At 40.6% G+C, this 240,965-nt stretch overlaps 4 protein-coding genes and 1 long non-coding RNA gene across 35 annotated transcripts; all 5 read left to right on the forward strand.

Annotated features, from left to right (window-relative positions):
* Nucleotides 1-25,556: 25,556 nt before the first annotated feature.
* LOC110365637 (uncharacterized) lies at nt 25,557-43,363 on the forward strand. 5 transcript variants are annotated; one of them, XR_010474685.1, is made up of 7 exons: nt 25,569-26,501; nt 28,707-28,788; nt 31,162-31,185; nt 38,585-38,787; nt 39,122-39,250; nt 40,122-41,981; nt 42,537-43,363. It is a non-coding gene; the product is annotated as an uncharacterized LOC110365637 (long non-coding RNA). The 5 variants fall into 5 exon arrangements; XR_010474686.1 differs by having other exon boundaries at nt 25,569-26,476; XR_010474687.1 differs by lacking the exon at nt 38,585-38,787 and having other exon boundaries at nt 25,557-26,501.
* Nucleotides 43,364-45,502: 2,139 nt separating this feature from the next.
* Nucleotides 45,503-196,337, forward strand: DLG1 (discs large MAGUK scaffold protein 1). 25 transcript variants are annotated; one of them, XM_065073900.1, is made up of 26 exons: nt 45,507-45,899; nt 46,144-46,275; nt 60,326-60,492; nt 100,128-100,292; nt 137,093-137,191; nt 140,791-140,844; nt 144,421-144,471; nt 145,538-145,662; nt 146,979-147,148; nt 147,733-147,869; nt 149,955-150,099; nt 154,215-154,341; nt 156,446-156,602; nt 157,714-157,816; nt 168,985-169,099; nt 172,409-172,585; nt 173,187-173,256; nt 178,213-178,309; nt 181,650-181,691; nt 183,092-183,127; nt 184,567-184,617; nt 187,118-187,219; nt 187,473-187,645; nt 191,238-191,347; nt 191,717-191,808; nt 194,566-196,337. In XM_065073900.1, the coding sequence occupies exons 1-26, from the start codon at nt 45,881-45,883 to the stop codon at nt 194,670-194,672; spliced, it is 2,823 nt and encodes a 940-aa protein (XP_064929972.1). In that variant the 5' UTR covers nt 45,507-45,880; the 3' UTR covers nt 194,673-196,337. The 25 variants fall into 25 exon arrangements, with proteins under 25 accessions (XP_064929989.1, XP_064929972.1, XP_064929971.1 ...); XM_065073899.1 differs by having other exon boundaries at nt 45,508-45,899; nt 178,210-178,309; XM_065073903.1 differs by lacking the exon at nt 178,213-178,309 and adding an exon at nt 179,004-179,037 and having other exon boundaries at nt 45,508-45,899.
* A 225-nt stretch (nt 196,338-196,562) lies between these two features.
* On the forward strand, nt 196,563-217,543 carry MELTF (melanotransferrin). 2 transcript variants are annotated; one of them, XM_065073921.1, is made up of 16 exons: nt 196,563-199,614; nt 202,181-202,335; nt 205,986-206,085; nt 206,827-207,009; nt 207,336-207,492; nt 208,366-208,433; nt 209,177-209,364; nt 209,553-209,733; nt 210,650-210,801; nt 211,216-211,312; nt 212,157-212,351; nt 213,945-214,101; nt 215,690-215,757; nt 215,859-216,046; nt 216,157-216,355; nt 217,380-217,543. In XM_065073921.1, exons 1-16 carry the CDS (start codon nt 199,569-199,571, stop codon nt 217,448-217,450), a joined length of 2,205 nt encoding a protein of 734 aa, XP_064929993.1. In that variant the 5' UTR covers nt 196,563-199,568; the 3' UTR covers nt 217,451-217,543. The 2 variants fall into 2 exon arrangements, with proteins under 2 accessions (XP_064929993.1, XP_005511736.2); XM_005511679.3 differs by having other exon boundaries at nt 216,157-217,543.
* A 149-nt stretch (nt 217,544-217,692) lies between these two features.
* On the forward strand, nt 217,693-223,469 carry PIGZ (phosphatidylinositol glycan anchor biosynthesis class Z). Its single transcript, XM_065073922.1, has 2 exons — nt 217,693-218,843; nt 219,469-223,469. Exons 1-2 carry the CDS (start codon nt 218,726-218,728, stop codon nt 221,019-221,021), a joined length of 1,671 nt encoding a protein of 556 aa, XP_064929994.1. The 5' UTR covers nt 217,693-218,725; the 3' UTR covers nt 221,022-223,469.
* Nucleotides 223,470-224,404: 935 nt separating this feature from the next.
* NCBP2 (nuclear cap binding protein subunit 2) lies at nt 224,405-228,504 on the forward strand. Of its 2 annotated transcripts, XM_065073936.1 has the most exons (5): nt 224,405-224,621; nt 224,740-224,921; nt 225,709-225,847; nt 226,480-226,589; nt 228,295-228,504. In XM_065073936.1, the coding sequence occupies exons 1-4, from the start codon at nt 224,541-224,543 to the stop codon at nt 226,549-226,551; spliced, it is 474 nt and encodes a 157-aa protein (XP_064930008.1). In that variant the 5' UTR covers nt 224,405-224,540; the 3' UTR covers nt 226,552-226,589; nt 228,295-228,504. The 2 variants fall into 2 exon arrangements, with proteins under 2 accessions (XP_064930008.1, XP_064930007.1); XM_065073935.1 differs by lacking the exon at nt 228,295-228,504 and having other exon boundaries at nt 226,480-228,271.
* The last annotated feature ends 12,461 nt before the right edge of the window (nt 228,505-240,965 follow it).

The following is a 240,965-nucleotide window of genomic DNA, read 5'->3' on the forward strand; positions in this document are numbered from 1 at the left end:
TTCCAGACCTTCCTGATCTTGCCCAAAGTCCCAGCAGTGGTAGCTGCATCTTGTGGTGTGGGGCATATTGTCTCATTTTCCAATATGTGGACTTCTCTCTGGGACAGAACATAAGAGTACGGAGCACAAGAGACACAGCAGGCACAGGGACTAACCTGCGAGGCAGAGCAAAACAACTGGATAACAATGTTTGCTGCAGGTGACACAGGAGAAAGAGAAAAGCCTTTACAAAGAAAGTTCTTGTAGTCTAAAAATTTAGCCCTGAGATGCTAAGTAGCACAAAATGCTTGCTCCCAATTTTACACATGCTGCTGGGTTTAAATACAGACATCAATGAAGTCAGATATGGAAAAGACTGAGCATGCAACAGAGCAATCTGAGAGACCCCTGAGAGCAAATGTATTTAACAGAACCACAGTCATTCCCAGCCAGAAAGATAAAGCCAAACAGAGATAACTGTGCTCACTTCTGCACAGTGTCTCTTCTGGAGGCTTCTGAACTCTTGCATGAGGTGCCCACAGGGAGCCCTGAAGCTGTGCCACTGTTCTGGGGCTGCAGATGTGACAGTGCCACTGCCACAGGGGACCATGTGGGCACACGTGATGAGGAGGCGATGGCTGGGGTGCTCCTGTGCACTACCACAGCTGTTCCTGGGGTTCTGTGTGAGTTTTCCTGACAGTGGGAGAGTTTGGTAGCTGATTCATGGTCAGGAGGGCAGCAAGCCAGCTACTTTTCCTGCTGGCATCTTGACGATTTCAGGGTTTGCCCTCGGAAGCGCATTAAAAGCTAATCCCCTCTGGTTTTGTGTGGCTGTCCTTGTGACTCCATGCTCTCTAGGTCCTACCTGCACGATGCCACCGCCACTCCTGGAGTAGCTTCAGACCACCAAGTTTATTTGAAATTATAAAGAACAAAAGCTTAGCAAAAGAGGACTTGGCCAAACACCTGGTTCTCTGCGTTCCCGGAGCTGCCTCAGTGGCAGCTCTTCAGCCCTCTCAGAGGAGCTGGGGAGCCTGAAGTGGTCAGTTCACAGGGGCGCCCACCCCTGGGCTCTGGTCTGATCCCAACTGGCTGGAGGGAGGGCTCTCTTTTCCCAAATTTCTTGTTAAGCAAAGACCACTGGCAATGATGCAACAGATCTCACCGTGCAGCATCCCTTGGGCAACCTGGAGTTAAAAATAACTTTCCATTGTGTGGTGGGAGGCAGCAGAGATGGGGTAATTTTAACTACAGCTGTTACATCTTGTTCTGAGCCTTAATGAGGAAATCATGAGGTCCTACCCACTTCAGAACATTTTGCTCCTAGTGATGAGTCTGGGGAATGCTGCATTCGAGACTAGTATTAAGTGACCCCCTACTGCCACATTATCTGGATGAAGTGCGGGGATTTCCCAGCTAAACTGAAAATCATTTCACAGCCGGAAGTTGCACAGCTTTGAGGGAGCTGGTCCCACGCCTGTGCCTCAGCTCCCACGTCCCACAGAGGTCTGGCCCAGGCTCCCTCCCAGGTCTCAGCCCTGCGAGTCCGGCTGAGAGCCGTGGTCCTGGGCTGGCAGCTGGGAAACAGGACGGCTCTGGGATCACGAAAGAGAGAAGGACCACTTCTGTTCAGGCAGTGTTAAGTAGCTGAGCGCAGGGTGTCTTCTCCAATTTAATTAAACATAACAATTAAATAGGTACTCAATTAAATATATGAGCGGCTCAGTTGCTGAGCTACAAAGTCTATTCCCTGCCTGTACAGAGGCTGGACTGAAGCACCGGGGCCTTGCTGCAAAGCCTGTGTTCAGCTCCTCGCACTTCATGGACTATGGCTTTGAAAAGAAAGTGTCTTCCCAGCGAACAACAGGGGAATCATAAGCACAACTCACAGAAGATCTGATGACACCACCTCAGGAGCACAGCACCCGTTTCTCTTCCCTCTTTCCTAACAGTGGTGTAGGGCTGCTGTGCCGGTGGTGAGGGACAGGCAGAGGCAGTCTGCCACCCGCCTTCCAAAGGGCTCCAGGACATCAGGACTGCCTGGAAACCGCAGGTGAGGCTGCTCTGCTTCCATAGCCACTGCGGGCTGCGCAGGGATGAGGAGTCTGGCTACGATGTAGGTTGCTATCTTAAAATAGTCTTTGCTAACGCAGTGTTTTGTTTGCTACTGAGTGTGGTTAGTCAAAGATGCCTTTTTGTCAGCATCTGTCTCTGGTCACAAATGAGGTCTCTGTCTTTCTGGGTCTCCACCACCATAAGAACTGGAAGAGGGGCCGGACTTGGCTGCAGGCTCCTCCAGTCATCCTCTCCCCTCCCTTCCTGAGCACCAGGCTGTGTAATTATTTGTGTGATGTGGGACATCTTTAGCAGATAAGCTTGGGAGACCTGTCCTCACCTCCCACATGAGTCCTGGGAAAACAGAGCTCTCCCAAGGCGGGGGTGCTCCAGTTTCACAGCCGCGCAGCAGGCGGGTTGTCCCACCCGCAAACCGGCTGGGGTCTGACTATGATGCCAAGGAGCTGTGCCCTGGGAACCACAGACTCACCACAGCCACCCCAGTCTCATGCAGCCCTCAGCGGGGACTTCGGCCCGTCCTCCCTTTGCATTTCTGACGAGCTTCAATGTGCTGGTCCCTGGCATTTTTGCTCCTGTTACTGCTCACCTTTCCCTCAGCATACAGGTCTGGGCGCTGATTAAGGGGTCATGCCTTTCCCAAGGGAAAAGAGGACAGAGAAGGCAAGAATCCCCCTCACAGGCTAGCACAGGTATTCATCCTTGAGCACAGCCTTACTTTATTTTCCAGCCAGAGTTGCAAGTTGGGAAGTAACAGGAGGCTGCTCTCCCCTTCCCAAAGCCCAAGAAAGCTCCTTGCTGAAGCCAGGGGTGAAAGTGTAAATGTTCTCGTCCTCATTTCTCCCTCTGCTGTGGGTGTCAGAACAGCAGCATAAAAAAATGCGGTAATATCAAAAGCGATCACTGCAGTGGTATTTCTGACTTCGCCTGAAGTAGCATGGACCATAAATCTTGTGAGATAACATAGTGACACAGAAACTTCCAGCCAGTTTTTCAGGCCTTAGGAGTCTGAATGTTGCTGACACGTCTGAACCAGCCCACCCAGGGCTGGGCACTGTGCAGAAAGCAGCATGTTTCTGTCGAGCTCATGAGCACAGGCTGAGTATTTGCTGCTTCCTATATCATGAGATCTTGGAGCTATTGTGGGAAACCTTACCAGGATCAAATTCACAACATGGTGAAATTGGGGTATTTGTCCTGAGACTGAAAGTATAACTGGTCTGAAGGAGAGACCAGGAAAAATTAGAGATTGGTTCAACTGAAGCTTTGGGTTATTGTTGGTGTGTCACCTCTAGTTCTGCAATGACTTGAAAACCGCTAAGAAAGATCTTATTCCCTGGTGAATCATGAGGACCTGACCAGCCCCAGCTGGGATCCCCTGCCCTGCCCGTGGCCCATGATCCCATTTCAGCCTCACCTCCAGCTGTTCATCCTGCTTGGAGTGGGGCAGGAGGGTGCTGGTCTCCAGCTCCACTGGCAGGACAGACCCCTACAACCCCTGCCCACCCCTCCCTCAGTGGTCAGAGCTTGTGATCCTGCTCAGGGCAGGAGCAGCACTTGGGAGAGGGATGGATCTGCTCTGATGGGGATGCTCCTGGCAGCCCTGACACTGCTCTCACCCAACCAGCTGTGCTTGGGAATGGTCCCAGTGGCTCCAGGAGGTCACCCCCTCCCTCCTTGTCCTACCTCTGCTTCTTGACCCTGCTGTCACTTCTCACTGCTGAGAGGTCCCTGCTGTCCCCTGTAGCCAGTCCATGTGCCTCTGGCTGGGTGCCGGCACTCGGCAGAGGGTGCTGGATCTGCAGGAGTGGAGGGAGCTGCTTTCCTCCCACTTGCGAGCGCTTTCCCTGCAGCTCCTCTGGATGCCACTGTGCTCCCTGCCTCTCCCAGCCTGCTCTGTGGGGATTAGCCACGCTTGGCAGGGACCTTTGCAGATGAAGGAATCCCCCTCCACCCCACAGAGCCGGGGATTTGCACTCCATTTGCTGATGCTGTGAGCCAGTTCTGCTTCTCTGTGTTACTTGGGAGCTTTTTGTATCACCAAATCCCCCTGCAAGGAGCAACGTGCTGTTCTACCAGCTCACCCGCAGTGGAGCAGCACCTCCCACCAGCAACGCCACTGGTACATCTAGAGACCAGGGCTCTGTGCAGGAGAGAGACACCAAACCTGCAGCCCAGCCCTACTTGTGCTGCTGCTGCCCAGGCAGCATCCCCCAGGGATGCAGCTCTTCCTCCTCCTCATCCCTTGCTTTCTTCTGATCCTTCCTTTGTTTCTCAGCTCCTTGGAGACCATTCAGGTTAATTGCTCAGCTGGATCAATGCACTTCCAGCTGTGCTCTGGAACTAATGGTGAGGGGCTTGAAAGGGTGAATGTCCGGGGGGGACAGCAAACAGCTCGCAGGCTCCTCTCAGCAGTGGCCCTGTTTTTGTCATGGTACATGTGGCTTTGTGCTGGGCCATGCTAATGTCCCTCTGCACCACGGGGCTCACCAGTGCTGGGGGTGACTGGTGTGTGTGGAGCCCTGGCAGGCACAGGGAGGTGCCAGCTCCCCTGCACCGAGTGACATGCTCAGGGCTGGGCATCTGGGTGCCCAGGGGCTGACTGCAGCTGCAGGGATGCCCCTGTGTTCTGTAGCGTCCTGTGGCTCTGGCGGTGCCCAGTCTGCATTTTGTTGCTGAAGCGGAGACTGACATGCACAGGGTCTTTTGAAAGATTTTGCTCAGCTGTAGTTTGCTGTTCAAAATCATTTCTTTGCTTGGGAGGGACAGTGACTATCCCCTGGCTGAGCTCTGTAAGTGCTCCGCACCAAAACCACAGCTAGAACTGTGGTCCCTGCACCGGGGAAGGTGAGCTGCTGGCGAGGACATCAAGAGCAACTCAAGAGGTTGGTAGACTTTTCTTTTTTTTTCTTCCCCTGTTGTTCTTTAAAGCAAGTTTCCCTTGCAGACTTGGCTATGCCAAGTGCTAATGGGAGGTGTGGGTGGGTGTGCTGTGGGGACAGCACAGCACAGGGATGCTGTGGGGTGACACAGGCACACAGGGATGTGCAAAGGTTCCATGGGGGACAGCGTGCCATCTTGCGGAGGCTACAGGGGCACAGGCAGCTGCAGGATGGGTTGGACGACGTGTGGCTGAATAGTGAGTTGCTGCATTCTCCCAAAGGGTTTGGAAATCTGAATCAGCCCTGCCAGGCATGGCAGGGGGCAGGCTCACCCCCAGAACAGCTTTACCATCTGCAGTGTTTCCCCCTGGCCAGAGCAGCCCTGGGAAGTTCTGGCCCCACACAGTGCTAGTGCCAAAGCCTCCCATCCCAGCACTGCCAGAAGTCACTTGGCTCTAAGCTGCTGCTGAAAATAACACAGCAGTGCGACCTGAGCAGGCTTGCCACACTGGCTACCACAGAATGGCTGAGGGGCAGTGGGTGGGAAGACAGGCTGTCCCCAAGGTGCTGGTCCTGGATTCAGACTCTCGGGTCCCTTCCAGCCACCTGCTGTCTGCAGGCAGAGGGGAGCTGGCAGAGCATCCCCAGCTCCTGGGATAAGCACACAGCAAAACCCCTCTTGTGCATCAGCTCGGCCCTCCTCTGTGGGGGAGGTTGTGCCACAGATACTGGGTGTCCTGAGTGATGGACAGAGGTGAGAAACTGTCCACAGGCCCTGAAAAGGCCCCTTTCAGCCCTGACAGATGAAAACAAGGGGCGACGCATCCACCAGAGGCCGTTCAGCTGCTGGCACAAAGGGCAGACAGAGCCGAGCTGCACCCCGGTGCCACCGGCCGTGCACGGGCTGGTACCACAGCACCAGGCTGAGCCCCAGCCACCACAGGCCACTCTGAAAGGCTCTTTGTGGCCCTGGCTGCTGCAGCCGGACCCTGCACCACCCGTCTCTGCTCTTGGTCCCTGCTCGGGGCAGGATCCTGCGCACGAATGCTTCTGTGACTTTCTGACCAGCTGCAGTCATGCTCTGGTTTGCAGTGTAACTGAAACCTGTGCTGAAATCCCTCAGAGATCCATCAGAATGAAGCCTGGAGCACCAGGAACATGCGGGTTTTTTTTGGGTTTGCTCTAGATGTGGCCACTCTCAAGCTGTTCTGGGCAGAAGACATCATGTGCTGGTGTCTGGGTTGTGATGCTCTCCCAGGACGTGCATCCTATTTGATCTCCAGGTATCCCATGTGACACTGAGAGTCACCAGCTTCATTCTCTAACAAAGACCTGTGACAGCTGCTCACGTTACCCTGAGGTCTGTGCCCAGGAGCTAACCTGGCCCTGGGCACACACTTGCATGCAGCTCTGCCCAGCCACATTGTGGTTTTGCTGCTCTGTTTGGCCTCCCATGGGATGGGGGATTGGCTGCTAATGCTGTTACTTGTGAGTAAATGGGGCCTTAAGTGGTCCTAGGCTGGGCTCAGTGGTGTTTTGTGCCTGGCATGTGCAGGGAATCACACCATGGAAGCAGAAGCGAGGCAGATGTCCTGCTATCTGAGAATAACACTGGACATTCTGCTTTCCCATTCCAGAGAAATGTTGGTGCCCTGGAGGACTGCATCTTCTGACTGCTGTTTCCCCTCTTCTATAATTCTTTAGGAAAAAAATCCGGGCATGCTAACTCTATCCCACAGATGGAAAAAGTGCACCCGAACTCCCAGCCCAGCTGATAGGCAGGTCTCGGAGGAGGCAGGGCACACAGCACAGACCTTCTCCTCAGCACCTCCGGGGGATGCCCACGAGGCTGAGCTCCTGCTCCTGGAAAACAGGACTCTGACGCTGCCTCCCTCCCAGCCACCCAGCCCCCAGCCAGCAGGGACAGGACTGCTGAGATTTCAGAGGTCTTTGAAAGGTGCTTTTTGACAGGATTCCTCCCAGTTTGATACAGCAGAGAGAAAGGGAATCCACAAGGAATTAGCAAGGGGTCTGTAGACATCTGTTAGATCACGGTGAGGACAAAAGCTGATGAGTTTATTTTAGGACTCTGCTGAAACCCTCTTTCTGATCCCCTCTCAGCAGCGCTTTGAGCTGAGCTGGTGGCTTTGATCCCAAGTGTGTCATGGGAGCTCACAGGAGCTGCTGCAGCAGGGAGCAGTGGGCAGGCAGGAGATCTTGAGATAACAGTGTTCACAAAGCAATCACAACAGTTCTGGAGGATTTCTGTAAGCGAAGGCAGCAAACAGGCAGGGCAGGATTTTTAGCCAGCTGGTAACCAGGTGGTGGATGTGTCTTAAGCTGTAACTGCATCAGTGTGAATCGCACCCCCAAGGCAGAACTTTTAAAACATCGCATTCCTTAAAAGACCTAGTTTTGGAGGTGGTGTGAGTGCTGACAGTGTGAAAACCTACTGAAACCTCTGCAGCAGCAGCAGCCCCTGAGCAGGCAGGGAGAAATGCAGGCATGGCTGCTTGGAGATGCTCCCCCCGGCCTGGGGGTCTGCATCCTTAGGGACAAGCTGTGGGTCACCTTGCTTGGGCTGTGACTCCTCTGACAGCTGGATCTTTGATGCCCTCCCACCCTTTCAGGATCAGCCCTTTTCCAGCCTCATTACAGGCCTGGCTGGAAATGCAGACGACTCATGGTTTCGGTGTGAGTCACGGGAGGTTTGGTGGCTTTTCTCTCTGTGCAGCTCCAGGCTCTCAGGGCTGAAGCAGTTGGCTGGCAGCATGGGGCTCCTCGCCTGGAGGATGCAGATTTGCAGCCCTTGTACTCATGGAGAAAAGTTTGGATGTGTCCTGAGCAGGCTCAGGGGGAACAAGTAAGAGTCCCCAGTGTTATTTGAAGACCTTTTATCTTTGGGGGGTAAAGAGAACCCAGAGGCAGGTGGTAGGGAGGATGGGCTACCTGGGGACCCCTGGTATGGGTGGGATCTGATCCTGAGGACCCAGGGATGGTGCCTGTTGTGTTCCCTCTCCCAGTTCCAAGGTGGGCAAGAGCCACTTGCCTGTCTGAGGGAGTGCAGGGACCTGCCAAACTTGCCCCCCTCCACCAGGAGCAGTTCCTGCCATACCAGATTTGCAGGAAGAAGCAGGTTTTTAATTAAGCAAACTGGACAGGCTCTCCCACACAGTTTTCTTGGGTACCACCATGTCCAGGCCCCATAGTGTTTGCAGCATCTTCCAGCTCTGCAGCGGGCAGTAACTATGCAGGAGTTTGTTTTGTAACCTTCTCTCTCTTCCCTCTGCCCATCACCCTGCTGTGAGCCCCATCCCCAGACCAGAGTCCAACAGGGACGGGTGCCTTGGGCTCAGCTGGCCCTCCTGAGCTTCCTGCTCAGACTCCGGCCACTGTCACCATGGCTTGAACATCCTCCAAGACTTCCCAGGCTTCAAAAATGCTGATAGTTCCCCTTAGTATTACAGAGGCTTGTAGCAGTTGTAAACTGTGGGATCTGTCTTTTGTGTAAAACATTATTTTATTTTGTTTGCCCTAAAAATAGCTTGGAAATGTTGTCAATGAGTAGCTACAGAAACAGATCCTAAAGCAGTATGAAGTATGTCAGGGTGAGCCACTGCAATGGGCACCACTGACGTCCTGCCTGGGAACCTGACAACCCCAGCACCACTTCTACATCTTCAGCATCGGTTTGTAATGCCAACGTAACCCACTGGTTTAATAGCAGCCCTGTCATTTATGCTTGCTTATCATTCTTTTTATAATATCTCTAAGCAAGCCTGTTATTTATGAGGATAAAACTGGCTATCCAGAAAGGCTGAAGTCTGCACAGGCTCAGGAGAAACATGAATACCCATTTTCTAATTCTGACACTGTAAGCCTCCCAAAGGTGACGGCTGTCAGTACAATTAGCAGACATTACTGCATAAAGGGAAGACAATTACTGCGGGAGAACCATTTCTCCTGGGCATAATGATTCACCAGCACATGTGAGTGCCATCAATCCCCACAGGAGTGGGAGCAGGTGGCCTCATGAACATACCATTCCCTGCTCGAGCTTTGCAGTGATGCTGTAGGGAGGTTCTCCCGTTCTCTGGGTAGCTCAGAAAGCACTCTGAGGGCGCACAGGGCTGCCCTGCAGCTCATGGGGGCTGGGTGCTTGAGCTGGACAGTGCTTTGGGCTTTTTCAGTGACACCTGCTACCCTGCAAGGAGAATTCTTACTTACCTGGTGGGGTCTTTGCCATTGAGCAAAGACTGTTGTTGGAGCAACAGCTACCCCATTCAGAGTCAGGTGAGAAGCTCAGCACATTCACTCGCCTTTTAGGTGTTTGGGAAGTTCCTACAGCCTCTGTGGTTCCCTGCAGGAGAGATCACGGCTGGGCTTCATGGAGAAGGTGTCTCCAGCCCTGCCCTGACAGCAGCACTGGCCTCATCACACCCGTGCTGGCTGCTGGGCTCTGCCGGGGCAGCACCTGGGGGTGTTCCTCTCTGCGTTTGAGGCCATGGAGCACCCCAGCTTCAGCAGCCAGGGCCTGCACAGGGATATTCTGTACCAGCTGGTCCAATGTGCACAACACAAGCTGCCACAGGCCATGGAGTAGTTGGTTTCTAATGGAAATGCTGCCTGCAGAGCTCCCTCTGCTCCTCAGCAACACTCTGCAACTCACGTGCCTTATATTATATGGGTTGTATGAAATTGCAGGTGATTTCTGAGCACAACAGGCACAATTAAAGGTATGGTGATACACAGAGGAACTTACACTGGGGCTGCAAACTGAAGAGATTCTCCTTCCCAGCAAATGCTTGTACGCTGGATTTACTGCCTGCCTTTGCAGAATGAAGGTTTGTAAGAAAAGGCCTTTTTTCCCCCCAACCTTGAAAAGCCTGGTAAAAATCCATACTCATTTGTTATTTATTGCCACAAAGTATTTGTCTGACAGTTGTAATCACTGCTAGTACCTCCAATGTGTCTTAAAGCTTAATTGCCTGAACTTTTCTGTTAGCAGTGAGATAATACAATGACCTTCTTGCATCGACAATTAATTTATCCCATAGCAGCTTCTGGTGCCTGCTGCCTCCTGCTTCAGCTCCATGTGCTCAGGAAAGGCCATTTGCCAGCTGTGCCACACACCTGCGAGCCTCTGCGAGGCCCGGCACGTACAGCGGAGCTGCAGCCTGGGTGGTGGTGGAGGTGAGGAACCTCGGGGGAGGAGCGGCTGTGGGGACCAGGAAGGCAAGTGGTGACACAGGAGAGGCGTAAATACGAAGAGTTAAACCAGCACAAGTCCTTCTGCTGCAGCGGTCTGCCCAGCTGGCAGAGAAGTGCCAGGGGCTGTTTTTTAGGGTTTCCCTGGCAGGGCGCCCTTGGGGCAGGTATGGAGCAGAGATGCTGCTGCCCCTGGACATGGGTCGGCTGAGGGCTGTGCCCACACCCTACTCCCTGCCCCCTGATGTGAGAGATGCTCCTGCTCACCTAAACCCCCGTGGTGACTGGGTGCTCACACAGCCCCTGCAGCAGTTCCATCTTGGGGCTCCCTTGGTAACAGCAAAGATGAGGGGAGGAGGAATTGCCCTCTGGCATGCTCCAAAATGCAGCGTGTCATAAAATTCATTACCCTCAGACTGGTTTTATCCCTCCTGTAAAATAAATCTTGTGTCTAATCTTGGTAGCTCAATGCCTCTTCACCACCAGCCTGGCAGTGTGTTTCACTGCTGATGAGTAATGAGAGAAGCCTCTCTGCAACACTGAGAGCAGCCCTGCTTGGCAGGCACATATGGTACTCTTTTTCTGTAGACATTTTCCCCCATCAGGCTGTTTTGAGCTTCTCTAACCTGAAATCACCATCACTTGTTTTACAACGCATCACATGCTGGGTGAGATGCTGCCTCTCTGGGTCTGTAACAGGGCAGACGTGCCCCAGGGCTGGAGTGCGAGGCTGAACTTGGGGTCCAGCCTGGCTGCCCACAGCCTGAGGGTATGTGCAGGGCTTGGATCCCTTCAGGAAAGCCTTCAGCCTGGGATGGAGGGGGATTGCTGTGGCAGAAGGACTTGTGCTGTTTTGACTCTTTGTATTTATGTCTCTCCTGTGTCACCACTTGCCTCCCTAGTCCCCACAGCTGCTCCTCCCCCAGGTTTCCTCACCTCCATCTCAGGGGCTCACTGGTATGTCTGCCCTTCAGAATGTGCCACAGGAGCTGTGTTAGAGCAGAGCAGGGTTTATTTCTCCTTGTGAGCACCTACAGCCCATATAAATCCATTTAAACCTGCCTGCAGGGAGGAGACTCTCTCCATGATATCCACAAAGCAGCCAGTCTTCTGCTGGTCCCACGTGCAGAAAACCAAACAGTCTTCATTTCCTTACCAAAGGAAGGCAGAATAAATACTGCTGCTTATGGGAAACCTCTGCTGAACAAGGAAAGAGAAGTTTTATGCAATGTACCAGGCTGGTGGACTTAGATAATGAGAAAGCCAATCCCCAAGGGAGGCTGCAGAACCAGCAAAACCACTGCCCGCCCAGAGCCACTGCGCAGAGGCTGCCTGTGCCCTGCACCCTGTGCCCTGCACCCTGTGCCAGCCCTGCCTCCTGCCCTGAAGCCTCCCCGGGGTTTTAACTGCTGTCCCTGGGCTCTCCTCACCAGCTGTGCCCACTGTCCCCTGCCCAGAGGTGATCCCAACTGCAGATCACTGTTTGGTTCTGTTTTGATATAGGAGGGGGTTGTAACATCCGCCTTTCTCTCCTGTCCTTTTTCCAGAATGAGTCACGGGGATGAAGGGGCTGAGCAACAGGCAAGAAGATAATTCGCCTTGTGATGGTGATTCAGCCCCTGCAGGGTGGTGACAGACTCAGCAGAGCTATTGTTTCTCCACATCAGCTGATGACAAAAGCGTTCTTGCTCCTCTGATGACATTCCATTGTAGAAGAAGAATTACGAACAAAGTGATGTGTAAAATAGTGATGAGTGATATCCCTGCTCCAGGGAACACCCTCAGGCTGTCTCAGCCAGCCCCGGCTCTTGCCCAGGGATGCTGTTCTTGCACTGCTAGTCCCTGGAACTGCTCGGTGCCCAGGAGGGATGGGAGCTCAGTGCCTGCAGATGGAGGATCTCTCTGCTGGGCCACACCAGCTGCTCCCACAGAACCCATCAGCAAGTGCCTGCATCTGTGTGTCACCCAGCATGACCTCAATCAAGTGGTTCATTACACTGTGAAGGCGATCTGGGGTTTGAACAGTTTCCACACAAGGGATGGTTCCGTAGGTTAGGAGCACTCTGTAGATGACAAAAAATGCGTCACCTAGGGAGAATATTATAGAAGTCTACTGAACACAGAGTGTTGGGACAAATAGGGAATAGCTATCCTCTGGCTTTTCTCATCTGAGCTTTGGGGGCATCAGGTGAAACTAGCAGAAGTCTGTTCAGCAAATGAGCAGATACTCATGTACAAAATTTGTAGGTAAGCTGAGAAACTCTTTGCTGTGTGGCACAGAGGCTACTAAAATTTTACAAGTATTTGACAAATGATGCATTGAATTCATCGAAGAAAATCCCAGGTGGTTGCTGCTTCAAATACAAACCCACTCTGAAGTGCCTGAATCAAGTTCCAGCAGATGTAGGGAGACATTCAGGAGTCATTTTTGCAAGCTCCCCTGGACACTGACTCTTCCCTTAGCACACACTGGGGTGATGCACCACTGGTCTGACTCACTGCAACTGTTTCCACATCCCTTTGCTCAACGTGCATGTGAAATTTATAGGTTTCCACATAAGTAATATGTAGACTTTCAACAAATGCTGCCTGATCAGTCACTGCTCCAAAATCCAGAACGGCAAAATTAATATGAAGCTGAAATTGGAAAGCTTAAATTTACTGACTTTAGTGTTTTCTTCTTCTGGTTCTTTACATATTTTGCATTTGCATGTTAGATGAAGTGCTAGGAACTGTGTGTAAGATTAATGCATGATTGACAGTATCTTCAGGATATTCAGACAGCAGTAATAAGTTAATAAGTGTATTATTGACAGTGAATATTCATAGGGATAGATCAGCTTGGAGGATGAAAAGACACATCCTAGAGGGGTGGATATGTCTAAAATGGGGACAATCAAGTAAATGAAGCAGGAAAGGTGTAGCTTTATTGGCCCTTTACAGTCACTGTCTCTGAGTCTTCTCCAGTTCATAATTACAGTTATTAGCAGTGGCTACAGATCCCTGGGCTCTTTGAAGTCCTGAACAATAGACCACAGGAGGTGCTACAGGACCTTCTTCATCTTCTCCCTAGTCTACACCATCCCGGGTCATGCAAACTGCTGACTGCTCCAGCAGCTTTCCCAGTCACCTTTGACCACAGCCACCTCTGTAACAGTTTTGAAGAACACTAATTTTGGTAGAATAAAAGTAATTTGTTTCCTGACCATATCAAAGCAACCACAAGGCAGAAGTCCCTGTATCTGCCTGGGCCGAGGGGAGAGGTGAGCTGGTTTGGGCAGTGCCGAGATCCCACAAGGGGACTCTGGTTCAGCCCAGTGCCAGCAGCACCCCAAAGCCCAAGCTGGGTTGGCCTCATCTTTGCGTAAGCATGAAATAAATCATCCTCATATCTGACAGGTGTGGTGAAATACAGGGGTGACAGAAGACCAGCATTATCTCTCAGTTAAGCCCACAATCTAATAATAAAATCTCAAAATGAAAGGCAACGTGGCTTTTAAATTCAAGAGTGTTTTCCTTAATTGCTAGTGACTTACAAAGACATTAATCCTCTACACAAAAGCCATAGATAAGTTTTAATTTCTCCAAAAGATAAAACTGTGTTTGACTGCTCACCATGTGGTTTTGCTTTAATTTCATGCCATTAAGATGTTCAAACGTGGCAGCCCCATTTTTGCCTGCTGCATGGGTGCAAGGAGATGTTTTGTTGACCTGCTCACTGCCAGCTTATTTAATCTGTTTTGTCTAGGGCTTCACAGAACTAGAAATAAATGGCTCAGGCTGAACATGGGATTTTATGCTTTCCATGTGCAGAAACTACAGGAAGGTTGGAGCTCTCCCCATGCACCTGCCAGGTGCTGCTCAGAACTTGCTCCACCATTCTTGCACAACACCCTTGCTACGGTCTTGGAGCCTGCACGAGTGCCTTTGCGGATGGGGAGGGTGCTTTGGCCTCTTTGCAGGTGTTCTCCAAATTAGCCAGCCCTGAACGTGAAGGCAAAAACACCTTCTCCTTGGATCACAGCAAATAGGTCAGGAGGAACTTCATGGATCCTCAGATCTGATTGTTTGTAATCTCAAACAACCAGATGATGTAATCCCTTTCATAAACACCAGGACTTGGCCTGCACTATTCCTATATGAATGCTGCTGCAGACACCCACAGTTCTGATGGACAGAAACCTTGTTTGAGAAAAAAAAGTTTCACAGCCCAAGTTTTAATTGTGGCCAGATGATATCCATTTATTCCTGTGGCAGCACCAGCCTAGACAGATCCTCTCACTCCCAGCTGCCCAGGCACCTGTTAGTATAAAACCACCTCTCCTCTCAGCTTTGTTTCCACCAGTGGAGGAGTGAGGCTGGTGGGGGTTTGTCTGTATCATCAGTTTGCTGTCTAGGTCAGTACGGGATGGGGTGACACAGCATCCTGTGGTGCTGTAAGTACCATGGAAGGTGGGAGAGGGCTCTGCAACAGCTGGAGGTGGAACTGCCCCATCTTTGTCTTCCTTGGAGGCAGCAGAATGTTTCTGACTCTTGAAACAGTGCTTTACTGTAGCCAAAGAAAGGCTGCCCTTTGAACAGTGCAAACACAGTTCTCTTGTGTGAGCAAATTGATTTTAGACCCTGATATTTGATTTACCTTCTCTTACTGTGTCCTGGGGGGTGATACGAGGCACTTAACTGCAGATTTGCTTTCTATTTCAGCAGATTTCAGTGTCTACGAAGATACAGCAATAAGCTCTGAAACAAGCCCTCTGGGTCTCTAGGAAGTCTTTCTTCTCTCTCATCTCCTGGGCTGGGTTTGAGTCCCCATCTGACACAACGTGAGTTCATGGCTTTGCTGGAAATCCTTGCTGTCTGACTCGTGATTCAATGTTTTGGCTTCCATCTCTCCAGGACGGCTGTTGCCCTGGTCTAGCATGCTGGATGTCAGAATTTTCCTTTTGCCTCACATGTGGTTATTTCCTCACTTAGATGTTCATTCCCAGCAGCCCATGCCTTTTCCCACGCCCGCCATTGTTGTTCTAGAGAAAAGTAATTAAAACTGCTTTATTCTTATGGATCTGGAAGACCTCTACTTCTGCCCCAGTGTCATTGTGTCACAGCCTCTCCTCTTTCCTTGCTCTCATTTGTTTGTACTGCCAAAACTCCTGATGTTATTTACTGATTAACTCTTGCTGCAAGCCCAACACTGCCCACTGCTCCACCACTCCATCTGGCCCTGGGCTGTTCAACTTTGCGTAGTTCCCTCCCCCATGAGCTGGAAGTGTGTGTGGATTTTTCTTGTGCTACCAGCAAGTCTGTTTTCCTCTCTGTTTCGGGTTCAGCTTTCCCTGGGCTGTGCAGCACCGAGCTGCTGGCGGTGCTGCAAACTGTCCCTGTGGTCTGAAGCTGCTGGAATTCTGCTGTGTAAGAGGTTTCCTTGCATGTGTGTTACTCTGACTTTTCCCTTCTCCTGTTGCTTTGCCAAGACCCTGCCTTGCCTGAGAAAGAGTTTTGCCTCCACTTTAAAACCGTTGGTTCTTATATCCTCTGTGCTCCATAACTTAGGAACACAATTAGAAAATCACGTTGATTCTGATTGCAGTCAAGATGCATGGGGGGAATTGTGTGGAAGAGTGAGAACATGCAATAAGGCTGATGTTGGTGTGATAGCTCAGCTTGTATTCTCCCAAGGTTCTGTGGTGGGGCCCAAATCAACATCCTTAAATTTTAGAAAAACCTTTGTCCATATTAAGTCTTTAAGTGGCTTCTCTACTGGCTCTGAGTTTACACTGAACCAGAGGTTTAATTTCTTTCATATGTCTGCAGATTTGTTAGCTCGCAGTTGTACATTCGTCAGAAAAATTCATTGCAAAAATCAGTGTGTGAATTATTAATCTCAAAGGCCTTGGATTATTGTCGTTCTAAAGCTATGTGTGCTGGCAAACACCAGTGCATGAACAGAGCAGAGACCTGGGGAGTGAAAATTCATTACAGATGGGACAGCGAGGCAAGGGGGGGGCAGTTTTCACTGGAGGGGATGCTGAGTTAGAGCCCTAAGGGAGTGGGGCACTGCACACAGACTCAAAATTTGCAGATTTTTGTGGAATTTTGCAGCTCTCATGTTCAGACTGTCACAGCTTTCTACTCATTTGCTTGGTGTCTTAGAAGGTATTGCAAGAAACTGATTATGTGGAACACTGCTTTGCCTAAAGAACAATAGTAGGTATTGATGTTTTAAAGAGTTCCTCCAGCATCTTCTTACATATACTAGTCCAGAAATGTTCTGCATTACGGGCAGAAACCAGTGATAGTGCCTCTGTACCATGTGGCTTCCTGTTCCTGAACATTCATTGTTTCCATGCTTTTGGCTTCTCATTCTCTTCAATGTCTGTGTGAGGTAAGAGAGAAGAGGAAGAAATTAATAAATTGGAGTAATGAGGAAGAAAATTTGCTCAATTTGCATTCAAAGTTTTGAACAGCCTATATGTAAACCTTTTTGCTGAAACCCAGAATGTATGAGTGCTTGTTGTTGAAACAGTTTTAATAGACAAATGATGACAAGAAGATGTGCCAGGGGAAGTTTAGGTTGAATATTAGGAAAAGGTTCTTCACCCAGAGGGTGGTGGAGCACTGGAACAGGCTCCCCAGGGAGGTGTCACATCCCCAAGCCTGACAGTGTTCAAGCAGTAATTGGACAACTCCCTCAGAAACATGGTTTGAATTTTGGGGTTGTCCTATACAAGAATGAGAGTTGGACTTGATGATCCTTGTGGGTCCCTTCCAGCTCAGGGTAGTCTATGATTCTATGAATTGCAAAATACTCTTTCCACAGGAAAGGGTCTTGCAGCCCAAGGCAGTATTTCCAGTTTTCCAATGGTTCTGGTAACTTATAACGGCTTCTCTCTATTTTATGTAGCTATGGTCTGGCACATTGCATGACAGGCAAAATTTTCAAGTTATAGTTTGCAGACACTGGGTTATTAAATAAATCCTGTACAGACAGAATAATAGCTGCCTGACTCTTTTTTTTGTTTGTTTTCCTTGGTTGGAAAAACTTCTCTCTCAAAACAGCAGACTTTTAATGTCTTCATTTTTCCTAAATGCAGGATGATTCTGTCCTCTCTGTGTGCAGACATGTAATGAGTCTTTCCACCTCTGCCCTTAACATACAGGACAAAGTTGACTTCTGCAGAGGTCAGGTAGTCAAGTCCTCTAATCCTTTTTGTGACTCTATTTCTGCCTGAGATACTTACCTACTTCCCACGTGTGTCCTGAAAAGAAGCACTGCAGAAATTGGGATTCTTGTGTTGCAGGTATAAAGAGCAAACAGCTGCTGCTTTCTCCTGGTGTTGGTCTGGGAACAGGCACAGTGCCTGGGAAGGATGGGTTTGTACACGGCAGCAAAGTGGTGGGTGTTCGGATCTGGTGCTGGTGATGTGTGTAATGCTTGTAAGTGTATGTCAGGGACTTCTGGTTGCTAATACTGAGCTTTCATTTTACAACTTGATGAACAGGACTAACTATCTAACTATGCTCAGTGTTGTAGCCAACAGAAAATAGATGAATGCAGCCTGATTGTGGCCAAATGATGGCCAAGCACATGAGGAGCAGATATGGTTTGCGTAACACTCCAGACTGCACTGGCAATTGTCTTGTGTGGGACACAGCTACAGCTTCAGAAAATGTCTAATTTCAATGAGGCAAAAACCTCAGGCAGCAACACGGAAATACCGGGTCCACACTGATCTATGAAAGGGAAGCTCACCTGCCCACAGGCTGGTTTTGTTCATGCTCTGCTATGCCAGCTGTTTACTCCTGATCCCCCTTCCCTTGTCTCTCATTCCTGAATCCCATCCTCAAAGTTGCACGGACTTATTAGTGCAAAAGCTTTGTGTGGAAGAAAACAAAGCATGAATGAAGCAATGGGAATTCTACTACATTTTGATAGTAAAAAATTTCTAGGGAATAACTCTGTCTCTTCCTAAACTTGCAGAACTCTGGCTGTCACTGGGCTGATGCCTGTCACTAGAACTGCCTTGAACTGCTTCTCCAGGCACTGATCCTCACCAAGGTCCTGTGTCTTTGCAGGCAGGTTTGGATATGCAATGGAGGAAGCACCTTTCATCCATTTGCAGTGCCGTATGAATATGTAGTGAATGGCAAAACTGTGCACTAAACCCACTGAAAATCCAAAGCAAAACATCCTCAAGGGTGTCCAGTTTCGCCTGATGTCAGAAAGGAGTTTCTAAATCAACACCAGTACTGCTCGTCTAGGAAAAAAAAAGAGCAAGTTAATTATTCCCTGCCTGACACAGAACTGGTTTTGCGTGATTTGCAGATTCTGATCCTTGTCTCCTTAATCTGCCTTTTTTCTCTCTCACCACCCACATGAAGCTTCTCTTTCTACCTACTTCTAGCTCCTACATGATGATACTAGTTATTACCTCCATTCGCAGTGCCAGGCTCAAAATATTGTCTGACATCAGTCTCCTGCCACAGCTGATGGAAGCGGCTCTGCCGTGCTGGGCACCTGGGGGGAGCAGCCTGTACCCCAGCAGATGTACAGACTTGCTGCATGGCCACAGGCACTGACAGCCAGCAAGATCTGTCCATCCAGCAGGACAAAGCCTTATTTTGTGGATTCTGTTCAAACCTAATCCTGAGGAATCTTCCTGACTGCCAGTAAAGCCTTATTTTTGTGAAAATTCTTTAAAATACCCCAATGCCTGGCTCCTCTGTATCATTACCTGGAGGAGTGTTTTGGTATCTCTATAAATATGCACAGGCACAGCAGTGAACAAATATCAATGTGAATAAGATTAATATACTTTTGAATATGTGGATTTTTTATTACCTTACTTTTCAACCAGAGGGATATAATATAGGCTATGGCTTGGGCCAACCAGAAAAAGCTCTTATCGAGTATTACACAAAGGCTTTTTCCATGAAAAAGCCATGTCAGAGAAAACATTTCTAACAGATCGTCCTCCAGAGACTTTCTGCACTCAGAACAGCTGAGTAAGCCTGTTTTATTTACTATGTACAGTTGTTCAGAATATGCATGTCACCTGGAAAATACTATCAAGATACAGGAAGGTCAGGCCAAATTCCAGGAGTAGGGTGCTGATGGTCCTGTACCAGGGCATTTTGTTGGAAGAGCTGTGACTACCTCTTTGCTTCCAGAGAAGAGGTGTGATGCTTCTGGATTTACACTAAAGGACACCCTTGTTTGCAGATGCTCTGACTTTAGAATAAACTCCTCTAACCTGGAATTCAAATGGAAAGGGGGCTGAGGTGGGAAGCATACAGGCAACAAATGATATTGCTATAGCAATCAAAGTATACAATCAGTACTGCTGCTGTTGGACCCAGAAAGCTGTGTTTGGATAGGGGAGAGGATGAGAGGATGTTTTGATGTGAAAAAAATACTAGGTTAGACTGGACTATAGAGTGAAGCCAGGTCTTGCCTCAAATTTGTCTGTTTGGAGACTGTGCCAATTGCACAGTCTCCTGACCTGGGTCCCAAGCTGGCTTTGTACACCAGCTTGGTGATCTTTAAAGCATCCCTCTTCAGAGGTGATTAACCCCTCAGCTCCTGTCAGCTTTAATGGCTCTGCGAGGTTTTTAGGCTTTTTTTTTTTGTTGGTTGTGGGGTTTTTGGTGTGGTGGTGGTTGTTGTATGCGATGGTGTTGTTTGGTTGGGTTGTTTTGTTGGTGGTTTATGGCTGAGACACTGGGCCTCAAGTTTCAGGTATCATTACCATGTACTTAATGAAGTAGACTTTCAAGGTGCTGCTTCCAATATTCATCCCACTGTGAACCTGTATAATCCTATTTTATTTTTTAAAGTCAACTGATAGAAAAACTATTACATGTGCTCATGAGGTCCTTATTTTTGTTTTTTGTTTCTAGTAGAAAAAGTAAATCAGGGAGCTTCTGATGATTCAACTCAGCTGTTTCTCTACCTGTCACCTTCTCATGTGTACTACAGACTAGAGTCAAGTCACACTGATTTTTTTTCTTTTTTGCCAAGGAATTGCTTCTTCAGACAAAAATTAGAAGAACTGGGGCTAGGACTTGAAGTTGTTAATGTGAATTTACATATGAAAACTTGTTTTTAATAACTTTCCACATAAAAATTTCTCACTGCAGAAATGGGTCACTTGTCAAAATCACCTATCTGAATATTTTTCTGGTTCTCCAAGAGACTTAGTAGTCTGACATCTTACAAATATTTTGGTATTAATTCAGCTGGCACTGAAGTGAGTTATAACCATTGTTGGCACCAGTGGACAAGAAGGGAAATAAAAGAACAAAGTTGCCTGGATGAAATATGCAATTCTGTGAACACAATTACTAGAGGAGACATAAATATAAAACCATATGTCTCTATAAAGTAGGCTTGTATTATTTTGCAAGATTGTTCTTTTACCAAAAAGGACAAACACGTGTCAGTTTGTTACCCAGATGTTTCCAGAGGCCTCTGCCAAGGTCATTCCTACTGAGTGCAAGATGAGCAATGCAAGGAATTAATGGGCAGCAGAACAGAAAAGTGCTGTGGTGTTTGCAGGAGGGCACGATCACTGTGCACAAACTCTTGCTCTGCCCCAAATGCTGCACGTGCATTTGCCTGCTGGCTCCTGAAAAAGAAGCCAATATTTCTCTTCCAAGAAGCATTTATGTAATTGTTCTAAGTGAAACCTTGTCATTAATTTAGAACCAAAGTTGCAATTTCCATTTTTCCCCTAGCCCAGCCTTCTGTGGGAAAGGCTCGGGCCCGTTTGGGGAGGAGAGAGGCATCTTGCTTTGGTTTCTGGCACTTGGTGCAGCGATGCTTGTCTTCCCCCACATGTCCTGTCCCCCAGGGAGCACAGCCAGAGCAGATGGGACCCTCCATCCCCTGTCCCATGACAGGCTACAAGAGGAACATTGCAGAAAAGAAGAGGTGATGTCTGCTGAGTTTCCTTATGTCATTTTTCCTTGACAAAACCTTTTGTCACTCTTGAGCTCCTCTCTGCCTTTGCACTCTAGGACTGCTCTGCAGCAACAGCGAGGACAGTGATGTCTCTGCTCTGATGCTTCTCTGCTGCCCATCTTGCACTCTGTCAAGTCTGGATGCAGTGTCACAGTGAAAGCTCATGTCCTGATCACTGCTGCATCCTTTCCAAAATGGTTGTTTCCACAGCTGTTTGGCAGTTTCACTGTGATCATGAGGAAGGGAGACTGTTAACCAGCAGGAACTGGGGCATTACCAAGTGACAGGGCTCAGCAGGTGGAAAAACTTGTCCCAGATTGCTGCACTTATAAACTCGGAGCAGAACTGATCTATGTATTTCAGTGTGAATTCATTCTTTTTGCCTGGGAGAGCTAAAGGTATGTGTGGTATTGCAGGCATAGCCAGTGTTGGCAGATGTGGGGGGTTTTGGGGGTCACAGCTTGAGACTGCTTGGACTGAAGGGCTCGAAGGCAGGGAACAGCTGAGGGTCAATCCTAGAGGCACACACAGCTTGGTGACCAGAGCTTCCCACAGTGAGCTCCCCACTGCAGCAGCAGAATGACCTGCTGCTCAGACCCTGAGGGGAATGTCAGCTTCATAAACTGCATGCAGTCTTTCCATTTCTGCCCTGTGCCATCAAGACCTGAAGAGACCTGGTGTGGGCAATACCAGGAGAGGCTGAGGAAAGCTCAGGTCTCTTTCCTGAGCATGGTGGTGGTGCCAGCATTACTAACAAGGCTTTGCAGAGAGGTTGCTGAACTCTGGACACTGCTCACTCATAGCTGCAGGGGCAGTGCAAGAGCTCTCTGCTGCCTTGACAAAAGCTGAACTGGTTGAGCAGTGCTAGGTGTCCTTGTAGCTGCCTAACAGGGCAGAAGTGCTGATTTTTAAATTATTGTTATTATTTAGCACTGCATCATAATATTCAGCCTCTAAAAGCACTAGTGCTGGTGGACCAAGAGCCAAAGGGGATGCTTCTGTTCTCACCGTTGCTGTGGCACTGCGAGGCTGGGTGCAGGAAAATGTGAAGGCACAAAACGGCCCCATTTAGATCATACGCATTTCTACATACTGATGTCCTCTGTAAGATGGTGCATTTTAGGCTCAGTTCCGTAATTCTGAATTGCAAAGGCACATCCATGACTAACTACACTTCTGCATGAAGCTAAATTATGATAGTAAAAGGCTTTTCAGTTATCAGCCTGACGCAAAACACTGCACCACTAGCAGGCGGCAGAAGGCTTAAATGAGCTCTGCAGTCTTATGGAGATAAGATGGTTACAGAGGGGATACAGCTTTTGCATAAGGAGTGGAGAGTCTGTATGACCACATTAAATAATGATGCCAAGCTACTGGCAAACATCCACAGCAAGCTGTGAGGGGAGGACTAGGTGGGCAAAGACCTTGGGAAGTTTGGTCTCTGAAGGAGATGCAGAGATCTCTGCCCAGTTCCCACGCTTGTTCCAGACCAAAGACTGTTAATTTTCTGGCTCTGCAATTAGTCTTGCTGTGAAAGCTCAACGACAGATATTTTACCATGCCTCTGGAGAACCCGGTTCATTAGTTTGTAATTTTAATTAAAATTGTGCTGCTTAATTTCTTTGAACTGGAGTGATGCCACTATCTCACAGAACAGAAGGACACACCTGGTGCTGGCTGGCTCTAACCATTACTGTGCACAGTCCTGAAGGAAAACCAGACAGTCCAGACACTTCTCATGCTTACAGGTACATGCTGTTTCTGGGAGTGTTTCCCTGATACGTGGCTATTGCCATCTCCTGCACCCTGCTATCGTGCCTTGGGGTCCCATTGCTGCTGCCACCCCAGTGAACAAGACGTTAACTTCCTCGGTGCTGCATGACACTGGACGTGTCTTCAGTGGTGGATGAGGCAGATTGGAGATGCAACGACAGGCTGGGTTTGTGCAGTCCCACAGTGTGTTGCTGGTTGAGGAGACATGGGAGAAAATTAACATACTGGTAAAGAACACCCCCCCTACACCTTAAGTGGTGGTGCCTGGCTGATACACAGCCACATCAGTCAAAAACTTTGCTGGAGACTACCAGGGGATGGATGTATGAAGTGCTCTGCAGAGCCTGAACAATGCAATTAACCTACAAGTGAGGAAAGAACCTCTGCCAAGAGATTTTTATCTTCCATGAATGAGCTGGACACTGAAGGGCTCCTGGCTTTTATGAAAGGCAGGAAACTCAAGCTACTATTTTATGAGCCAAGAGATTTGACCACCGTGAACAACGTCAGTGTCATTAACTTGGCTAGACAGCCCAGAATGTGTCAGGACAAGGGCAGTGACTAATGCTGCTAGAAATGCTTCTGAGTTACTTGGGAGCTGCTGTTCCTGGGGCACCCGCTGTCACCGAGGGGTCTGTCCCAGCAGCACCAGGTGGCAGAGCCCCTCTGACAGCTCCCAGCCATCCCCTGGCAGTGCTGCAGGTACTGTGGCTGTGCAAGTGCCTTGGCACAGTTTGAAGTTAAACTGTTCCCAGACACGAGTGGAAAGAAGCAGGTGGAGAGAGAAGGGTGGTGTGTTTCTAGGGAATGGGATGACTTTGCTGGCGTGGGTGTCTTCATGTAACTGCACCCACTACCTTGCCCTGTCTGCTGCTATTTACAGATTCATCCCTTTTGATCTGGAAATGAGTTTGGCTTTTGCCCCTGCTGCCCTGGTGGCGAGGGGGCTGCTGATGCACACTGGATGTCCCCAGACAGCCTGCCAAGCTGCTGCTGGTGGCTGAAATAACCGTTTCCTCTCTTGTGCCTATGTTTTAGAGAGGAATGAGATGATCTCTGTTTTTCTTTTGCAACCTCAACTATCCAGCTGTTTAGTCATTGCTGAAGCAGGGCTGGTTTCCTTGTGGGACCCTCTTTCATGTCTGTTGAAATTAATCCAGCTCTCTTAAATGTAGGTGACAAGAGCAAACTTCACTTCTTGTGTCAGAGAGACAGACAAAAATATCAAGCTCAATGGCAGAGCCTTAAGGACCAGGGGTAATAATTCCTCTTCAGGCTCATCCTGCCTCTGTCAATGCTGTTTCTCCCTTGTAGACAGTTCCTTCCTACTGTGTATCTTGTCTTTTAGCAGAGGCATCTTCTGTTTGCTAATCTCCCTTTGATGCCACATCAGCTGCCTCTCTGAAGTCCAAAGGGATGAGCTCTAAGGAGCTTCCTTTGGCTTTCAAAGGAAAAAAAGAACAAAGTCTGACAAAATTTCTCTTTGCGAAGTCTGCATTTAATGTTATTGTACTTTTCATGATCTTGTACTATTTCAAAATTTGTTTTAAGACCTAGCTTTCTACTGCAGTTAGACTACTGGACCTCGACCTTTCCTCATCAGTTCTCCCTTCTTAAGCATGAGTATTGTTTTGCATTTCCTTAGCCATATGGTAATGTTCCAGGTGTGCTCAAACACTGTTATTCCTGTTCAGGTGTGAGTCCACTCCAGTTGAGTATGTAAGACTGTGCTTTATTTTCTCATCTCTGGGCTGAAAAACATGGCCAGTTACAGTATTTATTACATTTGTCGTATTATCCATCTTACCCTTTACCTCATATCTAAAATTGTTTTTCTTATTGAAAAGTAAGGCAAATTATTGACTGAGCTTGAGGCCACCCTGAGGTTAGCATTTACCCAATTTTCTCTGTAAAAAGACCCTCCCTTCCCCTTTCTTTGATCTACTTTTTCCTCATATAACTGACTAAACTTTTCTGTTTATTTAATAGCAACTGTGAGGTGTCATTTGGTCTGAAGATTGTCAGAGATGACAACCAAAAGTTTCCGACCTGTCATGTATTGGTACCTTCATTTTCATTCCCTGTTCCATTCCACTTGGAGTCTCTGTTTGCTCCAACTGTTCTTCCAAGGTGGTGGAGTGGGGACTTGGGCTTGCAGTGCTGCTTTAGACCTTTTGTATGAGATACAAGTCACAGAGAAGTTTAAGAGCTTTTCTTCAACTTCCGGTCCTTGAATTCCTCAGGCTGGCTGATTTCTAGTTTCCTAGAGCTCATTGATTTGCCTTTAGGAATCACACCTACATTTCTCAGAGGTTTGGTATAAATAATTGCTCAATTGATAATAATTTATTTTTATCCATTACCTTTTCAGAGGCTCTATCACTGGCACTATATCCTGGAGCAAAAGTCACCATATGTCTCTCTCAAGGGTTAAGTATGTCTTGTGGCACTGCCATCTTCTATCTCTGCACTTCTTTCCATTCCCTTCATGCTGCCTCCATAACTGTCCTTATCTTTGTCTCCGCTTCCGAGGCAGATAAATCCCTGCTCTCCTGTTCACTGCCCTTGGCTGATGACTGCTTAGCTCCTTCTCTCTGCTGCCTCCATCCGCCCTGCCCTTTCATGGTCCATCAGCTGAGAGTGGAGCTTAAATAGGAAAAGACCTATTCACACAGATCAGGTGATGGGGCACTACTACAAAGTCTGGTGTGGGGAACAAAGCGTTTTTGGGGCTTGCCAAGTTGCCTCTAAGGATGCAAAAACCACCTCCTGCGCAATTCCTTCTCTTAACAGAGGGGACTTAAACCTCCCCATAGCCATGGGGTGCAGGTGATCATGTAGGAACAGTGCAATGTTCATGGCTGTCATGCTCTTGGAGGGACTGGCACAGAGGTCCACAGCTGGTTTTAGTTTCCTATCTGTCAGCTTTAGCTAAAAGTTAATAGCATACAAGCTTTTTCCATACCCTCAAACTTGGGCAGCCAAAGCCTTCCCTTGTTGCAGTTTGCAGATATTCACATTCTGGCTAATTGTATAATTGAGATGTTTCCAGTGATTTAAAAGACTTCTGACTAAGCTGTTGGCATAAAGGGGGAAAACTGAAAGCCGGAGTCAGGGGGAATAAAGAATTCAACAGAAGCCTTTGAACCAGCTTTTGATTTGCATATGAATAATGATTGATCTGCAAAGGGAATCGTGTCCAGCCATTCTCAACAGAGGCACCAGGCAGGAACCGGTTCCTTGCTGGGAGTGCTCCTTCAATTCCTACCAAGATTATTTCACAGAATTTCCCCATCATGCTTTCATGACCATGTATTACTGCCTAGTTACACAGGATCTCATCCAGATACAAATTCCCTTGATCTCAGGGACACTGAACCATGGTGTCCAGAGTGACTGTGGTGCACAGAGTAGGAACAGACATACAGTTCTGGATGCCTGGGAGGTGTCACATGCTGATGCACAAACAGAAGGAGCAAAAACGTTAAGGTGCCTGTGATGGGACCCTCCTGCAGGGACACTTGCTCTGCTATGCTGGGACCTGACCTTGACACGTGTCGGCTTTTTGTGTGGCTGGTTGCCAGCTCTGCTGCTCCCAAAGGTGTTGAAGATGAAGGACTTTGCAGGTTTTTGCTTTACTTAAAGGAGGCACTCAAGCATAACGTATAGCCTATAAACTGCTTAGGAGACTCTAAGCTTTACTTACTGTTCCTTCTGGGGTAACCAGCATCACATGCCTAGTCTGACTAATGCTTTTTAAAATGCAGTAGATTAGGGGTGAATGTGTTGTTTTTGATTTAGCAATGGAGTGACAGCATTTCTCATCTTTATTCTCATATAGCTTGTCAGGGAAGAGGAACACTTCCTCTTCCTGAAACCTGCCGGGCATCCCTGAACGTGACAACAGTAGTTCAGTGATTGCATCTCCGCTCTCTTCACACGCATCTGTAAAACACTCCTGTATGTTGTTGCCCTAGCTTCATGCTATGTGAGGATATATTAACAAGTCAAAGCTATGAATTTTCATATACAGGTGTTTTTCTTTTTCTCTGTGTTGTTGTTGTTGTTTGTTGCAGGGGTTTTTTGTTGGTTTGGTTTGGTTTGGGGCGGGGGGGGGTGTTGCTGGTTTTTTTGTTTGTTTGTTTGTTTATGTCACCTAGAAGATATAGGCTGGTTGGTTCCATTGTTATCTGGCCACATGAAAGGGGGAAGTGGCCAAAGGTGTATAAGAAAAGACTTGCAAATGTCTGCCTCTCCCTGCACAGGCTGGCATCTCTCCGTAAAGGGTGCTCTGTACACACAAACCTCAGCTCCCAGTTGCAGTTATGTTAGTGTGAGTGTAACTGAGGCTTAAATTGTACTTTAATTCCCAAATGGTCTGTGTGAGCCTTGTTTCGATCTGTATGTCCCTTCAGACCCCTCCAGTGCTGCGGTGTGCTCAGTAGCATGCTTGAGTCCCAGCACAGAAAGTAGCAAACAGTGATTTCTGACTGCACAGGCACCCTGCATGCTTAGTTCTTTCTTTCCTTTCTGTTGGCTGCCTTTTGCTGCTTCAGACTTATTTTTTTCACTTGCCCAAAAGTATTTTGGTACTGATAGTTTTTAACGAAACTAGGTTTTGATCTGGGATTTCTTGCTTTGGTTGCAGGGAGAATTTTTACTTACGAGCATGCGGTGCCTGTGGTACACTGCAGGACATCTCTTCTCTGTCTTGCTAGAGCTGGTTTAGACTAGTCCCACATTCACAGCAATTTATATTTAATCTGCTGTCCAGATCTAGTGCTTCTGAGCCACTTCAGTCCATGCGCCTCCTTCTCCTTCCTATTTTGGGCTCCTGGGTGTGCTTTGACGCTTCTTCTATGTAGCTCAGCCTTCCAAGCCTCAGCTTATGTGAAATCCCCAAGACAGCCAGCTTATGTCACTGTCATCCATCAGGGACAGCCACAAAGAAATCTGCAGCTCAGTAGAGCTGCTTTCCCTCCCATTCCTCTGGGAAGGGGCGGCATGAGCTTAGTGAGAAGGCAGGCATGCTGTGGAGTTGTACATGCAATATCGTGACATTTGAATGAAATAAAATAATGTAAAACACAGATTTGCTACAAACACCACTTGTGAATATGTTGTATGAAGCTGTGTTAGAAAAAAAAAAAGTAAGTATCATGTACAGAGGTGGTAGTTCTCTTAAAAATAGGAAATTATTCATGACATGATGTGAAAATTGTCCCATGGAGCATGCCTGAGCATACGTCCAGGGTACGAGGCACAGACAAGATATGTCTCCTGCCTCTTACTTTGGTGGAGCTTGACCTCCTTCTGGCAGAGCTGTCAGAGGCTCCAAGTGAAGAATTGCATTTTTCCCTTGTTCTGTCTGCTGGGGGACATTGGTGAGGTCCCTTTGCTTCTCAGGTCACCTCTCTCCTGCTCCTTTCCCTGCCAGTATATAGGACTGCTCCTGCAGTACAGATGTGAGACAGCCCAGAGGTTCAGCTGGCCCTGTGTGCTCCTCAGCAGGTACGAACAAGAGTGGAAAGAGAACACAAGGCCCAGGCACTGTGTAGTGACTCTTCTGCCTGTGTTGTCTAGCACAGCTGAGACCTGATCTTCACAAGAGCAGGCTGCCACCGCAACAGAGGTGATGGAGTGTAATAGATGTGATGGAGTGTAACGCTGAGTTTGTAACCAACAACAGTTAACTTGCCACAGAGTTGCAAGAGGAATCTTCAGCCCACATCACAGGCTCTTCTGATCCTTTTCCCAGTGCAGAAAGCCACAGCTGCCAGTGCCTTGCACAGACACACTCACATAGCTTTTTTTCTTTCTTTTATATACAGAACCATAGCTTGAGGTGTCTGGAGAGCTCCACCCCCTGAGCCAAAATCACCACTTGAGAGTGGAGAAGAGAATAATCTGGAGGTGAGTCCCACAGAAACTGTTTCTGTCCCGTGCAACCTTTCCATGTGGACTTGGCTCCTACCACCCTGGGGCCAGTCTCCCCTTGCTGGTCAGAGGATGGGTGTCTGCTGGGGCTTCTCCTGGTACCAGAGAGGTGCAGGCAAGCCCAAACTCCCTGCAGGTCCCACAGGGAGGATTGCAGCATGTCCATTGCCTTTCTACCCTAACTTGGCACTTCTTTCACTTCTCATGATGGAAACAGCACCAGAAATGCACCCTGGACCTGAGCCTCCTGACCTACTCAGCTTGTGTTGAGTTTCCTTTTAAAAAGGTTGGATATCGCTCCTGCCTTTCCTGGGCTGTGTTGCTGTATTGAAACCCCTCCACCAGCTCCACATGGGATCAAGGAGGTCTCTACCTCCTGGGACAGAGGATCTTGCCAGGCCTGTTCCTCAGGGAATGTGCCATTCATTGGTGCTCTGCCTCTCTAATGATGGAAGGGACTGAGCTGACCAGCCAGCTGCTTGTGCAGATAATTGCGATATCAGTGAGATATAATGAAGTTATGTTTATTTCATGATCAGTTATGTTCAATCTCTTACCGAGACATCTTGATTATGTTAAATTAAAATTAATTCATTAAATCACTGATTCTGGGGAAAAATTAGCATCTAAAAGCTACATAAGACAGGGCTTGTTTTTTTAGTAGCACTTCTCTTATGTGTAAAGACTTGATCTCTAAGTCAAGAATGAAACATGAAGAGCATCAACCACAAGCAAACTGGATGTAGCACCTGCACAGGAGTTTGTACTCACTTCACACATTGCTGGTAACTGCCTCCTTCATTTTTGCTGGTGTGCCTGAAGTGTCCTGGATATAAACTGGCTCAGCTGACATATGACTCAGGCCACCTGTGATGTGCCTGAGAAGGGCAGCCAGGAGGCGGTTCTTTTTGGGGCAGGGCACTCATTTTGGTACCCATGACAAGTGGTGTTTGCACACATGGAAGTGGGGGGAGCTCCAGAGTCTCCCCCATCAGCAGTATTCCTGCAGGTGAGTACTGCCTTCATCCCTCTCTGCCCACCACTGGGAGAGAGTTCTTAGCCAAGCAGATCTTGCAGATTTCTGGAAGGTGAGAACGTATTTCCATTTTTACCTTAAATGTCCTGAGATTTCAAGGTGTTGAGGTGTCATAGCTGTCCAGGGAGATTAAAGAGACTCTAATCCATATTCTCTACAGCCACTAACTAAAAGACGGAGCAACACTGCACCATAAGACTCTAGCAAAAATTGTACCAGCAATATGTTTGAAAGCAGACAATGTTACTCCTGCAGAGGCCAAAAGGAGATAGTGAATGAGCACCCTAATAAAATTCTAAACATGTGGCTTGCTGTTCAGTGTCCATACTTTTCAAATGGCTTTTACAAGTAAACTTGCATGGTTGAATGCTGCTTTTGTAACCTGCTCTCCCTCTGCTGTCTTCTTGCCCGTTCCCATATCAGCATAGATGTTTTGACAGCTCAGAGACGGGTGGTTTATTTCTGTCATTCCAGTTTTACTCATGTATTGTTAGATCAAGATGGTTCTCTGTCTCCTTTCTTCCATTGAATCTGTTATAATGTTAAAGCAGCATTGACAGAAGGGTGTTATCTCATCTATAAGTATTTATCAGCAAAAATCTCACCACCAAAAGCAGAGAAACTCTATCTATGCCATCTGAGGGTGTCTCCACTGTGGGGAGAATAGGCTTTTCCATCACTGTGAAAGCCACAGACCACAGGACATGCCCCGGGTCAAATGCGTGAGATTTATTGTCTGTAAGTGGATCTAAAAAGGAGATTAGTATCCCACCATACAAGCTTTCTCCAGGACTTTGATGCTTTCAGGTAAAACAGTCCCTATTTTTGGTAGAAAATGTCTTTGGAGAGGGACTCCAAGCGACACTTGTGCTGTGCAAAGGCAGCGTCACCCCAGCTCTGCAGCTGGTCAGGTTTGCTGTGAGTATGGCTCGGAGCAGCTCAGTCCCACCTCCAGTCCCAGCACCCATGAGAACCAAACCCAAAGCAAGATGCGAGGTTCCTGTCCTTAAGTACTTTTGGCTGGCAAAAGAAATGTGAATCCATTCTGATTTCCCCACCTGTCTCCTGCTTGTGTCAGACCTGAGACTGAAGCTGCAGGAGCAAAGGCACCATGTCCACTAGATGCTATGTTACATGGATACTGACTTTCAAGTATTCAAAAATTCTGTTTGAGTTCTCTAACCTGTAACTGCTATTTAACCTCACCTCTTCAGTTTCTTTATGGGCTTTCGAGTCGGGGAATAACGGGCTGTAAGAAGAATAATAGTAGATAAAGATCCACTATTTTTCTTGAACTTACTTTCTTCTTGCAGGAAATGACAGACTGCAGCTGTCAGGTAAGAAGGGGCAATGTGTATTTATCATGTGTAGCTCCCCTTTGATCGATAGTGTCTGCCCTGGCTCATGCTACTCATGTAAACTCACAAAAACTGTGTCTCGGTTTTACCTCCGTGTTTTTTCCCCTGAGGGAAAACAACCTTGTAAATTCTTGTGGCTTTTGACAGGGTGAGGGTATCGGAACCCCTGGTGTCACAGCAGCTTTTCAGACTTCCCTGGTCCTCTGTGGATGGTGGGTCTGGGCGCTGTTCAGTGCCAGGAACTGACAACTGCAGCTTGCCCATTCCTCGACTGGAGAAGTTCAAGTGAATGTTTAATTACAGTATTTCATAAGACATTTAGCTCTAAGCAGGTACAACTCCTTTGGCTCTGTGGGGTGGGTGTCTTGCTCTGGATCCAAGTTTGGCTGTTTATTTTTAAACATTATTAGAGTTCTGACGAAATTGCTTCCAGCTGCTTTCACAAATCCCAAATATTGCCAGAGTGCCACATGATGTCCCTTTTCTGCCAGACTGTGGCCTCCTATAGAAAGTTCTTCAAAGATTAGTTTCAACAAAACCAAATTATTTTGGAATACAGTTGCCTCTCACCCCCTTAAATTTCATTGTGCTCCAAAGAGTTTCCTGTAAATAGATCCCATTCTTCAGAGGAGCAGTGGTGTTCTGCAGTGCTGATGCAAGCCAGCCGTTGCCAGGCTCTGCTCCATTAGCAGTTCTTGGACAGGCAGTGCTAAAGTAGCTTGTCATGTGATAAAACGTCACACTTCTTCTCCCTACCACCACCACTTGTGTTGATATTCAGCTCCTGCAGGAAACCATATGGCTTCCAGAAGCCTACCCACATACCTGTATGTGCCTACGCAGTCCGTGACTCACATTTACTGTTTGGATGCCCCCTGAGTCATGCTGAAAAATCTGTGAAAGTTCCACGTCTATTTTCCATGCAATCTCTTAAGAACTTTAGACAGTTAAGCATAACCATTTGCATATGTTTTCTTTTCCTATTCTGCTTTTAGTTTCATGGGTGGAAATGCAATGGCAGTTCTTATTTTGAAGAAAATCAAATCTAGATGATTGCGGAGCACTCACTGCAGCTGTCTCAGGCTGTGGGATCAAACTGGTAAAGGGAGAGGCTTTCGAAAGTAGGGAGGGCTTTAGGAACAGAAAGTCCAACACACAAAAAAACCCCGCGCATGAAGAGGGTCAGATCAACTCCAGTCACTTTAGCATTTTATCACTACTCTGGAATGCCCCTTGCTTGGTAGGTTTCTGTGTCCAAAGGTGATGTGAGCACCCCAGAGCCTTTGCAGATGTTTTGCAGCAGGGATGGAGCACACTTGGACTGTTCAATCTTCAATCATGTCCCAGGGACTGACCCAGGCCAGGAGGCTCAGGGCACAGGGGCAAATGTCTCTCTTCATGCCATCAGCTCCTCAGCTGCATGGACTCCAGCCTCAGACAAGTCTATCTGCCCTTTTTCAGTCTCATTACATGATAATTTTGCCTTCCTCAGCACAACATAGGCAACCTGTAAATCTTGCCTGTTGCTTTTTGCTGATGAAAGTCTTCCCCTGCCGAGGGCCAGCACTGGAGATGCATTAGAGCCCAAATGAAGAACAGCAGCCACGAGGTTTGCTGCAGCAGCTATGAATGATGTAACGAGCCTGCCAGAAACAGAGTAATTTTTGTATCTGTACCCCAAATGCTAGCACCGTTAGGTGTTAAGCAGGAAAATCTCACCGCTGATCTAAGGGGAAGGAACGGGTAGATGCGCTGTTCTGCTGCGGAGCACATGACTTGGCTGTTTACATTAAAAACATCTATGTCTCCTCGTAAGTGTTCCCCAATATAAGGATCATTCTGTGGCCTTATAGAAACAGAAAAAGTGTCAGAAGCCACATGTGAGCGTTTTATATAGCCGGAAGAAGCAATGTCAGATTGTAGAGAACTTCTTGCTGTAATTTAGCATAGTGAAATTTCCAGAAACATTCATTAGGGCAAACAATCTAGCCACATCCCCCACTGTGAGAGAATATGTTACTTTACTTATCTGCCCAAAACCATTGCACAGTGGAGGCAGGGATTTTCCTGGTGTCACTGTATTCTTGTGAAGTGTGTCTGACCTGGAAAGCCACACATGGGCACACAAAAACATTGCTAATTTAGACCCCCTCCCACCTTCCATTCAGACTGGTACTGCTTCAAAAAAATCTCTTTGTGGAATCAAAACAAAACCAACAAACCCACAGATGTGGGTGTGCTAGCAAACCTGGATGACTTGCTATATAGAATAGACTTGCTATATAGGTAGTGACTGAAAGGACTTACAGTCTGATGGCTGCCCTGGAATTATTTTCTTTCAGCCCATTTCCCAGAGGGCAGGTGTAAGGAGGGCAGGCAGTTTTGGTATTTCTTATCAGCAATCTTGTCTGAGAAGCCCTTGAGGAATTTCTTGCATCCTTCCATAGCAATGTTCAGGTGTTTTGTAAGAGAGCTCAAAGAAAGCTTTCCTTTGGCTTCCTGCACAGCATCTGTCCTGGGAGATTACCAAGTGAGCTCTTCAAAAACTTTAAAGGCATTTTTCTTGATATTAAAAAACAGTTTTAATATTATTTCAGTAAGCTGCAAGGCATGCTACATACAAATAGAACAGGAGGGTAGAGAGCCGAGTTAAAGGATCACGGGTGCATGAAATGATAGGAGAGCTTCCAGAGAAAGCTTTGCTGAAAGCTGCTTTGACACAGGGTGCAGTGGGTGCTGGTGTGCTGAACCCTGGTACAGCACTGCCAAGGGAATGGTTCTGCCTCCAAATGGCACATCACCACTGAATAGACAGCTTCTTGAAATACTGGCTATAATGTGCCAGCTAGTAAGAAGAGGAGTAAGAAGCTGACGTGCAAGTAGAGATGAAACATTCAATCTGAATGTACGCTTTTGCAGGAGCAACAGGAATTAGCAGAGCAGTTGCTTTAGGAAGAGCTGTTCCACCAGTGCTGCTGGAGGGATTGGTGTAACTGATCTGAGCCCACGTGATGCAGGTCTTCAGGAAGAATTAAGTTTACAGGTTTTTTCTGGCAGAGTCTGTGATTGCTTACAGAGTCCCTGTGTCCCTGAAGCCTTCTGGCTGTCCCCAAAGTGCCTGGCTGCCCTGCCAGCCCCGGGGGCAGCTCTCTGTAAGGAAATGCATCATGCTCAGGGGGAAGCTGTCTCCTGGCACCAGGGCTGTTCCCATTCCTGAAGGGCATCTCTGAGGCTGTCTTTGGCTCAAGCTGAGAGAACCTGGGTGATCTTAGCTGGTCAGGGGAACGTGGTCCCCAGCTGAGCCTCCCAATAGCTCATAGGCAAAGGTGGTGTCCTCCTCACAGCCTTCCAGCATGAAGAGGTCACCAGAAGCAGCAAGTGTTGTACATGTGTGATAAGGCTGGGCACCCCAGATCTCTGCAGGCTTGTGTTACTCCATCCACACAAACTAGCAGGGACTCTTGTTTTGCACTTCCCACACACCACCTCATCTTCTAGCTGAGTAGTTTTCCTCCAATGGTCTGTGGATCTCCGTAGGATGGGCTACTTCTAAGGACATTGTAAAAGTGAAATTAAGCCTATTGTTTAATGAATCTAAAAGTTATTCCTCAGGTTTGTGTGGACATTGAAAAGCTTTTAGGGGTCTGTGAAATGAAAAACTACGTTCTGCTTTCAGTATAAAACACTGCTGAAACGGTTGTGGTATGAGGCCGATTATTCCATTTTTACGGTGGTGACTGCGATTTCCTTGGCTTTAACACTGACACTGTTGTGAGGGACTGGACTCTGGCTGGCTGGGGCCAGCAGTCTGCTTTCCATTGCAGGCACCAGCAACGCAATGGAGTTGGTCCATGTGTGGGCTGTTAAAATCTGCAGGGCATTTGGAGGAGTTTTATAAGTTTTGCACATTTTCAAAAGCACTTTCAATCCATCCAAAGAGTTTACAGAAATAACTCGCCACAAAAAAAAATATAAAAAGCAGCAAGTGTTTGGATTGCGTAGAAATGTTAATTTAAACTTACTGGGGCTAGACCACATAGTTTACTCCCTAACACTCACCGCATGGGTAGTGAAATGTCTGAAGTACCATGAGTCAATAAGGGCTGCAAGTCAGCCAGGTCTCCTTGGGTCCCCTGGCTGGTCCGGCTGTGGGCAGCAAGATGCTGTGGCCCAGCGTGGAGAGCACAGTGCTGTGTACCGTGGGGCAGGGGAGCAGCAGAATCAAATCCTTCCTCACTGCAGAAGCTCAAATGAAGTCCACATAAGGAATCAAGCGAGATCTGAGGGAACTGCTTTATTTTCTCATACAATGTCCCTTTGATGCTTGCGGTTTTGTGGCCCTACATAGAAAATGGACACAATGGTTATCTAGCAGCTAATTCCAGCTACAGATAGAAATTAGTGCACTTCAGTTGCTAATGCCTTGAAGGTATGAACTGTTTCTGATATAAATACGAGTGTGTGGCTCATTGTGCAGATACTGCCCACAAAATCATCGTTTTTAGTTACATTAAGCCAAAGCAGAGAAAAAATAAATCTGCAGAGGCAAAGATGCATCAGAAATTCATGGGAAGTAAGACAAAGGTATACCCTGCATAAATAGCTTTAACAAACACTAATTAACACAGCCAGCATGTTTAATCATATTATATTGTTAAACAGAATAGAAACAGAGTTTGTTAATCCCATCTGAATTGAAATGTAATTCCATAAATAATTACATAGTTTTCTTTCTTTGGACTGCTGGTTTTGTTTTAAATAACGGAACGTCTTCAGAGAGGTTAAATGAACTGTTCGCAATGAAACTGGATGCTTCCTCCAGTATGTGATAGAATCATAATCAAATGAGAATTTAATTAATAACTGAGTAAATCCTTAGTGAGTTTCTGAAATGTGAGGCATGCTCTACATTTGCATCATGCCAGGAGATCTATGAGAATATGGAGTTGTTTCTGATTAGGGAAGTTAGTGCTTTACTATGCTAGAGATGTTCTCAGCTCTCAGAATAGTCCTCAGGACTCCCGGCTTTCAGCAGCTCGGTATCTTAAAGCTGCTGTACCTTACAACACTGCCCAGACCGCCTACCAGGGGGCCCCAGAAATGCCAAGAATGAAGGCACAAGTGAAACTATGTGAATGCAATTTCAGTGCAGATGCAGCTGAAATCTGGCTGTGAAATTTACTTTTATTTTAAAATACATGGTGCAGTCTCTAAGTATCCAAGGTAAAAAGCACCAAGCCTGTAGGACATGGAATTGAAAGGACACATCATGCACTGCACTTGGGGAGCAACAGTTTACTGCATTGTCTACCATGATGTGTGGTTTCATCAAGTCCCACCTAACCAGCTCAGTGACTTGTCTGCACTCTTCTGATTAGGGAGCAGCTCCAAACCTCACTGCTCTTGCCCCAGGAAACTTTCTGCTTTCTGTGGAATATTGTTCTTTTGTCTCAATAGCTTTGCTGACCTGGGCGTATCCTCTGAGGCTCTCCATTCCAGTCATCATCCCATGACCCTTCTTCTGTCTTCTTCTAGCACAAATTCACCATTGGTGAACACAGATGGCCACAGTTATATATTACTCCAGGTGGGGTCTCACTAGCGTTTTGCACAGGGCCATCAGGATGACCCTACCTGCTGAAAATCTCTCTCCTGAAGCCCGCATCAATCATCTTCCCCTTTCATGGTCACATCTCAGTAAGGGCTCACAGTCACGCTGTGTTGAATACCCACATTTCTTGCCTCTCCCTCCTGCCTGTTGTGACTTTGATCTCTATTCAGCTTCACAGCATTTCTTTTGCTGTAGCTCTTCATGTCACCCCATGCTTCTTCTATAAGTCTGTCTCTTCTGAGTGCAAAGTATTTACTGATGAAAGAAAAGAGAAAATATTTTACCTTTAAGTCCTAGTCCACATGGTCTCTGCAAACAAAAATAAAGGAATTTTGCTGCTTTCAGCGTTAAGCAAATACATAAGGGTAAAGCATTGCAGAAGAGGGGCCTTCATATCACCAAGTTAATGTTTTCTTCTGCCACATTTCTAAATTATCAGGGAAATGGGACGAGACCTGCAAGCGTACACCTGTCTTCCAGCTTTTCTTGTGCTTAAGACTCAGTCTTGATATTGGACAAACTGGTTACTCGATGTGCTCTGCTGTTGCAATAATCTAGATCTGAGCAGGAATCTGGTATGGCCTCTGGTGATACCAATTTTTACCTTGCAAAACCACAGTCACAGTTAGCAGAAGATATTTGTTTCCCCGTAACGAAAGTCTGAAGATAAGAAGGGTTGACAGATTATTTCCAGAAATGCTGTATTTTGAGGACAAAAAGCAAATGGAAGGAATAGAAGCACTGTAATATCAGCAGTAAACAGTTACAGTACTTGTTGTCTCTGAGTGTGCATGTTTGATTATTACGTCAGCTAAACACTTAGGTCAGTGCTTTCAGAAGTAGTTCTGATTCTGAAAGTCTCTATAATCTCCTTGGGAACTTACCATCAGAAACAGCTAAAATTTCCATTGACCTTAACTTGCAATAGTATTTGATCAGGGAATTGGGGCAAGATAAGTGACGTGCAAGCTACAAAGCTTAAATGAGCTATCACAGACGTTTACTGAAAGGACACACTGGAATCTGCGTGTGAATCAGTAACAGGTTCCTTTGGACTCTGACAACCTCTTTTATATTCAGTAAGAGTAGACACAATACCCGTAGGATTTAAAGGGTGTTTTTAGAAAACCCACATGAGGTCTGCCTTCAAAGTCCTTCCTTGAAAACAGTGCAGGTTTACAAGGACTTTCTGCACCTAAACACATATCAAAATATAACAGAAAAGCTGTGTGGGCACTGCAGGGTACTCGCTGTTAGCTGGAGCTCAGCACCACTGAATGCTCACTGCACCTGCAGTGAAGGGCAGGGTGTGTTAACCGTGGGCAACTTCTGCAGCCCCTAGGTCCTCTTCATCAGTAGATCCCTGCTTAGCTGGACATAGTCTTCCAGGTTTCCCTACTGCCCATCCAGAGTTGCTTCAGCTCTGCAGTTGTTCACTGGGACACTGGAGGACTCACCCCTCAGCTTCCAGCACTGGCACCCTCTTCCTCCTACAATGCAAACTGCTCATAAAATTTCAAACCAGACAAAACTTTTCTTGAATTCTCTGGCTGCATTCCTTTTTAGCACTGATCTTTTTGTTCACATAGCTGTGGAACATACTCACCTTTATCCTCCCAAAGCTTCTACACAAACAAGAAGGAAGAATACCCATTAAAGGGAAGGTGTGCCTGATAATTCAATTACCTGCTCACCAGGAGTGGTAGCCCTAAGGGCCAGCTGAGCCTGCTGGCTCCAGTAACTCCTCCTCTCATCTGATCTCTGCAGAAATCTTCCACAATTCTGAGCAGCAGGGAGTGTGGAGGGGCAGGAAAGGCCTGTGATTTGGGTACCCATAGCATGTCCTGCCACCAGCAGCAGGCGGAATGCTACAGGTAGAGCCAAGGTTTGTGAAGGGCAAACCAGAAGTCTGCTGTCTGTGCTCTTGCTAACAGCTCACAATTTCTCCAATTATCTGGCGAGCTCAAAAGGTAGGTGTTAGCATAGGAAGAGGGAATTTTAAATTGGATGTCTGTCATTCCAGGAGAGGGAGAGGGGTTACTGTAAGAGCTCCACATGCTCAGTGTGTTCCTGCAGCATTTGGAAATACTCCGTGTTTGGTGTGAATGAGAATGTCTTAATATCTTGCAAGAAAACTATTTGATTTGGAGAGGGATTCTTAGCTTTCAAAACAGGGTGCTTTCTGACATGCATGATTTTGATTCCTATAAAAATCACTGCAAAACTCCTTTTCTAGTTTTTTCACTAACCCAATCTGTTTATATGTGTCTAATTCCAAAACACAGAGACTATTTGTTTCTTCAGGTGCATGTGATGGACAATGTGGTGGCAGCAGGCGTACGTAGCTCTCACCTTTGTGTAGAGGCATAAAGCTGGGCACAATCCCATGCTCTCTGCTACAAATACTACATTGTTTGGATCCGGGAAACAAAGGTATCTTGATGTGATATGCTCTGATGTCATCTTGCTGTGTGCTACTGGATCGCGTGGTCCAGGCACCCCGCATTCTGTGCTCTAGAGCTGGTCAGGCTTGTACGGCTGTCTGAGCTGACAGCAGGACAGCGCCAGGACTCCGGCTGAGGTGGCTCCTCCCGAGAGCAGCTGCCTGCAAATTAGCAGAGACTAAACGGAGCCACAGCTGGCAGCTCTGCTTGGAGGTGCACTGTGGGCTGTGCCACAGAAATAAGGGCACTAAAGTGGCTTCTGTGCTTTCTGGGAGAAGGTGCCACTTTGCACAGCCTGTCTGAACCCCACAGTGAGGTTTAACAGCACTTTCTTGTGTTTTGCCTGAATTAGATAACAAATCCCCCTCAAAACAGCAAGTTTATATGCTCAAATGACATGAAGAGTTAAATCTATTTTGAATAGATTTTGTTTTAATTAGGGAACACTTGACCACAGAAGAATTCTCAAATTAACTTTCTAAACACACCTGTTAGCATTCGATCAGGCAAAACCCAAAGCAACCGCTGCACTACTCACAGCAAAATGCTGCTCAAGCGCATTTAACTCGCTCTTTGAGGGTTTACTTCTTGGGTCAGGCTTACATACTCTTTCCACACAATGCACCAACCTCTCTGCTTAATTTGACTGAGAAAGTTAAAACAGGCAGGTTATATAATGATGTTTATCTTTACATCAGGAAGTCAACTAAGAAGCTGTTAAGCTGGTATTATATAACCCAGCTCTGATTATAGAAATTGTGGAGGAAGATGATCTGGGTTGATGGGTGTCATACTGGCAGTAATTGTTAACAGTTATAATTAATATTGTTTTGTGTGCTTTTGTTTTTGATGTTTTGCAGACTTGCAGAAGGTGTTGGAGCATTAGCAGCCAGGCACTGAACTTTAATTGTTTATAGAAATTCCCATTACACTATTCTACACACGAGGTAAATATATTTAAATAAATCATTCTAAATAATGAAATAGAAATCACATATCATTTCCTATAATGCTCGAGTTCCTAAGAACTTCCTTTGTATGATTGTGAACTGTCCCAACTGCGTAGATATCCTGTACCACAAGAGCAAAAGAATGATTAGATGACTTTATACACATGGCATACAATCCCTAATTAAACAAGAGCTCAAACAATTTCAGAGTACACCATTTGCACAATGATAGGAAAAAAAAAAAAAAAGAAATTGTTTTTAGAATTAAAAAAAAAGACCAGCTCTCTCTTACTCTGTAAACAGGAACATATTCATCTACTAGTCATACTCAGCTGGACTCTCTATCCCTAAGAATAAAGGCATCCTTGTATTCTGATCCAGATCGAATTAACCTAAGACAAGTTTCAGTTATGAGGACAAACACTGGATGTAGAGTTCACAAATTAAAAATATGAAGCTTGTATTACTGGGAAAACTGTCTTCTCTGTGTAAGATAGATCAAATATCTAACAATTAGAGATGTGTAAGATGATATCAGAAGAATCATCTTGAGTAGGCTCAATTAAATAAGCTAAACTGTCATTTTTAATAAGACTTTAATTTTAGCAACTGGAATAACATCAGGTCGTTCTGTGTGTGTGATAGGCAGCAACTTACTTTACCCACAACAATGAAGATGGTATTTTGAATGAATACAATATACATGACAGGCACACGACTGACTGGATTGTGTGATGCAGTAACTGCACAATATAATGAAAAAAGTAACTTTGATCTCTAGTAGCCTTGTGAAAACAAGCTCCATGTAGTAGCTTTTGCAGAAAAAAAGACATTTGTTACCATGCCATGCTTTCATTCAAGCAGAACGCTTCTGTAAGAAGTTGTCCATACCTCTTACAAGCCACAAAATTACAGATGATAAAGAAAAGGCACTCTCCTGAAAGGTAAGGATGTGGCACAAGATCCAGTCTTATCAGCCATCAAAGAATCCAGATGAGTGGAGGCATAATGAACAAGCTAACTTCACTTAGGCTTCATTCCTTACGAGCCAGAGGAAATTAGGCTTCATTAGTTTCATTGCTTCCTCGGTTAGCTGTGAAGCATTGCATAGAATTTGCAGAGGAAGTGAAGTGAAAACTTTTCTTCATCTGTCAGAGATCCTTTTATGAGTAACAATTTCCACTTCTGCATGAAAAAGGGAAATCATCTGCCCTGTGTACTGTATGGTGACTTTGGGCATAAAGCGGGTGACAAACATAAGATAAAAATGATCGATTTTCTTGTTGCGTTTTTTTTTATTACTAAACCCAATACAAGAAATTCTCGAGTTTTACACACTCCTCTTCAACAGGCAGCAATTCTTTTTGCTGAAGTTAAAATTATCAATTCTAGCAATATGCCACCTTATACACTCACCTTATACACTAGTGTCTAACTGGGAAATGAATACACATACTAGTATTCATTGTGTTAGTCTCCCCCACCTTCTGCTGTAACGGAGCTTGTCTGAGCTCATTACTTTTGTATTTTCTTGGTCAGACTCATAAATCTAAACTCTTGTGATGTGGTGCTGTCTGCTGTCCTTTTTTTCTTTCAAATGCTTTCTGGACTGTTGATTGGTTTTACCTGTGGGTCCAGTGAATGTTTCTTGAAGCCTTCTGTTCTCCAGTTCCCGTGTGGGGTGCCCGCTGCAACATCTGCTTCTGTTGCCGCTTCAAGCAGTCCATGTGGTCGACAATTTGTTCCAGTGGGTCTTGAGGGGTCCACCAGGTAGGTATCTGCCATGAAGTCAGACCCTCCACGTCATGTTGCCCTGTCTGTGGCCAAAGCATGACTGCTGCAAGACATAAAGCCTGAGAGCATTTGTGTTCTCCATCGTGGGGTTACAGCTCTACAGCTGACATTGCTAGAGCAGAAAAAGCTATTTTCAAAGTGGCATCTGGCAGCTGCTCTGCCTTGAGGAGGTGGGAGCTGGTGTGCGGTCAGGTATAGATCTTGGCAGGGGTCAATGCTGTGATCATCTTCAGGGCAGGCAGCTGCCAACAAGCTCTGGCACAGTTTCTCAAGATGGGAAGGCACTGTCTCTTTTTCACTGTGGGTTTGTAAACTGGGTGTATTAGCCTGCTTTTGCCCATGTGCATGAATGGCATGGGCCAGGATCAGGTGGCTGTTACGGGAGTTTCTTCACATCTGGGCAACATGTGCTGTGCTGATCTCCTTGCTGCCCAAACCTGCCTTCTCTCATATCCCACCCCCCCGAGCACCATGTTCTTCCACAGGTGCAGTGACACATGCCTTGTAGCAACATGTCTGTCCCCATCACAGGGTCCTGCACAGACTGCTGGCAGCAGCCACAGAAGCAGGAATTTTAATTGTGAGATCTGAAGGCAAGGAGAGAGGACCATCCTCAGCCTCTGCTGGGGACAAGAAGGCTACGATGGCAACAGGCTGCTGCTGGGCATAATTGTTCTGTGGTTCTTCCACCAAGGGTCATTCTGGAACACAGCCAGGACATGTTGAGCACAGCATAGTGCTGGCTTGTATGCTGACCACACCAGTCACAATTTAAGTACAAGCCTTTCTATATGCTGCTTATAATGGTTTGATTTAAATGATACTGCTTAAACTGTGGCATAAATGATGCTTTCGTTCATACCCAGTTTTCCCCTGTCTCAAGGGAACTAAATAATTTCCTGAAAAACGGAGCCCAAAAAAATGTGTAATACAGGACAGTTTTGCAACATTGACTCTTACTGCAATTTGCTAGTAAAATTGCCATTGTCCATTCATAGGATATTTTCTATAAGCACTGGAATTTCAAACCCACTTTATATACTGAAGTTTACTACTGTGTTTTCTGGATCAGCCACTTTCAATCAACAAATACACTCCTAGAGCTGAAACACAAGTGCCCGGAACTAACACTGCCCTCTGAGGTACAATAAGGCTCACCTAATTGCTTCCTGGCTTGCTGATCTGTCATCCCGACCCCCTCTTTGATGTTGGTTTTTTTTTTCATGGAGCATTAGTAACAAGTGAGAAATGCTGTCTCAGAGTGTTATGTATGGGATTATTTCTCTATCCCCAGCACAATGACCATATGTAATGGGATTATCTCTTATTTAAAATAAAAAAGGCTTGGAAACATCAAATCCTGTTCATGAAAAAGTAGTTTCTTTGTGGTGGTTACTTTAAGTGCAAAATTTTTTTTTTATTTTTCTTTGTAATAATAAGTTTTTGTGAGTCAGCAAAACCAACCTGACTGCTGCAGATGTCTTCTTTCTGTTAACTAAATTTAGGCTGTTCTTCTTCTCCTGACGTGCATATATTCCTCTGACATCAAGAGGACTGTGGCCCCTTTAGTGTACATTTATTGCTGTTGTAAACAGTGAAAACTGATGGGGCCAGATGATGGATGCTTCTGACGATGTCCCTTCTTAGCATGCTTTCATTTAAAAATATATGAACTGGTACCAGTTAGTGCCAAAACTCTGAAAGTACAAAAATACAACTAGAAAGGAGGAAAATAGAAAATGTGTGTCAGCACTAAATGTATATTCAGTTTTTTTCAATGAGGTATGTGCACAATTTTGCAGAGAAACTCCTGGAGCAAATCTAAGTACAAAACAGGGGAGTATTGGGGAGAGGGGGAGAAAAGAGAGAGGCCTTTTCTAGATCTGGGTTAGACGTATTGCCATGTAAGTTTTCTTTAAAGATTAGGACTTTGCCACAGCCAAATCTGGTCCTGATTTTTAGAGTTCAAATTTGCAAGAGTTGCCCAGGATATTCTTTTTAAGTACCTGGAGTAAGCTCTCGTACATTTTTAGTTGTGTTTAAATTATAAAAGTGCAAATGGAGATGCAAACTTAGATCAAAAAAAATCACAACAGCAGGATTTGCTTTGAACTTTTAAGTCTCCTCCTCTCATATGCACATACACACGGAGTTTGAAGTGTTTCAGATCTGAGGTTCTGATTGATCATTGATCTGATTGAGAAAAAAATAAACATTCCCCCTCAGTACAAGCATTTGAGTTACCTCTAAATTCACCAGTCTGAACATACATTTTCCCTTTAATGGGCATCCAGGATCATTTACCTTGTGCATGTTTCTATCCAATTCACCCATTTCTGTGCTCTGACTCCTCTTCGTTATCATGCAAAATTGCCAGCTGCTGGTATAGCCCCTGAAGGCACCTCATCACCATTCCCCTGCCAGTTTTGAGAAAGTAACTTTCATGATTCTGATCTGCCCATGATGTTAGTCTGCACAGACCATTTCCTAAATATTCAAATAAGCAAGGCTCTTCACGCTTTCTCCCTTGATGTCCTTATGTTAACCTTATGTCCCCCACTAACCACAGCGAAGCTATTTCTTGATCCTCCTTCAAATAAGCCCTTCCTCTTCTTCTCATGCTGTTCTTTGCCAGGATAACTGAAGAAAAAAAACCGCAACAGGTGGATGCCAAAGCTCCGTGTATCTTTATGGTGTGAGCCGGTAAGGTCTGTGAGGTTGGACTGGGTGACTTTTAAAGGTTCCTTTCAACCCAAACTCTCCTGTGATTCTGTTTCCCTGCCTGCCCCACAGCCCCTTGTGTAATTTGTCTGTCAGCTTCCTGGAGCACGGCACATCTCCAGGTGTGTGTCTTTACAGCAGGCAGCACCGCAGGAGCTGATTCACGCCCGGGACTCTCACCGTGTCGGTGACAACAAGTTATTCAGTCATTTTTTGCCCATTAACTCCCGCCAGCTGCGCACACGTTTGCCAAGCGACGGGCATCCCCGTACGGCCGAGGAGCTGTGCTCGCACACCTGTGGCTGTCCCGTCCCCGGAGCACACACCGGCCCCGGGAGAGGAGCCGCGCCGCAGCGGGACGGCAGCGATCGGCACCGGGGACGCTGGAGGGCGGGTTTCGCCGGGGTGGATCGTCTCGTTCGCCCCGAAAGAGCACGGCGCCGCCGGCCGCTGAGGGACTGGACGAGGCGGGGAGCCGGGTCGGCGGGGGTAGCCGCCCCAGCCCGGTCTGCCCCGCTGGCCGGCACCGCCCCGGGGTCCCCGGTCCCAGCGGAGGCTCCGGGCGGGCAGTGCGGGGCCGGGACCGCCCGCCTCGCGCGGGCCGGGGCGGGGCCAGGGCGCCGCGCGACCGCCCCTCGCAGGCGGGTGGCGAGCGCTCACCTTGCCTCCTCCCCCGCCCGCCGCCTAGGTACCGGCCCCGCGCCGAGCCGGGCCCTGATTGGGTGGCCGCCGGGCCCGGTCACGTGGTGGTGGGGGGGCGCGCTCCCCACAGCCTCCAGGCCGCCATTTTGGCTGGAAAGTTTGGAATTTCCGAGCAGAGCGAGCGGGCGGCGGCGGGAGCGGCACAGCCCTGCCCTGCCCGCCCCGGCACCGGCCCGGCCGCTGCTGCATCGCGCTGCCCGCCCGGGCTGGGCCTGGCCGTCGCGGAGGTGCCGCGGCGGGTGCCGGCGGGAGCCCCCAGCAGCCCCCAGCGGAGCCGCTCGCTCGCTGGCCGGCCGGCGGGTGTACGGTTCGGTCGGTGGGTCAGTCAGGCGGGGCGGCCGCCGCCCCCCCCCGCGCCCGGCCGGCAGGGGGAGCCGCGCCGCCGCCCCCGCCGCGCCGCCCCGAGCCGTGCTCAAAGTTTGTGAGGCGGAGCGGCCGCGACCCGGAGCGCCATGCCCGTCAGGAAACAAGGTGAGCACCGCACGCCGGCGGACCCGGCAGCCGCCGGAGTCGCTGCATGACAGCGGTGGGACGGGCGAGGAGGGGCGGCTCCGGGCAGCGGGCGGTGGGAGCCCGCCGGGGGTACCGTCCCGCCCGCCCTCCTCTTGGCTGCGAACAAAGAAGCGGTGGGGCTGGGGCGGCCCCGGGCGCTTGTTGCGGCCCCGGTCCCGCTGCCCCGTACGCCGGTCACCGTGTGTCTGGTCTCCGCTTGCAGACACGCAGCGCGCCCTGCGCCTCCTGCAGGAGTACCGCTCCAAGCTGAGCCAGGCGGAGGACCGGCAGCTGCGGAACTCCATCGAACGGGTCATCAGCATCTTCCAAAGCAACCTCTTCCAGGCGCTCATAGGTAAACGCTGACTTTTCTCCGTTCGTGCTCCAGCCGGTCGGTTCCTGCTTGTGCTGTTGCTTGCAGTGTTAAGAAGTATTTTGCCCTTGCGTTGGAAGCCATGTGCTTTTTGTTATTGTGTTTTTGTTTTGCATAGTAGTACACGTGCTGTTACAGATCAACAGTTCACTTGTTTCATACACTTAGTTTATTTGAGGCTTTTGACTGACCCAGATTGCTTGCAACTGTACTGCATGTTTTTCTTTTGTGACATATTATTTTAGATTACTTTGTAGACTGTTTTTCCACATGTCCTTATTAACCCAAACAATTTCTAATTAGATTTTTTTTTTTTTTTTGTGAGTCCAGATGTAACAGGTTAATGAATGGCTTGAAATGCTTTTAGTCTAAGGTGGGATTCAGGCAAATGTTCCAGCTAAAGAGTCTCTAAAAACTTCACAAAGTGTATATCTGAAGTGTAAAGTTTAAAGTAAATGAGAAGAAACCTCTAATGCTTCAGGGGATACTACAGTGATCTTTCTGTCTTTGTTGCACATTAAAGTCTAGTGAAAACACTACTAATTCTTGAAGTATTTGTAGCGCTTAACTTAAAATATTCCCATAAGTCTTGTTGAACTATTTAAATGTAACTTTTAATTTCCCGCATGTCTGCAGAAAATAAAAGAGCATAAATGCAACTTGCAGAATCCTGACTTTATTTGGAAACTTCTGCATGGAAGCAGCCAGATGTGGTTTCTCTTTGATTGATTGTTACTATCTTAATGACAGCTAATGAATGAAAGGATTTTGTTAGTTTACCTTCAAGAGTAAAATTTGTAAAGTTCTGCATCCTTGTCTTTTAACAAAGTAACCGGCATCTGAATAGTACTGATAACAAACAGTTTAGCTAAATTTGTTGTTTGGCTGTACTGCATGGTTAGTGTCATGCAGATGTGCATCTTACTTCATAGTGCCACAGCTGCTTTGAGCCCATGTGGTGGAGGAAACAAAGGGACAAACAAAACATAAACATACATTGTTGCATGTGGAATGGTTTCTTCTGGAGCGTTTATTTCATCTTCTCACGCAGGTTTTCAGAAGGCAGTGAAGTTCATGACAGGTAGTTGTGAAAATAGAACAATTACAAAAATCTTTTACTTGCAGGAACTCTGTGTGTTTCTCTTCAGTACTCAGTTGGTGCTGACCAACTCCATGGTGAAAAGATAGACATAATGTTTGTGGGACATGTGTGAACAGGATTCACTCATTGGTGGATTAGAATGTTGAAGTTTTATATCGGAATCTTAATGCACTGCAGTTGCGTGTTTTATTTTCACGTGGGAAGTTTCATTGTTGACTACCATTTTTCTTGTTCTGGGTGTGTATGTGTGGATGTTTTTTAAACTGTCTTGAAGATCCATGCAGTACTCTGTTTTCTCCCCCTCATTGAATAAGTTACTGGTCTATTAGCCTTTGATATTTTAGCCTGCAAGACATAGTTTCTTCTCATATCTACATATGGATCTTCATTATTTTAATAACTCTACACCTAGTAGTAGTAAAGTTGCAGCAGCGGGCAACCTCATGTCTGATGGCTTTATTCTGCAAGAGCAGAAAACAGGAATGTGCTGTTGCCTGAGTGGGCTACATGGTTTGTTTTCTGGTCAGGTGTATGTTGCAACCATCTGACCCTAGTTTTTGTTGAGTTCAATTCATCTGTGTGTGCATAGTAGATGTCCTGCTTCTTGGGAGTGTTGCATCAACTTTGTGTTTACTGGTTCACTGTATGATTGTTGTTTACGGAGTGTATGTGTTTGTTCCTGAACTGTTTGTTTGAAAGTTGATAGCTCAGAAGGCTAGTACTTTCCAAACAATTTATTTTGTCAGCTTGAATCTTTCTCCTTTAACCTGCTCCTTTCTTTGGAAATACAAACACGAACTGCCCCAATGTGGCAGGCTGCTCCTGGCTGTTGTTTTCCTAGGAACATCTCTTTATGGTGTGACTACTGCATGATGTGGGTAAAGAGTGGGTGGACTCCCTGGAAAAGATGCTCTCTGAAGGATGGTGCAGCTCCTGGGCAGACCTGGAGTTTGTTCCTCCCTGTTCTCCTTCCATGAAGATTTAGGAACAAGCTGGATGAAGTATTCAGTTCTGCTGCTGGTTCACATTACTCCATAGCAGATTTTTAAGTGTGCCTTTTAAAAGAGTTGTGATGTGTCCCCCGCAGCCAATGCTGTTCTGACAGAAAGTTTCAAGCTTAACTACCAACTTATTTCTCATACAGATACTTCTTTCAGTAAGCATGCTACTTGCAGTTTCTGTTGTTTTTTTTTTTTTTTTTTTAATAATACTGAGGAAAAAAAAATTAATTTATTTTCTGTGTTTTCTGCCAAGTTACTGCACTATATCCAAGACCTGCCTGTCCATGATAGGTGAGAATGTTTGTGAAGGCTGCAGTCAGGATCTGCTGTCAACTTCATGTATCTTTTTTAGTACAATTTTTAGCTTGGCAATCAAGTGCTGTTCTTTTAAGCAAAAAATAGGCATTACTTTATGCACAGAAATGTATCTTTAGGTTTGTAATGGGGGAAATATTGCTGAGAACTACACATTTTATCAGTATTTCATATGTGAAGGAAGTAGAGGGTTTTTTTGTGACTTTCCATTTGGATGCTGAAGAACAAATGGTATTATTTTCTCATTTGAGCCTTTTTTTAATATTGTTTTCTCCGTTGAATTCTGTCAATAGAACTTTAGTTCAGCAATCGACAAACTTGACTGGGATCTTAAGTATAGTTACGGCTTTCAGTGATTCAAATTAGAGCAGTAACTGGCCAGCATGAATAACTGGTTTTATGAAATTGAACTCACAACAGTGTTATGTTGTAAGTGAAATAACTGTAAGAACTTCAAATTGGTAACCAAATATGACCTCTTTAAAACAGTCTGGGGAGAAGGTCAGTTTTTTCATTTTCTAGGACTTCTGTAATGTGGTATTTCCCACTGCTGTTGCTTCAATCAGCCAAGTGGAATGATGTCTAGTACTTTAAATGGGTACCAATGGTCTGTAATTAAAATCAGCTTGAGAACAGTGTCAATTTTAAGTAAATATCTTACTGTACAGTCTCAGAATTGTGTGGTATCTTTTCTAGCTTATGATTTCTTGGTTGTAGTTAAAATACATTGATATTCTGATAATTGAGGAGTCAATTTATTAAGAGACCAACCACAGTAAGATAGAGAGGCATGGGGTAGACTTAATTTCACTTTTGCAAATAATTTGATATTTATCTTAAAATAGTGAGGTGATAATTCTGCAGATAAGTTCTGCTTCTAATTTAGGCACTTTTAAAATCTTTTTGAGAAGGTACAGGTTCTTGCAAAGGTATAGATGTATGATGTACTTATCTTTTTGAAAAGATAGGAGGAACACTTGCATACATAAGTCTAACGCTTCTGAGGAAAAAACTTGTGAATCAGGCTTCTGTTTATACACAGAATCTGTCTAATGAAAGTCTGTTCTTAATGGGGTATGTGCTGCAGTTGACTGTATTAAAATAGGATAAAATTAAAGCTATTACTAGTTATAACTAGAAACACAAAGTAGCTTACTACTTTAAAAATATTCATTTCCCAATAGTAATTCCATTTGCATAGGTGTCAGCAAAAGGAAATTCTAGGAGAGTCTCCTGGCAGTGGAGTTGGCTGTGCTGCCTTTCTTGCTTTCTTCTTGTCTTGTCCATTTCAAGGTGTATGTTTTTTAGTTATTTATTTATTTTTTAAAATATTATAGCTCCCCATATAAAGACTTTTTGGTATAAACTGGCAAATTTGACTAGGGGAGGTTGAAGGTGTTGAATCTCATATGTGTAAGCAGTCTAATTTATTTCACTTGGAGTCTCTTTGCATGAAGAACTGCTCTGAGAATTGCACTTACGTGCTGGCTTTTCCTAACACTAAATATCCAGTGTGGGTAATTTTGAAGAAGAAAAAAATATAGCGGTTTCAATAATCCTTACTGAACCAAAGAACGCTTCCCCCTGATAGTCATTAAGGTTTTTTAACTGTAGTTTGGATTCAGGAGCTTTATGAATGGGACAGAATATATTAAAAATGCTGTTACTGTGTTTTTGTACACCAGAGAGAAGTCCTGTATCTGAAGTTTTTGTAAAATTAATGGTTTTATTAAGGCAAACTCTTTGTTCAGATTTATCAGCGGTCTGACTGGGGATGAACCTTCTAGGAATATAAAACCTACTCTGCACCTTTCTCAGCTCTGTCCCCACTGGCTTTCTGAATTGAATTAGGGAAACACCCCTAGATTTTAGGCTGAAGTAGGCTGGACTGGGCCAGCACTCCTCCAAGTGAGCACCCTTCCGAGTGGATCGACCACGTTCCTGCTAGATGGTGTGTGACCTCAGCTCTCTGAGCTGTGTGTGGCATCTCTGTAGGCATTCTTGCTCCTTTAGCTCCTTCTCAATTATCCAGTGTAGAAATAGTTTCTGTACTTGCTAGCTAAATTAAAATAAAACATAGATAAAGCAGAAGTTCTTCTTCATAACTGAAACCAAAAGTACTTGCTCTTGGGGAAACTTCAGTATCAGCTTTTATTTCAGTGATATAGTTAATGGAGCATATGGCATGATGACGCAGTTAACTTTTCAAATGAGCTCAGGCCTCAGAGAGAATTTTAGTTGTGGGTATGTGTCATTGCGTAAGACTGCTCCTCAGCTTGAGGAAGGCTACTGTGGAACTGCTTCCCATTTTCTAAATGTTACTGAGGCTCTTGTACAAGTTCTTTCAAAATCAGTTGAACAATATTTACATTAAGAATCCAGAGGTTCTTGATTGTAACTTAGGGATCTGGTTAGATAGTCAGTGATTTTTTCTTTTTTTTTTTAATTAGAGGAAAGTTTAGCGAGAATTTGATCTTCTGTTATACTGGATACTGCTGAAATTGTTGTAGATGGTGAATAGTGTGTTTTCACACTGAAAACTTTCCTTTGCTGCATTTTTGTGACTTTTTCCCAGATTGCAACTTCTGTAATACAACATCTTTGCTTGTATTTGAAGCTGAAACACCCATGGATATCATTCTTGCAACTTTGAGGTATCAGTGTGCTTTTTGGACAAGTTGCCTAAGGATATCCTATAGCTGTGCTTAGGGAGGTCTCCTTCCCACACTGATTCAGGGGTTGGTCAGTTTCAGAGAGGTTTTAGCTGGGCTTGTGTCTTCAAAAGCTGTTGGTTACTTGGTTATTTTCATGTATTTATTCAGATGGAGGGACGATAAAACATTTTAGTTGGTGTCCTGATGATTTAGAGTGCTAACTCAGTCATTAATATGCTTCTGCCATGTAGTTTGTCGTTACTTCAGAGTGTCCCAGTTTTTGGAAGAACTTCAATTTTTCCTCTTTAAGGAACCTAGTAATGAGTTAAACAGTCTTAATGCTCCCCCTTTTAAAATAACTATTTATGGTTTTGTATGCATGTAATGCAGTTCCATAGTGTAGAACGTTTTGGGGTTGTTGTGTGCTTGCTTTCTGAAGGGCTTTCTATGCTGTATTAAGTGTGTGACAGTGCAATGTATTGAATTTTTGGGATTAGGTGCTGCTTTTGGTAGCCTAAAATAGCAAGTAAGACTAGTGTAAGTTGAGTAGCTACTGGCATGCAGATAAATAGTATTGTGGCAAAAGATTATCCTTGTAGTCATTATACTGACTGTGTATTCAGTAATTTATCAGTTATCAATTACAGTATTATTTTCTTCACAGGGTTACCATTAAAAGGGGCTGTTGACAAGAAAACTTCGTTAATGTATCTGCTGTTCATACAGGGGCTTAAAAGAAAGTTGAACTTGGGAATAATTGATACAGTTTCCAGGTTCTGGAAAAGTTTATCTTCTGTGCTGTTCTGCACTTGCTGGTGTTCTTGCACCTGTGTTCCCTAGCTCTGATGCCTGTCTCCTCCCATGCTGCTATGTGGCTTCAGTGCTTGGTGTAGAGGAAGGGGGACAGCACGAGGGAGGGTATCTAGTCTCAGTCTTGGGCCTGCTTCTGTGGTAATCCCAGCAGCAAGGGCAGAACGTATTGTTCAGTGCTGCAGCTGGAGTGCCAGGTGCCTCCTGTGCATCTGGTTGCCTGAATTTTGAGGGATGGTGTTTGTTTTGATGCAGGTGGAATGAGTCCTCAAAGAAGCTGAACTCCAGCAGCTGACTGGTAGTCTTCTTGCACAGATGGCTCCTGAGTTATAACTAGGCTGAATTTGCAAGAATGTTAAGAGACCACAGAAGGTGTACGGCTGACATTAGAATAACCTCCTTAGCTTTGTGTTCTTTCTCCAAATTAGGGGAGGCTCTAGAGCTCTTTGGTAAAACTTTTATAGGAATCTTGTCATGTGCAAATATCTTTCCAGCCGTGTCCTCAAAAAAGCTGAGTTATTTTGGCTTGAAATCAAAAGGTCAGCCTAAGACAGAGATGCATTAAAGAAAACCTGTAGACAAACTGTAAAAACATTGCAAATTTAAGTCCTGTTTTCAGAAACTTGTGTTAGAACTTGGCTGTACAGGTGTTCCTGCTGGTGGAGATGCTGGTGTGTGGTACCAGCCATCCTTGTGTTGCCACCAGTGTCAGATAATTATCTTGGAGTCTACAAGCTTACTCTTGGTAGAAGAAACCAATGCTTGTGCTGTCTGCTTTAAGCAGAGCTATGAACCTTTCTGAAAACTCAACTTGGAGTGTTGAGTGAACTAATTGCAAAACTAGTTTGATTTTTTTTTTTTTTTTTGAATGCATTTGTCTGCAGAGTAAACTCCTCAGTCCTGCACTGACACTATTTAGAGGACCTTCTAGAAATGAGACTTAATAGTAACACTTCCTTTGTCCTGACAGGTTTTTGTTACCACTGAAGACAGTAGTAAATACATCCTTTTAAGAAAAAAAAAGTGCGCTGTTATAGGAGCCGCCGATTTGTAACTGGGGTTGAGATTTTTGGAGAGGGTGGGTAACTGGGTGTTCATTTTCTAGTGGTGGGGTGTGTTGTTGTTTTTTTGTTGTTTGTTTGTTTAGGACTAGATTGGTGACTAGGGGCACATGTGGTAGTATTAAAAGGAAAAGAGTTTGGAAAGCAGAAGGCAGTTATGCCCGTCTTTGGCTGTGTGATTACAACTGTAATTGTTTTTTTTTTTTAAGCTTTTCCTGCCTTAGTTCTGAACACAGGGAGAAAACCCTGTGGGTCTTTGAAGGAAAATAAATTGGAAATAGACAATGTGAAGATGTGGTGAAGAAGTGATTAGTAAACAAAGAAGAAAATATGAATGAACAGTTTGGAAAGCGGAAGTGGATGTGCTGGGAAGGAGTTTGTGTTTGGCTGTATAAAGCAGCTAGAGGAATAAATGCAAACACCTAGATCTAAGGGTGGTTTCAGTTGAGAGCAAATTAAGGAGCAATTGTGTTAGAAATGGAAAATAGCTTCTCCTGGAATTTGAGTTCAGCAAAGTAGTATGTGAAGAATGGAAGTTTAAAGGGTAGGACACAGTTACTGAAACAAGTGGAAGGGCTGAGGATGAGTAGTTGGATGCTGCAGCTTGTAGTTAAGGGTCTTGTAGAGCAAAACGTGTGGTGAGAAAGTTGCATTGCAACTTGCAACTTTCATCCCCACAAAAACAAAAACCCAACCAAGCAAGAGACCAATGAACTCTGAAAGGGACTTTACATGGGTTGTGATGAGCCTGTTTTTCATTTTTAGCAGTATGAATGCAAACATTTATTTTGGACCAGACAAACATACCATGAGACAACACAACCAAGGAATGCACAAAGAGAATACTTAGTTGAGTCCGGTTGTTGGCTTTGTAAGTGGATGTGAAACTTTTTTTGATGTTTGCATTTGCTTGTTGATTGCTAATCATGTACTTTTCAAGTCTTGGTTTACTTGTGTTATATGGATATTCTGAGCTTGTTGTAGCAGGTGAAGCAAGCATGCAGGACTGAGACTTCCTTAGGAGTTGCTTTACAACTGAAGAGTGAAAGTTTGTGGCATTGACAGACTCTTTTGCCTGTTCTGACAGTGATCATGATTTTACTTAGATTTTGTATATCCATTCGTTATGTAGGGCTGCTAAGAATTTGGCAGATGCCATACATCTCAGGTTGCCCTGAATGTGTTGACCTTTGTTTTCTTTTCTAGTAGTTTTAAGACTTAAGTTTTCAGTGCTTCAGGTGCTTTGACAGGAAGCCCCAGGAAAGATATATGTCTTTCCCAACCCCTACAGCCCCCCTAAAATTAGAGAAGTACTTAATTTCTAATGGGATGACACCTCTTCCTGGACAATGTACATGTAGTCAAATTCTTAACAGACCTGTTTGTTTGTGAAGTTACCTGCATTTGAAAAAAAAAAAACCAAAAACATGCATTTCCATGTGCCATATTTGAATAAGCAAATGTCTGAGAAGAGGCAGACCAGTGAGCAATGACAAAGGATTGGTGCACATGGATGGATCTGCAAAAGAAATACTAAACTGAAATAAGTCAATTTCTTAAAGAATTCATAAGCTCCTTGGTTGCTTGCAAGCCTGCAGGAAAAAAACAAAACAAAAACAAAACCAAAGCTGGTATTGAAATGCTTTGTGCTGTGAAGTCTGTATCTAGTGGTTTTCTGACTTGCTGGCTTTGCCGTTGGCTGAAATTGGTTTGTTCTGCTGTTGAACATCTATCAGAAAGGAGTACCTCATTGGCATCAGTGCAGAATTAACTACACAGCTGGAGTGCATAAATCCTGGTCATGCTGCTGTGCAGAGGGACCTTGACAGGCTGGAGAAATGGGCTGAGAGGAACCTCATGGAGCTCAACAAGGAAAAGTGCAAAGGCCAGCACCAGGAGAGAAATAGTCCCACATACCAATGAATGCTGTATGGCACCCCGCTAGAAAGCAGCCTTGCAGAAAAGGGCCTGGGGATCCTGGTGGACAAGAAGTTGAACATGAGCCAGCACTGTGCCCTTGTGGCAAAGGTGGCAAATACTGTCCTGGGCTGCATTAGACAAAGTATTGCCAGCAGGTTGAGGGAGGTGACCCTTTGCGTTTTAGAATGCAAAATATTAATTTTGAACTTAAAAAATGAGCAAACAGAAAACAAACATGAACTTCCTAAATTAACTCTTGCTCATGTACAAAGCTGTTAAATACATTAAAACTGAAAATCTTCAAATGACAGTACGATTAATACAGCGTATGAACTTCACGTATACTATGGTAGCAGTTTACAGCTCTGTGTAGTGTATGGTGTAAGGGCAACAGTTCACTGTTTCACATGCATAGTGTCCAGTGCAGGCTGTTGTAGTAAATGTGTCAGTGTTTAGTCCATCACGTGTTAAGCTTGTGTGGAGTTTCCTGGCACTTTTTTCAGAAAAAACACCTATAACCCACAAATTATCAAGATGCTTAAAGCATAAAAATGCAAAACCTAACACCAGTAGGTTAGTGTGATCATCAAAGAACAGCTTTTATTTAAAAAACAAAACAAAACTTTTAATGAGTAGTAAATGACATGAAGTTGTAGTGATTCCCTCTATGCTATAACTTTAAAGGTCCAATATCAGAAACTTAAAGAACATCATTATATAAAAAAATTACAGCGTGTTGCTTAGTACTTGTTAGAAAGCCAAAACACATTAAAACGTGGGCAGGGAGGAACAGGGAATGGGAGACTGAGTGGTACAGGGAATCCACCCCATGGAGATGGACCATGTTGATGGTTTCTTCATCCTCACCGTTGTGTATTCTTGAGGTTATTTTTGTTTGCTAACACACTCTCTGCTTCATTCTTTAATTCATTACTTTGCAGTTCCATGTCACCTTTGAATTTCTTGTATATATGGTGTTTCACATATGCTGGATGCTTGTTCTTTGTTCTGATATCCCTGAAACTGGTTTTGCCCAGTTCTCAAGGTTGGTTTCATTTGGCTGGTAATTAGCAGTTGGTGAGTTGTTTATGGTCTCAAAGCCTCTGTTATCATCCTGTGCCTTTATTTTTAAGGCCTCTGCTGTTGTGCTGTGCTTGTGCTTCTCTATGCTGCTTTTTTCTGGGGTCCTAGGTAATTCATTCTCTACAGAAAAACTACTTGTTAGTGGTATCTATTAGTTACAGAAAAATACACACACTCTTATTTGTATATACAGTCTGTGTCTGTGTGCTTATGTATAGCTTTTACTGAGTTTTGGACAGTTGGGTGATGTAACACCTATTGGTTTTACATATATTTATATATAACATACATGGAAAATATATAAACTTGGATATAAATATTTTTATGTACTTAAATATTATTTATGTATAAGCTCTGTATATTTTATATAGAAATATTTATAACAATAGGTGTTATATCATACAGTTGTCTGAAGCTCAGTAAAAGCTATACAAATTAGTTAAGTCACCTTGTGTTTAGATAATTGCTGTAGGGTTGGACAAGCTAAAACAAAGCTCCAGGCAGGCCAAGACAAGTCCAGAGGCCTGTTACGTAGCTTAACATGAGGCCCATGGCCTGTTACAAGCAGTATCAACTCCTCGTTTATTCTCTTCAAAAAATGTGATTATAGGTATCCCATCTTTGACTCACAAAGTTATATTTATCAAAAAGCTCACGTATAAGTGAATGCAGAGAGTAATTCTGTTACTAGAATTACATATTCCTTGCTGCAGGACAGGTTTATGTGGAAAGCTTGGTTGACAAAGATTTTCAGAACGTGCACTTATGTTGTGCTGATTACAAGTGTCCTCTCTGTTGAATGTGGAGCCAGAAGTGTCAGACACTCCCCATACCAGCAGAAATGGCAAGCAGAGGCCTTCTGTCTGATTTCTGAGGAGCAGGGCAGAAATCTATCTGAAGGAATGGTGTCATGTTGCTGGCTGGAATCCTTGTCCTCAGAGGCAGATCCTCTAGAACTGCCATCAAATACACTTAATGTAGGAGATGTAAGAATTGGTTTGCTTCTGCACTTTGGCTGTTCTTTTAATTACTGTGTTGTGGTTTTTAATGAACGTGGAACTCCCTTGTAAAGTCAATTTGAGTTTCAGTTTATATTTGGTGGATAACTTTCTTGTTTGCTTTAAGAGTGAGCAGTTTTAGCTTCTGGTGTATCACATTACTTGTGAATGAGCCTGTTCAAAGAACAGAACTGAGTGGAGAATATGAGAAGGGGGAAAAATACATGAAAAACTGCTTGTATTGGGTCAGCTTCTGCTGTAGTGAATACTGAAAAAAAGACTGTCACTACTGCTTAGCTTTTCATATTACTAATATTTTAATAAATATAATTTTCTTTTTCATGTGTCTTAAGTCCTCCTTTTCAGAACTGGTGGTCTGTCACTTGCTTTGTATAGACTTTTATTCTTGTTGTCAACAAACATATTGCTGACTTGGCTACTTAATGTGGTTTTACTTTTAAGCCAACATAATTCCAGGATGACTTTGTGTTGCCTGCCATTCATCACTTTTTGTCACTTAGGCTTTCCTGAAACTTGGTGTCCCTGTTTTTTAAGTGTCACTCAGCTCTTATTTTAATGCTTCCCCTCTAGTTAGAAATGTTTCCCATCTGTGTTTTCTCTTACTGTTGTGTGATATCAGACTTGAATTATTTTTCTATAATTTGGTTTTCTGTGACTTAGTTTGAGATATAACATGTATTGGAATTAATGTAGGAGGAAATGGCTAAGACATGAATAATGCACATCTAGCTTTAAGAGGGAATGTAACTCAAAGTTGCTACTTGCTACTTGTTGTTGCCACTTGCTACTTGTAAGAATTAGGAAAGTGTTAGAAGTTCTCCTATGCTAATAATACATCTGCAGATTAATATAATTTCCGTAGAAATTTAAGTGTGTTGGTGCAATGAAATATTTTTGTGAGCTGACACATAGCAGTAGACCAGAAGAATAACTTTTTTAGGTTAGATTTAGTATGGCCTGAGTTTCTGGCTTTAAAAACTGTAAATGTTCAGCACTCATAATGCATTCAGGGTGCATAGACTGCTTGCCTGTACTCCTAAGTACTTAATGTTTCTATTCTGAATAGTAAAAATGTAAATAAATGTTTTTTTTAAAAAAAAGGTAGATATCATATAGCACCAAGTTCCTAGGAACTTTTTTGCAGATAGGGAGCAAGTTCATGATTAATAGAAACTAATCCCCGTATTAAGTGGTGTATATATTTCTGACATCTTTCAATACAAAGTCTGTAGTGTCCTTTGTAGAGAAGTGGAGATGATGTATAGGAAATAATGTGTTTTTTGACACAAGTTGTTCTACAGTATGAATAAATGGCCACCTCCACTGGCAGGGACTTAAAAGAACAGTAGCAGAATTGAGAATCGGTGCCCTAGATTTCTGTTGGAAAACAGTTGCAGAAATAACCCCTTCCCATAAATAATGTAGTAATCTTCATGGCTTGGTTGCTGTGGATTGCAGCTATAGAATCAACTTAAACCACTGCCTATTTTTATAGACAAAGTACTCTCTGTTGGGGGGGGTGAGGGGCGGGAAATCTTTGCTTGATTGATATATTAATATTAATGCAGCTACAAGACAAATTTGCAACTGAGAGAGCTAATGTGAAAGATAGATTTAATGGCAATCTGTATCTCTTGGGCTGCTTTGCTCTTATATATCTAGGTCACTTAACATCTTCTGCAACCTTGCTGCTGTTTCTTCCAATCAGCAGCATTAAGAGCAAGTATAACTTTAAAAATTAATGTAAGCGCTTGATAGGAATGTGACTCTTGCTTAGAGAAAAGATACAAATGGATTTGAGAATTGCAGATTTCTGAACTGGTAGAGAGCAGGAGTGCAGTGTCTATATAAAAAAACAAATCTAAGACTGGAACACAAGCAACAGTAAGGGTTCTCTCATTTGCATGGTCGTTCTTTTGTGATGCTGCTCTGTAAAGGAATTGGTTATTGTGCCTCTGTTACTGACACTGGGCAGCTGCTGAAAGGCTACAAGATTCTGCAAATTATAGTCTTCCTTATTCACGGCTGGGTACTGTTTACTTCTTGGGCTGTGTCTGTATGTTTGTCTTCTATGAAGTTGGTATAATTAAAAACATGAGTTTACAACTCCTGTTTAGCAGATTTATACTTTGAAAAAGAGACTAAAAGCTTTACAAGACAACTTTCTTCATTTTTTGCCCTTCTCTTAGCCTAAAACTTTTTAGATTTTTTTTTTATTTTTTTTTTTAATTTTTATAATGTGAGTGATTATGCATGTGATTACAGTTGTGGTAGCAACTTTCATATGCTTATACTTTAATAGAAACACCTTTGATGCTTCTTTAGGTTGTTATTTTTATTGGTGCTTCATGGAGTTGATAGAATGCCAATAAAAAAACCTAATGAAGCTGTATTCTGGTTCCCCAGAAGTTTCCAATTGAGTGTTCAGGGTTGTAGGAAAAGCTGTTTATTATTTCAGAAATATGACTTGTAATTCATACTGTTAAAGTTTCATCCTATTTCTGTTACTTAGACTGAAAAAGCAGATGATGACCTGTCCTGATCAATCTCCCTTTTCCTAACTTCTCTCTCTTGCTGATTTCATCAGTATACTTCTATTTCAGTGGTAATTTAATTAAAACATATACCCCGAAAAAGACTTTATCATATTGCCCTTGAATGGTAGATTTCAGATAATCAAAGGCTACATTAGCTGAAATGATGTATACCATAAGTTGAAGCACAGGCACCCATCCCTTCCACTGTTCCACTGCAGTTATTCCATGTGTCGCTGCTGCTCCTGCTGCAGGTCATGTTGCGGGTGTTGGTGGCAGAAGCTGGAAGTGATTGGAGACACATGGGCTGTGAGACATGGGGACAAACAGGCTCTGAGATTTGGGGCTCGGAGAGCAGGTTGTGTATTCTGTTGGAAGGTTTGTGTGATCTTGGTGATGATACAGCTTCATCTGTAATAGGTAGTTAAAGTTGTAGGTATCTAATTTGTTTTGCAGGAGGAAAGTGGTGTTAAAATCAGAATGTTATAGCAACTACAAATCCTAACTTCTCACTTTTTTTTCCACGTCTTTAGATATTCAAGAATTTTATGAAGTGACCTTATTGGACAATCCAAAATGCATTGATCACTCTCAGCCATCTGAACCAATACAGCCTGTGAATACCTGGGACTTCTCCAGCCTTCCAAGCACAACCGTGACATCAGAAACACTGCCAAGCAGCCTTAGCCCAAGTGTAGAGGTATGATGCAGAAATCTGTTCAGTTTTTTTTGTTGAGACTATTAGCTTGACATTGTTCTCTACATTTCCTTCATTTTATAAAATATTTAATAGAAAACGTACATTATTAAGATCAATAGTCTTAGGGGATTTAATTATTGAAATATTTAATAACAGATGTGTGCATTTTGCTTAGTCAAAAATTTATAAACTTGTTTGTCAAATGTACCATTAAGTGACCATTAAACTGGATTTATGCTCTGAATTTGGAACCTCGCTGACAGGCTTAGTAGGCTTATATTCATCCATACTGATGACTCTTCAGTCATTACTTCATTAATAATTTGGGAAATCTGAAGCTATATCTCTCTGATAGTAAACTTATGAACAGTCTGTTCATAAGAGATTCTCTGCTACTTACACAGCTGTGTTTTGGAGGGACTTTTTTTTTTTGAAAGCTATATGAATCCAGTTGTCACTAGTGAGTGGTGAGAAAACTGGGCAGGGAAATATATGTTGATTTGTATTTTCAATTAAATCAGGATCTCCCTGCCCATGTTTAAGTTACAATGTTGCTTGATTTTATTTTATTTTATTTTATTTTATTTTTTCCCGTCAGATCTATTATTTGTCCCCAAAGAGGTGAACCTTGTTTCAAGTGTTCCCTCAACACTGACAGCATTGGAAAAGGTTTGTGAGCTTCTTGGTAATAACAGAAGGCAGTGTGCTCTGATGACCCGTTTTCATGTGGTGATCATAGAACCCAGGAAGAGCTGGGGGACCAACCGAAGGGCAAGTGCTGCAGCCTGCAGGGAAGCTCAGGAACTTGTACTGCCCAGCTAAAGACAGTGGTGAGGAGGCCTCACTGAGTGAACTCCATCAGAGGCTGCTTGGACTGTGTAAGACAGCACTTAGCTGCAGAACATGAGCAATCGTGAGATGTGCTAGTGAGTTTGTGCAGTTAGGGGAAAAAAAAAGTACTTGTGCTTATTGTAGTTTTTGTGAAATTTGTCATATTGAAGCTAGTAAGAATTGTGTCAGAAAAGCCTTAAAGGAAACTATGGAAGAAATCCAAGAGTTGTGTTGTGTTCTTTCAGAAAGTAGAAAATAGCTAGTAGATAAAAGATAACCTTTTTAGCCTAGCCAGGGGCAAGAGTTCTATATTGCCAAGAGCAGTCATTAAAATAGCTTTACATGAAAAAAATGAGCAGGCTAAGTATACCATATTTCTCAGGTTTGTAAGTAATTGAACACTGAGGGATTGAAAGTCTAGTGTAGGAACTTGCAGTGTAGGAATGATTTATTTTCCTTTGTTTCTTGTGAATCTTGATTACACACTGGAAAACTTAAATTATATGTGTCTTTGGAATCTTAGTTACCTGAAACTGCATAGGGAAGGCCACTGTCTTCATAGTCACCTTATTGAAAGTTTGCTCTAAGAACTGTCATCTTTGGAGAAAAGGAAGTAATGTTAGAGTATATGACAAATACTATGGAAAAGACTCTTGTGCTATTTACTTGTATTCAGTAATCTAAATCTTAGGTATAGAGCTGTAGAACTCTTTCTGAAGACATGGTGGAAATGCAGTCTCTTACAGGCAGGAGCAAAATGCCCTGTAGACAGTAGGGTAGGCAAGGATAGGCAAAGTTTATTTTGTCTACTGAGGTGTTTTGAAATAAACTGGTCCTAATGCGTTTTGTGTTTACATGTGCAAGGAACTTAATGAGGCAATTTAAGAGTCATTACAGTTGCCCTTAGTCACAGAGGATGGATGAAGCTCTGGAAAACTGCAGATGGGCAAACACTATATTTTTAAAAGGGTGTATGTAGGAGCAAGGTGGGAAAGGAGGATCCAGGTTTAACAAGTACAGGGAATGATTCTACTGTCTTTTTTGTGGGTCCTTGAAGGGGAAAAGGAGCCAAATAATATCCAGCATAGTTGATAACAGTTTTGTCAAACTTAGTGTGGTGGGGGGTGTGTGTGGTGGGCTTTTTTTGTTGTGTTTTTTTTTTTTTTTTTTTAATGTGGTAGTAGTTCTTCTGGTCATAATTTGTCATAATTTATTTGTCATAAATATGACAAATTTTAACTTCAGTAAAATGGCATGGCTTAACAGGCTATATTTTGAGATAATACGTCAGTTAAAGTTTCTAAAAAAATGGATCCCAGCCTGAGCTATTAGTGAAAATATCCCGATTAAATTATAAATTAAACCATGGGAGGGGAATAGTGTGTTGCTGCTTCAGAAGCTAAGACCAGAATGAAGCCTTGAGCAGTTGGACTAATTAAAGGGCAGGCTCCTGTTCAACAGGACCAAGTACAGTGTCCTATACTTTGGTTGTACTTGAGCAGCACCCGTAACAGTTGAATAGTTCAGTGGTTTCTCAGAAAAGATCTGGGTCATTGTTGAAGCTCAAGGTGAGTCAACAATGTCATGTTAATACAAGAAACACCTTATTGATACAAGAGTGTGGTGTAAAACTGTTCTACTTGGTCTGCATAAGGCTTTGCTGGAGATATTGTCCAATTTAAGGCACTATGGTGTGAAAAGATGTAAAAGAATTTAAGTGCTTAGAAGAGATTGACAAGGAAGATCTAAAGTTTGAAAAGAAATGAAGATCAATGGAAAGATTTGGTGCAGCTTCGAAGAATTGAACACTTAATTGGGAAACAGAATTTTCCTGTGTTTGTAAGCAAAGGTAATAGGCATAGCAAAAATGTTTTAAATCTTTTCCTAAGTATCAGAATAGCTGTACCTGGGCAGTCTCCCTTACTGAAGGTCTTTAAAGGCAGTATAATTGTCTTAAATGGCTTAAATATGTTGGTTGTGTGTGTGTTTTATATACCTTGGAACAGTGTAATGGACTTGAGGATTTACATTCCTACTAAACCGTTTTGTTTGTTTTAAACATGCTCCTAATTCCAGCAGCTGGGATGGTGAAGCAGATTGCTGCTGTGAGATTTGTTACGATGTTCCAACTGTAGCACATTTTGTGCTTCCACTGTAGGGGAAACTTGCTGAAATCTGAAGCATAGGATGGTGCTTACTGTTAGATCCAGGCTTTGTGATTGTTCTCCTCTGGCCCATTCCAGAAACTGGCAAGTTTATCCTATAGAAGTTTGTTATTTTGCTACCAAAAAGTCCACAATAAGAAGGACTAACTTATTAGGTAAAGGTCTTGTCCCTGTATCTTTGTATTTTACATAAAGATGCATGTGAATGGGTAATTTAATTACAAAGTTGCATGTGTAGTTTTTATTCCTGTGTGCTAGGAGACTGCCAGTAGTACAAGGTCTGGTCTATGATGCTGCACCAAGGACAGTGGGCACGTTATCATGGCAAAATCACTAATGTGTTGAAAGGAAGAATGGCCTAATTTGAGAAGTCTCACCATAGATATAAGTGGATGCTCTCAGCTAAATTGTTTGCTAGATAATGCAGCTGCTTCTCCAGTACTGTCTGGTGGTCACGGTATATAGTATTATCTAACAGAACCTGCTATAGTGTGGATTACTTTGTTATTTTTCTAAGTGACCCAGATTTGTTTATGAGAAAGCCACCTGTCTTCCTTCAGACAGTATCTCATGTATCATGTGGAAGTCAGACAGTTGTTTGACCTTCAGTATATGAAACTCTGATTTTACATTTACTGCCAGTATTTAAAAGAATAGTTGCATACGCTGAAGTTGAAGATGGTTTATGTGAAACTGAAGCCAAACTTTTCTCAGTGTCTCTGTCACCTTGAGTAAATGTAACCTCGTATTTCATTAGTTAAAAATTCTGCTTCCATGTTGTAGTTGTAAAGGTGGACAGTTTTGAAGAGTGGTAGTTCAGTGTTGGTTTCATTTGCTTTTTCTGAAGGTCTTAGTTTAGCTTTCAAATATATATGAAAATTGTTATAGTAGACATATCATCTTTTGCATATTATCAGCCTCAATTCTTTCATCTTTGGTGACAGGTGTGTTTTTTATTTTTGTGTGTGTGTTGCTTCGTTTTGTGTTGTGTTTTTTTTTTTTATACCTGTAAGGCAATATTTCCCTCAATGTTTTTAATTTTAATAAAAATTATAAGGAGAAATGCTTAGGTATTGACAGTTTATATTCCACATAACTGTAGAACTTAATGCATTTTGGTTTTTATATGTTGCTTTTTTTTATATGTTGCTTTTTTACATACTTAGTTGTTTTTTTTTTTTTTTTTTTTAATTTTTGGTTTTAATCAACCCCAGGGCATAACCATTCTGCTGCAGCATGTGTTTAATGGTTTGTTTTGCTTCCTGAAAATGACTAGAGATTGGAAGGAGCTTGAGTTTAGGATACCTGATTTTGTTCATAGCCAGCTCTTTTATATAACAGAAACTGTGACTTTTTAGACTTGCAAGGCCAATGCCCAATTCAGTATTAGTTCATTAACAAGATATAACCAGATCAGCATACCAGCTGCACTTTGAGGTTATTTTAGCTCTATTCTGTTGCTTGCCAAGCTGGTAGGACTGTGGGTGATAAGAATGGGACATATTTTTCTTGCTTTCAAATTGTAAGCCTTGAAAGTAATACCATTCAACCCTGTTTCTTTTACCTTGATGGTATATTTGTGCTGTAGTTAGTCTGGGCCAAATGAGTATTCTTCCAGCTGACACTTTGATGGTATATGAGAGAGTTGCTTGACAGTAGGAATGTAATGCTCCCCTACAGTGATTAGGGATTGTATTACAAGAACTTTCTACACAGCTGACTTTGGGAATGACTTTTTAGCAATGTGTGCTTGTGTATATACATAGAATAGTGGTATACAAGCTTAGGTTGCCTGAGGACTTTTAAAATGGGACATAGCCTACTTCTGCTTTTGCCTTCCTACTTCTGGATTGAAAGACTGGAGTTTGTAATCCCCATAGGTATTGCATTAGAGAAAGTTAGAGCTGCAGATTGCGGTTTTCCCCTTCACAGCAATCTGTTCTCTTTTCCATGCTTTTTATTTCCTGGAACCCTCTTTGACAGTTTTATTTGTTTTAATCTCCAGTAGAAAAAGATGATGAGGCAATAAAAAAAGAGAGATGCAAGACAGTGATAAACAGGAATGACAATCCTTTCAGTTCAAAGGACTAGCAAAAAATCCCCACGGATTCAATTTGAAAGGGTTGAAAGGTGCATACCTTTCTCCTTTGTGCATTAAATACTGAATTTTAGGTGTGCTTTGGCAAAGCAGCTAACAAATCCAAAGCAAGAACTCTTAACACTAATAATCGTGTGAGAGAAATGTGTGCAGGGGGGAGCATCCTTGCAAGCTGTTTGTTGTGATCTGTAGTGCCATCTGTAGGTGGGACAGTTTGTGTTTGAGAAATATGGTGAAACTTGAATCACTGGTAGAAATCTCCTTTGCCCTAACTGACTAGAGTATTGCTAAGGAAATAGTTGTCTTGTGGCTTTTTTTTTCTTTTTTTGGTAATCTGTAGGATATGTTTTAATATTGTGACCGTTTTATTTCAAACTAAACAGCAAACACTTGAACTTCTCAGATTTAAAAGTAGCCATAATAATTTCATTTTAGATGTTTGGAAAAAAAAAAAACAACAACACAACAAATCCCTGCTGAACAGTGTCTTAAAAGAAATGCTTTGTTTTGCAAGGTGGAGCTCAATCTGGAGTGTCTTATTCTTGCAGTTGGGCCAACAGATCTCTGTATTTAGTGGTTCATGGTGGCTGAATTACTTTGGTCTGATCTGTGACTTCCCCATTTATCTGCACATGCCCCTGTGTTTAGTATCTGGCATGCAGAGAGGCTGGCTGGCTAACTGTCTTCTAAGGCCCTTTGCTGATTTCATTTAAAAAAAGAAAGCAAAAGAGGAAGGAGGGAAAATAGCTGAAATTATAGACATGTCAGCTAAATTTGACACCAGGCAGGGCGGAAGTGAAACTCTCTAAACATCTTGGAATTGTAAAATAATTTAGGCTCTACCTGTGAGGTTGATCAGATTGTAAAGGGTTTCAACCACCTGAGCCTTGAAAACCTCCAAGGGTGGGAACTGCAAAATCTTTCTGCATGACCTGTTCCAGTGCTTGACTATCCTTTTGGTGAAAAAACTTTTCCTTATTTCTGATTTAAACCTCTGTTCCAATTTATTTGCTGTTTCTCAGGTCATTCCATCACACGACATGCATTGGGCTCTGTCTCCTGGTTGACCTCACTGGAGGCACTGGAAGGCTGCTTTTAGGTTCCACTGAACTTTTTTCTCAAAGCTAAAACAAGCTCCATGCCTCATCCTCTCTTTGAGGGGCAAGTCTTCCAGCCCCCTCAGCATGTTGATGGCTTTCTGCAGAACTTACTCCAGGTTATTGACATCCTTGTCATATTGGAGGGCCTGAAACTGCATGTAGTGTTCAGATGCCTCAGTAGAAGTGCCAGGCAAAGGGAAATAACAGTTTTGCTTGATACTACTGTGTTTCTGCTAATGCAGCCTCTGTTAGCCACCTTTGCTATTGAGGTGCACACTGCAGCCTTGTGTTTGGTTTGCTCAATGTCTGTAAAAAGGCAAATAATGGTCATTGTGAATATTTGAAAAGGATAGAACTAAGCTAATGTAATTTTCACCTACAGTATGGGCACTGGTTTTATTTACAAAGCAAGCAGTAATGTCTTTAACCTTTGTAAGATTTTGCTAGTTTTATGTAACTTCTTAATAAAATGAGCTGACATAGTCTAGAGGAAGGAACTTTCTTGTAGAGTGAAAAAAATCCATGTTTAATCACTAGCGGTTTGTATTGAAAATGGAATGGTACATCAAGCAGTTAACTGAAATCTTAGAGGAAATCTCAGAAAGAGATACCTGTGTATATAGATTGCATTATTAAAGTGGCAGGATACTCTAGTTCTGTTTTTCTGAATTTTGTTGATGGCAATAGCCTCACCTGGCCTTACAAATGCAGTCAGTCATACCTGTTGTAATGACAAGCTGTTCCTTGGAAAATCCCAGATCTATTGCACTGACTACAAATACCTTCTTTGCCCTAATATTTTTAAAGATTCAGTACTCACTAACTTGATGATACCCTATGTCTGATTGCTGTACTCCCAGATATACTGTTCCTTTATGCTTGTATCTGTATGTGTGTATTGGTCATTATTTATATCAGCTTCTTTTCTGCAGAAATGGTGTGCTGCTTTTATCTGAGCACCTAATAGTGTATAGTCCTGGGTCACTCAGGGGCCTCATTGCTTTCTCTGTGTCAGCTTTACAGTGGGGAAATTATATTTGGCTTGTGAAGGATTTTACCTTCAATTCTTGAAATCCAGGATGTTTGTACCAATAAAAAGAGTGTAAGTGTTGAACCAGAGCTCAGGTCTTCCAGGGGCAGGCTTCTGGTCAAACTGAATGCAAAAGCAAACAAGCAAAACCCACGTGCTCAGTTCAGAATGCATACACAAGCAGTAAAAGTCCGCTATTTCTAAAAACTTACCTTTCTCAATTCAGGAGTAAATAGAGAACTTACACAAAATTATGTGAATTTGGTATCTTGCTATGTTTGTTTTAAACTTGTAATAATTACATCTTGCAGCCAGGTTAAAAGGTAGCTAGATTAATCAGGTTATGGCACTTCAGAATTTTAATGTTTTCTCTACTAAAGGAGTTGAGAAAATGCTTACAGTGATGATAGTGCTTGATCTTAACTGAGTCTTTGAAATGTCTGCTCAAATATGCCGAGGTTGGGCAGTTGACATACCCTTGTAAAGCCGGAGCTGAGCCTGCTGCTCTGGTTACACCTGTGCCAGCTCTGTGTTACACAGGTTTTCTCAGAGAACCTGAGAGCAAATTAGTATTTAAATAACCATATGCACTTTTAAATTTGTGGATAGATCCAAAGCATTGTTTTCATTTGCATGATTTATTTTCATGTATGGTTTGTCTGTGCATGAATTTTCCTTTATTTAGTTGTCTGGTGACTTTGTAGATAGAATCTCTCACTGCCTGTGAAGGCACAAAAAGTGACTGCCAAACATAACTTGAAAGAGTTGGTAGAGAATTCAAGGCAAAAATAAGTTATTTCCTTTGTTTCTCACATGAGAATCATCCTTATTTTTTTTTAATATTAGTGCCACAAATAACGGTGAATGAAAATGCACTCTTTTTCCTTCTGGTCAAACTATAGAATGGTTGTTGCTGATTGTTACTCAGATCACTTGGAGCCAACAGAACAGAAAGGTTTATTTTCTATAAGTATGAATGACATGCAATGCTTCTCACAAATTCAGTAGAATAATAGTGATTTTAATGGCTAAGAGTACCAGATGGAAATGTCTTATTCTTCAGTGCATTAAAAATGGGGCTTTCCATGCACTTAATGATTTTGATTCAAGTTTTGGTGTGTCCTTTAATAATCTTTCTGTTGCTTTCCACAATACATTTTAAAGGGAAGAAGGTTCTACGTTATTTTTTTTAATTGTTTAATTGCGGTAGTTTTAGTTCTTGTTTCCTCACCTACTTCTCACTTCAAAAAAAACTGTTTCTTCTGAGCTCCAAATTTTAAACCCCTTGGTCATTCAAGGGGTTTAAAAATTGTCTTCAGGAAGCTGTATTATTGTTTCTTATGGCAATGAATGTTTGAGTCTTGGTCAATCTTGTTTGAATATTTTTTCTTCTCTATGCAGTATTTTCCAATGAAACTTCTGCAGAAATTGATTTTGGGTTGGCAACCTGAAAGAAGTTGGGTGCTTTCTATGATAAGACTGCACTTAGGTCTTGTTAAAAGGATGAATGGGAGTGGAAAAAAAATGGTTGATGATGATCCTTAGTTCTGAGAGAGAGTCCCAAAGAAGGCAAGAGAATAAAAAAAATAGGGAGAAGAAGTGAAGTGATTGACCCTGAATGTAAGGCAGTTGTAGCCAGGATTAGTCTGCAGAAGCTTCATCTTGCACTACGGTGGCTGAGAGAAATGTGAGTGATGAGAAACCATCATTGGTAGATGGAGCATGAGGGACCAGCAGAGTCTTGGTGTGCTGCTGGGGCTCCTCAAGCAAAGTCTGTGCAAGAAACGCACACGTGTGCTGACCATGTGCCTTGTACTGATTGCTGGAGACGTTTCTGGGCAAGACACAAGACGTGTGCCAAGCCACCTAAAAATGCATTTCCTCAGTTTCCTGGTGTCTTTTTGGTGGTTGTACTTTGTCCGTGTCTCTGAACTGTACAGTCTTCCCAACAGAAGATTGGGGAAATTCAATGATGATTTGTGTGGGGGTACCTTGTTTGCATTCAGCTGTGTGGGTAATTTTTTGTTCTTTTTCTGACAAAAGGGAAAGTTCCTTCAGTTTAACCAGTGGTTCACTTTTCTTCTTTCTGAAATCAGAATGTTTAGACTTATGTCTGGGTTGAGCCTTATTCATGTGAAAGATGCATATTTTTCCAACTGGTGCTTTGCAGCAATGAAAACCTTACCTAGGTGTTCATAATAGAAATTCCTTACAAACTTTATAGACTGTGAAAATGAAAAGTTTCTCTGGCTTGACTTGGGCACACAAAGTAAATATCCTGGTCTTGGCTGAATGGTGTAAGATTTACCTTGAAATTCCATTCAAGCTGAATGGGGTTGATTTACTAGTGTGCAATCAAGCTTTTCTTTAATGTTTGGGTTTTTTGGGAGGTTTGGTTTTGGGTATTTTTGTTTGTTTTTTAAATGAGAGAAGGATTTTATAATGTTCTCATTTTCCTTTTTGTTCTGTAAAGGCACCACTTACCTGAAAAATAAAATGTGTAATTTTAGGAAGAATAGTTTCCTTAATTTTTTCTTTTAACTTTTCTTTTCTGACTTCCCCCCATAGAAATGGCAGAGCCAAGAAATGAAGTGGAGAAAAGTTGCAGAAAATTTAAAGGGAATAGTGAGAATGGTGTAGATACACACCCAGTATGTTCTAGAGTTGTTTGCTGATGCAAAATATATGAATTTTGGCCAGGTGTACATCTTGGGCTAAAAGCAAATTGATGCAGATAAGATTTAATAGTTTTCAAATAATTATTGAATTTTTTCAACATGCTTGAATGTTTGTAGCGAAGGTGTTAGTGGGAGACCTAATAGGACAATGTAGCAAAAACTGAGTTAACTAGTTGCTTTTAATGCCTCTTGTGAGAAATTGATGTAATAAGGTCCTTACCAGTGTCTGAAACTGTCAGTTTAGTGTTTCCTAGTCCATAGGTTTTTTTGTGTCCAAGTGTTTTACTTTTCCCAGCTGTGCTTATTAGTCTGAGAAGACAGTGCCTGCACATACAAACTTTGCCTTGTCACTGTATTACACCCTTACAAAAGGAAATGAAATTCTAGGTTAATTCGAGGCTCAAAATAGCGTTTCTCTTGCAATATGCATTACTCTTTCCTTCCCACTTTCTTTTCTCCCTGTTCTACATGGAATATTCCATTCATTACTGCCTAAGAAATCCGTTATTTTGCAGCCTGCAAATGCTGAAATGACGTTAGAGGAGAAATACTTGCTTGCAACCAAAACTATTTTTGAACAAACGCTTCATTTTAGAAATTATAACCAGCTCAGGAAAGCTGAACTGAGATTTTTCTTCAGTAAAACAATTTTGTATTGCATTTCATCAAATGATTCCCTATGATGCTCATGTGTTAGGTAATCCTGAAAGAAGAGTATATGAAATAGAATACGAGGAGGTACTTAACTGCTATGGAATAGGATTTGACATCTTTTCTAGGATATTTTCAAGAATAAATTTAAATTTTTCAGATGCAGATAATCGCTTCAGAAGCTTTCATGAAACGTAAAGCATTTGTATTTTAGCCTGCCTTTTTTTTTTTTTTTCCTTTTTTCCTCTCCACGCTGTTTCTACCTCTGAGTGAATCCAAAGAGAAACCTGGCACACATTCTACTTTTTTGACTATTAAATAGGTGTGTTCTTTCTCATTCTGTTGAGATGGTGTTTAGCTGTGATTGAAAATAAAGCTTTTAAATGTTTGGAAAGATACCTGCTATGCTGAAACGATGGATTGCTTGTGCATTGTAACAACAAAGGTAAGATAATACAGCTTTTGATTAATGCCTACAGTCTCGGAAGTTCTTGTTGAATCTTTCTTCCAGTTTTTATTTACCTGTAATGAAAATGACTTGATGGTTTTCTAGTGTTAATTTTTTTTTTAAACTTTAACTGCACAGATTGCCAAAATAAATTCTGTAGTTGTTGCTAAGAGTAATGATAGATGTTAATTCTTCTAAGAGCTAATTAGGCACATATTGAAAAACTGAAGTGTAATAGAATGATGAATTTTTTTGTCATTCTGCAGTAAGACTCTTTTCTACAAAAACTCACTCTCTGTAAACATGTTAGAATAGTAGTTTGCTTTTTATTCCAGAATGAGGAATTCTAAACAATGTTTTACATAACCTTTATCAGGATATGTTTAAAATCGTGGCCAAAGAGAAGATGATGAATCTGGGAAGTCTTGTTAGGGATGGATATATTTCAAGATGCTTTGTAATTTTGTCATATTTCTGCTTTGAGATGAAGATACCCAGATAGCTTAATGTCATTACTTCTGTGCTAGGGTAAAGTTTTATGTATGATTGTTTTTATACAGTTCACCCCTACCTGCTGAAGATAAAATCTGATCCATAAACAGAATGTAGTAGTAATGTGCTTGTGAAATATTGACATAGTGAGTTTCATCTTTTGGAAGCTTTTTTTTTTCCTGCAAGTGGTAAACTGGTGTTCTGTGTTGCTGCCTTTTCCCTGGATCTTCAAATAGTTGCAGGTAATATAAGAATATTACATGAGTTTAGTGATAGCTTTTATACAAGAAAAGGTCAAGATGCTTATCGGTCTGACACAAGGAAGCATAGGCTGATTGGAATGGGTGAAGTAACCTTGTGTCTCATCAGCAAAAGAGTCTTTCTGGTGTCTGAGCCATTGCTTTGAGGGTTTTTATTGGAAGTGAAACATAGCCTCTAAAATCACAATTTGTGGCATTTCTGCTTTATTTCTTTTAAAATATTATCTTTTGTACAGTGAGATTAGGATAGAATGTTAATTCCTCGACTTTGGTTATATTGATATGCACCTTAATTTTGTTGTTTTCATTTTAAAAAAGTGAGGGGCAGTGCTGTCATTTTTATAATTGAACTGCTCAACTTTAGTTTTATGCATTTGTTTACCTTCCCATATGTACTGTCTAAGAACAGAAGGATAACTTACATGGAAGTTTAAGCCAACAGAAGACATTTTCTGGGAAAAAGTGTATTGTTTTTCAGTGTGATCAGCCTGGCTCTGGGTGCTGAGCAAGTCAGGCTGCTCGCAGGAGCGCTGCCTGGGAGAGGAGGAGGTGATCGTCCTCCCGCACAGCAGAGTCTGAGATGGGCTCACACTGGTCGTGCATTTCCACCTGGAGTTAACCAGCGCTTAATCCTTCCTGCCTGGTTCGTGTCAAGTTTTGGCCTCATTTAACTAAATGCTACTGTAGTACCTTGTAGCTTCAACTAAAGCTGTTTATTTCAGTGGGGCTTAAAAAAGGACTGTTTGCTTCTCTGTGAGCGTGTGTGTGTCAGATGACTTGGAAGTTGTAGTTTAATCAATAATACGTTGTGCTTAAACCTATTTCTCAAACTTAAAGGAAAAAGCATGTAAGTAAGGCTGTTCTGAAATCAGCATTAAAGTCATCCTATCAGCATGATAGGATTAGTAATAGTGTTAAAAGTTTCCCCTTTCTCCACCTTGAGTAGAGGAGTATTTGAAACAATTAATTGTTATTTTTCTATTTCTGAATAGGGGAGAGAAGAATTTGGTTGGTGAGATGAATTTTCTAATGTATCTGAGAAGTCTTTCATAATTTGATCCTTGATAATTATTTTTTACTTAATTCAGAATTAAAATCTAGTCATGATTGGTGAACAGGTCCTTAAACTATTTTTTGTCCTACCTTCTAAGGTTTAGCTGGTTTACTTTGTCCTAATCTTTTGCAAAGAGTACTGATTAATACAGTATTTTTTTCTCCTTATGTGGGCACATGTGGTTTGATGTAGGTAGGCAAATTTGCATCACTGCAACCATGGATACTATTAAGAGCAGGCACGTGGGCTGAGCTTACAGTAATGAATTTTATTTAAGTAACAGAAATGAATTCATGGCACTTAAAAATACAGAATATGTAAATTCATTGATTTTTCTAGAAAAGCAATTTTTGAGCAGTCATTCTTAGCTTGTTTGTTCAGTAGTATACTTTCAGTAAAACAGTTGAATTTAAAGTGATGTAAAATTTCTTAGAAAAATATTTCTAGTAGGACTAGTACAAAAGACTGATGGTTTTGTATTGTTTTGATTTCACAATACTAAGAAGCATGCTGCTTGGACCAGTCCAGTCCCTTGTTTCTGACAGTACCATGACCTGGTATCGTGGGAGTGAGGAAGCATGTATGATGCATCAGCCTGTTACCAATGGAGAAAGATGAAGTGTTTTTCTAAGTCGTTAAGCTTAGATTGTGGGTCTTCATAAATTGTGGCTCACCTCTGTTCTGGGTGAGCGCAGTGATGTGGCTGTGCAAGTCAGGGGCTGGATGGAGCCTAAACACAGGAGCACAGCTACAGCCAGCCTGGCTGGAGATGGGAAGGTGACACTGGCTTTGTGTCATTCCTGCAGGTTTCCTCTCTTGGTTGTGCAGTGTACTGCAGTTCACTCTCATTGTTATTATCAGTTTTTGGAATTTCCTTAAACTTTAGCGAATTGTGCCTCCTCACCTACTGGTTGCCAGTGCAAAAGGGAATCACAGAATCTCTTGCATTGGCAGTGATGTGTCTAGTCCAACTACTTGTGTAAAGTAGGGTCAGCATCAAATTCAGACCAGGTTGCTTGGGGCTTTGACTAGGTCTTGTAAAACCCCTTGCCCTGTCTCAATTTGAGGTTGTCTCTCCTCCTGCCATGCACTGCAAGGGCCAAGCTTTGTTTTCTTCGTAACCTCCTTTTAGATATTAGAAGGCTGCTACTAGCTCCTGCAAAGCTGCCTTTTCTACAGGTCGAACAAGCCCAGTTCCCTGAACCTTTCTTCATTGTGCTTCAGCCACTTGACCATCCTGGTGACTTTCCACTGTACTTACTTGCTCCTGTATTCCATATATGATCTAACACAGGGGTGTCAAACTTATCTTCACCAGGGGCTGCATCAGCCTCGTGGTTGCCTTCAAAGGGCCAAATGTAAATTTAGGACTGTAGAAACATGACTACTCCTGAAACAAGTGTTTGAAAAAGCATAAAGAGAAGTTACAATGGAATTTAACCTCTGGGAGGTACTGTGTGCATAAAAACTGAAAACTCTGGTAGTGGTAGGAAATAAAATGTGCTAGAGGCAGTTGTGTGAAAATGGAAACAATTAAAATCTAAGCAGAAACTTGATGCAGAAATTACTTTGTTGGCCCAAAGGAGGATACTTTCTTAAAGTGGAGGAACAAAATATGGAATTTTGTGAATTTAAAATTGTAGAAAAGATGGAAACATAGTTAAATGGAAAATTATTACACTAAAAGCTTAAATACCATGAGTACTAAATAGTCCAGAACAGCCCTTCCAAGTTGGCACACATGGATGATGTGTCATGATGGGTTTTGCCAAGGAGCTTCATTTTGCCAGCGTTCCATGTCCTCACTAAAAAGCCAATTGCTTTCCAAACATATTTGCCTCGATTGCGAATAAATTGTTATTTTCTGGTGAGCCAGTTGAGTGGTGCTAATAATATGCCACTTGGCTTTACTACGCCATCTGGTTATAGCGTTGAAGAAATGCATGCAGAATCAGTCACCATAAAAACTTCGGGAAGCGAAAATAATTGTGCATCACCAATGTTGGCAGTGTCAGCAGATGGTATGAAATTGCTCTTGCATGTAATCTTAAAGTACAATGCAATGCCAGAGAAACAGCCGCCTATGGGGATACTTGGTAAGTGTCAAAATCAAGGATGGTTGTCTGCAGACTAAAGGGTTTGCTGACTTTCACTTGGAATAGGAGACAGAGTGTGTGGGTAAAGTATGCCAAAGGTGGCTTTAAAGGGGATTTGACAAAAGCAGTGAGGAATACAAGCAGAGAATACTGATCTTGTGGTCATGCCAGGAGAAATGATGTCCCAACTGCATGTATTTGTAGTGGTAAACAAGCCTTTAAGAAGACTGAGTTTTTAATAACCAGAATGGACTTTGGCAGGGGATCTTACTTCTAAACCCTATGTGGCAACTAAAGAAGCCAAGTACAACACAAGATAGCATGAGGTTGGTTAAATCCAGAGGCTGTAGCCTGAAGAGCTTAAGAAGTACATTTCAGATTCCATGGGTGGAATTGAAGGTGGCTTGTCTGAATTTTGAAGGTGAATACGTTTGAAGATGAGTGGTGATGCCAAGAGTGACAAAGAAGTTGAAGGTGGCAAAGAGTGACAGTGATGGAAATGATAAAAGCGATGGGCAATGCAAAATCTAAAAAGATGTACTCAGAGAGCATGAGAAAATAGATTAACCTAAGGCAAATAATTAATAAAAGTTCACGTTCTTACTGTGTATTGATTACAAGGATATAATAAGCTTTCTGTATTTAACTTTTTTTTTAAGGGGATTCTTTTAAATTCAGACCGATCTTTCTCTTCACATATTATTTGGTATTTTCTCAGACACCAACAGTTTAGGACTCAAGGACTTCCTGGGCCAGAGGCAATTGCTCTGTAGTAATAGTTGGTTTTCTTTTACATGGATTTTCTAGTCTCACCAAAATGCACGTAAGATACAACAGAAGGTATTAATCTGTGGCATGTGCTTCATATACAGATTGTCTCCAGAGATAATATTTTACATGTGTTTCCTTGCTCTTTCTAAATGACTGCTGGTATGCAGGGTCATTTCATTGATCAACCAAAAGTTATTAGAATTGTGTAGTTTTTCAGGCAGAGACATCAGTGAAGTTTGTATTTGTTTGAGTTTGCATGCTTGAAGAAACTGCATAGAACATACTTGAGGTGTTTATGTGAAGCTAATGAGTCTTAGTGAAACTGTTTAGTCTTAGTGTTTAAGTTCATACTTATTTCTCCTCCTTTAAAAGTCAAAGCAGCTAATTAATACTATAAATAAGTGGCAAATTAGTTATATTTGGTTATTGCATCAGTTCTGGGCAGGTTTGGTTAGGAGTTGTTTGAAGAGCGGATAAAACATATGCCTGTAAAATATCCATGTTTCTAGCACATGATTGATACAACTTGTAGACTGACTCTGAGAACACAGTGTGGAATATGTTTGGGTTGGAGATGCTGAATGCAGCAGTAAAAAGGGAGACTAACTCTCTGAAATCAGTCCTGTAAATAATATCCCTTCAAAGCATTTTCACAAATCTGTGCCTGGAAGGTGTGGGTTTATTTCAGAGGATCACAACTTGATTAATTTTCCAGGTAATATTAAGAGAAACAGAGAAGCCCTCATTCCTGATCAGTTTTGCTTTGCTGCCCTTGTTTACTGTGGGTGAGGAATTAAATCTGTGGCACATGTGACAGTGATCTGAGGTTGCTGCTACTGAGAGTGCTTCTACCTCCTTCTCTTCACTGCTCACCTACTTGGAACCTCGCAGAACTGGGGCTGCTTTTCTGCAGCTCATGGACGAGGTGGCTGCTGAGATGAAGAGCTGGAAAGTATTGAGGAGTTAAATTGACTCGGCTGCCTATGACAAGGCAGGTAAAATGATAAGACTTAACAGCTTGACACTTTCAGAAGGAGAAGGGGAGGGGAGCAGCAATTCTCTCCAGCAAAATCAAAATGTTTTCTCTGTTTGGCTGCTGCTCATGAAACTGGACCCTCCGAGGGAGCAGCTCTGGCAGAGTATCCTGCTGTAATGGAAACAGTGGGAGAAAACTGTGGGTGGATAAACGTAGGGTTGTTCGTAGTTGGATGTATGATCTCCAACACAATTCTTTCAGTAGGCAGAGGTATTTAAATTTCTTGATGGAAAAAAAAAAAAAAGCCCCAACAAATCAAAAAACCCAAAAGGCAGCTTCTCTTACTTGAAGTGAGATGTCAGGATGGCTGAGCTCACTGATGATCTGGTATGCTGCAAGTCAGTTTTGTTTTACTAGCTGGCACCCTGCTAGATCATTTGTCTTCTGTGAATGCAGTAAGTTGCACCAGGGCTTTGTTAACGTGAGGTGTGTTTTTACACTTTATTCAAGGCTTAATCATAGCCTGATTTATTGTCAGTGGGTATTACTCACACTTTCGTAAGTGGTAATAACACGAATCTTATTCCTAGAACTGATATTTACCAGACCAAAAAGAGTAAAACATTGAAGACATCTTCAGGTGAAGACTATCCCTGTTTAAGTGATATTCAGCCTTGTGTGTGTGTGTGTGTTGGGTTTTGTTTGTTTTTTAAGAGATGGTTCTTTGAAGACCATAAGCTGCCCTATCTTGTGCATGGAGAAGGGAAGGACACACTTTAATGAAATTCTAATGCATACTCAAAGTGTAAATGAGGGCTGCTGTCTTAAAGGTCAATGTGGGCAGGAATCAGCATTTTCTGAACTCATCTAAATGCCCAACAGAGAATGAACAGTCCTTAAGTGACCACCCCATATTGCCTGAAAGAATGATTGCCTCCCCTTCCATTGAGTGAAAGCATGAGAACAAGAATTACTTACTCCTTTCAGTCGTCATGTGTACTCTAACAGTGGGTTTACTTGTGCCCACATATAAGTGGAGGGTGTTTTTGATCCTGCCTTATCTTGGTGAGGCAGGGTGTGCCAGGCTCCATTCAAGTTTCTCTCAAACATGCCATTGAGATGGAGCACTGAACTGCAGTGAATTTCCAGTCCTCTCTGGCCCATTTGTTCTTTCCTATTGGAAAAGCAGTCAGTGTGAGAGTTGTGTTTAGCCACCCTCACTTGGGATGCCTTTACCTGGTAAAGACACCACCCCTGAGGAATGATGTGCAAGTGGTGTCGCTCAAGTTCCAGAGCTTTCCCCCTCAGCAGATGACAAAAGTTCTTCTGAGCTGGGCCCTCGTGAGTGCTGGGTTGGCCAAATGTGGGAGCAGTGAATCTGGAATTGAACTGTCATGCTTCTTGCATTCTTGCATCTGGTTTTTATTTATCTTTGTAATAACTCTGAAGTCCTTGGAGTGTTAAAAATTTAATCTTGGTCTATTTTTGTTTTGTAATTAAAAGATGGCCTTTCACTTTTGTACGTTCATTATTTCTTCAAAAATGTATAGTAATTCAAAATAGTGTGTTTGACTCATATTCCTGTATACTTTTGTAAGTGTTCTACCCAGAGTTGACTTTCTTACTCTTCAATTTCCTAGTTTCCTATTTAAAAAAAATCACGTGTTAAAAGACTATTTTTTTTATTACACAACTGAGGCTGAAAAATCCGCTTTGATTGCTTTAGCTTTAGTTTAGAAAAGTGCAATAGTAGTTGAACCAGGTACAGTTCTCAAAAACTCCAAAATGAAGAAGAAATTTGTTCTAATCCTGCAGTCTAGAGTGAGGATACTGTTGCAGTTTATTTAACCAAACCAAAATGCAACCAAAAAAATACACAAAAAACAACCCACCAAACAAACCAAAACCAACCAAACAAACGAAGCCACAAAAACAAGCTGCCTTTCTGCTGCTATTTGTAATTAAGTTCAATAGTAATTTAACTCTTACTGAACAAAGCAAAATTAGGATTATTTTATTACATGAAACTTTTTTACCAGCTGCTTTCATCTTCACTCAGCCTGAGGCAGTGGCTGGGGAGTACTTAAGCTTGCCACTGGGGTTTTTTGTTGAAGTTTGTCTATACTCTATAAAAATTCCAGTTAAGAGGAAGAGGGGTGTTTAACTTAGCAACCCATTATTAATAAATGCATCTTAAAAGCTGTTTGTAGAAAATTTCCTGGAACTCAGCATCATCTCTTGTACGGTGAGAAATGCATCAATTTTTCCATTTCCTCACTTCCTAATAGGTTGTTTAGCGGATCCGATGTGTGCAGCTGCTTTTGTGCAAGGAACTGGAATCCAGGTGGGAGAGAAATCTGGGGTTGGGCTGGAAGCAACACGGTCTTTATAACTGATGTTTTGATTGATTGTGAAATATTCTGTGAAGACCATCAGGTTATTTTGAGGAGATGGAAAAGTACTGTTCTATACGGTGCTATACAAGTGCTACTCCAAATTGAACAAACAGCTGGAAGAACGATTGGAGTGGTGACGGAAGGGCTCTCTGGGAAGGAGGGGGGAGAAGAAGAAGCTGGAAGAGCTTGTCTTGATGAGGTAGGGAATGTATTTCCAAAATCAAAAGATGCTGGTGATTTTTCAAATGAGATGTTGAAATGGGAACAATAGGAGTTAAGCCAAAATAAATTAAAGCTGGAAATTGAAAGGTTCCTTCCTGCTAAAGTAATTGGTTCAATAAAAGCCTTTTATAACAGGAATGTAGATAACACAAGCTCATTATGATGTAGCTGGATAACTTTAAAGATCATATTAAATTGTTTATTAAGGGTTTAGGTTGTTTGAGAGACATAGCAGGAAAATCTGTCTTGCCTTGTGTAATTTTAAAGGAAAAGCATCAGATTGAGCTGGATCAAGAAACAAGGCTTGTTAGTCAACTAAACTCATGTAAGCACTGTTTGCAGCTTATTCCAATGTAACTCTCCTGATTGTAAAAATACATATCTGATAACATTAAACAGGAAAGTTAAAAAGTTTAAACAAACCTATTTCGAAATTAAGTACTCATTGGCAATCTAGAACCTTTTTCACCCATTAATTCAAACGTTTCTTCATGTATATTTGGAGAATAAAATCAAAATTGTTGTGTATCAGATCACCAGTGCACTGCAATGTATAAATGGTATTTTGGAACAACTTTGGTAGCAGATCGTGACTGTAATGATGAAGGAAATGGAAACAACTTTCTGGCAGGATCAACTTGTCTTTCCTCTGGTTTTGTCTTTGCTTTGGTTCAGTTCTTGGATATCATGGTAGATTTTTTGGTTTGTCTTTGTAGGCTGTGAAGTCTTATGTCTGTAAAATGAAGACTTTGGAAAAAGGAATACAATTTACTGTAGGGTCTTGTGTTTTACATCTTTAGCTTTACACGCTGCTATTAGCAGGCAGAGAAACGCTGGTGGTGGACATGGAGAAATGCTGCCCTCTACTGCTGATAAAGTGTTTTTCTCAGATGAACAAGAGCAGGACAGTGTGAGTATCTACATTATGGAGAACTTGGCAAGGCTTTCTCAGCTCTCTGAGATTTTAAATATGTGAGGGTGTCCTTTTGAAAGGTAGAGAAGATCACAGAAGAACACAGTAGTATTAGCTTACAGGTTACAGACCTAGAATTAAGTTGTTGGTTTGCTGATGATGAAGTGGTAAAATCTTAGTTGATATTATTGTATTTTTTAAAAATTCCTATATTATTTTAGGAATTCTTTTACACAATTAATATCCCTACACATCCACTACAAAAAATGTGTGTGGTAATTTTGTTAAAATTGGATTGTATGAGCCCTCTTTAGCCTAGGTAATGATTTCCTAATAAATGATAACTGGCAACCCTAAACTGTGTTTGTTTTGGTGATCTCTGTTTTTTCTATGAAATGTTGTAAGAGTCTTTTGCAAACTTTAGTGTGTACTGTTTGTATCCTTTTCCTTAATTTAAATTTGTGTCCTCAGCACCCCAAGTACTACGAAAGTGTCCTTGACTCCGTGTGATTACTTCCCTTATTACATCAACTAAAATAATAGAAAGATGAAAACTTTCTGACCTTTATTTTGTATTGTATGACTTATGTAGACACAACATTGCACAAATGCCTTAAATGTTTTGTAATTTTCTTTCACTTTCGCCTTTTGTTGTTCCTGTTTGTCATTGTGTTAGCATCTCTAACCAATACTCAAGGGGGCAGTGGAAGCCTTGAGTTGATCTGAGCCTCTGATGTTCTGCCAGTAGTAGGTGATGCAAATGGAATCCTTCAGAGTACAAATACTCTTCGAAAATGAAGCTGTCAAATACTGTGAACCAAGAGTTCAGCGGGAGTTCGATTGGCGAGGGTCTCTCCATCCTGAAATTCCTGCTCTCCAGCTGGTTTGGTGTTGCTGAAGGGGCTGAGTATGCTGTTGCCCATGATGTTTGTAGCAATAATTATGCCTTGGTTAACCCTTTCTGCTTTTCTTTGTGCCAGACTGTTCTCCAGAAACCGCTGATCCCATTTATCTCGTGCAGCAACACTTTCCCTTTTCTATATGCTTCCTGTTGGTTCAGTTCAGTTGTGATTTGTGTTAGTTTTGGATGATGTGTAACAGAAGTTGGAGAAATGAAGTCTCAGCTGATTTCACAACAGGTACTTTAAACCTGTATAAGCTATGCTTAAAACCAATGACTTTTATTTTGCTCTAAGAGTTACTACTCTTAGCACTAGCTTAGTTGACAGAAGTCCTCCTTACATCTTGGCTTTCAGGCTTGTGCTCAAGTGTCAAACATAGACTGGAGTTGGAAATATAGTTTGACAAGGAAATTACAGGACTCTACTAGATTTGAGTTTTCCAGGTTCAAAGCTGCCCGAGAGATTTTTCTTTTTTTTATAAAAAAAAAAAAAATAATAATATATATATATATATATATGTATGTATGTATATATCTTACCTGAAATAAGTATACTATATTTGAATTCCTTGACTGCCTCATACAGCCTCTTCTCAGTGGTGGAAGTGGCATAAGAATTGAAGTGAAAGGGACTGGAGTTTGCTTTGTTGTAACCTGGCTGCTTTATTGATGGATGACCTTGTGATGCTGTGGGGAGAGGGCAAGATAAGTTCTCTTCTGCTTCCTGAGTGGTTTAAGTGCCCATACTCCCATCAAAAATACCTTTTCTGTTAGGTTAGTGTGAGACATGATTGTTATTGTACTACCTGAAGTCACCTCCAGGTATAAACACCCTCTGGTTAATGATAGAAAAGGAGTTATTTTACCAGAATAACCATAATGCAATCTTATTAATTTCCTTTGAAGCTGGTTCACAGAAACTGAGGAGTGTATAATGTATGGAAAAACATGTATAGGATGAGACTACAAAAACTTCATGTAGCCCTGGCCTCTGTTTTTGAGTGGTGTCAGTGGGAACTCATCTTAAGGAAAACATAAGTAAAGGACAAGTGCCCACTTCAGTTCTGTCCCACTCCAGTAGGCAGCATCCCAAAGATTTCCTGAGATAGTGATTACACTTCTACATTTTTGCTTATACCTTGGCCTAGATTTGATTTACTATATTGTAGTTCCTTTTGGAACATTTGATGTCCTTGGCAATGAGTTCTACTGTAATATCTTTTCTTTGTTTTAAAACATCTGCTGGATAATTTGTCTGCTACTGCCTGTTGTCTTAAATAGTTTATAATTGCTTTTAATTTGCCTTTTCTGAACCGTTCATCTTTTAAAAAATCTCATGTCATGTTCACATGCTCAGCTGCTTGCTTTATAAGGTGAGGAGTCTTGTCTCAAATGGATACCACTGAGTATCTTTATTCTTGCTGCTATTGTCTGTACTTTTTCAATTTTTGTTACTACTTTTCCCAGATGAGATGATCAGAAATATTTTCACTAGGCAACATTTGTGAACTCCTCAAAGTTATCCAGAGAAATAATACGTTCTGGTTTTCCCCAGTTTCTTTTTTAAAAGTTGGAACTCTTCTCCTGAGCTAATAGCTTTCCTTCACTTGGTGGTTTAAAACCTCCTCTATCTTTTTAGTTAAGATGCTATTTTCTAGGTGTTTTAAAGGCAACAGAGAGGAGAGAATGACCTACACTTGCTGTAACAGGCTGTCACATACTCAAGTATTTGGATCCTAACTTAGCGTTAATTTCAAAGCTGAAGTAGGGCACTATTTTCTGTAGCAAGGTATTGCACCTTGCCAAAGAACCCTAAGAATGAATATTTAGTTTTGAAGAGTTGTGCAATTAGTTTGTCAAAAGCTGCGGGTGTTTCTTAAGGACCGGTGCCCTAGATTCCTGCTGAAGTACTGTGGTTTTGAAACGTGTTTTAACAGGCAGAGGCTCATGGGTTGGTAAGTAGGATTGAGTCTAGGATCAGTATTTTGAAAGTATGCTTCATAAACTGTGAATACAAATCTAAACCGAAGTTAAATTTGATTTAAGCTGCTAATGTTGCAAACGCTTTAGTAAGCTTAAAAACTAGAATTTAATATTCATATGCTTTTAATTGTTGTGAGTTTGTAATAAACAAGTAATTGCTACCTGTTTCTGAAGATTGCTTTCAGCAGATTTAGACCTCATTACCAATCAATGTACCTACTGCTATGTTTTTGCTGTACTAAGGGGCATTCCTTGTGCCTTCTCTCAAATGATGCAGTTTTGGAGAGGAGAAGCAGCATTTCAGAGCATGAGCACGTGAAATGTAACTAAGGTAGACTGGAGTAAGCTTGTGGTCAGGCTAATGGCACTGGTAATAATAAAGTATGTAAAGCATTACTGTTTGAATTCTTGGCAAGTCTGGCTTTAATTTGACAGTGATTTTTGCTGTGAGAATAAGTGTTTTAATTTCCGTTAGCTAGGATTAAGATATTCAACCTGCTATAAGAAAATGTAATTTGAGTTTCCTTTGTGGAGCTCAAGTTCACTCAAGTAACAGTCGCCACACTTCTCACTTAAGCTGTTCTGTCATGGTGATTGAGTTGTAACTTGCATTTTCAGTTTATAAAAGAAATAATATCACTTCCACTCCCTAACTCTTTTTTTGGCTTGTTAATTACTTATTTCCTCCCTGTTTGCAAGCTCAGAGAGTGTTACTGCACTGGCTACCATATTAATGAGCACTGCATGAAGGAATGAGTCTTCTAAGAACAGCAGAAATACTTTTTAAAAACTGGAGAGAATTGATACTTGCGTTTTAGCAGTATTGGCTCTAGCTTGAACTTCTTGCAGGTTGCTGTCCCCATCACTATAGATGCTTCTCGGCACAGCTGTTATTCCCAGTACCAATGCATGGGTTTGTTAAATTCTTGCTGCAGAACTTGGCACATCTCCTTGTTGAGCTTCCTGAACTGCCTTCTGAGCCAGTCCTTCAGGTCAGAGGTCTGTGTTAACATCCTGCAGTTTCTTCTGTTGGCCACTTTAACTATTGGAGTGTCACCAGTCAGTTTGCTTGGGGTGTGCTGTGTGTCATCCTGCCAGTAAGTAGTGACAATGCTGAGCAATGTGGGCCCCAGGATCTCTCCTCGGGGTGCTCTGCTTGTGCCAGCTGACAGCCAGGGTCACTTCCTGAGCCTTGGTGGGCCAGCAAATTTTCGACCTTCATAAGAGTCTGTCCAGCCTGTGAGTCTGTAACTTTCAGATGAGCAAGCTTCAGGAGGATCTGTCAAGAGCCTTTCAAAGCTTTGGTCTCTGCCTGTCTGTCTTTTCTGTGCTGCCTTGTAGCATTCCCCTTCACCTTTTAGTTTGCAAGAAGATGGTGGGAGGGACAGTGACCTGCAGGGACCTCGTTCTCTTTAGCCTCTCCATAGCAGTCTTCCTTATCTGTTCTCGGTTAATAACAAAGTGTAAATCGCCAGTATCCTTCCCATCTGGATTGAGATGGCAATCTTAGTCCTTTCCTGTAAGAGGATTTGCATTTTAAGATGGAAAAAGTAATAGTAGTTGCAGTGAATTTAAACGGTAGGCTAGCAAATTCTTTTATCCATTGGGGTTGAATAGTAGCATTATGGATCTTTTCCCTTTTAGAGGAGTGAGTCATCTATGTTATTGAAATGTTCGAATCTATTAAAATGACACAAGGAATACACTTTGAGAATTTCTTCCTTAAACATTCTGCAAACTTTGTTGTATGGAATAGTCTTGTTGAAACCTGGTGACAGCCCTCTGTGTACTTCGAAACATACAGCAAAGACTCAAGCATCAACAGGACAGTATTGCTGCATAGGTTCTGTCCTGCTCTCAATAAACCATTTTATCATTGAGACGTGATCGGTTTTCACAGTTTTTAAAGCAGTGGGACTGGAGGACTGATTTATGTTTGTCTCTGGGAACAACTTTCTCACTGCAGCAAGAGACACAGTTATGAGTATTGTCCAAGCACTTCATCTCCACTGGCTGTGAGAGCCTCTTAGACTTACTAAGAGTGATTTCAGCAATGTTTTTGAATGCTAGGATCTCGCAGTTCTTAATTTTAAAGGACTTTTCAGGTCAGGCTGGTACTGGGTTTGACTGGGGTGGAGTTAATTTTCTTCACAGCAGCCCATATGGTGTTGTGCTTTATGTTGTGACAAACTGTTGATTAACATGCCAATGTTTTAGCTATTGCTGAGCACAGTGTCAAGGCCTTCTCTGCTTCTCACTCTGCTGTCCTAGCAAGTAGACTGGGGTATGAAAGAGGGTGTGAGGGGACACAGCTAGAGTATCTGACCCAAACTGACTGAGAAGATACTCAGTATTTTTTAACATCAGGCTCAGCAATAAAACTGAAGGGAAGTCTTTCCAAAGTAGCTGTTGCTCAGGTTGGCCATCATTTGTCTGGTGAGAAGTGGTTAATGATTTGGCTTGTATGACTTGTATGGGGTGGGGGGTGTGTGTGTGTTTGCTTTTCCAATTATTTTTGTGTATAGAGGACACTGGAACACAGACATCTCTGGGTTCTTTCTCTGATATGGCATTCTCTTTCCCTCCTCTGTTTTGGACTGAAGAGAACTCCAAAAGGAAGCTCACAAAAATGCTCATAATGATGGTCACTCAGTTGGAAGAGTTCTTGTCTGTTTTTTGGCTTGACTTACCAAGGCTTATGAAGGACTTCATAGGAGGGATGTCCCAGATCTGTCTTATACTTAACAATTTAAGACTTGGAATAAACTGGGAGAAAAATCACAAACACCCACTGAAAAGTTTCTATTAATAGGACCTGTTCTGCTCTTAAATGCCATGGTGGGACAAGTTTTGAAAAATGCAACGATTAATGAAATTCCTCTTCCCAAAGTAACTTCTCACCTTCCTTCTGAAGCTGATGGAGCTGTGGCATTCTTCAAGATCTTGGAAACTTAAGACACAGACAGCTGTGTTTACAATATGCTAATTGTCCCAGAAAATATTTCTCTGTTATTGGTGTCAAACAATAGAAAGGATTCTCTGAAATGTTGAGAGTTTGATGATGACTAATTTGAGCACTTATGGGTCAGACTGAGTGGGCACCGCAAATTTTGTATATGAGAGTAGGGCCAGGTGCGTGTCAGCGTTCTCAACTGGAGGTGCAGCAGTGGTTGCTGGTTTAACTCCTGCAGACACAATTACCTGCCAAGCTCACAAAAAGGTGCTTTTAAGTTATGGATACCTGTTAAGGATACCCTGTGGAAGAGGAATATTTGGCTTATTGTGTTTTAAGTAGATAAATCTGTTTGCCCAAAAGTACTGTGCAAATAATTTTTCTGGCAATTCAGGAGCAAGCAGGAACAAGCAGTACCTTCTTTGGCTGCTCTCTCAGAATTGGCTTGAATAGTCATCTGATATTTCAGGGAGCAAGAACTGCAAAGCCAGGAGAGCTTAGTGGGTGCTGATGGATGCAGTTTGCATCAGACATCGGCTGTTATGAAACTAGTGTTCAGATTTCATTTACCTTATAGAAAATGCTTACAAAATTACTACTCCTGAGTAAGGAATTATTACAGCTATTACATTAGAGCTCTCTGTTAGTATGAGGTAATCTTAAACCAGTATCCAAGCTTTGTTACAGAGATTAATTTTGGAATTCTGTGTATTCTTTCAAGACCACACAGACTAAGAATCTGCAGAACAGAGGTTAAATTAAGTTTATTGATGTAAATAATTCTGACGCTGAAAAGCATTTAAAAAAAAATTAAGTTTTTTAAATTGGATGATATTAAGTATGCCAAAAGCCTGTTAAATCAGGCTTCTGGGGAAGAGGGACCTAAACTGGAGTCCCACTGTCTTGTCAGGTGCCTGCAGTGATACTTAAGGGACATCTGCCTGAAGACATACAAAGGTTAGTATAGGCTTTTTCCCCTTCGGTTTGGGAGACTGAACAGTTGGCAAGTGCTGAACTGTCTTCAAGTGTCTGCAAGTGTTGTAATCTGGGTTTTTTATGGTGCTGCATAAATCTTGTTTCTCTCAATCTGATGTTCATATAGCTCAGAGACACTTGGAAATAGGGGCTTTAATCTTGTTATTCTTCTAAAATAAGAAAGATCTTAATAATGTTGATATTTTTATTGTGCACATGGGAACCATACATAAAGATGGGTTATTGCCAAGTGAACATTGACACAAAACTTGAAAGAAAGGCAAGTCATTTTATGTAGTGTTTTCATGAGGATGAAACCCATCACGTTTACTGGTAAGGTCTTTGAGTAAACACGAGTTTTTAAAAGTTCTGAATTCATTGATTTAGATGGTTCTATTTAAAACTATCATTTTAACATTTGTGTAATGTCAGGTGGAAGCATCCTGTGCAAGGAGAAAACTTAGGTGTCTGTTCTTCTGTATGCAGTGAATGCTGATGGGTTCTCTGCTGTCTATATGGAATCCTGGCACTGTATCTATCTTGCAGTCTCCCAGTTTAAAAGCTGTTGCTTTGTATAATCAGTATGGAAACGGTGGGTTCTGACTGTAGGAGCTCAAGCCTGTATGTGATAACAGAAAATACAGACTGATACGTGGGGAGGGCGTATTGACAGATAAGGAGTTATGGCTATTTTTTTATCAAGGGCTTAGTTATGGTTTTTTTGTTGTTTTGAAATGTTATTCCAACCTTCAATTTGAATCAGAGCAATGGTTAACTAAGTGGGGAAATGTCTCTTTAGAGCTCAGAAGTAGATTTCCAAATATTCTTTGTTCCAAAGGTTTCTCTATATGATAACACACTATGCATTCATATTACAGAAAGCTTTATGTTCCCAACTGTGTATTTTAAAAGCCTTTGAGTCCAAATAATTGTTTGAACAAGTGAAACCTTCATTACAGTTAAATTTCTGGATTTAGTCAGCAAAATATAGGAATATATTTTAGTTTTACAAGCTTAAAAACTGTATTTTTAAGCTTGTGTGCAGCAAGATGTGTAAAAAGTTCCATCTTTGTATGAAGATCAAGACAGTTTTGAAGTGTAACCAATTCATTTGTTTACAGCTGCAAATATATGACTGCAGGATTCGCATGTTTTATGTAGTGGTCATCAACAATGTAGATGTAATTGCCTGAAGTGACTTAAGCTTTCTCTTCTTTATTGTATCTTACTGATGGAATCCTTTGTAGATGTGTAGACTATATCTTCCTCTTATTGATTCTTCTATGCCCATGGCGTATTAGAGCGCTCATTTTCTGCGATGCAAAAAGCTATTTCTGCAACATTCAGAAACTGATTTTGGCTCTGACTTTATTTGTTGTCGTGAAATTGCCATGCATTTGACTGTGTATTATTTTAGTGAGAGACTATATTATTATTACTGTGTGTTTTAGAGGTATGGAAGTAAGATGGATTGTTGATGTGTGGTGCACAGAAAAGGTCGTTTTGTAGGACAGGAATATTCTTTTGGCTAGAGACTTTACTTTCTGGCTGTTCTTCCCCTTGTGCGTTTTGTCCTTTTCACATGTGGTGTTTGAGTACATGTGTAGTTGTGCTCTGCCCTATTTCTTGAGACAAGATACTGTGCATTGTGACCCCCAGGCAGCTGGAGGAAAACAGAGTTGTGCATTGTTTTTTTTTTCCCCTAAGGTTCTTCCATCATTCTATTATATTTCAGGCCACCCTTGGATTTGAATATTCTTGCAAGAAAAAAAACTAACTTAGCTAAACAAAAAAAGATGTATTATTTACTTTCTTTCATTAATAGTCTTTGTTTCCTTTTCCATAAGGATTAAACGATGTGTTAGAGGTTTTTCTTTGGTCTTGCCCTTATTGTCATGGTTGCAAGCAGAAGCTTTACTGTGAGAAATGATGTTTAAGGCTATTTGCTGGAAAATTGTAGGTCATGGCACCTGGTGGCAAAAAACCTATGCTTATTAGTATTGAAATGCTGTCATCTGTAGTCCTTGGATATTCTACCAAGCAAGAAGTCCTCATGCAGATGAAGTTTCTTTTGAGGTTTACTGTGGGCTGAGTTAGACATTTTTCTCCAGACATCTTGCTTTAGTTTTGGTTTTGTTAATCTGCACACTGATATAAAGATGATGATCTCAGTGTAATTCATGAAGTTACTAGTTTCTGAGCTGTAAGCGCGGCTGCCAGTTTTACACTACATTAAACTTTCTACCTCAAGGGGTGTTTGTCAGGTAAACCAAATGAAGTAAAAGGGAGATGACAGAAAGCTGCTACCTGTGTAAGCTTAGGTGAACATTCATGTCCTCCCCTAAAGAGGGTAAATCTAATGAGACTTCTCAGGAAGTCTTAAATGCTTTTTTACAATAATGTTCAGTATGATTAAAAATAGAAGCGATCGCTAACATTAATTCATTGAAGCTTTTTGCAAAGGTTTGTTAGTTTACAGTACAAGAGCAGAGAAATCACAGAGGACAAGTTTTTGATCAAGTTCTGTGATGCAATTTGTTAAAATATATAAATACATTAAAATCCTGCAGGGATCCCTGTACCTTATAAAAAAGGAAATACAGTTTGAATCCTTATAGGGATTGATTAAAACAAACATACACACCTGCCCCAAACAAAAAAGCCCATCCCCCTGACTCCAAACCCTGCAAAAACCAACAAAAAACTCCCAGACAAATAATTTTAAAAATAATTTTGCCTTACACTTGTTAGCACCCAGCAAAGAACAACAAATCTTACAGAGGCCGTGACTATTTATGTCAGGTCTAAGGAAAAAAGCATTTTTTTCTTCAAAATGTTTTTTTAAATGTTCACATGTACAGTTGCTTGAAATTAAATACTTTACTGAGAGCTCATAACCAAATTGATGCAGAGTCCACACTATTCATGATTTCCTAGGGACAACTGGGGAAAAAATAGCAGCTTCTGGTTTCATTGTGTGTTGAAGCTGGAGACTATTAATGTATTTCTGTAGCTGTTTATTGCTTTTGGTAGACCATTAGCTGTTTTATTCAGCAGTTATAGAACATTTTTATCGTGTCAAATAACCTTGACTTTTTAACGTTTGAAAACGAGGATTAAATATCCCATAGCCATTCATTTTGTGTCACGCTGACATTTCCTTGAAGAAGCCAGCCTAAACTGCAGATCAGCAAATTCCCCGCTCTTCAGCTTACAACTTCCCCGGTTTCATAATTACGCGCAGCTGATTTCGAGGCGGGTTTTACCCGTTCCCTGGCGCAGTGCGAAGGCGCCTTGCGGGCGGAGGGGGGCCGGTGTCCCGGGAGCCGGGGTCCGGCGGGCTCTGCCCCGACCCCCGGCGGACTCTGCCCCTCCCCTGGGCCGCTCCGTGCGGCGGGAGGCGGTGGCGGCCCCGGCAACCCCGACACTGCAGCAGGTGGGGCCGCCCGCCCGGCCCCGAGCCCGGGCTGGGAGCATCCCAGGCACTTCTCACTTCAAGCTGACGTTCACGTAATTAAACGTACAGCTGACTCGAGAATTTTAAAAATGGACACGGGATTTCTCCTTGGATCGCCTTTTTTTTTTTTTTTTTTTTTTTAAAGATCTGTTTTCTAACGTGAAGCGAATTTTTTCCTGAAGGATTCAAGCTATTTATATAAAGGCTTATTTTTGAACACTATGGACCTAGATTAAATGTCAAAGACAGGCAGCAAGCAGCGCTTACAGAGGCATTTTTCTGGAATCTCAGTCACGGATCGATTGAAGTGCACAGGGTCTGAAAAAATGTCTCCTAGCATAAAAAACTTGGATTGTTTTTCTCCGATGCTATGCCACTGTAAAGTAGCATGTACCAACAACACAATATCTTTAATGTTTGGATGTAAGGTGGGTCTATAAAAGGACTTTGCTGGAAATGTGAGCTGCATTTGATGAATGATTGCCTTTATGTCTCATGTAACTGTACCTTAAATTTCTGGTTAAATACTGTGTGTTTTGTTCCATGCCTTACTTAACTATCAGAGCTCTTGGTGACTGTGACAGAAGAAGTGAATTATCATGCTTACTGTTTTAAGATCCCTTTGAAGAACATTTTGAATTTGCTGAATGCCGCATGTAAAATGTCGTCATTCTCCATTAATCAGCATTAATCATCATGTAATCAGTTTATTGCATTTGGCTTTCATTTTCTTCAGCTGTAGAGAATTAAATACACAGGAGGCTTGCACTGAGATGCAGAGCTGGAAGTGCCTCCTGACATCCTGGTGATGGAAGCAATTGTTAGTGGCAGGTTTGGGTTTAACAGTGCCCTCAGGCATTTCGTCATTTTAGGGCTACAGCAACTGTTTAGGTTTCAGAGTAATAAAACACACATAATTTGCTAATCCTCAGAACAGTAAACAGAATACATTTAGTCTTGTGTCAAAATGCTTTTTTCGGTGAAATTAATGCACAGTGTGAAGGATATGATGAGAATGACAAGTACTGGAAAGCTCCTTTAAAATTAAAGGGATGTGTGTGTGAAGTTACTTTTGAGACAGATGCAGAAATCTTTCAAACTTATTTTGCATATTTAGTGTTTCCAGGTCAGTGTTCATTATTAAAAAAAAAAAAAAAACAAACTATATTTTATAAATTAGGAACAGCTATGCGTGTATGTATACATACATATAGGCATATGTGTGATGCATTTTTAGATAAATATATACCACAAAATGTTGATCTTGAGTAAATGTCACCTAGGTTGGGAGGGAGGAGTCTAAATTTTTATGGATCTTTTGATAGTGTGATCGATTTATTATGAAACTTGAATGCTTTATTTCCAGGAGGAAAGAATTTGCCTTGTTTTGAATCTACTTATCTTTCCCGTGTCCAAAGTATTTTCCATTTGAAAATATGTATGTATTTATTGATGCAGTTAGGAAATTAGTTGCTGTAAGATTAATACTATCTTGATTTTAATTTTACCCATTGAACTGCAGAGGAGAGATGCTGTTCACTTTAAGACCAAACTAAAAATACCCAGCAAATATCCAGCATCCACTGTAGGCATTTTGTGCTGCATCTGAGCGATAGCAGCATTTTTTTTTTTTTTAATTTTATTTTGTACTTGCACGTCAGTGGCTCTTTTTATCTGTCTGAATGCATTAATGACTTCTTACCCTGCTCTAATTCAAGGCACCCCCGGGCGTGACCCGATCCGTGGAGGTGGCTCCGCACAGCCGTGTCCCCTGAGGAGCTGCAGGCTTGCAGTGCCCCAGGCCTTGCCTCTGCTGGCAGCGCCCCCCGAGCCTCTGAACGCTGGAAGGGTCAATATTTAAAGAAATGAGATAGTAATAGAGGATAACCTGTTCAATCCTTTATGTAAACCAGGGCTGTCAAACTCGTGTTCACCGGTGGCCACATCAGCCTCGTGGTTGCCTTCAAAGGGCTGTATCTAATTTTAGGACCTATAATTACATACGGCCCTTTGAAGGCAACCACGAGGCTGATGTGGCCACCGGTGAACACGAGTTTGACCCCCCAGATGTAAACAATTCGTCTCACACCAGTAATCCTATGAAATACAGTGCTTTCCGTGTTCCTTTATTGTATTTGGTTGTTTTTTTTTTTGACCACATGTAAAAAGAACATTTGCAGTCTGACTGCTCCTTCTTTGATCTCTTTTCCTTGGCATTTTGGAACAGGTCAGCTTCTTCACTGCAAATGTTTCTTGTGTTTTTGTGAATGTATATATGTCACTTGAATTGTGTCATTTCTGGATATCCTTTATATGAAGCATTATATAAATACTTTAACACTAGCTGTGCATTTTGACATTTGATGGAACACTGTGACCTAAATAAACATGTTCTGTGCAGTTTTATTCAAGATACAATGTCAAACTGCAACTGTCCACGTGGGGTGAAATGCCTTATGTTGTAGCTCTAATTATTAGAGTTGAGCCCTGAACTGAAAATAATACTGAATGTATTAATCTATGATCAGCTAAAGAAGTTCAGAAAATACACAAGCACACGTCCTTTTCTTTTACATTACTAAAGGGTTTTTTTGTTAGCCACAGGCTTTTAACTTTTTGGTGTGAGTTGCTGTTCACCTGCAAAGACACGTTATTTGGCTTTCATAGTCTGCCTGGTTCTTACAAATGAGAAATCTGTCAGTGTGGCTTCAGTTCTGCAATGGCAGAGCATACCCTGGGAGTTCTGTGCCCTTTTCTTCCCTAAGGAAGGCACTATTTTCCTAAGCAGTAGTTTCTGGTGTAGCAGTTCTACTGGACCACAGGGAAGATGTGTACAAATGTGCTAATATCTTTGTATACTATCCATTAGTTTTGTTTCAGCAAGGTTATGCAAAATTTGTTTGTGTTGCTGCTTTTGTTGTTAGAGTTGTTGGAGCTTATTGTCTGCTGAATGGTATCTGGGCATCAGACTTATGAAGGCTGGTTTTTGGGGAGATGTGAGTAGAGGTGGTGGGTATTTAGATTTTTCTACTCATCTGCTTTTGGCATACTGCATCCCAGTCCTTTCATGCGGGAATGGGGGTGTTATGTCAAGCAGTGCTTTCGAACAACTTCAGTTGCTGTAATGATCTTTTGAAGGGTCCTGTAAGATTTAGTTTAACTTCTATAGTGGAGCAGTGACTGAAAAAGGACAAGTATTTAAACTTGGGGTGCAGATGGCCTAAAGCCACTTGGTTTTATTGTGCAGCCTGTTTGTACTGCATCAGAGAGGGTCTGGACCTGTGAGATTCAGTATATTTATTGAATTCAAATGATTAGATGAACTTATTGAAGTTCACACTTATTTTTAACCTCTTTCAAAACATGGGTTGGACTTGTACAGTGAAAATGAAAACTTAGCTGGGGGCAGACTGTATAAGTTGGGTTGCATGCTTTCCTGGGCTTTGTTTGTGGTCTTTGTTGTTAGAAGCGTGCAGGAACTTGGGAGTCGTACTGCTGTGTGCATGGGGAAGGTTAAAATCTGGAGGAGAATGGAAGTGCATGTAAGATCAACTTTCAGACTTTAAAATTGGTTCTAAGCACTGTTTCCCTCTTACAATAAACCCGTTCTAGCAATGACTTTATTTTCTTTGTGTGTAGAGACAATACATTACTGTGCTTTCAAATTTTTCATATAAGACAGTGAATTTATGTGTACATTCAATAGGAATTGGATTTTGATACACAACCCATTTTGAAGAGAGCTGTAGTTACTACTACCTTGTGTTTTTGTCATTAAATTATCTGGTAGTTAAGGACATTCTTGTGTAATTCATTTTCTGTCCATGATCATAACATTCTGCATGTCTTGAATCTCTGGAATAACAGTGTTGCATGCTGTTGTGAATACGGTCACCAGTTTAGTGCATGGGGTTGTTTAAGTGTTCGTTAATAATTGCCTTTTATTTCTGTTTCAATAAGATTTCTCATTAGGGGATATTAAAAAAAATATATATATATATATGTAAACCCACAACTTAATTATCTCTAGGGGTAGATTATGTATGAATCTGCTTGAAATATTTTCTTTTTAAAATATAGGTAAGAGTTCAGGCATACTAAAGTGAACCTTTTTTAGAATGAGTTTCCCAAAGCTTTTCTGGGCTTTTTCTATGCACAGGTCATCTGTAGTTTGAAAAATGGCACTGTAAAACGTCCACAAAATCCTTGTTTGTCCTGCACATTGTTGTTGATACTTTGTTCATCCTTATTTTTGTGTAACTCTTCTCGGCCTGGGGACTGAAGCAGGGAGGCTGTGGGCCTGAGCAGTTAACAGAGTGAATGGTCTCACTGGGGTGAATTTGGACCATTTTCTTGCCGCATAGAAACTAGCAGTGGTTAATTAAAGTAAATAGATTTTTTTTTTTTGTTAGTTTACACCAGTAAATAATTTAGTCCACAGTCTTCAGTGACAGTTCAAAGCTTATTGAAGGTATAATCTACCCTGAAGAAATCCAGTTAACTAAGTTACAACACAAGAGAAATATTTTAATTTAAATTTTGACATGCCTGTATACCTGTAACTGAACCCTTTGGGGCAGTATCTCTGTTAGAAGTACGTCTTAAATGTTTAACACTTGGTTGCTTTGGACTTCATTATTTTAAATTATACAGCGGTTCATAAAGCTTCTTCAAAATAGTTAAATGGCTTGGTAATCTGTCTGCAAATTCAGAGCTGCTCTTCCACACCTGCCTTTTTTTCTTTCCTTTCATCTGTCTTGCCCATTGCTTGGCTGTCACTTCTAAACTGGGGTCTCCTTGGTGCCTGGATTTGGTGCAGGATTGGTTTCTCTTGCTTGTAAGCAGAGAAGTGCTCTTCTGCCAGCCAGGATGAGATGGGCTGGTCCTGCTCTACCTGCTTTTCTCACTATGGTGCCAGCACTGTTTCATGCCTCGTATTGTCTTGAGCCGCTTTAGTGAATTAAAGACAATTAAAGATTGCTGGCAGAGGGAACAAACTTTCTGCCGGATTAGCTTGCTGAGCTTGCTCACCATCTGAAGTCAGATATGTACAAGCAGCAAGGCGCAGGGAGAGGTGGTTGTACAGCTTGAGCAAGAGGGATTGAATGGGTCCTGCTGCTTTCAAATGGAGTCTTTGCATGGAATTTCACTTCCTATGTAGCAGCAGGATGAATTGGGCATGACTGAAACAGTTGAGTGAATTCTTAAAGAAGGGATGGCAGTTCGGGGAGAGGACGGGAATGGGCAGGTTTGTGTGGTGACTGACCATGCCGGGTCACTCACATGGCATTTCAGAAGTGATGCTCCATAGCAAAGTAGTACAAACCACCTCCACTTCTGTGGAGAATTGGCTGTTATAAGATACAGTAGTTTGCTTTACTTGAGGCACTTTGCTCGAAAGTAATTTCTGCAAAGGGCAAGGATAGTGTGATAGCATTATGCATATTATGTTTTCATGCACTTTGTGTCCTTCTGTTTATACTTTGAAGCGTTATCCTACAGGTATTTCAGTTAGTCTATTTTAAATAGGAATTCTGGTTTGTGTGGTGGGGCTTTTTTTAGCAGTTTCAAGTTGGCAAATATTTTGCAAGTAATAGTGAAGTCAATCTTGAATATGTAATCAAAACCCACTCAACACTTAAGATTTTTTTTTTGTGAAGCTTATAGCCCTTGTCTGCCTCATAAGAGAGAATACTTTTACCATAATTTTTAATTTTTAATCTTTAATCTGAATTAGAATGACATTCTGATCTATTAAAACTTCGTTTGTACTATGTTATATTAAGCAATGATATATTGTATATTGTAAACATATGATAATGAAAGCTAGAGTGTGTTTACACTTGGGTGTGTCCAAATACCTGTTTCTAATAAATGTATCTGGCTCTAGGAAAAAAGTCAAGGTAATTCTGTGCTTTGACTAAAAGTATTGACTGTTCTGTAAAGGAAGATGATTTTGATTGGCCTGTGAATATTTTTTGTGTGTGGTTTTTTTTTTTTTTTTCTTGGTATGAAATGAACTGGGACCTTAATCCACTTTCAGATCCCATTTTCCTATGTTTCATAGCCAAAGCTAAGCTTGAGATCTGGCAGGGACATCTGGGATCACAGGTCTAGTTGAATACTCCACCAGCAGAGCAGCCGCCTTTAAACCAGCAGAATTCCTACTTTCTCTGATGTTGCAAGACGTTTTCTGTGCTTCTTGCAGCTCTAATGTTTATTTTCTGTGATTTCCAATGTGATCTTATTTATGCTCTGATAATGTTCGTTGGTATTTTTGGCCAACACTGTTCTTTAAAAGATAGTTCTTCCCTGTTTCTGATGTTTAACATGGCTGCTCTAGAGAGTTAATGTCAACTCCTTTCATGGTTTTGTTTTGATAAGTTAAAAACAAGTCAATGTCAGAAAATAGATGAATGGCAAGAGTCTGAGGCTGAGCAGTGTAGCGTCTCACTGCTGCAGGGAAAGGAAAGAAAAAGAACTTTCATCTGCTAGTAGTGAGCTATTAAATTGGTTCGGTCACCTCAAGAAACCTCTGCTGAAGATCTGAAAAAAATAGGGCTTTTTGAGTAAACATTGCATTTTTTCACAACTATCAGTATTCACCAGCTCTCCTGTATCCGGTTAAGGAGCAAGTGTGGAAGTGTTTTGAGCTTGGCTGTTGTAATAACAGAAGTCTTAATACTCTTGCTTTCCTCATTGGATCTGTTTCTTCTGACTTGTCCTTCTCTGCTTATCTTTGGTGTATTTATAGAGAAAATATATTTGTATTCCTTCTACGTTGTAATTTCTAATATTCCAAAATGATGATTTCTCTCATGTAGTAGAACTTGATCTTGTATGGTTTCAACAGTGAAGAGCTGAATTGAGTAGGGGGGATAAAGATTTTTTTTTATACTCTATATATATATTTATATATATTTTTTTTTAAGGACAAAAATAAATCAGGGTTATAACTTCAAAGATCTCTTGACATCTTGTCCATTACTGGCTAAAAGAAACTGTGCAGCTCGGTGTCTGCCGGTGTGGGACTGGTGCTGTGGGGCTTGGAGGGGTTGATGCTGCAGGGCAGCTCTGCCTGGGCAAAGTGCGATGGGCAGTGGGAATGAAAAGCCGCAAGTTGTTCTGTCCAAGTTAGTGAGGGAACTTACCTTGTCTGTCAAGGAGTCTTAAGTGTTGGCAGAACAAGCGTCAGGGAAGAGAAGAACAAATAAATCCTTCCTTTTCCAGCACAAATCAGTTACATGAGTTCAGCTGCCCTGTTTAACCGCTGCTTTACTGGTAAAACTCTGCAATATTGCTTTATGATGACTCTACATAAGACAGAGTAAACTGATCTCTCTCACTTCCAAAGGAGAGAGATCCCACCCTGATTTCTTCTCTCCTTCTGCACTGTCCCTGGTGTTCTTGGAGTCTCTAACTGAATCGGGTTCAAGTCTAACCCGGCAAAAGGAGCAGAAAAAAGTTGGCAAAATTCTGCCAGAACCAAACAAAGGAAGGGGTTATGGTGCCTTCCCCAGGGTTTGGGGGATAGGGAAGAGTAAGAGATTTCCATTGCTGTGAATTTAGCTGTCCTATTTGACCATGCTTAGAGATTGTTTTTTGCTGGATAGACAAAAAATCAAGTCTTCCTGTAAGATGGGCACATGGGGTGGGTGGGCTGGAAATGAATGGGTTAAACATTACAGGAGCTGGTAAGTGATGGATCATTTCAAGCAGTTTCTTCGTAGTTTATCCTGTAGGCTCTATCAGTTTGTAATGTTGCAGGACCCTTCTGTGCAGGGCAGGGATCTTTCTGGTAGCCTTAAGCTGTACTTTCATGTAATTGTTAACAGGGCTAGTTATCGTGCACTGTATATCAGGTACTGCCTTGGTGTAGTGTTCCTGTGCTTATAGGCAAATGGGTTACTTGCAGTGGTCTACTGGATTATGATGTAGGTATGAATTACCAAGGTGATGATGATCTTTGATTTAAATTGTAGTACGTAAATCTTAGAATTCTGGTAATAAAAACCTCATGGAAATGTTCCTTATCTAAATATATTTTATTAATAATAGGAATAGTTTCCTCCAAGTTTAAAGCCATTATGTGTTTAGACGGTTTTTCTGGACATGCTTTCCCTGTAGACTAGTAACATTTACATATGTACTCTGGAGTATAGACCTAATGTGTGAAAGTAAATGTGGCTATAAAATGTTGTGGTGCGTTTTATGGACACGGTAAATTCTGCTGGAAAAGTTACATGACTTCAGCTGTAGTTTTAACTAGCAATAAAGTGCATGCACTACTTAAAGTGCCTCAGAATGGACCAAGACAGCAAAGGTGAAACTGGCGTGACACTTACATTGAAGTACATTTGTAAATGTGAGCCCATGCTCTGGAGTTTGGAGGTGCTGGATGAGCAGTTAACTGCAGTCCAGAGAAGAGATTAATATTATGTATGCTCCAGATTTCATTATTCCCTTCTGGTAAGGATCTGCAAGTGTGGAGACAGCACAGTCTGACTAGAAGGTATCTCTAGTGCTGAAGTTTAGATTCTGGTTTTTGAAATTGAATGGAAATTAATAAGACTGAGTCTGAATAATGTCTTGTGTTTCTGTTTGAAGATTTACTTGGTGGGGAATCTTAATCTTTCTAGTAGCAAAACCATGTGTTATTGTTTCCTAATGAAGTTAGCAGAAGTGAATTGCTATGTTGATACCCAACATAAAAACTGAAATTCTTAGCCTGACAAAACACTATTTTGAAAAATGTGCTAAATTGGAAGTATAGAAAAAAGCTTTTGAGGCTGATAGTTTTTGAAGGCAGGACAAGGTGATAAATCCAGTTGCTACCAAGAGTTTCTGCTGCTAGTGAATAATACAGTGTTAAAGCGTTTGTAAGAAAAAAATAGTAAAGGGAAAAATAATTTGGAAAAAGGTTTGGGGACATGTAACTGTATGTAAATGGGCAAAAGAAAATTAAGTAGCTTTGTAGTAGTTCTAGGTGAGACTAAAAAGGTGAGACTTTTTAGACAGGATCAGTCTTTAAACTGAAAATAGTAATTAAAAATTCTATTTCTAGATTCTATTGCCTTGAAGTCAGCAGGTTCAGAAAATAGCTGTTTCTGTCTGACCTAGGTTTTCTGGATAATCTTTTCACGTTTCTGTGGTGGTCTGATCTTTTCTCTATTTTTTTTCTTCAGAAATACCGCTACCAGGATGAAGATACACCTCCCCAGGAGCACAGCTCTCCGCACATTACCAATGAGGTGATGGGTCCAGAGCTGGTTCATGTATCGGAGAAGAACCTGTCACAAATTGAGAATGTCCATGGATTTGTTTCTCATTCTCATATTTCACCAGTAAAGGTAGGCATTTTAAAAGTTATAAGAGTGAACTCCTTTGATATATTCTTCAGGGATATAATTTTGTGGCGAAAAAAAAATGCGTGAGGTGTGCCTGCTTCTGTTTTTTTAATGGAAGTGCTCGTTTGTAAAACTCACTTTGTAGATGTTAAGGCATTGACTTAGTTCCACGCATTCTGACTAAAAATGCATGATAGTAAAATGCTCAGTTAGCAAATGTCTCAGGTGTAGTTGTGATGGGCACTGTGGTTACTGCTGTCAGTTACATTTTGGGTTTTCTACCAGGATCTTGTAGCATCAGTTTGGAGTTCGCTTCTAGTAACTATTTTAATTGAGGACCTATGTGGAAAATGTAATAAGCCAAGTAAAATATATATCTCTCCAGATTTTTCAGCATACAGCATGATTATTCTCAAGACAGCTGCAGTAACTTCAAGATAGATTTAAAAATTAAGAGGACAAACTGAGAGTGAGGTTTTGGGGGATTTGGGACCATAGCAGGCAGTTTTATTTGCTCGGTTAGTAGACAGATGTAGCTTAATCATTTTTTGAGTGGAACAATATTTTAGTGTGCCATACTAAACACTATTTTCTATAGCACTCCTGAGTCTTTGATTTGTTTTGAGGAAAAAGTGGAAAAATTATTTTATATTGATGAGTTGGCTTTAGAATGATGAGGTGTGGGTTCATATTGTGCTAGGCCTACAGTTTGGCATTTTTAGCATGGATTGTGGTGTGTGGTAATGTACTGTAACAAGCAGCACTATATTTTAAGAAATAAGTGGGTTTAAACTTTGTTACATTGCCAGAATTTTGTTTGTTATAAAGAAAAATCTTTTTGACTCTATTGGCTCTTTATAATTTACTTGTAAAGACTCTGCAGAGTTGGTATTGAACATAGTTAGTTATTCTTAAATTCCGTAAGCAACTCTCTGTTTTCCCATAGTCTTCAGGAGCTAGGCGGGCTGAGTTCTGTAAGCCCTAATGAACAACCTTTTTGAAGTGGACTATGTTAGCTTCTGAAGAGCCTTGTAAGAAAGCTAATAGGACTAACTATTCATTTTGAGAATGGCTAGGACCTGAATCTTATCTTGCTTATGAAGGTAGACACACTAACGTACTTTCATGTGTAATTCCCTGCATTTATTGATACTCAGAAAGTAATACATCTCATTTTGCGTGCCACCATTAGAAATAAAAATTCTCTGCCTCTGGGGACTTCAGTTAACTCTGTTTATTCACAAGCTTTTCCTGATTCATAGCACAGTCAGTCTTACATTTCAGGAAGCATAAAGGGATCAAAAAGGCAAAGAAGTAAACTATAAAACTGACTGTAATAAGTGATCAAATATAATGCATTTCACAATCCAGAAACTCATAGAAATAAAAAACGGAGTTCTAGAGTGGGTGAGACTGAAGAGCTGTTTCTTGGAACTGCCTAGGTGTTATCTCACTGTATGTGAGACTGTTCAAATGACTGTAATTACCTTGGTTTCTTTCTGGCTGCTTGGATCTAATGGAAACCAAACTATTCAGAATAGTTCCTGTGTTTGACTTTATTTCAGAGTATTTTTGCAAGCAGTCAACTACAGAAATATTGAAGTAAGGATTTTATATTGGCAATAACAACATTCCTTGGAAGGTGACTTGATTTCTTACCTCTCTATAGTGTGAGTGATGTCTGCCTTCCAGAGATCCTACCAGGCAGTCTCCACAAACAGGCAAGGCTTGGATGTGGAGTGTTAGATGGGACTCGTAACGACACATTTAAGTTGAGCATTACCCAAATATGGTAACTTTCTGTAAAGACGTTGATGTAAAACCCAGAATAGTATTACAGAATTAGGTATGGATGATTGTACTCTGCCTTCCTCTGCTCACATGGGATCTAAGCTGAAATTCTTTAGTTTTATTGGGGTGTGTTGAATATACAACTTGACTGCTGTGTTCTGGATGAAGGAAAACACATTTCATTTAAACTATTCTGGAAACAGGGTTAAACAGTGTGTATGATTACAAGTTATTGTGAGGCCTTTCAAGATACTTTGGATCTTAGGTCTCTGAGGAGGGTTACTATTGTCTTTCTCAAATTGGTAACTGCTGAGAAATCACCGCTTGACGGGAAAGAATGTAAGATACTGAGAGAAGTATCATCATTGAACTCATATTACCGGTTTTACCACATGTCTGATATTTTCACGTGACTACTGTATTAACTTCAAAGCAATGTATGGTAAAACTGAAATTTCTCTGAGCTTTGTTTAACTGAAAACTGAGGTGGGTGCTCCAGGTTTCAGTTGTTTGCCAGGATTTTGTGGAACTTTGAATTCTGATGCTAAGTTGGCTGCTGGCTTCTTACTCCAGAAAAAGTTAACTTCTTTGCATAAATAATTTATAATCAGAGTCTGAGGCCTAAAGGTATTTGGAGTGACGGTTGCATCCATAGTTTTGTAGGCCCTGGGAATTTTTATGGGACCTGTTACAGTAAAACGCCTTTGAGGTCCAAAAATTTATTTCTGGTCAGGAGATGGTTTGCTAAAGTTATTTGGAATAAATGCTGCTTAAAAATTCAACTTCAGTATGTCAGAATAAAACCAAGGTGGCTGTTGTGTTGTAAGCATAGCTGGTCCTCTGCTTTTGGCCTGATGATCTGCAGGATGTTTAGCATAGCTCATGCTGAAGATCAAGTTAGCAACAACAGCTCTGAGTGCATTGTGTCATCTATTTGGTAAGTCGGCTTGATGCACTGTGTAGGGAGCAGGTTTTGGCTAATACACAAGATCTTGATTAACTGTTCAGTAGTATATATGCTTAAAGAAACTAAATGTAGTAAAGGATATTATGTTTATTACACTAATAAGAATTAAAAAAAGTATAAAAATTTAGATACACTTGACATTTCAAATACAGAGTTATTAGTTTGAAGACCAAATATAAACAGTGTTTTTTATGATCATATGTAGCTTTTTAAGAAATGCTGCAGAGGGCAATTGAATTAGGTTTTGAGGAATACCTTCTTTCATAGCAAGGCCTCTGCAGTCTAGAGCAATAATACAGGACATAACTAGAAGACAGTGAAGGTGGGACGTGCCTGGTTTTAACTAGTTTACATTTTGTTCTTGAGAGAGGCTTTCAAATTTTGTAGTACTTAAAACATCTTTTATAACTTGCTTGGACACATGGATGGTTATCAAAGATCAGCTTTCAATGACCAGAAAGACAAATTTCTATCCTAAATTTTTAGAGGATGAGCATGTGACTTATTTATCAAGTGTTCCACGTTAAGCACTGCAGTAACTCAAGGCAGTTTATCCTCTTGACAGAGGGGTGGGCTACCCCAGATTCAGATTGGGGTAAGATATCACATGTTTGTAATTAGCATGAAATAACTGATAGTAGCTGTACTTGATTTAAAGTTTAAACATGAGTCAGACCTTACAGGTTTTGCCTTGTTAGTGTAGAGCTTTGTCAGTTTAACAAGAAATGTATACTTTATATGCATTGAGCATCAAGAAGGTAAACTTGACTCAAGAGATATCATGTCCTCTGTTTCATATTTAATACTGTGTGAAGTAGAACTTCTTAATTCTGTAAAACAGGGGGTTTTTAATGTTTAATGGTGGAGAATCATGAACAGATAGTGAAAACATCGAACCTCAAATCCTTCACAAATATTCTGTCCCAAATATTTTCAAGAATATTTTCATGTAAGTAGGCAGCTAGTACCAAAATTTCTTCTGTATGAGGTTTCCAAATTCCTCATAGAAACTTGCAATTATAGTGCAAGGTTCCTTGAGTTATTATGAAATATAATGTGATGAATTGGTTTTGATATAATTGAAGCAATACATGGCTACCAAGATTGACCACTGGGTGGCGACGCTACGAAATTTATTTCAGTTGTAAAACTGAATTTAGCTTCTCTATCAAACCTTCAGAATGACATTTTTGAATTTAACATTTATTTTTATCAAATAGTTCCAACCAAGTGAGATCTGTCATATGTGTGATATAATACCAAACAAGTTTTTAAACTGTGAAGTGGAAGTTGGCGTTTTATCTCAAGGAAAAAGAGCTCTGAGTAGCACATTGTTACAGGGGTTTAAAATAATGTGTCATGATGTAATAAGAACAAAATCTATCTTAAATTTCAGTAGTCTTTATTTAAAACAACCTGTACATGAAAGGGAAAATATTTTATTTCTAACTATATTTATGATGTAGCATGGCAATGGCAAAACTTTTCTAAAGAGCAGAATCAATGGGTATGTAGAGAAATTACAGATAATGAAACAGAGAAAGCATTGTAAAGAGAAGTTCTGCCACACAAATCTCTTAGAGCATGTGCATAAAGATCATCTGGTTGATACGTTTCCTTAGATGCGTGCAATGGAATTTCTAAAAACGCTTACAGAGAAATTTAAGCTGTCATACTATTAAAAAAAATAAAACAAAAGTCTTGGGACTTAGTTGTTTAAAAAACCCCAAGCAAACCAACAACGAAAGGAAAGTTAAAGGGTAAGAAAGAAGACCGGTAATTTGGTAATTGTGATGGATGGAGGGTACCAGAAGGATCTCAGAAGAACTTGTGTTCTCATTGCATCACCTCAGCGGAATGAGAGCTCAGGGCTATAACAGCTTAATGGAATAATCATCGTGGTACTCAAGTTACAGTCAAAAAGGCAAATGGAATACAAGGAATATCTGGGGAAGCAAATGGAAATAAAACTGCATTATTTTATCACTCTAGAAATCTGCACTGTTCCTTATCTTGATGATGAAGGCATTTCAACCTAGAAATGGTTTAGAGAAGAGGAATAAGAGTGGTCAGAGGAATTGGCAGCTACTCTGCAATGGGAGATGAACCAGTTTGCCTCTGCAGTTTGGGAAAGAGCTGAGACAAGAGATACCAATAAAACTACAGTCAGTAAGGCTGGGTCACTAAAATTAGGAAAATGACTAGGGAATAGTTATTTCAAAAATATGCATTTATATTCTGAAATATAAATTAGCAGGTGCTAGCTGTCTTATAGCCCCTAAACACAGTGATCTATCTTTCAACTGCTGATAGTCTTTTAGTTTCTGGCTATACCAATAAAGGTATTGCAGCATGCATTGCTTGTCTCTTCTGCCCTTTTTCTTCCACTATAAGCAAGCACCTTTATTTAACTCCTTCCCATTAATCTCTGTCAGAGTAAGCTGCTGGTACAAACGTGCCAATACACACACATGCTTCCTTTAGTGCCGTAGGACCTCCCCCTGTGAACCTGAACCTTGTGCTGCTAAGCTTAACAGTCTCCCTTCCCTTTATCTCCTGGTACATCTTCCCTCCAGTTTCGCCTGTTCCCTCAAGTGCTTGCCGAGAAGTCTCTTAGGTTTTGTGGAGCTTCTGTTAAAAGAGACTTCTCTGTTCATTAGGAGAGTTTTTCTGCTCACAGAAAAAACTGACAGTCTTTGATTTGAGGAGCTGTGAAGGCATGTTCAAAGTTAGCTAAGTAGTTGTGATTTCCTTTTTGCCCCTGTACGTTTTCTTGTTTATATTATTTCCTGAATCATGGTGCTGTCTAATCAGGTAGGTGAGATTACTCTGAAGGCTGTTTCCATGTAGAAATTTAAGATCAGATGACATGTAATTTGCAAGATTGTTTGATATTTATGATGGTGAGAAAGTTGCAATATATTATCTGTTTTTAAATGGAGACCTTTCTAAAACTTTATGACATTGTCAGCAGGATGATAATACTCCTGGAGTTAGGAGCGTACCTAGAATAGTGGAAATTATAAGAGAAACTTGAATGTACCCTCAGAAATACTCAGTTTCAGACTAACATCATACTCTGGTGGTCACTCCTGAGAGGAGGTGCTCTACAGTCTGTAATTAGAACACCTTTTGGCGGGTTACTGTTTTTATACTTCCTGTAATTGAAGAATATACAAATATGTGCAAAGGCATCAGTTTGTGTCTTGTAGTAAGAAGCACTTGACCAAATCTTCCCCTTGCTCAGTATGGATCAGTTCAACAAATTCTTGTCAACAGAGACAAGAAAGAAAAACTGTAACAGATGGACTGTGGATTAATCCAAACATTAGAACAACCTAAGATACAGTAATCAACATCAAGTCTTCTTAATAACTGGTTATATCTGAGATTTCCCCTGAGCTCTCGATGCAGTCAGGTTCATTTTTATGACTGCAGAAAGCCTAAAGAAACTTGCATTAAACACAGGATGTTTTTATCGGTCTGGCGTGCCAAAAAGATGGGCCGGAGATTCATGAACAGGGTATGGAAGACCAGGCGGTTTAATCTGCACAGCTTGGTAGGTTGGCTGAGGTGTCATATGAGTAATAATGTAATAGTCTTTTTTGTTCAATATTTATACTAAAATGAATCATTATAGAATAGTCGTGCTGGGGTGTTTACTTACAAGGTAGTTTCAGCAGTAAAACATCTACTTTTTATTGGCTATGTAAATCACACTTGATTAAGGGCTATCCTTTCTGTCCTGTCTCTTAAGGCTAAGCTGCGCTTTCTAACATCGTAGCAGAAAGGGTTAATGATTTATTTTTTCACAGTGTCCAATTTGAGTAGCGTACTGCTGGGCTTTGGCTTAAAATATTGCATATGCTTGTTGATGAGACTTAAATTTGTATGTGTGTAAAATTTTATTACAAATAGAATTCTGAAAAGTCTAAAAAGTTAATGTGAATTTGTATCTACATTCTTCACCAGTGAATTTTGTTCCCTTGCATGGATATTTAAAGTTGAAAAGTCTATATCTGAGTATTTGAATTGAGTTCTGCACATTCTTTTGTAACTTGTTTTTTTGTAAAAACCTAAGTGCTACTGAAAGTAGAGTCCTTGCCATTATTTTAGGTCATTCTTGAATTTTCTCTATTAAGTGTATCAGTTTATTCTTGTAGGGTCTGTGCTTGTTTTAGCCAATGTTCTGTTTAGTTGGATAGCAATAAAACTGACATAAGACACTTAAAATGCTTCAGGGGTTTAATTGTTGTTTAAAGTGGGTAATAGAGATATAACTGAAGTTTGTATATACAAACAATTCTTGTTGCTCTGCACTTTTAATTTCAAGGTACGCATGCTGTTTGTAAGGTATGTGCAGGAAAACTTTACCTTGAGGTTAATATACGGCATTATGTTATATTTGAACTTGTCTCAGCAAGCTGATAATAAGAATTGGTTCAGGTACAAAATCAGAGCAACCTTATTGCAAATGTTTGATGCTAATTTTGAAGTTTGGTAACCACTGTAATTACTACACCTTGTTAATTGGCCACAGAACAAATAATATTACTCTACATCTGTTACAGATCAGATACATCTTTCAGTAAATTTATTAAGCTGTAGAAAGGTGTGTGTACTAATATAGAAATCTTAGTTATGTGTTGGTTGTTATTTTTGTTTTGTTTTTACATAATCAATTCTTGCCTCCCGGTGGACAGAGGTGATTTTGTTTTGCTGTGGTGTTTGGTTTTGGTTCAACATCCAGAATATGAAAAAGGGATGGCTGAAGCTCTCGGCTCCCTTTAGGGCTTGCTGAGGTTCCCTGGACAGACCCCTGTTGTACCTCCTGGCTCCACAGGTGCAATTTCAGATACCACTTCTATGTTGATGATTCTTAAATTCTCTCCTTTCTCTGGGTACATCTTTTTCGGTCCAAATAGCACTTTCTCCCATTTCTCCTTGTACATGTTTGAATGCTCTTTGAGTTGAAACAAGCCTTTTTGTTTGTGGTTTGGTGTCGTCCCATCCCCCCCTCCGCCCCGACTTCCATCCATTGTTTTCTCAGCTGTATACTGACCTCCATTGCATTATCCTCATGTTGTATAATCTCTAGAGTTATGACATGCCTTTATCTTTGGGTTACTTTGTAACTTGTAAAAATCAGGATATGTCTCATCACCACAGTACAGGCTCCTTCTAGAAATAACTGCAACTGTGTCGTCTTAGGCGTCAGCAAATCTTGCTCAATACCATTAATATCCATATGGAGTGTAGGTGACACAGATTGCCGGCTTGGCTCAGCAGCATGATTGCATAACCTCTTCCTGAAGTACTTTTCTGGATTTCTGTCTCTGTTGAAATGAGATCATTGTAGCCTCACTCTAAGGAAGGTTTTTGTCCGTATGAGCCTTTCCTGAAGTGCTGATTTCTAGTCTCTGCCAGTGATGCCACAGTTGATCATTGGGCAGGTGGGAATCATCCTTGAAAGAAAATTAAAACGCAGCAAACAATCTCATCTTCAGACAGATGGATGTAACAGCTAGAAAAATAAGTACTTGGTACAGTGCTTGTCCATGTATTGTGGTGTCTCATACATGTCGAATTATTAAAATTGTTTTTACTTTGACTCTTTATAAAAAGACTCGGAATTCAAAGCATGTAATCTGCAGTTTGTTCCAAACATCTTCAGTCATAGTCAGGGATTAAGGAATTTCTCCCGTAATAAGTTCATAGGCATTTTTCTGACTAATTATTTTCTTCAAATCTGGAAAGAGGTAGGGCTGCAATCTTCCCATGAAAAGCTTGTCTGTTTAAATGGGTCATTGCATCTGTTATGTCTCAGACGTTTCTTTACCTCCATTATTTATCTTGTGAACATAGCTTTGAGGACACTGCACAAGTCAGACCGAGTTTCATATGATTTACACTGATAAGCCATTGTGTTTTATGGATATTAATAAAGTCTGTCTGAAAGATGTACTTGAAATATTTGTATGTGATACACTATTGGGCTCTACTAATGACTAGAAGTGAATGGTGCATTGATCCTATTACTACGCTTTTTAATTAATGTACGTATTGTTATTTCTGCCTGTAATGTAAGCTGTCAGGAAAAAAATTGTTACACAGAATAGGATAGCTGTCAGTAAGAATTTAAGTAGAAATGTATATTGCACCAGAAGAAAAGTGAATGGGGGAATTTGGTAATCCCCACTAAAATGCACATCATGAGTCAGTGGATTTTTAGACTCATGATGTTGTAACTTGTGGCAGTGTTGTAAGGAACTCTTCTGTCTTCGTTCATCATATTGAATGTTTTCTTTATTTTGAAAATGTTTGCCCCGGTTTGTTATGGTTGTGCCTCTTAGAGCATTTTGTATAGAAATGTACCACAGACAGTTTTTGATAACTTTTTGTTGGATTTCTGGAGGCAAGTTTGTCCTGAAAACCTTGACACTTAACTGATTTCCTGCGTAATCTCTTTCATGTGAGTTGGAGGATTTTTCTTAAAACAGTTTACTGTAAAAATTTAAAGGTGCATTCTGTAAAGTAACTTGAATTCTTGCAGTCTTTTCAATATTTACGATATTATTCTCCTTTGTAACTGTGAAGAGAGCAGAGAAATTGCGCACCTATAGCAGCAATATTCTTGTGATTTGTGTTGAAAATCAAAGTAATTTTATTGAAAATTTGTTAGTGGAAAATAATAATTTTATTTTTTGCTGTTTTTTTTTTGTACTTTTGAGAAGTAACGTTATTTTTGTATTAGCTATTGGTTTTGTGTTTGGAATTTTGGAAATAAGTGTTACAATCCAGGCGCATTAGTAATAGAATAAGAACAACAGAGTGGTGACTTCTGGTGTTTAATCCCGAATTTTCTCGCTGGTTAAAGAAACAAGCCAAGCCCCCAAAAAACCCCCACAAGAAAAAAAACCCTCTAGACACCCACTGATACTCAGCACAGAATGACTGTGGTGTGGCACAGTGCTATCTTCCCTCTATAGCTGTTTTATGGCCTAAGGAGGGGGAAAACAAGAAAGCAGCAAACACTTCTTCCTTGAATTTTTTTTTCGAACTTATTGTTAAGGCCTTTTTGCGCTGTGAAACATTTTCAGAATGACAGAATCAGTGAAGAAGTGCCGTTGAACCAAATGCTTCCTCTTTGCTTCGCTTCAGGTTTATAATTTATGCAAGCAAGGAGGAGGAAAGATGCGATTGGATCTTACTGCAGGCAGTGATTGAAACTTGGTTATTTTTGATCCGTGCTCTCTCCACCCAGTAGCTGTTATCATGCACCACCGTCCTCATAGCTGTGAATTTGTAATGTTGTACTGTACCTGCTACCCAGTTTCTCTTAAAAATCTGTTGTCAGCAAGGAAGGGAGAACAAGCTTTCAATCCTGCAGGTTCTGAAAAAGGAAAAATAAGGAAAACATTGGTTTGCTTTTTTTTTTAATTTCTCAAGGTTATGTTTGTCATAGTAATCACAGGTAGAGAAGGGATGCAGGGCTGGAAAAGCCAGGAAGAGAAATAGCATCAGCTAGTAAGAATTTTGTTTTCCTGGTTTGTAAGCGATGCTGCTGTAATTCTATCTGCATTTTTTTTTCCTGCTCATTCACCACTCAGCAGCTGGTAGGGAAGTAAGACTGCCTGGCAACCACCTGCAGAGCTGCAGAGATGAATTACATTTTCGGAAATAACACACTCCTCTATTCTCGCGCCAATCGAGGCAACACTAGCTCAGGCCACAGTTCTGTAGGCCCAAAGCAGAAGCAGTGGGCAAAGAAAGGCTCCACAGACGAGTTACGGACCGAGCCTTCCCGTTGGCAGCAGATAGTTGCGTTTTTCACTCGGAGACATGGTTTCATTGACTGCATTTCTGTTGCTGCCAGCTCCACCCAGGTAATATGCCACTTGTTGAAATTATTGTGTCTGCATGCTATTTCTGACTAGCAAGTAACCAGAAAACAATCTCTTTAAATATGCATGCTTTTGTATGATCTCTGATTCATGAATGGCATTTTCTGTCTACTTTCGTTTTCGTATTTTACAGAGCTCTGTATAATTTTTAGCATTAAAGCATGAAAATGGAAGCACTTACATGAGAAATTTTTTTTAAGTTGCAAATGGTAAGCCTCTAAGAAGTTTAAATGTGAGGTATTTTAATGAAATACTGAAAAATGTAGTTTGCATTCTACTGCTGAGCCCTAGAGGGGAATAACATAGTAAGAAATACCAATTTCATAGCTGTAGTAAGATGACAAAATCAAGACCACATATTTCCTGGTTAAGGAATTTTATTTAAAACAATAAATAATTTGAAGTCTTAGTTACATGTAGCACAACAATTCTAGTCTGTATCCATTTTCTGGATATTTTGGCTGCTAGTAATCCATAAATAAGATTAAGGAATGCCTTCTTTGCGTACAGAATATACATTTTATAGTGCAGTCTGTAAGAAAAACTTGATGTTTTTCAACTTGACTGTCAGTCTGCTCTGAGTGATGTTTTCAGTGATCACTGAAAGTCAGGTAAAAGGAAGCAAGTCAGATTTCAAGTCTCTGGATTTTGGGGTGGGTTCTTAAGGTTGATATTGAGAGAAGTTTAAACTTACTAGCATCAGCACATGAGTATCTCTTTGGATAATACAACAAAGAGTGCTGAGATGTCAGCATTGTTTAAAATGTGAGATTAGATTTGTTTTGCTTACTGTTGAGCTAAATTCAGCTTTAGTTAAGAATGATGGGGTTGTTGATGTCATACAACCTGAAGTACAGTACAAAGCCTTGTTAAAAAAAATATATATATTTGTTACCCTCAGATACTGTAATATTATTAAGATATGTTATATCTGTTGGTAATTGTTTCAAAGATGATAAACTGGCACTTCCATGGGAGGTCTGGTTATTGTTGTCTGGTTTTTGCTTGGGAACTGAGAATAAACATTGAATAGAAAATCTTAGAGAATTTTATTTTTCTTGTTGCAAATATGTCAAAGAAGGATCCTGTAGTTTCTGTAATGGGTCATTATACAACTCCTAAGTGATGCATTAGTTAGACATAACAGCTTTTAAGTACTGTTATTTTTAAAAGACAAGATATACAGTATTAGCCTGGTGAATAAATATTATGGTTGCTCTTCTGTGTTTAGTGCTTGAACAAGTAATATTGGAAGGCCTGAAGCTTGCAGCTGGACTGACTAGTCAGTACTAAAAATGTGATGATAAATAGAATACCGAAAAGCCTCTGCTTTGGGTAGGGGTCGGACCAGACAAAGACTGTGAGATCCATTGAAACCGAAGCTGTGATTCTGTGAATATCTCAGTTTTTGTTCTATTTTTCTGCCATGAAAAAGATAGCTTACCTCTGTGGAAGCCTGCCAATTTTTTTCGTAAGTCTGACAGTTCTTCTGTTATAAAGAACTGCTTATATTCATGGCCAGAAGGAGGGAAAAAATCATGAAGTATTTTGAAGTGCTTATAAAAAAAACCTTCATGAGCAAATTCAGATGTAATACGCTGAAAACAGAAGAGCTTGTTGAAGCCTCTTCCTCTGGAAAGATGCTGCACTGTCCTCCTGCCTTATCCACCCCTTGCAGCTGCTCCAGCCTCAGGGAGGGAAGAAAACATCTAAAGATTGCTCATTGTGGTGCAGTTTTGTTTTTCAGGTCTCTTCAGTTTTTGTTCTGTGATGTAGTGTTCTGAAAATTCTTGACGACTCCTATTTGTTAGTTTGAAATACCTCCCCCTCACTTGAATATAATGTTGTTTGCAGAGTCAAATAAATGATTGGACATGATGTACTTCTCCAGCCTTTCTGTTGAAATTCTACTTGTGATGATGATGTGACATCATGATTTTTAACTTAGAAAACCAAGCTGATGTTTTTTAAATTATTGGTCTTCTGCTTCGCTTGTGAATCTGCTACATAGCACCCATTTTTAGCTGTTCTTTCATTTGCTTGGCCTATCTTGGGTGGGGTGGCATGGTGATACTTGCTTAGTTGACTACGTTACCAGTGAAAGGAAGACACCTGCTGGAGATTGGGCTGGATGCCCTGTCTTCCCTAGGAGGTGCAACAGGTTCCCTTCTCCCCAGCAACGTGGTGAGAGGACTTCTGTAAAAGAAGGACCTTGGATTTTTGGAGTGGGGTATTTTTTGAGTAGGGGGACTTGCACCCTAAAGAAGCAGGGCAGAAGTTGGTGGTGGGTACAGTAGCACTACTTTTTGCTATATTTATCTCTAGGCTTATGCTTGTGTGCCCCAATGCCTTGTGGCATGGGGAGCTAGTAAGGACTGAAAGGACCCTGAAGACTAGCAATCCACTTTCAAATCCTAAATGTGCCTTATTTCCTATTATCACCCCTTTTTAATGCTATTAGAAGACTGAAATCACACATCTCTCATAGGAAAAAAAAAAGGCAGTGGAAACAGATGGTGTGAACAGATAGAAACAAAGACAGTGACTCCGTCATTGTGACTCTCTGCTTGTGTCCTGGCCTAGCCAAGGTCTTGAGGGTGCTTTGCATGCAATTTCTAGTGGTTGTAGTGATTTGTAGATTTTGCATTACTTCAGTAACAAGGAGTTGCATGACTAGACATTGTAGTGTATCTGTAGGGCACTAGTACATCCCACTGGGTCAATACCTGTTCCATGGGCAGTGGTGACCTGCTGTGGGGGCAGTGATGCCATGTAAGCACACCAGCCTCCTGTGAGTCCAGGGAGGCTGATTTAACATGCTCAGGCATTTGAGGCCTTTATTGGATCTTCCTTCTTCCATCTGCATTCCCTGCGATGAGGAGTTAGTTACCCAATTAGAAGAATTAGAGAATTTGATTAGAAGCTGGTCTTTCAGTTTTTGTCAGCAAATTCATTAATTTCTTTAATAAAAGCTGAAGCTGTGGCATAAAATGGAAGCATGAAAACAAACAGACACCAGATTGATGCTGTCACAAGGGTGAACAACTAAGTCATGAGCTTAGTAAATATACGGTTATGCAAATGAAAAATACTGGGTAATTTCAAATGCCGTCCTAACAAGAGAGATGCATATTGCATCAACAAAGACAATTGTATCTGAGACCATTCTTTCCCCCAAAGTCTTTCCAGAGCTCTGAGAAGAGAAGCACCTGTTCTTGACAGTGAACACGGCTCTCATGTCTCTAAATGCGTTTTAACTGACAGTCGTATTTGGCCTGTGTTGTGCTACTAATTCAGAAAACTGATTTGTCTGAAACTCATGTGGCATTAAACTGGTTCTGACAGCAATTCATTTAGGCTATTCTTAGCATGGAATGTAGTGAAATATACTTCCAGAATTTGATATGGAAAAATTGTTTAGCTCTTTGAATACACTGCACTAATTTATACTGGGTTTTAGGAATGGGGGAGGAAAGAGGGAGGAGGGGTAGAAAACCCGTTCTAACTACACTTATCCATTTAAAAACCTTGAATTTCAGAGCTTATGTGCTTCTGTGATTAGTTTGAGCCCAGTCATTTCTTGTCTTTGTTTCTCTTAAGCTCTTGATAAAAGTTTAACTATATGTCATTACTCCTAGAATATTGTTATCAAATTCGTTGATATATTATGAAAATAGTTCTAACATCTATAAAATGCCGTATGTAATCAGACAATAAAATAGATGTGTTGTGTTTTCAAAAGAGAATGATTAAAAAAAAAATCAGGCCTCTACCCTTACCCCTTTTTTAATTGTATCTTGCCAGTTTGGAAGCTGCAAAAAATGATTTCTTACAGCAATATTTACAATCCTTCCTGTAATTCTGGTATATTCAAGTATTTATATATTTGTAGACATACAGATCATAATACTAAGGCACATGCTAAAAATGTGAGATAAAACAGTTCTGATGTAGTATGTGGATGTTTAATTGAACAAGCTAATATTGAAAAGCAAAAAGGAAAAAAGCAGGGGGAGGCCTTAATGTAAGAAATGAAATTAAACCTGGTACTTGTATCAGGAAGATACTGCAACTAAAAGTTGAGATGGTTAGACAGCAGTATCTTGGGCATATCAGGATGTGTCACAGTGGCTGATACGTTTTATGAAGAGTGTTAAACTTTGGTGTGGGTGCGTGGCTGTTTGATCATCCCCTGGAGTTTACAAGTGAAACTGGGATTTCATTATGGCAGCCATTGCAGAACGTGAAGTTCTTTACTTGCAGGATTTGTTTTATTTGATACTTTTGTTTTTGATTTAAAGATGTGATACAGTAAAGAGGAAAGGACTTACAGGAGTAACTGTAGGAAAGTTTATGTAAGTACATAGAAGAACTGTTGTCATTGTTCATTTTTTATTGCAGACTTTTCCCTGAGTATAAAATTTAGGCATATGTTGCCTGGAAATCATTGCTGCTGATGTTGTGATGAACACATGAGAAAGCAGCTTTAAATAGTACAGGGTGTTTCAAAAAGATGGACCCATTGTTCAAAGCAGTAGTGATTTGAAATTGGACCCATCTCTTTGAAACAATCTGTATTTGCTTTGGATGATTTCAAGTGTGAGAAAGCACCTTCTGAAATTTAAACGTGAATTTTACTGTATTAAGATTCCTCCTTTTATTTTTTTTAAGCTATGTAATATCACACATTTGTAACAGTATGAATTAATTCTGTAAGAGGAATGCATTAATATGTGTTCTAATCAATAAACTGAGAAATAGTAAACTTTTGACAACTTAACCTCAAGCCATAAGGGACCGTGTCTGGAACCTTTAGTCATTTTGTAGACACTTTCTAAATGTGTACAGTGGAGATGAAAACATCTCAAGACTGAGAAGCTTGCTTGACATTGTAAAAAGAGATACGCAGTTTTAAAAGCATATTAAAACACACATAATGAGTCATGTAATGTCACATAGATTGTGTTGGCATCATGCCGGTTCCCTGCTGTAGCCAGCTCTCTCTCCCATGCAGTCAGCCAGTGGGGCTGTGCTGCTGCCTTCCCCAGCCCGTGTCACCAGAATGGTGGCATCTGCAGGGTGTTACTTTAGTTAATCACTGGCAACACGACAGCGATGGTAAGAACTGAACTGGTGCTCTGGCGACCTGCAGGCACCGCTTGCTGCCCGGGGGTTTTAGGTTCCGCTTTCACCTGTTCTCTCCCACCTGTTGCGTGGGAGTTCTGATAACAGAACTTCATGTTTCTGTTCCACTGTATCTCAAGAAAATTATGTTTTCCAGAATGATTCAGAAATTTGGTAAGCAAAGGAGAAGGGGACACAGAATGTCTTGCTTTTGGAGTGCTACTGGTACTGCAGGGGGTTTTTGTGCTTTCTGCTTGTGTTGTGACCCAGACTCCGAACCCTCAGGCAAGGCAGGCACTGCCCTCTTAATCCATTGTCTTCAGCTAATAACTCAGGTGGACTAACAGGGCCTTGCTGTATGAAGCCAAGTGCATGGAAGTCTGTGATAGAGGTAGGACTCTTTTGGTCTGTTACATAACTTTGCTAATTTATTTCATATTGTGATAGTTGCCCTCTCAGTTGAGGCTTGTATTGATTGACAAAGTGTTTTGAAAGTCAAACACAGGCCAGTCTGTCTTTCACCAGCTGTCGGCTCCCTAAACAGCTCTAACACAGCTCCTGTGGTATAGCATTTCTGTTTTGCTGCCAAAGCTGCTGTATATGTTTCAGTTAATACAATTATTGAGTAAATGACTGTCTGACAGAACCACCAAATCCAAAATGGACGTCATCTTCTTCCTGTTCTTCTATTTTGGTCTACAACAGTAAGAGCACTCTGAATTATGATTAAGGATATGCAGGATGTTTCTTTTAGTTTAAAGAAGCTGATGCAACAGAAATGTCTTAGATGTTTTTAGAAAACATGACTTTGACTTTCAGAATGATCTGCTGACATGTCAGGTGTTACGCAGCTTAAGACACTTATAGTTTACATGCACATCAAAGTATTAAGCTTTGTGTCCACAACCTTTCTGGGATTTATAGTAACTCAAGGAGAGAAATTGTTGTCTTGTAAAACAAGATAAATTGAAATCTTTATGTGCATGCTAGCTGTGCAGTCTCTTTTCTAGAACCTCTGTTGGGGCCAGTGCTTTCTCCTCTACTCCAAAAGAGGAGGTACTTGAATTTGTCTTTATAACAACTACTTGTTAAAATTTTCGGTGAATTTTCGGTTCTCAGAAGTGGTCCTACCACGTGTAAACTGTTCAATGCTAAGTAACCTCCTAGTCCCCAGTAAGTAACTTGCATTTCTCTATTCCTTCCTTATCCTCATCTGAGCCTCATAGTGTAACTTGTGTCATGTTGTAACCAGTGATTCCTGTTTCATATATGTTATTCTGCCATCTCTGAGACTGGTTTTCTTTATTCTGCTAATATATCTTGAGACCTACATAGTACTGTGTGTTGTTGCTTATACCTCAACACTGAGTCAGTTTCCTAAATATTTCCATGCATGGAAGCAAACATGTGCTCTGGAGCTGTTGTAAAATGGCAGATATGTGCATCTGTAGATCCCTTTATAAAAGATGCCTTTGCAAGGCATGAACTCTTTGTGACTAGGGGTACCTGTTTGGGCTGTGCACACAACTTGTGCACACAACTTTTGCAGGGGCTGACAGTCTGTGTGAAGAATGTGTCTTTCACTACTCTCCCCAGGAGTGAGTTCAAATTCACGTTTGTCATGCTACTGTTTCCTGAACTTCAAGCACAAGTATGATGTGTGAAGCATTTCTGGTACAGTTTATTTTGTATTACTTGGACAGATCCATAAGAGACAAAAATATCAGGGGAACATCAGCCTTTTCCATGTGATGCATATCATGTGCAATTGAAATGAAGTGCCTCATCCTTGCTTATATAGTGTAACCACATCATTCACACTTAGCTTATATAATGGCTCTGTAACAGATGGGTCCCGGAGGATGCTTTCCTCCCTTGTGCAAGGATGCTTCCTTTAGTGCTGTTTCTAATGTACCTTCCCAAATTTCATTCAAGTGATGATGGCACAGTTCTGTATAAGATTTCAGATATGCTTAAAGATTTCTCCCATTAGAAGACAAGAAAAATCCTTCTGATCATTTTGGGCTGTTCCTGCAACAACTGCTTTGCTAAACAAGCACTGTAATGAATATCTAGCAGGTGTAAGTCTGAAAGGGCACCATAGTTGCAATGCTTGTATCAGGGATACAGGCAACAGCAACAAGAATAGTATCAAATACATCAGTAGACTTTGAGAAGGACGTGACCGCCCTGTCAGATGCCATGTTCACGTTAAGCCAGCACTCTCAGTCCCTCCAATTTGTTCCTTACAAAATGGATAGGAGCCATCCTGTTTCACATCAAGGACTGATAACCTTGTGTTATCTGCTAAGGAAGCTCAGAAAGGATCCGCCTTTTCTGGTTTTGCCCAAAGTAGCATCAGCAACAGTCATTTCTACACCAGTCAAAATAAATCAGGTCAATATTCTCCCTGAAAGTAGTCCATCATTAGAAAAAAGTCTACTCTTTGATATACTCAGAAAGCTGCAGTGTCTTTTAAACTGTATGTTTGTTTACTTGGGATCATCACTGGCCACTTCAAGTGTTCACCTCTTGCATCTGGCTTGAGTTTCTTCCAGGAACTGCTTGGACTCCAATAAGCCCAACAGTGCTTCCAGACTCTCCTGAGCTGCACACGTTCTCTGTACCTCATTGACGTTTTACAAACGTTACCTACTGGAAGCTGCTGCTAGAGTATATGCTGAAGTTCTTAAAGTGATGTTTTAACCTCCATTTGACCAATGTGGCCGATTCTTATTTTCTGGTGGGTAGAAACCACCTGTTCCACATTGACATGCATTTAAGAAATACTATTAGTCATTTTAATTTGGCAAAGTGAGGTAGGAGGAGGGACTTGTTGCAGTAGGTTGTGATCTTCTTTTCCTGCCTTTTTTTAAGATCCTCTCATGTACATTGACCATGCGGTGGTTTCATCCTCTAAAAAACTGTAAGGGATCCCAAAACATGTACAGTTCTGTCATTTGATTTTTGAAAGACTGAAGCTCCCTTCCATCTATCCGGGTTTTGCGTGCACACACACGCAGACACGCACAAGGCACAGTATCAAAAAAGCAGTCTGAATGACTGCAATCAGTGTAGGGCAAGGATTCCCTTCTGTGTTTATCTCGTACAATTTACAAATAAATATTTGCCACCAACCCAAGTACTTCTGGACTTGTTTCGCAGCTTGGTATTCCTCAGGGTGTCTCTGTGCTGTTTATTGCTGTTCCATGTGACTTTGGTTGTCAGTATTGAATTTCATCTGGCTGCCTGTAGCCCATTTCTCTGATGTACCAGGCTTGCTCTACAGCTTGTCTCTCTGCATTTGCTGCTCTTAGAGTTCTTTTGTATTTTGCTGCGCATGAGGATGTAGTTGAGCTGATGTGTTCTCCAGACATCTATGGCTCATTTTGTTTCTCTTGTAAGCTGATCTTGGCATTTATGAATCCTCAGTCTTTTGCTCCATTAAACTGTTTCCAATGCATATTCTAGTCCCTTGCAAGTCTCTTATGTGAAATGGTACATATAAGCAGTGATTTAAATAAAAACAGATCACCTTATCTGTGTTTTTCATAGAAAGAAGAGGACAAAATAGTTTAAATTTAGTTTTGACACTGGTAACATATAAATGCTTATTCTTTTTCATGCCCTTGTACTCCGAGTCTTATTTTTTAACTTACTGTTGGTTTTTAAGCTATGTTGCAGTTAGTATTATTATTAGAGACTAGTATCTTTGTAGCTGTATCTATCTACACAGCTACATGTTCACGTTAAGCCAGCACTCTCAGTCCCTCCAGTTTGTTCCTTACAAAATGGATAGGAGCCATCCTGTTTCACATCAAGGACTGATAACCTTGTGCTATCTGCTAAGGAAGCTCAGAAAGGATCTGCCTTTTCTGGTTTTGCCCAAAGTAGCATCAGCAACAGTCATTTCTACACCAGCTATGTAGCTGTGTCAGTCTTCTAATATGACTTCATATATTTTATGGGATGCAGGAATAGCACAGGATTTTTCTTTGACCATGGAATTTTCCAGTTCTTCCCACTGCTTTGTGTGGTGTTTACTGGAAACTGCTGTACCGTGGGAATGTTTTGGATGAGTCTTCTGGCCCCTCCTCCTCTATTCTCTTTTTTAATGCTCCTTACGCTGTGTTTCATTTCCTTACTTAAAATAGTTATTCTAAGACTGATGCCTGTTAGCTCAGCAACCTGTATCTTGTCCCTCCCAGGTAATAACATTTGTTTTATATAACAGAGTAGGGAGCAGAGTGAAGATTGCTTGTGCTTCTCATGCACAGCAAACTTAATTTAGTAAGTAAATGGTAGTTGTTTTTCTCAGATAACTTAGATAACTAACTAGATTTGACTACCCAGTGTGATGTAGCAGGCACGAAGGGAGTCAACTTTCCCTTTGGAGAAGGAGAGAGGGGAAACTCTGCATTCTCTCTGTAGCGTGTACAGTCTCCAGTTTGAAACCCTGGCCTGAAAAGGGGTCCTGGTAAATTTGGAGTATTCAGAAAAGGGATTATAACTGTAGGTTTTATTCAGGAAGACCTGCTTTAAAATGAGGAACTTAAGAACCTCTCCATAGTTTATTCAAAGGAAAGTCACAAGATGATTTGGTCACTATACGTACATACACTACACATATATAGATATCAGAAACTAGAAAGCTTTTTTTATTTTATAGAAATAGGCATCTGTATTCTAAGTTGGGAAACTGAAGCCAGACAAACTTAAAGAGAAAACGGAATTTTAGAGAAGGATATTAATATAATAATAATTTCAAAAGCTTAGTGGGACATGATGTAATTGCCAAATAAGGGTAATAAATGAGTATTTCCTATGTAAAAAGCATAGTGACAATGTTTGTATTATACTTGAAAATGTCAAAATACGTCACAGAATCTCTTATTCAGCGTTTACTGTAATGCTTTAAACTGTTGTTTGGAAGCTGGAAAGCAGTTTATATTATTTAAAAACTCTTATTACATCTCTTTACTACTACTTTTATTTTTTTTAAACTCTGTTGTTTTTGTTACACTTTTCAAAAGATGAACACTAGGGGGGAAAATTGTGTGTAAAGCTTTTTAGAATTTTAGCGCATTAAGCCTCATCACAGAGCAGCAGTTGAGGAGTTAGATGCCAAATCAAGCAGTATGCAAACTGGCTGTGGTATAGCACTGTTCAAAATGGTGACAGGGCAGATCTTGGACTATATCCCCAGGTAAGTGTGTAATGCCAGAGTAGGTGCCTGTCTCTCAGCAAAGAAAACCAGGCAGGGCTGTCCTACCTTTGAGCGTGGAGTAGTTCTTATGACTTATTTTACTGTATTAAAACAAATATACAGGTGTCAATAGAACAGAATTTAAATTAATGTGGTAACAGGCCCAGGTGATCAGTAGGAGACGACATTTATTCAGGATTTCTTAAGGAACTTGTGTATGATATGGCTGAAGTGTCTGCAGAGTTGTGCGTGACCTTTTTATTTGAACTGTCTGGATATTTGTAGAATAAAATTTTTTAAAAAGGCAAATACAATTTGCTTTTTAGGATGAGCTAAGCTGTGTTCTCTGAGGCCACAGCTGAGCAGGTCTGATTTCCTTATTGTACAAACTCTGAGAAATTCTTTATTATTAAAAAAGAATTAACAGGTGGATGGATAAACAGATATTTTGGGGAGATGTCAGCTTGTGTTTTTAAATGGAAAATAAAGATTTGCAGGTGCTCCAGACTTCTTCGAACGTGCAGATAAAAATCTGCATTGGGAACATGTGGTCGTCAGGTCGCCATAATTACAGAAGTCTTTGAAAATAATGAGTCCTGGATCAAAGGCTGTTAAATTAATGGTGCTGTGAGATAAAGGGGACGGATATTTTGTAGATTTTCCATTGGTTAAAACAGATCTCTTGAACCCAGACTGGATTCCCAGGAGGTTGTTTTTGTGAATGATCGGCGGGGGAGGGGAAGCTGTGAGGCAGAGGCATGTAATTGATTTTTATTTTTAATTATTTTTATTTTCAGGTTAACTAGCTGCAGAGGACAGCAGACAAAAGTGAATGACTGAGCATAAAAATAGCTGGTGACATTCATTGTACAGTAATGAATGAGGAACAGATTTAGAAGGATAATCCTGCATGTGTGCATATAGCAATAGGCTATAAATGAAATGTTTCTATTCCAGAAACAGATTTTGGGGTTGTCACTGATAGTTCTCTGGAAACATCACCTTAATACTCTGCAGTGGTGAAAAAGGTAAATGAAATGTCAGGTATTACTGAAGAAGTAGAGAATAATACAGAATATGACACTGAGTATATTTCTTTTATATCTGTATTTTGAATTTTGTATGGCATTCCATTTGCTTTGTCTTAGAAAGGATATAGCTGAAGTAAAAAGAAAAATGGTAGTAAAGTGTTAAGAGGAATAATCTAGTTACCTATAGGGACAGTTGATTTAAAAATAAACAACAACAACAACAAAACCCTGAGGGAGATGTTGATAGAGGCTTATAAAATAAAAAAATGGAATTAAAAAAGGTTCTCAATTATAAATGATTTAAGAGTTCTGTAGTTCTAAATCTGTCTCAAGTATTCTGTAAAACTTCTGGTAAAATTGTGAAGGTCACTGTGAGAAAATGCTGTGGAGAAGAGGAGGTTCAAAAAGAGAATGATTTCAAAATGCAGCTAAATGGGCTCGCACAGAGCAGGTGACTGTTACAGGAAGACCCAGACTGTCAGGTTCTCAGGTGGCTTTCTGGGGACATTACTGGGCGCATGTCTGACTCCTACTTGACCATCTATCAGGTTTTGCTGTTATTAAGATTCTTGACCAGTTGGTCTTTGCTCTCATCCAGTATGACAGTTTTTACTGTTTGTGTGGAGTGCATTTTTTAATAGAGATGTGAACTATTAGAATAATTACCCGTGTCTGTAGTGCATTGCGTTATTTGATGTTTCTGGATAAATTACACTAGGAAAAAAACTGGCTAAGTCTCTAGGGGATATTGTGAAGTTTGATGATAGTCTGAGTTAAATACAGGGAATAGAATCTCAGTTTCTGGCCTTTTTGTGTCACTCGGCAATTATGATCATCTGACCCAGAAATCTCCAGGTCTCCTAAGAAAATGCCATCTGATGGATTCATCCCCTGAGTGATGCGTCAGTCAGGAGATGATCAGAGTGGCAGGAATCAATCCTGAAATGTATCTGGGAGGGACTAGTGGTTAGATTAACAGTTTCAGAGAATAAGATGAAGGAAACAACAAGTATCAGGTGAATTCCCTACGGTTGTCCTTAGGCATGGCTAAATTAGAAACATTCTTGTTGTGTCTTACTGTGCTTTTTCTAAGGACGGTAGATGTGTTGCTGTGCATCTCACACAATCATAGAATCTTCTTGTGTTCTAATGTAATAGGGAAATGGCAGAAATGCTGGCAGTTTGCTTTTGTCCAGTGTTAATTTTTATACCATACACTATTACTTTCATTTCCTTTCTTGTAATGCAGGACTTAAAAAATTTATTTGACACCTGTTAATTTGTGTGTAAGCCTCAGTAACCAGCATAAAAGATGAAGAATTTCAAGTGTTTGTATCCTAAAGAATTCAAACATTTCATTGTAGATTAGGCATTTCGATTATCTGACCTAACTGGAAATTGGCAGAAAAGATTGTGTAATCTAGTATCCTGTCAAAATTAGACCAAAAAAATTACTGGAATTAAAGTCATAACTCAAGAAGAGCTTACATTGTTAAGGTATTCTGAGAAACTTAGGCTACTTCTCAAGAATATTTATTGGTGCCCACTTTTTTCAGATCAGTATAGTTAATGGTTCTTTTATCCAGACTAAATGAGGCGAGGATGTGCCACACAAAACATGGCTGATGGATGCTTTTGTGTGATACCAATACAAAATGCTTGGTTTGTGTGATACCAGGTCTTCCCTGGCACTGAGGCAGGAAGGCAAGTCCTGCATGTCAGGTCTGACTTGTGCAGAGCTGTGTGAGTGTCACTGCGCTGCTCTGTCCCACGGGGGATTTGCCGCCCTACTTGGGGGCTGAACCTCGTGCCCTGGCTCCTGTGTCTTTGTCACAACTGGAGAGTCCTCATGGAAACCACAGGGAACTATTAAATGACTTCTGCACGCAGTTTGAATACGTAAGGGCTTAGTTAGCTCCAGTTTAGTTCCAGTTGTAGCTGACTTGGCCTAGTTCCAGTTCATGGGAAGGACAGGCTGGTTTTTGGTTTTGTGTGGAACGCAGAGCGACTGGCTCAGGTCTCCTGCTCTCCACGAGCTGGGTGTGGATCCACCACAGCTGTTTGTCCATGCATTGACCAAATCTGACTTGTGTTTCTATGTTGAAATTAACCCGAAATCTAGATAAAATGCCGTTGGATAATTACGGACCATAAGTCAGTTTATCTGTAAACCTTGTTTTTAAAAACACATTGGTTTGAGTCAACACTGTAAACTTAAAATTGTACATAAATGTTTGTTTTTCCATTGCAAGGTTGCATAAGGCTGTATTCTTTCTGAACTTATACTGAAAAGTGCTGTAGTCTTTAGAAATGTTTACAAACAGCATTGCAAGGCAAAAACAAAACAAAAAAAACCCAAAACCCAACCAAACAAAAACCCCACAAACCAAATTGTCTTTCTTTACTTGCAGAGTGAAAGTTTGTTCCAGTAATGATAGGTATTAAACCTGTTAGAACTCCTATAGTATTTTAATTTGCTGAAGACAGCGAGTGTTTGACATGACACAAAAGTTGCCTATTTTGCTGAAATGTTGCAGGGCTCCTATGACTCATTCTGGAGCCTGGATGTGTTGTATAATGGTGCTTATTTTGAGATTGTATTGTAACTGTGTGTTGTCATGGAAGTAAGTCTGAGGAGCTTCCAATGTTTCCATGGTGTAAGAATGGATAGAATCAGACGAGGTACCCAGCTCATAATTGCATGGTGAAGATTTGAGCCTTAGATCTGAGCAATAAAAAGGCAAAGCATCTGAGTAGCAATGTAAAGCTGTCAGAACTATAGTGAAAGTCATAGCGTAGGTTTGGGTAGGATTCAGCATGTCTAAAGATAAAATGCTAATGCCACTTTTATATATGAAGACTTTTGTAAATGAAGTAAGGAGTGGCTTTAGTATAAAGCCATGTTATGTGTAAATCAAGTGCTTAATTTTCCAAAGACTTCTAACACTTGTGTCCTGGAAGAGCTAGTGAATTTTAACTAATGGGAAGCTATAGATGGCTTTTCTCGTGTGGTTTTCTGTTTGCTGTTCATTAACGTGAGGTAAATGACTTTCTGCTCATGCTCAGTGTTTTAGGGATTTTTTAAAATTATTTTTATAAAGATATTTTTGGGCAGATAATAATATATTGCTCACAGAATAATACAATAGTCAATAAAATAATAAATACTTGCCTTGAAATGGGGAGTTCTGGCTTAGATTCATTGACTTCCTTCAGATCACTTCATTGCTCTTTAAGACTGTACCCTTAAGTACTCTGAGGGCAGTGGGGTGCTATAAGTGTATCTGAATATTACTTAGCTTAAAGAAAAAACAGATCATGCTGTAGATTAGATAAGTTTCACGTGCATCATTTTAATATTTTACTCAATTTAAAAATAAATCCCCCACAAAAAACTCTTTTGAACAGGAGTAGTGGGATAGTTTGGGGAGTTAGCTGTCAGATTTCTAGTGTTGAAAGAGATCACTTCCTAGTGTGAGAGCTAGATAGATATGCCACTTTTGCTATTTAAATGAATCATAATAATCATGCTGTATAGGATTTAATTAGTTCCTGAAAAATTTAGGAATTATTGGAAATAATGTCTTCCAAGAGCTTATAAGGATTGTCATACCTATTAAAGCATGTAAACAGTACCCAACCTTTATTGTTGTATTTTGATTTAATAGTGTTTTCAGGAGTGAACAGAGTCTGTCACGTCTCAGTTTCCTATCACAGCTTATCATTTCTACTGTGAATTTCAAACCCTAAAATATTGACACCCTAGAGCTGCCATTATTTTTCGATAATAAAGTCTTAGAGCACATTTTCTCTTTGCCCAGTGTCTTTCTGTTGCAAATTAAATGCGTTAAATTTGTTCTCAGTAGCACTTACGAACCCAAATGAGGAGCCTCCTGACTGTGTTTTGAGCTTAGAGTGCTGGGTTGCTTGGTGAATGCAGATGACTAACGTGCTGCAAAGGGTTGAGTGCCAGACATTCCTTTAGCATTTGAAAAACAGAAGTCACAAATTACCTTTATTAAAACAAATATTAACTTTGTGTATGTTTTATGTATTACGGATTTGGAATATGACTGAGGTTCAACCAGTTAAGCAGTCCCTGGGAGATTTGGCAGGACAGATTAGTTTGTGCTAAGTAAATCTTTCTGAATACCAGACATAAGAAATGGATGGTCCTGATCTCCTTTGTATGAAATGGTGTATGTGTTGTTAAGTCAAGTCTATAAGGTTCTGTTTTGAAATCCCGACAGAGAGAGGAGAGGCTGGTTGCTGAAATTGTTTCTATGTTCATGGGATTTCTGGCATCTGAAGTTTTAGTTGTCAAACCACCACTGGATACTGTGTGAGCGAGCTAGTGAGAGTCTGTAGTTCTAGGTTCCCCATTTCTTCTTTGTGGGTATCCATTTACCTCATATGCAAAGCTCTACTTTTGCTACGAAATAGAATTTAATTGCACAAACTGCTGGACAGTCTGTCCTGTCTTCTATTATTGCAAATGGTCATAGCGTTCCTTTTTTTAATTGTTTTTCTGCACTAGAAGTTGCTCACTAGGCCTCAGCAAGTCACTGCCTTTGCTGGTTAACTTCTGCTTGGGCAGTCATGTTGCAAATTGTTCCTAACTGGGTTGTTTTTGTAGATGAAGATTGCAATAAAGAATTGACAGTAAATAAATTGCTTATTTGTCTTTTAATCACTTCAGGTCGTTGCTGCCATCTGTGATTTTTCTGATATTCTGCTGTTACTGTTTTTCCCCTTCAGTGCTATTTATTTCTGTTTTAAGTCCGGAGTTTTAAGTTCATTTGAGTTCATTGTAAAATGCTGTGGGCTTTGAGGAGGAAACTAGGTTAGAGAATCAATTTGTTGACTGAGTTTAAAAAAAAAAAAAAAGCCAAGCCAGAGAACTCCTGCAGTTCAGACATACGCAGCTGTCGAGGGGTTAGATTGCGGGCTGACAATAAAACCCTGGCAGATGTATTGTTAGCCTCCTCTTCCCTCCCCTTCCCCCATTTGCCCCTCCCTCTCCCCTACTCCCACTCAGGACAGGCAATCGGGAGGAAAAAAAGGACAGAGAGAAGAGAGTTGGAAAAATTTAAAATGTTTTACTAATGCTACTAATAAGAATAGAGAAAATAATACAAAATATACAAAACCAATCTTGAAAGTCTCGACAACTACAGAGCCAGCACCCAACATCCTGGTTTGGATTCTGCAGCCAACCGGAGCCGGATTCAGTCTGTCACTAGGCCTCAGTTCGCAGGGACGTCTAGCAAGGTCCTCTCCTAATGTCGGCCATAAGCAAAAGGGAAAAAGAAGAAAAGGGGTGAGATCCTCATGATCTCCTACTTTATATGAAGTATTCATGTGAATGGAATGTTATACACAGTTGGTCAGTTTCTTGGTCACCTGTCTCTCGTTGCCCCTCTCACGAGATGTCCATACATGCTTATCGATAACTTCACATTCCATTGCTCTGTTTACCAAAACTTGTATCTGGTTCTCCAGGAAAATGCAGCTAATGTAAAGGCTTTAGCTGACGGGCAAATACACTAAAAGAGAAACTTGTTTTTTAATAAAACCAGGACACTAGCATGCTAGCTTTGTCTTTAAAATAGTGCTCATGGAGATGCGATGTTCAAGAGCCATGGTTTACTCTGAAGAAAGTGAGATCTAAAGTAAAGTCACAAGTGTTCAGACTGGTTCTTTTAATCCATGAGGGCTGGGTGGATAAGCTGCTTCCTTTATGAGATCCAGAAAAACTTTCCTGTCTTTGTTACAGTACTTACCTGAACTGAGGTTACAGCTCCAAGATGGCTTGTCTGTCCTCAAAATCTCTTGGTAAAACTGTTATGTACTGACCTACCCATCTTCACATACCCTGACAGGCTTCAGGCTCAGCTTCTGTCCAAACTCTCCTTGGAGAGACCTGGGTAGCATCCTGGTGGAAACCTAGGTATTTGTATTCCTTTTGAAGCCATGGGAATCAGTCTTTGCTCTATCCTGGCAAGGAACAGGGAGAGCCCAGGGGCAGGAGGGTCAGAAACCCAAATCTGAAGCCAAAAGTTCCTCATCCTTGTGTCAGTGCAATATGACAGGCAGGCTTAATTGTAACCACCCATGGGCTGAGGCCATCATGATTAAGCTTGTCTTTTACCCTAGCCAGACTCTCTTAAGGTCTTGTTTGTGGTAAATCCATTTATTGTTAAAAACCAGTATGGAGTACGCTGACTTGTCTGAACAACACCTCCATGCTCATGAAGTGTACAGGGTCCAAATGCAGGCACAAATTTATAAGCATGAGTGGTTAGAAAGCTGAAAAATCATGTGTATTTAAATCATCTGGTTTTAGCCACTGCATATGAAATAGATATGTTATCTATATCAGAACTGGAGAGTTACTATCCTGCCAAGCTGAGCTAGGTGTCAGGTGAGTTGAGTTCAAGTGGGAAGTATATTTTTAAAGCACAGAGGAGGTCCATTGGTTAGAGAGAACCTTTCTCACCTGAAAGAAATTGTAAACCTGTTGAGAGGGAATATCTTGAGTCATACTTGTATTAATAATAATTTTTTTATTTTGTGGTTTTGCTTCCTATCGTGTTTTTGACATATTTTACACTGTAAGACTAGATCAGCAATGGGCAGTACTCGCGCTTGGGTGCAATTGAGTTCTCAGAATTCAGATACATAGAGCGTGTTAGCAAGTCTGATTGTGTTATATGCTGGTTTGATTTATGAATATTGTTTGGAATGTCAAGTCACTACTTAAGTGATCGCTTCGGTTCAGAATGTTCTACACTTTTTTAGCTCTTGTGAAACTTGGCCATGTTTTATTTCTGTGAAACACTGTTTTGGAAGTAGGGAAATAATTGTGATACGTTTTATTCCCAAATGCCCTTGATGCTACATTTTGTTTAAAGTCCTGGAGAAATACTCTCAGGAAATAGTGCGTGTCTTCAGTGTCTTGCTGAGCAGCCCAGGTCCCTGGCACTTTGGTCCTGAGGCCCTGCCCAGCCCCCAGAGATGGTGCATCAGAGTTAATGCTGGCAGTGTGCTCAGATGCTCGGCGCAGTGTACAGCTGGCATGGGTTATGGATGAGGATGGATGGCAGTTGTGTTTTATTCTTACCAGTGCTGGACCCCAGCAAACAGCCTACAAAACCCTGAAGGTATGTATAGTCAGTATTGACTTGAGTGATTTGGGAGGAAGATGGATGCTAAGTTCTTAAAATAGCAGGCTCACTAGTGAAATGTCCTGTGGCGTTCTAGGATGGCCTTCAGAGAAAAGATATAAAACTGCTCTGCCAGACCTTAAATTATATATCTCTAGAAATAACTATGCCATTTATGTTCAGCTTTGTGACTGGGTATTGAATCGAAATTGTTTCTTCCTACCACTCTTCAAGTTTTGTTCACTTTGGAAGATATTTTTTTTCCTACTTGCTCCTTGCATTACCTGTTCTCGAGGTAGTGAATATGGGCTTGTATTTATCAGTCATGTTAAGAGAAGCTGCTTATTTTGTGGTATCTGCCTGAAGGCAATGAAAGGGGTGAAGTATAAAATTATTTTTGGAGGATTCTCCTAGCTATTAGAATTGCTTTTTGAAGTAATGAAGGTTCATTATTGAAGCTTTGAAAAACCCCTTCGTTGTAGATAGCCATTGCTGGTCAAATTTTACTACCGTTTTCCCTTTCCATAGGTATTGTTGTTATCCAGCTATTGAGTGGGTGTTATAGAATGTGGAAAGAAAATGATTCTTGAAGAAATAGTACTTGTCAATGATTACTGGCACTTTAAGATAGCTGCAAGGAAGGGTGCACTGTACATTCAATGTAGTAATTTAAAGAAATGAAATATTGGTGATTCAACTTTGCGTTAGCAACAGACCATTCAGAGTTTTTTATATAATGTGAATGCACAATTTGATCCTGAACCCTCTTTCGTTATATTGATATTAGAGTGAATAGTTCATGCTAGTGATTAATACAGTCTGCAGAGAACACTTGCAGGTTCAGGCTTTCTGCAGTCAAAGACAATCTGCCAGACCTGTGCAGCTTTAGTTACACAACTGTTTTTTCTTGCTTTGAATTATGCATTTATCCCACTGCTTTGCCAGGGATCTTTTCTTCTTCTGTCAGTGCGCCTGCAAGGCGGGCTCTGCCTGACCTCACACGCGTGGATGGAGTTGGGAAGAATGATCCCTGGGACTCTGAAATACCTGGTTAATCTCTTTGGATATCATTCTTCTTGCCTTCTCTACTGTTTTTTCTTTAGGTTGTTGTCAGTTTACACTATGATTATCTTAGGTAACCCTTGCTATGTTTTGATTATGTTTTCTGGTCTTCTTCCTGTGTTTTTTTGACCAAGATGCTGTGTTCGCTTTCAGCACTTGCATAGCACTAAACTTCAATGCGCCCTCAGCTTTTCCAGTGGAGGTTAGCCAGGGCTGCACCGTGTGCCAGGGCGAGTTGGGTTTTCTTCCTGTACCTCCTGTTCCTTGGCTGTGTTTCAGTGCTTGGACTGTTGCTCTTGGAACTACAAGTGCCTTCAAGTTTTTGTTTTCTTTTAGTTATTGATATCTTATTGATATCATCTCGGGGACCAAAGGTGTGAGGACTTCCAGAAAAAAACCTTGTGCTGTTACCAGTTATCTGCTACATCATCTCCATTCTTTTGCCACTGAAGTCAGCATATCTGAAGGCACACTGGAGACATGTGAATTCCTTTGGCTTGTCCTTTGCTCTGTGTCTTCCACTTTCTTATTTGGAGGGTAATATAGGAAACCAGACATCTGGGTTTCCGAGAATATGGTGTCCAGCATCTTTTCCCCTTGCCCTCACTTCTCACTCAGAATGCTTCAAAGCTGGTTTTATTTTTTATCAAGAGGCTACTTGGTCTGTGTGTTTTAAACAAAGTTGATGGCTTCAGGAATAAGATGTTCCTTTTTTGAATCTGAAATATCACATATTTTGGGTTTTATTATGTATGCAAGAGAAAAGCCTTACACCCAAACCCACTTGTTTCTGCCTTTCTGCATTTCAGTAATTAGACAATGTCATGCTGGGTAGAAAATAGAGAGTACTGACATGTAAGTAAAATGGGTAGTATGAATGCAGCCTGCTAAACTTCAAATGATCTTGTGAACATCTCTGGGAAAAAATGGTTGTTTGTAGTCTACCAGAGCAGCCAGTTGGCACAGTGTTGCCAAAGACGACACTGGTAGAGAGGCTTCAACAGAAGGCACAGCCTCCATCTGCACGACCCTGCAGGCTGGGGAATGTGCCTTGGAGTTGCTCAGTATTGGTGCATCTGTGGACATTTTTCAAAGGAGATTTAGTTGTGGTGTGCTGATTTTGAACTGTTTACCGCTATGCACAACATGTTTATCTTCTGCTCTGCTTTTGCCCTTCAATGACAAAATCTGAAGACTTTTGGTTGTCTAACACAGAACAAGCCAGGTGTATCTACCTGTATGTATTAGTGGGGGACAGTCCTCCAGCTCCCAGATACTTCAAAGGCAAAGAAAAACCCACCATACACATGTGCAAGTCTGTGACTGTATGACCACTGCATTTCCACCTTCCTGTCACTGGCCAGAAACCTTTCTGTCTCTGCATTTATGAGTATTGCATTAATGGTATGTTATGTGGCTCTAGATTACATCCATTCTGGGTAGAAGATGAGACATGGCAGCTCCTGGTGATTAGAGGAGCGTCTGTCAGTTTCTATTTACCTCTTAATATCCATGCTAGGAATAACTGGATATGTTTGTACATAGGTCTGTATTTCTAGGTTTCTGTTTTCCGTGTACAAATTATTTAAATATTCAGATTTACTGTCAGGAAGTGTACACTGGGAGGGAGAATAATCATGTTGTAATGCTATCAGCTGATGTAGTCTATGCATTTTATTTAAATACAGTACAGCTGACCTAATCAAGCTGTGTGTCCTATGGGATGGTGTCCTTCATTCTTATACCCAGGTATTCAGATTACAGCGTATTCCTCAAACAGACCTGTGGGGCAGGAGGCAGATGCTGTGTGTGGCTGGTCCGGAGCTGTGCAAATGCTGGTTGGGTGTTTGCTGTCAAAGGCTGGGAACAGAACTGCCCATGTTCGTGTGGGCTCTGGGGAATTCGCTCTTGATCTTTACCTCTTTTTAGAATGAGTCATTTAAAATTGGCTGGTAAAGTTAAATGTTCAACAGCATTATCAAATCAAACTAGGTCCTCATGTGATTTTTTTTTTTTTTTTGGGGGGGTGAGGAGGGGAGCGAGTAGGGGGTAGATAGGAGTTGTTTTGGAGTTTTTTATTTTTGAAAATTGGGGCACAAACGTAGTATAGAGATATGCATCTGTAGCATTAAAGACCGAATACATAAAATAATAAAGAACTCCAGTTTGTTTAAATGTCTTTTTATTTTTTTTGTTAGCTTTTAGTTTAAACAATATGCACCTTAAACCACTGGTCTTGCAGTGCTGCAATGGAAATGCAATTCATAAAATTATTGAAACAAAGTAATTCTTGTTCTTGTTATGGTCTGAACAAGTTTATATTCTTTGGAAATTAAATGTTGAAATTTTGTACAACGTGTCTGCCCATTCACAAGTCATAAACTTTTCATCTTAAGCTTCCTTAAATTCCTTAGTTTTAAGCCCACATAAAGTATTCAGAAAAGTACAGAAACTGGTATATATTAAAATTTTCTAGATGTAAACCTCGGAGAAGTTTTGACATGGTAAAAATACAACAAAGTTTAGCGATAGTTACTTTCTTCCATAAGCTTCTACTATAACCTTTCATAGCTTCTTTTTAATAAATAAAGTCAGATGACTTTTGCCATCTATTCAATAGTTTGTGCATTGCATTGATTATTTATGCCCAGCAAATTGACTGTCGTGGGGTGGTTCAATGGTGCTCTCTAAATAGATTGAGAGAACACACAACATGCAGTACTAACTCAGACAGCGTCTAGTGTTTCTTACTATGACCATAAACCAGAAAACAATCGTATTTTGAACTTTCTCAGGAAGGAATATTTTGGTTTATTTTGCCTCTATTTTTTTGGAAGAAGGACTATTTGTGTTGCTAGTCTCATGGCTACTCACTATCATCGCTACAAATACTGTGGTGCTACAGATGACGGTGAAGTGCAAACACTCAAGCTCACTGATTTAACAAGTAGCCCGAGAATGGAAATACGTCAAAATCTTCAAATGCAGCCGACACAGCCTCTCCGGCACCAGCAGCGGGCACTGAGCACTCATCCAGCTTTTAGCTCATCCACGTTGCCGGCGTCTTCCAAACACAGAGGAAAATTTATAAACCTACGTGACAGCGTAAAAAAGAGTCCTACAAAAAGCACAGCAAAAGTAAAAGCTGCTAGTGGTTGGGTGTCTGATGGCTCATGTTCTAATTGTTCTTTAGAAAAGGTATGTATTGCACCAGCTACTTACAGATGTGCATTTTTGGTGCAAAACTGTAGAAAGTATATCACACTTTTTCTTTCTGTAGTTTTATCCCTGCTGTTTCTAGAGATTAACGTTATTTAATTTTCTTTTGTATTTTGTTGCTAGAAGTCAAAGTCGTAATAATTGAAATAGGGCTGGCAAAGAAATAATTCTGCTTGGTGTTTTCCCATTAAGATTGTTGCACTGTACACAGTGCAGGTTTTTTATAGTAATTTCTTAAAAGTGAAGAAAGTCTGATTTGCTTGATTTTTTTTTTTTTTTTTTTTTTTTTGTTTTTTTTTTTGTTCTCCAAAATATGTCTCTTAGTAGTTGAGAAATAGCACATTATGGAGTTTGCTGGTTTAGCTGATCTGCTTCGGGATGTGTATGGTACTCTGATAATTTCAGGTTGGTTGGTGTTTCCTCACAGTGTGTGTTGGTTGAACATGAGAAGGTGGTTGTGTTCTTCCTTCTCACAACATCTTGACTTAGTGTTAGATTTGGAGGCAGTCATTTTAATTGATCACTTGAAGGTATTATCTTAGTGCTTTTTAAAACATACCACTTTATTTTTGTTTTTAAATATTAGAAGTCCATCCTGCACTTTAGAAATAATTTAGATCTATTCTACTGTTGTAGCAGAATGGCTTTTCATCGTAGGTGTCAGGTCACTGATTTAGGCTGACAGACTGTGAGTTGTTGTTTACGTTGTGCATATCTGTGTGTAACGGTCTATCACACTCGTGTGCCATGGTTCATATATATTTTTTCGAGGTTTTTAATTGGCCTGTTGCTTTCTTGTAGTTCAAGTTTGTCCAGAATTATTAAATGCTGTAACCAGAGACATATTTAGTTAAAATTATTTTGATGATAAGCTGCTGCTTTTTTTGTTTGTTTCAGAATACTTTAGCCCAGTAATTTGGAGAATTCCTAAAAATTACAAATGTTTCTTGAAAATTCTTGGGAAGCAGAGCACTGAAAACGATTCCCTGAGCTGCTGGAGCCCATCCAGCTGATCTCAGAGTTACAGAGAATATAATAATTTTCAGACTGATTACTTGCCATAATAAAATTAGCATTCTTCTATGGTAACGATGTTCCAGATGTTCTTGTTCTGATAGTTAGAAACCTTTTCATTTTTTGTGTTGTCCTCCCTTGTGGTGGCCGTGATGCCTACACCAGTTCTCTGTATTCCATGAAATGTGTAGGTGGAGACCCTCTTGTCTTGGTTTGGATCTGTGCATCCTTTGGTTGCCGGTGTCGTCAGCTTGTTTTCACCCACGTGGTAGTGGAGGAGACAGGACAGGAATGTGCCCAGGACACTTGGAGGAGCAGGGAGCAGCTTGTAAGAGTCAGTAGATACTAAACCACCAGCACAAAGGGAAAACTCAGTTACAGTACTAACAGCTTATGAGACTGGAACCTGAAAGAATGAAAGGACTTTGAACAATGGCACTTTAAAAATAATAAGGATAAAAATTTGAAAATTTGAGAGGATTCTTGAATAATTTGGGAATGAGAATCCCAGAGAAACAAGGGAGTTAAGAGTTGAGAAAAGGAAGGAAGCAGGAAAATAAAGCTGCCTGGTGGTGCAGAGGGGGCTGCACATGGTCTGGCCCATAAGGAAAATCAGCTATGACTGTGTCGGTTATTTTGCTAAGCAGAGGTAGCGGAGTGCAGTCAGTATCTAAGAATAACTTCAGTTTGTTTTTAACCGTCTCTTATTGCAGGAGTTGTAACTGTAAAGCTGGAATTTTTTCTCACCTGTTGACAGTTAGCTTGTCAGCCTTAATGTTATGTTATATTTTGATATGTAGTATGTGTATATCTGAAATTTTAGTTAACAGGTTTTTCTTACTGTGTGCACACATGGTAAGCTGCTTACTTTAGAACAAGGCAAACTCGAAGGGATAGCTTATGTTTGGCATATGTAACACTGCGTGATTGCTTGAACTATGTAATTTGATGTGGCCTCTGAAAGTTGCGTTGTTCTTCCAGTAGCTGGAGGTTTGTTGCACTGAGCGTTTCCTGCACCCTTTGCAAAATGCATATTATAAATTTTCTAGAACAATTTAGATTCTCCCCCATCCCCCATTTTTAACATTTGAAAGATTGCTCTATTTTCCATAGATGTAAGGATGCTTAAATGATATTAGTAATAATCTTTCAAAAGACAAAATGTATCTTGTTCTTATGTCTTTCAATAACAGCAATATTTTTCACCAGCTGTTCATTTTGGGTAGATTGAGCTGAAAAAAAACCCTGTAGAAATGCCATATATACATCTAATAAGGGTTGCCACTTTTGGGCTGTTTCAGTTTTAATATTTGCTTTTGCTCTTTAATTTGGTGTATGCCATTGGGTTATATTGCTTTGTTTTAAAATATCTCAAACTTTTAGAGTGTGTTTAATACTTATGTTGTGCATTTTTTTTATTGATCTTCATGATTTAATACTTTCTTTTGTCATTATGCTTCATAATATTTAAAGATCACAAGAATGTCTTGGAACAACTAAGTTGCATGAGGTTTGATCTGCTGTTCAGCTTATAATTTTGATTAGAGTTGCCAGTAGTTTTATGTTGCTGACAGCTTGTTGACAGCCAGTATGTTAACATCTCAAAGTGATTTGAGTCAATGTTTTGCTAAAAATGCTATTTGTAATCTTGTTCCCGTGCAGCTTAAGTATCAGTAGCTTTCCCAGTTAATATGTTAATCAAAATTCTTAATACCAAAATTCTTCTAGTCTGAAGGTGCATGGTAAACCTGTATGAAGATCTGGGAGGTAGACTGAGTCTATTGTAGGATCTTATGCCCATTTGACTAAAAGATTGTCTTTGATTTTTGCCCAGTTTAGAAACCTTATCATACTTCTGATTTTTTTTTTTTCCCCCCCTTTATTAAAAAGAAGTATTACCTTTGTTCAGTGCTGTCAGCTTTAGCCACTGTTTCTTGCTTTTGCACACTGTGGTATGATACTGAGGGGCTTCTGTTGTGAAGCTGTCCCACAGAAAGCCCCCCTGTCTGTCCACTGACATGGCCGGGTTCTCTGTTGGACCCCCAAGTCTTACTACTCTGTGCTGCAAGGTGAGTAACTCGGTGTAACCCGGTGAACGTGTCTGACTGCGCGGGGTTCTCTGACCTGAGCATGTTGCTGGGGATGCGTTGCTGCCATGTGCGCTGTGCTTAAAGGTGCATGGTTGCCTGCAGTTGTGGTTATAGTCTCCAAATCCATATGCTGCTTCAGAATTTAAGTTGTTAAATTTGCGTCTTGTTTGTTTTTAAATTTATTTTTTCTCGTTTTCATTATTTTTGACATTTTGTTGGTGATTTTTAGCCCACAGAAGCTGTTCCTTCCTCTTCTCCCATTGTCCCCGTGATCCCTGTCCCACCAGTCCCTGCTGAGACCACTGTCATCCCATCCACCATACCACAGGTTTTTATTCCGTTTTCTTTAATTTTGTTCAACTTTCATTTGTTCAATTTATTTCGTTGCTTTGTTTGAATTCATGCTGTGGTACTCTCACACAGAGGCTTGAGATGAACTGTGAAATAACAATACTCTTGTTTCCTCCGTTTTGTTTGTTTTATAGCAGCTGTTAGTCCATTTAAAATATCTGTATTTTCATATGAAAGCATATCAGTAAGTTGTGAAATAGCTTAAGAAAAAAAAAAAGGAAAGAAGCAACAGGATATTTTGTACTCTTACGTAATAATTTTAAAGCCATTTCACTGTTACTAAAATGTTGTTGCTTGATTTATTTATTTACAGAAAATTGTTGTCTCATCTTATATACAAATGAGATATATACACACCTTCAAAAAGTGACCCATCTTTTCAGAAATTATTTGGTGACGGATATTTTTGAACTTTAAAAGGATATTGAGCTATCCAGAATATTACTGGAATGCTTTTTGTAGCATACATGTCAGTATTTTTTTTTTCTTAAGGTCTTCTTTCAAGCTACGGGGCTAGACTTGAAACAGGTGCTAATCTTTTCCTATCTCTGCTACACCGTTAAATTTTACTGAATCCAATAATTATCAAAAGTTTTTTTACAGTTTTAGAGTGCAAATTCTAGTGGATGTCTGTTTACACAAATCTGCCACCTGTTCTTTTCCCAAGACAGACCAGAGTTTTGATAAATTTCAGAACTATTTCCTCATTGTAGAGTGATTCTGCCCACATCAGGATTTGAGGCAGACAGAGCAGTGTGACCAGTGGCCTTGTGCTGTCAGCCTTGGTGGATAAAGGCAGCCAAGGCTCCCATAGCACGCACTTTCAGAGGACTGCCAGTAGGCTAAACGTAACTTAAATTAAAATAATTACTGCTATGTGTATTCATATTTTCTTTGCTGTGACAATGTTCATGTCCGCTGATGATGCTGGCTCATGAGCAGAAGAGCAAGAACTGAGTGGTCTGTGCCTCTGTCTTCGTGCCTACAGCCCATAGCTGGAGTCAGCTATGGAATTGTGCATCAGACATGATGCTGAACACTTAGGAAGTTAAAATCAACTTGGGATTTTTCAGATGCATTTTTGTGCGATACATACATCTTTCTGTTTTGCCTGCTACATTGCACTTTAGGCAAGCCCTTAGCCTGCTTCTAAACAAACTTGTTAAATGGCTTTTAAATATTTGAACAGGCCCTGCCACAGAAGCTTGGAAGTGTTAGGTAATTTGGAGCACTCTGGCATAACAAACTAAAATAGCAGGTCTTCCTTCCAAAAACATTTGATGTTTTGAGTTAGATCTTGCCCTGTGTCTTTGCGGTGTCCAGGCATACCTTTGCCTTTGAAAGTTCTGGAACAAAGCTTTTCTCCTTCCTGCTTGGAAATGCTGGTAAATTACTGCTGCTTGATGTAGAATTCAGATATGGGCAGGAGGAGTGTTAGGAACAATCACTTATGGAAGGTGATTTGCACTGGTTGGCTAGTTCATGTCTCAAACCTGCTGTCCACATAGAAGCCTCACCCACCAATAACAATTAGTTTTTAGCTAGTCTTCCTCTTCTGTTTTTTTTTCCTTTTTCAAGACATGAAATGAAAGCATACAGTCAGCCTCAAGAAAAACATCAATGGGAAATCAGCTTTCTCTGACACTGCTTTTTCTTTTACTATGCTAGGATATCACAGAATTCTGATATTAAATAAAAATGTATTTCAAAATTGAGTGAAATGTAAAGAAAGTGGCTGAATTTTCAAAATTAACCCTGGTTTTGTCTTCTGTTTATAAATAGGAAATCTTGTCATAGGTGGTGCACAAATATAAAATAAATGTATCAATACTGATCTCTTTTTAGATCCAGTGGAGATTAGACTCCTGATGTCTCATATTCAGTTAGGTTTTTTTAGTACAGTGCAACATTTTGGTTTATTTTTCTGAAAATCATCTTGATTGTAAAGCTCTTACAGGCATGGCTATACGTATTTTAATTGATTCATATTTTTAGTACAGGATCTTACTTTTAATTTAACCTTACTTTAATAGAACTTGTGCTTGAATGAAAAGCAGAAATTGGAGTACAACTTAACGGCAGAAGCTGTTTGTGAGAGGCAGCATTGTTTTGACAGCTTTTCATCATGATACCGGTCAGTGGTACATGATTTCTGTGCCCCCACTGGGAGAGCGGCTGGATGACAAAGGTGTTGGCACCCTGACAAAGTCCAAAGTGTCATCCTTTGTGTGTCCTCTTTTTACAGACTACTCTGTTAACGTGCCACCCGACTTTAGTGATACAGGCCTAATTTCTGATACAGCAACCTGGTAGCACGTTGATGGCTCCTGTGTAGTGCTGCTAGGTTATTCATCTCAGTCTTCTGTAAGGAACTTTTGAGTCACCACTTACTTCCCAGCTTTTCGGGGCTTTTACAAATCATGAATTCTTCAGAAGTACGATGTTGTCATGGTAATGAAACTAAAATACAGAATATGAATAGGTTAGTGTAGTTGTCATGTTTTTGTAGGCCTTATCTTTCAACATGTTTAATACAAGCTTCTATTGCAGCCTGTTAAACTGTCCCTGAATTTATTTACACACACACATACACACATAAAAGATGGGAGAAAAAAATGATTGTTTTTGTACACTGAAGCAGAAAGATTAAATTCATTTTGTGCCACTGAGTTTGTGGATCCCTTTGAACTTGTTACATGCAACGGTATTTGGGATCTGGAATATATCTTCACACTTTTTTTTTTTTTTTCTGATCTTAGAACAGGCTACATGCTACCTATTTTAAAGACAGATAATTGGTGGAAAAACAGGAAATTTATTTGGAGGTATTTCAGAGAAGTGCCACCAGCCTGTATGTATTTTCTTTCATTCAAACACACACTTCTTGCGAAAATATTCTCAGTAACATCAGAGAATAAAAGCGTTTGCTTATTCTCCCAGTTCCTGGCTAGCAGGAATGCTGTACTAGTTTGTTTTTCTGTGGCAATAATCTCCAACTGCTTATGGCTCGAGAACCCATTATAACTTTCTGATGAAAGTACATGCTGTTATGCGGTAGGTGAATGCCTGCTGTGGATTGCTTTACAAGGCAGTTTTGTAAATCCTTTCTTCCCTAAGTTTGCGTTTCGGTAAGTTTCCAGTTTGCAGTTCAAAGAGAGGGAAAGAAATAAAGTCATTTTGGTAGGAACAAAGAAGGAATCAAGTCCACCAAAACATGGTTTTAAGATATTGGCTGGTAGAGCAACTTCTGAATGTTGTGTCACAAATTTCAAGGGTAACTGGCATCATGTCAAATGTTGGTGTGATTTGGTGTTTCCTTTGAAAAGGTAATAAATCACTGAACTTGTAGATGACACATAAGCTCAGGGTTCTGGAAGGATGTGATTTTTTTGTGTGTGATGAAAGCACTTTGTTCAGAGTAGAAACAAGCGTTCCAAAAGGTGAATTTTTGAGATTCTCAAACTGAGACTACTTTTTAACAGAACTCTGAGAAACACAGCAAATTAAATGTTGTATAATTATCATTAGTATTATTTTCTCTTATGCTGTATAATTTTTTTTATTCTTTTGTTAAAGGCAAATCCCCCTCCAGTGCTGGTGAATACAGATTCTTTGGAGACTCCGACATACGTAAGCCTACACTTGCTTTCTATTATAACTGTAGATAATGTTTTCTGTATATAGTTGATAGGTCTGTTGTTACTAATTAATAAAGTCTGTTTCACCTGGTAGTGCATAATTTCCTCATCTGTGCTGATGGTTATTTGAAGTCCTTAACACTGTTTCATGAAAAATAAAAAGAAATGGTAGACTCCTGGTGGAGGGTTCTATGTGAGTACTAGTGTGTGACAGTGCAAAACACTGTTGTTTGACACTGAACCTCTGGAACCTCAGAGAACGATCTGTTTCTTCAACTGTGCAGGCAGATGCTTTAATATTTAATGTGCCATTTCCATTGCATTTCTCATAAAAACACTTCTTAGTGCAGTAGCTATACTTCAGATTTTAGCACTCCAAATGTACATAAAAATGTGTTTGTTCTGTTTGAAACATTAAGGTAATAAGTGTAGTTCTGTGGAGGCTTAAATTTGTGTTTGGCAGCGTGTGTTTTGTGATAGGAATACCACTGACAGATTGAGACTTGAGAGGCTTTGGAATGTATGTTAGTTTGACATAGGTTTTAAGTGTGAATTTGCCTCCTGCATCTTCCTCCTATGGTTAGTTACATTTGTTTGTTGTTTTCCTGAACAGTGTTAAAGCCCGTGCTAGTTGCTTGATGATGTGTTTATTCTAGGTACTGATATTAGCAAGTAAAGAGTAAATCTTGTGCTTGTCAAAAGCATTCGTATCTTGATGTTGCTACAAGGATCTGTAATAGCTCACTGCAGATGAAAGAGTGAATTAACAGTTTAAGCAAAAGACAAAAGCTTAGTGCAGTGACATAATTGGCTCAGAAGTGTGTTCTGAGTGTAATAATGATGCCTCTGGCTGAAGGATCCCAGCAGTAGCCTGCAATGTGTGGCCCTTTCATTGGTGTGATGTAGATACAATTCAGAAAAACATACAGAAGGTGAGGTGTCTCCCTGCTCTTGAGAACTAAACCAAGAAGAAAATGAACAATAAATGTGTGTTAATGCTTCAGAAGGCCCCATCTGATACAGGCACGTGGAGGACAGTGGACAGTAGAAACATAAAGAGCAAATAAGATCAGAGCAAACTGGCACTCAAAATGATAAGCTGTCTAAATTACCAACTTGCAGCGAATGTAAAACAAACAAGACCGTAACTATGTATAATCAAACCTGCTCTGTAAGTGTAGGAGGTTGAGTAAAGGGATATCCTTCTTGGCTCCTAAGTAGCTAAGGGAATTGTTAAGTGATAAGTAATGTAAAATCATACTTGTGAGGTAACTGCATCATGAATCTACAAAAACCTTGACTATTAGATCTTTTTCTATTGAAAAAAATATTTTAAAAGGCAAAATATGATTCTAGATAGTCATCAGGGAACAAATGGTCAAGAACACAGCTCTTGTTATCTGAATCGTAAAGCTGCTGAGGAAGTTCTCCCTCTTAGAGCTCAAAACTGGGTTGGAAAAAACCCACCAAGAAGTGTATTTTTTTGTTCTTTGTAAAAGCCCAAGGAAATACACACAAAACTCAAGTTAGTGACAAAGTTAACTTCAGTACAGCCAAAAGGCTCTAACTAAATTCTGCTGAATATTCACATTCAAAGGAGATTGTGGCATATTTACAGCATTTGTATACAGCTCCCTTCATCCAGGGGAAGTCCTTGCAAATAAAGCTTGGGTTAGTGGATCAAAAGTTGCAAAAAGTAGAGTATGGCAGTGATCTATATCATTCAACGTGTCCTTGCTCCTGTCTCGGCCAGTGTTTGGTTTGTTAGAGAAAATGAATTCAGAGATAAATTAAAAAAAAAGAAAGAGAGACCATAGAACTGAGCTAAAGCAAAAGATAAAAATGATGCAGGTTCTTGTTTGCTGCTCTTTATCTAGATGATATTTTAAAATTGGATTATAGAGTTTCGTACATGGAAATTAAAAAAGAGACTGCTTAAATATATTAGGATTAGCTTTGTTCAGCATAATGGTAATGATTGTCTGTGTTACTTATTAAAAAAGAAATAAAGGCCACATACTGATCAATCATCGTGAGCCATTTCCCAGGAGCTGTAATAGTAGCTGACTGGTTCAGTTAGCACATGTTGTCATTGTTGTAGATAATGGCTCAGGGACTAAGCTAACACAAAAACTTCTTGATCACAGGGGCTTCTTTTGTGTGGGTGTAGTAATAGATACAGTTTTGTGTATTCAGAAGGTCAAGACCTCTTCCCTTTATGGTGGAGGAATATCATGTGTTAAAACTACGGTATCTTTTCCACTGAAGAAACTAAGGACATATCGGTTTTGAGATACTGTGCAAAGAAGATGATAATAATCTCATATGTCTGGAATGAACACGACTTCTGTTGTGTTATGGGGAGATATAATTAGAGATTCAGGAAAAACTGTAGGTAAATGAGCTTGATATTAGACAACCTGTGTAAGTTGTGGCCTCTCCAGCTTTTGAAGCTTTTAAATACATTAAACAAACATGTGAGGAACAATGTAGATGTGGTCTTAATTTTGTTTGGGGTTAATTGAAGTCCCTTTTAAAATTCTCTACTAGAAAACTACAGATTTTCAAATGTTTTATTCTATACATGTATTTTGTATCTTTGTAAAATCTTGAATAGTATGTTAAGAGTACGGAAGGCTACCAGATATAGAATATCTGAAGAATGACAGGATGCATCATAAAATAGTACTATATGTGTTGTTTCTTAAGTATTTCATCCTAAAAGGCTTGAAATAAGGAATTGCCTATAGCCGCATGTCGTAAATGCCGACATAGGTATCTCTGAAGGAAAGAATTTGAGTTCCAAGATACCTTAGTAACTGAAAAAACCTTAATGTTACTTTTATATTAAATGTGGTTACAAATTTGATATTTAATTGTTTTTGCTTAATTTGATATTTGTTACTTCTCTTCTTTGATTCTGTCCTGGTTCTGTAGACAGCAAAGAACGTGGGTGTCCTTTCTAACTTGAGGACAACAAGGCTTACTATAGTGTTTGGGTTTTTCATCTAGATTTATAAAATATTCTTTTAAACCCTTCTTCTCCTTTTGGTCTTGTTTTAAATTGCTGATGTTTAGCATATATCTAACATGATAATTAATAATATAAACAATTGTTAAATATTGCTTTGGAAGGGTCTTAACCATTTCTAGTGAGAAATTATATAAAGCCTCAGTCTTGGATTTTTCTCTGCTCTGTGAGGAACAACAGTTTGAAAATACTGATCTGTTCCTCTATATGATTTCTTTATACTGTGACCCCTTCTTTTCTCAGTTTCAACTTGCCATATGTCCTGAGAAACATCTGAGGATCTCAAGCGTTTTTTTCCTTCTGGCAATCAGAAGCAGAGGGTCTCTGCTCCAGTGTCTGTGTAGGACAGTTTGCTCTCTGAAATCTTTACTTTTAAACTCCTGCAACAAGAGTGTGATTCATGTACAGAGATGACCCTTCTGAGCTCAGTGGTCAGTGGGAGTCAGCTGAGATTTGATAGGAGTGAGCCCCAGCCGAGTAACCTGTGTCACGTCAAGTGTCAAATCCCCTGGAAGTCTCACTTTTCTTTCTTTATAGGTCAATGGCACGGATGCGGATTATGAGTATGAAGAAATTACTCTTGAAAGGGTAACATGATAAATGTCTTTCTGTACTCATGTTAGATGGTATTTATGTTACTTTAATATGAAAAATTAACCTCTTAGTATTGCTAAATGGCAATCCAAACCAATACTTACTGTGCTTTTTGGTGTGTGGTTGTTTGTTGTTGTTTTTGTTTGTTTGTTTTTAATTTAAAGTAGATTATACAGCCTAAAGAAAAAAAATACACACAGTTTCTGGAACAGGAATAGAAGTTTTTATTAATATCCTGACCATTAAGAGTAAAATGGGGGAAGGATTGGGGGAAGGATCTCCCTGAGACATACTGCATTTAGTGTTATTATCTAGACTTCTAGAGAGTAAAACCACAAATTGTGATTTCATTTCCTATATTTAATTTATGCTAGGCTTTTATTTATACCATTAAGTTTTACATTGAGACTCAGGCTTCCAGTTGAGATTACAAGCAACAATTTGACATATGCATGGCTCTTTTAGGTTTACGATGTAGAGATATATCTCAGTTCTCTTTTTTTCCTTGAACTTCACGTTAATAAAAAGCAATCCAGGAGTGGTTGTGTTTGATACGTGTGCAGTTGTGCTGGTTACTGAGAGGGTGAAGAGGTCATGCAGTTGATAGGAAGGGCAGGCAACCTTGAAGAGAAAACATCACGGTCTCCGCATTTGTGAGGACGTATTACAGACCTGACACAAGTTACTTAGGGGCTTCTCTGGGAAATATAATTTGTCACTAATAATTTGATAAGGAGCAAATATTCATATGAATAATCTCCAGATCTATCTGACTAGAGAGGGAAGTTTTAATCTAGTTTATCAAGTTCATTTGGAGAAAGCTGTGTGGTTGGAACTGTATCTCTTACACAATGACTTATGTTCTATGAAAATAAATTATAGTTTAAGCAGTATGCTACATATAATCATATGTAAAGTGTCTTAAGTTTTTTATCAGTGAAAATTATATAGATTTGCTTCTATATTGAATCAAATGATTATCTATGATTCTATGGAATAGATATTCTAGAATGTCTTTGCAAAATAAGTGTGTAATTTTTTTTCCCCCCTCTGCCTTTAGGGAAATTCAGGACTTGGCTTTAGCATTGCAGGTGGTACAGACAACCCACATATTGGGGATGATTCAAGTATTTTCATTACAAAAATTATAGCTGGAGGTGCAGCTGCTCAGGATGGGAGATTACGGTACGTTGACTTTCTGTGCTGGGTTACTAAATGTTTACTTTTTCTATTTTCAAGAAGTGGATGGAACAGTTTGTTACTTTTAGTAGTTTCATCATGCTACATTATATTTTAAATAAGTGTTTCTTACAGAAGTATATTGTTTAATAATGAAAAATGCTTGAGTGGACTGATTTTGCATTGCTCTCCCCACCCCCAGTTTGCAGTTAAGTAAAATCAAGTGACCTTTATATTTTCTGTTCAGTGATACAAATTGGTTGTGCTGTATGTTCTATAGTCCTTAATTCAATATACAAAGGAAAAGCTTATACAGATAGGATAGGTAACTCTTGCTACACATCTTCAAAATCTGTATTTTTTTTGTGTAAATTAACAGGGTGCTCCTTCTCCAGTATACCAAATTTTCTTATTTAATTGTGGACTGATAATTCTACTTCACAGAATCGCCTGGGTTGGAAAAGACCTCAGAGATCATTGAGTCCAACCCTTAACTCCTAATGGGGAAATTACTAGATGGTAGCAAGTGATATTTGGAACTTCCTTTGAAGGGTACTGTTAGAAGTTAATAAAAAATTGGACTAATAAATTATTTTTCTAATCCAGATCAGTCTTTACTCCTGTATCACTGTGTGGAAAGAAACCGCCTCTGATTGTAGGGCCAGGTTGTTGTTCTCTTGTGTTGCCAGAGTCTTGCCCTATCACTTTCGGTGCAAGTGCCCGATTCCTTGTGGTTTTTAGTCCTAATAAGCTTATTTCAAGGCTTCTTTTTAATTGTTGGCCATTGCCAGAGGTACATCTAGCAGCTCATGGTGACAGGTGTGTCGGGCATTGTACTGAGTGTAACGGGAGCTCAGGATTACTACAGCAACATGTTAGAGTGGAACGGTGGCGCTTAAACAGCTTGTGAGAAGCAGGAGTGGAAGTTGACTTGTTCATATAATGGCTTAAAAGTAGTGTGTTCTCACTGTGTGCCTCCTAGATGCTGAATTTTTTAATTCTTTGTTATAGCCTTAAACAAAAGGTAGTTTGTACCATGCTCTGTTCAAAATGCTGTTTAAATGAAACACATACAAGATGGTGTCCTCTTTAGTTGAGAACAAAATATTCCCTTTAAATGTTTTTAGTGATCCTCGTTTTCGTTTTAAGCACTAACAATTAGTTTTAGAGCATTGTCTTGAATCAATATAATTTTGAAGCAAAATCTTTTTATCTTAACGTGTTAACATGTTATTTTAGTGTATTGTAGATCAAATATTAGTTTCCTAATGTGTCTGTTCTGCTATAACACAAGAGCTGATCATGAATGTTGCTGTCTCTAGGGTTAATGATTGTATTCTACGAGTAAATGAGGTGGATGTTCGTGATGTGACACACAGCAAAGCAGTTGAAGCATTGAAAGAAGCGGGATCAATTGTACGATTGTATGTCAAAAGAAGAAAACCAGTCACAGAAAAAATAGTGGAAATCAAACTTGTGAAAGGCCCTAAAGGTACATAGGAGCGTAAAGCTGCTGGTTAGAGTTGATGATAGATTTCTGCATTTATTTTTCAAACTAAAGTAGTACCTTGCGTATGAAGTTCTAGGAAATGCAGAATCATGAAAAATAAAATAAAGGCATCTCAAATGATTCTGAATTTTCATCCAAGTGTCCTGAAACTGTTCTTGTAGAATGCATATTTTTCTTTGAAATAATAAAAATGTGTTTCTGATAGCGTTTAGTAATTTTTAAGAACATGAAAAATGGGAGTAAAATATTTGATTGAATTACCTAGAAAGAATCTTTGAGAGATTAAGAAACATTTAGTGAAGCTGTTATTTTGTTTCTGTATGGGTAGATGTTGGAAAATGGTGCTGTAAATAAGTGGTGATGCAATAGCTGTGCTGTGTCCGTTTTTCACAAGGCATTAAGTAAATGATTTAGCTTTTGATTTTCAGAAGTTCTGTTGTGTCTTTTCCAGCCTAATATTTTTATATTTGTATGTTTGATACATACAGTAGCATTATTATTTATAGGTAATTTGAATCTAATGAATTCTTGGAGATTTCTTGAGTAATGACTCTATCTTCAAGCAGGTCTTGGTTTCAGTATTGCTGGTGGTGTAGGAAATCAGCATATACCTGGAGACAACAGCATCTATGTAACCAAAATCATTGAAGGTGGGGCAGCACATAAAGATGGCAAACTTCAGATTGGAGACAAACTTTTAGCTGTAAGTAAGAGCTGTACCTATTGTTGGTCATTCACTTTTAGGCCTAGTAAGTGCATTATTGACTTTGTGGTTAAGCTGCCTTCCAGTGGAGTCTTATTTCATAGAAATCAGTAAAAAAATTAATACGGCCAGGAAATCAATAATAAAAAATCAAATCTGCGGTGTTCAACACCATCTCATCAGGAAATCTGAAATCTGTTTGTTGGCCCAGTGTTTCTGCAAAACCCGTATTAATCAGCGTGTTTATTTCTGATGCCTGCTAACATTTTTCTGGAATGTGAGTGATGGGATAGTAAACCAGCATACAGTCAAAAAAGATGAATGGAAAGGAACTCATGTACTGGTGGCTGGCCAGCCTGTAGCAAAACTGCTGCTTATATGGGATTTCAGTGTTTGTAATGCTTTTGGATTCTTTTAACCTTAAAATACCTCAGAGTTGGATTTTCTATACACAAAGTAAAAAATAACTTTCAGCTCTTTTAAATATTAAATTTACTATTAGCTGCCCTACAGGTACCTTTGTGTGCCTTACAAATTCACAAACCCAAAGATCTAGCTGCTTGATGATAATGCTGTTAATGTTTGATGGTTTTAGGTTTTAAAATCTGCATCATAGGAGGTGTTTTGATTATAGGACTTCCCCACTATATAAGGGCACTGGAAAGCTTCCTTTTAATGGCAAACTGCTTTCCAGTGTTATAATTTGTCACCTGTATGAGGAAATTAATGATAACTTGCTTATATCATAAGATATGTGAGAGGTTTTAAAGAATTTGTTAGGAATATCAAACTTCTGTGACAGATTACAAAAAATTGCCTGACAAAATTAAATAAAGTGGCTATGGATTAATATCAAATACTGTTTCAGGGGTGCAAGGAACATATGCTTCTGGATCTAGTAAATACAGTGTCCTAACTTATTGTAGCTGAATCATTCCTTCAGTTCATCCAGTTAGAATTTTAATCTATAATGTATTCTGATTAGTTGAATTTCACTTTGTCAAAATTTCAGTCACTGAGGCAGAGATGAGCTCCCATATTTTGCAGCATGTAACTTTCTGTCTGTGTGTTTAGGTTGTACTGTGCTTACCAATGCACTTACTGTGCTTACCAATGCACTGCACAATGACTTGTCAGTCATTAGGAGTGGCAGGAATTTAAATCAATTTCTAAAAAAACCCAAACAAACACCAATAAGAGGCTTTTAGAAAACTTTTAGAAAATACAGATAGAAATAATATATGTAAGTGGTAGAGTTGTTCCCCTGTGACTAGCAATTGACAAGGCCCAGTTGTTATTACACAGGATATAAAGTTTTGTAATCAAACTGAGGAAAGTGTCTTTGTTCCCTGGAGTTCAGTGCAATACAAGCCTTGTTTTCCATGTTGCTTGGAGTTGTCTGGAGAAGTTACTTCCCACTTTAAAATATGGAAGAGAGGGCAAACAACTGAATTTACTGAAGCTTTAGATGAGATACTGATTGTTAAAGGATTTTTAATTTTCTTTTTAAACTGAAGTGCTAGTGTTTCACCTGAATAGCAATACTTTCAAAAAATCTACCTGTAAAGTTAAACAAGTTCCTGTTAATTGGCATGTAAATCAGTCACTTTGGGATCTTCTCCAGGTTTGACCCCTACTTTGACCTCTTGCAAGAATATGTTGTCCCGTTGTAATGTCTAGAACTTCATTATATAATGATAAGATCATGTAGGATTTCTTCTTCCTAGAAGAAACTTTCTTCTATTTAATCCTTGCAATAACAGATTGTGTCAGTGCTGTGACTGTGCAAGCTTGTGGCATTTTGAGTGTCATTTGTCCCATTAGTTTTCCAGTCATGTGTGCCTTCTTTAGAATGTTACAGTCAAGAGAGATTATAATAATCTTTTGAGGAAAGAGTTGTCTGTCTTCTGTTTCACAGCACTACAAAGCATCTCTTATATAACTTTTCAATAACCAATTATGTCTGTGGCACATGAAGCCCAATAAAGACTCTCAAAGCCCAAGTGCTCCAACAGCTTTCAGTGAGCGTCTGGTGAAAATGCACGTTTTTCTGTCTTGAGAATTTGTTTATTTTTTTCTCTTTAGGTGAACAGCGTTTGCTTAGAAGAAGTTACTCATGAAGAAGCAGTGACTGCCTTAAAAAACACATCGGACTTTGTTTATCTGAAAGTTGCGAAACCCACCAGCATGTTCATGAATGACAGTTATGTTCCTCCTGACATCACGAACTGTAAGTTCAGCTTCTCTTTGTGATTTAATTTTTTTTTTCCTTTAAGGTGTTAATATACCTCAATTTTAGTATTTTAACAACTTCAAGCTTTTAAAAATTATGTAGAGTGAAAATTTGATATAAGAAAGTTGATTAATTGGAAAGCTGTGTGCTGAACAGTATCCTGTCCCATAGCTTGTGTACTGGCAAGACAGCAGCAGTGGGGCACTTCATTGTTTCTGTGGCCGGTGTGGCCTCGTCCGAGTGCCTTGGTGTTTCTGGTGAGTGCGGAGAGAACGGCTTCCTTCGTTCTCCCGGGGACTGTGAAGAATAACAGACAATGCACTGCATAGATGTTCAGTGTCCTGTGAACTAAGCAAAAGAAAATGCTGTTTCAGGTAGAGGTTAGTGAAGTTCTGACTTACTTTTTTCTGTTTTCCTGCTTTTTCATGAGCTGTACGTATTTGAATAAACAGGACTGGGAAGAGCATGGAGGTCTTGACCTCTGATGCCTTCCTGTGAATGTATTGCAAAATTCTCTGTTAACTTACTTGAAATCTTCGGGTTTGACATAATTGTTGATAATTCAAGTGGAAGACCACTGAATGCTATAGTGAAAAGAGTTTAAGAATTTTTTGTTGACATAAGGGTACTCGTTACAGAAGTCTTTCTGAAGTCAGATGTCTGAATCCAGAAGGTTCAGGGTTGAACTACAATGTAAAGGAAAAGCTGAATTGAATTTACTGTTTCTCCAAGAGGGATATTACCATTTAGTGTTCAGAGAAAGGGATGAGAGTGATATAACTGTCTTTGAAAGACTGAATAGCTGGACTTTCTGGATGACCAGTTTTACTCATTTTGCCACATAAAATGGTACTGGGGAGGGTTTTTTAGGGTTTTTTTATTTCTATTTCCTGCAGTCAGATAGGAGTAATTAATATGTAGCACTGATCTGTTCAGATATTACTTCATATAGACAAAGGAATGTTTTTGGACCAAGAAGTCACAGATGTTGAAGAACAACAAACAAAAGTGCAGCACAACAACAGACTGAAGTACCTTATAAGCCCATCATTTATTTGCGATGCCTGCAGTATCTTTAAATCTATTTCTAAGCTTATTGAATTACAAGTTGGAGCTAATCAGGTTTTATCTTCACTGTCTTATTAGAAGGATATTCTCAGAGGCTTCATTCTTTGACAGAAAACTGATTTTTGGGCTTCACTTATTCATCCCCAGTTTTATACTCATATACATGGTTAGAGAGCAGCCGTTTTCCCTTATGGTGTCTAGTTTGTCCAATAATTCAACCTTTCCCACTGTTTCCTTGGAAGTCAGACTTATTTTTCTCTCTCCTTTATAACTGACCTCTTATGTTTCACCTTGAGTTCAGATTTTCCGGAACAGAGGTAACCAGATTTGTACATAGTGTTCCCGGTAGTGTTGCAGTAGTGCAGTTACACTGCTGTGGATGACGATGTGACAAACATAGAAGTGTCTTATCTAGTACTACTTTATCTTGACTTGATCATCAGGATATTTATTTTATGAATCTCTTGTGGGGGCAAAGGCAAAGCCTCAAGGAAACCTAGAGAGAGAAAAATGGAGAAGGAGCTGGTTCCTCTTAACTTGCCCAATCCTGTAACTCCGCGGTACCCTGATATTGGCAAAAGTCATTAACTCTTGCTCAGAAACAACTTAGAATAAGGCTTAAATGGAAAGGAACAAAGCACTATAGCAATTTAGAGGACTGGTTATCTATTTTGGGAGGGAAACTGAACTGAAACTGTTAAGTTTGTGTGAGTAGAGGAAAGAACCTGTAGCAGGATTTGACAAATGTACTCCTTTACTAGGCAAACATAAAGGAATGGTTTGGTGTAAATGTAGATTCTAATTTTAAATTGTGTGCTTTGGTACAGTTCGTTAGTTGATACTTTAATCATAGAAGACTGTCTGTAGACTTAAAAAGTTAAGAACAGAGGTACCAAATTCAGAATTTGTTTGTCTTTAAGACTTTCTGGAACTGGTCTAGTTTAGTTACAGAGTTAAGGATACTGGGAAACTGCAGGTAACACAGAAATAATAGGAAATCTTCAATTTTCTTTCTGTGTAGAACTGGGTTATGTCAGGTGAGGGTGGATTTGGAAATGAAATCTCTCCTTAAGAGTCTTTGACTTTTGCTGTCAAAGCAAGTTCATTTTATGCATAGAATTTTCTGTTCATCCAAAACACAGCTTCTTTATCAGTTACATCAGTAATAATGTTTACTTGGAAACAGAAGCTTAGACCTGATTGAGGATTCAGAAAGTGATGGCTTGCCTTTTATTTCTGTCATGTGCCTCATGAATATTCTTCAGGTATAATCTCCAGCTCAAATAGTTTTAGGAAAGCAGAGACATGTTTCTTGCAGGAACTCTGTAGAGAGCCTGAAATAATAAACTGTTCTATTGCGTGATAGCTGAGTTCTAGTTGCGTGGTGAAAGGATATAAAATTAAAAATATTAGCATATATGGTAGTATCAGATGGTATGTATGTTTCTGAGTATGATGCCGTTAAAAGCCTTAGGAACCTTAAAAACAGTTAAACGAAAAGCACTGTAAGTCAACAAACATGCTCTTCTTATCCTTGCAGGGAGCAGGAGGGGAAAGGTGCAATGAGTGTGTGTGTGTTTAAGCTGCTCCAAAAAATGTTTTTCAAAGTCATGTGTCTTAAACAGCTCCTAATTATCAGGGAATTCTCAAAATGAATGCTTTTGTTGATAATTTGGTTTTAGCAAAAGCAGCGTTCTCTTTGCTCTAGACCTCGTGAAGCTGACTTGAGGAAGCTGTTTTTGTGTGGTGTGGAAGGGGACAGGCTTCCTCTGGTACCCAGATTCTGATTTTTGATGAAACCACTTGTGAATCCAGAGTTGCAATTTCCAGAAGCTCTGCACAATCCCAGACTAGAGCATGCAATGCTCCGAGGGCTGGTGCGGCTCAGTAACACAAGTACTTTATCAGCTGATGCTTTGAAACTACGTGAACTGTTAGCAGTGGATTTTAATGTTTGCTGAAGCACATTCTAGAAAATGGACAGAGCTCTAATACTGTGACTAAGCTGTAAAGAATAAGTAATCTGCCTAGTCAGGTAGGATCCCAGATGCTGTATGGCAGGTACTGTAGGTGGTTCTCTGTCTGGCTCATTAGCTCTTTTATGGGACTGTTGATCAGGGTAAGACAGTGTTGATGTGATACATACTCCATTCTGTGTATGGAATTTACTGCACACAGGTTTACTAGAAATTTAGAATAATACAGAACCAATCCAGTGCAGGTTGGGTGGTTTAAAAGCCGGCTATTTAGCAAATCTGTCATGGAAAAATGCTTGTGATGAAGTTTATGTATGATCCAAATGTTCTGACAGTGGTCTAAAAAGAAAAACAAAACCGCATAATATACAGCTCACTTCTGCATTCTGTGTCATATCTATTCACTTAAAAAGCTTTGATTTTTAGTGTAAACCTTCAAAGGTCAGGTACCGCATCAGTTAGAGCAGGTGAATAAGAGTGAGGCGAGTCCATCAGCTTTAATAATGTTGAATCTGTGAAGTGTCCCCACCCTTCATGTTTAAGCCTCGAAGCGTGAAGCACCTACACCAGGATGAAGATGTTTGCCTTGTAGAACGTGCTTTGTAATAGGAGAAAGTGGGTGAATGGACACTTAAAATTGACGTGCCTAACTTGGGAAATATATGGCATCTTCTTATTTATTGGAACAGCTCTTCTGGAATTGTAGAATGTTTTCCACCAATTGAAGTCATTAAGGTGATAAATTTTTCTATTGTGTGTTGTGGTTCAGGTAAAACATATGCACTTCATGCACAGGAGTTATGGCCTGTTATGCAAGAGAGTAGACTAAATCGCTGAAACACTCCTTTCTAGTTTTAATCAGTAAACCTGTGAATAATGCAACCGACTCTTATAGAACAGTTGAATTTTTTTGCACCAGCTTGTTTGTTCCTCTCAGTAAATAGATGCCTCTGACCTTGAAGAGTGGAAGGTTGAATAATCTTACCTTTCTTACCCAGGGTGTGCTGTTGGCTGAGCACAGCTCTTTTCCATTCCTTAATGCTTATTTATTTTTTTTCCTCTTCGAAGCTTATTCTCAGCCAGTGGATAACCATATCACTCCATCTGCCTACTTGGGACAGTCCCTGCCCCCAGCATCACCAGGCCGATATTCACCCATTCCCAAGGGAATGCTTGGAGATGATGAGATTACCAGGTAAGGAATGACTAAAGCTACATGGGAAATTAATTAACCAGGGAAGCCCCTAAGACGTTTGTGGGCACAATAGTAGTGAATTCTATATTTTATTTCAATAAATAAATGCAAATGATTAGTTTCTTAACACTTGTAAACATTAGTGTGATGAGAAAACTAGGTATGTTTATATACACACGCACAATTTAGCAGTCCAGGAATAGTATTAAAATCAAAATGCCCTGCCAAAGTGCTCCATGAGTTCACTAAGCTTTTTAGGATGGTAGTATGAGCAGACTAGACATTATTTCTTGCTTTAAAGCCAGCAATCTTTCCCTCCTCACCCCCCACCACAGACAAGGGCTGGTTTGATGGATTAGTATATCCAGAAGGGCTAGAGATCTCTTAATGCTTTCTCATTAGCAGACCATTCGTTCCTTCACCGATTGAGTAGCTTGCATTAATCTTTTGTTCATCATCGCTGATAAAGGGGAGCTCTTGTAATTTTGTTATCTTTCTGTTCTGCAAGTATAGGGATGTTATACTGCTTATTCAGAATGTTGTTGCTGAATTATGTCACAGCATCGTCTGATACAGATGTTACTTTCTGAGACAGGGTCCACCCAGGCTTGAAGTATACGTAATATAATATATTGGAGAATTTATTTTAGCATATCGGAAAGTAGAAGAGATTCATATATGTCTTTGTCGTTATTTTTAACTTAGGGTTGGGTGGACATGTAAGCCAAAGTGATTCTGTCCTGTTGATAGCATTACTGAACTTAGGGTTTTATAGCTTTCCTTTAAAATTACTGTAAAATGAGATTTTTACATTTCTCCTGAAACACAAGGGTTATTCAGATAAGGTTTGAGGTGATTTTCCTTAAATTACCTTCCCATCTTCTGCTCCCTGCATCCCAAAAAGAGGTTTAGAAATTTTGAGTATTATTTTAAAAGAGACTGTGTATTTATGTTCTTTAAGTGCAGCTTTTTTGTTCATGTATTAGTGTGGTCCAGAGCAATATACAGAGGTTTTCACAATGTCATTTATTTGTAACTAAAGAGTACTCTGAAAGGATGAATGTAATAGTTGATAGCAGGTGAAATTTAAGAAATTCACACTAAGTTGCTTGAAGAGCTAGTACAAAAATTGAGTTATTTCTAAAGATCGGGCTAGATGATGCTTCTTGTTTTGGAAAATGCAGCTGCTTAGTTTATTCTATAAATTAATAGTTAATGTCTCCAAATAAGAGTGTCCATTAAATTGTTCTTTAGTGCTCTCTAGTGATTTTTCAAATGCAGTGCACGGTTGCTGTGCTTTATTAGAAATGTCTGCTTCTGAAATAAGTTCTCCTTTTGCTGTATTGGCTCAAGTAGCAGATGAGTAGAATTTTGGAAAGAGTATTTCTGCATTAAAAGTTGACTGGCCCTAAACTTGATCAGTATTTTCTTCCTTCCTCTCCTCACCCCGGCCAGGAGGACATCCTATAAAAAGAACACAAGAACTTGGTTTAGATGTCACTTTTTCAATTGCAGCTGCTGCAAATAAATTGCAGATGTAGTTGAGATTTACTGTAATTTCTGATTTTTTTAAAGGGTTTATGCATTCTTCTTGAATTGTTCTTTGCTATATTTATTGCTTGAAATGAAAGCAGTAAGGATATATTTTTCATTATTGATGTTTCCCGTTAGAATTTGTTCTTTTAAGTTTCAGAAAAGGAAAATAGTATTTTGTTGCTTGCTGTTACCGTTAGCCAGGATAAGAATGAGCTATACGGAGGCTCTTGAACAATATGGAAAGTGTTAAGTAAAGACATTTAGCACTGGATAGGATTGTATCATAATAGGAATTTAGAATACATACATAGTTATGAATTGTTTGGTTCACCTAACAACAAGTAGAATTGAAAGACACAAATAATAGAAGCTGTTATTTGAAAGTCTAAGTTATTGAGGGGAGCGCTGGGGGTGGGACGCACGACATTGTTGCCTTTAGAAACATAGAACTTGTGATACCTAAGTTTTCAACACTACATCTCTCAGGAGACTTAGCTTTTCTAATTTTTTTATTTTACTTTTACTCGTGGCTAGTGACCAAAATTTCATATTCTCTTCTTTCATTCAGGGAGCCTAGAAAGGTCGTCCTGCATCGAGGATCAACAGGTCTTGGTTTCAACATTGTTGGAGGAGAAGATGGAGAAGGAATTTTCATCTCTTTCATACTCGCAGGAGGGCCAGCTGACCTGAGTGGAGAGCTCAGGAAAGGAGATCGTATAATTTCTGTAGGCATCCTTGCTCCTTTTATGTAAACAATAATGAGAGTTTTCACCTCTCTGGGTATTAAAGGCAGTTATTATTTATATGCAAGGAATATAATTAACTGAGTTGAATTTGAGACAATAGAACAGATACCAGTATGCTTCCAGAGTATCTTTGAGGACTTTAGTCTGCCTCAGTTTCTCATCTGTAACCTTATTAAAATAGCACTCTCTTTATCAGAGGTATTTTTTCAGCGAAGATATTAATTTATCTTAGTCTGGTAGCTGAGGGGTGTGTGTGTCTAAATTGAAAGAATTCAAGCTTCAGAAATAAGCCCTTTAATGGGATGGCTTATTTGGCAATAGCGTCTAAGATTTGGTTCTTTACTTCCTGGAGTAACTACTAAACTTGCTGTTAGTCTTGAACAGATCCACCTCATACCTGAGGGCTTTACTATATTAGTACTGAAGGTCATAAAGATTTTGTGTTTTTCTTTGTGAAATGACTTAATTGGTGCAGAATTGTTTCTTTGGACACTCGCATTGTAATTTGGTAGTTATTTCAGAGGAAAAAATACTTTTGGCTCTGCTGTTATTAAAATGCTGATATCAAAGTCCACCTTCAGTTTGAACTACGAAAAATTCTTTTGGTGTAAAATGTGACACACATTTCAGCTTCAGTTTTTTTCTGATGCTATTTTTAAACCTGCATTGAAAACAAGGTTAGAATTTTGTGGAGGGTTTGATCTCGCACTGGATGTTAAACATAGTGGTCCGTGGGCACACTTTGCCTTAGGAGGTCCCTGAAACCATGTTGTAGAAAGGGGAGGTCAACCACTGCAGAGAACAGCAGTCTCTGTGTTTCCTTAAAATAATAAAAAAAATAGCTCTTAAGAAAGTTGACCTAGTGAATATGAATTCACTAAGTAATATGCTGTGTTGATTGTAGTATTTCTTAAGAGTATATGTGAGACAGGATTTATCAACTTTGTGTTTCAGTAAGGATCAGTAAACTTTGTATTAACTAGCTAGTAGCATTGGAAACAGGGAAAACTCACATGGCCTGAAAACTGTGTTCTGAGATGATAAACACAAATGTTTATTTTGATGAAGAGCCTTTTTGTATTACTTGTAGGTGAACGGAGTAGATCTAAAAGCAGCAACCCACGAGCAGGCAGCAGCCGCCCTGAAGAACGCAGGCCAAGCAGTAACTATCGTAGCTCAGTACCGTCCAGAAGGTAAGAGTTGCTTTTTACAGTTAGATCTGGTAGAAATGTCACACTGTTGCTTTTGCATTTCACAATTGTCTTCACCCTTTAATATGGTGGTTTTATTTTCCTCAGTAATTGAAGGATTAAAGATCTAATTCTTTGTTGTGTTGATTCCGATAACCTAAGGAGACCATCAGATTTTGATTCCTGTTTTATACTGAGTGGGTGTTTCTGTTTATCCAGCATTTTCTTCTTGTCCAGATTAGGCTGCAGCTGATAGTGATTAAACATCCGTTTATATTCTGCAGAAACCAAATAATATTGCCTCATCACTATAAACACATTTGTCCTCCTGTATTTCTACAGCACATTTTAAATGCCTTTGTCTCTTTGAGGCTTTAAAAATTAAATAGGATAAAATTATATGCTTACCTTGAGTCTGTAAACCCAAATATTGCTGTTTATATATATAACAAGACAATTTTGATCTCTTGCTATGAACTGTGGTAATCAACAGCTTTCTCCAGCTTTGCTAAAATGGAAGGCCTATCACTAAATCTTCCTTGCAGTAACTTGTCTGCTTAAACTTCAAATTAAACTTAAAATTCAAGAGTGCTGGCAAGGGTTAAGTGCAGGTGTTTATCAGGTCTGGACATCTAGCAGGACTGTTACCTTTATCTGAAATTTTTCAGTAACTGATTGCAGCACACTTTTCTTCTTTATTTCTTCCCTTCTGTCTTGTTTTTCTTACCCTGTCCTCCCCAAGTCTTTGAAACATTAGCTTTTGCATTCCCCTTGCCTCCCCCTCCACCTCCATCAACATCAGAGATCTCCTCTGACCCAGGAACTCTGTTGGCAATAAGGCCAAGTGATGGATTTGTGACTAGTTCATGGTCAAACCCTTGCAGTGCAGCCCATGTTGTCTGAGAGGGTGTGCATCCCATTCACATGTTGAATCTGTGCATTGCTCTGTTCCAGAGTTTGTTTTCTAGAAGTGCTCACTCTGAGACTGACTTTTAGAAAGAACAGTAGGGTCAGTATTGGTTCTGGAATATTTGCTTTGGCTTTGTGTCAGAATTATCAAATATTTCTGTTGACGCACATTTGGCCTGTCCTTTGTTTAGCTCTTCAGTGCTGTGACCGGTGGGTCAAAATGTTACATCTTCTTGTTCCCTGAGTAGGGATCCCTCACCTTTGTGAGAAATAAAACCTCGTGCTTTTATTTCCCCATGACTTGTCCTCTTTGGCATGTGGCCTCTTTTTTGGTCAGAGAGGACATTCTTGGTCACTATTTCTTCTGCCAGGAAAAATATGTTGAGATGTGGCCCCTAGCAGCAGAACATATGTTTCTCTGGTAGGATATATCCCAGGGAACAAGCACTTTTATTTCCTTGCCAAAGAATGTATCCAGACTTCATGCAAAAGCAGCAGTTTTTCAGTCGTCTCTTTTTGGGGTTCAGGCTTTAAAAAGAAAAGAATTCCTTCATACTCTGAAAGCTGGAATTCTCTTTTCCTTTTACAACATGATAAATAAGCCTTTTGGATGGTTCCTGCTCCTTCCTGCATTGGAAATAACAGCTTTTTTTCATTACTGCTTGTCCAAGCAGATAACTTATTGTCTTGAAGTGTATCAAGGTGCTTGCCTGACTGGTGGGATTTTGAGTCATTGCACAGATTTGCCCAGAGCAACAGAAGCTGCCCCTTACAAATTTTTCAATGACTGTCACTTGTAGGCTTCAGACCTAGAGCTGTGCTCTTTCCTTCGTGACTACTGAAGCATTGAGAAGAAGACTGCGTGCAGTTGAGCTGCATTGGGAGAGCAGTTCTCAGAGGTTTATAGGGCCTATTTGAGAGGATGCACATGGGAGATGTTGAATTATTCTAGATTATGGGCAGACATTTGACATATTATTCGAAGACAGGATTTGTTTGTTGTTTGTTTTTTTTTAAGATGTTTGATCTGCATGACTGTTTTTCTTTGTGAAATAGTGCTTAAAATCTCCATTTGGAGTGAAGATATTTAAAGCATGTTAGGGAATACTCTACCCTTTGGAAGTAGGCCATGAAAGAACTGTGCAAGCAGGAGATGGAGATCCACTGTAATTTGGAGGCAAAGTATGAATTGACACATGGTAAACCTACCACAGAGACCCCTAATTACTAATGTTTAACTTTGTTTGACATCTCTGCTTACCTTTTTCATACTTCTTGTGACAAGAGGTTGAACAGAACCTCCGTTCCTCCAGCTGTCAGCTTCTTTCAGGTCTGATGTGGGAGGTAAATTTGATCAGACACTCACTGTTCATATTTTAGAGATTAGCAAAGAGAATATATCCTTAAAGGTCACTCTTTGTTTATTATCACAGGAAAGCAGCCTGAAATTTAGCTTTCTAAATAGAAAATATCATCCATGTCATTGAGTGCACTAGATAAAAGTGCATATGTTCTTTGATCATCTTCACATTTCCTAAATTATAGCTGTGGATGGTCTTCTTTTCCACCTCGATGCATTTAAGTTGGAAATTCTATACATATACGTGTATATAAAAGTATAATTATCTTTACATGCATATAATCATGTTTTCTGTTTATGCCATTCAAAAAAGGTTAATAAGATTTAAAATGAAGAGTTTGTAAAATTGTTCCTCAAATGTCTTCGTAAAGATGAAGAGCTTCCATTATAAGTGCTTGTATTGCATATGTATTTTATTTATATTTTTAAATCCGGCAGGATTTTGTAAAAGATACTGACAGCTGGGACAGATCAAGGAGATTCTAGACATCCATCAGGGCTCGTTATAACTGGGTAAATAGATTGAGTATGATAGGAGCATTTGGAAGACACTTGCGACCAGCTCACTTCACTGCCTGTAATTGTATGTGACAGTTTGTATGTTCATAGATGTGGTGGGGAATACTAATTTATGTTTTTACATCCTATCACGTTAGTTCTATTAGAAGTTCCCCATTTGTCTTTCTCCTCAGATTCCTGGAAAAGAGCGTTTTTGCAAGCAATTCTCTCATAGAAAAGCCTGAGTAGGCTGTGGAAAAATTAATTGTTGGAAACGCTCTATCCTAGAAAGCGTTGCATTTTCCCTGGTTCTTCAAATCCAGTTAGCCAGCATGGTTTATCAAACACTAATTACTGGACTTGGGGTAGACTAATATGGCTGAATGATACTGCTTTTATTATATTTGGGCTTGAGTTACATAACTGCTGGCTTCTGTTCCCTTACATCTCGGAAATGTTCATTGGTTATGGAATTGGGTGAAAACAGATGTAACCTCATCCCTAAAAATATACTTCTGGGCATTCATTTAGTTTCCAGCAGGGTTCAGCGAATCAGAGAGATGCCTTACAAAATTTCCTACTGTACTGAACCAAATTTCAGTAACTTAGCAGCACTCTTTGGGGTAGCTAAAAGCCAAATGGGATTGTGAAGGTATTTTCCACTTTACAAAAGTGACTCCTGCATCAGGCACCACTTCTGTGCTACCACAACTAAAGTCAATTGACTTCTGCTTTCTCCTTGTGGATTATGTGCTTTATCTTGCAACTTCTCTAGGAGCTGTCATCAACTGTGGAGTCACCTCTTGGGTTGTATTTGTACGTACGTGTGTAGTACATGCACAGACACGTGTGTGTACACAAAATCTCCCTGGTTGCAGAGGTTGCTGGGTTTGAACCTGCTGGGGCTGGATGCTGCAGAGTTGGGGTCCATGGTAGAACAACAGAAGTTTGGCAAGTAGGATTTTCCCTGTAGAAGTGAGTCGGGGGCGGGGAAGTCAAGATGTCGATCTCATTTTCTTCTTTATTTGGAAGCTTTTCCTTACTCAAATGCAAATTTCTATCTCCTTTCAAGACAGTGTTCGTGAATAAAAAGGGATTTTGCTTTACCGTGAGTTCACTAGAAACAAAGTACCTGTTGCAGTTTCAAATAAAGTGATGTTGCTCCAGTATACGAAAGCATTTTGATGAGCCATTTCATTTTCTTGTTGCTCCCTGGCTCTGCAGAGACAACTCGGTGCCACACTCTTGTCTCCTTTCTTTGGGTTTTCTACAGGTATAGGTTGGCAAGGAAATAATGTGATACTGGTGTGGCAGAATGAGAGGAGGCCCTAAGCAACATGGATATATGTGCATGTCCTGGCAGTGGGGATTCAGAGATGGTCAGAACTGTGCTTGTACTCTGTGTCAGGAATACAGGAACATGAGTCTCTGTGCTTGAAGGGGATGTAGTGAGGAGAGGAGCAGCAAGGGGGAAGCACAGACTGTCCCGAGGTTACACTGCCCTCATATCACAGTGACGTTTCTGTTCTTGTGTCCATTCAAATTTAAAGGTCATCTGAAACATCCTTAATGTGTTTTGATGACGTGATAATAAGTGTTACTGCAGAATTAATTTCTGAAAGGTTATTCTGCTATTCTGAAAAGCTGTGAGGTGCCAGTAGGCTACTGCAACTGTATTATAGCTTGAGTGCATTTAAGTGTTTAATAACAAGAAAAATAGCTGAAGAAAAACATAAAAATATGAAAATATATTTGCTTGAAATCGGATAGAAAATAATCCTGGGACTTCGATGTTTTTAATTTCTCAAGGATCCACCTGAGGTACAAAAAACCCAAATAATTATAATTTTAACTAGTACAGCAGTCTTTTATTTTCATAAGAGTTATCAGCTGCATGTTATTTAGAATTTAGAATCTGCTTGGTGTCTCCTTGTAATTCATCTGGTCAAGTCTATATATATCCACTTCTTTTTCTGAAAGAGTAGTAAAATGGTTAAGTGATCAGATTAGCTCTGTGTTTTCTTAGGTGATTGAGTGGATCAGTGTAAGATTAGGAGAAGGTGGAGCCAAAACTTCAAGAGATTTTAAGATATTTTTGTACAGCCTCTGCTTCTGTTGATGTAGGTAGTTAACACACATTTTTCTTTCAGCTTTATTAAAGGAAATACATGATTCTCCATTGTAAAGTGTATTCAAGATCTGTAGTTCAATCAGAATGCCTTATACTCTGTTAGCCAGATTTTAGGTAGATTTTCATGTATGTTTTGTGTTTTAAAGGAATGTATTCATCTACAGAAAATAAGATCCAAGTATGGCAGCTTTGTGGTTTTTGTTTTCTCCTTAAAACAAAAAAAAAAGAGGGGGGAAAAAAAAAAGCTTTGTTAGAGCTTACCTTTCAATGGCCAGTATTTGGTCAATTTTTGTGACACTTCATCCACTGTTTTCTAGTGGAATTCAAAACACTATAACTAGGCTCTGGAAGATGGTAGCACTTTCATGGGTATAAGCTAAGATTATTTTATGAGCATTTGTATTGAATTATATTGTAAATCTTCTATTTGTGGAAGTCCAGCTGGAGTAGCTCAAAGCCAATAATGCTTTTACAAAACTTAGTTTTCGGTATTTGGTTTGTATCAAGAGGATGAGCTTCCCTCGCTTTCTAGCTGAGAACATAGATCGTCTTAACCAAAGGTGGTTTAAAGGCTGAGTACATCCCAGTTTTGTAGAATGAAAAATTCTTTAAAATCTTAAATTTTTGTTTTTCAAAAAAGGGAAAGTTTACCCTGTTTTGGGGTACGTGGTCTCTAGTCTTCCAGACTTTTGTTTGTAGTTGTTTTTTACCTGCTTCTACTCATTTGCAAGTAATCCAGATTAATCAATTAAAGTACCTTTAAAATTGAGCCCATTAAGATTAAAAGAAGGGTTCTGCTATATATAGTCCCGATAGACACTATAAGGCGGCTTATGCATTTTAATCCTTTAAAACCTTACTCCTGCTCTTTAATGTAATAAATAAAATAGTTTTTCTCTCTTTAAGAGCAGTTCAGCCTGCAAGTTGTGACTGCGTGGTAAACCTACAACAACAGATTTGATGAATTCACCTCAGCAGTGACTGGACCTGGTCTCTTCCTGAGTTTTGCAGGCTCGGGGAGGAGTTCTTAACTAAATACAAATGCAGTTTTTCTAATCTCTTTTGAAATTCCGTGGCCTAGTCTTTCAAGTGATTAATGAAGTACAAGCTCATTACACATTGGAGCGCATGAAAGCCACCGATAGCATGTGAAATGCCTTGTGGTCTCTCTCAGGTCATGTTAATATAAACCAGCAAGCACTGAAGCTAAGTAATATATGCTAAAAAATGATGTTTTCATTGTGGCCCTTACGTTTTAATGGGTACCTTCTTTGCTAATGTTTTTGCGTGGTTGTATTGAACATGCTGTACTCCACACCCTCCTCTACCAACTGAAATGTATACTACAGCCTCTAATAAGAGATGATGTGCAAAACATGAAGGGTACCTATGAATTTATCAGATACCAGTATAGCTAATCAAGGGATGGTAGTAGCACACGACTGTTACTCCTAAATACACCCACGGTCAGCTGCATGCTCTGGCAGTCCTGCCTCACAAGCTTAGAACTGAAAAGAAATGGGTGGTCAATGCAAGGTCAGCGTGATTGTGGCCATCTCCACTTACTACCAGGCTCCGTTTCTCGGTTCGTTTGGAGTCACCATGAAAAGGAAAACAGAGTGTTCTGGAAGTGGAGAAAATAATATAAATCATAGTTAAATAACATTGTCAACACAAGAGTCCTGGTTTGACAGATCCCATGGGTCCTGCTAGAGGAAGGCTTTCCTCAGGCAGATGGGAAGAGGGAGGCAAGGGACGTAGTTTTTTTTTTTTGAAGTGAACTTTTTCAGCTCTTTGTGGTTCATTATACGTAAGAATCTCTGCTTCTCAGTGCTGTGCTGCCATCTGTTCCCTGTATGCACATCCATGCTTCTGAGAGTTGCTTTTCCTTCTGTGCTGTTTGCTGAATTTTCCATCCCTTGTGGTGGTCTCTGTTCCTTTGCCCCATTTGCTAGAATGTTTATTCCAGACGAAATTAATTTTAATTTCAGTCTCTTTTTTTCTCTTCCCCTACCTGTATACATTATTCACCTTGTATCTGTGTGTATCACTGTCCTCTTTTCGCCCACCAGACAGACAGACCAGGAGTTTCACTGCTCAGACCCTTTTACTGAAGATTTTATTTCTGTGAAAATAAACACTGACATTGAAAGCATTCCATTTTTCTAGGTAGAATCACTTTAGGAGCTTGGGAGCAGAGGAATCTTCCAGGATTTCCCAGTCTCCTCTCATCTCCCCTGCTCTCTGCCCCCTGCTCCTTTTTGTTCGTTGCTGTGCAATACATGCAGACATGGCATAGAGCAGATTTATTCATATTTTGCACCATCTGCTTATCCAGTATAACTTTAAAATTTAAACTTGAGCCCAGATGTATCCATCCAATGTTCTTAAAAAGTGATTATGCATAAACCAGAGTAGGCTTTGGGTTTTTTATCTTTGGTGATGGTGGGGTACTGTTGGATAAATGCCGTGAATTGAAGCAGCAGATGCTTGTGCTTCCTCAAGCTCTATGTTATGACAGCAGGTACTGCTTCCCCTTGCCCCACTCCCCTAAACTTATTGGGAACTTTGAGAAAATTCTAGTCAGGAAGAGATTCCATTATTCTTCTGTTCTTATTTTATTGCGTTTCATGTTAGTCTTGGTGTCTGTTACTCTTTATTTGACGTATGGCATCAGCAGCTTTCCTAAAATTCAGAACCTGAGAAGAGATCCTCAATTAAGTCCCATTCATTGATGTTGCATATAGATCAGGTTTCATATCCTGATCAAAGTCTTTACCTGAAAGGATTGAGGGTTTGGATTGTGTGGTTTTGTTTTGTATTTATTGGGAGGGCAGGGAAGGAGGGCCTTCTTGTAACCACCAGAGTTCTTATTAAAATACTGGTTTAGAATTTCAGTGTTTTGATGGCTGTGGAAAATGCAGATGTATTTGTAGATGGAGTTCCTATGACCAGCCTACTCTATTTGGGTTAAAGTCAGCTTGCTTTTTCATTTAAATAGCTTGTGTCCTTTCTGTTTGGTTACCCCAATCACATTTGACCGGGGACTGATCATATTCCTTCTCAGCCAAGCCCTTAATTTCCTCACAAAAAGGACACTCTGCTTTCTTGGTTATCTTGTTCACTGTGCCTGTTCCAGCTCCAAGTTTCTGGAATGCTGAAGTGGCAATTTTTTTTTTAAGGTCTATATTTATATGTGCATTGTATGGCTTTTGCACACTTAGCCATATGGACGTTTATTGTGCTGTTCACTGTGATTCCGGGGAAAAAACATAATCAGTTTTGTCACACACTATGTATGTAATATTATGCATACCCTGTAAGAAAGAATGGAATTGGAAGGAAAACAGTTCTCTAGCATTTGGGAGAAATTAGTGACTATAAGTTTAGTGACATAGGTAATTTAAACATATGATGAAATTCTGTAAACATTGAAAATACCAGAGAGAGAACTTGAAGGAAAGGTATCACTCTGTGCTTGCCTAGTTCTGTCCCTAAATAGCTGCTTTCTTGTCAGTGTGAGAGACAAGTGTTAACCTCAGATCCTGCTTTTGGTTTTATCCAGTACTTCTGCTTTTATGCTATTTTGGCTAAGGAGTTTCTTACAAAGTAATGGATGTCTGATATGCCCATTAAATGAAGTCTTCCATTAGTGTAATGTTGATGCTACTTCTCTGTAAATTGTTTGAAGGTTTGGTTTTGTGTGTGTTTAATTAGTAGTGAGGTATTACTGCAGGGATTGATGAAAAACCCAGAGGTGTGTAGGTAGTTTTTGGTAATCAAATAAAATTGCATTTTGTGTGGATCACATTTGATACACATGCATCTCAGAAATGAGTCTCCAATCGTGCTGCCAGCTGTTGGCTCTTTGTTCCCATCTTGTAGAGCACTTGAGATGGAGCAGCTGTGGGCAGGGTCCTGACTGCTGTCCTGCAACTGCTTGTCTATGGCTCAGGAGCTACCAGACGGCATCAGTGTTCTTTAGCTTAATAAGAGATTGAAGGTGCTAAAGACAGTTGATTGATACCCAGCTCTTCTTAATCAGAGAAATATAACCACTCCTAGACAGATCAGCAGAGCTCATGCTTTGCTTTTTAATGCTGAAGTTGAACCAAGCTTAATTAGTCAAGAGGGGATGCGTGCTGATCCTTTGGGTTCCAAAGGGGCACTGCTTTTCTGATGCTGTGAAAAGTCCTGCTGTTTTCTTATTTTCTGTTTCCAGCATTAGTTTCAATACCACTGTATCTAATACGAAGCTTTTTTTCTTTAAAAACCAAAATTCTGTCTACTTTTCAGCTCCGAACCCAATGATTTTCAGATTCCTTTCCATCGTATTCCTCCAAAAACTTCCTGTAAGAGGAATATAACTCAAGTTTTAGCTTTCTATCCATTGAAGGAGCTCATCAGATTCCATCTGTACGGAGTGTTTAAGCTTTTCCTAAATAAGACATCTCTTGGCACTCCTTCTTTTTGAATACAGAGCCTTTTTGGTCCCAGCCCCTTAGTTTCCTTTATTGCTTTACTGGTATCTAAGACAGGAATTTTTTCTAAGTAGAAATTATTCTTCTTCTTACTCCTGCAAATGTCCCTGTCGCTCTTTCAGCACTTATTGCCCAGGAGGACTGAAAAACTAAATTGCTGTTTTCTCTTATTCCTCTGAGGTTACCATCCTGTCATCTTAAATTCTTTTACTATTAGCGGTGGAAATCAATGGTTTCATTTTTCTTGTCAAACAACCTCATCAGTCTGATTTAGTGCTGGAAATTATTTGATCTAGAATTTATTTATAAAAAGACACTTGATGCTGTTTTAAAAACCAAGATACTGTCTTGAAAACTGCTGGCTTTTGGGTTTAAAGGACAAAAGTCAGGGCTATTTAAGAGACTGTTCATGTTGTCGTAATCTGGATATGGTTAATTATAATTAGTATTGCTAGAGCATCAGATTTATAGTAACCTTGATTAATCAAGTAGTACACCAGAGACTGATTCACAGAATCTTCTGTAACTTCACACTCTTGCTTCTCTGGTTAGTCCGTAAGCCTTGGTACTGTCTGAGTGTGTCAGGAGAAAAGTGCAGCAGAGCACAATATGATAAATCGTTCATGGTATTTAGATGACTGAAGGAACCTTAGAGTTGGTGACAGGGTTTTTGCAGTTCAGAGCCCTCCCCGTCAGCATTTCTGGGTGACTGTGCGGGTGCAGCCGGGCCCAGCAGCGCGTCGGGGTCCCCGGGTTATCGTCCGGCACCACGTGAGCTGCTGGCCAGGGTGGCGGCTGCAGAACGTGTCCTGTAACTGGGAATGTTCTACAAGTGCATCTGTTGATCCTGAAGTCCAAACTATTCCACTGAAGGGAAAACTTAGTTGTTTTGAGTTCATGTTGTATGCTGACGGCATGTAAGTACCTCGCTTCAGGAAATGTTTGTTCTCAGGAGCCTGTTGCTATTCTACTGCCTGCCTTTGTAGCTAAAAACAACTGCATTTAGCTTACTTTTATTAGTGCACAGTGCTGCTTAAGAACACAATCCCTTTTTCCAGGATTAACATTGTACATAATTCCGTAGCGGTAGTTTGAATCTCTAATGCCGTTTGCAAGGGGATTGACATTCATGTCAGAATTCTGGATTGGTTTTTTTGTCCTTTCCTGAGCTCCCATGGGAACATCGTCTTATCCAGAAAATGTTTTGTATATTTTCCACCTTATAGTGCTAAATTCTTCATCTAATTCAAGTCTGGTAATTTTAAAATATCTGTTCAATATTGGTTTTTTTTTTTCAGACACTTTTCATTCCCATTTCTTAACATTTAAAATTTAAGATATGTAGTTCTTTATTATAAAGAGATGTATTTCAGATGCATGTTCTGAGAGGTTTTTTGTCATGTGTTAAAACTTACCTCTACCAGTCTTTTTATTAGTATTAAAATGATAATTGTTAGTAGAAATGCTTGTTTTAATTAGAAAAATAGTGTTACTGTGGACTATAGATTAAGACCATTACATTTTTAAGTATAATGGATATTTGCTTCAGTTTATTTGCTTTGCTAAATCTCTATTTCAAATTCTGTTTCAGTTAATATTGATAAATGTTAAACTTTGCATAGCTTTTAATTACATAACACAGTACTTAAATGTTGTGGTTTGAGAGGTTTTTTTCCTTGTATTAAAAAAAGCTGTAAGAAATGCTTATTCTCTGAGGTTTTCAGTCTTTTTATGAGAAATTTACTGGCTGAAGTTTCGGGTAAATTAATTGCAATGCCTCCCTTTCTTACAGAATATAGTCGGTTTGAAGCTAAAATTCATGATTTACGGGAACAGATGATGAACAGTAGCATTAGTTCAGGATCAGGATCTTTGCGAACCAGCCAGAAGAGATCCCTCTATGTCAGGTAATCATCTTTTTCACAGTATTGCTGGTGCGTTTCTGTAGACCTGGTGTTTGTGTCTGCTTTTGTCTCAAATTATTTACTCATTATTGAATGTAACAAATTGATGTTTATATGTAAAACATATTAAAAATAAAGCTTAATTTAGCTTGATTAATGTAATATAGCTGAAAAAGTACTAGCCTTGAGAACCCTGCATGAACTTTGAAGAGTGGTGCTGTTACTTGCTTTTTGTCCTGCTTCTGAGATGATAATCCTTCAGCAGAAACATATATTTATTAATTCAGCACATGTGAAGTCTTAAGAAGTTCAGTTCAGTTTGTTTTGTGGCAGCGGTCCTTGTGTTCTCCCTTGTTCGGTTCTTGAGTTCAAATGTATAGTCTCCTTTAACTTAAGCTTTGGCAGATTTCCATCTTATTTCCTTCAGCTTACTTTAGTCGCATTCTCAGCTTGTATTAAGAAATCTTGTTTCTGTATCCGGTAGCGTTTTGCTATAGAATATTTTCCATGGTAACCAAGAGAGCAAATGCATCGAAGCAAATGAGCTGAATATTCTTCATTAATTTATTTATATAGAATTAAACAGAAGGGAGGCTAAAAGGATGTGGAAATAGAGCATGAAGGAGTTATGAAAATACGTGGTTTCACTGGGAAATTGTGGCAAGGTGCAGCTCATGAAGGTGCCGGCTGACTCCTACATCAGTTAACGTACACTGATAGACTCTTCCTGAAGGCTTTGAAACAAATGTAGCAAATCACTTGTGCAGGGCTTCTGTTTAGATTGACTGTAACATGCAGCCTTTCTCTTGGGACCGGTTATTTTAGTAGCTTTATCTGGATTCTGGTTTTGCAAAGCTGATCGTGTTGGTTCGGTGTGGTTTGGGTTTTGGTTTTGAGTGTTTTGGAGTTTTTTGTTCTTTTATTTTCTCCTTTGCCTGAAGTGTTTTAAGGGCATCAAAAATTATATCTCTAAGGATAAATACTTTAAATACTATGGATAAGTGCTTGATATCACAGTTATCCATGTCTTAGAGTTTTATACGTGGAGGTGGACATGTGGATATTATGGTGAGATTGTCTTCCTTTCCATAATCCCATGATTTATTGCTTTAGCCCTCATCATATAACTAAGTGCTTTCATTTTGCTTGGTTAGCTATAGCCTGATTAGGTTCTAAACCTCTTATGCTTATGTTCACACGTTGGTCTGATTTTTTTAAGCCACTGACAGATATTTTGTTTGTGTAGTTTTTATTCCACTGATGGAAGTTGTGATCTGTAAATGATTGAGGTTGAGCTCCTGACTTTGCCAGCTGCTGCAGAAAATGCCTTCTCCAGGTTGTTGGCAGAAGCCTCATGGAGACCGATGGTTCACTCTCCAAGAAAGGGTTTTGAGACTCAATAGTCAGCTTTGTCGTAAGTCAGAACAAAATCTACAATTCAAAAATTCCTCAGGAAAAGTGCTTTTCCACCCACACGTCCTAACAGAGGGTGCTGCTGGGGCGGCTGAGATCTGCTCCTGTCAGCACACCAAAAGATGTCAAAGACTGGTAGGCAACTTGGTATTCACAGGATGGGTTCACATCTGTTCTGTCTGGTTTCTGGTTTAATTTTGACCTCACTGAAGTAAGTTTTATGAATCTTTTCACATATTGGTAGGTACTGACAGAACATGTTAAGTTATCCAGCTTATCCCTTATTATAAGTCGCTGTGGTATGATCATTCTGTACTTCCAGTTGTACCAATTCAAAGCCAGTTTTAGCAACTGAAGTTAGCTTCTTTCTGTAATATTTGGGTTTGCATATGCCTTAAAGAATGACAGTTATATAATGTAATGCTGATTTGAATGGTAAAACCAACAGTAAAATGTTGATAGGCATTCAACCACCATTGTAGAAAACATATCAACAAAATCTCTTATTTTGTTATTTTGTTACCATGATTTTGAGAAATTACCAGATACATCATTGTGTCCCTGTCACTGAAACTGGATTTCTTCATGAATAGTCTGCCTGTAAACAGTATTTTGGGGATATTGTGTAGTATTAAGGAAAAGACAATTGTGTTTGGCTGAAATTGCAATTTGAAGTAAAATGGCAGATTTTTTAGTTGTGTGTCTATCAGCTCCTGCAGGAGGAGCTTAAACGTCCCTGTGTTATTCTGGTAGTTCAAACATCTGGTTTCAAACAGCTTTCCCAAAAAACTCAGGGAGAAAAAGAGAACCTCCTTTGTAAGCTGCCCTTCATTCATTCTAAAATAAGGTGCGGAGATGCTTTTGCTGCAGGAATTGCCCATTCCTTTGTTCTCAAGAACACCATAAAACAAGAAATGTTTCAGTAAAACTTGATCAACAACCTACAATATTGAAAGTAATGAGTGTGGCCAAGGAAAAAGAGAGTCTGGAATATCTGATGCTGTTACCACAGGCATTGTATTTTTGACTTTGAAGCATAAACCCTCATGAAACATGAAACTTCAGTTTCTGTAGACTTGTAAGTGAAGGAACCAAGTTACCTTTTCATAGTGCTGTTTAATTGCTGAGTACTACAAGGTTAAATAAAAGGGAAAACTTGACGCTTTCTCTGTGAAAGGATTTCTGTGACTCATTGGAATGGCACTTTAGAGTAAATATCACAGGGTTGCATTCAGAGCAGTAGCTGATCATGAATACCCAATTTCTTTTAAAGTGTTCATAACTTACACTAATTAAAGGTATACATGGCATTGTTAATCTGTATTAAAAATCTCCATAGAGCTAAAAAAGAGGTATTTTTAATATACTAGTCTTTAGATAAATATTTCATCTTGTCGGTGAAATGAGTTCTCATCTGATGCCTTGACAGGCATGCAGGAAAAGCCATGTTAATCAGTTGGAGTCAGAAGAGGTTTTTGTTAGTTCTAGTTGCTTTGCTATAAAGCAATGTGCATTACAGAACTTTCAACAGTGCCGTATGCTTCAAATATTTTCCTTTTTTCTGTAGACCGATGTGTAACTGCTCTGTGCAAAGTGCTTATTGAATTGCAGGAGGCATCTTCTGTGGACCTTTTACAAAGCACTAGTGTTCTGTTCTGGGCCAAGTTTGTTCTCGTTTGTTAAAACTCCTAAACGTGTGTGTGAATACTGGGCTGTGTATTCTCAGTGTGTGTACATACACATGAGAGAGAAAGCGTTCAGCATTCTTATTTTACGTGGCTGTCAGGATGGCGCAGTCGCTTCTGAAAACACAGGCAGCTTCATGTTCGGTGCTGTTCATACTCCCCTGGTTTATTTCTTGCTTTTTCTACGTTTATTTTTTTTCCCCTTTAAATGCAGAGCTCTTTTTGATTATGACAAGACTAAAGATAGTGGCCTTCCAAGTCAAGGACTGAACTTCAAATTTGGTGATATCCTCCATGTCATTAATGCTTCTGATGATGAATGGTGGCAAGCACGGCAGGTAACTCCAGATGGAGAAAGTGATGAAATTGGAGTTATCCCAAGCAAACGCAGGTATGTCATGATATTTTACTGACTACTAGTGTGTCTACTATTAAATATCTTATATGGTTAATACATATATTGCATATGCTTCGCTCTTTGTTGGTAATTCTGTACCACATCAGCCACTTCTTGTATTGTAGTGGGATTCTGACTAACTCTGTGAGAGTTGTGTCAAAATCCTATTTAGCCCTAGAAGTGGCGTGCTGAGGTTGATAAAGGTGGTCCAAGTCCATCTCTGTTCTTAATGTAGGCAAGTTGGGGGTTTAATAACGTTATACCATTTACATATGAAAACGTGCCAAGTAAATTTTGTTCAAATTGTGACACTATCATGACTTTTGTGACATGCTTTTACTTTTTGCCCCCCAATTTTCTGAATGTAAATAATCACAAAATACTTCAATACCCCCACAGCTCATTGCTTGAGAAATAAGAGCCTACTTTTCCAATACAGTCTGCCACTAGCAGGCTGCTGTTTTCTGAAGGTGCCATCACCAACAGAAGTCCATACTGCAAAAGATACACCTATGTGCTTACCGTATAGCAAGTAGTAGCTTGGAGTTCTGCAATTTTGCTGATTTAATTTTTTTTATGTATGTTTTTGTGGTAGAGTTGAGAAAAAAGAACGGGCCCGTTTAAAGACAGTGAAATTCAATTCTAAAACAAGAGGAGATAAAGGGGTGAGTTAATGAAGTACTAATTACACCTGGCATTGTGAATGGTAACATTTTTCAGTGGTTTATCTCTGCAAACTCAGTTTCAGTTTTTAGTGAAAAGAATAAATTCTGTCAAATAGAAATAATTCTGAATACCAAAGCTGACTTTAGTAGCTAACCATTGCCAAAACACTGCAAATTGTTTGGAGAATTAGCTTAAAGCCATATATTATCATTATTACTGTAATGTAATAAGAACTGTAGATACTAATCAAGTATTCAGGAGTGCCATTTGTAACAGCTGTGCAAGTGCTGTTTCTAAAGCAGTTTAGTCCTTTAGCATGGATTGTGTGCCTGGACTCCCTTTTCTGGGAAGGGGCTTAGCTGCCAGTTTTCACAAAGAGTAAAATGTTCCTATGAAGGTGAAAATGCACATAGAAAACAAGGAAGTAGAGCTCAACAGGGTCCCGATGATAAATGGGGGTTTACAATGTCCACAGTTCTTTGTTACAACTATGGAGGCAGAAGCTTTAAAGAATTTCATGCAAGGGCACAGGCCAACAACAACTCAAGGCCGTTGCCATTGCTGACGAGAACCAGTTTCTGTCTCACAGCTGTTTGTTCTTGCTGCCACTCCCTATTTACACAAATACTGATGTGGCTGTGCTCAAATCATGTGAAATAACCGATGCAGATGAACACAACTCCATCCAAAAGAAGTGCTGGTTTTCGTTTTAGTCAGTCCCTTGGTGAGTTCACTGCACGATATGCAATCCCTCTCCTAGTACATGTGATGGGAATGAGCGGTGAGAAAGCAGAGACTGGAATGTTTGTAGCAAAAACTATAGCAATTGCCTAATGGTGAAGCAGCCAAGTTTTTAAGGGTCGATGAGGCTTTTTTTTGCATGGTTTGGTTGCTATGAAATTTGAGAAACAATTTCACAACCTTACAATTTCTGCCATTATATAACTAGTAATTTCAAGAGTTAGGTGTATGTATATATAATTTTTTTAAGATCTGAAACATACTTTAAGCTCCTGAGGAAGCTACTTCTTAAATAGTGATTATTTTTTAATACCACTAATGCTGTAACATCTAGTCACTATTATAGATCCTAAAGGTTACTTTTAGTCTTTGATTTCAGTAACAATGTTTTCATAACTTTGAAAATCACATATATCAAGTATTAAAGCTTCAATAGTTTATCCTGATAGTGTAGGACTTCAGACTTTAAAGACTGTCAGATCCATACATATATCAATCTGCTACATTGCAAAGGTTTCAGTTTAGTTTATTAATGAAGAAAATGTCATGGTTGTTTCTGTAAGTGTTTAAAAGGAAATCAATATCTCTAGTTATTTTCTGATGAACAGTTACGGTACTGCTTAGAGGATTCACTGGATTATTTGCAGGTTTTGTTTTGGTGTATTCATTTTTGGGTATTGGAATAAAGTCTTATCAACTGACGTGGTAATTTTTAACCTGATAATTTTTTATAATTTGAGTTCAATTTTTAGAAGTCATATAAAGAAAACGGCTTAAATGCTTTAGATATACTTTAGTAATTTTTCCAGTGTTCCCATGTGCTTTGAAAGATAACCGCATGGTGAATTAACAGTGTGTTTGAAGTAGCATGTTGAGCACAGCGGCGCGAGTGCGCAGTCACTGTGCACCGCCAGAGCACCAGAGACCTGCATGGAAAACTGAGTGGAAAAGCAGCTACGCTTGCCATTGATACACAACTGCCGTTCTTTTTCTTTAGTAACACTTCATTTTGCAAACGCGCTTACACTGTCCGCAATCTTTTGCTTCAGCTGTAAATGTTTTAACATTACAGTTGCTGCTTAAAGTAATTCTCCCTGCATTTGTCACGGTGATGTTTTTCCCAGTGATCTCTGCAGCGTGCGTGTCCTCGGGGGCCGTGTGCCGCCCTCTGTCTGTGTGATCACACTCATGGACAGGATGAAATACCCACTCTATACAATTCTTCAAAATTTCTGCATTAACATCCTAACAAATAACTCCAGTGACAGCAAACATTGAAGTCAATGTTCCCTTCATTTTAATGAAAACTAGAAAACCTGGAGCAGAAATGGTTAATTTTTTTCTTGTTTGTTCCTTTCATATACACATTTATCTCACTTTCTGTGCTGCTTCTGTTTTAATATATTCTTGCTTATGATGCCTGTTTATGATTTGCAGTGGGCTTATGAAAAATTTAATACAATTACTATGCATTTTCAACTAATAAGCAATTCTCTTTAGCTTTTTATAATCATGGTATCTTTTAAAAATAATCTTTTGGCTAGTCTTTTTTATGCAAAATCAGTATAATATTTTATTTTCTCATTTTTTTTGAAATGGAACTGACTCTGACCATTATACATGCAGTATGTAAAATCTAGTATTAGTTCAATAAGATCTACTGTACAAAAAACTAAAATAATTATTGCTTGAAATGTTTCCAAAACTAAAAGAACCCGATTATCTTTTATGAAGTACAATAAATCAGCCACTCCTTTTATTGTAGCCGTACAAATTGCAGAGTCTCACCGCCTCAGTTAAACTGCACCATTTTAGCTTTGTTACATTTATTTCCCCTCTTTTGCCCAAACTGAGGACTTGTCTGAATAGAACAGTAATAGAGGTGTGAGACGTCCACTTTTGGAAGTCGTGCTACTGTATTTTTCAGTATACTCCGCAGAGATCTGTGGGCATATTTCTTTGTTGCCTGTGTTCTGTAGGTTATGTTACTTTTCTGGTTATGAGGAATCAATTGCAGTGACTTGTTGACTTGAGACAAAGCAGGTCAGGAGGACCACAACCTAAAACTTTGCCCGTGCCAACTGTAGTTCCTGCAAGCGTATGCTTGGCTCAAAACCAGTTCTTTTGTCCATATGTCAGGTTGATAATTTACCAGTTCTTACACTGGCATGACAGTTCGAGTCGAACACAGACTCCAGCTAATTAAAGCTTTTATGGATTTCCTACTGAACACAGTATTGCTGTTTCCAGAGCTCAATGCCACTGATTGTGCTCCCCGCGTACCGTGTGCCCCTTTAACACCTGGTAATTTTAAGTAAACCTTTTTTTAAACCAACAGTAAGGAAAACATCACTGGATGGTTGAGTATCTGATATTGCCAAGCAAGTATGTATTAAAACAGATGGCCGGAAGGGTTGTTAATACTGTAGCAGGATGCAGCCTGTGTGGTGCACTATAGGCATTCTCCTCCAGAAGGCCAAATGCTGGTTTTGTAATTGCACCAAAGAAGGTGGCCCACTGTTTGCAAAAACTTTGTCCTGTTTGACCCCCAGTTGTTAGTGTCTTTTATTCCATACTTAATGCTGGTAGAAATGGTAATATATCTTTTTGCAACTGTGTCGCAAATAATAGAGGATGGTGAGCTCACACTGGTGAAGATAGACAATTACTTGGAAGTTAACATGCTCTGAGTCTTCCAAATAGCTGTTAATAGCATCTTTAATGTATTAATTGAAAATATTTGGGTTTTTTTTTTCTAAAGTAGATTTAAAAAAAAATGTTGTGTGGAAGTTTTCTGCTGCACATGGGCTTTGCGTGGCTTGGAAATAGACAGTCCTCCAGCAGCACCATGTTTCAAAACCAAGTTGGGCCTTTTCTTACTTTTGCCATCCTTCCCATAATAGAGGTTCTGCAAACCAAATGAAAAAACACATGGGAAATTTCCTGTCTTGGCAAAGCTGGCAGATGATTCGCTTATGTCTAAAGATGAAAAGAAATTTCAGCTGGCTTCAAGTTAGCTCTATTAGTTCCAGTTCTGGGCGTAATTGCAATAAAATTGTCACCTATTCATTTATACATCGAGTTTCTTTATTGACTTAGAACGGTATATTAAAGGTGCTGTAGTCACATAATGTCTTCAGCAGAAGACGTGGCAGATATTACTAATTTCTGTGTTAATTTCACCTGTAGACATGAATGAAAAATGCATTGCTCTCCATCACCTAGCACAATAATAATTTATACTCATATGGGTAGATATGCATATGTCTATATAGGTAACGCTAGAATTTCCCATGGTAACTGAGATGCAGAAATTCTTCAGCAATACAAGCAGTTAATATAAGAAGTTGCTGAATGTGATCCCTGGACATACAGGGTTTTTCATGTGATAACTATAAATGCAGCCTTGAAACAATAATTGCCACAGTAAAGAAATGAAATTGGTTTGTAGCTTTTGAAAGTTAATTTTGGTATTGGGATGCAGACTTCCATAGAGAAAAGTCATTTCTTTCAGTGAACTTGCAGTGAGGTGCAATTGTGAAAGATTGAAACAAATACAGTTTGCTTTGGACTTTTATTGTTTGGATATTTTAGCTAGACGTATTTTTTTCCTTCCTTTTTCACTGTACTTAGTTTTATCGTAAGAGCATTCAGTACAATGCCAGATTTAACATCCATTTTTCTTTACCGTGTGATATGTTATTTAGTAGTTGTCACCAGAGTATTTACAGTTTTGCCTTTGCAAATGGGTAACACTGGCAGATAGTTCTGGTGAGCTGTTATGGTGTCAGCTGTTTGCAAAAGCACGTGTAAAGCCTCAGTGTTGGTTTAAAATAGTGTAAGCCCTGTATTAGGTAATAAGAGTGATATAATGGACTTGGAGTTCATTATGGTTTGGCTATCCTATGGCAGCCTAGTTTTTCCAATCTTTGTACAATCCCAGCAAGCCTAAATTTGTGAAATACAGGTCAGGCCATATAGGATGCAGCAGCCTGCCAGTTCTCTCTGTAGTAAGCATGTGAAATACAGAGGGTGTGAGCAAAGCCATGATCCTGATCTCTGTTTTTAATGAGCTGAGAAGATAATGTTACACTGAAATATGCACTGCATAATGTGGTTATAGGAGTCAGCTTCCACAAAGCTGCTGGTCTCGGCCTTTGTTCACACAGACATTAGACATCCTTTGTTTTGCCCCTCCTTCTCTTCTTCAGCAGTCATTCAATGACAAGCGTAAAAAGAACCTCTTTTCCCGAAAATTTCCCTTCTACAAGAACAAGGACCAGAGTGAGCAGGAAACCAGTGATATTGACCGTAAGTATAAGGCATTCGATGGAGAGCGAAGCACACGTAGAAGGGCCTGCTAGACTGCAGTAGGGTGTTACCATGGAGACAGTTTCATGAGCTGCAACAGGCCAACAAGCTTGAGCTGCCAGTGACAAACCACTTTGAAAAATCTATAAAATCATTTGCTTGCTATTAGAGTGAAATTTAACCAAAGAGTACCCCAGTTTGGAATAACCTGGGTAATGCTCTTGAGTAACATCAGTGTACGTAACTGGAGGAGACAACAGCCTCCCAGCGCTCTCAGTGATGGTTCCTCATTTCTGGCTTGGAGGAGAGCACGTAGCCATGCAAAAGTATAACAGAGCCTACCAGCTTTTTACCCCAGTCCCTTTAGACTGGTTATTTTAATATCATTCCATTCTAATTTGGTAAGAGGAATTACTTTAATTTTCATCATTGGTTGCCAGCACTAAAGTGTCTTCTCAAAAAACAGTTGCATGAGTTTGCTAATTCAGACCAGGTCTGCTACAAACTGCATTCTCTGCTGTTTGCATCACTGGTTACACTTCATGTGCCACTCAGGTCAAATCCTATAGACATACCTTCCCCTGTGATGTTCTGGGAACTGTCTCCTGTCGTAGCGCCAATTTTATATATTACTGACAATTATTTTCTTTGTGATTGTCTTTTTATTGCTTGCCCTCTGGGGACTACTCTGCAGGAGGTCCCTGACGACATGGGATCAAAAGGCCTGAGTAAGTGATCAAAATACTCCCAAGTTATTTTAACCTCCATCTGAAAAATTACTACTTTTTTTTTTTTTAACAGATCTCTTTGAGACTGGTGCTCTACTGGCATAAGGAGGTTGACTCTGAAAATGTTCCATGAGCTTTTTCTAGCTAGCAATGTTTTGGGGGGGTTTTGCTTTCAGGAATGTGTTACTTTAAGTCCATGTGACTATCACATTAGAGGTTTTTCTTGTTCAGAAGCTTACCGGTGCTTCCTTGTTTGTCATTAGTAGTACTGTGTTTTTTAAATCCAGTGATTTTTTTTTTTATGTCACTTTTATCTTGTCTTTGTATTCTTATTTATTTAAAAATAACCCATGCCTTTTTCCAGTAGTAGTACAACCATTGCCGTAACAGTTTAACTGGTTACACTTTTCAATCCTCTCTCTAGGTGACTGACACAGCTATTTAAACAAAAAACCTTTGCCTAACAAATGCCATGAGAGTTTTTCTGTCTGACTTATTCAAACTCTTATGGTGTTTTTAGACCAGGTACGGGGGTAGCTAATAGAGGAGACACATAAGCATTAGTTGTATTTTCTGCAGAAATGTTAACTAGTTGAATGCACTAAGATGACTCTAACAGATCTAATGGTTTGAGTACATAGATACCAGCGCACACTGAAGTGACAAATAAAGAACAACAAAGCCAGCAAGACATTGCTTTCATCACAGATAATAAACACGTAGATTGTTAAGTGTTTATGGAATAGTAAAATCAGTCAGTAAAGATAAGTGACTGAAGGTCGTTAAAGGAACTTTTCTTCCCAGTGCGAAACTGTTATGCAGCTGTTCCTGAAATCACATGTAAGCAGCAGTGTATTTCTATATGTGGCCTCAGTCATAAAATAAAAATTCTAGTAGCTATAACATTAATTTTGCATTTCAGGGAAATTCTTGGTCTAGAGCAGAAGACCTTAGTGATCTTTACGGCTTCATGGTTTAGAGAAGAAGATCATAAGCAGCCTTTATGGCTTGATGATCATACCTAGTTTAAACTCTGTAATGTGATCCAGAAATGCCACTAGGCAATGCTGTTATAAAGACAAATACCTTCTAGCCTGTTTTTCAGCACAGTCAGACTTTCTGAAACTGCTTTACCACGCTTATTGCAAGCTGTGTTGCTTGGGGCTGCAGACCGCTGCTCCTGCCGCCATCGCGGGCTTTCCATCCTCACCGGTTGTGCCCGTTATCAGGCGATCCCAACACTTGTATTCCCAGTGGACAGTGTCTCCCTTTCATGTTCTGTCATGAGGCTTTTAAACCCACTATTGGCCTCTTCTGTGGCAACGTGGGAATTCTTTTTTCCAGGACAAGAAAATGAACTGGCAGTAGATACCAATTGCTGGTGCTCACAAACATTTGGAAATATTTGTCTGTTTTTCCTGTACAGAAGTGAAGTGAGGGAGTTCAGTCTAGCCAGATATTTGTGGTTTGAAGATACTGGTTCACTTTAACCAAAAACATTTTTAAAGGTTAATTGGTTTACATATGATGATGGTAACTTTTTCTAATGTTTATTGATCACTAGAAGTATACTTGCTTCCTGACTGTGTTCTTACCTCTAGAGTCCCCTTGCTTCCTTCTCTTCAATCTTGAAGGGGAGGAAGTGCACTGAATTTAGTGTGTCATAAAGGCTTCTCAAAACAACAGTGTGTATTATCAATACACAGTTAGGTACATAATTTCAAATTTGATTGTACTTAATCTGTGTAGGTCAAACACAAGCTGCTTTATGCAGTCTTACCCTGTGGATGTTAGTGGTTTTTATTACAAACAGACACGCTCATTGAGTGGCGTAAAAATGGATTCTTTACAATAAAGTTCAGCAATATCAAAGTTCATATTTGTGCACCAGACTTGCGGAATTTTCGCGTGGCAGAATATTTCAATACCTAAAATTCTTCAATTGCATTAATTTTTATCATAAGCAAACTTAACATAATTGCATAGCTTTAAAAAGTAAATATAAACACCTTGTAGCTACTGAAGGATTTTGATTTCTATGCAAAAGGCATGAAATTGATGTAGATAGTCCAGAATAAAAGTCAGGGGCTTTTGAAAACTAAAACTTGACTGAGGGGGGGAAAAAAAAATCTGCTTTGCACTTCAAGTAAACTACTTAATATACTATGAGGAAGTGTCTGTTATTGAACATGCTCCACTACATTTTCTGCAGTATAGCCCAGTATTTTCTACTACAAGACTCTTAATATAATCAATAAATTGCCTGCCTTAAAGTTGAAATGCATAATCCCATAGGTTACCTAAAAGTTATAGGGTTACATGTGGAGTGTGTGTTAGTGTACTTTTCAAAATCTTATTTTGATGTGCTATTTAATGTTGGTTTTATTTGTTGTTGTTTTAATTAACCTCCATTCCTTTGGTATGAAAACAAGCTTGATCCTGAGAGCTATGAGACGTACCTTAAACCTTTTATGTGCAGTATGTATTGATTTCAGCATTTTGGTATCAGTATTGTCTTTCATCTGGATTATTTTGTGTCAATTTGCTTTCTTTTGGACTCATGCCATCAGTGTATGTTCCTTATTTTTTTTTCCGTTGTGTTGCAATTTCAGAGCATGTAACCTCTAATGCCAGCGATAGTGAAAGTAGCTACCGTAAGTGGTTTTAAGTTCTTTGTTTATTTAGAACCTTAGTTTAGTGTTTCTTTCTTTGGGTTTGTTTGTTTGTCTTTTCTGGGTATTTACATGTTAAATAAAACTTCCCAGTCACCTTCAAGTGAAATCCATGTTCATGTGTTTGGTGGGGTACTGCAAATTCTGCAAAGACTAGATTGAATAATTGCAAACCTCCTTTATGGGTATTTTTATTGAGATATATGATTTTCTTAGTTCAGCTTGATTTGAACATTATGCAAGGTAGCTAGACCTATTAAAACCTAAATGTAAATTTAATGCTGACAAATATAATTATATGTAGTTGAGCTTAATACACTGGAAGCGTAACTAAACTCTGTAATCTGTTAAATGGTGCAATAACCATCTACGATTTTTCACAACTGATACTCAGATTTAATATGTATATACTTGTAATGAAAGAAAAGATAAGCAAACATGTATTCACCCTTGCTTTCAGCTTTCATTTATCTGTTTTGTCAAGTGTGGGTGCTCAGTATGAATCGTGTTCAAACATACGACACGCGTGAGGTGCTGGAGTCAGTTGTGATAAATGAGCCCTCTAGGCACATGTTACACACACATTCTTTCTGAAGACCGAGCTTGTTTAAAATACTGGACTGAGTTGGCTCTTTTCCTAGCCTGGGTGCAGAACTGTTTAGTGATTGCCCAAGCTGCCTAGAGCAGAGCAGGAAGATGAGAATTTTGATGATTTGAAGAGGAATGTGAAAAAGAAAAGTCAAAGTTGGGCAGAGTGACACTGGGTGGCTCTTGGTTGCTGCCAAGCCTGGAATGGGCACCTCAGAAACAGATGTTATTTATGTCAGGGTAAGAGGGAAAGCGGATCATTAACAGCTGTATTTTTGCGGAGCTATAGATCTTCTCATAGGTGATGATCCACGTTTTTTCTTCCAGACATTTAAACTCAAGGAGGGAATTTATACATGTATATAAAATCCCCAGTGCTTACAATGCCAGAAGTTGTCATAGACTGTAATTGAGAGAAACTGGTTGGGGAAGGGATTTATGTTTCCCAAGAATGACACAAAATGGAGCGTGGATGGAAGTTGCCTTTGCCTGTGTGACAAACTTACAAATTTTTATCATGTTTAATGGCACACCACCCAAGCTATCTAACCATGACTGTTTCTCCATAAATTTGCTGCTTCCCTCTCTTCCCCCCACCAAGGTTTTTCTCAGAGCCTCCTTTATGTACGTTTAAAGCTCATTATGGTGCTGCTGGTTAGTTTTTTGCTCTGTTATTACTTGAGAAGCCCTGGTATTATGATGAATGTCATGGTTTTACTTACTTGAGTATGTAATTCCAAGCACTTTTTATTAAAATTGTTTTAATTTCTTCTTACTGCTGTCTAATATGAAAGTTATCTTGATTACAGATGAGTACGGTTGTTCAAAAGGTTCATTCTATTAATATTCATTTTCCAAATTCTTGAAAAGCAGTGACAATATATACTTTTTGCCCTCAACCACAAGATGCTTTTTACTTGTTATTATTACCTTATAGCAATGTCACAAGTATCAAATATGTGAGCTGGATCCTTCATAGATGAGTCAATAGCTGGTGATACCCTTTTCTTCTTCCTGGCCTAAGAGGGGTTCTGAAAGTATATACTGTCCTTCTAAAGTCCATTTGCATGTGTAACTATTTGAGCTGTTAAAATATACAGGTTGCATGTTTTCGTATCCGTCTCAACATATTCCTCACTTGCAATAACTTAAATTAACATGTTCATTCCTGTGTTGCTATAGTACAGTTTGAATGCAAATTCACTCCAAATAAGAGAAATATTTCTCTTAATGAAATTATAGATTTTAGACTTAAAAGATCAATGTATTTGCTATGTAACAAAGAACAGATATATATATATGTAAGCAGTAGATGAATTTATAAAAGCCTTTATGTGCCATCTATTTGTATGCAACTATGGTATAGCATTGGTCTGTTCCTTTGCCTGTTATAAGTATGGCTTAGAAACTCCAAAGAGTGTTCCAAAATTACAGGATTGTATTTTATTCCAAGTTCATAGTAACATCATAAAATTTGCTGTAATGGAGATAATTTTTAGTGATTCCATTGCAAGAAATCTTTCTTGGAGGTATCTTGTTAGACTAGAGAGAATCTTTTAGAGAGATGGCAACTGAGGTATATTTCAGATGCTTTCACTAACATTTAAAAAGCCTGCAGCTGTCAAAGGCCAAAACTCAATTATTTTAGTTTCATTCACTGCTGATGTGCTTTCTGGAGCTGAGTCTTTGTTTTCAAGTTCATCATTAAGAAATCATTAGCAAAATAACAGTTATTTAGTATATACTTTTTTTTTTAAATTAGAGTGGTTGGAGGTGTTGAAGTAAATGCCACTTCATGATAAAGTTAATGGAAGATCCTTACACCTTAACATAAAGGATTGTCAGCCCTGTATAAATATAGAGAAATGTTATTATAAATGCTGGCATCAAATCTGGAGGGTGTTCATGCTGAAGGTGGCGTTGCCTCTAGCAGTGAATGACAGCATGCATGCATCGCATCCAGGGAAACGTGTCCAAGAGCATCTCAGCAATGCTTTGAAATTCTGCTGCTGCTTGATGTTGGTTTGACATGCTAACATGAACCAGGAAATTATTTATACTCTAAGTGTCTTATGCTTCAAAATTTTGTGCTTGGCTTATCTTTGTGATTTTTATAATTCATCATTCTTGAGACATGTCCTTCATCGGTATCATTGTAATGCATATTACTGCAGAATGTCAGTATCATTAGAGTTCATTGAATGACTCAATTTAAATGTGTTGGTTGAGAAAAAAATACATAGATATGTCTTTGTATTTACATTTTTAGGTGGCCAAGAGGAATATGTCTTATCATATGAACCAGTCAATCAACAAGAAGGTTTGTAGATCTCAGTATAAAATAAATATAATCTGAATTATTGCAATACTTCCTCCTGTCACCTTACGTACTGAGCACCATGATTAACCTCTTCACTGTTCTGAACCTGTTACCATTATTCAAATGAATAAAACATAAAGGCATAAATTATTAAAATATAAAAAAATATAATTTAGCAATTGCTAAATTATTTAGTGCACAATCCAAAAGTGTGCTACTTAAAATAACTTATGTGTGGTTTACATTGCTTAAGGAAAATATTGCATGTTTAGCAGTTTCATCAGTGTGAACCTCAGAAGTCATAGTTTTCTTCTGTTTCATATTGCTTTGGCATTCTCACTGTTCCAGTTCCTTTCTTCTGTCCCAACAAAAAGTGCGTCAGTAGATCATTTGTCTATTTTAGTAAGGTTTAACTGAAATGCCTCTAAAACGTGAGTCTCCCATTTCTGCTTATATGGCCAATTGGGTTAGCAGTTGCCAAGTGATTTTTTTATTTTTCCAGAAAAAAATAATTTTGAAGGAAATGCAAATTGATAGGATAAAATAATTTCTCTCACTTGCATTTAAACTAAAATGCTTTTCACTGATTTCCAGTGGAATCCTATAATTTCCCTTTCACCTTGGTCCTGGTTTTGTTTCACTGCATATACAGAATTTTTAGTGTTCCCATTCACCACTGCAGGTGCTGGCAGTTGGTTTACATTATCTAGTACATACCTCATATATTTGTAAATTAATCTGTAAAAGAGAGATCCTTTGGGATTACTTGATACCTGTTACCTATCAGATAACGTGGCAGTCAAAGTAAATATGCATCATATATTTACATGACTTTTGAGTGTCAAGATTTCATTTTTGAATTAAAGTACCAGTGAGTGGCACAGCCCAGTTGCTTTTAATAGCATTGTATACTGGAACACATGTGCCTGTATAACCTTCCACTCTGACTTGTTAGTCATTGCATATGGGCTCCATTTCATCAGTAAGCTTCCAAAAGTAGTAAAAATTGTTGTACAAGACTAACAGAAACTATATTATTTATCTCATATAATTTGTAATTTGGGTAGGCTCCAAATAAAATGTGGGATGAGAAGTGCGTGAGTTGAGAGCATGGAAATGATGTAGTCCCTTTTCCATGTGCTAAGTTAAGCGGAGCCTAAACTGGGGAGCTGGGAGGTTTGTTACCCTCCAGTGAGCAGCTGCTGGGTTGGTGTGTGTATCCACACGCAGCATCTCACAAAATGAGAAACATCTTTTTAGCTGCCATTAGCTTCCCAGATTCCGATAGCTTAATCGTTGAGTGAGAACGATAGTAATGGCAAGTGAATTAATGTCAGGGTTGAAGAGAAAAGATGTCAATGAGACTTTGCAGAAACCGGTGGCTTAGTAATTGCCATATTGTAAAACTAAAAATTTTAGAGGGCCAAGTGCTTTGTCATTTAAATACGTGACTGTAATTCCCTTTATGAGTCTAACACAGTATATGGGAAAGGCCTTAAAAGAACCAACACCTCATTCCTTGGCTTAGGTGCAGTAATACGTTCCCTGAATACATTGTCTGCATTTGCCTACTCATTCACTTCCATGGTAACTTTTTTTAAGAAACTCAGAGGAATAAAGAACTGTAATGACCAAAATAGATTTAAAGGTGCTTGGGCTTGAGACACTACTGGGTCACCCTTAGTCTTCAAGCAAAGATATTTTTTGTTTAATTAATAAGTTGGCAGCTACTGGATCCCAGATGTTCCTTTTATGAATACATTAATAGCTATGAAAGGAAAGAGTTCCAAGAGTCAAATTAAAATATTTTTCTTTATTTAATTCGGACTTATTTGTGCAGCAAAGATAGTTTGAACCTAAAACTAAAATGCCGCTCAAATTATATGCTAATGCTGAGATAGTTGGACATTATTGTCTTCATGTTTCTTGCAGTATCATCAGATATTTTCTGCTTGATCTTAATTTCCAACCAAAAGTCCTTTATAACATTATACAAAATGAAGCTGCTATTAAAAGATGCTATACTTCATTTTGTAGGGGTATTAATAGTTAGAGAATCTGTACATAGTTGAGTCTCTTCATAGATGAGTTTTTAAGTTGTGGTCTTAGAGGAAAAGAAAAAACTTCTCCGAACACAAGACTAGAATTTCACAAACTGCTGCTGAAGTACCTCTTGAGAGCGAAAAGATTTTCAAATCCCCCCCTTTTGCTGTTTCATCAGAATTAAGGAGGTTACTTTGTGGATTTTTCCGAAGACTTAATAATTTCAGACTTACCTTCAGTCACTCAGGATAGTGATTTGAGAGTGGAGATCCAACAGCTTGCTGTGACTATGGTAGTAATTGCTAAACATTCTTCAACAGGTTTTTATTCTCTGTAGGAGTACGTATTCTTTTAGGTATTAAAACCATCAACCGTGTGATAAGGGATATTTTGCAGAACTGTAAAAGTTACCAATGATGTTGAAACATAACTGATGTTATTCCTTTATGTTTAATAGTCAGTTACACTCGACCTGTGATTGTTTTGGGACCCATGAAAGACAGGATAAATGATGATCTGATCTCAGAATTTCCAGACAAATTTGGCTCATGTGTTCCACGTAAGTGTCAGCAAATCCTATAGCAATTCTAAGTTATTTATTTCTGTTAATTTTCTTAATAGACTTATCCTCTGTATGTTGAGTTTTAAAAGTTAATATATTGTCTAAGGTTTATAGAGCTATTGTGATTGTCAGTCATCTCTTTGCTTCTGACAATTTTGTAGTGTAAATGGGAGAATATTTTTTTATATTGTAGGGAAAAAAGTTACTGTATTTTGTTTTTGCTTTAAAAAATACTGGTTTATATTTAAAGATACTACTAGACCAAAACGAGATTATGAGGTGGATGGACGTGATTACCATTTTGTCACTTCTCGAGAGCAAATGGAGAAGGATATTCAGGATCACAAATTCATTGAAGCTGGCCAGTACAATAATCATCTTTATGGAACAAGTGTCCAGTCAGTGCGAGAAGTAGCAGAAAAGGTAAATCAGTGCCAGTTACTTTCATTTACTGAGGTGATTATCTGACTCTGACAGGGGAGAAGAGAAGAATGGCAGAGAGCCGTTCAGAACCCTCTGACTTTAGAAGGAATTTGTACAAACTAGAAACAAAGCACATTGTCACAGTGCATTGAGGGAAATAGTGAATCTTTGGAATAATGAAAGCATCATGATTCAGTTATGGGAAAAGGTGCAATTGTAGTTTGTTCCCTCATATAAAAAGAAAATAGTGGAGAAATAATTGGAATTACGGGCTAATTAGCCTAGCTCACATGCAGACATCATCAACTAATTAAGAATAGTGGTGTTGGAGTCAATTAATATGATAATCCATTTGATATAGACCTGTGTAGAAGAAAACCTGTTGAATTGTTGTTCTTTGTGCCCTTCATGGATTATCTGTCAAAGGGAAATGCATGTAATAAATTGAATTTCAGAAAGACTTTCTTACGTAGCTACCACTACACTTTGAAGACTGACCTCACTATTTTTATCCTGAACAGATTTTAATTATCTATTTCTTGCTAAATCTAAATATTTCTAAATTCAAACTGAAGTTTATTTGAGCTGTCTGAAGAAGAGTGGGAAGAAGGAAGCATATTTCTTAGAGTAAGATGCTTGTTTTAAAGAAAAGTTTTCTGTTAAAATTTATTGCAAATGTTCCACATTAGTTGGTTGAGTTTTGTTCTACTGCTTACAAATATGGTGCATTTCCAGTAGGCAATGTTATCTAATCTGTATGAGAAAAGAAACAGCTGTTTTCTAGGTCGCAACTCACAAGTGTGAGCACTTTCAGGCTGGACATGCAGAGGGTAAGTGTGGTTGACCCAGGTGACACAGGAGTGTAGTTAATCCTCTGGAAAACAGTGGAGACCATTCTGGCCAAGTGGCTTAGTATTGTTATTTCTGGTAATTTAATTTACTGGCATCAAAAACAAGGAGAACATGGTGAGATTCATGTGATGAAGTTTTCTTCTGCTGTCTTTCTCACCCTGTGGAATAGAACCCGGCCCCATGGTATACACTGAGAGAAGAAAACAAGATTACTTACAAAGTTGTTGAAGTAAATGAACAGTACTTTGTATGGGAGGCTGAACAAAGTTGTGAAACTATCATATGTGGTTAGATGATGAAACTATTTATTGAACAGCTTAAACATTAGAAACCTGTTGGTAGTTGCTTCACCTGGTAGCACAGATACCATCCTTCAGTTCCATCCTAGACCTGAAATTGGCTGTGTTCTTTTGCCCATGTAGTGGGATTAGTAAGGTACAAAACAATTGTGAATCTTTTATAAAGTGACATGAAGAACAAAGTACTGCCAGATGTCTCTGTGCTGTTAAATCTCTTGCACAGGCACTGTGAGACTTTGGGTAGATGCAGCAATTTCCAGTTCCAACCAACATGATTTTTCTTGGAAACAATGCTCTGTTCTTCAGAGCTTGACTTCCAGATTGTGACAGGGCTGCCACCTGGTCAGTCTGAGGCTGCTCCCTGGGTGTCATCCTCTCTGTCTCACTTAAGAGATGAGTCTTTTCAGTGTAAGTGGGTATTATTACTGGGATACAAAAGACAATTTCCAAGTTTTCCATTATGAATTTTGGGGCAGACACAACAGAAATGACTGCTGCTACCCCAAAACAACCAGAAACAGTATTCTTGCAGTAGCATTAAATGGTGTTTATTTGCTTGTGCTTCCAACTGATCCCCATGTCTTTCATTTCCTTACCTATAATGGACACAGCTGAAGATGCTTTTTTGTGTCCTTGTTCAGTTATTGTAAAAGGCACTGAGTGCTGTGCTGTGTTTCTCAATCAGATGCAGTGCAAGTAAGGAGCTAAAAAAAAATGTAAAATATTGTTCAGATGCACAGTGCAAAGAGCAAAATAGCTTTCCTGTATAAAAACATCATAATTCTGTCATTAGGTACTTGCATTTATTTTCCTTGTCTTCTAAATCTTCACTTGAAAGGAATTTCCATATCCTCTCTGGAATCACTAGCAGCTTGCAAATCTCTGCATTTGAGGCCACTGTTAATGCACATTCATTATTGATTTGGAATAAACTATCACAGTTACATTCCATAAGGTCCGACACAGTTCTTGTGCTGGCAATCTAGTCCTTCACCCTTTGCCCAAAATCCTTTGGCACCTGCCATAAGTTGTTGGGTCCAACACAGCGAATAGTGTATGTCTCATCCCAAAAGGGAAGCTGGACCAGGTAATGCTCTTAGTTGTCAGTTCCCAGAGCATATGTTACATTTTAAGAGAAACCATTTGAAAGATGTGGACAAGTTGGCATATGTAGTAAAATACTCTGCTAGAACATGCGAACACCTTTCTTAAATGACACCAGTCAGTGTCCAGATCGATGGACTGGATCTGGGAAACAGCTGTCGTCAGTTGAAAGCAAGTTGGTATATATTGTTTGTGTGGGAAGAACACTTCTACCTTCTTTACGTATTCCTTAAATAAAATTCTGCAGTTTTGTTGTGCAAAAGATCAAATGTAAATGATCGTGGTGATCTCTTGATCTGCCAGGGAGCAGAACCGTGTCAGTCAGTTCAGACTGCAGTTGCTTCATTGCTCTTTAATGTGCAGGAGTTCAGGAAGTGCATTGTGTGATATGAGTAACCTTTGGTTTTATGGTGCTTGTGGGTTTGTACCCGGGCTCACACAGAGTTCTGCCATTCGCACTGCTCTCCTGCTAAAGTAAAAGCTTATTTTAGTCACCTGACAGTTGTTTTCTGTTGCTCTGCCCTCATCCCTTTCGAAAGTGGTGGTATGTCAAGTTACTCCTATGCTACTCAGAAAGGAAAGAAATAAAAATATGTGAGGTAGAAGTGAGCTCATCGGAGATGAGAGGGGTTGAGGAGCAGGGAAGAGCCCTGAAGATGTGATATCCCAAAGAGTTGGAAAATTGCTTATAGCGATAGAAAAGCAGCCCTAACACATTGGCTTCCAACTGCCCAGGGAACAGTTAAATTATATTTGTTTCTCAAGCGATGAAAATATAATCAGCCCAAATAAGTTGCATTTATCATGTCAGACTCGGTATCCTACTGAGCAGTACCTGGGGGGAGGAGAGTCGTTGTATTCGGTTCATGTAATGATTCTGATGGTGGCATGTTTCTCTGTCACCGGGGTGGTTACTCCCTCAGGTATGCCAGGGAAGTCATCTGGCTCCTCTCTGAACTGCATTGGTGATATTCACTTCCCCGAAGGATTCTCAAATTATTAAAAAAAAAATAAAAAATAATAATTTTAAAAAATCCTGTTGGTGGTGTGGTTGAAGTGCAACTGTTCCACTGGGGCTTCTGCGTTTTCGATTGGGCTGCAGCCTCTGGTGGAGAAAGGAAGGAAGAAGAGTCAGAAACGTCTCAAATTAAGTGTGATCCCAACAGAGGAGCACTGGAGACCTTGTGCCAAAGCGGTGAAATCATAATATCGTCGATGCAAATGCTGGTTTTGTTGGCTTCAGTAGAGCCGTGTTTTCTCTTCTAAATTATAACATTGTGTATACTTGTGACTGAAACTTTGCTTAGTGCCATTTTCCATTCTCTCTCACTTTTTAGGGTAAACATTGCATTCTTGATGTTTCTGGTAATGCGATCAAAAGGTTGCAGATTGCCCAGCTCTACCCAATCTCCATTTTTATTAAACCCAAAACAGTGGAAAACATCATGTGAGTAAAGTACCTCAGGCTAAATTGTTTGAGACTGTTGTATTGGAAAAGCCAAATGCAAGTTATGTCAAGTCAGTTGTAATATTTGCATTTTAAACAGTATTTAGTTTCCTGAGTCTATTTTCTAGGGACTTTGAGATGAGGTTTCTAATCCAAATTAAAGTGCTTGAGAATGAATGTCATTGTGCTAAATTCCATGCAACATAGTGCCATAGTGGGAACAGCTCATTCCCACTACAGCTTTTGCTTAGGTGTGTCGTTTAGGAGACTGCCTCTTACTGGGGTTAATACTCAGACAACAGTTTAAAACCTTGTTTCAAAATAAATATTTGGTAGTAGTTTTTAAATGTACACTGGTTTCAATTTCAGGGAAATGAATAAACGCTTGACGGAAGAGCAAGCCAGGAAGACGTTCGAGAGAGCCATGAAACTGGAGCAAGAATTTACTGAACACTTCACAGGTGCATTTTGCTTAGGATTGTTCCCTTGCCAGAGTTGAAATTTTATTGCTTGCTGTAAACTAGTAATTGCCTCGCTGCTGAGATAAGGCTGAACTTTGTTTTCTGGCTGATCTGTGATTGTTTTGAGGCATAGAGCCATCTTAGTACCTATGTGCTGATTTCAGTTCTATCAGTTAACTGAATATATTAAATTACTGGGAGCTTAGTTTAGGTTTTGGAAACTCTTGAGACTTTCTACCATTTTCTTAGATATGGTAATGCAGATATTTGCTTTGTTGATAATTTGTGTGCTTAAAGCTTTTTATTTGCAGAGCTGAGATTGCCCAGCAAAGCTCCTTGTAGAAAATTATTAACATTTGTGTTTTTAAAATCAGGAAGTAAAAAATGATGGTAATTAATTAAGCCTCTGAAAATTGGGTGGTACAGCATTATGCTAGTTAGCAAATCAAATTTATGTATGCCATAGACCTAGCTGTAACAGCAAAGCATGGGCTGCAAGTGCTCAAACTGTGTTAGTTGTTTGCCTTGTGGCCTGCAGTAGGAGGAGATTGGTCAAGTCAGGATGTTGAGGGGGACAGAAATGAGCCTTCCCTGTTACTGTCCTGGGTAAACACTCGCTACTTTCCTTCCTGTTATGTTATTTTCTGCAGTGATTCAGTGTTTGCTGCCCCATTCCCCTCCTTTCTGTGACATGACTCCTTTGGCCAGTTACTCCTTCCACACCTTATGTGGGCAGAGCTGAGAGTGCAACACGCTGCTCCCCTGGGCAGAGACACAGGAAGGGCTGGTGGCTTCACAAGGGAGGAAGACAGGAACCAGCAGACTGCCTGCCCCAGTCTGCCTCCTGCCTTGTTCTCCACATCGTGTGCTACCCACACAGTGAACAACTTGAGTCCAACCCTTTTGGTCTCTCTGCATCCCTCTCTGCTGCCTCACAGCTCTCGGTTTGTCCCAGTCCTGCATCTAGCTCACCCACTCTTCCTATAGCTCTCTGTCTGCACCGGAAAGTTATGGGACCTGCAAACATATACTGCAAATTCTTCCTATTATAGAGTCTCTTACAAAATTACTTGCAAATGTTTAAGGTTTGTTGTTGAGGAAATGAATGAGTTTATGTTAATAGTTGCGAATGAAATATTTAGTTGGTAGCTGGTATTCTCCCAGGCTGTCTCAGGGCATTATATTGGACACTTTTTCAGGAAAGTAAGGGACATAATTCAAGATGTTTCAAAAACCTATGGGCCTTTTTAAGAGCTCTACTGCTCAGGGCCGTATTTTTTCTTGGAAGTATAAGGGTTGTTGACAAAGAAGGGTAGCAATTGTCAGACTTCTGTCCTTGATAGCCTGGCTGAGGCCAGAAATTCTTTTTGGAATCTGTTTGAGATACTTGAAGACATGAGAAGTCTACTTAGAATTTGGAGGCTGCCACCTTTATGAGTCAGGTGGTAAAATTATGTGTGAGCATTCCCTAATCTGTTAAAAAGTACCACATCATGTGGGGTAACTGAAATCAACTTCATCAGCAGGTTAAATTTAAACAGACTTAAATTTTGCACTGAAGCACATGAAAAGCATGTCCATCTTCTGTTTTGAGGGCATTGAGCTTTGGAAGAGGCATGGTTAAATATAGCTGGAGAGAAGAAAGATGCTGAAGCTTATGGCTATTTGCATTGCAAAGACATTTCTCAATCGTTTTAATGTGCTGTTGTGCTGTGAATGTGATACTTGACCTATAATATAATTGAACAGCCTCCTCCCACAGGCACTATGACAATGGCTGCAGATGAGGAGAAAGTTTTTACGAGATGGGAATTATGAGTAGGATTAAAAAGGAAGTAATCTGCATGAAAGCAAAGCTTGGAAGCAGCAGTAATATATAAATGCATGAAAGAGTGAGTCTGGCCTGCCTCCAAAATTCTTTCATGCTGAACTTCGTTTCTTGGATTATCAGCACTGAGGTGGTGATCCTAATTAAAAAGAAGTTGCTATCTCATGGTGATTGCTTTTTCAGACTGAGCTGTGGTAAGAACAGCTTCATCTTCTTTTTTAGCAGGCCATACTTTGATATGTCAGAACACATCCATATTGGTTCATTTCTAATTGTATTCTAGCCTTGGAGAAAATATATCTAACTCACATAATCTGAATTAAAATTAGACTTATAACTGTATGAGGAAGCCTGTTGTCTATAAAACTCAAATCTGTTGGCTGGGCAACAAACTCGATGAGTTCTTCCTCTTTTTGGCTAAAAACAAAGGCAGTGCTGGCAGGTAGGAACCCCCAGGTGAGGCGGCTGTGCTGTGAGGGTTCAGATCCAGCTGGGCAGTACCCGGTCTGCTGTACACCCAGCCGGACTCAAGCAACCGTGAGGACACAGCCCCATGCCCTGTCTTGCCTTGTTGTGCAGGAAACACACATGCAGGTTGGACCAAAAGGAATGAGGATGCGAGTTGACTTGGGCAAACTCTAACATGGTTAGGAAAAGCAAAAAAACCTCCTTGGCTTGTAGGAAAGCGAAAACCACTTCCTAACCCTGAGCCTCTGAGTGGGAGAGGTGGTGCTCTGTGTATCCTGCAGTACCATCAAAACCGAGCTGCACTCCAGCACAGAAACCAGAGATGTCAGCGGGTGTCTGTTCCTTCAGCGCTCTGAAATCCTCTTCCCACTCTGAGAGACAAGAACAGCTGTGCTGGGAGCATCTTGGTTTCTGTACGCAGCCAAAAGGATGGTTGCTGATTGCCACGTTATGTTTTGCAGCTATTGTCCAAGGAGACACACTGGAAGAAATCTACAACCAAGTGAAACAGATCATAGAAGAACAGTCTGGGCCTTACATCTGGGTTCCAGCAAAGGAAAAATTTTGAAAACAGATTTTTGGTTTTCATTTTCTGACATCATCTACTACATCGGACGACTCTTAAGCCCTTCCAGCGGAGCCTGCCTCTAGTTCTTTCCAGCGTGGTTCATACCCAACCATCACGTTCTGCAGTTCCCACAATGCTTTACATTTGGTGTCTCTCTTAGTTTAAATAATTTGTATTATTGTGTGTTGTTGGTTTGCCATTTTTCAAACATGACATTGGAATGGCCTGACCAGCTATTAGTTTGGGGTGGGGGTGGGAGGGAATTGCTTGGTAAAATTCCTTAATGTTTAAGGGAAAGTAACTTTCAAAGATTTTTCAAAAAAGCTTTATAGACATTATTTTAAAATTTCATAACAATTGAAAGAAAAGTATATTCAAGCAAGTTGTAAATCATGAGTAACTTTGCACGCTTAACTTTAATAGCATGGTTTGGTCAGGGCAATTGATTTCAGGTTATATTTTCTGAGTTAAATTCTGTTCTCACAGGGGTTTGTTTTATTTTGGATTTAGTTTTTCTTTCCAGGCAGTTAGAGAGAAACTTTTCAAATTTTGAGTTAACATTTGCATCAACTCCCATTACTACTCCTCAAGGGATATTAATTTTCATAATTTCATATGGATATTCTTATAATCTATTTTTTCATTTTTTTGCCAATAAAATTGCTAGGGACAAAGATGTGTAATGTTTTTAATCTTCCTCGTGAAACACTATTTATAGTGTCTTACAGAAATCGTTTATAGATAATGGTCATCACACTTTTTGAGCCTAAAATATGTTTAGGTGCTAGGAAACCTTGTATTTTTCAGAGGAATGCCAAATTTCCATTGGCAGTAATTCCGAAAACAGCTGCAGAGATGGTCTTTAGGGCAATGAGAGAGTGATTCGTAGCCTAAAAATGTGTGTGTTCTTAAGGGTCAGATTTTAATGAATATTTTACCCACAATAACTGCCTATTTTGTTATAATAAATATATATATATATTAAACTTTCTTTAACTGAACTCTGTAACTATGGGAATTATTTTCTTTACATAGTTGCGCACACGTATAAATATATATATATATATAAATATATATTTTTCTTTTACCACCTACTCCTAGCTTTTTGTTTTGAATTAAAATACAAATTAGAATTTACCTTCCTTAATCATGAGAAATCAAATGGGCTATGGTGGCTGGGCCTGAAGTCCAGGGAATATTAGTTACAAGGAAAAAATACGTGCAAGTTCTCCTCTTTTCTATGGAATTTCAGGTGTTTCTGTTTATTTTTTTCCCTTTTTCTCCATGCCCCCTCCTTGTAATATTCATGTCTTAACCAAAGGGAGAATTCAGTCAACACCACATTTTATTTTTCGGTACATGTTCATCTTGGATTGCATAGGCACAAGATCTTCCATTTGTGATGCACAAACTTCTGTGCTGAATGTTATAAATCTGTTGTACCAAAATATGGAACTACCTTCAGTAATGAAATTCTCTAATTCCTGTGTTATTTGGTACCTGCCATTGCTTATTTGAAAGTGATTGTTTATAAGAGGGATGTACTTACAGCGGTCGTGGGGCCGACACACAACCAAATTAGCTTTGGTTTGTAAAGAATTACCAACACTACCTATTCCATTTGTTAGAAAGAGGAGAACAGCTAATAAACTTTATTGTACGATATATTTGTCAAGTGTGTTTTTGATCAAAAGAAATACAGGCGTTGTAGCATTTTAAAATAATTGGCTCAGACTGTAAATGAAAATAATGTGTTAGAGAACACTGGTGACCAGATTGGGGCCAGTGAAGTTGTTACATTAAATGCAGGTTTAAACCTGGGACACAAATACTGCTGGTGTTACGTGGAATGCTTCTAAGACTGACAGTGAGTGGGAGCTGCTGGTGGTGTATGGCCCGAAATAATTCTTGTTTTTCTAGATTGGTGAAGTAGGTGTGCTCTTCCTGAGGCTCTGTGGAAGTGCAAGGTGCGTAAGATCGATGCAACTTACAATAAATTATGTCAGAAATTTTTGAAGGAGCTAAAAGTGAGCTACAATCTGCATCTTTGAAAGTGACTGATTATCTGAGGATTATAGTGAGACATCTTAAAACAGACCAACTTTAAAAAAAAATAGAAGGATCTAAATCTCAGTTATCGAATCTGCAAACTATAATGACACCTGAGATCTCTATATTGGATAGGGCTTTTTTTTCCTACCTCTTTTTTTTTAACAGAGGTTACTTTAACTTTTTTTTTTCCATCAGAAGGAGGGTCCTGTTCAGCTGAACAGATACATGAGGAATTACTCTTTCATATATTGGAGTGTCCGGGTAACTGTCACGGAGCTTTTCTCCCAGGTGTTTGTCCTGGACTAGCCAGGTGTCACCAAATCTGACACTCAGACTGAAGCCCACAGGACTTACCTTGCACGGCTGTCATGCAGAGTGACAAGAATTCTCTCGGATCAAGAAAACCCGAAGGACTCTGGGGTATCGTCTTCGCATTTTTGGTTTTGTTTGTTTCAGATGTTGCCCTTGAGACCTCACAGAAAAGTTGATTCTGACAGTGCTGATGCTCCTAGTTTACTTGTTTTATCTTGTAATCTTTAGGATTTCACATCAATTGTTGTTTCTCTGGATCTTGCTATTTAAGTATCAGGTGCTGATACATATTTGATTCTTGGGAACTCTTTCTTTCTGTATTTTAGAGATACATTTTACAATACGTGTACTTCTCTTAAGGCTTCCAATTTAACAACTGGAGTGATTAGGAAATCCAAATGGTGCCATACTGACTCATTGCTACCCTGCTTTTGCTGGCCCAGTGAAGGCACCATGGCTTTTCTTCCCTACCTGCTAACCCAGCTCTTTGTAACCGCTATACAGAAGCATGCTTGATGAAGTATTTGCTCTCTATTATGAAGTTATATTAATAATAAGACATTTAATATCCCCTTAAACTATAGGTATTCATAGGGTTACGAATAAAATAGAAAAATGAGCTAAATTATCATGAACTGTTCTTGTGTGATGGTTTAGAGGGATTTACATTGTGAACAGGCCTCCTACACAGAAAGCTGCTCCTCTGCCTTCTGAACCTTTCCCATTAGAGGATCAGAAGAACAACAGGAGAGGCCTGGTACCAAATTAATTTCCTATTAATCTGACCCTTGCAGTCCTAAGCAACTGGTGCTAGGACTGTGCTTCAGTCTTGTCATCTGTATATATCTAAGCCTGGCTGTAAGGGGCTTGAGACGTTAATCTGGCCAGTTGGAAGGGCCCAGGAGGGGTCCAGCTTACGGATACTGCCAGAAATTTGGAAGGACTCCAGTGGTGCCAGGTCGTCCTTTAGCACTTTAGACAACAAAGGCATGACTAATTCCAGATGTTCTAGGCAGCCAGAATCAGAGTTCAGCCATGAGGTTTTGTTAAAGGAGGAGGACTGGAGGAGCCATGCTCTATTTTTTGAAGTTCTAAACTTGAAATAGCAATTAACTGACTTAAACTCAGCTGTTGTCTTATGGGTGCTAGTTGATTTACAGCTAGCAGCCTGGCCAAACTGCAGTCAAGTAGCTAAATAACTAATTCCTGAAAGCATCCATGCAACATTACTAGAGAATGGAATGGAATGGAATGGAATGGAATGGAATGGTCCAGTTGGAAGGGGCCTATAATGATCATCTGGCTGGCCAAAAGTTGAAGCACATTGTTAAGGGCATTGTCCAAATGTCTCTTAAATACTTGACAGGCTCAGGGCACTGACCACCTCTCTAGGAAGCCTGTTCTAGTGTTTGACCACTCTCGGTAAAGAAATGCTTCCCAATGTCCAGTCTAAACTTCCCTTGGTGGAGCTTTGAGCCATTCCCACACATCCTGCCACTGGATCTCAGGGAGCGGAGCTCAGCACCCCCTCTGCACGTCTCCTCCTCAGGAAGGTGCAGAGAGCAGTGAGGTTGCCTTCAGCCTGTCTGGAGGATGCATTCAGTTGTGTTGGTGTGTGCAAGATGGTAAAGACATGTATGTGGGGATTCATGGTGGTACACAGCTGTTCTTACTCTGGTAGCTGGGTGGGAACTGGCACTCAGCAAAGCACAGCAGCACTAAATGGCTTCTATCAAAAAAAAAGTATTACAGGCAGCTGCAGGCTAATGAGAAATGATGAAGAATGAGTGTTGCTCTGTGAAAGCTACTCTAAAAGTCACAGCAGCTTTTAACAGAGCTATTGTCGGAAGCATTTTTAGTCATCCTGGGAGAAAGCCTTCCTGGGCCTTCTCTAAAAACCTTAAAAAATATCAAACTACTTCAGCTATTTCATAGCAATTGCTATTATATGTCAGGAGATGTGCACTTAGTACATGCTGTACCACCTGTGGAGTGTACTAGCTGCACTGCTCTAAAAGCCTGGGTTTCTTGTTCTGGCTTGATGACATTCATGAGAACGCTGAGAATGTGACAAAAAAAAAAGTGACCATCAGCTTTGTCAGGTAAAGTGCTTTGCTTGAATGTACTTTTGCTTCATGAGCCCCAGTAGAGAATATGTAGAATTCAAAATGAGGGTTTCCTTACACAGCCCTGCCTTGTCCCTGTGAGTTGGTGTGTAGCTGTTTTTATAAGTCTAGAGGTGGTGCTAAAGCAGAAACAACCTCGGTGGTGCCTCAGGCATTTTGCAATTTCCTGGTCTGAGTTATTTTGCAAGTGTAGAGGCGGTGTGAAGAGAGAGGTAGGCTTTTTTTTCCCGTAGTCATTATGAGGTGACGTGTGCCAAGGTAAGCAAGATAAATTGTTGAACAAAGTGCACCTGCAATTGAATGCTGCCGATTTTCACTGAAGAGCAGGCTGGAAAGAGCACACTTGCAGAAGCCTTGATTGGGGTTTCTGGAGGCTGGAAAAAGCACAAATCCCAAAATTTTCACTATGAAGATCTCCAGAAATGTCTTCTATCTTCTCTTCTTTCATGCTGGTAAGTGCCCTCAAAAACCTTTTGCTGTGGCATGGTGTCTTTTGGGTTGACTTCTGTGTGATGTGAGAGAGCAGAGGGAAACCAGAACCATTTCAGAACTAATCTCATATGGCCAGGAAAATGTAGAGCAAGAAAGAACAGAAAAAATAGGAGTAGAAAAAGCTGTGTTGAACACCATGTACGTATCTTGACTCAGTGATGTCAAATGTATTTCCTCAGCCCTGCATCTACTTCTTTTGGTTCAGTGGTGTCTGTTTCTCACATGTGTGAACAGTTCTATGACACTTATCTTGTAAAAATAGAGGTAATAGCCCCATTCCAGCTACCGTGCTCCGTGTGACATGGTGGCTTCCTCCTGTCACTCCCAAGTTCTAATGGTGAATGCTTTTGATTTCACCAGAGGTGCAGATGCTGATTCTGAAGCACTCGGCAATTCTTCAAAATTAAATGATCCGGTTTGTTGGGGTTTGGTTTTGTTTTGCTTTTTTACATTGTTTCTGTTGAAAGCCCTTGATGGTGTGTTAGTAGCCATTTGATAATATATTGAACAATGTAACTCTGTTACTTTCAGCAAAGTTGTTAATCGGATGTTTGTCAATGGTAAAGTTACATGTGTGTTTAGGACCTTGAGCATATTTCAGATGGAAGCTGCCAGCTCCTGCCATTTTATGCTTCATGTATAGCTTACAGGAGGGCCAAAATTGAGAATAAATTTGGGTTCAGACCTGCTGTTTTAAGATGTTCTTGGTTTGCAGTAGGAAGATAACTACAGACCTTGTCTGTGCTGAAGCCCACTTCAGTTGGATTAGCTTGTAAGGAAGGAAACAAGAAATAGCCCAGAATCTGGCTTTCTTTTAACAACAAAGTTCAGCAATTTGGAAAGGGACAAATTAATTACCTCTTTTAGATAAGTGAGGAAAAAAAGCCACAGATTCATGCTGTTTCACTGTTTTGACTGAAATATGGAGCCATGTGACCTTTGTTTCAGGTGTGTGTGCCTAACGATTTCTTCATACAACTAACGCATCATCTCTGGTGTGTTTATGTCTAAAACCAGGATGCTGAGACTGAAGAATGGCACTTAGCCATACATACTGAGGTGCTCAGACCCCAATTTCATTTCCAATTGATTGTTTTTAGGAGAAAAACAAACCAAACACACGCAGACACACACTCCCTCTTGTTCCACCCCCTCACCCTTTATCAATAAAAACCTAGGTTCTTTCTCCTGCCCAATAAACTAATAGTGAAAACCTGACTGAGCTGGATCAGGGTAGATGTTCAGTTTTTGTGAGCTGCCTTTGTGCCATGCCCATGTTGCATCCTTCTTCTAACCATCTTGATTCTCAGAATTCTGCAGCTCCACGGTGGGGAGTTGTTTCTCCCTCTCCTAACACATGCTGCCACAAACACTTTCTGTGAGCTTTCCAAGTCTGACTTAATGTCTGGTGACAGCAGTGGAGCTGGCTCAGAGCTGCAGTGGAACAGCCAGCCAAGCCTCTCCTTCAGCGTTGGGTCCAGAACAAGGTTTGTGGCATCAATGGCCTTGTTTAGTCTGCAGCCACTAAGTCAGAAAATGTGCATAGCTACTATTGAGCCCTAATGGAGTTACTTTAACTTTCAGAGTTAGATGTGGTATCTCAGCTGCCTGACAGTGATGGGGAAGTAGATGGCCCATTCAAGTTTTTAGAAAACCAGGTGCAAGTTGCAGCAGATTCAAAAGTCAAAATTGTAGAAAAGCAGTGGAATGTGTTGCTCCCTGCTTATGAAAATTGTCTCTGCCTTTTTATCAGCAGAAACCTTGCTTGCACGCACAGTTTATGTACAGCTGCACTGTCTGCACATGATGACATATCCTTACAAAAGCAACAAAGTGTTGGTAGCTTTGGCACTTGGAAAGGCTGGTGTTTGGGCCCCCTGAAAGACACCTTTCTTCGCTGATTAATGCAGCCTCCACTGCTCAAACTTGAGTCTTTTCATTCATGGAACCACCCTCCCCTTTTCGTGACTGTGGAAACAGCCTGTTATGAAAAAGTGTTTTGAAGGGACAAGTTTACTTTTCTAGTTTTCATAATAAGCATAGTGGCAAGGCTCCTGAGCACCTAGGATGGCTTCTTTGTTCAGACCAAAAAGGGCTGGGGCAGGGCTCTGGGTACTAACTTGACAATGCTTGAGACAGACTTGGCTTTGGACAGACTCTTTGGTTTTGTAGCATATAATTTGAAAAAAATAATTTTAAACACTTTTGTCTTGAGAAATGATGATGTATTCTGCAAGGTTTTAAGAATAATCTGTCCCATGGTACCCATATTTCTTATTATGTCAGAAATAAATGCCATCAGGTTGCAGTATCTGAGTTTGAGCCTTTCTTGTTGCCAGTCCAGAAAATTTCAGTATTTGTGTTAATCTGAATGAAAGTGGGAACCATTTCTAAAGACTCGATATTGAAGGAGCCCTGCCTTCTTTCTGCTTTGGGATGAGGAACAGGTTGGCTTTTCAGGAATCTTCTCTGTTACAAAGGCACTGATTTGTTGTATAATGTTTTCTCTTGATGCTGTGTTTGCAGCTCTCAGCCTGGAACGTGTCCGGTGGTGCACTGTCTCTGAGCAAGAACTTTCCAAATGTAATGACATGAGTAAGGCCTTTGGGGGGGCTGGCATCCTTCCTGCTCTGGAGTGTACGCAGGGAGGGTCAGCTGCTAACTGTACCCGGATGATCAAGGTGAGTTGTGAGTGACAGCAGTGTCACTGATTTCATTTCCCATGTACCTAATAACAATCCAGTGGTGATGCACACAGCTGTGTGATGAGTGTCTGATCCACACAGCTGACCACATGCTTCCTGGCATTTGTGTCTTTGAAAAATCAAAGCATGTATTTTTTAAAAAAAAGATATAAAGGTATACATGTGAAATTGAATGTCAGAATGGCCCTGTGTCCTCTGTTTGGCTAGTCATGTGTGGCTTGTCATTAGGAACACAGCAAAGGTCTTAAATATTCCCTCCCAAATGCTAATCTTTAATTTGGGAATTGCTGGATTTATTTAGCAGATATTTAAGAGGGATGGAGCTGTAAGATGCAGACAGTAGTTAAAGCTGTGCTGCTGAGCCTATAAGTAGATTGTATTTTGATAAACTCTGGATCAAACTCCCATTTCAGAGTCCCACCATGGCAACTGCTGTATGCACAGATGAAATGAGCGTAAAGCCAAATCTCCCAGTACCAGGGTAGAAGAGAGAGACAAAGCAGCACGTAGGCTGAGCAAAGGGCACGCACACCCGGCTGGATTAATTCAGCTGATCAGGGCAGGCTCAGCTTCTGAAAGGAGCACAGCTCTGGGGAAGGTTTTAAAGACTGTAAAAATGGGGCTTTGCAAAGTGGTTTATGGAAAAGAATTCCCTTGTTAGGAGGGGGTTGGCGACAGCAAGCGGATCTTGGAGGAAGTGTGGAAGGAGGTAACCATGGTCGTCTTCACTGACAGAGTGTGGGGGAAGGGGAGGATGGCTGGATATGTTAACAAATAATACTCTTGGTGTATCCTATGCTGACATGCCCAAAACTTGGGGTTTTGTGGAGGAAACACAGCCTGTAAAGGACCAGGGTTTCAGAACCAGGAGATGAGGGCAGGCAGAGTGCTTTGAAGGGAGAGGAGGCATGTGGTTGTGTGGCCAGAAAAAAGGAGCAAATTTCAGAAATGAGGATCTTGTAATTTTTGATCAATAGAAGCAGAGGGCTTGTCTTGACTACTAAAACTACTATATTACCTCTTGATGAATAGCATTCTTCAGCAATGGAATCGAGACTGTATGGAAGAGTGTTAGGAGTAGAAGTTGATATGTACGTGGATCTTTCCTCAAACAACTTGGCTGGTTGCTGCATTCCACAGAGGGAGATCTGTTAGACTCTGCAAAACAGGTTATTAAAAGGACTGATGAGTGTCTACTTCTGAAATACAGTGCACACAGAATTCCATTTGTAAGCCACGGCAAACAGCAGGCACGCATCTGAAACCTTGGATTGCTATAGAAATAGATTGTCTGGATGCTGAAACCTGCAGGCAGATAGCATTAAATAGCTTTCTGATAAAATGCATCTTCACTATAAGGCTTTAGATGAGACTTTGTCCATGAGACCTCGTTTTTCTTGTGCTAATAATCTACTAAATGTTTAAGCTGGCCTTCTCTGTGTGAGGCTGTGTGGAACCCCTGAGTCTGCATCTTCACTGAACTCTGTTCTTTGAGGCCAAAAAGGGAGGAGGACACAACAGCTGAAGAGGCACAGATCCACTGTTTTATAACACTACATGACTTGGACTTAGGCCTGTGAATCTGTTAGCACACAGATAAAGTAAAAAACATATTACTTTGAAGGTGTTTAAAAATTGAGAAATGTCTAAACATTAAACTAGGGAATCTGACAATGTTTAATGTGACCAGAGCTATTCTTCAGCAGGTCTTTAAACACTTCTCTAGGTAATTGTCGAATGTTGTGACACATAGAAATGAAGTTCCTCTGGAAATAATTAACAGAGTATTACCATCACACATTTTTTATCAAAAAATCTTATGTGGAATAATCCCATGCCTTTGCTGATGTATCAGCAAATGCTTACTACAATAAAAATAAAATACTCACACTGTTGCTGTTATGCCACCAGAGCAGTGACTGTATGCGTTTAAAGGAGAGGTCTGTAGCCTGTAAACTACTTCATGTAAAATACAATAGATGTTTTTTCTGTCTTGTTCTGTTACTTAAACACAAGCTATTGATAGGAGGGTCTTCTGCTAAACAGAGCTCAAAGACTCAGCTTGCCAATCAGAAAAGTGCTGTCGCACATGGAAACACAGTCCTCGTCTTCTGTGCCAGCCCTTCCAATTTTAACTGCTGTGTTTCCTGTTCACTACTAATTGTTGAGGCTCATTTTGTTGTCCCTGAGGGTAAGATCCTTCTAACTCACACCACCTCTTCTTCATCTCACTGTCAGGTGTCCCTTCTAAGCAACAGGACATATTTGCTTCCTAAACTGTTGTCCTGTGCTCTGACTCTCACCAGAGGAATATAAAATTTGCTTATTCCAGAAAGATCCTGTCCTTCAAGATACTAGTAGCTCCCAACACCAGCTCCTCTCTAGGTTCCCTTGGAGTTTTGTTCAGCTCTCATTAATGAGAAACAACTATCAAGACACCTGGTGTTTCAGCCAATTAATAGCTAATATTTTTTTTCTCCCTTGAGCCAATTAAGTAAAGTATTTCAAATTACAAGGCAACTTGAAATCTGATTGAGGTATCAACATCAATGTATTACCTGTGCTCTCAGATGATCCCTTTTAAAATTTTTCAAGCTTTTTACGTGGCTCAGCCTGTGGGAAATGGCTTCAGTGTGCTAGGCAGCATAGTCCTAACCCTACCCTAACCAATACTCAACAAACTGCCAAAGGATGAGTAAATTAAATTACCCACTCCAGTGCCGAAGCAGAGGTTAAGCAAACTGATAGGATACTTGGAATCAGCTTAGAAATGCTAAATGTTATTTTCTCAGCAGTATATTGTCTGTGTGAGATGCCCTCTCCTGGGTTCAGACATGGTGAGAGCTGGGCTCAGCTGCCCAGAGGTGCATACAGCTGTTCTCTTGTCCTTGCTGCTGTGGGAAGCCAAGGCCTGTGCTATCCAGAGCAATCCTGCATCTGGAGCAGGATTCCAGCCAGCCTGGTGCGATAGTCAGCTGAAAAGATGCAGTATTGTTGGACACCTTCCCAGCAGCAGATGCCTCAGATTTGTATTCCCCCATTTCAGACAGTCTTGTTCGATGCTCTCCTCTTTCTCTGAAAAGCACTGCTGTCTGTTCCCCCTCTCCCAAAATGTATGGCTGTTTGTCTGCTGAGGTACAAGCCAGCATGCTTGAAGGTTGCTTTTGAGTATACTTAAGCATTCAGATTTTGCAGCCCCTGAAGACATTAGTTCAAACTATCTGTGTATGACCTCAGAAATATATTTACTTTATTTAAATCTTTAAGCCTTGGGGCACTAGCTGTAGAGATGAATGAACCTCCAAATTTATGGTCCTTAAGATTAATCACAGAGTTACAGGATTCATTTCTAAGATTCTTTGGACTATGAAGACTAGTGAGGCCATCATGGTCTAGAGCTTGTTTCTTGTGTTATTTTTGGAGGAATTTGGTTTTGAAGTTCTAAAATCTCTCTTGGTAATTCTTGTTCAGAAATGTGAGCACCCTTAAAAGAACTTTTTGGAGAAAACTCACAAATGCAGATTAAGGGGGCCTTTTCTCTTAAATTCATGGGTGCTCTGCCTCTGGCTGTTGAGAAATACTGATAATTAAGCTTCAAAATGTATTCTGCCCTTGTGTCTGCACAGGATGATTTGGCAGATGCAGTGACACTGGATGGTCATTTGATTTACCAGGCCGGAAAGGAGCATGGTCTGAAACCTGTGGTTGGGGAAGTGTATGATCAAGGTATATTCTGAATAAATGATTTTTAGATTATTTAATAGGAGCTTTTTCTTATTTTTTTTACTGTTTCCATTTTATTTTGGGGTCCTCCTCTTGAAGACTCTAAGCAGTAGCTAATGGTCAGGCTCCCTGTTGGATGTTTCTGCCCATAACAGAATGTGAGGGAGAAACTTTGGGAGCCCCAAGGGAAGGAACAGCTCTGGCAGCAGTCTGCAGGCAGGGCTGTCCGACCACTCCATGGTGAGATGGAGCTGGATTGGATTTGCAGCTGGGTCTCAGTGTGATCTGACTAAGGCAACCTCAGAAGTGTCTGTTGGGCTCAGTCCACAGGGGCTTGGATCACCTGCAGCAGCTCCCCCGCACTGTTACCCATATTGTGACCCTGGTGAAGGAACTGCACTGCAGTTGCTCAAAACCAAATGGGCCTCATGATCCAGAGGCTGGCTCTCTCCATTAGCCAGGGTATGAGCTCAAATTGGAGAAAAGTGAATGAAATTTAGTGGTTCCTAATTCAAATAAAGTCAGATTAAATTACCTTATGGTCAGTTCAGATCCTATGAATTATATCAAACTGTAAAACAGAAATTAAATCAGCTGTGATGCTTCAGTGACATCAGCTTGCTATGCCATTACAAAGTTAACATCAAATTAGTGGACAACAGGGGATTTTTTTTTTTATTTTTTTTTTTTTTTTTACAATTATATTGTAGCAATTCAATGCTTCTCTTTCTTCCCACTCTGCAGAGATTGGAACTTCCTACTATGCTGTGGCTGTGGTGAGGAAGAACTCCAATATCACCATCAACAGCCTGAAGGGTGTCACTTCATGTCACACAGGCATCAACAGAACTGCAGGCTGGGATGTGCCGGTGGGTTATCTGATAGACAGCGGGCGCCTGGCAGCAATGGGATGTGACCTCCCAAAAGGTAAGAGTTACAGGGTAAAGGTCTGTTCTTCAACAACACCTTTCCTTATGGGCTTGGGACCCTGATCATGGACAGAAATGTATGGTTCTAGCTGCTGCATTCCTTGGCTTCGATGCTCTTTGTAAGACAGAATAGACCTAATGTAGCTCTGATGAAGACTGCAGGGATTTTTTTTCTTTTTTTAACTTGGGAATCACCTTTTGAAAACAAAATGACTTACCCCTTCTAAATGTTTTCAAAGAGGTACTATGCGGATGTGTTAAAATGAGATTGTAGGATCTTGTTTATTCTTTGCTAAAAATTTCTCATTCTGATTTCACATGTAGCTGTAAGTGACTATTTCAGTGCAAGCTGTGTTCCTGGAGCAAATGGTGTAAATTATCCCAAATCCCTCTGTCAGCTCTGCAAAGGGGATTCAGGTGGGCAGAACAAATGTGAACGGAATTCCCAAGAGCAATACTATGACTACAGTGGGGCTTTCAGGTAAGAATCATGGACCTGTTGATATTTATGTTGCTATGCTCTGTCCTTAGCCATTGTGTCCAGGCCTCACTGACAGAACATTGAAGCCAGAGAACTTCCAGTTGATCTTGTTAGAAAATCTGCTATTGTGTTAGGACAACCATGTTTGAAACCTAGAGACTGAACAAAAGTAATTATAAACCCACTATTTCAGGTATTGATATCTGAGTATTAAAACCAAATGGATATGTAGCGCTTATACTGGGCAGGGAAATCCCATTGCTCTTTGTTTTGTCCAGCGGCTGCTTACACAGGTCTGAGTGTTTCAGCAGGCTGTATCTTTCCCAGTAAAACCTGGTGATCCTTGGAGGCTGAGAGCTGAACTGCTGCCCTACTCAGCTATTTCAGTCATCCCACCTCAGTTGCCCTGAGCTGTGGACTTGGTCTGCCCTCCATTTTTGCACACTAATCTTTCTTTATTTTCCTTCTTCATGTCTGTGTGCTGTTTTGCAGCTCCCAGGCCCTGAGTAATAGCATTAACCAAGAAAGGGAAGAATTTGCTTGTGTGAAACACTTGATCCTCCCTGTGTATCCCCCAAAGAATTGTGTGACGGCCTTAGACAGAGAACTCTCCTGAACAGAGAAGGTCATGGTGTTTGTCCCAGGCAGCACTGAACATGTTGTCCATGTTCACAAAATGACAGTGATAGTTTACTTCATGCTCTAACAGCCACTAGTCTCTGCCTTGAGCAAAACTCTCAGCACAAGGAAATAGGTCAGTGTCGGTGGCTGATGGAACGTGGCGTGCAGCCCTCTGGCTGTCAGCCAGCAGTGTCCAGTGCACGGGAGCTGTGCTTTGTAACACGTCTTGGTGGCTGGATTTATGTTTATTAGGTGTTTGGCTGAAGGTGCTGGAGAAGTCGCTTTTGTGAAGCACAGCACAGTGCCTGAAAACACAGATGGTGAGTAACCCAGAATCTTGTTGAATAGTAGCTGCAAGGTCTGAAGTACGGTGTTCTGTAATGACACTACAATGTCAAATGTTTGATTTATTTTGAATTGAGGAATCAGCAAAAAATCCTCTAATAGTGAAAACCCACAGATGTATGTACCAGGAGATACAGGAGTCCATGTGATCCTTTTTTTTATTATTATTTTTAAACGCTTGATAGTTTCAGTAAACGTTAGAGGTGGAATGTTAAGCTTCTTCTGGAAAGAGCTTCAACAGCACTAAGGTGTTAGTTTTATACAGATCTGGGCTGTTACATTGCTCCTGCCTACCCCAGGATTTCAGCAGAGACTAGCAGGAAGTTAACAAGATGTGGCCAGCACTTTGTGAAATCTACCTTGAGCATACCATTACTTTAATATCATGGGCTTGTGTGATCATCATTTACAAGAAGAAATAATAAATAAAGAAGTTGCATGTGACCCTAGAATTAGAGATGCTCTCGATATTGCTGCAGACCCTGCTACAATTCAGTGCAGTCTCACAAGTCTTAAACTGTTTATTGTCTTATCAAAGATACACAACTAAAGGGTCACATAGATGTATGGGATATATTGTGCAGTCAGGGCTAGTTCAAAGATGCTCAGGAGATGTGTATTCTGCTCCACATGCGCGTGTGATGCTCAGAACAGACATGGAGCCAGAGGCATCAGCCCCACCTTGTGTGTTCCACAAGCATGTTCTGTCTGGTTTCAGGAAGAAGTCTTTCTTCATGGGCCCAGAAGCTTCGCTCCCAGGACTTCCAGCTCCTGTGCCGTAATGGCAGTACAGCTGATGTGACAGAGTGGAGAACCTGCCACCTGGCCCGAGTCCCAGCTCGTGCCGTGGTTGTGCGGCCTGAGACAGATGGGACAGCTGTCTTCCAGCTTCTGAACCAGGGACAAGTAGGACACCATTTTTTCATCAGTGCGTTGCATTTTAGAGGGGTTCTCTCACCCATCTAGCTGAATTGAAGACAGATATCTGGAATCTTCAGCTCTGTGGGGGTTCAAAGGGGTATGAGATGTCACATATCCCGGGTAGAGGGATGTGTGACAGGGTTTTTTTTTTTTTGCTTTGTTTAACGTTACAGCAAAGATTTAGTGGGGTAGGCACCAGATTTCAGATGTTTGACTCCGCAGCCTATGGTGCCCAGAATCTCCTGTTCAGAGACTCCACCACAGAGCTCGTTGCAATCACAGATCAGGATTACCAGGCATGGCTGGGTGATGAGTATCTTCATGCTATGCAAGCTCTAAGCTGTGACCCCAACAGTAAGTCATCTTTATATTCCTATTCATAACCACAAAGATAGCTGGTAACGGAGACCATCTTTATGCTGCTTTATTTTCTTTTGACTCTTGGAGGGTTATGGCAAGATGCCAGTCTAATCTTTGAGCGTGGAGAAAGGTCACTTTTTGACCTAGAAACAGTATCACATTGCAGAATACTTTCCTGTGCAAGTTGGCCCACTTTGTGTTATAAAATGCAGGCATTTTCTACCCTTTCTGGTAAACTGCTACTGCTACCTGGTATTCCATTTCTTACTTGCTAACAAGGGGAAATAGTAATGTGTTGTTGTGTAAATCCTCAGCTAGTCTATAAAGAATGGATGAATGCATTTCTAGCAGAGAATTTCCTCCAGAAGTTGAAGAAACCCTCAGTTGCTCTTCATTGAAGTGTTACGGTCGTTTATACTATTGGAAGAATGTAGAAATTACTTGCTGTGCATTCTGGCAAAGTCAGAAACACGGGTTGTAAGAATTCCTGCCTTAAGAAGCTTAATAATCGTGGCAACTGAGCCTCCCAGATGTGCTGTGGCAAAGCCCCCACCTCCCAGACTTGTCGCTTCTGGGGGTTGCTCAGTGACTGTCAGGTATGAGGAAACCTGTGTTCAGGGTGTTTTTTGCTATACTTAGCTAACAATTACAGCTGTGCTTAATGGTCAGTGGTTGTTAGGAGTTCTCGTTCCTTTGCTATGGATAGGTTTGCACTGCGGACATACCACTAATGTGGAGAGTTCTGTGGTTTCTAATCAGGAATAAGTCTGAGCTGGAGAGATGGACAGAAAGATCAGGAGTAAATATTTTTATAACATGTATGGTACATATGTGACAGTGGGCAATGTGTATCTCTCCTTGTCTGTTACAAAGAAGTGAACTGTGGTATTTGCTTTCCAATTTTGTGCAGCATTGCCAGAAAGCCTGAACTGGTGTGTTGTATCCACTGAGGAGATTTGGAAATGTGGTGAAATGGCAATTGCCTTTAAGAAACAGAGTTTGAAACCAGAAATTCAGTGTATTTCAGCCAAGACAAAGGAAGAGTGCATGGAGCTGATCCAGGTAGGCTGCTACAAGCCTTGTGCAATAAAGCAAATTAACACAAGCTGCTCTCTGCTGGGTAGGTAGGGTTAGAGAGATACACACTTAGGTGACCAGTAGGAATACTGGATTTCAAGCAGGTGATCTGTAGCTCACATGGTATGGATGGGTCTGTGTGCTGATGATATTCAGTTGTGACATGGGCATTGTTGCCCATCTAGCTCAAACCTGTATGTGTGAAATCTCCTGCTCCCATGTTACTGATGATACTTTTTGCAGGTCTTGGGGGTTTTCTTTAGCACTGTATTGCTCTTTTGCTGCCAGGCTTGCCCTTTGAGAGGCAACAGGTGTGATAGTAGAGCGGTTATCATTGTGGCAGGGAAGGTACATGCTGTTTTTTTTCACAGAAATCCTAAATTTGATTTTATTTTTCAGAAAAAGGAAAGTGATGCTGTAGTTGTGGGCAGAGCTGATATTTACACAGCCGGGAAGACTTATGGACTTGTACCAGCTGCTGGAGAAAGTTACTCTGGTAAGAAGGTCAGGAAACACAAATATAGACCTTATTTTTCCAGGTTGTTTGAAAACAACTCTAAAAGTACAGACTCTGTTCCCTGCCTCTGCTGGGAAAGCTGTTTTCAAAGGAAGTGAGAATTATTATCCTCACATCATGGATAGAGGATGAAATAAGTATGGAATGGGTTCCTACAATGAGTTTGTGGCAACTTCTATCTGTCCTACTGCAGGACCAGGTTGAGTCTTTGGCAGTTTTGAGTCTTGTACCTCTTTATTTATCTTTTCAATTCTGAAAAAAATAAATAAAATGGAAAAATTTAGTATTCACAAAATCAAAATATTTTTAGCAGAAGCAAAACCACAGAAATTATACCATGGACTCTAGTTAGAAACAAGTTCTTCCTGTCAATGTGGCTGCTTCAAAGTCACCAATGAAAAGAGGGCTTGTGGACATTCCGTCACCAAGGCAGAATTTCAATATGCTGCAAAGCTCATGGAAATTTTAATACAGGTTTGAGGTTTTCACAGTAAAAAAAAGTTTTGCCAAGTCACTAATGACTCAAATGTTGTTTTTCAGAGGGATGTATTTATAAGAGCTGGTGTTAACAAGAGCACTTTGTTTATCTCTAGATGATTCAGTTCAAGTGTGTATCAGTACCAGTGTACAGGCTGTAACTGAATGCAACATTGTGAAGTAGTAGAAGAGAAGAGTAATTACGTGTACCTTCATATTTTCTGACTAGCTGATTGTTGGTGCAATTGAAGTTGGTACCAGATAAGTGTAATGGATCTGTAGATGATCGTTAAGCAGTGGGAATGCTTAAGGGAAGCTGTAATGTGTTTTGGTTTTTTTCTGCAAGCTGATGACAACAGCAATGCATACTATGCTGTGGTGTTAGTGAAACGAAATCTGTCCAATGCATTCACCATCAGTGACCTGAAAGGCAAGAAGTCCTGCCACACAGGGCTGGGGAGAACTGCTGGATGGACTATCCCCATTGGTATGCTCATTAAGAGGGGCATTATTAAGACCAGAGACTGTAATATTCCTCAAGGTAAGACAACAGTACTACAAATAGAAAAATACAGTAACAGTCTAATAAACTTTCATTAGGGAAGTGATTTTGATATTTCATAGCTCTATATTAAGCTTATCTATTTGTGAAGGGCTGTTGTGTTTTGAATGTAACAACTTGAAATTTCAAGTTTGCCACTAGAGTGGGCTAATGGAGGTGTCATACTGAGAATGTTACCTCTAACATGAACGTATTCCTTTCCTTTATCACAAAATCATTGGCTAATTTAGGTTGGAAGGGACCTTTGGAGGTCATCTAGTCCAATCAACTGCTCAGAGTAGTTAGATCAGACTGCTGAAGGCCATGTCCAGGCAGGTTTTGAGTAACACCTAGGATGGATATTACACACAACCTCTCTCGACCTCTGTCCTGGTTTTTGATAATCCATGGTATAAAGAATTTTTTCTTGTATCTAATCAGAATTTTTGTTCTCATAACTTTGGTCTGTTGCTTCTCATTCTTTTGCTCTGCATCTATGAGAAGGATCTGACTCTTATCTTCTTGAAAAACCCATCAGTTGAAGGAAGACAGCAATACAGTGTTAGTTGTCTTATCTCCAGGCTGACCAAACCCAGCTCTCAGCCTGGTATGTCATGTGCTCTAGCCCTCTGAGCATCCCACATTCCTTCCACCATATTTGCCCTAGAATGTTAATATCTTTCTAACACTGGAAGCTCAAAACTTGGCATAGATGTCAGAGGAGAATAATCACGTCCCCTGACTGTTCCACCAACACGACTCAGTGTGCCATTAGCCTTCATTGGCACAAAAGCACACTGCTGACTCTTGGTCAGCTTGTCCGCCAGCATCCCTAGGTCCTTTATTCACAGGGCTGTTTTTCTGCCTGCCAGCCCCCAGCCTTTCATGGTCTTACCCCATCCTAAAGAAAGGATTCTGCACTAACTTTTATTGAACTTGGAGGTTCCTGCCAGGCTCTTTCTCCAGCCTGCTCAGATCCATCTCAATGGTAGCCCTGGCCTCCGGTGTATTAAACTGCAAAAGTTTATCCCAGTTTTCAGAAATTCATTTGAGTTGATTGCTTTTTGTATTTAATCAACTTCAGGCTTACCATACGTTCTTGAAAATCCTGCTTTCAGACCTGTCTGGCTCAGCTTGTGCTCGAGGATATTGGCCCAAGTCAGATATCAATACTAGGATAGCCACAGAAACTCACATTATCTATACAGATGTATCCCCTCTAGGTGGTACTTCCAGCTCTGGGATGTCATTGCAGTAAAGGTATCCCAGTCCTGAATTTTATTGCATTTAATTTCAAACTGTATTAGTAATGGAGCAAAGGATCTATGACCACAGGACTCCAGATTTGAATTTTGCTTGCCTGTTTCCTGTCTCCCAGGTGGCTCTTTGGTTTCATTACTTAATCAGCTAAATGGTGCTTTGAAAATATTTTAAAAGCTGTAGTTTGTGAATTCTAGGAAGAAAGCTGTAATTAATGTTTCTAGTGTTTTACTGAAAGCTGCATTGGTTCTAACTTCATGCCAGTACAACTACTTTTCTTGTGAAGAGCTCATGCTTTTCACTCATTATATTGGTTTGTCTTTCTTTCCCCAGCTGTGAGTGAGTTTTTCTCTGCCAGCTGTGTGCCTTCAGCTAAGCAGGAGAATTACCCATCCAAACTCTGTCAGCTCTGTATTGGAGATGATAGGGGAAACAATAAATGCAGTGCAAGTAGCCAAGAACGTTATTACAGCTACAGTGGAGCCTTCAGGTAATTAATAAGTATGGTTGTCATTTAGCCTGTCAGCTTGTCAAAATGCAAGGAGGAAATATTTTCCATTACAGTCAGCAAGAAGTGGTTATTGTTATTACAGTTAGATGGCATGTGCCTTAAATGAAGCAGCACACGTGTCCACAGATGTCTTCAGCAATCCAGGTACATCACAAGGCATTACATTAGACCATGTCTAAGCCTTTTGCCAGCTTCCTGGCCCGCAGTCAACCAGATGGCCAACAGCCACATCTATGTCTCTGTTCACAGAGCAATAGGCACCCACTCGGTGAGGACCAAGTGGATTGTCATCTATCTCCTGTCTTGCTTTAATCTGGTGTGACGGACAGTCTGCTGCTTTGAATGGTTGGGTCATCCATAAAGAGCTTTAGCAGGGAAGCAGTCACATAATAGCCAGAATCTAGCTGCAGTAAGTCCATGCTGAATGTGGCAGGCTAGTGAGGGGGCATCAGAAGAGCATCTTCTCTGTCCTTACTCAGTGGTGGCTGTATGTGAAGGAAGATTTCTGAACAGCAGAAACAACTATGGTCAATGTTCAAATATCAAACTCTCTTCAAAACAAGATTTGCTAAAGGTACAGGGGGAAAATAGCATCAAATGGAATAAATGCTTTGTGCAACAGTGGACATCTTACATGTGGGACCATACCCAAAGACTATGAAACTCTTTGATATGGAAGTAGCATTTCCTTTTCCTGACCTTCACCTTTGAAGGTAATGGTGCATGTAACAGACTTGGCAGTGAAAGCTCTTTTTCCTTCAGGGCAGAAGACTTCAATGGCAGCTGCCTGGTAAATATTGAAGTGCTGGACTTAAATAACTACTTTTTGCAAATCTGTTTAGTTGTGTCCAGCTGTTCTGCTGTGGTACATGCCTTACAGAGAAAGTCCAGCTCCCCTGCTGTACTTCACAGATGAACAGAGCTACTAGTCACCTAAGAAAGAACAAATGCTGTTACAGGCTGTATGAGCCTAGTTCATATTCCAAGATTGAGCATTTGATAATAGTGCACATACAGCCCAAACTTTATACAGAGATCAATACTTTTATTAATAGAGATGATGTTTAATTCATTGAGTGATGTGCATAGTTTTAGGTATTTAAAAGGTCTTAATGACATGCATTTCGTATATGATTTAAAAAGGAGTGAAAGTGACTGTTAGCAGATGGGGAATACTGCACTGAGTATCACATAATATATCTTCTGTTTCTTTGCTCATCTAATATTGGACTTTCCTGTAATTTCTCACAATGTTTTTCATAAAAATTTTCTGCTGTATTCCACTCTTAAAACTCTCAATTCAGAATATTTTCAATACTTTGCAAAGATGTTGGTTTTCTCTTCTTTCAAGATGCTTCATTTCTCTGGTTTTGCTTATTACTTTAGAGTCCAGTGCATTTGTTTGCAGGAATGTATGTAAGAAAAAATCGAATTCTAAACCTATAGATTACTAGAAAAAAAAATGTGGTTCACATAAAGATATTTTGAATTGAATTTTTATCTCCATTTCCTAAAGGTGCCTGGCAGAGAATATTTTGAATTGAATTTTTATCTCCATTTCCTAAAGGTGCCTGGCAGAGAACTCTGGAGATGTGGCGTTTGTGAAGCACTCAACAGTGTTTGAGAACACAGATGGTACTTAGTTTTGCACCTCTCTATTTTAAATTAGTTATTTTTCTAGAACCTTTTTGCTCTGAAGCATTCAATGAATGACAATGACCTGCTTCTTTTTTCAGGTAAGAATACTGATAGTTGGGCCCAAAACTTGAAGTCCAGTGACTTCCAGTTACTGTGTCCAAATGGTGCCCGTGCTGAAGTCACCCAGTTTGCTGAGTGTCACCTTGCTCAAGTGCCAGCTCAGGCCATTATGGTTCACCCAGATACCAGCGTTTTTGCTCTATATGGACTACTGGACAAAGCCCAGGTATTAATAATCTTTTTATTTCATGAGGGAGTTCCTATTGTCTTCCATGTTGTACGAGAGGAATGTGGCATTTACCTTGCAAAATACTGAAAATTTTGCATTCTTTTCAGGTCTACTTCGGAAACAACAGCAATGGAAATGGATTCAAAATGTTTGATTCTTCAGCTTTTCAAGGAAAAGATTTGATTTTTAAGGATTCTGCTGTTGCGATTGTGCCAGTAGAAGAGAGGAGGACATATGCAGAATGGCTGGGAAGTGAATATATTGAGTCCCTTGAAGGGATGCAAACACCACAGTGCTCTGGGGCAAGTAATAAGATAAGACAATACCTACTCATGACAACAGTCATTCCCGTTTTTATTTTATGTCAGATACAAGGCTTGGACTAGTATGGCCCAAATGGCAACTTCCAGGCCACCTCTGCCCTACCACCTTTTCTTCAGATAAGCTGTTTTGATAACCTGCTGTGTTAACCTCTGAATGCCTCTTCCTGCCTCTTTGCAGGGCAAGTGCTAACAGCACCTGCCCATCAGGGGACTGTGGTGGGGCTGGAAGCTGCCCCTGTCCACATGGATGGGGTGGAATTCGGGGCAGAAGCCGGCAATATGGTGTCAGCATGGTTTACAAGATCAGTCCAGAACTGGAGAGCATCTTTGCCATTGTTGCTGATGTTGAACCACCCTGAGCTGGAGGATTGCCAGGTACTGTTTGCTGGATACTGGGTTTCTGACCTGTGGAAGAATTTCTGCATTTTGGAATGCAGTATCAAAGATCTTGTCTAGTGAATCATCTCTGGCCTCCTGGCTGGTTATGTTCGGACTCCTACATCCCTGCTTATCCCATCCTACCCTTGCTGGGGTAACATTTTCTCCTGAGCTCTGCTGCCAGTAGAGGTAAGTGCACAGAGGACAGATAGGCTGTGGACAGATGACCAGCAGTCCAGAATACAGTTTCTGCCATGGGTAAGGTCCTCCACCTTCCAGTAGAAGAAAGGCGGAATCTTCATAGTCACTGGATGAAAAAGAGACCAGAAAGACTTGGAGAGACTGTTTGTTGGCAGAGGAAAGAATGAAGCCAAACGTGTGGATCCACTGCGCTTGTTGACTTTCCACAACCGGTGCTCTCACTGCCTGAGATGTCATCTGCCCTGTGATAATTAATTTGATGCAGTCTCCACCAAGAAACTTGTGGGTGTTGTCCTTCCACATGGAGTTACTCCAGTGCATGTGCATGAAACTTGTATTTGCTGTTAGTGAAACAAAGTAGTTCACTTCTGATTAACTGTTTCTGTATCTACTGGCTTATAGCATTCCATTTTTATTTCTATCCATAGCTGCAATAACAACAAATATTGCTGTGCTGCTGGCTGGCAGCATCCTCCTGACTATATCTACCACCTCATGATCTTAGGATAAAGAGATGTTCAACATAATAAAAAAAAACAAACTGGCAAAACCAGCTAATAATAATGTAAATAAATGAAAACTAACAAATGAACACATGAAGTAATTATGATTTATCCATACTGTGGCCTGATAGCTAAACCACGTAGTTTCTCACTTTCCTGTGAAATTAATGTTCACTCATCCCACTTTCCCAGCTTTTCTCACCCATTTTATTTGCTCAAAGGTTACCTGGGTTTAAGAGGGAAAGAGAGAAAATATGGCCTCCTGCCATTTAATTTTAAATTTTAGAGCTGTCTCTCCAGTAGTAAGTAGCGATGCAGTGCAGTAGTATCTAAAACCACAATTACATAGGGCTGAAGTCGTTGGGTCTGAGCTCTGCTCCTCTCAGATGGGGACCCATGACACTTCTGGCCATTTAGTTGAAGCATTTTGGCCATGGTTTTCTGTTATGTCTTTGAATACACTGTTAGGTTTTATCTGTCATACATAGTTGTTTTATTAGATATATAATCCATGGGTTTGGTGTGTGCATTTCTGTTACATTTGGATCCTTTCTAACTTGCAGAGTGGCTTTTTAAATAGGATATATAGCTATATCTCCAAGCTATCTTTGGCTTTGTGAGGCTGTTAGTGGTGGTGTTAACCTACCGTTATCAGGCATTGCTCCATTCCTTAGAAGGGCCCCTGAAGGAGCTCACATCCTCCTAGTTTTCTTGCAGTGCTGTTTGTAGGCAGGAATTGCATAAAAACTTCATTTTCCCCCTACAGCGAATTACCTTTGTGAATACAATGCTACAGAAAAGCAGTTTAAAAAAAAAAAAAAAAAATCTCAGATTTACACAGAGGGGGCAGCACTGACATTTTCCCTGCAGTATTGCTGTTAAGAGCCCAGTATTCCTCTCGCCATGAGCAAACCTGTGTGTGTGTAGAGGATGAAGGCAGACTGAGCTCGTCTGCCTACAAACGCCTCTAAGGCGCGAGGTGTTCATCGTCTTCACAAAACACGCAGTGTTCTACATCTCATCTTGGCAAACCGTCACCCGAAGGCGGTGACTGCCCCTTTCCTGATCTCTACGCCACTCACGTTTTTTTGATCAACCGTGAAATAATTACAATTTACGGTGCGTTTAACGTCGCTGTTGAACGCGGCTCCGCGGGGCGGGGGGTGCCGCGCGTGCGCGCCGGCCTCCCGCTGCGGCGCCCTGGCCGGCGGGAGAGTGCCCCCTGGCGGGGCGGCGGCGGGAGCTGTTGCCGCGGCGGGGCCGGTGCCGGCATGCGAGCCCCGGGGCTGTGGGCGCTGCTGGCCGCGCTGCGGGCGGGCTGGTGCCTGCTGCCGCAGGCCGGCTACCTGCACCCCGACGAGTTCTTCCAGTCGCCCGAGGTGATGGCAGGTAAGGCGGGGGGCGCTGCCGCGAGGGGCGGCACTGGGGCGGGCCAGCCCCGCGGTGCCCACATGCGCTCAGCGGCGGGAATGCTCCCTGCGGGGCGGGAGAGGGACGGGCCCGGCCGCTCCGGTCCCCCGGAGTGGAGAGACCCCGAGGGGGGCACTTCCCCTGCAGCCCTGCAGCGCAGGTTCCGCGGGAATATGAGCGCTGCACACAACATATAGGCACGTATTGATCATAGACCGTCGCTCTGAGGTGCAGCCTCCCTCCTGTGCTGCACATTGCACGCAGATATTTGCGTAGAAACTTGAACTGAGCAACCCGCTCTATGTTCCCTGTTACAAAGCAATTCTTGCGAGCAGGGGGAGTGCGGAGCTGCAGCTGTGGACTGTGTCTCTGCTGTCCCCGGCAAGTGGTACCTGGAACCCCATCACCCTAACAGACTTTTTTTTTTTTCTTGAAGCTTTGTAAAGATTAATGGCATACGCCTAATAACATCAACTTTGACAGTAGTCTCAGGAGTTCAGGGACTGCTCTGCATCATTATACCTTTCATGTTATACCCATAATGCTGAATTACTGAATAAAATATATTATGTATGTATGGTTTTTGTTTTTTCTTCTTTTATAGGAGACATTTTAAACCTACAGGTCTATTATCCTTGGGAGTTCCTTTCCAGCTCTCCTTGCAGGACAGTTGTTTTCCCATTAATGACATCTGGAGTTACCTACTGGGTGATCAAGTCTTTGCAGCAGCTGGACATATGTTCAAGTTGCATCAACAGCTACACACTTCTTGTATCCCCTCGCCTTCTCTTTACAATCTTTTCTTTCATACTCGACTATAGCGTTTATCGATTAGCTCCTTTCTGGGATGTGGATCCATGGAAAGCGCTGGTACTTCTTGCTGGGTCATATGTCACTCTGGTGTTTTATACAAGAACATTTACCAATGCACTTGAAGGACTTCTCTTTGCTCTTCTGATGGTACTGGTTTCCTCAACAAGGTCTGATGGCAGCTCAGCAGAGCCAACGAGCAGCCCTCTCATAGGCATTATAACAACTGCTGGGTTTTTCAACAGGCCAACCTTTTTGGCATTTGCTCTAATGCCCCTGCTTTACTGGGCAGGTTTAGTTGTTGGCTCTCAAAAGAGCATTAAAACCGTTATAAACCACTTTTTGAAGCTTGTCCTATGTGCATGTTTTACTGCCATTGTTTTTGTAACAGCTGACACCTTCTATTTTACCTCCGTGGGCTTAGACGATCTCTACAGCATTAAAAACAACAGCCTATTTGATGCAGTAGCTCAATTAAATGAGAAACTGGTAGTAACCCCTTTAAATTTTCTCAGCTATAATCTTAATCCGCATAATCTTGCACTGCATGGAAGTCACCCACGAGTTACACATTTTACAGTCAACGGAATAATGCTCTTTGGGATCTTACATGTTCTGGCTATCCGTGCTGGTTTTAAAATGTTAAAGAAATACTTCCATCAATTAATAAGGGTCAAGTCACATTACTGTGGGTCATCTGGGCTATTGGTTCATTCTGAAGGCAATCCAATGTTACTGCTGTTTTATTTTGTTCCTTTGGCATTTCTCTCCCTATTTAGTCACCAAGAACCTCGTTTTCTCATTCCTCTCATCTTGCCATTAGTCCTGTTCAGCACATCACAGAACAGCACTATGAAGTGGAAACACATCATTATTATTTTCAATGTTCTTGGGGCTTTGCTGTTTGGGTGCTTACACCAGGGAGGACTGATACCATCTTTGTTTCACTTGGAGCAACTCGTACATTCTCCGGAGTCCTCAAGCCATCCAAGACACTATACTCTACTCTTTGCTCACACCTATATGCCTCCTAGGTCTCTGCTTAATATCCAGAAGAGAGACACGCATGTAGAAGTCATTGATATGGCAGGGTCTGAAGAAGAAATCCTCTGCCAAACAGTAGGGCAGCGAGCAAGCAATTTTACCTGCAATGACTGTCATATATTTGTTATAATCCCTGGTACAATCAAAACCACAATTACAAAATGCGGTGTCTTGTTCAAGAATGAGACTTTGATATTTCCACATTTATCAATGGAAGACCCCCCACAAATACCCTTCCTATTCAGTGCAAATTGGAGAAGTCAGTTGGGATTATACATCCTTCAGGTAGATAAAAATCAGTAGAGCCTTTAGATTTTAGGAGAAAAATGTTTTTCACTTCACTTGGGCACTGCTCAAAGGTGCCACGAGACTTTCCTCTTCACAGACCCACTTTCAGCACAAGCAGTGGTACTGGAAGCTCCCCTCGGTCTCTTTATTCCCTCTCTTCATGGTCTTACACTCACCAGTAAAGCCAGTTCTGGGTAGAACCTGCTTAAAATTATTCAGTCCCTGTGGTCTTTCATATGAACTTGTGCAATTTTCCTGATAAGAGAGGATGAAATCAGAGCCTACCAAAAACTGTGATTCAAGTTTAGCTTTTTCCATGTGAGATTTATTTTTGAAACAGAGGGTTTGTGGATTGTGTGGTTTTTACTGGTAATGGGCATTAACTCAGCTTCTGGAGACAGGTTACAGGACTAGACAAAAGCTGATCTGGCTCACTAAGATTTTATTTTTAAGCTTTTAAAAATTCAGAGCCTCCCCTCAGTCATGAGACCAGGCTGCAGGCACAATACAGGCACCAGCACTGTAATACTGTCTTGGATAGTTCTGTCTTGAAAAATCCCCAGCATTGATCTGACAAAAGCTGATTTAGAACATGGAAGTTACTTCAGCGTAAGTACTTGTGCTAAATCCTAAAATCTAACGCCTGTGTAGCGTTTCTTGCCACAGTTCCGTTCTTGTGGACATGCTACATATGTATTACATACAGCAGCCTGAGAATGCTGCGTTTTGATGAAGCTCATCTGCTATTCAGCTGCGCAGTCCATGCAGCCTATCCCCTGCACGTTCCTGCTGCACATCTCTCAGCTCTAATCACTCTGTCGAGGCTCTAGCGCTGGCAGGCCCGGCGCTGAGCTATTCAAGGAGCTGCTCAGGCAGAAAACAGGTAACTCACAGGGATTTGGTCCTTTGTATGCGTTTCACCAGACAGATCCCAGAGCTGGCTTATTGCAGGGTTAGAGATACACCAGTTCTGCTGCAGTGGAGCATGTGAGAATCCAGGGAAGGAGCCACATCCCCTGTGCCTCCCTTCTGTTTTAGTAACAGCTCCCCATAAAATCAGCTTATTTAAGAATGACAAATCACATCCTCTCTCTCTGTTGAAGGGAATTTTTAAAGCGGGATATAAATAACCCTGAACTTCAGCTCAGAATAATGTATATGCTTAATAGTATAGCAGAAGTAACAATGTTCATTTCTGCCTGTCTGAAATTCTGGGTCCAAAACATCCTGACACAGAGGGAGGTACTAATTTGGCATATGTGTTGTAGGTCAAGCGTCTCTCAGTGAAATAAGTCCAACACTTGAATTCTTTCTGCTCACAAAGGCAGTAACGTTTTTTGAAGTTTTTAATCCCTATAGCTTTACACAAAGTCTTATGAGCCATTTTTTTTTTAACAGAGGCAAGAAGAATATAAGTTGATGCCAGGCTCAAAAGGGAAGCTAGGAAAAATTGCTCTGTGAAGGATTTGCCTGTATCTCCCAAATTATATGTATGATCTACATTTTTAAGGAGCATAGCTCTTGTTCTTTTGTAAAACATTCTGTGTTGTCTCCCCTACATGTTCATCTCTCATCCTTCATCCCTCATTATTGACAAGCCTGTAAATTAAAGGTGCATGTGTTGGGGGGAGGCCAGGGGAGAAGGGATGCCTATATGTTTGTACAGGTGCTCATGAAGTAGTGGAAGTAGGTACGAACGTGCCATGACAGCAGATATATTTTCCAAGTTAATTTCCTTTTCTCTTATATTGGGAAGACAGCTGTGTGCCACAGCTGGTACTCCACTTCCTGCTTACTGTTTAAAACTTTCTTAAACAGCTTCAGTTTCAAAGGTTATTTTAATAAAACTTAGGATCTCTGGCAATCTCACTGGGGTAGATATTGAAACTCTTCAGGGATGCAATGGAGCACTATTCCCATGGTATGATGCCTTCTCTACTGCTGCACAGGTAACCTGTGATAGAGCCAGGGAGAGAACCTGAACTATGAATACTAACTCAGACTGAAAATATACTGTGTTTGGCTCACCAGCTGGACCTTCATCCTTTATACCATAGATCCAGTTTTTCCATCCATGTGCACCTAAGTCTTTGGTGGTGGGAAGTTTATTTTTACCAGCAATGTTAGAAACTGTATCTCAGATAATTTACAAGCTTCTTTCCATCTGGAGTGATACAAAGAACAGAAATCATCCTCTCCAGGTAACTAAGCAGCTGATCAACTGGATTAAATAGTGAAACATGCTATGAAGGAAGGTTAACTACTTTAGTTTCATTTATGTTGTTTGATACTGCAATTTAAGGCAGCCAGCCCAGTGCATTATATATAATAGATACACCCTTTTCCATGTTTATATTTAACATGGCTTTATAGGTAATTTTTTGGCCCTGAACCTTTCCTGCTACCATAGACCTAAGGTGTGCTTTTAGGACAGCTACTCAATCTCTTTTACCTACCTGTAAAATGGGTGATTATCCTATCCATCGCCATCGCCATTTACAGCTCATTTTGTACCAAAGTTGTATCAAATGTAGAATGTTATTGTTGTATGGATGACATTGTGAAAGGAACTCCAATGAGAAACTGAGTTTTATTTCGAGATTCTTATCAAGCACTTAAAGTGACAATCTTGATAGTATTCTGGATGATGTTTAATGTGAGTCTGTCTTCTGTCTGTTATCGAGTACTGTGGAAAGTGTAAACTGACTTTGAAATGAAAATCCATCATACAATAAGCAGCATGCTTCCGTTCTCATGCTTGGACTCAGGAACCGCTCATTGCTATGTGCTATGGAAAAGTCCGCAGCTCGCGATCGGCGCCACGCAGGCCGGGGTAACGCTGGGCTCGTCCGTGGCTGGCACTGCCCGCCCGTGCACCGGGCCCGGTTCAGGGGAGGCTGATGGGGCCCGGCGGTCACCAGGCGCCCGTCACCAAGGCCCCGAGGCCCGTTCCCCGCCGGCCGTAACGCTCTCGTCCTCCTGAGCTCGGTGTTTTCCGTCTCCTCCCCGGCGGGTCCTGCATCGGCTGCGGCTCCGCAGCTGCCTCCCGCTCGGCGCGGCGGTCAGGGCCCTGCTCCGGGTCGACCGCCCCGGCCAGGCCCCCGCCCGGGAGGCCATGGCCAACCCCGCGCCCGAGCGCCGTCCTTGAGCTCCCCGAGGAAGGTGTCGCGCAGGCGGAGCAGGCGGGGGCCCAGGTCCCTCCTCGCCTGGCGGGCGCCGAGCTGCCCGCGGGTGATGGCGGCGGCGGTGAGGCGGGCGGCGGCGCGGATGGGCCGCGACTCCGACAGCTTCTCGATGAGCCGCGGGTTGCTGAGGAGAGCCAGCAGCACGCGCCGCAGCACCATCCTGCGCCCGCCCAGCTCGCGCGACAGCCGTTACCGAGTCTCGCCCGCTCGCGCGAGAGCCGTTACCGCGCCCCGCCCGCTCTCGCGAGGCCCGGGTTCCACCTCGCCATTGGCTGTCCGCCTCGCGGCCGCAGGTCGCGTGCGCGGGGGCGCTGAGGGGCGGGAATCCGCGGCGGGCGGTGGTGCCGCCATGTGCTCCGGGGGGACGCTGAGCATCCTGCGCAGCGACTCTTACGCCGAGCTCAGTCAGTACCGGGACCAGCACTTCCGGGTGAGCGGGGCACCGCCGCTGCCGCCGGGGGCGGGGGCCGTGCGGTTTGCCAGGGCCGGGCTCGGGCCCAGGCCCGGTGTCGGGTCCGCCGCGGGGTAACGCTGTCGTTGCGGCTCAGGGCACACGGTACGACCAGGAGCGGCTGCTGAGGAAGAGCTGCACGCTGTACGTGGGGAACCTCTCCTTCTACACCACGGAGGAGCAGATCCACGAGCTCTTCAGCAAGAGCGGCGACATCAAGAAGGTCATCATGGGGCTGGACAAAGTGAAGAAGACCGCCTGCGGCTTCTGCTTCGTCGAGTATCCTTCTGTGGGCCCGGGCCGCTGGAACCGGGTGGGGCGGCGGCTGGTGGCGCTGGGGCGGTGGCTGGTGGCACCGCCGCAGGGCTCGGCAGGGCGTGGGGGAAACGGAGATGCAGGCCCTGGGTCACGGGAAAGTTACTCGAGGATGAAAATATTCGGATGCCGAAGTGTCTGTGGGTGTCCCGGGCGGAAGAGGGCAGACATGCACAGCACATCGAGTGGGGTTTAACCTGTTTGCTATCGTCCTGATACCTCAAACCAGACACTTTTTAGGTACTTGGCCTTTGCACTAGAAGTGTATTCTCAGTGCTCGACTAAAGAGGGGTTTCTTTTCATATATGCATATGCATAAAGATGGTATCTTGCATCCTTGAGATGTGTTGACTTCAGTATGTGCAAGTCTTTGAAGATCATTCTCTTACTGGTCCCAGCGAATGCACAGCAATGGTGAAAGTTTGCAGTATGAATGGAGCATGCATGAGACTTTTCATTCCTTATTTAGTAACAGAGCTTTATGCTTTTGAGAGTGAATGTAATTAAAGAACTTGATCCAATATATAGATTTTTAATATGCTTGGATTCCTGCATATTGCTCTGTTTCACTAGCAGTTTTCATAGCCCACATAGCTTCATAAAAGCAGTTTAGAAGCAACTGAGCAGGAGCCTGGTTCAAGCAACTGCTTGGGTTTGTAGCCTGTTTGATATTGTTCTTTTTCCCTGTGTTGGATCATAGAAGCGTGTTTTTTTGGTTTTGTTTTGTTTTTTTCATTAACCAATTCCTAAGGTATTACACAAGAGGAGATGCTGAAAATGCAATGAGATTCATCAATGGAACAAGACTTGATGACAGGATCATAAGGACAGACTGGGATGCAGGATTTAAGGAGGGTAGACAGTACGGTCGTGGAAGATCAGGGGGCCAGGTAGGTTGTTGTGCAGTCTAGTTTTTAAGGGACTGGCAACTTTGCCAAATTGTTTCTTTTTGAATGAACATATTCAGAACAACTTCAGCAATAATGACTTACAAATTATTGTTTAAGATAGCACTATATGTTAGTTTGTAAGACATCAGTGATAATGTTATCCACTAAGAGTAAATAACTTTTCTGTACATTTTGCTGAAGGTGCTTTCAGAAACTTCTTAGCTGCTTCGGCAAATAACGCTTATTTATACACCCAGAAAATGCAAGGCTGTCAAGAACACAAAGAGCAGCACTTAACTGTCCTAAAGTTGAGCAGGTAGCAGATCCTTTTACTGCTAAAGTATGAGGCTGTGTCCTCACTTTGGCTGTCTTGATTAAGGAGTCTCCCTGGATATTATCACTTGGAAGATACCCTTAGGATCATCGAGTCCAACTATAACCTAACCTATGAAAAAGGAAGTTAGTTTATGCTGTATTCTGCGCTCGTGCATGTTGTGTCTTGTCTTCTTATCAGTCAGCTCCTTGTGGCAATTTACATGCTGTGAACTCAGTTTTACTATATTCTGATGGTGTAATAGTTTTTGAGAATTTGTTTGTCTTTACTGGGTTTCCCTTTTTTCCTCTTTCGTAAGGTCCGAGATGAATATCGGCAAGACTATGATGCTGGAAGAGGTGGCTATGGCAAAATCGTTCAATGCCAATGAAAGACTTGTCAGCCTCGCAGGAGAGCTAAAGCTGCGTTGTAAGTGTCACAAGGCACGAAGTAGGTCTTTGCACACAAATTTATGTAGCTAGAAATTCAGAGAAACTACTATCTGCGTTCCAGTGATTACATAGTATGTTCAGTATCTCCCATTTTAATACCAGGATCCAAAGCATTGCAGAGTACATAATACAGAGGACCAGGGAGCAAGGTTTTAAGCAATAGGGCATGTAAAACAGGTCTCTAAATGCTGCTGTAACTCTGCTAAAAGGAACAAGGGTTTAGTGCTATGGTGCTTTTTTCAATGGCAAAACTTGATTATTCTCTCACTGGGTTTTGTTTACATTGGTATCACAGAGTGGAGAGCAGCAATAAAGGAGGATTGTTGCATGTTTCAGAGATGAAAGAAAAAGGGCCTGAAAAGGAAGTGGAATTTCTAGGGAAATATTCCAGTTTCTAGGGGAAGACTTGAGTTGCAAATTTTTTAAGGTTACTAGATTAGCATCCTTTTACACTGATTCTGTACCTAGCACACCTACATGAACAGCCACAATAAAACAAGTCAGATTCATAGATTCATATGCCCAGGAATAGTAAAGTGAGAAGCAAGGCTAGCAGAGAGCAGACCTCTACGAAGTATAATGCGATTGCATGACATTGCATGATTCAGAACCATTTTGCTTTGTGGGATAGAGAGAACAGCAAGTGTAAGAATTACAGTAGCAGTTATTTTTACTGCTGGAGCACTAGTATTTTGCTCCTGCCTGGTGCTCTCTGCAGCTGTAATATTTGAGGAACAGTATCTTTCTTGTGCCTACAAGTGTGGCATGAAGCCAAGTTAACCTCAGTTAACCTCAAAAATTGGATGTTGGAGGAACTGTGTGTATAATGAGAAACTTCTTCTCAAAATAGATTTTCTATTTGAGAAAATGAATGTCAGATGAAGGCTAAAAAAAAAAAAAACAAAACACAAAAAAAACCAAAAAAAGTTTTAGGAGGAGCCTTACTTTCTACTGAGCATGTGGTAAGAATGGTAAAAGAATTGCCGGACTGTATAGATTCTCTCCTGCTGCCCAGGATCTTGTTAATACTGTGAGTTTGTATGATGGCAATGTGATGTACTGCAGGTATAGAAATAAAATCAATTAGTGATCCCAAGATCTGTGGAATTGACCTGCTGAAATGAAATAGTTTAAAAGGAAATGTTACAGGGCTTTGGATTATTTTTTATGGACTTCTGAGTTCTTTGAAAATGATGAGTCATAATGTTTTGTCCAAATATCTGGTTGTCCGTGACTCCTTAAAAACCTTTTAAATAGTAAGTGTGTAAAAGTTGGCCTTTACTTACTGAAGATATTGTTGGAAATCTTGATGTGTTTCTTGTGTACGGTTTGTCACAACTGTGACTGTAAATTGGAAATACAGTGAGGTAGAACAACTGCAATGAGATGTTGCTTACTTACGAAGCAAGGTTTTGGGTGGGCTTTGTTTTCTTTGGCACATAGCGTAAAACTAGATTTTTCAGGATCGCTTGGTGCTGGTCTGCAAACGAGACTTTGTTCAAAGATCCCTTTTTCTATATAGTACATTTGATTACGAGTTTACAGTCTGTAATCTGCTTTAGGAAGCTCTGAAGTTTATTTTTCATTGTATCATTTTCTATAAAAATTTGTGTTACCAAAACTCTTAAGTCACTTTCAAATAAAGCTGCAACATTAAAATGTATTGTTATTTCTTTTAACAGAATCAGTGAAAGGAGCTATATTCAGCCTCTTGTCCACATCCTTTATTCTAGCATCTTTTAAGACGGAGAGAGTGAATATTCCTTCCCTTTGACTGGATTTTCAGTTTTGTTCAGTTCTTAACTGGATGTTGAAAAATGTTTGGTTAATGCTCTTTGTGCTGGTGATTTTTAGATTGCTGAACAGAAATTAAATTATTTACTGATATTGAAGTGGATGTGAAAGTCCTTTGTATAAAACGACTAGTTTTCAAAGTGCACTTCCTTATAAAAATGAGGTTTAAAATTATTTTTGTTGTAAATGCTTGCAAGACAGTTATTCTCAGATGACATGAAAGTGATAAGCTTTTCCTTCAGCTTCACACGACTGTCTTTTGCTGCATACATGGGATATGTATGGAAAGATTTTGTTTTAAAGTAAAGTTTTCTATCTTGAGAGAGGTTTCAATCAAAATGGCATTTAAAAGAACATGATATATCATGTGAAAAGTCTTAGTGTCTCAAAAGCACAGAGAAGAAATTACTTGAACGTGGTTCAATTTTTGCCTTCCCTAGTTGAAGTCAGACATGGCTCTTCTGAAGGTAGTGCTTAACAAAAGTAACTGAATTAACACTTTAAAACTTCCCTGTGGGGCTGCTCTAGCTTTCTTCTGTGCCAGTTTGTTGTGATTAGGTTCTCTTGGAAGTGTAGGTTCTCTTGTGACTTTTATTGACATGCTAGTTCATTATGATTATATACACATTCATAGAAGTTTAAGCTCTATACTAGCTTTTCTACATACTTGCTTGTCATAATTATGTACTCTTAGGGAACTGTATCCTTAAAGAAACACAGCAGCTAAAAATGTGAGTGGATGTTTAGGTATGTCTCAATGGAAGAGAGGCTGTTATGAATTAAGGCAGCGAGAACTTCAGTCTCTCCCTCAGACTCTCATGCAGGCTCATGGTGGGTGGATTTACTTGACTCTGTGGCACCACTAGCTGCAAATAAGGCTTATATTCACAGTATTTGAGTCTTTGTAGTGCCATGTAAAATCAGTAGAGTGTATACGGGATCATCAGAGACCTTCATTTTCATGACTAACAAAATAATCTCTGTTACCAGTGTACCCCTGCAGTGTTGTTTCAATGTGATCTTTATGTTGGTCAGGTTACTTATTACCCTGTGCAGCAGCAAAGCTCTTGCTCAGGCTGGTGCCAGTGCAACCACTGTCGGTGTTAATGTAATGGTTCTTTACACACAGACAATTCCAAAAGACAAAATTATTGAAATATTTAAGCTAATATCCAGCACCACATCTTCCTTATCTTGTTGGATTAGGCTTCTTGTGAAGGTAAATTTGATTAATAACTCTACTAAAATCAAAGGGATACAAATACACAAAGGTAGGCCTGCCCTTCAGGCATCTGAAGTTCCCAGTATAGTGTCCCATTATAGACATAACTAGTCATGGTCAATTCTAGAAGACAAAATTTGAGAGAAATATAGATCACAAAAGTCTTTCATAATCACCTACATGTGTAGTATACTCTAAGCCTGACCCAGAGAGGTCTTCTGTAGATTCTACTTTCTTGATGCTTCACAGGAGTCTTCCATGTTCCATTCTAATTTCTGGGCAAATTATCTATGTATGGAAAATCCATAAAAATGCACCTTGTATGCTAAGACCATAAAAATTCACCCAATGACTGCACCACAAAGGTAAGAAGGATGTATTGTATCCACGTCAGTTGAAGATGGAGTTACATGAAAAAGAAAGTTTGCTGACCTTCAGAAACTACTTTCCAAAAGCATGAGAAATCCATTCTTGTGTATGGGTTCCACCGTTTATGAAGATTATCTTCCTGCCATGCTGCTTGCCAACCTGCTCTCCTCAGTGAGGTAACATTCTCCAAGGTTTAAGCTTCTACCTGAAGGCTATTTGAGTGTCTACTGGGGTTCTTTACAGAAAAAAAAATATATAAATAGGTAGCCAAACTATTCTTTGCAACACTTAGTAATTAATATGTTTAGATCTGATGCAAAGAATCTGAGCTCAAATAATTCAAGCTTCAAACACTTGAGGAGCAGGACGAGTAAAATGCCAGATGGCTCCTTCTAGTGACTACAAAATTAGCAAGCTTTTATAGCCTGACATTGTGAAAGGGGTTGCTGAAAGCTGCCTTGTGCAACATGCGATACAGTCTCAAGATTTTGCTTTGGTCTGTGTTGTAAAAATGGACAAAAAACTAATTTTCATCTAGAGACCATTTTTCGGAGTGGAGGCAACAGATAAAGATTTGTGGGTTTGTAGCCCATTGCTGTTCCTCTGTTGAGCAACAGCTTAGTTGTCTTTTACACTGAATATTGCAATATGTGGTATGCTGGTCTGTGGTGACTCTTCTTTCCCCACCCCCAGTAACCTCAAGGTTTTGCCAAAACCACACCTGTGATATTGAAGGAGGGCTTGACTCTTAGATGCCCGATCTATACTTCACAACCTCCTATTAATTATGTTGTGTGTAACTGTGCCAGCAAATCCCCTTGTGCCAAAAGTCTGTTTTTCAATCTCTAGCATTTTATGAAATAAACTACTATATTACACACAAGATAAATGTATGCAGCTTGACAAGACAGTAGACAAGGTCTTAAATGTCTGGTGTGTTTCTGTGGAGTTACAGTTGTCTTTCAGGCGCTTTGCAGACTTTATTGCTTCAGAGTATCTCTGTGGAAAAGTGCCCATTTTTTATCTTACATATTTTTGATCTATGACATAGGGCTTCTGCTGTGTGTGATTAGCCTGTGGTGGATTAGGAGCTGAGGCTCTCAATCTCAATCCTAGCTCTGACAAGACTGTCTTTCCTACCTGTGCGGAAGTATTTCACGACACAGTAATATGGGAGTGTAAGGAAGACACACTCAGTTTGGAAAGACGAGCAGTACTTGCAGGATACAAGTCATCTCTTTTAAAACACCTTTGCAAAATAATCAGAAGTATCTTAAGTAGGAATCTAGTGGAATGAATCCTCTGAGTGCAGGACTGACATTCCTTGCTTCTCATTATTACCATCCAAAGTTACAGCTAGAAAACGGTTGAGTAAAGACTGTTTAAAACTTCCATTTCCTCCCCAGGAGCACTTTCTTCTGGATTTCCAGAGGGTGATGGCTGTTCACGGTGCTTCTCAATGGGAACAGGACTGCAGGGAATGGCTTTTCACATGAATCCCTCCGCAGATTGAAGAGTCTTGGTTGTTCATTGCATCTTTGTGCTGTGGCTAAGTTTGGCAGAAGCAGTAATCTAAGAGTGCATGACCTGAATGAAATGTAGAGGTTTGGGGTTTTTGTTTGTTTTTTCATTTGAGGGCCAAATCTGAGTTACTCCTAATGCAGGATTTTATTGTTTTGAGGGTGCTACAGCGACATTTGCTTTAGCAAACCCTTTCTTTATTGTTCAGTAAGATCAGCCGTTCTGGTTGAATGCTCCTCCCAGAAGCTTTCTCTTTGCTCTCCAGTGCTCATCTCTGGCTATGTAAAACCTGTTTGTATTTTATTGTTTTATCCATCAGCAAAATCTAGACAAAGGCAGTGGCTTCTGCCCTGATAGGAAAATCTACCACTGTCCCAGAAGCCATATGAGAGGCTGAGTCAGGATTTCAGAAGCCAGGTTGCATAGAGAGAAACTGAAATACCTTCCATCAAAAATGTGAATTAAGCATTATGCAGTTAATGACTGGGAAATTCACCTTTCTGGAGTGCCTTGAGAATGAGTATGATTTTCAAAATCAGACTACATCTTAAATAATTATGTTGGGTTTTATTTTATTTAATTAGAGCTACCTCTAATTTCCTTTTTAAGGTAGGCCATTTACTGATTCTTCTAGGGTTGATGTTTTTCAATTAGGAGACTATTGAACCACAATTTATAGTATTTCAGGTATGGTTAAAAGACTTTTTTTTTCAGAAAAAAAGATAGAAAATAAATAGGAGATAAAATTTACTATTTTGATATTTTTCCAGTCACATGCAACAGATACAAGCATAAATTAGCATAACTGAGTCAGTTTGTAATTATATTTCTGAACAATGAAGCTTTTCCGTTCTGTACCAATCTCTTCCTGCAAGCCACAATTTGAAAAGGAGATTCTGATTTTCTAGTTAGAATAGGCAAAAATGTGTTAAGTATTAGTAATACGTACTTGTTTTCAGATTTGTAGCACACATGCAGTTTGAATTGCATCAAACTGAACTTGTTTCAGTTTTCTGACTTGATTTTATTACTTTAAAATAATGCTCTTATTATTTTATACTTTGTGTCTTTATATATTTTTACGAGGAATTTTTCTGACGTAAGTAAAAAGAAGTGTTGCTAGTCTGCTCGCCTTAATTTGATTATAAATTGGTGCTTTTTGTCGTGTGGTTTTCTGTAACATCACTGTTTTGCAACATCTTAAATCATTTTTTATGAAAACAGAAGCCCTGTCAGCTTGTCATGCTGCCACAAGATGTCATGAGAAGCCGTGTCTCGCTTCGAGATGCATGTGCTGTGTGAGCCCTTGGCGATCAGGTCAAGTGGTTGTTCTGGAACGATGTGTTCCAAAAGCATCTTGTTTTACCCTACAGTTAATGCCATGTCGCAATTTCTTGAAGAAACTATTTCATATTAGGGTTCTGCTTGAAACAAAAGTGACTAGTGGCTGGTTAAACTATCTTCTAATGTACCTTGAAGCAGCAGAGGTAAAAGTGTCCTGAGGTTGCTGTGGTATAGGTTGCCTCATAGCACAAGGCACTTTAGAACTAAAAGGTTCTGTGTGTAGTCAACACAAATGTGCATTCTGGCAAAGGACTGGTTTGTGGTTTGACTATTTGTCGAGTTTGGTTTTTTCCCCCCTCTGAATCTACTTCAGTGAGAGGATAAATGTGTTTCCTGGAACTGGGAAGGCTTTTTTTCCCGTTAAATCCAGGAATGTCCCAAAGTCTCTGGACTTTTGCTTCTGCTTTTAAATTCCCAGCTGAATTTTCTCTTTGAAATCTACATATTAGCTTGAAAAAGCCTTCATGCAGAAGCTTTGCAATGTTCCATCCCATACAGCTGTAAGGAGAAGGTGTTTGGTGTTGTCTGAGTTTACCAGAGGGAAACTCTGCAGAGAATTTCTGAATTATTCATATCTCACACACACACCTTGGTGGATTTCTTGATGAATTATTTTATAGAGCACAGCACTGTCAGGAGCTTAGTTTCATCTCCCATTGAGTTCAGTGAGATCTGTGTGCAATGCTGAAGTACTGAAGGTGCTTTAATGCACTTCATGTAACTTTTTTCTCCATGAACTAAACATGAACATGCCAGGAGGTCGTGTGGGAGCAGTATTGACTCTTGAGTTGTGTCTTGAAGTGAGTCAGGGAGGCTGAGCAAAACAGTGTCACAAAAAGTAACCACAGCTTTTTACTAGGAGAGATGCAAAATCTGTCAGGGTAAGTGTCCAAAGTCAGTTACAGGACAGTATTTTTCTCAGAATCCAAGGCCACAAGGGCCAACAAATATTACTTGGTCTACAAAGTTTGCCAAAGACCTTGCTTCAGAAGAGTGCAGAAAGCTGGCAGGATGTGAAAATTGAGGAAAGGTTCTAGCTGATTTGTGCTAATCCAGTAGTTTGGATTCTAGACACACAATTGTCACCAAGGCAAAGTTAATAAAACATTTTAAAAAGCCCAGTAGCCTGAATAAATACACAGTGTCCATCAGCAGTCCCCAGATACGGTGTTGATTCTGTGTTTGAATATGTATTTTCCCCTAAAGATATTTAATTGAACTGAAACTGGCATGGGACTGAGTAGTTTGTTATGATTGATTTGTTCCTTATTAGAAACCAAAATCACTTTGATGTATGTGAATGAGCAGTTCTGTTTCTCATTGTGCTCTGTGAATTGTCCTCCCGGTGGAGCCGAGTGCTTTGGAGGCTGGAGCGCTCAGCGAGCAGCACACGCCTCGGCAGGCACAGCGCGTTCGCTGGTGTCAGCATGCAGATGAATAGACCTGACAACTAAATAATTCTAATCTTTTTCTAGGAAAGAATCTGCCAAGGCTCCAGCTTCAGACAAATCTGAAGGTAATTAACTATTCCCAGACCCAGAGCTGTACCAAGGGGCAAGAAAACACATCATACAAAGCTGTACACTTGAAGTAACAAAGCTTCAAGGTGCTCAGGGTTGTGATGGCCTTGCAGACTGTAGAATTTGATGGGCAACACTGGAGAGAGTGTATTTTACTGGGTATTTGCGGAAGGACGTGTCTATCCCACCCCTTGAAGGACGATCAGTGTTACATTTGGTAAAGGCTTCCAAGCAGACAGACAGCTGTACTGTGAGTGCCTTCTGTGTAGAGGGTCAGGGTGCTTTTCCCTGCACTATAACAAAGCTCATGATTTTCCTTTTTTAATTATTACGCTTGGCACCTGCTCTGTTCAGGAAGAGAGTTCTTTTACAGCTGTTAAGTCTAGGAGAATTTAGTATATTACAGTATCACAGTATGTTTGGGATTGGAAGGGACCTCAAAAGATCATCTAGTTCAATCCCCCAATATACCCGTATTCTATGGGTATATTGGTGCAACCACACAGTTTAGTCTGGGTTGAAGTTAATGTGAGGGTACTGAAATCTTCATTTCACATTTATTAAAACCTAAAATATTTAAAAAATGAAGTGAATATTCTAGTGCACATAAAACACAGAGTTGCCTCTCAGTAAATACTTTTTCTCTGTTAGCCAGAAGTTGATACTGGGCTATGCAATTTAACAATGAAGTTCTCTTAGCTGCGTATCACTACAATTCTAGGAAATTCCAAAATACATGGACACCTGAAACAAGTCCAGTGTAAGTGTAGTGTAATAGGGTTTTTTTAAAAGCAAGTTTTCTTTTATTTTTTAAGTTCTGAAGTGTAACAGATTTTCACATTTAGAAGCACATAATGCAAATTAATTTGATGTTAAGAACCTTTAACAATAATTCATTATTTCTAAACATATTTATTGCTGAGTATGTTGTTGCCACAACTGCCATCAGAGACAGTGTAACTTACAGTGGCTATGTGAGCGACCGAAACTGCAAAGGAATAGTAGTGGCAAAAGGTAGAAATAAAACATCATTTTTTTATTCAGCCTTCCTTTTAAATGAAGGAAAGGTATTCCACATTTATAAGGATTATATTGTTGCTTTTCAGACATGAATCAAAGATACATATCAAAAGAGGGAAGGTATAAGACATCATTGTGTCATTAGAAATTCTAGTTCCATTTGAACAGGAAAGGTTCTATGTATGATCCTTAGAGAAAGCATTCAGATCACGAACAGCACTTCTGTTGGCAGGAGGAAAATGTAAGAACAGTTTTCTGAAAGTCTGTGTAAAATGAACATTCCCTTTTGAACCCTTCATTCAATTTCTGAACACATTTGAAAACTGCTGAAGAATTAATAGAAGTGAAGTGAAAAATAACATAAAAAAACCTCGGTGAAATTTCAGTGGTTTTTGCCATATTCACAGTTTAGTTTTTGAGTGAAATAGCTGTTGATTTCAATAGGCCTGAACTCATTAGTTGAGTATAACACAAGGAGGACCTGCTTTTCCTTTCATTTACTCCAGGGTGGATGAAGAGTGACTTCACAGACTGTTGTGGCATTACTGTGCATAGACCTAGGAAGAGAATAGGTAAACAGAGAATCTCTTGACATATGCAAAGGATATTTTTTAAAAGAAAAGGATCTCATTGTCTGGATCTGAATGTACTATACACCAGGGGTGTCAAGCTCATTTTCACCAGGATCCGTGTCAGGTTCATGGTTGCCTTTAAGGGGCCAAATGTAACTTTAGGACTGCATAAATATAACTGCTCCTACAGTTTGACACCCCTGCTATACACCTTGAAATTAGAATATTTCCGCTAAGTGTGTTGAACACTTGAACTTCTAAAACTTTAAATATGTGAGGTTATTGTCTTGGTGCACGCACATCCTATGAACAGGGACATGAAAATATCAGTGAAAAGCAGGTTTTTTGCATCTACTACTGTATTGACAGTTTCAAAATCCGTGAATGTTGCACATTTGCCATGGCAGAAAAGGAACCATGCTGATGAGTGATGATGATGCAACATACATGTCAATAGTGATGTCAATGCTGTATCACAGCGTATTTGTCTTTTTGATTCTGTTTGTAATTTAAAAAAATTACTAGCAGCTCTTAATTTTTTGTAGGAGGTTGATTAAATTATGGACTAACTCTGGTAGGAACAGAGATGCTCTGAGCTGTATCACTTCTGGACATGAGCTGGTAGGTCATTGTGACACTGGGCTGTGCTCTGTGTCCTCACTCTCTCATGTCAGCAGCAGCACCGGGATCTGTAGGGGTGGCAGCTGTTACTCCTGAACTGTTTTCCTTTTTTCTTTGCTACAGTCTTTATGCTGGTTCTTGTGGCTTAATTTATCATTGTATTAAAGAGAAACATTAATATTTTATTTTTTCCCCCATGAAGCCAGGAAATTGGGAGTTGATTTTATATTAAAGCAATGTGATTCATGCTTTCCTTGAAGAACTCAAGAGTTAAGCATCTTAGGTCTTCTGTTAAATGCAGAAAGGAAGCACTTCAGTGTTTGCAAGAAACTTGTGTGCTTTGAGATGTTTCGAAATATTTCACTGTTTCTTGACCAAGCTGCATTTCTTTGTTTGTAGCAAATTCTCTGTTTTCTGGGGCTGCAAAGTTTACTGCAAGTAGCTTAGCGTCCTTCCTGCAAAGTACAGGGGTGCAATCCCATTCTGAAAGCAGCGTTTGGCTGTTGCCTCTCCTCTTGTGGTGAACGACTGTGTGTGCAGCTGCAATGCAGCTGCTGTGAGTGCAGTGGGGAGCACAGAGGCAACCTGCTTCACTGCACAGCCCACGTCTGTCCTTGGAAAAATTCAAAGTGATGGGAAGTGTACTTAAGGCCAGATGTCAGCGAAGCAGAGTTCAGAACAGGCTGCATTGTAAGCATAGGTTTAATTTCTAGCAGTTTTGGAGACAGTTGGGTCTGGATCATTAAGAACAGAAGTTTCCTTCTCTGAATTACAACTATCTGTCAGCAGCTGCTTGAGAACTTTGAGCAAACTTGGAAATATCTTCCCCAGAAGCCTGTGTTTAACTTTCGCACAACTGTCAGGACTTACTCTATTTCATTGATTTTTATGTGTGAGTTCCCTGCTTTGTACGTTAAAGAATTGAGGATGTGTATAGTGGAGCCTTTGTTAGGCCTTTGCAGCTGTGATCTGTACTGAAGGGACATTTCATCTGCAAGTGCTCTGGTGTCTCCGATACCACTCCTGTGAGACCTGGCATGTGGACAGGACATTGTCTTTAAAACACTTCATCAGCTCTTAATCTCTTTTTGAGTTTTGGAACACTGAAACAAATTAAATGTTTGAATGTATTTAACTAAACAATAGCTTAATATGAGAAATATGGCAGCTTTTTGATGTGATTCTTAACCAAGGAAACAGAATACTCCTTTTCTATTTATCTCATTAAAGGAGCGATATAAATCAAATAGGAAAAGCTGAAATTGTTGATCTCAGTCCTTGGTTGACCTGCATTGGGCAGAGATTCATTTCACAGGATCAGAGAACAGCTGAGGTTGGATGGAACCACGCAGGACCATACAGTTCAACCTGCTGCTCAAAGCAGGGTCATCTAAAGCAGGTTGCCCAGGGCGATGTCCGATCAAATTTTGAACATCTCCCAAGAATGGAGACTCCACAATGTCTCTGGGCAACCTGTTCCAGTGTTTGGGCACCCACACAGTAGAAGTAGTTTTTTATTGTGTTCAGATGGAATTTCATGTGCTTTGATTTGTGCTCAATACCTCGTGTTGCTGAGCAGCACTGAGAAGAGCCTGGCTCTGTCTTTTTTACAGCCTCACGCTGGGTATTTATACACACAGGTAAGATTGCCCTGAGCCTTCACTTCTCCAGGGTGAACAGTCCCAGCTCTTGTATGACAGGTGCTCCAGTCCCTCCATTGTCTTTATGGCCCTTTGCTGAATTCACTCCAGTGTGTCCCTGTCTCTTGAACTGCTAAGCCCAGTACTGGACCCAGCGCTCCACATGTGGCCTTGCCTGGGCTGGGTGCAGGGAAGGATCATCTCCCTGCACTGCAGGCACCGCTCTGCCTGACACCGCCGGCCTTCCGTGCTGTCGGCCTGCATTGCCGGCATTCCTTTGATAAGAGGCTTCCATTCTTGACAAAGTTCCCATTCCCTCTGCCTTAGTAAGGGGTATGTCAGGGCTGCACAGTTACTCCCCTCTTGTGTTTGTTTTTTTTTTTTTTATGGCTTTTTTTCATAAACATGGATACAGTTAAAAATATTCTTATATGCTACAAAATTGCAGTGTAGGCTTACAGTGTTCACAGTAAACACTCAACAAACTCTGCAATTCAAGAAAAAGCAAAACTGTAGAGAGTTTGTGAGGTGTGTTCTGTTTATTTTTAACATTGGTAAAATATTTATTGTTTCTTTATGGATTTATTTGGTTTTAGAAAGCAAGAAAAAGATTCAGTTTGGAGAAAAATTAAATTTTTTCTTTAGGGTTATTGAAGAAGTCCACCTTTTACAAATGTCAAAGTGTACCTCCATCATCCATATAATGTGTCTTTATTTCTTTTCCTCTGTCTCTCCTGGTTTTCTGTAAGGACTGTTTCATAGCTGAGAAGTTGGTTCCAAATAATTATGATGGCATCTTTGCAAATATATTATCAATCAGGTTTGCATGTGGATTTCTTATGTTTTTTTGTAGGCAATGCTGAAATCTGAAGCATTGTGACCTGTTGCTGAACCTTTACTTCCTCTCTGTGTTTTCTTTCAGTGCCTTTGCCCTAACAGCTTACCTGCCAGCAGAATGTCCTTTCCTGCTTAAATTTCTCCCATATATTCTTGGTTGTATGTTCCAAGCTGCATGGATGATATATCACGTTTAATTGCTCTTCCTCTCTAAATCTATGTAATTTGACCAGAGGTACTAGTGGCTGCATTCTGTGGAGAAAGCACAGAAAAGCTGCATGTTGCTGCCTTGCCACGATTTGACTTTGTGAACATCAGAGCTATCAGATGAGTGCCAAATTCTGCCTTGGAGTCAGAGTTTTAAGTGAACTGTGGTAACCCTAACACTATTGAAGCTGCTGGGTGCCATCACCTACCCCTCAACTGTATTTGTTGTGTGGTTGCCTGCAGTCCTACAAAGACCTTCCTAGAACAGTGCTGAGTATCAGCAATTCACCTTGCAGTTGGTGTGAGGCCTATGATATATTCCCAGATAATGCAGTTATACTCAGGATGGTCCCTGGGTGGTTGTTAATACTTAGTTAAAATAGGCCAAAATCTTTTATATTCTGAAAAATTTATTTTCCTGCCCTTTGGCTCTGGCCAGTACGTTCTGTTTGTATCCTGTGCTATTCTTAGTACTGTTGATTATCCTTCTACCCCACTTCTGTTGCAAAACATAATGACATCTTTTTACCAGTCTGTGCTACTTTCACACATGGGTTCAGTTTCACCAGGGATCAAGAGCAGATGGATCAGTCGTGTGTGAGGACTAGTTTCATCCAACTGCTGCCGTGCTAACTGGAGTGGGCTAGTGAATGTGTTCCTTTCTTTTTCTTATCTATATAAATGAAAGTAATTTTAAATGGGACCTTGTCTTTCAGTTCCCCTCCACAGAGAAGAGGTTAAAAAGGAGAACACTTAGTTTTTGACAGGTTTGAAATTGTTGATTTTCTTGCAAGAACCATTTTCTTTGTAAGATGCATTTTGTGTTCTGTTTTGAGTGCATCAGCTCGGGGCCTGCCAGGAGCAGTGCTAATTCCAGGAGCGTCAAGAGACGGCAGAAGTCTCTGTTCAGAGCTTCCGGCAATGGCAGGGAGATCAGCCAGGTTCTGTGTTGACATAAGGTTTTTCCCCATCTTTCTGCAGAGTGTGTCCCGTATTAGGCAAGTTCCAAACCGCATTAATAAATGCCAAACACATTTTCTGCAGCTGCGAGAGAAAGCTGCCCAGAGTGGCTATTTATCACTCCCACGCACTCTGACCCAATCAGACCCCCATTACCTGGACAGAAAATTGATTGGGAGGGGATAATTCTTTACAGCTTCTCATGAAAGTAACAGTTAATCATTTATCACTAGACTTAGTCTTTATGCTGTTTTATGGTTCTTCCGCTCAGGACAGTAGGAACATGTGGGGCCCCAGGAAGTACCAGGACTCTGAGAATATTTTGAGAAATGCTACTGTAGTGAGCATGAGAGCCTTAAATGTGGGGTAGTTTATAGCATGATTTGTATCAAGTCTTGATCCGTAAAACTAATCATGATTATAAGCTTCAGCACTGAGTTCAGATCGGACTAGCAGTGACCTCAGATCCAAACTAGTTTTCAGTGACGGGGCAAATCCAGGGTGGGTTTTGGGAAAATTGACAAGAGCATATCACAGTTCACATGATTGTAATAGTATGAGATGTGAACTTTTCCTTGCTACTGTTGCCATTAAGACAATGAATGGCTGGGTGAAATTGCATTGATATCAAGCACCTGGCTGTTCTCATACTGTTCAGCATTCAGGCTGTGTGGGTTCTAATGCTCTGCCTGTTTGCTCTGTGTAAAGAAAATTTTAATCATTAAG

This window comes from Columba livia, chromosome 9 (genome assembly GCF_036013475.1).
Source record: "Columba livia isolate bColLiv1 breed racing homer chromosome 9, bColLiv1.pat.W.v2, whole genome shotgun sequence".
In the NCBI taxonomy this organism is placed as follows: domain Eukaryota; kingdom Metazoa; phylum Chordata; class Aves; order Columbiformes; family Columbidae; genus Columba; species Columba livia.

Bases quoted from the DNA above. Each gene is read 5' to 3' on its own strand.
- MELTF (XM_005511679.3), top strand. From the start codon at position 199,569: ATGAAGATCTCCAGAAATGTCTTCTATCTTCTCTTCTTTCATGCTG. The intron at 209,365-209,552 runs GTAGGACACCAT...TTAACGTTACAG, and splicing joins AGCTTCTGAACCAGGGACAA to CAAAGATTTAGTGGGGTAGG. The intron at 215,758-215,858 runs GTACTTAGTTTT...TTCTTTTTTCAG, and splicing joins AGTGTTTGAGAACACAGATG to GTAAGAATACTGATAGTTGG.
- PIGZ (XM_065073922.1), top strand. From the start codon at position 218,726: ATGCGAGCCCCGGGGCTGTGGGCGCTGCTGGCCGCGCTGCGGGCGGGC. The intron at 218,844-219,468 runs GTAAGGCGGGGG...CTTCTTTTATAG, and splicing joins GTCGCCCGAGGTGATGGCAG to GAGACATTTTAAACCTACAG.
- NCBP2 (XM_065073936.1), top strand. From the start codon at position 224,541: ATGTGCTCCGGGGGGACGCTGAGCATCCTGCGCAGCGACTCTTACGCC. The intron at 224,622-224,739 runs GTGAGCGGGGCA...GTTGCGGCTCAG, and splicing joins ACCGGGACCAGCACTTCCGG to GGCACACGGTACGACCAGGA. The intron at 225,848-226,479 runs GTAGGTTGTTGT...CTCTTTCGTAAG, and splicing joins GTGGAAGATCAGGGGGCCAG to GTCCGAGATGAATATCGGCA.
- DLG1 (XM_065073899.1), top strand. The intron at 154,342-156,445 runs GTAAGGAATGAC...TCTTTCATTCAG, and splicing joins GGAGATGATGAGATTACCAG to GGAGCCTAGAAAGGTCGTCC. The intron at 187,220-187,472 runs GTAAGTGTCAGC...TTATATTTAAAG, and splicing joins ATTTGGCTCATGTGTTCCAC to ATACTACTAGACCAAAACGA.